The 281,570-nt window shown below is 51.4% G+C and overlaps 8 protein-coding genes and 2 long non-coding RNA genes across 25 annotated transcripts; 4 read left to right on the top strand and 6 right to left on the bottom strand.

Moving 5' to 3' along the window:
• The first annotated feature begins 5,545 nt into the window (after positions 1-5,545).
• On the top strand, positions 5,546-20,956 carry LOC118881937. Its single transcript, XR_005016634.1, has 4 exons — positions 5,546-5,669; positions 8,043-8,234; positions 13,253-13,375; positions 20,836-20,956. It is a non-coding gene; the product is annotated as an uncharacterized LOC118881937 (long non-coding RNA).
• On the bottom strand, positions 14,559-16,221 carry HSPB1 (heat shock protein family B (small) member 1). Its single transcript, XM_036827315.1, has 3 exons — positions 15,720-16,221; positions 14,973-15,036; positions 14,559-14,882 (listed from the first exon to the last, which is right to left on the bottom strand). Exons 1-3 carry the CDS (start codon positions 16,069-16,071, stop codon positions 14,693-14,695), a joined length of 606 nt encoding a protein of 201 aa, XP_036683210.1. The 5' UTR covers positions 16,072-16,221; the 3' UTR covers positions 14,559-14,692.
• A 2,013-nt stretch (positions 20,957-22,969) lies between the features above and the next one.
• SRRM3 (serine/arginine repetitive matrix 3) lies at positions 22,970-77,982 on the bottom strand. The gene is given in 17 exon segments (XM_036826859.1): positions 22,970-24,439; positions 25,588-25,620; positions 25,622-25,667; positions 26,053-26,190; positions 26,271-26,495; positions 26,983-27,353; positions 36,913-37,090; positions 37,439-37,543; positions 38,119-38,169; positions 40,031-40,066; positions 40,194-40,256; positions 40,712-40,741; positions 41,229-41,309; positions 41,411-41,539; positions 49,530-49,631; positions 56,855-57,119; positions 77,909-77,982. Coding segments are annotated over 16 exon segments (2,379 nt in total). The 5' UTR covers positions 57,088-57,119; positions 77,909-77,982; the 3' UTR covers positions 22,970-23,881.
• Positions 77,983-93,550: 15,568 nt separating this feature from the next.
• MDH2 (malate dehydrogenase 2) lies at positions 93,551-108,187 on the bottom strand. Its single transcript, XM_036825261.1, has 9 exons — positions 108,007-108,187; positions 104,282-104,450; positions 102,353-102,436; positions 101,752-101,861; positions 100,252-100,377; positions 97,487-97,564; positions 96,535-96,634; positions 96,041-96,192; positions 93,551-94,700 (listed from the first exon to the last, which is right to left on the bottom strand). Exons 1-9 carry the CDS (start codon positions 108,070-108,072, stop codon positions 94,569-94,571), a joined length of 1,017 nt encoding a protein of 338 aa, XP_036681156.1. The 5' UTR covers positions 108,073-108,187; the 3' UTR covers positions 93,551-94,568.
• Positions 105,102-168,883, top strand: STYXL1 (serine/threonine/tyrosine interacting like 1). Of its 4 annotated transcripts, none has more exons than XM_036825263.1 (9): positions 105,102-107,644; positions 118,986-119,089; positions 137,020-137,081; positions 140,627-140,768; positions 144,252-144,397; positions 150,788-150,933; positions 159,918-160,015; positions 161,519-161,631; positions 167,380-168,883. In XM_036825263.1, exons 2-9 carry the CDS (start codon positions 118,987-118,989, stop codon positions 167,509-167,511), a joined length of 942 nt encoding a protein of 313 aa, XP_036681158.1. In that variant the 5' UTR covers positions 105,102-107,644; position 118,986; the 3' UTR covers positions 167,512-168,883. The 4 variants fall into 4 exon arrangements, with proteins under 4 accessions (XP_036681158.1, XP_036681157.1, XP_036681159.1 ...); XM_036825262.1 differs by lacking the exon at positions 105,102-107,644 and adding an exon at positions 108,320-108,429; XM_036825264.1 differs by lacking the exons at positions 105,102-107,644; positions 137,020-137,081; positions 140,627-140,768 and adding an exon at positions 108,320-108,429.
• A 97-nt stretch (positions 168,884-168,980) lies between these two features.
• TMEM120A (transmembrane protein 120A) lies at positions 168,981-174,866 on the top strand. 3 transcript variants are annotated; one of them, XM_036825259.1, is made up of 12 exons: positions 168,981-169,175; positions 170,797-170,915; positions 171,173-171,289; positions 172,903-172,962; positions 173,186-173,281; positions 173,359-173,448; positions 173,660-173,725; positions 173,824-173,885; positions 173,992-174,084; positions 174,208-174,272; positions 174,365-174,433; positions 174,583-174,866. In XM_036825259.1, the coding sequence occupies exons 1-12, from the start codon at positions 169,095-169,097 to the stop codon at positions 174,619-174,621; spliced, it is 957 nt and encodes a 318-aa protein (XP_036681154.1). In that variant the 5' UTR covers positions 168,981-169,094; the 3' UTR covers positions 174,622-174,866. The 3 variants fall into 3 exon arrangements, with proteins under 3 accessions (XP_036681154.1, XP_036681155.1, XP_036681153.1); XM_036825258.1 differs by having other exon boundaries at positions 168,982-169,175; positions 174,508-174,864; XM_036825260.1 differs by lacking the exon at positions 174,365-174,433.
• A 122-nt stretch (positions 174,867-174,988) lies between these two features.
• LOC118881001 (NADPH--cytochrome P450 reductase) lies at positions 174,989-246,644 on the bottom strand. 8 transcript variants are annotated; one of them, XM_036825257.1, is made up of 16 exons: positions 246,625-246,644; positions 202,340-202,531; positions 187,152-187,200; positions 183,645-183,773; positions 181,907-182,056; positions 181,294-181,418; positions 180,798-180,887; positions 180,303-180,401; positions 179,150-179,266; positions 178,925-179,043; positions 176,860-177,041; positions 176,596-176,745; positions 175,993-176,263; positions 175,766-175,911; positions 175,601-175,686; positions 174,989-175,499 (listed from the first exon to the last, which is right to left on the bottom strand). In XM_036825257.1, the coding sequence occupies exons 2-16, from the start codon at positions 202,516-202,518 to the stop codon at positions 175,355-175,357; spliced, it is 2,037 nt and encodes a 678-aa protein (XP_036681152.1). In that variant the 5' UTR covers positions 202,519-202,531; positions 246,625-246,644; the 3' UTR covers positions 174,989-175,354. The 8 variants fall into 8 exon arrangements, with proteins under 8 accessions (XP_036681152.1, XP_036681145.1, XP_036681146.1 ...); XM_036825250.1 differs by lacking the exon at positions 246,625-246,644 and adding an exon at positions 238,164-238,232; XM_036825251.1 differs by lacking the exon at positions 246,625-246,644 and adding an exon at positions 206,999-207,018.
• On the top strand, positions 218,405-222,670 carry LOC118881666 (60S ribosomal protein L9-like). The gene is made up of 2 exons (XM_036826787.1): positions 218,405-218,479; positions 221,830-222,670. Exons 1-2 carry the CDS (start codon positions 218,405-218,407, stop codon positions 222,379-222,381), a joined length of 627 nt encoding a protein of 208 aa, XP_036682682.1. The 3' UTR covers positions 222,382-222,670.
• A 14,836-nt stretch (positions 246,645-261,480) lies between the features above and the next one.
• On the bottom strand, positions 261,481-265,567 carry LOC118880637. The gene is made up of 3 exons (XR_005016355.1): positions 264,784-265,567; positions 263,315-263,522; positions 261,481-263,020 (listed from the first exon to the last, which is right to left on the bottom strand). It is a non-coding gene; the product is annotated as an uncharacterized LOC118880637 (long non-coding RNA).
• A 1,503-nt stretch (positions 265,568-267,070) lies between these two features.
• Positions 267,071-278,252, bottom strand: RHBDD2 (rhomboid domain containing 2). 4 transcript variants are annotated; one of them, XM_036827400.1, is made up of 6 exons: positions 277,972-278,110; positions 276,220-276,344; positions 275,959-276,124; positions 275,480-275,887; positions 270,553-270,703; positions 267,071-268,078 (listed from the first exon to the last, which is right to left on the bottom strand). In XM_036827400.1, the coding sequence occupies exons 4-6, from the start codon at positions 275,640-275,642 to the stop codon at positions 267,721-267,723; spliced, it is 672 nt and encodes a 223-aa protein (XP_036683295.1). In that variant the 5' UTR covers positions 275,643-275,887; positions 275,959-276,124; positions 276,220-276,344; positions 277,972-278,110; the 3' UTR covers positions 267,071-267,720. The 4 variants fall into 4 exon arrangements, with proteins under 4 accessions (XP_036683295.1, XP_036683294.1, XP_036683296.1 ...); XM_036827399.1 differs by having other exon boundaries at positions 275,959-276,120; XM_036827401.1 differs by lacking the exon at positions 275,959-276,124 and having other exon boundaries at positions 277,972-278,190.
• Between the last annotated feature and the right edge of the window lie 3,318 nt (positions 278,253-281,570).

The raw sequence follows: 281,570 nt of genomic DNA, 5'->3' as shown, positions 1-281,570 counted from the left end.
TTCTTTGCTTTTGAAGGTTTGATTGGACATGGGTGTTCTCCCCCACTCAAAGAACAAGGTTGGACTGCGGGGGGAAAGGGTCAAAACGGTGTATATTGGAAAGTGCCTATCTCTGGGAACCAGACCTGGGTTTACTGACCTTAAAAAATGATCGCACCTTTTGGGTCTCCATTGTTTCTCTTGTGAAACGAACCTTAAGTTTGAATCATGACTCCTTTTGATTCTCGGGCAAATGACTAAACTTCTGAGCCCTTGGGGTGGGGGATATAGGTCTAAATGAAAACTGGGTCACGTACCTGGTTTGGTATTTCTCAGGTGCCCATTGGAGATCTCATTATGTTTTAGGTGAGGTGGGTTTTTGCATTTTAAGATGTTCATTCATAACTATATTGTCTTGGGTTTTTAAGTCTTTCTGACGTGGTCAGCAGCCTTAGTTGACGTGGGCTGTGCTCTCAGCAGCCTGCTGTTTCTGATGGCAGCTGTCAGGATGTGCCCGCGGCTCAGATCACATCCCTGGACATGTGGGGTGTTCTGCCCTGACCAGCTGTGAGGAGGGGTTTGTCTACAGGAAGGAACACCAGGGCAAAGGCGTTCCTCCTCCACCGGCTTGGGTGTGCTCCAGCAAGGCAGGGAGGGGCTGCACTGGTTCATGCGGTGGAAGAGGACGGCTTTTCAATTTTTTGAGAAATTTTAATTCACATTTTAGGAGTAACACTGTGTGTGACTAGGCTTTTGCCATGTTGATGAATTCACCTATTTTGGCTCGTTGTCCCTCAGAATCACCTTGAGAGTGCCACCTCTGTGGACACAGAAGTGACCCATGTGCCTGAGGTCCCACAGCTCACTGATGACCCATGTTGGAGCCCGCGTCTTCAGCCCTCCTGAGCTTCGCCTCCTAACACCAGGCTGCTTCTCCTCTAGGAGATAACACTGAGCAGCAGCCAACACCCAGCGCGCTGACGGCGCAAGAGCTCAGGGTGGGAGTTACTAGGATAGCGGCAAGTCATACACGTCTTGCCAGCCAGGGGAGTCGAGAGATGGGCAAGAACAGCACAGGCTCACCAAGGCTCTTCAGAAAGAAAGGTAGCTCCTGGAAGGTGTTACTGTTACACCCTTGTTCCTTTGGTGTAACGTCCCATTATGAGTGCCTGGAATTTGACTTAAGACTGGAATTTGCCCAGAGGATTTTCCACAGACGGACTTCTCTTGAAATGAAATGCTGTCTGTTGCTGCATTTCCACCCAGTCTTAAGTTCCTTGATGCAGTGTTTCTGAAACTTTTTCATCTCAGGACCTCTTTACATAACTCTTATGTAGACTGTATCAAAAACTAGAAACTGAAAATACTCATTTGTTTAAAAATAATGGAAACCTATTACATGTTGAGATACATAACAATTTCATGAAAAGTAATTGTTCTCTAAAACAAAGAATAGAAGAGTAGCGTTATTTTACAGTTTCGCAGATCTCTTAGTAGAAGTCATCTGGACTCTCCTAGCTCCTTCTGCATTCAGTCTCCTGTAACATATTTCCATTGTGAAGTATTTGCGGGGGGGGGGGGCTTGCATAACAGTGATAAGCAGTTGGAAAAGAATGGCCCTGAAGAGTTGAGGTTAAGAAAGCTCTAATTCAGGAATTGAATGATACCCCGGGTTAGGCACTAAAGATAGAGGTCCTCTTCCTCAGCGCACTCTAGAACTTAAAAAATAACTGACAGTGGGAAGGAATTAAATAAAGATGATGGGCAGGAGGGTAATTGTAAAGGAGTGAATGATCTACTTGGCTTCGGGCATCCACAGAGCAGGGTTCTGCATTCCTAGAACTTTGCGGGTGGAGTGGAGGGGATATCAAACGGGACTTAGTGGCAGGGAACCTTTCAGTGGAGCAAATAAGTTGCCTGGTGAAGCGAGTGCAGTTTCCCTCCACTCTTTATATGTAACGACCGCACGCACTGGCCTCTGCGCCAGTGAGCGGAACCTGCCTGTTGACTCACACTGGTTGATCTGAGTGGCTAAGAGTGGCAGCTACCTCTTCCTGTGCAGTTTCCAAAGCAAACTTGGAGAATCAAGCCGGGTAACTGTCCTCTATTTCTAGGAGCTGACATTAAGTGGTCTCCAGCCTAATCAACATTAAAATGTGGTGTACCAGCTTACTAATTTAATTGGCCTGCTAGTTTGAACTTTCCAGTTCTGGTATGGGCAAATGTGGTTGGATCTGAATGGCCACAAACCCTACCTCTGATTAACCAGATACCTGTGGTCGGTGAAGAGTCTGGGGCTAGAGTGGCTGGGTCACACTGACGGAGTCCTCAGTACCAGCTCATAGGATTTTTGGTATTTCATCTTCATACTTAATCCATACCTGGCTTTATATTTTTAAAAGGCTGTAAAGGAAAAAAAAAGTGCAAAGAGACAGTATGTTGCCCGTGAAACTTAAAATATTTACTATCTGGACAGTAGTATGGTGACATCGGGTAACAGTAAGTCTCCCATGGTGGTTTCCCAGCCACCCATTTTCCTTCCTAGAGGTAACGAGCGACTGTCCTCTGTGCTTCCTAACCTGCCTCAGTTTGAGATGGAAGGATTTTTGCTGCTTTTGAGCATTAAGTGACCCGTGGGTCATATAAGGTTTTTTTTGCCCTGTGATTTTGTTTTTTGGCTGCGCTGCGCAGCTTGCAGGATTTTGGTTCCCCCACCAAGGATTGAACCCAGGACTTCGGCAGTGAAAGCGTGGAGTCCTAACCACTGGACCGTGGGAAAATTCCCTGGCTTGTGGTTTTTAAATGTGGATATTTGAAAACCGGTGGTCCCAGTAATTGCCTCTTGCGTTAGATTTAACCCTGTTTAAAGGATAGCTAGGTGGTATCGGGGGACTTGACCCACCCCCCCCCCAACCTTTTATATATTTTGAAAAATTTCAAACACAAAAGTTGAAAAGAATGGTACAGGGATAAACCAAATATCCATTGCTTTGTGACATTTTATATTTGTCTTGTGGAACCTTGAAAGTAATGACATTGCACTCCCTATGTTGATATTTCTCCTAAAAACAAGGACATTCTCTTATGACGGCCACACTGTTATCACACCTAAGGAAATCACAATAATTCTCTTAATACCAGCCCATATTCAGATCTCCCCAAATTTTACCCAGAATGCCTTTGATAGCACTTTCTAACCCCCTCTCCTCTGATCCAATGAAATCGATTAATTGGATTTCATAATAGTTTTCTTTAGCCTCTACTCCTTCCACCTCTTTTATAACATTGACTTTTCCAGAGACCAGGCTACTTGGTGGTCTTAACACATTCTGGGTTTTGTCTGTTTGTTTCCTCCTGTGTCATATGATTTGTTTCTATTCCTGTTGGGGCACTTTTTTTGGTCTTGCATAAAGATTTTTCTTTGTCCCTCCATCCAGCCTTTTCATTGGTTCAGGTGGAACTGAATTTGAATTGAGTGGTGGCCGGCCCAGGGCTCTTCCACCAGAATCAGATGGCCTTAAGCAGCGGTCAGCACCAGGGGCCTGTGACCTGAGCCCATGAGGACAAAGCTGCCTGCCTGTCACCCAGAGGAACCATCTTGTTTTCTGAGTAGTCTTTTAGGTTAGGGTGTTTTGCCTCCTCAAAATCCTCTCCTGTTTCCCTTGGATGGAAAAAGAACTAGGTAGGTGCCCACTCAGCACGTGCTTTGACTCAGCAAGCCATCTCATACATGTGCTCACTTGACCTGGTGAATCCTGGTGGTCTGCAGCTGTTTGCCCCTATGCCTGGCAGAGGTGGCAAAATAGTGCAGCCCACCACTCCCAGAGTTTTCAGGAAGCTGCAATCATGTCTGAGGCTGCCTTCATACTGGATCTACCTTGGGAGAATGAATCTATAGACTTTTAACACAGTCTTGGTGTTAACTGGTTATTCCCACCACGATGGACAAACTACCCTACTACTTACTGGCTCTCAGATAAGGGGCCAACACGAGACATCAAACCTTCCATCTCTTCATTCTCTTAGCCTCCTGAAGCCAGATTTTAGGGCTGGGGTTTTGATGGTTGGTCAGTTCTTTAAAGCCTGACTGAAAGCTCATTTTGGATTCCCTTAGGTTTGTTATGAAAGCATTTTGCCTTCCAAAAGTCCTTGCCTCCCAAAATATGGAGGTGTTACGTTATTACGGTTTATAAGTGGTTTTGCCTGCTCAGTTTGGAAACTGCTCAGTTTTCAAACAGACATTCCTTTTGGGGAATGTTGTGGTTCCTCAATGATGAGTACTAGGTTGGAGAGGGTAGTGGGTGGACTAAGTGAAAAATATTCTCTTGACCAAAATTAGGCCTTACATTCAAATACACAAGATAGATTTGGGAAGTAATGGCTGGGTAACCCGTATAAAGGAGGAGCAGCTTGTGGCTGACTGCAAGCATTTTGGGTGAGCTCCTTTCCATGTAATTTCCCCTAAATGCTGTCCAGATCCCCAAGATCAAACAGACACTTCATTACACTGCTGGGCAAAAGCAAAAGGAGCAATACTCCCCTAATATCCTAAATGTTAAGGATTTAAAATTTATTTAGCCCAGTGGTGATAGGGCCAAAACGAACCTAGATAACAAAACAGCCTTGGTCCATTCCTCAGGGCTTCAGGACCCAAGAATGCACCAGCGACTGGTCTGGCCGCCTCTGCCCTGTTTACTTGGGTTACCAAATGATTTGCAGGGCCCCGGAGTTGGGAGGATTCAGCAGCCCTCCGGGCCCCGGCCCCCCGCCCCCACGCATGTGCCGGCTCCAGTGGCGCCGTCCTCTGCTGCCTCCCGCTGGGCGCCGCCCGGCTCTGCAGCAGGCCCGCCAGCCCCAGGCCCGGGCCCCCGGGTGTCGGCTGGGTTCGGCTTCCTGCAAGCCTTCGCGTTACACGGGTTGGGCCCAGACCCTGGGACGGCAGTAGGGCCCTCAAGCTCGGCCCACGCCTAGCTCCAACCCATACGGGAACTCCATCCTCGGCCTTCTCTCCGGTCACCTGTCCGCAAACACCTGGGCCCCAGGTGCAGGATTTCGCTGTCTGCGTGTGCCTGGGACCTCAGTTCTGCGCGGGCACGCCTGCGCGCACCCGCACCTGCGATTCCGCGTGGGTGAGCCTCACCGCTCTGCGCGCCCGCCAGGCACGTCTTGGGCGCTTGCCCTGTAGGCCAAAGAAATCTGACAACCCGCGATCGCTAAGGTTCCAGGCCAGGCCAGACACCCGGATGTGAGCAGGGCGGGGACGAGGCCGCCTTCCAATCGCGGGCAGCGGCGAGAGCCAATCACAGCTAGCCTGCCCCGCTCCTCCAATGGTCGGCCTGTTGCTAGGGCTCTGAGCCGTAATCTGCCCGGTGGTGCCCCAGCGCTCCTCCCACCGCGGGCTTTAATAATTCCCCTTCCCCCACGCCCCCGTTCTCCATTTTCTCCTCTTTCCTTGGTCTCCGCCCTCCGTGTGGGCGTTTGTCACACGGAGTAACCTGGCCTGGGTTCTGTAGGGCGTTACAACGCCTTATAGGGCGTTAGCGACATCTGTGGGCCTTGTCCATTGCCGCGGTCGGTGGAAGGAGCTGGTGTGGGAGGGCGGAACTCAGGCTCCTGCGGGGCCCTTGACCGCGTACCTGCCCATCAGATTCCCCGTCTGAACAACGACGCAGCCTCTGAAGTCCACTGCGGTTCGTCATGCTTTCTTCCCTACGTATCGCTTTTTCTGGAGGCAGCCCCTGGAGGTCTACGTTATTCCCACATTGCAGAGGAAGCCGGGTCTCTCTACAGCTTGCCCGGCCCACAGAGCACTTGGAGGGGCTCAAAGGGGGATGGCGACTGGGGTCTGTCAGGTTCCATCACCTCACACGCGGGCCCCAAGGTCCAGGGCGACACTGAGGCCAGCTCCTGCCTGTCTTTGGCACTCAAGGCCCTCCACGGCCAGGCCCCAGCCCCTCTCCAGCCTCGCCTGCCGTCTGCCCCCGGTGTCAGCCCAGCTCCCGTCCCCGCTGAACACCCTTCTTTCCCCCACACTCCCCGGATAGACGCTCCTCACTGGGAATTGAGTGGTGGCCGGCCGGAGCTCTCCCCCAGAATCAGATTTCAGGAATGACAGGGAGCGCAGACACCCCAGTCTCTGCCCTTCTCATCTCCCAACATAGAGCTGTGTAATCTGAGGCCGGGAGGGGAGATGGGTTGCCCAAGGCACAGTCAAACCTGGATTTAGGAATTGAAGACCAACTTCAGTGTGGCTACTGTTCAGAAAAGTGAGATTTCCGTCACTCAGAAACGTGTGTCATTTTCCAAATGAAGGGCTCACAGTGGTAGAAAGCTTAAGAGTTTAGGATTTGAATTCTCACCCCATCCTGTGCTAGTTGTGAGGCGTAACTTCTCAAGTTCCTTCGTCCTTCAGAGGTCAGTTTGCATATCTGTAAAATGAGAATATTACAGACTACCTCATAAAGATGCCTACATTGACTGGATGCTTCCTGGGTGCCCCAGACACTGCTCCAAGGCTTTACTTATGGGAGCTCCTTTCTATCCTAGATGCGAGGCTGCCCAATTTCATGAATAATTGACTACAGCCAGCTAGAGCTTCAAATTTACTCAGCTGAATTTTGTTTTTTAACACTCCTTTTCTTTTTCTTCTCGTCAATACTGAATGGTCACATCTACTCTAACTCCGTTTTCTTTTCTTTCTTTCTTTTTTTTAAAATTTTTAAGTCTTTTTTTTTTTTTTCTGGCTGTGCTGTGTGGCATGCGGGCTCTTAGTTCCCCAACTAGGGATTGAGCCCGTGCCTCCTGCAGTGGGAGCGTGGAGTCCTAACCACTGGACCGCCAGGGAATTCCCTAACAGTCTGTTCTTATCTATCTGTCTCAGAACTTTATATTCCTGATTATAAATTAAATCTCCATTATCAACTTCTCCATTGCTTCTCTCCATCCATCTTCACATCATTTAAACTCATTAACTGTCTTTAGTCTTGAAAGGAAATCTCTACACTTATTTTCTAAAGCTCAGGTCCCATTTCCTTCCCTTTTGTAACAAAACTGAAAGAACGGTTACCATTTCCTCTTATTTCCCTCAACCTTTTTTTTTGGCCAGGCCCCACAGCGTGTGGGATCTTAGTTCCCCAACCCTTGCCCTCTACAGTGGAAGCGTGCAGTCCTAACCCACTGGAGCACTAGGGAATTCCTCCCTCAACTTTGGGAAGGTCACCAGTGATTTCACTCTCTAATTAGGGTGATCTCCATATTATTATCTTAATAAGATCAAAGTTATCTTCCCATAATTAATTCCCATGAGTGTTTCTTTCTTACTTGAAAAATAAAGGCTTCACATGTATTAGTTCATATGATCAGCTTCATTTTGCAGAGGAAAAAACAGACTTAGTAACTTGCCCATGGTCCCACAGCTAGTAAGTGCCCCAGTGGGGATTTGAACCCAGGCAGTTTGACCAGTGGCCACAAGCACAGCTGTAATCCTCTGCTGCCTCTCAGTGGCATGGGGTTGCTGTGAGGATTTAATAAGCTAAGGAGTGATTGGCAGCTAGCAGGTGCCCAGTATACACCAGTGTGATTAGTAACAGCACACCTATGCAGCAAAGGCGCAGAGGGTGTGGCAGGTCTCCCTCACCCCCTGGACTCCAGGCCTTGGCTCCCAGACCCTGCAAAGGCAGACTGAGAAAGTGAGCTGGGTCCTCCATGAGGGAACTTCCGGGAGGCTTGAGGGCATTCAGCGACTGAGGCCCAGAGCAGAGAGTATGACCAAAGGTATGGTAGGTGCAGGGCTAGGGGGCGTCAGTGTTTTCCAAGACTCGGATTTTCTGCCCCCATTTCTGCTCTGGGCCTGGCAGGACCCAGAACCTGGGCAGAGATTCCCAAAGTTTCTGGGGTGGGTGGTGTCAGGTATCTAGGTGTCTCTGGGAGAGCACCAGGGGGCACTCACTTACTGTCCTATCTGGGCCTCGGGGAAAGGAGAGAGGATGGGGAGGCCTGGCAACAGGGTGTCCTAGAGGGGGTGCCTCGGGACTTACCTTGGCCCTGCTCCATCCTCCTTACAGGTGGGGTCAAGACTTTCTTTCTGGAGTCGGTACAGTCTGAGGCCTGAGCTGGCGGGGCCTGCTGCCTGCTTGGTGGGGATTGGTCACTCCTCCAGAGCCATTCTTCCTCCCATGCAGAGCCTTGGGGCTCCATGACCCCTGCTGAGGGATTGGCCCGTGGGACCACTCCTAGGGTTCAAGGCTTTCCGGCTGGTAAGTCCTGGAGAAGGGGGTTTTCGGGATCATCAACAGGGCCACCAAGGGCATTGTGCAAGGATAGCTCAGCCACCAGGGCCCAGAGAGAGGTAGGGGAGGGGCTCCCAAGAAGGAGGGGGGCTTGGTGAAGTGAGAAGATGCAGTGATGGATTTGGGGGTTCAGCGAAGATGGGAGAACTCCCAGAAAGGAGGGGGTTTCAGCGTGGGAGAAGGGGCTTGGTGTTGGGAGGGGTGCAGTGATGTGAGAGAGCGGGGCGAAGTAAGGGAGATGCCAGATCAGAGAGGGACAGGGAGACCCAGCAAGGAGGATGGGAGCTCAGAAGGGGCTGGGGCGGGGGAGGACTGGGTGAGGAGAGGGGAGGGCTCAGGGACCGCTCTGGTCATCCATTCACCTAAATTCTCAATCCCCCTGTCCTGCGCTGTCCCATTGTCTCCCCAGCCTGAAAACAGCTATCCCTAAAGGACTTTTTTTTTGGCTGCGCTTTGGGACTTGTGGGATCTTAGTTCCCCGACCAGGGATCAAACCTGGGCCCCCAGCAGTGGCAGTGTGGAGTCCTAACCACCAGACCACCAGGGAATTTGCAGTTTTTGTTTGTTTGTTTGTTTTGTTTTGTTTTTGGTAAGGGACTTTCGAAAGGACTTTCATGAACTCATCTTGATGAGGGGGGAATGACATGGGAAGAAAAGGGTTGTCCAAACCTGCCCTGGGGTCAGAGCCAAGACTGAAGGCCTTCCTCATGCCAGGCCCTTGTTGGTCCTGCAGAAAGTTGGCTTATACCCTTGGGCACCTCTGGGACTTTGGCCTTCCTATTATTTTTAGGGTACCCTGGGTAGCTGCCAGTCTTGGCGATTCCCCCTTGATTTCTGGTCTGCACAGAGCTGACAACACTGACAGACAATCAAGGCAGGAGGGGCCTCAGGGGCCACCCAGACCCCTCAGAATGGAAACTGAGCCCAGAGCGGGGCTGGACCCCAGGCCATGCCTCCAAAATGGACAGAGCTGGCGCAAACCTAGAGCTGGGCTTAGCCCAGTGCTTTTTCCTGAACGCAGAGCTGCTCCTGCATCCCTATCTATTCTTTTTTTTTTTTACAAATTTATTTATGGCTGCGTTGGGTCTTCATTGCTGCGTGTGGGCTTTCTCTAGTTGTGGCGAGCGGGGACTACTCTTCCTTGCGGTGCACAGGCTTCTCATTGCGGTGGCTCTCTTTGTTGCGGAGCACGGGCTCTACGCACATGGGCTTCAGTAGTTGTGGCTCGCGGGCTCTAGAGTGCGGGCTCAGTAGTTGTGGCGCACGGGCTTAATTGCTCCGCGGCATGTGGGATCTTCCTGGACCAGGGCTCGAACCCGTGTCCCCTGCATTGGCAGGCGGGTTCTTAAGCACTGCGCCACCAGGGAAGTCCCAACCCCTATCTATTCTTTAAACCTTCCTGGCAGGCTCTGCCCTGTTCAGCCCCGAGATGGGGGTGAGGGTAGACTTCCTTCCACTGAGACAGCCCCTGGATCACCAGTGCTGCATCTTGACCCAACCATTGCCACCTAGGCTGGGCAGGGAGGTGTTCCAAGCTGGTAGGCGTGCAAGGCTGGAAGGAAGGGTAGGAGGGGGTTGTTAAACTGCAGGGACCTCTCCTAGGGCAGGTCAGTTTTCCCCAGGGTCCCCGCACATTACCTTTTCCCCCTGGGCTGCAAGCTGGGAGCCCTGTCTGGATACTTGACTTTCCCTTGCCCTCAGTCTGCCCTTCAGAAGAGATGGAAGTGGCCGACTGGCCAGTGAGGCTCTTCCGCCCTCCACGCTCCTACCCGAGACCATCCAGAGATTTTGTTATTGATCTGGAGCCGTCCCTTCTTAGCCAGGCCTGGGATTCCTGGTATTTTTCATGCTTCCAGCTTTCCCTGCACAACTAGCTGTTGGCAGAGCTGTCTCATCAGAGGCCCATGAGAATATGGTTCATAATTAGGAGGCAGAGTTAGATGCATATAATGAAGTCAAAGTCACCTGGGCAGGTGGAGGAGGGAGGGGAGGATCCAGAGCCCTTGACTAAGAGGATCTTTGCCAGGGATGGAGTAATTCCCGCCCCCAGGCTCCTGTGCTCTTTAGGGCTGGAACACAGGGGCATGGTAGATGGACAGAGAGTACACACTTTGGGATGGGGGAGGCACACATTCCCAGGGCCCACTTCCCTAGGACAGCAGCCTGAGGGCAGGGCTTAGCCCCCATTTCATCAGGGTCTGAGCTGCAGGGCCCAGTGGCAGACTCTGGCTAAGACCAGCCCAGGCTCGCCCAGCTGCCCTCACCCATGCTGCATCCTCCTTCCCTGCTTTGGTCCTGAGCTGGAGCTCAGTCGCTGCTGTGCACGTCTGGACCCGGCGCCAAGTCCTGGCTGCAGGGCTGTCCCAAACCCCCAGGTGCCACTGTGTGCATGTGGGGATTGGGTGTAGTGTAGAGGTGCAGGGGGTCCGGGGTAAGGCCAGCAGATAGAAACCCCTCCAGGCTGATCTCTGCCCTGCCCTGGGCTCTGCCAGGGCACGTAGGGCTTGTGTGGCTGCCAGCCGGCCAGGGGTCTGGGGTCTCTAATGGTCAACCTCCTGGTCAACCCTGGGCGGGGGCTCCAGTCCAACCCTACCCTCCTCTCTTCCTTCGCTTGGTTGCCCCTCCCCATCACAAAGGTGCTCTGGCCGTACCCTTTGGATCCAGCACTGGAGTCCTCTGCAGCCATTCTCCGGGCAGCTTTTATTCCCCGCCCCAGCCTCTCCACAGAGCAGTCTCCCTGGCAAACCCTAGGTTGATTCAGTAGCAGGGAAGATGAGGGCAGCTGGAAACAGTTCACTCCCCCAGCAGCCAAGGTCTGGTGGCTGCTTGACCTTACAGAGACTGCGAAGTCAGCAAGCCCCAGGCAGGGCGCTCAGGACTTTAGAGGTCCCCTCCTTCCCCCACCCCCCAGCACCCCGACGTCCGGTGTGTCACCCCACACTGCAGAGCCTGCTGCTGCCACATCCTGGCGTGCGATCCCCCTCTCCCTGGCAGGACCCATGCCCACTATGTCTCAGCAGCACACTGCCCCCGCCTCACGGCTGCCCCTCCCAACCACTCTCCTCTAAGGTCTGGAACCCTGTTTCTAAAGCAGGGATGCTTAAACCCTTTGCTTAGCCTGCACTTAGCGTGGCCTTCGATGCCCTCCAAGATGGGGCCCCCGCAGCTCCTTCACTTGCCCTCTCTGCTTGCAGCCCCTCCTCCAGCCTGACCACACCAGCCTTCCAGCCTCACCCATGCAACTCCCCCTTGCCTGTCACACAAGGGTCACTTCTGGAAATCCCTCTTTCCCACTCCACTGAGACTCCGCAGGCTGTCCTGGGCCCTCTCTAATGGTAGAATGCTGCTCGTCACTGGGCTGTGTCCTCCGCTTGCCCCCTTGAGCTCAAGCAGGGACTTGGACCTACGGGCTGGGTGCTGGGCCCAGAGGAGGAGCCAACAGGGAGGGCAGATTTCATAACTGGGAGGGAGAGAGAAAAGGAGAGACCCAGGGATCGGCCTGGAACTGAGAGCGGCTTGTGCACCCCACGGATCCCCAGGGGAGCTGGAGCTGGTGAGAGGTGAGCTGCAGCCACAGGGATTTGAGGTCCTTGAGGGTGCCTTTGTCACTGGCCTGGAGCAGGGGGCATTGCCCCTCAGGCACCCGTCGGCTGAGCAGAGGGACCCAGATGCTAGCGTTCACTGAACCAAGGCCAGTGTCTGAGTCTGCAGACCTGAATGTCATCAGAGGCGTTTAGAGAGGGACCCACTGAAAATCAGGGAAAGGCTTGGCGAGGCCGGGGACAGCAGTAGGGCAGGGACTCACCAGGCATCTCAATACTCAGAACCGGCCTCTCCCTGTGGAGACTCCCAGACCTGAGCCAGCCTGCCCCACCCACCACTCCGCCCAGAGGTGCTGCCCAGATCCCACGTCCTCTGAGATGAGCTCTGGGCGTAGGGCCAGCCCAGCCCCAGGCTCCCCTCCTGCCTCTGCCCCGCCCCCCACTGTGTGGCCCAGGCCGCCTATAGGGCATCTGTCTCAGCTTCCTCACCTCCTACTTTGGTTTCCCACGGAGACTGCGGCCTGTTTCCTTTGCAGGGACTGAATTCTTCACTTCCTACCTCCCTCGTGCCCCAGCTGTGACCCCAGTGATGGCCTGAGCCCCCGGACCTATATTCCATTCCTATAGCACCGACAGCACCCAGGCGCTGACCCCTGCCTACCCCAGGCCATGGCCCTGGACTCCGGGCCTGAGACCCGGCAGCTCTCTCCGGGCCATTTTGCAGCCTCACCCCCTCGAGTGGCCCAGGCCCCCAGGCTCAGCTGCATCGCTGTCCTCCTCCTCCTGAGGCCCCACGGAGCCTTATGCGGCAGCACTTCCAGCTGTGGAGCCCCCCCCCCCACCAGCCTTGTGTCTGAGTTAATCTGACCTCCCGTGTCTGGGGCGACGCAGATGGCCCTCTGCCCCCTCCAGGACGAGCTGTGTGAACCTGGGCAAGTCTCTTCACTTCTTTGAGGCTCACTGCCCAGTTGTCAAGCAGCAGTAACCGCACCTCTTCTCGGGGCTGATGTGAGGATTACCTGGTCAAAGGCTTGGAACTAGCTCTCCCACACGTCCAGGGCACCAGTGGAGGAGCTGGCAGCCCGGCAACCTTGCAATCACTCTCTCCGACCAGATAGGGGCACCCAGCCACCCCCGTGGAGGTCAGGGCCACCCTGTTGCCAGCCACAAGGGCACTGGCCAGCAGAGCGAGAGTGAGAACTGGACAGGCTGACTCTGGGTTGTGGCCACGGGAGCGTGGAGGCGTCCAGGAGACATCTGAGACGTGGGGGGTGTGTGTCTCGGGGAGAGGGTGGAAGGTTTAGGCGATCAGAGCTCAGGAAACCGGGTGGGAGGGTGGGTAGACTGGGCGGTGTCCTGGCTGACAGGCCCGGACCTGTGCTGCCAGCTGGGCCAGAACCGTCCTTGTTCCAGGTGTTTATTTCCCTCTTGGCCTCCTTCCAGGTTCGGCGGGGCCCTCGAGGGCCGGGACCCCCTTTGGCTTTACGCCTGCTCCAGATCGTGGTGTCCCAACAGGGAGCCCACACCAGGGAGGAGAAACTGAGAAGTTGGACGGCGTGAGAGGTGGTGTGTGGGTGCCCCAGGCCCCTCCCTGCGGGTGCTGCTCCTCTCAGGGACCCTGACAAAGTAGGGCTGTGCACCCAGCATGACAAAGTAGGGCTGTGCACCCAGAAGCGTCTGGCCATAGCCCCCCGCTCTGGGAGCTTGCTGGTGGAGAGAATGTGGGGTCTCAAAATCCCCCATCTACTTTCAGACTGGGCTCCAAAGCCCCCATCTACTTTCTCCCTCCCCTAGGTCGCCCCGAACCCTCCTAGGGCAGGGAAGAGGGTGGGGGGAGGACAAGGACAAAGGCTGAGGTAGGTGTGGGTGTTCCTGCCGGGGACAGTCAAGGCAGGCCCTCCTGCAGCCACTGCTTCCCCTGGCAGGTCTTTGCCTCTCTTCCACCAAAACCTAGGCCGCACCTGCCCTCGCTCTCTGCAGGGCACCCTCAGGCCTGAGGGCCCAGGCCCCCTGCTACCTGCACGGCCTGGCCTGGCGGGAAAGGTCCTTTGACGAGGCCAATCTCCCCTCAGAATGCCATCTGGGGTGGCCACACACCCCCCCATACCATCTACCTGGTCCTGCCCCTCTTCCCCAGGATTAATGAAGTTAATGATGAGGGCAGGAAGGAACTCTGAGCTCCCAGGAAGCTCCCCTCCCCAGACCCTGCCCTGTCCCCCCCTCACCTCCCCCCTGCCCAGGTGTTCCTGAGTGCCTAAGCCTGGGCCAGGTGCATCTCCTGGTTTCCCCTGATCCCACACCTAGCCCTGGGTTTGGTTTTTTCTTCATGAATTTATTTATTTATTTATTTTTGGCTGCATCGGGTCTTTGATGTGCGGGCTTTTCTCTAGTTGCGGCGAGCAGGTTCTACAGCGCAGGCTCAGTAGTTGTGGCGCACGAGCTTAGTTGCTCCGCGGCATGTGGGATCTTCCCAGACCAGGGCTCGAACCCGTGTCTCCTACATTGGCAGGTGGATTCTTAACCACTGCGGCACCAGGGAAGCCCAGCCCTGGGGGTGGTTTTAATTGCCATAAACAATGACTGTTTCTCTCTTAATAAACAAGGGACTGGAGGGCAGGGCTGTGCCCTGTGATGGACACCACTGTACCCACAGGGCCCAGCGTGGGCCTTGGCACACAGCAGGCCCTCAGCAAAGGTGATGAGCGTGTGAACCACCCACAACCCCTATGTCTCCACAAACACACCAGGGTCCGAGGCAGGGGCAGGCAGTTGTTTTGAACTTTGAGAAAAACAGAAGGTAAAGATATCAAAAGAGTACAGAGGTTTGGTGCGTGGGGATGGTCAGTGATGGCTACTGTGGGGTGGGCAACTGGGCTAGGGCCTTTATTTGTTTCCAGGCTGTTCAGACTTCCCAGCTTCTGGGCCCCCAAGCTGGGCCCGCGCCTCGAAGGTTACAGGGATGGTGATCTCTGCCGACTGGGTGGCTGGCTTGGGCAACGGGGCCTCCACGGTGAGCGTGCCCTCGGGGGACAGGGAGGAGGAGACCTGGGTGGGGTCCACACCGGGGGGCAGCCTGGACACGCAGAAAGGGAGGAGAAGCATTACACACCTGTGTGTCCCTGCGACCTCCTCCAGCCCCCCCAGCTCTGGAGCCAGGACTCACGTGTATTTTCGAGTGAAGCACCGGGAAATGTAGCCGTGCTCGTCCTGTCGCTCTTCGTGCTTGCCTGAGGGAGAGGGGAGTGGAGGGGCGGGGGTAAGGAGGTCAGAGGAGGCAGGGAGGGGCGGCCTCTCCAGCTGGCGCACATCCAAACGCGTCCCACCTGGCGGCCAGGACTCAGGGCAGGCAAGACTGACTAAGGGATTTGGGTGCCCCAGGCTGTCCCGGGATCTCAGAAGCTTCTGGAAAGTTCGGTTCAGGGGCTTTGGGAGCGGTGAGGGGGGCCGCAGCGCCGGGCACGCGCACACGCCCCCTCCGCGGACACGGGCTATGGGCGGAGACGGCGCGGGGCGGGCGGCGACGCCCTCTTCATACCAGCCGCAGGCCGGGGTGGGTAGGCGCGGGTGGGCGCGGGGAGACCTGGTCCCTTGGGGGTGGGGCTGGGCCGTGGGGGTCTCCGCTGGAAGGGGGCGTTTCTTCCCTTAGCGGAGACTTTTTAGGGCTAAAAGATCCATTAGGAGCTACCAGCAACCCCCAACTCCAGAGAAGTGGATACAGGCCAGGGGCAGGGCAAGGAGGCCCGCCCCGTTCCCCCGGCTCTGCCCCCGGGTCCTTGGCTAAGTTTTCACTTTCCAGCCCCCCCCGCCGCCCCCCGCCCCGCATTTCAACCCAGGTCCCTGCCCAGGGCTCCTCCCCAGGACCGGCGAGAGGCCGGGGGCCGGCGCCCCCAGTCCCCGGGGGGGGGCTCACCAGTGATCTCCACCACGCCGTCCTTGGTCTTGACCGTCAGCTCCTCGGGGGCGAAGTGGTTGACGTCCAGGGACACGCGCCAGCGGTCGGCAGTCTGCTGGATCTCCGAGAAGCCGCTGCTGAGCTGCCGGCTGAGCGCGCGGCTGTAGGAGGGACCCTCGATCGCGGCGGCGGACAGCGGGCGCACGTAGCCCGGCCATCCGCTGTGGCTCAGCCACTGCGACCACTCCTCGGGCAGCCGGGGCAGCCCGAAGGCCTGGTCGAAGAGGCGGCTGTGGGCCGGGTACCAATCGCGGAAAGGGTCCCAGCTGGGGCCCCGCAGGAGCGAGAAGGGCACTCGGCGCTCGGCCATGCTGGCTGGTCTGCGCGCGTCCGGCTGAGGCTCGGAGTAATGCGAGAAGTGTCGGGCCCCCGCCCCAGCAGCGCTTTTATGGGCCTCCAGCCGGGTATTTTTAGCAGGCGTGTTTCAGGTCGCTATTAATGGCAGTGACGGGCCGGAGCAGCCCCTCCCCCTGCATTCCCCCCACTGCATACCGGGGCGCGGGGCGGGGCGAGGAAGGCCCTACCCACATCTGGAACCTTCTCTTGCTTTAGAAAACAAATGACTGGAGCCCCGGTGCTGGTGCAGTGCCCACTGCCGGACGCTCGCAGGCCTGGGTGCTAAAGCGCTAGGCCGCGATCTGTGGACAGTCCAGGAGGGTAAAGCCGAGAGAGAGGTCAGGCTGCTTGTCCCAGGCCACACACCTAGGGATTGGCAGAGCCGGGATTTGGACCCCAGGGTGTCTGTGAAATAATGTCTTAAGAAGCAGCATGGTTAGGAGTGTGGGCTCGGGAGCCAGACCGCCTGAATTCACATGCAGGTCCTGCCACTCACTGGATGAACTTGTGCAAATGAGAGTCTTTGTGTCTCAGTTTCCCCATCGGGGAAATGGGGATGATGATGATGATGATGATGATGAAAATGCTTCCATCACTGGGTTGGTGTGAGGATTCAGCCACTTAATGAAAGTAAACATTTTAGTCCAGGGCCTGGTACATGATAATGAATTATTGTTATTATTAGCTCCTTGGAGTGGAAAGAGGGGGGAGGAAGGAGAGCGTGTATGTCTCCCTGTTGCAGAGGCGGTGGCGTGTGTAGGTTTGGCCGTTTTCCCCTTGACTTCCCAGTGGGGCAGACCCAGATCACAAACCCTGAGGCCCCGTGCTGAGGGGGGTCAGGAGAAAGGTTACTGTCAAAGCTCCCCATTATATCTATTTTTCTTGAGGAGCCCTGGACAGGGAACTTGAAATACAGCAGCCTTGAATCTCATCGGGGTTTTGCCACTGATTTTTTGTGTGATTTGGGCCAAGGCCCCTCCTTTTCCTCTTTGCAGATTATGATCTCAAAGCCCCTTTTGTTTAATATACCCACAGCACAAAGGGAGAGAGGGCTCCAGGTAGTACAGCTCCTTCAAACTTGCTTGAAGCCTGAGGCCTGCCCCGCCTCCTATCTGACCACCTATGGGATCCACGCCCCCGCTCCCACCTCTGGGCAGAGGCTGCTGCCCCTAGGGTCCTGCCATAATCCTAACGTTCCCTCTCTCTCCTGCCTTCATTGGCATGACCCCAGTCCAGCCTCCCTTCTCCTCACTTCTGTCTTGTTATCCCTCCTTTCTAGATGGGGAAACTGAGGTTCAGAGAGATTAGGTGACTGGCCTACGGCCTCCTGTAAAACACTAGCAGAGTAAGGCTAGAGGCTCCGAGCCTCTCTAGTGCTCAGGGCTCTTACCCTCATGGGGCTCCCACCTTGGAGTCCCTTACTTCCTCTGCTTCCAAGACCCACTCTGTTTGCTGCGCCTCTCCTGGGGCTGGGCTGAGGCTGTACTCCTGCCAGTTCCACGCAGGATTTGCCCTGCCCCGCCCAGGACCCCTGAGGGGCTGAAAGCCAGACTCCAGTCCAGTCGCCTCAATGAGCTGAGGTAGGGCTTCCCTGGTGGCGCAGTGGTTAAGAATCCACCTGCCAATGCAGGGGACACGGGTTTGATCCCTGGTCCTGGAAGATCCCACGTGCCATGGAACAACTAAGCCCGTGCGCCACAACTACTGAGCCTGCGCTCTAGAGCCCACGAGCCATGACCACTGAGCCCACGAGCCACAGCTACTGAGCCCACGTGCTGCAACTACTGAAGACTGCGCGCCTAGAGCCCATGCTCCGCAGCAAGAGAAGCCACCGCAGTGAGAAGCCCGCGCACCACAAGGAAGGGTAGCCCCCACTCGCCGCAACTAGAGAAAGCCCATGCACAGCAACAAAGACCCAACGCAGCCAAAAATAAATAAATAAATAAATTAAAAAAAAAAAAAAGAGCTGGGGTAGCAACAAGTCTCATGCCCTCTCTGAGCCTCGATTTCCTCTTCAGGAGAGAGCACTCCTAGATGTCTTTCTTTCTTACCCACCTGCTCCCCATCGGGAAGGAGCTGGGGTTGGGCCACAAATCTGAGGTCACCTCTGGAAAGGCATCTAAGCACCTGGAGCTCTCATGGGCCAAGGAGAGGAGGCAGACAGGATGCCTGCCCTCTGCCCCGCCCCTCTTGCTGGATCACGTCAGGAGCCCAGTCTCCATGGGGAGCTACTCGCCGCCCCCACAAGGGTCTCAGCTTCAGGAAGCCCCAGGCCTTCACTCCCTGGCACTCCCAACCCCACCTATCCCCAGCTCTTAAAGTCAGGGTGAGGTCAGGAGCCAGGGAGGGCCCTCATCCGTTCCTGCCTGCCCACCTTGGCCCAGACTGGAGCCCAAGTGCCCCACCCTAGCGGGAGCTGTCAGACATAATCATAGGTGCCTTCAAGTGTGACCCAGCCATGCTCTGGGTGGGGGCTGCCTGCCTGGCCGTCAGCACCTTGTAGACAGAAGCTACCTTCAGAGCTCCCTTCATTTTGCCTGAAACCAAGGTGGCGAGGATCCATCCCTGCTACCCCAGCTAGGGGAAGTTGTGCAACCCAGGGCTCCACCCCCAGCACCCAGCCCATGGAGGTGGAGGCAGCAGAACTGAGAATTCACATCCATCTTTTTTTTTTTTTTTTGACCACGCCTGGGGGCTCGTGGGATCTTAGTTCCCCAACCAGGGATTGAACCCCGGGCCCTCTGCAGTGAAAGTGTGGCCAAATCTGGCTCCCTGTGCACCGATGCTGGATAAAAATACGGAGACAGAGAAATGGAAGATAAGAAATAGAGAGGCTTTTTATTTTCTTTGCCAGGCAAAGGGAAGACACAGTAGGCTAACGCCTCAAGAACTGGGCCCCCTCCTTGGGGAATTGGAGAAGATTTTATATGTGGGGCTCGCAGTCCGGGGTATATGATAAGGATCAAAAGTAGTGGAGGCCTTGCATTTCTTTTCTTCTGCAAATTCATGGCCAAAGTTGGCATCAGGTGGCTCAGCAACCGGGTCTGATGTCCCTGAAGTTATGGGCCCATGACCTTTCTGAAATGAAGAGTGCTACAGGGGAGTGTAGGGGGAGAAGAAATGCCAGTTGCAAAGGGTAATTCGTATGGAGTCAGAGAGTAATAATCATCTTTGTGAAGGACAAGTCTAGCTACAAGTGTTTGTTAGTAGTAACAACTAAAGAATAACCAAGATTGCTTAACACTTTCAGGTCTGTTTATGTTGTTTCCCCAGCCTGTTCATTGTTTCCTTATTTTCCTGTTTATCAGAAAAGTCTCATTTCTATTTTTGCTACAACAAAAGTGTGGAGTCCTAACCAGTGGACTGCCAGGGAATTCCCCACATCCATCTTCAATGGGTCACTTCTCGAGGGACTCTCAGATCAGAGCTGCCAATCACAAGGGAGGGGACCTGGGTAGCTCTGGGTGGTAGTAAGAGGGGGTAGGGGTGGAGGAGAAACTGGGTTTTGGGGTCAGACAGGCTGGGCTTGAACCTGCTGCCGTTCACGGGCCTGGTGACCTCTCTGAGCTGGCACATCCCCATCTGCAAGACATAGCTAATAACACACCCAGCTTGCAGGGCTGCGGTGAATCTATAACACGATAACTCCCGTGAAGTGCCTGGTGCTCAGAAGTGTTCATTGTCATTAAGGAAAGAGGGCCTTTAATTTTGGATATTGAGACTTAGATTAATGAGAATTACCTGGTTGTATGTGCTTTATAGCACGTTCAAGTATCTTATCAGAGTCCCATTCTGGAGATGAGAAAACTGAGAGTCACAACTGCCCCAAGGTCACAAAGCTGGTGAAGGATGGAGGGATTGGAACCCAGGCCTCCTGCCTGTCTATCCGGCAGGGGGGACTTCCCAGGCAGTCCAGGGAGGGCCGTGGGCTGTGGCTTGCAGGCCCAGGGTGAGGTGTGCAGCCCAGGGTTAGCGGTGGGACAGGGAGGGTTGGGCCAGCCTCTCTGGGTTCGCTTCCAGCCCTGACCAGGCACCCTTCCTCTAGGGTACTGAGCTCCCAGGGGTAGTTTTTCTGGGATTAAGAGGACAACTCCACCCGCAGGGATTTCCCAGAAGCCAAGGGGTTGGGGAGCAGGGGGACACTGCAGGGATTCCTTAATCAGAGGGGCCCGTCCCCCCATCCCTAGCCCCAGAGTCTGGGATACTCTGCCGCAGCTCCGAGACCAGCCTCCCAGCTTCCTGGCCTGGCCCTGCGCCTGAGCACTTGGCCACACTAGCCACTCCCTTGGCAGGCTTTTGCCAACTCCAGCTACCACAGCCCTTCCCTCCCTGGCCCAGCCTCAGAAAATGCGAGCGTTCAGGCAGCTGCCCAAGCTCCCGGGAGAGGCCTGACAGCTGATGAAGTGCCTGCCGCTGGGCCTGCTGGGAACTAAGAATGTGGGCAGCTGTAATTAGGGCGCATGGGGGTCGGGGGGCTCTGGGTCTTTCTGGAAGTGTCTAGACACTGCCCCTCCAGGAGTCCATTTCCAAAAGCCCATCTCCTAGGCCTTCGGCTTCTGGCTGGCCTTGGGGTCACCTCGCCTCCATCACTGCTGAAGAGGTGCCAAGGAGGGGCCAGGTGGGAGGGCTGGGGACCCATCCTCCTACCCCTCCCACCCTGCTGTCCAGTAGAAAGAATCTATCTAGCTTGGGAGTCTGGGGACGTATATGTCTCTAACTCTGTGACCTTGGCCAACAGCCGGCCTCCGTGACTCATTTTCTTCATCTGTGCGATGAGACCATCGGACTGGATGTTCTCGAAGGCTCCTTCCAGCACTGGTGAATCAACAGTTTCTCCTCCGCTCTCTACTCTCCCCCACCCTCCCACGACCCCCCACCCCACCCCAGGGATGTGTATATGGTGAGTCGACGCAGAGGATGAGGGGGGACGTGGAGACGGGGCATCCCCTGTGGTGGCCGTGGAGGTGGGAGGCCCTGTGGCTGGAGCACTCCGGTGCTGGGTGTCCTGAGAGCCTTTCTCAGGTGGAGGGGGGCTTGGCAAAGGAAGGGCAGGTGCCTGGTGATAAGGCCGGTTTGCTGAATATGCCCTCGGCTGAGAGAGGCGGGGGTGGGAGGGTCGGGGGAGTAGGCCAGGGGGCTTCCAAGAGCGCCTCAGAGAGGCAGGGGAGGGGGGTAGTCAGCTGGGACCCCCAAATTGGGCATGTGCATTTGTGACTTGCTACCCTGGGTCTGGGGCTGTAGGAAACGGATTAAGAAAAAGGGGCGAACTTGCCAGGACACGGGAAAGCCTTGTCCAGCCTCCTGGCTGCTGTGTGTGCGGGGAGGGGAAGGATGGAGGGGTCCCTGAGGCCCCAAGTGCAGAGAGAGAGGTGAGGAGAGGACGTCCTACACCCCAAATGCCACATCTTGCTAAGGTTCCCCCATCCCTGCCCCTGTCTCCCCCTCCTTGTTACCCGACATAGAATTGGAATTTCCTGTTTTCCTGCCTGCCTTCCAGTGTTTTTCCCTTTTCCCAAGGTAAGAGCAGAAGAGTTCAGTCTGAACCCTCCGTCTGCGGGAGGGACAGGGGCCTGGTTCCCTCCCTGTCCTTCTCAGCGGAACAGGCGCCAAGTAGCCAGGGAGGTGCTGAGGAAAAGAGCTTCGGGCTTCCAGGCTGCCATGGATCCTCCCCCAGGGATCTCTCCTCTCTGTCCAGGCCTGTTTTGTATCCCTTCTGGCGCGCCGCCAACCAGCAGTTTTTTTTTTCCTCTCTCTCTCTCTGTCGCCCTCTAGGGTCTTCCTGCTGCCACCATGCCTTTGGTCTCCACCCTCCCCCCACGGTTGCTGGAACCCCTCACGCCATAGTTGCCTCGTTCACTCCTTCACTCATTCAAAAAACATCTCAAGGGTGCCTGTTTGGGGAATGCAGAGATAAGAAGGGATGGCCTGGGCTCCAGAAGCTCACAGATTTAGGGAGAGAGAGACCCGCCAACAAATAACTGGATCAAGAGCTTGATACCCTAAAGGCAGGAACAGACCTAGGGCTGGAGGAATCCAGAGGCGGGAGTGGCCACTGCAGCTGGGGATCGGGAAGGCTCCTAGGAGTAGGAGGCAGCTGAGCTGCGCCTGGAACCACGAGCTCTCGGGAACCTGTGGAGGTGGAGAGGGGCCGAGGGGGGCCGGGGAGGAGGGTCCGCTGGAGTCAAGGACAGTGATGGGAGCGGAGGTTGGAGGGTGGCGGCGGGAGAGGATGGCAATTCCAGGTGGAGCCATTCGCCATTCGGAAGCCCTTCCAAGTGCTACAAGCTGGTGGACATGGTCACGGGATCCTCATAGTGGGGCGTTCTGTTTCCTTAATTCAATACTGTGTCCTCAGAGCCAGGAACTGGGCATGGCACATAGTAGGTGTTGAGTAAGCATGTATGGAAAGAGGGAGGGAATGGTCAGATTTGAATTTTAGTTATGGTGGGATGGACTGGGGGGGGCCAGACCCAAGCAGGCCGGCTGGTGAGCAGGTGGGCCTAGGAGGGGTTGTGGTTAGAGGCCAGGAGCGGGGGTGGGGCAGAAAAGGAAGTGGCACTGCCTGGTCACCTGGCTGCAGCCTGGCTGTGGGGTGCAGATGAGGAAGGCGGTCCGGCTGGGCAGTGAGGGAATGGAAGGGGGGAAGGGGAAGGGGCAGCTTTGGGCTCGTGTGAGACAGGCTGAACTTTCATGCCCACCTTAGGGTATGTTTCATGCCCCCATCCCCTCCAAGAGGTGGCATCTCCAGAGCAGGGCCAAGTTTGCTTTCCCTATAGCCCCAAACCCTACCTGAGGCCCAGATGAGGACCCTCTGCCTTCCCCACACTCCCCAGGTACCCAAATCCACAGAGGCCTGGTCTCACCACCTGCCATCCGGGCACCAAGTGTTTTATTAGAGTCCAATTTTTATCCGCACCGCGGAGAAGGAGGGGGAAACAGAGGGGGGGAACCCGGACCAGACCCCAGACCCCTCCCCCCACCGGAGCCCAGGGCATCTGCCCTGTTGGGCCGAGGAAGACTTCGTGAGATCCCTGAGGGCCCCGGGAGGAGGGGGCTGGGAGCAGCAGCAGAGGGCTGGGGGTCGCTGCTTCCCCATCCATGCCCCAGGCCAAGGCCCTCAGTCTAGATTCTACCCTTTCTTCGAAGGGGTGTAGCACCCCTCTCTGGAAGAGGAGGAGGAAGTGCTCCCTTTGGCTCCCTGCTCCCTTGGGCAGCCCCAAAGGGCACGTCATCCCAGGCCTGCTGCCATCCGGCCCAGGTCCCAGCCACTGGGCACACCGGGACCCCGAGGCCTGCTCAGTCCGCCGACTGCATTGCTCTTCCCCTCCCAGGCTCCTCCTCCATCTACCGCTTCTCTTTTTCACCTCCTGACCCGAACCCCTTTTGATCTCAGGGTCAGGTGCAGCTGTGGTCTGTATATCCCACCTCTTGTCATGCAGAAGGCCTGGCTGGCGTGGCCTTGGCCCAGGGCATGGGGCGAGGGCTGGAGGGGAGAGCCTGGCCTGGAGAGGTGCGACCAAGGGTGAGCTCCCTGGCCCCTCAGGCTGGGGCTTAGGGGCCCACCCAGTCAGGGCACTCTTGGGCCAGGGGAGGGGTCTGGGGAGGCTCTGGGGCCAGCCTCCAGCCCTCAGCCAGGGTCCTCCTGCAGCCGGCTCGAAGGAAGTGGTTCCTCAGCCCGGATGGTGGTGCACCAAGGGTTAGGCCATTCTTCCTCCTGTCTAACTTAGCTCCGGCTTGCTGTCCCATCTCCGTGTCCGCCCAGTGGTAGAGAGGAGCTGAGGGTCCTATGGAGTGGCAGGGGAGGCTCCCAGGTCTGGCACCGTCAAAGGTGTCCCTGGGTCCACTGAGCTGAGGTCCCCAGCCTGGTGAGCTGGCATCAAGCAGGAAGCGGGGCAGGGTGATCCCTGTGTTCGAAACGGCTCTTTGTTCCCTGGACGTGGTGGGTGAGCAGGAGGTGAGGGCGGGGGCCCTCCAGAAGCAGCAGAATCCAGCTCCTCTTTGTCTTCAGGGCCCCCGCCCTCAAGGTCTTCCCTGGACCCGGGACCTCTTTGCAGGCCCCCTGCAGCTCCTGGGTCCTGACCCCTTGCCTCTCCCTGTGCCAGGGGGCACGAAACTGGGTCGGCTGGGCTCAGAAGCCCCCGCTCTCTGAGCTGCTCCGGCTGTGGTAGCTGGGACTGGGGGTCCGGGAGGGGCTGCGAGTGCGGCTGCGGGTCCGACTGCGGCTGCTGTAGCTTCCATGGCTGTGGCCCGGGCTGGGGCTCCGGCTTGAGTAGTCGCTGCTCAGGCAGCTGGAGGAGGATGAGGGGCTGGGCCGGTAGTAGGGGATGGGACGTTTTCGGGCACTGCCGGGAGGGAAGAGCTGATTACAGGCCATCCAAGGCCCTGAGCTCTGCCAGTCCTGGGCCCTCACTCAGGCCCTGAGCCCCTCCCCAGCAGTGGCCAGGGCTTCCCTGCCTCAGTTTCCCCTGGGCCTTGACCTTGGAATTCTCCCTGCCTCCACCCCTGCCCCAGCAAGACTGGACATGCAGTGGTCCAATTTTATGTTGATCACTTTGTTTTTCCTCATTGTCTGCAGGGAAAGGGGACCAAGTCTTTGCTTGACTGGAGTAGGTGCTCAATAAACATCTGTTGAATAAATGCAACTTTTAAGTGTAGACAACTCACATCAGCCAAGCTAAGCAGTGGCTTCTGTGCATGGGAGGGTTTGTGAATATGGCCCACTCCTGCTTCTTTGTTCCCCACAGGATGGAGGATTTTGGTTCTCAGGTCACTCAGAGGGAACAAGAGGAGCCCCCTGGCCACTGCTGCCCATGCCCAAGGCCCTGGCCCAGGCCTGCCGGCCCCCACTCCTTACTCAGCTACCTCCCGCTGGCCCGGAGTTAGTTTGAAGCCAGGAGACTGTGACCCAGAGAAAAGAAAAGAGAGTTAAGGGGGCGACAATGCCCCATTGCGTGGGGTTAATTCTGAGGAAGAAAACAGGTGTATGTTAGTGGGAGGAGGAGGAGGCAGCCTGGGAGGGGGCTGAAGGGGGTGCCAGGTGGAAGGTGTGGAGGCTGTCTTAGGACCCCCTGCTTACGGGGGTATCTGGGGGGGGGGGTGTCCCAAGCCTGGCAGCCTGGCCTCCAGCTCTGATGTGAGAACTGAGGCCCGGAGAAGCACGCTGATCTCCCGTGGCTGCCCAGCAAGGCCAGGGCAGAGCGGGGCTCAGAATTTTGCCTGTGGCCCTCTACCCCATGTCGGGGATCTAGGGCTGCAGGGTGATTTCCACAAATGCAGACCATCATCTCACCTGGAGACCCAGGCCCAGACCCTCCAGTCCCGGCAGACTGTGTGGGCAGAGTGGGAGGGACCGGTTCCCCTCACAGCTGCCCCAGAGACCAGACTGCCGGTGCCCCCTCCTCCAAATCCCCCAGGGGGCTGGGAAGTGAGCAGAGAGCTTAGTGAGAAAAGGAGAGGCAGACAGACAGCCGGACAGAGCCAGTCAGCTCACATGGGCATCTCCCCTGCAGCCTGTGGAGAGGGGGTCCACCCGGCCCCCAGGCTGGCCACAGGCCACTCAGCAGGCTGGACCTTGAGATGAAGGAGAAAAGGACACATCATTGCCAGGAGATGAATGTGGGGAGGGAAGGAGGAGGGAGGGGCTCCGAGAGGGATGGCTGGAATCTTCCAGAGCTGAACTCCTTGCCTGCTGCTGTACCCAGACCCCAGAACCGGGCCCCTCCCCTCCATGGCCCTCAGGACGCTTCCCTTCTGGAGGCCTCCCTCCCCGAAGTGAGCCTGCACCTCTGTCTCTCGGGTCCCAACCCCTCCCCAGCACCTCAGTCCTAGCCTGAGCGCCCTCTTCCCTCTCCCAACCCTCACCTTCTCTCCTTCGGCGCCCTCCCCTCCCCGCACCAGGTGCGCTAGGTCGAGGACCCCCCAAGGTCCCCGCGGCCCGGCCCCGGCCCCTCCTTACCTGGTGATGCGCCGCGGTTCCATGAAGCTGGGCGAGTCCCGGCGCCGCTTGCGGATGGGCGAGTAGCTGCGGGAGCGGCGCCGGGCGCGGACGGCCTCGGCCTCGGCGTGCCTCGCGCGGCCCTCGCCGTCCTTGTCCCTGCGGGGCCCGGCCCGAGATGAGCGACGCGGCCCGGCAGCCCCGGCCGGTCCCGCCGCCACCCCTGGGCCCGCACTTACCGGCCCAGGGTTTTCTTGGGCGACGGCGAGCGGCTGGGGCTGCGGGCCCTCTTCTCCGCGGAGCGCGAGCGGGATTTGGAGGGCGAGCGGCTGGAGCTCCACGAGCGAGGGTGCGGGCCCGGGCTGCGCGACGAGCTCTTCCCCTCCGGGCCGCCGTGCCTGCCGTGCGCGCCCGGGGACGGGGAGGTGCTGGCGGGCCGGGCGCGCGGGGGCCGCTCCTTGGCCCTGGAGGAGGGGCACGGCGACAGGGGGGGCTCAGCTGGGAGACAGTGGGCCCCGGGCAGGGGAGGAGCGGGGGGTGGGGGGCCCGGTGACAGGGAAGGGCTCAGGGAGAGAGTGGGCGCCCCGGGGGGGAAAGGACTCAGGAGGGGAAGGGGTTCTATGGGGTTAGTGCGGAGGAGGAGGTTGTTGTGTTGGGGGTCGGGGAAAAGTTCCCGGAGGAGGGAAGGGGGCCCTGGTGGGGGGGAGAGGAATCGGTGAGGAAGACGCTGTTCCGTGCTGTCGAGGGAGAGTGATCATGGTGGGGGGGGGGCGAGTACGGGAGGAGGGCGCTCTGTTGTGGGAGGAGGATCTGGATCTTAGCGCGGGGGCGGGTGGACAGGTCCGCTGCGGGGAGAGGGGTCGGTGCTGGGGCGCTCAGTGCGCGGGGAGGGGGTATGACCGGGGAGGGGAGGGGAGCCCGGTGCGGGTCCCAGGGGCCGAGCCCGCTCACCGTTTCCCGTGCCCGCCGTGACCTCGCTCGGAGCCGGGCTCGGGCCCGGGGCCGGGGTCGCCGCCGCCCGAGTCGCTGCTGGAGCGGGCCCTGCTGAGCGAGCGCGACGAGCCCCGGGGCGGCGCGGGCCGGGCGCGCCGGCGGCCCCTGCGGCGGGGCGCGGACGCCGAGGACCGCGAGCGCCGCCGCCTCCGCCTCCGCCGCCGCCGCCGCCGCCGCCGCCGCCTGGCCGCCCCGCCGGCCGCGCGGCCTCCTCTGCCCTGCGACGACGGCGCCGAGCGCGGGCTCGGGCTCTCCTTCCCACGCGCGGGCGGCGTGGCTACGCCGGCCTCCGCCTGGTCGCGGGCCCTGGGCGAGGGCGAGCTGGGCTTCTGACGGGGAGAGAGGCAGAGAGGGCACGTAGGGGGTGGAGAGGGGACGGAGAGGGCGACAGAGGCGGGCAGAGACGGAGAGACAGAGGAGACGGAGAATCCAGAGGGGGAGAGGCAGAGGCAGAGCCGAGAGGAAAGAGACGGGGAGAGGTTAGAGAAGCAGAGAGACAGAGCGGAGACAGGAAAGGAGAGACAGAGAGAGAGGACAGATCCAGAGAAGGAGCGAGAGGCCGAGGGGGAGAGAGCGGGCGGGCGGGGTGGGGGGAGAGAAGGAGAGGGGGCTTTCACCGGGCCCAGGCCGGGGGCTGCCAGTCCCGGAGCATCGCACACACGGTTCCCCGCGCCTGCCCTGCCTCTGCCTCTCCTGAGTGTCCACCTTCTGGCCTCAACAGTGCAGCTCATGCAAGGTTCTCGGCATGCAAAACACAAGAGGGACGGAGCGGTGGGGGGGGGGGGGCTGTCAGGGAGGGGGAATCCAGGACGGGCACGGGGGCTGGCATTGCCCCCCCCCCTCGACGGGACGGAGGATCCCGGCAGAGAGAAGAGAGAGGGCGGGCACCGGGAGGCGGGGCCAGGGCCAGCCCACCAGGCCAGGCCGCCCAGCGCTTGGGGGTGGGTGAGGGGATGGAGGGGGCACACGGCACACAGATGGGGGTGGGGGCGAGGCGGGACAACTGAACTCAAAACTGAACCGAAGAAAGGGAGGAAAAACGAAATAAAAAACAAAATCCACAAATGTCATTAGATACCGAAATCAAAAACAATGTCTTAACTCCTGGGGAACTGACATTTTTCTGTTAACATTTTTTCTTTCTTTGTTTTCCGGCCCTGCAGAGATCTGTGGAGCTGTCAGTAGCACCCGACTGTCTTTCTGTTTCTCTCTTTTCTTTTTCTTTCTTTTTCTTTTTCTTTTTTTTTTTTAAGTTCTGATTTTTTAAGTCCCTCTTGGTTAACGTCCACTTACCAATAAAGTGGCACTTCCTCCTTTAGTAGGTAAGATGTGTAAGAGAAGGGAAAAGTGTGGTAGCGTAAGTTCATCATTAGATTCACAAAAATGCAAGAGAGATAGAGAGAGAGAGAGAAAAACGCAACCACCCCATTCTAGGCCGAGAGGAGGCCATGCCACCTCTGGAGGAAGGATTAGCAGTGCCCGGCTCCTCGGGCCTGAGCAGGCACCTCTTGGGTGACCACTGGATAGAGATGTCGAATGTTTTTCCGAAAGTGGAGTCAGGACACAAGCATCGGGCTACAGAAAACCAGAAAGGGCACCTGGTACCGTCAAAAGGGCCCTGGCTGGGAAGCAGGGGTCTGAGAGTCTGCCACAATCTCACTGAGTGACCCTGGCCAAGTCACTTCCCTAGTCTGGGCCTTAGTTTCCCCATCCACAAAATGAGACAGTCAGGGTCAGGTTTTGCTTCTGGATGTCCCTTCCAGAGCAAATATTCCAGGATTCCCTGACCACCCTTTCCATCCCCCTCCCTCCACAGAACTGACCCTTCCTCCTGTCCTTGGGCTTCCATCCAGTAACAGTTGACTGCACTTGTCTGTCTGTAAGTCTGTCCCCCATCCCTCCCCACCCCCCAATCACCAGCACCAACTTGACTTTGAGCACCTCCAGGGCCAATGTGGTGTTGGATTCAGCTTTGTAACCTCAGTTTTTATCACAGAACTTGGCATCTAGTAGGGCCTCAGTGCGGTTTGCTGAGGAAGGAAGAAATGCCCTTACAAGGGCCAGGGCCAAACCAGGGAGTCCTAGGAAAGGGGCAGGGTCTGGGTCAAGCTCTTTTGGCAGCCTTTTTGGAGGAGAGAGCAAAACAAGCTGCCACGCCTCAGGGCACCTTGCTGCCAGGGACTGGAAAGAGTGTGGCTTCCTTGGCATGGCCCTGGGTGCTTCCTGGAGGGGGTGGGGGTGTGGCGTTAAGACCTCTCTGTGCTAAGCCTGAATCCCTAGACGAAGAAGTCAGCTCCCTCCGCGGCAGGGCACACCTAGCTCTCGATTGGTGGCTGCAGGAGCCAATGAACACCAGCCATAGCAGGGAGAGCAGCTGTCCAGAGCCAAATGGGCCATGAAGACCTGGGAGAGCCTTCTGTATAGGGCAGCGGCAGAGGGAGACACAGGCAGGCAGAATGGATATCACTGGGTACCGAGGTGCCCCTTGAATCCTCTGACTTTCCTGATTACCAGCTCACCTCTGCTAGGAGAGATGGACGCTGGGCTGTTCCGCCATGGCCCCTCTGAAATGGCAATCCATTCTCAGTAGACCAGGAGACGCTTGTCCTCCCTAACACATAACCCCCTCCACCCCAGCAGGTGGCCAGTGCCTCACAGCGCCCAAGCCCCCAGAACTAGGTTCTGTCATCCAGCATCCTTTTCCCTCCAGAGGAGGCAAATGAGAAAGAAGTCTCCAGGATCCTAAGCACTGAGATCCAAGCCCCTGGGCCAGACTCCTTGTGCTGAGCCGGGTGCTTCCTGCCTAGCATGTCTTGAAGTGCAAGCTCTTCCCCACTTCCCTCTCACCTCCTTCAAGCCAAATGGCTGCTAGAGCCCTAGATGATAGTAATTGGCAAAGTGGACCACCCTGGGATTAGCTCTGATATGAGTTTGCTGTGAAACCTTAAGGAAGTGACCAACTCTGGGAAGCTCAGTTTCCCCACTGGTAAAGTGGGGGATAGCTGGGTCTCTGCTAGGTGGGCCTGTATAGGGGCTGAGAGGTTCGTTTCAGAGAACAACTCTTACTCATGGTCCCCTTACAGATGAATAGGGTCAGAGCAAGGCAGGAAGGCCTGGGGCCCCATGGGTATCTCCCAAGTGCCAGGATGGAGGAGGATGGGAGGATGGCTATGCTGGGTAGGGTGGCAGATAGCACCTCCCTGGGGAGACTTCTAGAGCCAATCTCACCCTTATCCACACATCCCTCCAGAAGCCCTGGAGAAAGAGTCGCTGTGATCCTGCCAGAGGGTGAGCCTCTTCCCCAGCTTGGGTCTCATTCTTCCCAGGAATTGAGGGAGATCCAAGTCCAGACACCATGGAACTTCATGGACGGACAGGCCTGTGGTGGCCAGGGACCCCCAAACATCCCCAGAAGCCTGCTCTTTGTGACTCTTGTCCCTCTTGCCTCTTTCCCCTGGATAATGCCTATCACCCCCCTACCCTAGCAAGAGGTCACCACCTCCAGGAAGCCTCTCCTGATCCTCACCCTGAGTCGGGTGCTCTCTTCTATGATCCCACAGACCCTTGTTCCTTCCCTTAGTATGGACTGTGCCATATGGTTCCTTCCCTTAGTATGGACTGTGCCCTGTGCCAGGGCTGGGGCTACCGTGACCAGCAGGAGCTCCCCATCCATGGTTCAGCTCTTCCCTCTCATCGTTCTGAGTGATCTTCATCAGTCCTCCAGCCTGACAGGCGGGGGCTGTGAACCCAGGTCTGCCTGCCTCTCCCCTGGCATGGACACCAAGATGGGGCCTGGTACGGAGGAGTGCCAGCATGTGCTGGCCTAGTGTGTGCATGTATGAATGAATGAGTGAGTGAGTGAATGAAGGACCTCACCTGCCTCTGAGCCCTGCTCCCAGGAGCCCCTCTGCTCCTTGGTACCACCTGCTACCTGACATCTTCTGCTTATGTAAGACATTTTTGAGGGGAAAGATAAGAGTAGCAAGGGACAGGGTGCTTGCCCAGTCCTGGTATCCTTAAGGACAAGAACAAGTGAGCATCTGGAACAGCTACACCCTCTAACTTAGCACGTGAAAATCCTATTTTGGGGGCCCTGGTCACATCAGGTACTCCTTGAAGGTGAGGCCTCCACTCCCGCATCAGGCTGGGACGGAGCCTCCTCCCTCAGACCGGCAGCACTTTCTCCCTCCCTGAACAATTTCCTTGTCTGCCCTCCAGCACCACCCAGGGATGAGGGATACTCTGGTGGGTGAGCTCCCCAGGACCTGCCCCTGGGACCAGCATGGGGGGAGGAGAGCATGAATAGCCAGGCTTTCTCTTTTCAAAGCTGAGGATGGAGGCCCACTGAGGCCTCACGAGGGTTGGGGTGTCAAACTTCTGCAGCGGCTCCCAGGTGGGACAGGAAACAGTTTAAAGGGCAAGTATGGGGAGATGGGGTCCGTGAGGACCTACTCCTGATGTGTACCCTCAGTGTGGCTGGATGAGCTCTGGGCTGGGAGTCACAAGTCTCAGGATCTAGGCCTGGTTCTCCATCAACATCTTGAGGGACCCTGGCCCCTACTGACTGTCCCTTCTGGACCATCTGCACTGAGGGACCCCATTTAGCCCACGTTTGGAAGATGGAAGGATGCTGGGGGACTGAGGGAGCCCCTGACTGGGTTGGGTTGTGGTCCAGGCAGGGGGTGGGAGAGCTGAGTATCCCCTCCATCTCTCAAATTGCCCCCACAGAGACTTTACTAAGTAGGTCATCTACATCCGGTAGCTGTTCCTGGCCAGCTCACGTCACCCCTGAAGTTCAACTACCATTACGCCCAAAAGATGGAGCGGTGGGGTTCAGTCCTGGTGCCAGCTGCTGCACCTGCCACCAGGGCAGGACCGTGGGAGCCCAGCAGGCCCTGGAGGGTGGGACAGAGCTCTTTCCTCAGGCCTGACCTCAGCCAGAACTTCTTCCAAGATCTGGAGGCCAAGAGGCCCAGCACAGGCCCTTCCACCACTGCTTATTGCCCAAGGTGACCCCGGGGACTGGCAGGCGTGAGGGTGAGGGGTTTAGCAGCTACTCCAGACGACAGAAATCAAATTGGCTTCACCGCAGCATACAGTCCAGGAAGGGAACACAAACTCGGAATGCTAAACCACACAGAAATGCATTCGGACAACAAAATGAGAAAGAGAGGGCGTGAGGGAGGCTTGGGGGATGGGGGCGGGGATGGAGAGGAAGAAGAAGGAGAAGGGGAAGGTGGGAAAGGGGGGAAGAATGAACCAGAAAAGTTGTCAGGAAAAGTCAAGAAAACTAAACGACAAACCAGGAAACACAGCTTTGTAGCTCATTTGGAGAAAATGCAAGTTACAAATGAGTAGTCATTAAAATAAAGAAAGAAAAAGGCAGGGGGAGAAAACCAACCAGAGCGAGATTGAGAGATTGAGAGAGAAAGAAAACCACATTCAAACCAAGCAGAGTGGCGGGGCTTATCTGGAGATGGGAGCGGCGCACAGCGGAGCCGGGATACCTACCTTCTCAGTGGTCAGGGACGGGAATGCAATAATAAAAAAGAAAAGAAGGTCTCCGCATTGGGAATGCAGAATCGGGGGAAGACAGTGTCTCTAAGCTGCGCTCCCCCTCTGAGTCAGCACAGGGCAGCCATGCGGCTTTCGGCCTAGTCCCTGGGATGGGAGGGGGTTCCTGCCCAGCCATTTCTGTTTGCTTCTTTTTTTTTTTTTTTAAACCCACAGGCTCCAAGAGCCAACCTTTCCTTAACCTTCAAACAACAGAAAACCTCCAGAGGGCATGCAGGAAGCAGCTGATGGAAACAGAACCACAGCATGGGTGAAGGAGGGGCTGGCAGCAGGGGGAGAGAGGCCCAAGTCAGGGGAGAGAGATGGCCAGGAAGAGACAGGGAGACATGGGGAGAGAGACAGACAGACGACAGAGAAACAGAGGCAGAAGGAAACAGACAGGCAGGAAGACAGAGGGGAAGGTGGACCCAGACAGAAGAGAGAAAAGCTGTTTAAACAAGGGCAATCAGAGTGGACAGATGGGGTGAAAGGGAATCATGCATTTAAAAGGGAAGGCAACCACAGATTGAATTTGGAGGATTGGCTCAGCCTCAAGTCAACTCCCCTTTCCCCCTGGCTTCAGCATCATTTTAGCAAAATTTATCCCTCCTGTCTTCTGGCTTCATCCTGGAAGAAATGCCAAGATGTCCCTTCCTATCCTGACTGCCCCACCGCAGCCGTGGTCACTGCTCTTTCCTGGGGGTCGAGAGGGGGGAGGCTGGGATGAGGCAGGTCAGGGAGAGTCACGGGCACCTCTTCTTGGGGTCATTCTAGGCTCCCCATTAAGTGATGAGATTTGAGCCCAAGGCAGCTGCCAGAGAGAGCCCGGGGGCCTTGCTCGGGAACCTCGTCTGCCATCCTCACCAAACAACGAGGCTTCCTTCAACATTTCGGATGCTAGGGGCAGCTGCAGCCAAGCAGGTGCAAACCCTGCACAGCCTTTCTGGCCTATGTGCTGGGAGGGCAAAGCTAGCACTAGTCTGTGTTCTTGGGGGTGGGGGGAGGCAGGTGAGACAGGATGGAAGGGCTTGTTCCGTGAGGTCATCTTACTCTTCCGTCCCACGTTGTGTGACTTTGAGCCACTCCCTTTCCTCTCTGTGCCTCACTATTTATTTCCCTACATGTGTGTGAACTGTGAGGGCGCAGGGCTCCCTGGGTCTCTGAGGCAGCAATTGTGTAGAATCGGGAGTTGGGAGCATGCCCTTGACATCTGGCGGGGTCATCAGGGGGAACCTAGGAGCTGAGACAACCAGCAGCCACCTCCCACGTCCTCCTCCCCTTGCTCAGGGCTCCTGGAGTGTGTTTTCTATTGACAACCCTCCCACATCTTGGGATCTACCTCTAAAAAGCTGTGTGACCTTGAGCTTGTCACTTGACCTCTCTGAGCCACAGACAGCAGTAAGCAGCAGAACCCAGAAATCCCTCTGGGGCTCGGCCCTGGCCTGGGATGGGACATCTAAGAGATGTGTTGGGAGCTAGCACCCCGCTGGCCTCAGTCTCAAGCCCAGGATGGACTTTTTCTCTTGCCCGGGAGTATCTGGCTTTGAAGCCCTCACCTGAGTTAAACTCTATCAGGTGCCTTCAGCTCCCTCCTTTGGGGCCTCCCAAGGATCCGAGGCCTGGCAGGAAGGGGCTGAGCAGCCATCTTATTCTAGATGGAACTGAGGAAGTTCAGGGCTCTGGGACGCAACCCGGGTGACCTGGGACAAGTCTCTCCCCTTCCCTGGGTCTCCCAGCTTCTCTCCAAGGTTCCTCATAGACTGAGACACAGAATCACCATCTGCACCACTTTTGTTAACTTAAAAGCTGAAGCAGTCCCAGCTCATGCCCCGGTGGTGAGGAGAGGGCTGGCTGCTGCCGAAGATTTGGCAGGAGCTATTGGTGTGGGAGTCGTGTTTTTAAAGTTATCTTCCCTTTTAAATTCTGATTACAAAGGAAAAAAAATATAGAGAGACATGTATATGACTAATGTTCACTTGAGATTCAAAAACCATCTCTGCATTAGGAGAAGTTCCCACAGTAACACGCACAAAAGCAAAATTCTAGAACAACATAGAAGATAGAAAAAACAAAAAACAGAGAGATACTTTGCATTTCTGTACGTTACAAAAGGGAATAAAAAAAGAAAAGAAAGAAAAAAAAAGGGAATACAAACAGAAACAAAATAACAGGAAAAGTTACATAAACTTCCCCACCCTCTTCCCTTCCGGCTAAACAAGAAATGGAATCACAATATTACCACGTTTCAAATGGGAGGCTAAAAAAAACAAACAAAAACATAGACGGGGTTAAAAAACGGTGAGCTTTTTCTTTTCCCGTTTGTTTCTCTCTCTCTTTTTCTTTTTTTAATGGTAGCGTCCAAGAATACCACCCCACCCTCCAGTACTTTTTCCCAAAGACATTTTTGGTTAATGGCCAAGTCTGTGACCCCAGCCCCTATCTCACCTCCCTGGAATGAGAACTAGTCTCATTTTGCTCCTCAGAAAGGATCTGCAGGCCAAGAGGGGATCAGGTGCGGGTGAGAGGCCTGGGATGTTCTGAAGTCCCAGACCTCTAAGGGCCCAAAGGGTAGGGAGAGGGTTTGGGGAGCATGCTTTGTGAGAAGAGTAACAAAGTGCTGTCTTCTAGAAAACTCCCAGGGCGATGCCCAATTTGGTCCCATTTTTTGGGAGGGAGACAAGATGGCTGCCGAGGCTTCCTCCCCGAGGCCGGAAGCTAGGCCGCCTTCCCTGGCTGCTCTCTCCTGCGGTTTAGTTAGTCGCTATGCCATTTTGTCTGCGCAGGCCCTGGGCAGAGGCGGGGTTGCGGGGGGAGGGCCCTGATGGAGAGAACCTGCATTTCTGTGCCTCTCAGAGGATGTGGAGTTCCCACGAGAAGTTGTTTGGGGCATTGTGCTCTTCCCGCTCTGTGCCCATGGGGTTGGGGTTGGGGACGATGTCTTCTAGGTTTGCCCAGATTGGGCATCATCTCTGTGGCCTGTGGCACCAGTCCCTGTCCGGGCCGCCCTCAGCTACCTCTGTGAGCCCTCTCCCACTCCCAAGACAGGGCCAGGGGTATGGGAGGGATCCTCCCCATGTGGCCCAACGAGGTCCCTTGGAGCTCAGGTGCCTGGCGCGCTGTCCAGGTGGGGCAGTCTCAAGACAGGTAATGTCGTTAAACAAAAATTGATCTTGAGACTCAGAGCTTTTTGTCAGCTGCCCTTGACTTTCCTCCCTGAGGCCTTGAGAGTTAGGGTGTTTGAGAAAAGAAAGGGAGTGAAAGGAAACAGCCAGAAATCAAAATGAAACTGACCAACACGTACATGTTTGCTGCTGAGACCTGAGGTCTGGGGAGGGGCAGACTCCCCCCTTTCTGCTGAGGCTCCTGGGGCAGCCTGGAGGTCTGGGGGGGACCTGCAGGCCTGCTCACCCCCATTCCCCTGTGCCCATCCAGTGCCCCTGCCAGCACTGCAGTCCCCTCTCCCTGAGGGGACTCTACCCTGGACTCTAAGACTGACAGACAAAAGGGGATGTGGGCCTCCCCCGCCTCCCACCCTGGCCCAGCTCATCTACCTGGGAAAGGCTCTGCCAGCTCCTACCTTCACCACACCTGCCTGTGGCTCTCCAGGAGTTTGTTCGCCTCCTGGGGCGGGGGTGGGGTGGGGACAGTATCTCTGAGGCAGCAGTGAGTGCGCTGGGAGATGCCTTAGGAAGGATGGGCCATGGGAAGTGGAGCCCACGGGTTTGAGACACCTGTCCAAGTGTGGGCAGTGCCCGGGAAAGGACAGATTTTCCTTGGAGCAGGGACTTTAGAAATGCAGCTCTGTGGCAGCAAGGGGACTGAGATGGGGGAGGGATCTGGGAGGGGGAGAGGGGCTATGAGGGGCTTGAGGGAGGGCGGGCTTTCCAGGGGGGTAAAGGACTTTGTGGGGAGAGGGAGGCTCAGGGCCCAAGTGATGCCCCGGGGAGGTCCTGACTCTTGAATCCTGTTCCCGATTGCGACCCCTACCAATGTCCATGCTCCCTCCCACCCCAATATGCCTGGGGGAAGGGAGGCGGGAGGCCTTGTTTCCTTTCCAGCTCTTTACCCAACTGGCTGAGCGCCCCTGTGGTCAACCTTCTCTGGCCTTCAGTTTGCCAAGGTCAAGGGTGCAGGCCCCCCTCACCCTGACACCAGCATTCCTGGCCGCTCGGGTGCGGGGAGGGCGCCTGGGATGGGGGAGCGGCCGGCCCCGCCCCCGTGACGCACTCACTGGCCCCTGCCCCGCGGCGACCCGGCCCGACCCAGCTCCGCCCCGACCCAGCTCGGCGCAGCACGCGCGGCGCGGGAACCCTCTGCAAAGCCAAGCGTACGTACATCGAGCGAGCTGTGCGCCGAGCCGGGGCGGCCCCCGTGAGCTCCGCTCCGCTGCCTGCTGCCGCCGTTCTGCTGGGGTGACCCCCATCCGCTGCCGCCGGACGGGGAAGGAGACCGGCTCCCGCTGGACCGCTGGCTGCCCGTCTTCCGCCCGTCGTCTCGGTGCTTGGGACTCAGCCTACATGGGGGGAGCCGGCTTGGGACGCCCCGTGTGCAAGCGGCCGGTGCCAGGCTCGAAAGGCAGCCCTACCCCCACCCCCGTCCCCTCACTGCGCCGGGAAACCCTGGCATGGAGAGAGCAAGGCCCCAGCCCGCACACTGCCTCGGTTTCCATTCAGGGCCTGGGGCGCCCTTGGGCGCGGGCAGCAGCTCAGCCCTGGTAAATTTCTACCCGCTGCTGGGCTGCTGTCTGTCAGCCCCGCTCCCCAGCCCTGGGGATGGGGGAGTGTTTAAACTGCAGGTCCCTTCCCTCCAGCGGAAAGGGAGCTCAGCCCCACCTGAGCGCTCCCAGTGGCCCGCGGCCTACCTGCTGGGTGATCTGGAATCACTGTAATGGGAGGACAGTGAGGGACTGTGGGGGCTGCCGCTGCTGTGGCGATGGGACCTCCGGCCTGGGGACTCTGCATGTGGCCTGGGAAAGAAATCAGGCTGTACTCGAGTTCTGCCCCACCTCCCCAGGGGGGAACCCTGTGAAGGCCTGATGGAAGCCTCTGCTGACCTCCCTGCCCCCCGCTGCTGCCCCCATAGTCTCCCCCCCAGCCCCCCACAATAGTCTCTTACAAAAATAGCCTCATACAAAAATAACACAAACCCTGCGAGCTAGTCCATGTGGTCATTTGTCAGAATTAGGAAAAAGGCATCCTTTTCTGTAGACAGTCCCGGCCCCCCAAGACCTCACTCGCCCCTCAGTTGGTGTTCTTGTGACTGGGATGGGGGGGGGGGATGCAGGGGAGTCACAAGGACTGAACTTGAAAGGACCCTGGCCTGGGAGGCCACAGGTCTGGGTTCCACTTCCAGCTCTGCCACCGACTCATGGGGGCTCTTGGCTTCCTCTCTGGGTCTGAATTTTTCCTTCTGGGCAGCGGGGACAACATGAGCTATCTTCAAAGGCCTGATTCTGTGATTGTAGAAGGCCAGGTTTTCTGTGCGGTGTGGGGGAGGGAGGGGAGCGGGCTGAGGGGCTGGAGAGGGGTGGAGGGTACTCACCTCTTCCTTTCTTTGTTCTTTTCTTTTCTTTTGCTCTTGGGGCTTCGAGATCTACAGAAAGCAGAGGCTACCGTGACAGCACAGCCTGAGCCCTGAGCTGGCCGGGGGAGGGCGGGGCCTTCGAGCTCTGGAGCTGGCTGTGTCCAGGTGTGGATCTGAGATGTGTTCCTCTCTCGTACCGAGACTCCCTGGCTGGCGTGGGCTTGCCCACCCCACCCCACTGCTTTTGTCCCTTTTACTGTGCCAGGCCTTATTCCCTCCTTCTCCTGTAAGTCCTGGCCTGGATCACCTCCTGCCTGGGCCCCAACTGCTGTTCCCTCTGGCAGTGCCACAGGAGATGTGGCTATGGCCCCAGAAGGAGGGGTGACCTGCCCTTTCCTTCTGGCATTGGTCTTGGGATAGGCCCCTCTGATGAGTTGCCGTGGTGGGGGTGGCCCCTCCACACCTCATTTGCGTCCCCCGTGCCCCAGGTTCCCTCAGATGGCGCTCTCTAGGGTAGGGTCCAGGCCTCCTGCCTCTCTGTCCCCTCAGACTGTGGCCCAGCCTCGGGCCAGCTCACCAGGGGTTTAGGAAAGAAATGCTTTCCCTTGGACATGATGATCTTCCTGCTTTGGGGTTACTCAAACCCCATCTCATCTCATCCAGCTCTCTGGGGCGAGCCCCACAGCCCAGCTCCTTCTGCCTTTGACAAACGGACTGAGAAGTTTCTGATCAGGCTTCTCAGGTCTCGCCCTGTAGGTCTCTCAGCCTCACCCTCCCTGATGCCACCAGATTCCTGCTCAGTCCCTCTAGTCCTGAACAGATGCCTCCTTCTGATCAAACAATGAGGTGATGCTACGAAACGCCAGAATGTGTTTCACACAAGAGCAGAGCTGGGTGGGGGGCAGGCCCAGGAGTCCAGAGGTGTGGGTTCTAGAACTCATGCTGCCTGCTTCGGGGCCTCAGTCTCCCCCTCTGGAGCTGGTCTGGCCCTAGCTCACCTCTAGGTCTTTCCCAGGACCGATGGGAGCGGGACAGAGGATCTGTGCAAGCGGTTGGTGACCACTGGGGGGCGGTAGGGGCCCACACTGACCCTGAAGGACCGGAGCGGGGGCACAAGGGGGAGAGACGGGAAATTGGAGGGACAGGAGGAGGTGTTTGTTTAGGCTCCTCCCCCACCTTGCAAGTGGCCGTGGGCAAATTCTCACTGCGGGAATGGGACCGGGGACTCTGCCCCTCCCCAGGGCTGCTGGGAGGGGGTCTGGCTCCAGCGCCAACAGTGGGGATGTGACTGCCCCACATCGTCCTTTCCTCCATGCCGAGTTTTCCACTCCTTTCCACACCCCCACCTCTGCCCGGTTCCAGCCTTACACCTCCTCTCCCCTCTGCAGTCCATCCTGAGCAAGCCACTGTCCTGCTCAGAGCCCCCTGCTGGCTCCCAGCCCCACCTGAGTGGACGCTTCATAGCCTGGCAGCCAGGCTTGTTGGGGGCTGATACCTGCCCCGAAACTCCACCTGTAGGCATAGCCCGCTCACTCCGTCTCCTATCCACTGAGCCTTCCTAGCTCAACGTCCTTCTGCCTGTCATGCCCTTTCCCTGCAAGCTTGGGGTCCTGATGCTTCCGCCTTCCCGACTGGCACCTCCACGGCTGCACCCCTTGCACACTGGACCAGTATACTGTGTTGTCTGGGAATTCTTGGGGCCCCCAAGGCAAGGCTGACTCATGGGGCAGGCAAGGGTTGCAGTTGGCCTTCCTCCGCCCCCCACCCTCCAGTCCCCTGTCTGGCTCTGGGGAGGAGTCCCTGGAGTGGGAAGATGGAGCAGGACGGGACCCTGGCAACACCCCTCCCATCATGGCTTCCTTGGTCCCTGCAGGGGGGCACTGGCCTCTGTCCACATCCTCCTGTCCCGCCTCCAAAGGGCGCCACTCACCTGTGCCGTCTCTTCCTCCGGGACCCAGAATCAGACCTGTAGGGCCATAAAAGTGTTCTCTTGAGCATGCCTGGGGTGGCCTGAGGACAGGATCTGCACAGCCTTGGTCATGGCAGGGGTGGGGCGGCGGAAGTGAGAGGAGGCCCCCGGGGAGGGAGGGTACCTGTCTCGGCGGTGTTTCTTCACATTCTTCTTCCTCTTGCGCAGGGGTGAGGAGCTCCCACAGCTGCGGACACAGTGGAGGTGGGGGTCTAGTGAACTGGGGCCCTGGGATGAGGGGCGGTGGAAATGGCTGGGGAACCCCGGGTGCCTCGGGCCTCAAAGCTGGAAAGGGGATTCGAGGGCTTGAAGCCAACTGCCATTGCACAGAACGAACCGAGGCCCTGAGGGTCCACAAGGTCCCTAAGGGGAGTTGATGGAGCTGCCTGTGTTGGCCCCTCGTCACCTTTCCAGCCTTCTGGGCATTGTGAGCGAGGACTGTTTCAAACCCAAAGGTTAGAGGCTCCAATGATGGAATTTCTGGCCTCTGTGGGGAAAAGCTGGCATGTTGGCTGTGTCCAGGGTCCAGGCCCTGAGGTGGCAGGTCTCCAGCCTCTGGGGGATGGCCTTGGACTCTCTCCCACCCACAGACATCCTCTCCAGGCCCAGCCCGTCCATCCCTGACCCGCCTTCATTACTGACCTGCACTCGGAGTCTAGTCTCCTCTTTTTGCTGAGGGCCGGGGGAGAAAGAAGGGGAGACAGACAATTGGGCGGTGTTAGCTGGGGCCCCAGACATTGGCCAGGGCCTCACTTAGCACAGGGGAGAAGGCACATAGGGATGGGGAGCCGCAGATGACACCAGCCAAACCCCTCCTCCCCTGGCCACTCAAGCTGGTGGTGGAGGCAGGAGCCCTGGGGAGGGCGCTGGGGGATGAAGAGCAGGTGGACCGAGGCGGGGGGCTAGGTCAGTGTGTCCAGTTCTGGGGCAGGTGAGTGCCAGTGGTGGGGGTGAGTACTCAGTGGGGGGAGGGGCCTGGTGAAGGGGAGGGGTTCTTGGGGGGGCAGCGCAGTGAAGGGGAGGAATTCAGTAAGGGCAGAGGGATTCAGCGAGGGGCGGGGCCCACAGTGAGGCGTTGGTGCCTTGCCAGCGGAGGGATGGGCACCTGGGGGCCCCACCGTTCTCCTCCCGTCCCCCGCTGGCCGGTGGCAGCTCTCACCGGCTTCTCCGGTGGCCGCCTTTCTTTTTCTTCTTCTTCTTGGGAGGGGGCGACGCCGAGCTGCTGGACCAGTGCTTGGTCCTGGGTGAGAAGGGGCGGGGGGTGGGGGTGGGGCAGAGGTGAGGGGGGAGGGGTGGCCCCATCTGCCCCCCGCCTCCCCCCCCGCCGCGGCGGGCGCTGACCTGTACCCCCGGTGCCCCCGGTAGCAGGCGGCCGGGCAGCCGCAGTCCACCGGGCCGTCGTCCTCGTCGAAGGGCGCGTACTCCAGGCCCGGCTCGGTGCCCTCGATCAGCCGCGGGGTCTCCGCCACGCTGCCGGCGACAGGGACGCTCAGCACCCGCCACCGCGGCCCGGCCTTCCGGCGGCCCCTTTCTCCGCGCGGCGCACTGGGGCCTGGCCGGGCGGCAAGGTCGGAATGCGCCGGCACCCGGGTCTGGGGCCCTGACCTTTAGAGGGTCAGGCGGGGATCTGGGGAACCCGACCGGGAGCCTCCCTTACAGGGCCCCAGCCTCAACGATGCTATATTTTGTCCCCATCCTCAACGATGCCATATTTTGCAAAAGAGAAAGAAGAGTACGGAGCCCTGCCCCCTCACTTAGCCCTCCTCCTAAGTTCTCACCCTCTGGGAGCCCCCTCCTCCTTAGTGAGGCCCCTCCCCTCGCCGAAGCCCCTCCCGACACTGATTCTTTGTCCCTCAGTCCCATTCAATGCGCCCCAGTCCCCCCCACTGAGCCCCCTCTTCCCTCGTTGAGCCCCTTTCACTGATCCCTGCAGCCTTAACCCCAGCGTCCTATTTCAGAGCCCCCGTCCCCTCCCCAGCTCCCCTTTTCCCTCACTGAGCCCCGCTTTCTCAGAGAGCCCCTTCCCCCTGTCTTAGCTGCCCCCTCTCTGACATCTGTCCGTCCTTAATCCCGCGGTCCCTGAGCCCCCTCCCCTGCCGGAGTGCCTCCCTCCGGCCCCTGCTGCATCTCTGAAATATTCATAGCCTCTCCTCGCCCTCCTCTCTGCAGCCTCCGGAGGCCTGGCGGCTCTTCTCCCGCTGCCAGGCTGTCATCAATCACTGCCCGGTGGCAGTCGGCACAGGCCTCTGCACTCTGCCCGCCCCCCATGCTCCCCATCCATCTTGCCGAGCTCTCCGCTTCGCTCAGCAGGGACCGCGTCATCTCGTCCCCGCTACCGGCTGAGGAGCCCCCAGCCATCTTCTGCCACAGATGTTTGCTCCCTGCGGGCACTTGGAAGAGTGGAGATTCTTCCTAAAGGCCGCTGGGCTTAAGGCAAGAGCAGGAACTTTGAAGCTGCAGATGTGCCCTCATTATGTGCTGTCCCTGAGTCACTGTGTGACCCAGTGCCTGTCACGCTCCCTCTCTGAGCCTCTTCTCCAAGATGAGAATGCTAATTACGTCACAGCGTTGTTGGGACAGTTCACTGAGGTCCCAGATGCTGTGTAACTTTGTTTTTTATTGAACACGCCCGGAAATAACCCTCCAAAGGCCCAGCTCCAGGGTGATGCCCGCCCCCACCCACATCTTCCATTTTTCATTCTGTGCTGGCTCAGACCGTGCCCCTCCCAGATGGCGGCTCAGTCCTGGTTTCACCGGGCTCATCTTTTTCCTGCCCAGAGCGAGGGAGGCCAGGGCTTGGATGGCAGAGCATTAAGAACGTGACATAAGCTTTGGATTCACACAGACAGGTCTGAATTCAGGCATGACCACGCTCACTGCGCCTCCAGCTCCTTATCTATACAACGAGGAAAAGAATATCCCAGCTTTGAGGAGAGGATTAAGTAAGATTCTATGAAGCTCCTGACATGAGGCCTGGCCCGCGACTGTTGTCCTGCACACACGGTCACCATTGCTAGATGGAGGGACCTCTGTCAGACACTCACACACCAACACCTGCTCTTCCAGGGAGAAAAGCGGTTTTGACACATGAAAGAGAAACAGAGCAAGGAAGGTAGATCACAGCCACAAGGTGAAAGAATTTTCAGGGACACATCTCCAGCAGAGCACCCACTAAGCAGCTCTTTGAAGACTGATTTATGGATTTGGATAAAAAAGAATGTAATCCATATCTGACAGGGTTAGCTAGCCTTGAGGCTCGTGTCAAGAATGTCATTTGGATCCCGAACACTATCCTGGCCCTGGCAGCCTAGAAGTCACACAGGTGTGATGGGAGGTGTTTCTGGGGTGATGGAGGCTCACGTCATTCCCCTGCCCCTGCAGAGCCAAACACCCACACATCCCTTCATTCAAACTTCTCTGCTCTTCCCCGTGCTCCTCTTCCCGAAGCCAGTGGCCTCCTACTTCCTGTCCCTGAAATCTCCAACTCCTGGGCCTGTCCCAGGGCCCATTGCCCACCCCCCCCACAGCCCTCAGCCACACAAACGCCTGACACATAAAACGCAGTCTTTAGCAAAACTGAAGGGCACCACAAACATCGTGTGGGTGAGCCAGTGGGAGGAGGGAGCTTCCGTTTATCCTAACACAAAAATGATGAAGGTTATTTACAAAATAAAACAGCTCAGTTTGGGCCCTGCCTTCTGCAGGAATCCTTCCTTGCCTCCTAATATCCGAGGTGGGTTAGCCACTGAATACAGGCCCTCACTGGGCCCTCCTCATTGTGCTGGCTGCACCCCTAGAGACATCTTTCCTTTCTACCTCTGTCCCAGGGACAGAGCTCCCTCCCCTCTGCCCCATCCTCCCTCCCTGGGACCTTATCATTTGACCTCTCTCACTTTCCAGTCCTTTCTGGGAGGTTGATCTTGTCTGCTGGGAGCACTGGAAGACAGGGGTGGGGAGATCCAGGCTCAGGGAGATGCACAAGGTTTCAGAACCTTCTGGTAAGACTTTGCCTGGCAGTTCCAGGGGTATAAATGGGCCTATGCTGAGGCCTCTCTTGCTGGTTTTATGCAGCTGGTACAATTATGTCCACTTTGCAGGCTCTCCCAGGGCTAGAACACTGGGTTCTCCTGTCCTGACCTTCCTGGCTGATAATAACACTAATAAGAATGTTCTCTAATGTTTAGATGGCTCTCCACAGTTCAAATCCCACTCAGAACCAGTTCCTGATTTAGAGAAATTTGCACGCCCCCACTTCACAGATGAGAAAACTGAGGCCCAGAAAGGGAAAGGAACATCTCCTATTTTGGGGGACCTTTGATTAAGAATGTAAGTTCACCTATGCAATTGGCTTTGAGAATTCATGTGCAAACAGGACGGCCCTCAACTCTGCTGGCTGGGCTTCCCTGCTGTGGATGTTAGCTCAGCCGTCCCCTCCCTGCTCTGTAGACACAGTTGTGGGTGTGTGCACTGAATTCTAGATTTGTTTAGCATTTCCTGCTCTTAAGTTCACGTTTGTTAGTTAGTTTACTCCTCACCATGACTGTGGAATAGGCAGGGGAGGCATTCCTCCCCTGTGACAGAACGAACTGAACCCCACAGAGCTGACCAAAGTAAGCCCAGCTGGAGTCCACTGCAGAGGGACCAAGGGCAAATCGAGGTTGAACCCAGCACCGCATGGAACACCTGTTGGACAGGCTTCCCAGGAGGGGCTCCGACCTGGGAAGAGACTGCCAGCCACACGCTCTTCCTCCTGACAGCAGTTTCGCTAATTAACTGGTTCTGTTTCCCATTTGCCAGGAGCCTAATGGCCAATTGACAGATGAATGAATCCAGACAGAAGAGGAGGAGGATTCCAGGCAAAGGGGCTGCCCTCTCCGTTCACTCACTCAGCCTGTGTGCCAGGCCTGCCCGGGGCCGGGGGGAGGGGGCAGGGGTGGCAGGAACAAGGGCCTCTCCTGCCTCATCAGGCCTGGGGCCTCTCCTGTAGCTCCTCACAGCACAGGGCAAAAATATGACAAGTGCATATGATACTAATCTAAGGCAGGTGCCGCGTGGTGTTCTGAACACTTTACATATATTTATCTCATTCAGTCATTTAATACTCAACAAGCCTCTGATGTGGGTATCATCATTGATATCCTCATAGCAAAAATATGAGGCATGGAGAGGTCACACTATGTATAAAATTAGACACATGGAAAAAAAAAACACTGGCATTTGCTCATTGTTTTAGGAAGTAGCATATGAATATCGTTTTCCAGAAACCCTCTCTCCCAAACATTTTGTTATATTACATAACTATGAAAACTATTATTCTTTTTTTAAAGTATCCAGAGTAAACTTTAATGGTTCTGCGCTCTTACAAACCAAGATGCAATATAATCTTATGTCCATATATGGGATGTGCATTATATAGTGATGAAAACAATTATTCTTAAAGGTTGTCTATTAAAGTGAAAAAAAGAACAAAGAACTGATAACAGACATAGAAGTAAAGAAAACATTGTATATATCCCAAAGAGGAGAAGATTTTACTTTTATCCCAGGAATAAAGTGGTTTTTAGAGGCAGCCTTGAATGATGGGGTATATTCGAACCCGTGCACAAGGGTGTTTCCGGCTGAGGGCCCAGGATGAGCAAAGGCGTGGAAGTGAGAACGCGCAGGACATGGCTGCGATCTGCCAGCAGGTCGGGCTGGCTACTGCGTGATACTGGGAGTGGGAAGCCAGGCTGGGTCTAGAGTGTGGAGAGCCTTGAGTGTCAGGCCAGGGAATCCAAATTGGATTGCCTGGAGGGTGGGGAACCACAGAAGTTTTCTGGGGCAAAATAGGACTTCCCCACATGAATCAGTTTCCAGACAAAAGCATGTCCTCTCTCAGTGTCTCTGGGACCACACTCTCCATCACTTCTCTCCCAGATTAGAGTGCCAGCTGCCCCACTGTTTTCCTTGTAGTTTCACCCATCTGATCCATCTGCCAAAGGAGAAAGCCCCTGAACACCTGTCTGACCACATCATACCTCTCAAAAACCTTCCACTGGCTCCTACCATCTATGGGATCACACCCAGAACACCGCAGTATGATGTTCTGGTGTCCAGTGTGGAGAGTAGACTGGAGGGGACTACTCCATGATCTCAGACTTCCAGCCTCCAGAACAGTGAAAAATAAGTTTCTGTTGTAGATCAAGGCACCCAGTTTACGGTGCTGTGTTATAGCAGCCCGAGGTGCCTAAGACAGTGGTGGTGATCATCCAGTGGTGATGCACGTCTGCTGTGTGCCAGCCACTGCTCCTCACACTTACAGTCACTGTTTCAGTTAATTTCCTCTACAATCCTTTGAGGATGGTACTAATATCTGCATTTTTTAAGTAAAGAACTGAAGGCCCACAGAAATCAAGGACCTACCCAAGTCACACAGCTGGGGTGTGGTGGAGCTGGGATACAGAGCTCAGGGGGTTAATACTGAACTTAGAGGTTAAGACAGGTGGGGTGTCTGATGCCAGAGCACACACTCTCCCTCCACTAGCCTGTACTCTGAACTAAGAACTGAAGACCTGGTCGGATGGCAGGTCCACAAGAAGGCATATGACCAATCTGTTGCTAGCCCTCTGTCCCCTCTCTGCCTCTGGCCTTGGGTTCAGCACCACAAACAACTCTTCCCAGCCCGGGAGTAATCCAGGCCACCGTCACTGCTGCAGTCACTGTTTGCAACGCTATTTTCGTACCATTTTGGCTGCCTGAGCTAGAAGAAGGCTTCTGGTCTCATCCCTTCCCTGTGTAAAGGAGGAAACTGAGGCTTTGGGGGAGATTGGGCAAACCACACTGTTTTAGGCACCAGGGATACAGCAGTAAACAAAACTGATAACGAACTTGTCCTCAATGTCTTCTAATATTCTAGTAGGATCCCAGGACCCTGCCAAGTCTATATTCTCCTCTGCTTCCAGAGCAGGAGTCCTCCTTGACTGTCAAGTCTTCCTGACACTGCCTCTTCCGAGGAACCCTTCCTGACCGACCACCCTAGCCTGTCTCTCTTCCCCCACCAAACACGCACAGAGCTTGAGACTAAGTTGTTCAAGTGGCCACCTTGTTGCTTCTTGTCCGTGGTTGCCAGTAATTCCTGGTTTCAGGTTGGAGGTTTGTGTTTCCACCCAGGGAGCAGGGGCACTCTTTCCCTCCCCCCAACCCCGCCCCCCTCATAGCACTAGCGCAGGGTTCGGCATACAGCACAGACCCTCAAGGACATTCCTTCTGATGATGGACACTGCAACCTCTCCATGACATCCTTCCCAATGTGTCCCAGTTCTTAATTGCAACATTCATTCATTCATTCATTCCAGGAAAGAGAAGATCAGGACTTCTGGAAAAGACTTGGGAGTCATCCACTAAGAGGAGAGCGTTCCAGCTGGGGGATGGATGAGATTCCCCAGGAAGAAGAGGGAAGGCAGACCTGGGGAAGAGACCTGAGGACATGACAGATCCTTCGGGGGAGCCAACATCTGAGAAGTGGGCAGGAGTGAGGGAGGAGCAGAAGGCATCAGAGGGGTAGGAGGAAACTCACAAAGAACTGAATCTTGGAAGCCAGGGGGAAAAGCAGGTTTCCACTGGGGAAGTACAGTGGTGGCATGTGCCAGAGAGAGGCCAGGCCTGCAGAGGAGCCCGGACCGTGCTAAGTAGGGCTCAGGCAGCCACAGCCCAAGCAGGTCACCGGAGTCATGGGGGCAAGAAGCCAGAGCTCCATGGCTTAAGGAAGTGGAGACAACGTGTACCACATGCTCTGCAGAAGTGTGGTGGAAAAAGGAGAGAAACATGTGGGCTGGAAGCTGGAGGAGAAGGCAGAATTGAGGAAGGACACGGAGTAGATTAAGAAGGCGCCCAGGAGAGGGCAGGCAGGATGGCAGGTTTGGGCTGGGGGGGCGGTTATCGCTGGAAGGGACCAGAGAAGGTGGCAAAGGTAGCTTCCGGACGAGGCCTCCCGCCCTCACACTGGATGGAAGAGGAAAGCGTGGCTGATTTTCCAGAGGAGCCCTGGGGGGAGCTGGGGGGACACAGGTCAGAAAGGCAGGACCTGGTGGGTTTGGAGGTGGTGAGGGCAGCAGCGGGAACATCTGGTTGTCAGGAGGTTTGAGAAGGGAAGGGAGGGAGGGACTCGCCCTGCTTGGTGGTGGTGGGAACCTTCGGGCATCAGTGAGGTGGGCACAGCAGTTGCTGAGGGGTGCTGTGGGTTCTGGGAAGCTGGAGAGCAGGAGGTGGTGGTGGTATGACTTCTTCCCACCTCCGGGGAGGAGAGAGCAGGCCCGCTGAGCCAGGCTCCCCCAGATCACCCATGAGCCCCCCGCAAACCCGAGGCTGCCGTGACTCTGCTTCTTCTTTTTTTCTTTTTTCTTTTTGGCCGCGCTGTGCAGCACGTGGGACCTTAGTTCCCTGACCAGGGATCGAACCCGCGCCCCCTGCAGTGGAAGCGCGGAGTCCTAACCACCGGACCTCCAGGGAAGCCCCCCTGACTGCTTCTGCTCCTACTCAAGCCAGAGGGGTGAGGTTAAGCGGGGTTAGGAGGGGAACCCCCCACCCCAGGAGCCCCCAGCAGTCTAGAATTTCTGCAGAAAGGGCTTCCCCGCTGCCCATCGAGGTCCATCTACTCCTGCCATGCTGTTTGCCCTCAAGACAACGGCAACAGGAAAATCGCTCAGAAGGTGCTGCTGTCGTTTTACTTTTGTGCCAGTAAAGGTGCACAGGGACTTAGGGACCCAGCAAGAGGCCATCAGCCAACCATGCCTGGACACTTGCAATCCCCGCCCTCCTACAGCAGCTGCGCCATTTCATATGGTTTTGAGTGGCTGACGGTTCTCCTGTAATCTGAGACAAAGTCGGCCTCCCTATAACTTCCCTGTTTGATCCCAAGCCCACCCGGGGGGCCACAGCACCCCGGTGCTCCTCCTGTCCTGTGACAGCTGCAGAGATGTGACCGCCGCAGAGCCCGTGCTCTCTGTACCCGATAAGCCTTTGGCTAAGCCAGCAATGGCACTTGGTGCATTAGTCCTTATTCTGCAGAGTCTGTGCTTGCTCTGGAGGCCACTTCATAGGTGGTAGTAGTTGGGGCAGAGAGACTAGCCTCTCCGCCACTGACAACACTAGGGTGAGAACATTTCTCAAGTTCCTGATCCGCAGCCCAGGATTCCCTGAGCTGAGATCTGGGGTGCCTCCCCTACCGCTGGGCGATAGATAGAACCCAGGACACAGGGGGAGGGCCTCGGGGATGCCCAGGTGCCCAGCGGCTCCGGCTAGCGCCCCGGGCCAGGCCAGAGCTTCCAGTGGACAAGACCCATGCCCTCTCCTCCTCCTCCTCTTTCTCCCCCGCTCCAGCCCCGACCAACTTAGGGAGCCCTGGGAAAGGCCCCTCTGGCCCCCAGCTGCTGCCTGAGCCTGCACTCTCCCTGTGCCCTGCCCCCACCCAGGCAGCACTCACACGTGGCCCCCAGGCCGGTCCTCCCTGGTGAGCATTCCCTCCTTCTCCATCAGCATCTGCCGGAAAGTCCTGACCTTCTGCCGGGTCTCCTCCTCTGAGTACCTGTGGGGCACAGGGAAGATGAGAACTGCTGTCTTGGCTTTGGTTTCCTCCCCACCTGCCCGCCCCCCAGCCCATCCCCCCAGCCCTCAGTCATGCGGGCACTTTCCAGCTTGCAAGGACCTGTCCAAGGTCACACCACCACCAAGATTCTCAGTGCTCAAGGCCTACCCGTTTTGCACCAATTCAGCCAACCAATCAACTAAAACAAACTACCAGCCAAACAACACATAACTAAAGGAAGTGTTGTTCCCAGAAGTGGGGAGACCCACAGGGGAGACAGGGCCCTTCCTCCTGGCCCTCCCCCACCCCAGGGCAGGCCTCCCTCCCACGTCCAGGCTGCAGTCATTCTCTGAGACATTTTAGAGACAAGTGAGACCCCTGGGCCTTGACACATACATGGCCTTTTCTGCTTTCCTGGCCTCAAGGACCTGTGATCCTCACAATAGCCTGGGGAGATTCTCAGCGCATCCCCGCCTCTGCAAGGTCTAGGCTGCCCGGTGGCTGGCCCAGGATCCCAGGGGTAGATCCATTGCTTCCCAGCTTGGGATGGGGGGTGGATGAAGTCTGGGCCTTGGATGGAAGCTCTCGACTTCTCTACTCCGCTCTCCTTCCCTCCCTGAGGCTAGGGACCAAAGCCCAGAATTATCTACCCCTCATCCTTGCTCCCACACCCTGGGCTTGGTTGTAACCTCTCTCACACCACCACTGTGACAGCTGCCCTGGTCTCTCAGCCCATGTCCATGCTGCTCCCGGGGTGGGGGGGGCTCTGTGCTCACCCAGTCCCCGGCCCTGTGCCCAGCACACGCAGCTGTCCAGTGGATGCTGCTGATTGAGTCTTGGGGTCCCAGGCTCCCACCCTCTCCCCTTCCTGGGCTGCAGGTCGTTGTCCTGGACAGAAAATATGGTGACCAAATAGGAACCGGGGTCCCATCTTCTTTGTCATCTGACCATCCACCCTCTGTGCACACAGCAGGCCCAGCCCTCCCCACTCAGCCTGTCCATGAAAATGGTACATTGTTCCCTCTCAGGGACCCCATCTCTTTTCTCCTTCCTTCCTCTCCTTCAGCAAGCATTTGGGATTGACCCCGCCTTTTTGGAGAGCAATTTGGCAATTCTTTTCAAAAGGCTTAAAGAAAAATGAATACAGCTTTTGACTCATAAATTAACTTCCAGGTTTACTCTGCGGAGGTAACCGTGGCTAAGCACAAAGATGTGACTCACGGCATGTTTACAGCAGGATGGATTCCCACCCCCCCACCAGGTTAGGTGTCAGCGTTTGTGTTTCCATAGCAAACGGAGCTTCCCGGTTCCTGGCAGGTGGTTCGTGTGCTACTCATCGTCCGTTGACTCCTCTGCAGCCTGCACTGGCCTGGGAGTTCCCTGAGGGCAGGGACCTTGTCTGTCTGAATTGCTGTTGTGTCCCCAGCACCTGGCACCTTGCCTGCCCCATGTGGCATCCAAAAATGTTTGATAAATGAGTAGATGGTGATGGAGAGGATTGAAGAGTTTGAAGGTGGAATTTTCATTTTGGGAAGATGGCTCTGGTGGCCATGTGGCTGGAGGAGAGGGAGGCTGGCCCTGGGCTACGGCAGGGGTTCAGGGGGCAGGTGCTGAGGTCAGAGCTAGAGAGTGGGCGTGAGGATGGAGGGGGAGACGTGGACGAAATACCATCTGGTAGGGAGAATGGCTGGGGCTTGGGAACCGATTGAATATGTCGGGGGTGGGGCGGTTAGGAGGGGAGCAATACCTACTTCTTAACCATGTGTTCCCTGACCCCCAGCTGGGGTGTCACCCTCTATAGGTTTGGCCACCTCTGTGGCCCACTATAGGGAGGATTTTTTTTCACCATTTTAACCATTTTTTTCTTTTCTTTTTTTTAATTGACGTGTTGTTGATTTACAATGTTGTGTTAGTTTCAGGTGTACAGAAAAGTGATTCAGTTATATATACACATATATATATTCTTTTTCAGCTTCTTTTCCCTTATAGGTTATTACAAAATATTGAGTCGAGTTCCCTGTGCTATACAGCAGGTCCTTCTTGGTTATCTATTTTATATATAGTAGTGTGTATATGTTAATCCCAATCTCCTAATTTACCCCTCCCCATAGGGAGGTTGGAGTCCGGCCTGGCAGGGGGAGGAACCCGTCTCTTCCAACCCCCCACCGTTTCCGCAGGAGTGTGTGTGTCTCAGGTCCTGCTGTGCTGACACCACTGACCCAGCTTCACCAGCCCTGGGCCTTGGCTTGTAAGTGTCCACCTTGGTCCCTGTTGAGCATTCAGCCGGAGGTCCCTAGGCCTTGCTTGCTGAGCAGGACAGAGCCCTCGGTCACCGGGCTCTGAAGGAGGGAATCCCTCCTGCTGTAAACATCCCCTGAGTCATATCCTTGGTCCTTTTCTGAGCAGTGGAGGCTCAGAGGAACTGCTTCCATCTCACCTTCTCCTCAGGAGAACAGCTTGTCATTGTCACCAGCACAGAGAAAAACAGTACCGGCCCTTCAGCACTGCCGAGCCCCCAACTCAGAGACCCCTGGGAGGGAGACACCAGCTGGCTGGGCCATCAGCAGGGGGCCTGGGACCTGGCAGGGTCGGGAAGGAGGTGGACCAAGAGCAAGGCTGGGCCAGACCCCCAGCTGTATGGGAGGGGCTTCAGGCCAGGGTCCAAGCCGCATGCCTGGGGATCTACAGAGCATGTGAAGGCTGGGAGGTGGGAGCGAAGCCCAGGATTTCATGAAGACCTGGAGCAGGATGTGTGCAGGGACTTAGGGCTCATCCCAGAGCCGGCAGGTGTAAGGCGAGGTGACTAACGCCAGCACCTGCTGTTGGGGGGCCGCTGTTGCTGGACTGACCTGACTCAGGAAGACCCCTCTATGCGCCGGGGTTTCTTGCTGGGAGAAGCTGGGACCCAGGGAGGACATCTGGTTATCGGGCAAAGTGGTCTCAAGTGTGACCACCACCTGGAGTCTCCTCTCCCCTCATACCTCTCAGCTGAGGCCACAGGCATTACGAGGAGAGGCAGAAGAGCCAGGCCGTCCTGTTTTCGAATCCCAGTACCCCCACTTTCTAGCTCTGTGACCTTGGACAAGTCCGCATACTTCTCTTAGCCTGAGCCTCTACATCTGTGAAACGGGATAGTAACCTGCCTTTCAAGGTCGTCACAGGATTAAGGGAGATGATGCATATAAAGCACTTTGCGCAGTGCCTGGCACGTAGTAGGTGCTCCATAAATGGAGTTGATTGAGGATTATTTGTCCCAGAGCTGTGGGGACAAAGGGTCTAGTCGTCCCAGGCTCCCTGCCTTTTTCTACCCTAGACCCCTCCCAGGTCAGCGTGGTCCCGGGTCAGGAGTCACCTGGGCCTCTCCCCTCTGCTCTCCCAGGAGGCAAAGGCTGAGGAGAGGGAGGCTGGTATCCAAATCATCCACTCCCTGCGGATGTGGCAGCACCTGCCAACTTAAGGCCACGCAGGAGGCCTGGCTGGCTAAAAGTTAAGGGCTTGGACAGGGGAAGCGGGTAGGCAGGGCAAGGCTGCCTGTCTCAGCGCCACAGCCTACTGGCTCAGCTGCTTCCCAAGCCAGTCTGGCTCCCTCATTGCCGCTTCACTCTTCGGGAAGGATGTGCCAAAGTCATTTTTGCTTGGGGACTTCCTGGGTTGCCCTCTGGGGCTGGGGTGGGGGGAGGGGACAATGCATTTCTTTTTTTTTTTAAATTTGGCTGCGTCGGGTCTTCACTGCTGCACGCAGGCTTTCTCCAGTTGCGCGAGCGGGGGCTACTCTTCGTTGCTGTGCGCGGGCTTCTTATTGCGGTGGCTTCTCTTGTTGCAGAGCACGGGTTCTAGGTGCGCGGGCTTCAGTAGTTGTGGCACTCAGGCTCAGTAGTTGTGGCTCGCGGTCTGTAGAGCGCAGGCGCAGTAGTTGTGGTGCACAGGCTTAGCTGCTCCGCGGCATGTGGGATCTTCCCGGAACAGGGCTCGAACCTGTGTCCCCTGCATTGGCAGGCGGACGCTTAACCACTGCGCCACCAGGGAAGTCCCGACAATGCATTTTAAAAGAGGGTCCCAGCGTTGAAAATGTTTCATTCTGCCTGTCTTTGCCCAGATCCGGCATTTCCTAGATAATTACTTCCTCGGTCATTAATTTGATCTTCACCACAGCTCTGAGGGGGGTGGGTGGCCTTACTATTCCCATTTTACAGATGAGGAAACAGAACAGGGAGAGGGGAGGATTCAAAGCTCCAGACCCAGCTAGGGGCAGAGCCGTGCTCTGTCCACCTCCAGGGTCCTCATGGGAAGGGGCATGGGTAGGATGTGGGGGGATGTTTGGGGCCGGAGCTGGAGCATCACGTCACAAAGGCTGGGGGCGCTGTCCCCACCGCCAAGGTGGTTGCCGGCTGCACGTGGCGGCTGCCCAGGAAGATGACTCCGAAGGCAGCGTCAATCACCAGTGAATTAGCCGCCATACATCAACATTAAGGAAGGGATTTCTTTTTAACAGGGCCAAAGAATGTGTGTTCCTGTGACTAGTGGGAATATTTGTCAAATGCCTGAGAAGCTGGTAAATAAATGCGAATGACCCAGCGTTTCTAGGAATGGATATTAATGGCTGGATTTTATAACAGAGCAAAGGTCTCTAGTGTTTGTGGAGCACTTTCTGGGGATTGGCTCCGCGTGCGGGAGCGCTGCATGTCCCTCAGTCCACAGGACACTCGGAACAACTCCCCTCCCACCTTTAAAAAATTTTTTTATTCTTATTTATATTTATTTATTTATCCCCCCCCCAACCACCACCCCGCCCCGGCTTGCGGGATCTTAGTTCCCCAACCAGGGGTGGAAACCCGGGCCCTCAGCAGTGAAAGCGTGGAGTCCTAACCATTGGACGGCCAAGGAATTCCCAGAACAACTCCCTATTTAACGGGCCAGTAGCTGTGACTTGCCCAAGGTCACAGGCCAGGGCTGGAAGCCCGGGTTGCTGGGCTCCAGAGTGGCTGTGCCCTCTACCGACCGCGCAGCCGCTAAGAGATGGGGAGGGGAGGTGGATGGTAACTTGAGAGCTAGCTTTGTGGGAGACTCCAGTCTAAGGACCTCTTGGAGTGAGAGCTTGGGTGGGGGAAGGGCCCCTGACGGAACATCTGGAGGCCTGATGGGTGCTTCCTAGAGAGGCGTAAGTCCTTGATGCCAGGGGACGGACACCAAGGACACGGCCAAATGCCGTCCCCCTCCACCTGAGGCTGCCCTCGTCGGATAATAAGCCTCCCAGGGCAGGGGGAGATGCAACCGGCGGGGTGGGGCGGTAGGGGAGGGAAGGTCCATGAAAGGTTGGGGCTCTGTGAGGGGGAGGGCTTTCCGAAGGGGAAGGTTCAGTGAAGAGGAAGGGGCTTAGGAAGGGGGCGGGGCTCTGTGAGGGGAAGGGTCGGGGCTTCGTGAGAGGGAGGGGGCGGGGCTTTGTGGCGGGGAAGGGGCGGGGCTCTGTGAGGGGAAGGGTCGGGGCTTCCTGAGAGGGAGGGGGCGGGGCCCTGTGACGAGGAAGGGGCGGGGCTCTGGGAGGGGAAAGGGGTGTTTTCCTAGAACGAAGCACAGAAGGCTGGTTCTCTACTGTCCCAGTCACCCTGTTCCCCAGCCACGCCCACACTCCCTCCACTCCTCGAGTCTCCCAATTCAGCAGGATTTGCAGGTTTAATTAAGGTCTGGGACTCTCTCTGCAGAAGGATGCTCCATCCGCACCCGCTACTCCACCCTGCCCCTGTGGAGCTCATTTCTTTGGCCACATCCACAGCTCCTCAAACCTGTTTTCATTGCCAGCTGGAAGCCTCCTTACTGCCTGTCTTCAGCAGCCTTCCACCCACCCGTCCCTCTCTGCAGGGACCCTCCCCACCCCCACCTGGTCCCCACCTGGAGGTGAACACCAAGTCCCCGTGCCCCTTTCTTTTCCTACAAGCGGCCCTGCCTGGCAGCCTTGGCCCTGCCTTCCTGAGGGCCTTGGGTGGTGGTGACTATCTCTGTCTGAGCCTGTGTCTTCTGGGTTCCAACGGGAGAGTGAGCCTTGTCTTGGCTGCCTCTTAGGGAGCCCAGGAGGCCTGGATGAACAGACAAAGATGTGGTTTGGAAGGACTGCTGTACACAGGCTGTCTGTCCCCATGTGGCTCCAGGCCCTAATGCACTGGGCATTTCTGATTTCTCAGCTCACTGACAGTGCAAGCCTGATGGGCAGGCCCTGCTCCCCACTTTGACTCCATCAACAGCCGGCCCAGTAGTTTCAAAGTACTCAGGGCAGATGCAAAAGGGAGGCTTGGGAGTACCAGCTTTCCTTGGAGCTGCACAGATGGGAATGGCTTTGTTCTCTGTTTCTTTGCCTCTAGCTCCACGTGTGAGGGCTGTCCTGTCTCCACTGGATTTTCAGGGGGAGGTCCCTAAATCCTTACTGATTAATGCACAACCCCTCCTTCTCAGCCTGACGAACTCCTACACGTCCTTCAAGGCCCATTCAAATGTCTTCTCTCATAATCTCACCTCTGAGCTCCTGAAGCACTTGACCCTCTCCTGTCCTGTCCTATAACCATGATTCTAATCTGTCTTATGGTGGAGTTGGTTGTTAACATGTTTGTTTCTCTTCTGAGATGGGGAAGGAATAGAGGTCGGGAGGGTGGTCTTTGAGGAAGTGACTCTGATTCGGCTCTGGGGTCCAGCGTTGCCCAGCACAGTGCCTGGCACACTTGTGTGCCCCTGTGACTGGTTCTGAACTAGATAGGGTGAAACCTAAGTTTCCGGGTGTGGCTGTTGGGTGAGATTCCTTTGCTGAAACCACAGGCAGCCCTCACACATAGTAGGGGCCCATTGCGCTTTCTTGCCTGGCTGCAGCATCTGCTTGGCAGAGACGAGGCAGCTCGATCCACCCATTTTATAGAAGGGGAAACTGAGGCCTTGATTTATCATTGATGTTTACAGGCCTCTCTCCTGCACTGGGCTGGATATTTCTGGAAGGCATGGACTGTGTCTCCTTGGCTTCTGCGAATCTGAGCCCAGGTCAGAGCTTGACGTAGAGCAGGAGTTCCAGACGGCTTATTGGTAGAATAAACTAATACATGAATGAAAGTTCGGCTGGGCTTGCAATGGTTCAGATTCTGACCTTACAGGCTCCCGGGTCCCAACGCTGGCTCCGCCCCGGCGCCGCCCTTGGTTCCCTCCACGCCCCCAGTGCCCCGCCCCGGCCCCGCCCCCTGCCGACTCACCCCTGCTCCTCCATCATCTCCTGCAGCTCCATGCACTTGAGCTCCACGCGTCGCTTGCGCTCGTGGTCCAGGATCTCGCGGTGCGCGCGCTTCACTAGGCCGGGCTCCGCGGCGCGCAGCTCTTCCTCCGCCCGCGGCCAGGCCCCCGACGAAGCGCCCGGCTGCGGAAAGCCGTTCGCCGCGTCGGGCGGGGACGGCATGCTGGCCGCCCCGTTGTTTACTGTGGAGGACATGGTGGCTGCTCCCGGAGCTGCTGGCCTCGGCCCTGCGGGGTAGACACAGACACCCGGCGGGATGGTCACTTCTCGGCCACCTGCTAAGCTCCTCTCGGCGCGGGTTAATCCTGGAGATTTAAAGGACCGCTCACGGCTCTAATCCGCTTCCCCTCATGCTGCAGAGCCGGGCTGGTGGCAGGTTTGCACCTTTGGGTCACACCCCAGGGCATGAGGGGGAATCGGACACTGGGCTTTCCCCGTCTGTAAGGTGGGTGGATTCAGGCCGGACTAGATGGCCCCTAAGGAACCTTCTCATCTCCAGGGACCTAGTAACCACTCAGGACAACCCTCTCTGCCTTGTACCAATGCCTGGGCCTGCCTGCCTGGCCCCTGCCTGCTGGCAGCTCCCCAGGCAACCAAGTCGGTCTCTGGGAAAATTTGTTGGTTTTATTCTTGTTTTTCCTTCAGGCTCAGTTTAACACCCCCTCTCACTCCCCAGTACCCATTCTCCTGGCTCTGGCCCCTGGAGTCACAGACCACATGTGCTCCCCCCTCCCAGGCTGCTCTGGGTCAGCCCTGCCGAGACGGGAAGATGGAACCTTCTCCAGGCTCAACTCCATTCCCACCTCAGATGCAGTTTTCAGTTCCCACTTGGATTTGGCTAACTTTTCCAAAGCCCATTCTAGGTAGGGGCCTGATTGAAGCCCACAGGACTGTCCCCTCCTTTGTTCTGGGAACACTGCTTCTGAGGATGTGACCAAAAGTGGCACTGACATTAACTCTCCAGGCAGCCACATCCTCCTGCCGGCTTGGGATGGGGTAGGAGTCAGCATGGCTTGGGAGGTGAGAAGCTGTGGCTTCATGCTAGACCCAAAGTAGAGCATGTGCCTGCATGCACCCTGCGCATGTACACGCGCGTGCACACACACACACACACACACACACACACACACACCAAGGACTTATCTTAGCAGAGGGGAGGCACCTCCTGAGCTATTTCCATTTCCTTTCTCCAAGGCTCTGCTAGTTGCTAAGCAACAGGGAGGCCTCCTTCCCAGGGAGTGGGATGGGAGGGAGGGAAGGGGTGGAGGGAGGTGAGAAGAGAAGGAACTGGGCATGTCTGGACATCCCAGATGGGGCCCTCCTTCGGTACAACCCCCCCGCCCAAACACATACTCCCCTCACTGGCCTCAAAGTGATGGGGGGTGAGGGGTGTTCAGAGCCATGGAGTCTGAAAGGCCGAGAAGAGAGGGGGGCTGTGAGAGGAAAAAGGCTGTGAAGGGGACACTGACAGGAGGTGACAGTGGTAATGGGAACACAAGCTCCTTTCACACGTCCATCCCCCCACATGTCTGAGTTCTAGGTCAGGCTTCTCTACTCCTTGCTTTGTGACCCTGACGATGTCACTGCTCCTCTCTGAGCCTTTGTTCCCAACCTGTGCCTGGGAGCATCACCCAGATTCTTCAGAAGAGGAGGGCTCCTGGGGATTTACGGAACAAAGCTGTTCTTCTAACCCTGCTTCCCGTCTGTCCCTAGCCCAGCCCTGCACCCCAGCTCCACCCGGCCTTCTCCTAGGGTACCCCACAGGCATCACCCACTCACCAAGCGCCACACAAAGCTCTGGGATCCCTGCTTGCTACCTGCCTTGGCTCCGGTGCATAGCTTACGGCCTCCAGCCAGGGACACGCATGGAGCTTGGAGAACCCCATTGTCCTGGCCCACCACAGCTCACCAACATCAAGTTTGGTCCCTCATTCCCTCTTCTCAACATTGCTCACATTTATCCATCTCCTCCTCTCTCATTACCGCCTCAGTTCAAGCCTCTCCCTCTGGTCCACTCTAGCCTCAGCATCCTGTCTGTCCCCCCATCCCCGACCTCTTTCTGTTCATCTTCCATCAGCAACCTGGGAGATTGGTCCAGGAGCAAATCAGCAAATCATGCCCTGATTAACAGCCTCTAGTGGCTTCCTGTCACTCTGGCTTCAAGTCGTGACATGGCCTGTCTCCTGGACTAGCCGTCCCCCTGCTGCGCCCACACAGATTCTCCATCCCTCTTGCATCCAGGCCTTTCCCCCTGCTGCTCCCTTTCCCTGGGGTGCTCTGCACCTGCCTCCTGCATGACCTCAAAGTCACTGCTCACAGGCCTCCCCACTTTCTGGAAGCCCCCCCCCCTCTCTGGCTAGTGCGACCCTCCTGGAGCTCTAGCCACTCACTGTGTCACTGTGGGCACACAGGTCTGGCTCCCCCTGAGGGCTGAGGGCAGTTTAGCCTCAACTCCTAGGGCCAGCAAAGTGCCTGAAACATGTGGAGCCCAGCACCCCGGGGTGGAACAAGGAGGAGGCAAAAAGGGAGGTGGGACAGAGGAATGCTGGGCAGTCCTTGATACAGCCTGCAAGACCCCTTTGCATTTTGCCTTACACTATCTTGCAACTTCATCCCGTGCCACACCTCATCCTGTAGCCAACATCCAGCCCCTCAGCCTGGGTCATCTGTCCCCAAACATGTGCTCTCACTCCTTTGTGCCTTTGCCCATGCGGTTCCCCTGTGCTGGAATTCCATTTCCTCTCCTCTCCACCTGGGGAACTCCGGCACATCCTTCTGGGCCCAGCTCAAATGTCACCTCCTCTGGGAAGCCTTCCCTGCTTTTGAGGAAGGATGAGTCATTCCCTCCTTGTGCCCCCACAGCTTTTGTCCTCACCTCTTTAGATACTGAGGCTCAATTTATTGTTTGCATCTGACCCCTGTACTAGCCCTTTGAGTGGAGGGGACCATCCCTTCATTCTGGCTCCCCAGAGCCTACCCAGCACCTGGCAACTCAGGAGGTGCACTGAGGGTGTGGGGACAAAGTGCTTGGGTCCCAGCGAGAGCCCGTGGAGCCAGGTTCTGAGTAATGCTGCTCTGCATGCTTTCCCTCTGAGGCTCCCCAGCCTAGAACTTGGCCTGAGCTCCTTGGCAGGGGAGGGGAAGCTGGTGGGAGCAGTTCTGAAGGCACTCAGATCTCCAGACCCTGAGAAATCCTATCCCTGACACTGGGAGAATGCCTGGGTTAAATGGCTAGGCTGCTGAAGGCAATCTTTCAGGAGTGACTGAAGGAAAGGAGAGGGATGTGAAGACAGAGGGCAGATGCTGTCTGGATTCTCACTAGGACAGATGGTGGATTCTAGCAATTTCACCTGGTGATGGAGAGCACCAGGCAGGAATCAGAGGCACGTTATTGAAAGAATGACCCCTGAACCCCTAGAGGAGAGCCCAGGACCCTAAGAACAAGTCATTGCACACTGAGCCCACTTCTTTCCAAGTCAGGGTTGCTGGACCAGCAGACCAGGGAGTTAGTTACTGCAGGCACCGAGTCTCTCTGTGGGGTATCTGATATTATCTATTACGGAATCCTTGTGAGATTTCATAAGAAGAAAGAGACATTGTGCTGGTGGGAACTAACATTCTGTACTGTTTTATTTGGTGGATAGATTAACCTATGCTCAAAGGGAGCTGATCAATGGGTCGATGTCACATTAGATGGGGGTATCTAGTGGAAGACCACAGGGCTCTGTCCTCACCCACATCTGATCCGATATGTTCACCATTGACTGGATGGAACTCTGATAACCTGATGATCAGATTCACTGAGGACACCACTTGAGAAGGCTCATAAATTCAGAGTCAGAATGTGAAAGGACTCAACAGACTGAAAAGATGGAAGGAGTCTAAGAAGGTGAAACAGCATAGTGAGAAATGCCACATCCTGAAGCTGGATCCCAAATTAACTTTCTAAAACTGGAATGAGGTAGACATACTTTAGAAGCAGCATATTTAGGAAGGATTTAGGGGTTTTCAGCGGTCACAGGCTCAATTTGAGTCAGTATCATGATGTGGCTGCCAAAAGTACATGCTATCTTAGGCTACATCAACAAAAATATGTCTAGAATGGTGCGGTGATAAGAATATACAAGCGGTCAGAATCCCAGTCTTCAGATACTTGAAGGATTGTAGAGGATTTAGGCCAAACCTGGCCGAATCTGTTGGGAAACTTGTTAGAAGTAGGTTGGGCTGGGCTTCCCTGGTGGTGCAGTGGTTAAGAATCCGCCTGCCAATGCAGGGGACACGGGTTCAAGCCCTGGTCCGGGAAGATCCCACATGCTGCAGAGCAACTAATCCCATGAGCCACAACTACTGAGCCCGTGTGCCACAACTACTGAAGCCCGCGTGCCTACAGCCCGTGCTCCGCAACAAGAGAAGCCACCGCAATGAGAAGCCTGCGCACCACAATGAAAGAGTAGCCCCCGCTCGCCGCAACTAGAGAAAGCCCGCGCACAGCAACAAAGACCCAAAGCAGCCAAAAATAAATAAATAAAGTTATTAAAAAAGAAGTAGGTTGGGTCGCCAGATTTGGCAAATAAAAATACAGGATGCACAGTTAAATTAATTTGAATTTCATGAATTTCATATTTGGGACATCCTTATACTAAAAGAAAATTATTCATTGTTTATCTGAAATTCAAATTAAACTGGGTGTCTTGTATTTTATATGTGATTCCTACCTAGACCTACTGAATCAAAATCTCTGGGGGTGAAATTGTCAGTGTTCCCCAGGTGATTCTGATATAGACCATCTGTGGACGAGCAATTGGGAGCCGGTTCTACAGCAGCAGTTCTCAAATCTTATTTGGCAGCAGAGTCACCTGGAGGGCTTGTTAAACCATAGATGGCTATGGTCTACTCCTGAAATTTCTGATTCGGTAGATCTGGGGTGGGCTCTGAGAATTTGCATTTCTAACAAGTTTCACCTGTGCTGGACCTTGACCCACACTGAGGGGAGCAAGCCCCTAGCCAGTCTGGGTGGTTCCAGAAGACAAAGCCAGGACTCCTGCGGAGAAGTCATCTTGAGTGGACTTCAGCTAAGTCCAAGGTAAGATTTTTTTCCCTAACAATCAAAACTTTTAAAAAACTAAGCAGTTCATCCCAGGATGAGTGAGTTCCCCATTACAGGAACTACTCAAATAGGAGATAAAATATTATATTCACTCAACAAACACAACAAACACTCGCCCAGCATCTACTCGCCCCCTCCCCCAGCAACAAATGCTGGAGATTTGGAGACAAGCAAGACCCCATCCTGACCCTCTGGCAGCTCACAGGCTGGTTTGGGAAACCAGTAGTTATCGCGGTGTAGTGTGATAAAAGAGAATTTGAGGAGTGTCTGCCTCTCCGCCTGGTTGGTCAGGGCAGGCTTCCCAGAAGGGGTGAGAGGGGCTGGAGACAGGGACACCAGAGCAGCTGGGGCCTGGCCAGGAGTCAAGAAATAGATGGACAGACTGGGCAGGACTGTTGGCGGACGGGGTGTGGGGTGGAGGGAGGCACCTTGGGTAACACTGGGTCTCTGGCTTGCGTGGCCAGGGGGATGGTGCCGCCATTTACTGTGATGGGGAACATGGAGGGCAAACTGGGCTGTGTTAAGGGTGAGGGGCTTTTGGGGGTCAGTCAGGCAGCTATGAGGTCTAGAGCCATAACACTGACCCTGACCCTGACTTGTTAAGGTCCTTGGGGACATTGATGCTGTGTCTCTTTGGAGGCAGGGTGGCACATAGGAAGTCTTTTCTTGACCCCTGATTGGCTGTGAGACCCTGAGCGAGTCTCTTTCCGTCTCTGGACCCTGGTTTCCCCACTGGACAATGAGGGACTGGACTCAAAGACCCCACAGGTCTTCTCCTGCTCTGGAAATCTAGGTAATGCTGACTATGTATGTACACCGCCAAGCCTTCAGCCCACCTCCTTCCTGCTGCTGTAGCCAGTGGCCAGGGCCACACCAGTTCCCCCCAGAGCTCAGCCTGAGGCTGTCCCCAGCACTGGGTCAGGTCCCAAGGGCAGGCCCAGATGCTGGGCCAGTCAAACGCATGTGCAGATTAAGTCATGAATTTAATGCTGTCTGACGGGGGCGGGGGAGGGGTGGGGGGGGGCGCATCTCCCCTTCTGACAGCCAGGAAGTGGTTAAAGGGCCATAGCCCTGACTTCCAAGCCTCACTGCTGAGTCCCTGGGCTTGCCTCCTTCCCTCAGTCCCAAGCCTGGGTCCCCTGAGCAGGCCTGGCTGAGGACAGGATGGAACGCAGTCTGGCTGCCGGTACCTGCAAGTCCAGTCCTGCTGGTGGAGATTAATTGAAGGGGAAATAGCCCATCTGTACTGAAGGGTCCAGCCTGCTGACAGGCACAGAGGTCTCTCAGCTAATGAGATCATCACTCACCCCGGGGCTCAGAGGGGTAGGATGCTAAGGGTGGTAGGGGCTGGACCAGGTCTGGGGAGAGGGAACAGTGGACCACATATGTGTCTGAGAAGGAGACTGGGTCATGCCGCGGGGAACATGGTTTGAGGCGGGGAGACAGGGCCGTGCTCTTTGGGAACTCATGAGCTGAGTGACCTTGATCATGTGGCTTAAACTATGTGCCTCAGTTTCCTTGCCTGTGAATTGGAACTAATAACAGCACCCTCCTCGTAGGGTCGTGGTAAAGGACTAATGCATGTGAAATGCTAGCACAGTGCCTGGCACACAATGAACGTCTCATAAGTGGTGATGATTATTTGTCAGTGGTGACTGTCCTCTTTTGGACATCGTGGGGATGAGGAGTCCTTGGACATCCACGTGAAGGTGTCCAGAAGGCTGAGGTCTGGGTCTGACTGGGGGATGTCATCACATAGCTGGGGACTGAGACCCAAGGGTAAGCACGGTTGTTGATTGTGGAGGGAGGAGAGGGCAGAGGCCGGAGCCCAGGGCAAGGATGACCTGGGCCACCTTCCTCCATCCCCACGGGCCTCAGCAAACCCATCCCAACTCACTTTCAGTGTCTCAGCCTCCAGCCTCCATGGCACCAACCCAGGGGCCCCCTTTACTCCTGGGGCTCAGAAGCCTCTCTCCCCCAGGGGCAGCACTCACTCCCCTGGGAGCTCCTTTCCCCACCCCTGCCTGCCAGAGACCCACCTACCCGGTGATGTTGTCAGGACTTGGGGCCTCTGCACCCTCAAAGGTACAGGTTCCTACAACTTCAAGTAAACTCTTGACCTGTGGTCATACACAGTTTAACCACCTTCTTGCCACTAAGGTCCTTCTGCTGCTCCCGCTGGCTCAGGAACAAGCAGCACCAGTTTGGAATCAGAAGATTTGAGCTTGAATTCTGGTTATACCAGTTCTCCCTGGGTGATCAGGGAATGTCACCAAACCTTCCCGAGCCTGAGTTTTCTCATCTGTAAAATGGAGACAATACTCCCTAGCTCATAAGGTGGTGGAATTGTTCATTCTTTCAGTGACAAACTTGTTATAAAGACAGATCCTGATTACCCCTCACCGCCCCCCCCCCAATGCTACGGGAGCAAAAAAGAGACCATGGAGGGTCTACCTTTGCCTGCGATGGTCAGGGAAGGCTTCACAAAGGCAAGGGTGTTTACACTGGTCCTTTGAAGGATGAGTCTAAGGAAGGGGGAGTCCAAGCAGGGGACGGCACGGGCTGAAGGCAAGGGTACGGCGAGGTCCAGGGACCTGGGATTAAGAGGGTCAGGGTGGAGGGGGATGCATGATGGCGAACAGCCTCCCCGTGAAGGTGGGGACCACTAACACAGGGTGAGCCCGCCCAGAGAAAAAGCTCTGTGTGGGGAGAGGGGGTGGGGAGGGACGTGCCTCCGGAGTTTCCTGTAGGAAAGAGTTCTTTGTAACTGTCAGAAACGTGATGGAACTGACAAACACACATGAAACCAGGCACTTAGCTTGTGAAACTAAGTCTGGGTCTTTGTAAAATTAAGCGTGTAACAACAATGGTTTTGTCAAGATATTTTATGAAGCTGGCAAAGAAAACCCATCTCCACTGTGTCCAAGGAATCTGGGTGTGCCCCTTCCCCACCCCAGTCCCTGCCCTGAAGCCAGGCTGTACTCCTGACAACAGAGGATGTGTCCCCAGAGCACCCTGGGGAGGGGGCTCTCCTGTCAACCCCTCCCTTTCCCGGGGGGACCCTTCTCCAGACCTCCAGCCCGTGAACACAAGCGTGGGGAGGTGGCAAAGGTAATCAGGTCATGGCTGGAACAAACTAGAGGCCCTCCCTGTGCTCCCTGCCCAAGCAGGTGTGGCTGGTGAGTAAGGGCCACAGGACTGGGAGATGGCCCCTCAGCTCTAGGGGCGGGTCACTCATTCATGTCACAGCTATTCGGTGAGTGGCCAGTCTGAGGCTCACCAGAGGAGATGCAGGGGGAGAAGCACTGTGAGGTAGCAAGATGAGTGCTGGGATGGGAGACATGCGGCAGAGACATCAACTGAGCTGGAGTGTGTTCGGGGAGGATCAAAGCTGGGAGGTCTTCCTGGAGGAGGACTCTTGAAGCATAAGTAGGAGCTGGTGGATGTAGAAGGGGAGGAAGGCTGTCTTGCACAGAGTGTGGGGCATGTGGGAAGAAGGCTTGGAGAGGAGAAAAGGAAGAGCATGGGCTCATGCACAGGCAGGCACAGTGGACCAGGAGGGGCTGGGGGAGCTGGGACCATACCCTGCAGGCAGTCGGGAGCCAGTGAAGGCTGCTGAGCTGGGGAGGTCACAGTCAGCTTTGCATTTCAAAAAGATCTCTCTTGCTGCCTGGTGCCCTCGATTTTGGTGGCCTCTGCCCTGGAGAAAGGTCTGACTCTCAGGGACAGCCCGGTCCACATTAACCAAGACAGATCTGTACGGATCAGCAAGTGACAGAAGAGCCAGGCTGGGTTCAAATCAATTACTATGTGCCCTAAAGTGACTTGACCTCTGTGCTCAGTTTCCTCATTTGTAAAATGGGGTTAATATAAGTACCCCCACCATTAGGGGTGAAGGAATTAACATATGTACAGTGCAGCCGTGCCCAGGAATGTAGTAAGTTCTGTGTATAAGTGTTAACTGTTAGTACTACCCATAAACAATGCCAGCTAGTCTAAACCACTACAGGCATGAGTTAACCAGGAAGACGTATAGATCGGTATAAATCAGAACACAGAAGGTAGATAATGTACCAAATCAGTGCCAACTTGTGAAGACTAGTAGATACCAACCCACACGGACCCGCAGAGACCAGTATTCGCGGGTCAGAAGATGCTGCCGGGCGAGGCCTGGGAGGAAGGCGCTGGGCAGGCCGGCAGAGAGGGCATTAGCAGAGCCAGCTTCCTCCCTGCCTTCTTGGAGTCTCCCTCAGGAGGCGCTGGCACTGCTGTTTGTTACCCAACCCTCGAGAAGACGCTGCAGTGGGGAGGGAGAAAGCTGAAAGCCTTCTTTTCAATTATTCAGCAGCCGGAGCTTCCTGCCGCCCCGATGGAGCCGGAGGAAGGCCCTGGCCAGAGCCCCCGGGCTGGGTCTGGCTGGGCTGGGGGGAGGGCTGGTGGCAGGAGGGACGGGCAGCCTGGCCTGCACACAGCCTGGGCCTGCTCCTGCCCTTCCTCCCCGACGCCCCCAGCCCTGGGCTGCGGGGTTTGGCGGGGGGCAGCCGTGCCTGGGCAGGCTTGGAGCTATCCCCTTCCCTGCGGGCTCAGACTGTGCTGTGGAACGGAGGTGGGGGCGGGCTGGCCCAGTTCCCAGAGCCAAGGTGGGGTGTCTGTGGGTAGGCACAAGGGAGGGGGGGCCTGTCCACAGGAGAAAGCCAGGCAGCTTAGCTGCCACCTGCGTCCTGGGCAACCTGTCCAGCCCCCTGTATGTCAGAAACACGGCACTCGGCTCCACCCAAGAACATGCTGGCCCAGACTGCTCCCTTTGCCTCGAATGCCCTTCCCCTTCCATTCATCTTGTAGTACTCTGCTCAAGCATCACCTCCTCTGTGAAGCTCTCCCTGACCTCCACTGTGGGATGTGCCTCTACGCTGCTTCCAGAGCCTCACCCTCTGGTTACCACTCTCAGTGTTTACCTTGTTCTGCTGTGACTATTTGCTCCCTAGCCGAGTGAGGGCTCTCCAAGGGCAGCGACTGGGTTGTGTCCATCTTTGTGTCCCTACCGCCTAGCACAGAGCTTGGCACAAAGCAGCCATCTGTGAATATTTATTGAAACCCGGCTTGTGTTGGCACTGACGGGGAGCTCACTACTTATATTTTTAACTACCTCCATCTCTGGGGACCTCAGTGGGAAAGGTCCCTGGTTACCGCTCTCAATATGCCCAGACTTGAAGTGTGTTAATATTTGCAAAGGCCACATTGTCATATACTTTGTAAGCCCTGGAGTCCAGCTGTGTCATTGAACGCATAGGAAGGACTCACCTGGCACCTAGGCTCCTGCCCATCAAGCCAGGGCCCTGTCTTTATTCCTGTTGGCTCTGATTTGGGTTCCCAGAGCAGAGGATCTGGATGGCAGGTCCCCAGGGACAAAGAGGCCTCAGCTGTCTGCTCCCTACAGAGGGGCCCACAGTATAGGCAATATAGCCTAAATGAGACCAGTGCAGACCACTGCAGCCCAGGAGAGGCCATAGAGGAGCCAGGAATTCAGACTGGATACATTAGGGAACCCACAGACCAATGCAGACCAGTATTCTAGACCAGTGGAATAGAGCAGAACACACAGTACTGGTCATTGAAAATAATACAGACCAGTTTAACTCAGGAGGCAGCCTGTATAGACCAGTACTGACATCAAACAGCAAGCAGGGTTTTAGTCTCCCCTCCCCTGCGTTCTGGTGGAACAAAGGAATCCCTGCACCCACTCAGCCCACTCTGTTCCTTTTTAGGGCCCTCAGTGGCCTTCAGGGAGCTGTAGCCTTCCAGCTAGGGAGCAGGCAGCTTCCCTGTGGTTGCCTGAGCTCCGATGGAGATTTGGGATTGCGGGGAGAAGACTGAGAAAGAACGTTTTCATGGCTGAGCTGCCACTGATGGCCTGGGCTTCCAGGGAGGTGGTGATCTCTGTGTCCTGGGGAGGGTCCAAGCCAGACGGCCTTGGGGAGGTGTCCTAGAGAGAGCCACCGAGGTGTCATGCTCTCTGAGGACTCTCCCAAGCTGGCCTCTAGGGCTGACCCTGGAGTAAAATCAGAGGAGCCCTGTGCTGTCATCAGCTTCATTACGTCCTTTACCCGCTTCTCCTCCCGGAAAAGATCAGACCCGCCCAGGTTCACACCCGGGAGCTGGGCTGAGGAAGGGGAAGATGGGCTAGAAGCTGTATGACCAGATTTCTTTCCCTTTTCAGGCTTCAGTTTCCCCATCTGGACTAAGTGCCAGGGCCTGGATACTAGTGGGGTCAGGGTAGGGCTGGGCTCTGAGTCCCTGGCAGCCCAACACTTGGAAGAATCCAAGTTGGGTGGTGATGTGCCTGCCCTCCCAGGAGCTATCAGCAGGAAGGGTGTGTGCTGGACAGACAGACAAGCCCCTTCCACCCACTGGGGAGGGTGAAGTGGGGAGACAGGGCAGCTGCCTCCACTGCCCACACAATCTCATTATGGAAAATTCCCTCTATTGACTCAGCTTTAATCAGGCAGGCTGCCCTGGGCTTCCCCCCCACCAGGTTTCTGCTGGGCTGGGTGAGATCAAAGAGAGAGCCGGGCTGGGGGCTAGAGCCTCATCTGCCATACCCATCGATCCAGATGCGCCTCTTGTTGCTAGGCAACAGTCTCCAGTCTCTCCTGGTCCTTCCTCCCCCAGGGGCGGCAGAATCGGGCAGTAAAGGGGGAGAGAGACCCCACGTTCATTCTCTAGCTCTCCCCTTGCCAAGCTAGAGATCTCTGTCACCAAGCCGGGAGCCCTCCTCCTGCCCAGGAAGGGCCCCCCATCCTGGGAACTTGACCCTCCCACCGAAACAGACCTCTTTTCTCTTCTCACATTTGTATTCATCTCCAGAATACTCAAAATCCACACCTCCTATGTCCCATGTAAGCACTCTATCAGGAAGACAGGCCAGGGATTCACCAGAGAGGGGAAGGGACCCTTGGGGGTGTGGGGTAGGAGTCAGTGAAAAAGTCCAGATGGGGCTGCAGGCTACCGTCTTCCAGCCCAGCATTGGACTCGATGTGGGAATCATGTAATCTTGAGAGAATGGCACTGAAGACAAATTCACACTCCCAGTTTTGAGTGGGTTGGCTTTTTTTTTTTCTTTTTCCAAAACGTAGGATGCATTTCATAGTAGTTTTTTCTTTTTTGTTTCAAGTGCTATAATTTAAAACTGTAAGTTGTATTTTAAAACAGGCATAAAAACGTACTGTGGGTTTGGGGGGCTGTAATTGACTAAATAATGCAGATCTGAGCATTTTATCACAGTTTAATATTTTGCATATTTGATCTAGCCTATACTGCTCATCTTTCTCTTTTTAAAAAACTGAGTATGTGCAAGTCATCCCCACAGTTGTTATGTGGTGACCTACTTATATCGTGGCTTATTTAGGATTTTAAGGTCTCTCCCCTCTCTGAGGTCTTTACAGTCCTTGGGGATGGAAAGTATCTCACTCTTGCCTCTGGTCCCTCATCAGACCTTTTTTTAAAAAATGCAACTAAGGGATAGGAAGAGGTGATGCACTTCCCAAAGTGTAAAGACCCAGAATTCAGGAGTCCGAGGACCCAGCCCTGAGAGCTGCTGGGAGATGCACAGTCCCTGGGCAGCCGTCCTGGTGCCCTCGGTCCTGCCACTGCCTGCCACCTGCTCCCCCCAGCTCCACAGCGCAATGACAATTCCTCCCCGCCTCCCCTGCCCAGACCCAGTCACACACTCCAACTCTGAGAGGCACAGCTTTCCAGGGTCCTTGACAAATGGTAACCAATTAATGTCAATTAATCTGATTAGCCTAAATAGTTAATTAAGCAGTTAATTAACAACATCATTGACAATAACCTATGGCTCCCGAGGGATTGTGGGTGGGAGGTAGGAATGGCAGGGGGCGGGGGCCCTCCTTGCTCTGGGAAGAGGCGAGCCCCTTAAGTTCAGGTTGAGAGTGGGGGGCTACTCGTGCAGCTGTGGCCTCTCTGAGTCTCTGCCTTGCTCTGCCATCAGGCCCAGAATCTTCATCAGGGCGTCCGACCCCACCCCGGCCACAAACCCTTCCCCGGCCCCTGACCAGGTTTGAGAGGGTCTGATTTCTATAAGAAAGGCTGAATCTCAGCACAGCAGAGGAGGGAGAAAGGCCTCCTGTCTGGGAAGTTGTTCCACCCCAAAATCCTAGCGAGGAGTCCCTGCCTCTGCTGCCATCCCAACCCCCAGCCCAGACCACACACCTCATAGCCTACCACCCCCACCAGGGCCATGGACTTTCCCAAGCTGCAGAGCAGCCCTGGAGGGGACTTGTCATCCTTAAGCCCGGATGGGGAAACTGAGCACCTCCCATATGCCAGGCCCTGTGCTTGCACTGAGCACCTGCAACGATAAACAGCACACGGCGGCTGCCCTCAAGGAGCTCCTCGTCTGGGGCGTCACAGAACAGTGCAGCCTACTGCATCTCAGCTGGGTGATGCTGGCGACGTTAAACACCTCTCTGTGCCTCAATATCCTCTGCTGTGTCCTGGCTCCGTCATAAGATGTTGTGAGGACTAAATGAGTTAGGACACATGAAGCCCTCGCAGCGGTGCCAGTCACACGGGAGATTCCAAATGTTCGTGATGGTTACCGAGGGAGATGGAAGCGTAAGCAACCATCAGGACAGAGTATAAAAGCGGCTGAGAAAGAGGTGGTCCCAGGCACCTGGGGGCACACAGAGGGAGCTTGGAACGAGGCATCGCACAAAAGACGTGGGAGTAGAGGCTGAAGGTCAAGGAGGTAGAGGAAGAGGGAAGAAGGGCATCTAGGCAAAGGGAACAGCATCTGCAAAGCAATGAGGCACCAATTCTCCCCGCTAGCATGGGTAGTCACTGGGGAGCTTTCAAAAATCCTGACCTCCCAGGTCCTACACTCAGATTCTGAATGGGTGGGTCCCAGGAACCTGCTGTTCATGGACTGTTTTGGAAATACCAAGGCAGGTAGGTACTCTGCACCTAGAGACCATGGCTGCCGTGGTTTCTGGGTGTCCCAGCCTGGGAGGAGCAGAGCTGCATCAGGGGAGGCCCTGGGCCATGTGACCCATACCGCAGGCCCCCCTGTTCTCTCCATCTGTCCAATCATGCTCGCCCTTCAGGGGTGACCTTCCTGAAACAGCTCTGGCCGTGTGCTTACCTGCTGGAAACATCCCTTGGTTTCTCTGCTGCCTTCAGGAGAAAGGCCAGACTCCCCTGACTGGCATTAAGGCCCCTCACGAGGCCTCCCTCTCCAGCCTGGTCCTCTGTTCCTTGGACTCTCCAGCCACACTATTCCCTAAGTGCCGGGGCTCTTTCCTCCTCCATGACTCTGCTCATGCTGTTCCTTCTGCCAGAAATGCCCTTCCCCTTTTTCTCCCCCTGGCAAACCTGTACTCATCCTATGAGGACCATCTGTGATGCTGGCTCCAAAGTCAATCAGGCAGGCAACTACCCACCCCCAACCACCAGTGCCCAGGCAGCCCCCGGGATGGTGCCACATAACCCATATTTCATCCCTAAACATTCACCAGCTCATGGGCCTTGCTCCCCACTAGACTGAGGGCGGCTCCTCCCTTTCTCCAGTGCTGAGCACAGGGCTTGGGGATGACAAGGATAACTGAGGTTTCAGTTCAGAGGAGCTGCTGAGCAAATGTTTGATGAATGAAGGAATGACCGTCTCTGCTTTCTGATGTATGAGGAGCAGAGGACAGAGGAAGAGAGAATTCGGGAGGCAGATAAGAGAGGTGTTCTGGGGACAATAATGTATGGGTCACAGGGACCAAGAAGCATGTGCTAGACTATGCCAGGTAGGGAGGGGGGACAGGGCTGCCCGGAGGCAGGACCTGCCGAGTGTCCCAGCTTCCCTTCCATCCCAGAGGCCCCCTCTGGCCCCCTGTTGGGAGAAGAGGAGGCTGGGCCCCTCTGCCCGTCCTGAAGCCCACTTCCCCAACCTGGTTCTCTGGTGCTGACGGCTGTGCCAAAGCTGCCCTACCTCTCACCCTGCCCCTGCCCCTGCCCCTGCCCCGGGTGAGCCCAGCCTGGAGCACGTGCACATCCCCTGTCAAACCTCCCAGTGGTGCATCTCCGGTACCCGTCTCACCTGCAGCTGCGCCATCACCTCCTCCCTGGCCTCTCGCCCTTGGTCTCTTTCTCTTCATCCTCCTCCTCTTCCCAAAGGCAGCCAGAGTAGGCTTCCTTAAGTGCAAATCTGATCATTTCATGACACTGCTCCAAAGGCTACTTGACTCCCATCACTTTCCAAATAGACTCCCAGCGCTTACGGTGGTTTTCGAGGTCCTTCAAGACCTGCCATGGCTCACGATGCCCCCGGGGCTGCGCTCTATCCTTGGGCATGCCCTCTGTGCCATGGCTCTGTTAGATCACTGACTATCCCCTTAGTTCACTAGGACTTTTCATACCCCTGTGCCATGGCCCACGCTGTTGTCTGGAGTGCCTTGCCTCTACCTTCTCTGTCTGGCACCTTTCCTGTCATTCTCCAAAGCCCAACTTAAAGGTCTCTCTCCTCAGTTTCTTCTGGCTGCCCACGTCACTGTGGACATCTTAGTCCTAGCAGAACATCAATGGTCATCACTGTCAGTTAACTCACGCCTCCTTTTCCCACTAGTCTGGGAGCTCCTCAAGGTCAGGGTTGGTGTCTGATTCACGTCTATGTCCCCGGTGTTCATACAATGCCCAGAAAATCAGAAGCACTCAATAGATGTTAACGGTGTGGCCTCACACATTCAGATGACCGCCACCTCTGGGCAGTGCACTGGGTTTCATCTCTCCTTGGGTGTCTTCACACTCATTACCTGAATCACGTGTCAGAGCACACCTGGAGGTGGGTATTATTATGCCCATTTCACAGGAGGGAGAAACAGATCTGATCATGGAGGTTGGGGCCTAGATGTGATCAGAGGCCAGGAGATTGGCAATCGCCTGATTCCCAGCTCTGAGCTCCTTCTTCTAAGGTCTGGGTTCGTCCAAGTTCTCACCCCGCGCAGGGGATGTATGACTCTCTCGTGCTTCCCCTCCCCTGGCAGCCTTGGCCCTCCCCACCTCGGTCCCTGGCAGAGGAGTGTACTGAGGAAGCAGGCCCACCTCAGTCCCCGGCTAACCCTGTCACAGGCCTCAGAGCCATCCTCTCCAAGGGAAACCCACAGCCCACAGCAGATCCCCAAGGTGTGCCCCTCCCAAGAGGGCAGCGGAGGGGCAAGTTCTCCCCCCAGCTCTCACTGGCTCCCTGGGAAGCTGGTCCGCCTGTGCCCAGTGTTCATATGGCCTTGAAAAGTATGCTTTTTGCAGAATCTTTAAAGACATCAGAGAATTCTCACTATAGAGTAAAAAACAGCATGCCGACTTCCCTCAACAGGGTGTTCCCAGTTATTTAATGCTAGGTATCTATGAACGCATGGACAAAATCCTGGTAGGAAATACCCCTCTGTGTTCACAATGGCTGTCTCTGGGTGGTGGGACCACACATGACTTTTTTCTCCTTGGTTTTCTATTTCTCAAGTCTAGCACAGTGAGGATGTGCCATTCTTAAAAGCAAAAGAATTCAATGACCCTTACTTCTCTCCATCCTAGGGAGTTCTGGGGAATGGTGGTGGGAATGGGGTTCAGTATGGGGAGAGGTCTCAGAACCATGGGCTATTCCGAACACTAGAAATAGGCAGGCCAAGAGCGCCCCAGCTCAGTAAGCTGCCAGACCTCAGGGTCTGGTTCCCTGGGCTCAGGCCCCCCTCTAGTCCTCACAGGCCCCGGCAGGATGCTGAGCGAGCTGTGGCCCTGCCCGCCAGCTCCAGCTGGCACAGCAGCCTCTGCAGTGGGCAGGAGGCCAGGGCGGGGGCGGCAGGATGCTGAGGCCAGGCTGACTGCCTAGGAAGCAGCACCACAGACGGATGGGCTGGCGGCTTTTAGTTATAAGCGGGGAGACCCTGGGGGTTGGGGGCTGCTCTGGAGCCCAGGCACACGTGTCCGCTGAGGCCTTTCTCCCAGATCAGCGGGCAGCCTGGGCAGCCTGGGCCTGGCTCACCTGCCCAGGCCCCCTGAGAGCCCCGTTCTGGATGACACAGAGTCAACAGGGCTTGGCCTCTGGGGATGGAGCCGTCACCCTCCTGTGCTCATGACCCAGAAGAAGGTGAAGAGACAGGAACCCAGAGGTGTCAGCAGGCACTAAGCCACAGCGAAGACCTAGGCTGGGCCAGGCTGGGGCCTATTACTGTTGGTAATGGTCCCTCCCTGTCATGGGCTCCTCTGGGCCTCCCACGCTCTCATGCGCCTCTCTCTCCTCTCTAACGGCCTCGTCCTCTCTGAACTCACTCCCCCCTACTGAGCCCCCATCCCCTCTTCTAACTCCACTCCACTCATCGGTTGCCCTCCCTTCTCTGAGTACCACCTCCCTGAGCTCCTTCCCCTCCCGGAGCCTCCAAGACCCCACGGGGCCCCTTCCTTCAGCAAGTGACCTCTTCCTTTCTTTCCTTAAACGCTTCCCCCTCTCGCTGCGCCCAGGTGTTAGAATTGAGAAGGAACGTCCCCATTTCTTGCCTGGCTGCTCCTCTCCCAATACAGCCTGGACCAGTGTCCATCCCGACCCCCTCCCGTGGCAGGGCCCTGATCTCTTTAGAGCGTCAGCTGCAAAAATCCCTCCCTCTCGCCAAGACTCTATGAATAAGCCTCCACCACCGTACCGCTGCTGCTTCCCTGGATGTGGGACCTGAGCATATGTGTCCTGGGGGATTCCTAGACATTGCTGAACAACTCTGGGAGGTGTGTGGAGGGCATCTTCAGTGTCCCTGCAGGTCACCTTAAATCTTGGGCCAGGAGGGCTCAATCCTGGCTCTGCCACAGAGTCCTGGGATCTCTGGGTGAGCCACTGGGCCTCTCCAAGCCATATTTTCCCATTTTGAGTTAAGACCACAAGTTTCTAGTTAAGAGGGATGGGTGAATTTTAAATCTCAGCTGCAATTAATAAACCTAAGCTTCAAACATTGGAGGTGAATTCTATCTCTGCTGATGGAACCACAGGCTTCCTGACGCAGATTTATGGAGCAGAGAGATCTTAAAACCTTAATGCTGGCAGGGCCTTTGGGGGAGTCATCTGGTCAAGCCCCATCATTTTATGGTTGAGGACACTGAGGCCCAGAGACAGGAAGAGACCTGTTCAAGGTTACACAAGGAAAAAAAAAAAAAAAAAGGTTACACAAGGAGCCAGGGTCAGAGATGGGCCCAGAAAGAAGGTCCTTGGACTCCATCACATGCCACCCCCCAACCCCTACTGGCCCACAGTGCCCTGGCTAATCCTCACTCGGGAGAGCCTGGAGAATCGAGGGCAGAGTGGTGCTGTGGAAGCCACACTGGGCCCCTGAGGCAGTGGGCTAGAGTTGCACCAAGACCTTGCTCTGTGACCTTGGGAAAGTCATGTCACTTTCAGGCCTTGTTTTGCTCCCCTGTGAAAGGGAGACAGTGGCACCTCTGGCACCAGGTTACGTGAGGATGAAATGAGATACTGTATGTGAAGTGACAGGCCCATGGCAGGGGCTCAGAGTGTGTGTAGGAGTTAAGAGAGAGAGGGTGGGCTCTCCGCCGTCACCTCAGCAGCACACATGGCTGGCTACTGGGACAGGAGAAGATGTGATTCTGTCCCACTGGCAGCAAGAAGCAGGTGGAGGAAAAGTCAGTAGGCGAGGCTGACCCCAGCATTGCTGGCGGTTGCTTGTGACCGTGGCCCCATCACAGGGGGTGAGGGCTAACTGCTCAGAAAGGAACAGGCAGTGACCGGCTTGCCAAGGTCAGCAAGAGGCTGGCAGGCAGAGAAGGTGAGAGTGGGTGCGGAGGTGAGCAGATGGGGCCTGCCAGACCCAGACTCCCCCTCTGGCAGGCATGGTGGTGGCGGGGGTGGGTTGTGGTGGGAGCACCCAGCTGGATAATTCAAAGCACATTCCACCTCCAAATATCCCAGTGACCTTGACCTTGGGGGAGTTGGCGCCTCACTGCACGGCACACCCTCACCCATATGCTTCAGGCTCCTCACCTGGAAAGCTGGCCTCATGAATCAAGAAACTGGCATTTAACTGGGTCTTGATATCAAGGGGCCAGGACAGGTTATCAGCTCCACAACTGCCCCAGGGAAGACAGCTTGGGTGGCTTCATGACCTTGGGAAAGTCATTCAAGTCTCATTTCTCAGTTGTGAAATAGGGACATTGATGGCTTCCTTGTCACGTTTTCGTGAGGATGAACTGAGTTAACTGTAGCCTCATATGTGCCTATCATGGAGCCTGGTATGAGGCCCTCAGCCAATGTCCACCTCCTCTGGGAAGAGAAAGACGTACTTCAAACAGTGCTGGAAACTTTTCCACCTTTGTCTAGCTCCTCCATAAGAAATTCTTACTTGTGTCTGATTTGCTAACACTTGCTCAGCATTTTACAGCTTACAGCTAGTTTCCTATCTAATAGCTGGATTATTTCTTTGACCACCAAAGTAGATACTGTTAACGCTATACCTGTTTTACAGATTGGGAAACAGGCTCAGAAAGGTTAAGTGGCTTACCTGAAGTCACATAGCTTAGATATGAACCTGTGTCTCTCACACTTCAAAGTCCATGACTCCCTACCCATTCAACCCCACCTTTTAAAATCCAAACCATTCTTTATTCGCTCTTCAAGAATTCCTCCTCCATCCCTCATGGGAGAGTGGGATGGGGCATAAAGTTAAGGAACCAAAAAGCTGATGTGTGGGAGCAATTTCTTAGCCAGCTTGGTCCTATTTCTGCCTGGGGAAGGATCTGGCACATGCTGGGACCATGACCTTAAGATGCCCCCTAGACAGAGAAACTCTCCAAACCCTGCCCTGCTCTCCGTCAAAGTACCTGCCTTTTCTCTTGTCACAGGATGAAAGACCAGCCCAGGCCCCTTGATGCCAGAAGTGGATGAGTGAGTGAGGTCTTAGGAGAGTGAGAAGTTATGGCTGGGATAGAGCACAGGCATTAGAGTACCAGGTACTCCTGGTACCAGGTACCAGTGACCAGGGTACCAGTACTCCTCTTGCTCCACCTCCAATCCATCCCCACAATGGACCTGCTGCCAGGAGCAGGAACTGCAGGAGGCTTCAACACTGTCCAAGCAGGAGCTCTGGGATGGAGGGGGAGGAGGATACAAGAAAGAGGCTGCGTCTCTTCTCTATCTCTCCTTTTTTTTTTTTTTAACCAGGAATTTGCTCTGGGGTTGGTTGGGCCCACTCTGAGCTCCAGAAACTCTCCCTGGGCATCCAGAGAGACCACGGAGAACCCCCACTAAATTCCTAGTGGCTATCATCTCTTCTGTGCCCTCCATTCTCTCCCCAGTGAGAGAGTAAATGCCATCCTGTGTGAGACCCAGTTCTCGTTGCCAGCTTCTGCCTCCCCAGGGGCATTTGGACAGCTGGGAAAGGGGCCAGACTGTCCCTTATGCTGCCACCCTGTGCTGGACAGAAGCCCAGCATTCAGGTGGGGGCCTGCTCATTTCATCCCTCCCAGTGGCCAGCATCTCCACAGGGTCCTTCATTGGTCTTTCCCTTCCCTCGGGAGCAGGTCCTTCTCCTCAGTTGGGGGAGGGCAATTGGACTGCAGTTGGGTGCCTCTCTAGCATCGTTATGGGCCAGGCCATGGTCATTTATGCTCAGTGGAGTCCTGCCCATGACCCGGCAGGGTTCTCACTTTCTCCATCCCTCTCAGCGAAATGAAAAGCGTTTCTCGTCTCTGTTCCCCAGGTGCCTCGCACCCACGACCAAACACACTAACAGTCCCCCAACCTCTACCCTCTGCTCTGGGGTCTGTGGACCGTGGGCCCCGGCCCGTCTGGGGAGGCCCAAGATTCAACCCAGCCGCAGCCCCTCTGGGAAATGCCCCCGCCCCGCCAGGGGCTCTCACCTCCCTGCTGATTGTTGCGCTCTGCCCGGCGCTGGAGCCAGGCCCTCTGGCCCCGCTTGTCTGGGCGGCCTCCGGGCCGCCTCCTCGGCTCGGCTCGGCTCGGCAGGGCAGCTCTGCCGCCCCCGCGGCCCCGCGCCCTCCGTCTCCCCGCGGGCGCCGCCGCCGATTGCTGAAATGCTGGACAGCGCACCACCATGGAGGCGGCCTCCCTGCCCGCTTGCCGGCCAGAGCGGCCCGGCGTCCACAGCGCCCCCCACAGTCCTGGAGGCCGACGGCAGCCAAGCCAAGGGACTGGGCGTCTGTCGGGGGCCGGAGCCTCCACGGCAGTGACCTGCTCCACGACTTACGGGTAGGGGGTGGGGGCAGGCGCCCGGGGCAAGGGATCCCGCTGGGATGCCCTCTTTCATCGTGCATCCTGGTGGCCTGACCGAGGCCAGGCGGGGTGGTGGGAGACATCCCAAAGGGGAGAGGATTTTGAGACTGGAATCGCTGGACCTTCTGTGGTGCTGGGTTGGCCGTCTGGAATCCTGAGTTCAAGTCAGGACCTTGGTAGCCTGTTGTCCCGCGGCTCCCGCCTCCGTTTCCTTGGCTGGACGGTGAGCCGGTGGAGTGAAGGGAGCTCGGGTGGGGCGGGCTCTGCAAGGAGCATTGAAAGCACAGAGACCTTTCCGTCGTAGGAAGGAGGCCAGGAACGACGAGCCCTTTGCTTGGAGCCACCAGTGGTATCCCTGTGCTGTCTCAGGAAGCAGGGCTGAAGTGCCAGAGCAAACCTGAGGCAGGGCAGGGACTAGGATGGGGCAAGCGAGGCACCTGGGGCACAGATTATAAGAAGGACTTTGCACGACCCTGGGAGCCATTCAAATGAATGTTTGTTATGAATCTGCACGTGTTTATGCGTGTGTGCACCCAGCTGTATATACGTGTGTCTGTTTCTATATTCCTGTCTGTGTGTGCCCTCCTCCCCTCCTCTCTCCTTTTCCCCCAAGTTTCTTCACCTACCTGTGTCCTTGGAGTGTATATTGGGGTCTGTGTGTGTGTGGTTGGGATATTGGCACTGCAGGCCCTTTGAGTCTGCAGAACAAAGCTTGGGGTGGGGGGAGAGGGCTGGGCTACAGCTGCTGCTGCCATTACTGCAGCCCCATAGCCCCAGGGGTGAGTCCTCTGCTGGTCTCCTGCCTTCTGGATGCATGAATATTTCATGTGCTGGGGCCTTGAGCTGGCCTAGCACCAGTGTGTTTGCGCCCCCTGCCTGGGAGGGGCTGCCCCCTTTGCCTGGCTGGGCCTCCCGAGGCAGAGGCGTAGTAGGCAGATCAAGGGCTGGGAGAGGGCCCCCTGGAGGGCCTGCGGCCTCGCCTTGCCTGGGGAGCCTTGGCTGGGTGTGCGGAGGGGAGGGCGGGGGTGGGGGAGGAGGCCAGAGGAGGTGCAGGGAGGCGGCATCCTCCCAGAGTGAAGCCCATGCCTTAAATGAAGTCAAATTAGTTTTTTGAAACCTCACCTCATGATTTGGTTCCTGATCAGCCCCCGCCTCAACTCTGTTTGGGACTAGTGCCTGGGAACACTTTGCCCCGGCTGGGCACACCTCCTCCTGCCCTCCCCTCATCTGCCTCTGCAACCCCTGCTCCCTGGCTTCACAGTGGGAGCTGCTTTAGGGCAGAAGGGGAGAGGGGCCTGCGAGCTGGCTGCAAGCAAACCTCCCCAGCTGCCTTGGGCCCTCTCTTCTACCAGACCTGGGATGGGGGAGCCCTGGAAGCCTAGGCAGCCTCTCAGCCCCAGTAGCCCCCTCACCCCTTGCACTCTTGTGCCCTGGCTCAGAGGAATAGACCTCTATCTTGGTTTCCCGACCAGCCTGCTAACTTTCCAAAAAGAGCTCCTTCCTTTGTGTTACTTATTTCAACAAATGGCATCACCATCTGCCCTGGTTTTTCTCCACTTGGCCCTCTGGTCCGTTCCCATCCTTCTCGGCCCTGTTCTGGGTCTTGGGAGACTGACCTCTGCAGACTGATTACCCAGGTTCCCTTGTTCTTGGCTTCTGGTTGGGTTCATCCAAGGGGAAGCATCACCAGGAGAATGAAGGGCGGGAGGAGAAAGAAGTTAAGTATTTATTCTCCTGCCGAGTTCCTCTCCAGCTCTGGTCCAGTGTCCCCTCATCCACGGCTCCATTCTTCTAGTCAAGCTCTGGTATTAAGTTTCCTCCCTGTGACACTTCAGGCCCACAGGTGGTAATGGCTCCTGCTGTTATAAGTCTCTGGGTGCTTCTCTATCCCTTGGTGGTCCATTCTCGTATCCCCACCCCATCTCAGTGCATAATCCCTTCATCAGGCTCTCTTCTGTTAAACCTTTGGAGGTGCTGTCGACTTCATTCTGGGTCCCTGGCCCATGCACCCTCCCTCTCAAGTCCAGTCTCCAAGCCAGAGCCCTGTGAGTCCTTGAGCCCTACAATTCCCCCTTCTCCCTGCAGACCTTCTACCTACTGGAACTGTGTTTCTTCTTCACCCCCAGGGTGTCTGCCTGGCCCAAGCCTTGGTCCTGGACCCTGGCCTAGTGCCTGCTCCCTCCCCATTCACTCTCTGCTGAAACATACATCTCTGCTTGGATAGCACTCGATCAATGAACCCTTCCAATGAACCTCATAAAATAGCGTCTCCCAGCCCAGCGCTCTTGTTCCCTCTTATTCTCCTTTAAAAAAATTTACTGTGGTAAAATATTCATGACATAAATTGGCCGTTTTAACTATTTTAAGTGTTTACAGCTTAGTGGCATTAAGTACATTCACAATGTTGTGCAACCATCACCCAAACCCAAGCTGAAACTCTGTACCCATGAAACTCCTCCAGCCCCTAGTACCCCCCCATTGTACTCTCTATTTCTATGAATCTGACAACTCTGTGGGCCTTGCATAGGTGGAATCATAGAGTATTTATCTTTTTGTGTCTGGCTTATTTCACTCAGCAGAATGTCCTTAAGTTTCTTCCATGTCATAGCATGTGTCAGAATGTCCTTTTTTAAGACTGAATAATATTCCATTGTATGGAAGGACTACATTTTGTTTATCCATTCATCTATCAACGGACCTTTGGGTTGTTTTCACTTTTTGGCTATTGTAAATAATGCTTCAATGAACATGAGTGTGCAAATGGCTGTCTGAGTCCTGCTTTCAATTCTTTTGGGTAATACCCAGAAGTGGACTTATTGGATTATATGGTAATTCTATGTTTAATTTTTTTGAGGAACTGCCATACTGTTTTCCACAGCAGCTACACCATTATAATTCCCACCGGCAATGCACAAGAGTTCCAATTTCTCCACATTCCTGTCAATACTTATTATTTTCTGTCACTGTTGTTGTTTAGAATAGCCATCCTAATGGGTGTGAAGTGGTGTCTCATTGTGGTTTTGATGCATTTCCCTGATGATCAGTGATGTGATCTTTTTGTGTGCTTATTGGTTATTTGTCTTCTGTGGGGTACCCTCCCTTATTTTTTATCTTATCCCCACCCGTCGTATTACTCATCCACTTGTGTTTTTTCCTGTTGTCACACTCTGGGCCTTGAACTCCACAAGGGCAAGGCCTTTGCTCACTGCTGTCTTCCCAGCTCCAGCACATAGTAGATGCTCAATAAATATCTGTTGATCAAATGTCTAAATTCTCCCCTTGATGCTTTTCTCCATCCATTTCTGCCGAGCCTCACCAGCCAAAATTCTGTCTGTCTTCCATTCTGCCATTTGTATTATGAGAACAATAGTGCTGTGAATAAGCTTTTCCAGACACGGGATCCAGGGTCTGATTCAGAGCCCTGCACCTGCAGCAGATTCATATTTTCCCATTCCCCCCATAGCCAGACTCCCTGGCCTTCAGTCTGTCACTGAATTTGACATTGCCCACCTCCCCAGCAACCCTTGCCTCCCCCACTGGCCTTTATACTTGCTGTCCTCCCAACGGTAGCACCTTTCCCTACTTCCTCTGTCCTTCAACACTCAGCTCCAGGGGGAGCTCCCCTTCCAGACGCCCACCCTCCTACATGCCTGATCACCCCTCCTAGGGGCCTCAAGTCCAGAGGCAAGAGCAGGAAAGACCCTGTGATGAGAGGCCAGGCTGGGCCAGGCTGGGGTGCTTCACTCACCAGAGTTCCCAGGCCCAGAGAGTGGCTTACAGTGGCTTTGACCTCAGAATTGGCCCTTCCCTTTCTCTCTTATTCTGCCCTGTCTCTGACACCCTCTCTCTGTGCCAACCTGTGTCTAGAATGTGAATTCTATGACGGCGGGGATGCACTGTGCCTATCTCCCATCTCCCACCCTAGCACGGAGGAGGCAAGGATCATTGCTTGTTGAGTTGAGTTGTCTGGTTTTCTGCCTGCCTCCAAGCTGTTCTCCGTTCCCCGTCCCCATCTCCCACTTTTTTTTTTTTTTGCCTCTCCACTCCTCAAACAATCGACTCCTCCCTTTCTCTCTGGCTCTGTCTCTTTCCACTTATCCTTCTGTATGATGTGACGTAGACATGCACCTTGGGGCACTTGGCCTTGGAGTCAGCCCCTCTCTTCTGGCACTTCTCAAAGTGTTTCCTCTACCCTCTGCATCAGAACAACCTGAAGTGCTTGTTGAATGTGCTGCTATCTGAGTCTCTCCAGACCTACTCTAATGGTGATCTACTGCTGCGTAACAGCAACCATTTTATTGTATTTCACGAGTCTGTGGCTCAGAAATGTGGGCTTGACTACGTGATTCTTCTGCTCCACGAGGCATTAAATGGGGTCACTAGGTGCTTTTCAGCTGATGGATGTGTTGTGGTCTGGAAGGTCCAGGATGCCAGGGTGCCTTCTTTCCCATGTCTCAGGCCCTGATGGGGATGGCTGGAGGGCTGGGCTCAGCTCCACTTCTCTCCTTCTCTAGGTCATCTCGGGGCTCTCCACATGGTGTCTCCAGAAGAGTCGTCAGACTTCTTACATAGCAGCTCAGGGCTCTGAGAGCAAGTGTTCCAAAAGAGAGGAAATAGACATTACCAAACTCCTAAGGCAGGCCGAGGCTCAGAAGGCACAGCACTTTCCCCGTTTTCTAGCGGTCAAAGCAGTTACGGAGCCCACTCCATTTAAAGTAGTGCTTCCTCACTCATATCCAAAGGTAGGGGACATAGATCCCCTGCTCTTGATGGGAGGAGGGGCAAGGAGTTGGTGGCCATCTTTTTTTTTTTTTAATAAATTCATTTATTTTTGGCTTCGTTGGGTCTTTGTTGCTGAGCACAGGCTTTCTCTAGTTGCCACAAGCAGGGGCTACTCTTCGTTGCGGTGAGCGGACTTCTCATTGCGGTGGCTTCTCTTGTTGCGGAGCACAGGCTCTAGGCATGTGGGCTTCAGTAGTTGTGGCACGCGGGCTCAGTAGTTGTGGCTTGTGGGCTGTAGAGCACAGGCTCTGTAGCTGTGTCGCACAGGCTTAGTTGCTCCACGGCATGTGGGATCTTCCCAGACCAGGGCTCGAACCCATGTCCACCGCACTGGCAGGCGGATTCTTAACCGCTGCACCACCAGGGAAGTCCTGGTGGCCATATTTAATCAGCCATACCTACTGAGTCACATCTTTGGGGTAGACCCACAATCATGCCCCTGAACTTGAAGAACTTGAAGAATGCTATGGCCCTCATCTGCCCTAGAACTTGTACTCCTCATCCCTTGGGTTGTTCCTTTGCCTCACGGTTACTGGAACAACCTGGGAGGGAGAATCGAGCTGAATCCAAAGGGTGGGGAAGGTATGACTGACCCAGTGGGAGGAGTGGGTTCTGGAGTCAGGACCCAGGTCTGACGCCCAGATGTGCTGCTGACTAACTGTGGATTTGAGAAAGTGATTTAAGCCTCACTGAGCCTCAGTTTCCTCATCTGTAAAATGGGGCTAGTAATACCTGTCTCTGAGGGTTGTGCTCCTTTTCTAATTATTATAGATCATCTCGTGGTCATAGCTTGCAGCGAATTGGTAATGCAGGTGACAGGCCAGTGATGTTCTGCTGTCTTTTATCTGGAAAATGACAAAACCTGGGTGTCGGGGTCCTGATACCTTAGTTATTCACTCCTTTCCCCTGGTCCAACCCAAAAGCATTTCCCTACTGTTATCATGTCTGTCTCCTCACTCCCTTCCCTGTCGCATGTGGGCCCCCTCAGAGCCCAGAACTCTGCTGAGTCCACTCTGCATTCAAGGACCACCAGACCTCTTTCTCTCGGTGCCTCTCTGCCTGGCCCACCCCAGGCCTCTTCCTCTCCATTTCCCTCCCCTCCTTGCAGCGCATCACTCTCATTTTCTCTGCAGAGCCTGGGAAATTGAGGAGTCCCTTGTGGCAGATGGGCAGGGCTGACCTTGAAGCAGATCTTTAATAAAAAATGAGCAGAGACGGCAGCCTCCCCCATTCCTCAGCTTGCCTCCCCTGCCTCCCCTCCTCCCCTCCAGCCTGGGCTCTCCTCTCCTTCGCCTGTAAATCTACCGTAAGGGGCCACTGCTCTGGGTTAAGCATCACCTTTATCAGGGTCCTTTTAGAGGGTGCAAATCCCTGGGCTGTGGGAGTGCGAAGGAAGGAAGTTTTTGTTGGGATGGGGGGGCGCGGGAAGAAGTGGTATAGGAGGGGAGGGGGCTATACTCTGAGGCTGTGGGCCCTGCCTGCCTCTGCCTTAGAGCTTTACACAAGAATCCCCCTCCCACCGAGGCCTCACAGCTGTCTCAATGGTTCAGCCCCACCCCCCCCCCCGGCCCAAAGCCATCCTGGGCTGGAGTTGGGGGGCGTCATCAGCAGCCTAGGCCTCACCCACTTGGGTACTTGGAATCAAGTCCCCCACAGACCCAGGTCCCACTCAGCCTGAGCGCCGGAGTGAGAGGGACCCGCACTTTGAACACTGCCTTATCCCAGCAATTGCATTCAGCCTCATTACCTCTAACCCTCACAATGAGCTCCTGAGCTGGGGGTCACTGTCCCATCTCACAGATGACAACACTGAGGATCAGAGAGGTTCAGCGCTGCCCGAGCCACACAGCCCATCGGTGACCTGGGCGATGACTTGAGCCACCATCTGTCCGACGCAGAGCCAAGCTTGTCCCCTGAACCACTGACCTCAGAGCTGAGCACAGTCTTATTGCTTCTTCCTGCTCCTGACCAGGGCACACAGCTCCTCCGCTTCCCTGAGGCTGCAACTCACCCTCCAGTGTGGGTCCTGTGGGAGGGACAGACCTCCCAGAGCCAGGTTGCCAATTCCCTGGCTCCTCAATGCGTCCCCCTTTCCCTCTGGACCTTTTGGGAGCCCAGAGCCTAAACCCACCCTGAGCTGTCCACATGGTGGGTGTGACTCTGGCTGGCCCAGCTACTTTGCCCCTTGGGGTCTTACAGGTGTACAGGAGGTGTAGATATGTGTATGGATGTGTGTGAACAGATGGGTGGACACAATGTGTGTCAAGGGCCTGGGGAATAGATGAGTGAGTGAATAACTTAGTGAATAAATTTGCAAATGAGTGAATGAATGAGAAGTCATTCAAATGGATCCGTGAATGAGGCACTGAGTCAGTGAACTCCATCCACCAGGCAAGGTCAGGGCAGGAGCAAAGAGATTGTGTCCTCTCTGGGCTCTGCCTCCCCATGAGGCCCACTGCGACAGAGATGCCCACCAAGTTGTCAATGGGATATGAATGCCCATCCAGGGACTACATCTCCCAGCATTCCCTGCATACAGATAGACTATGTGACCAATTCTCACCAATGATGTGCAGGCAGAAGTGCCATTTTCCTGGAAGAGGCACCTGAGAAGCAGGTGTACCCTCTCTTTCCTCTCTCCCCTCTCTTCCCCCATTTGCTGGCAGGTTGTACAGGACTCCAAGGCCCTGGGGGGAGGGGAGAGGGAGCCACAAGATGGAAGGAGCCTGAGTCCCTGTATCATCATGAGGAAGAGAGCTGCCTGCTGACCAGGAACATCAGCCTAGGACTGTTAGAGAATGAGAAATAATACGTAGCGATAAGCTACTGAAATTTTAGAATTTATTTGTTATAGCAGCTAGCGTTTCCTTAAGTGACACACTCACAGAAGCTAATTATTCATTGCCAAGCTATGGAACTCATCCCTGAAACACTTAGGTAGGGGCTGTGGAGACCCTCGACAGGCATCTGTGACAAGGGCCAGTAGGTGCTCCATCCTTTGCCTGCTGGTGGTGGGGACAGACAGTGTGACCTCACAGCTTTCTTCTCACCTGTCCCATTCAGCGAGGAGTTAACGTTGCTCTGGGGTTGGGGGAGGGACTGAGGCAGGTACTGGGATTAAAAGTGACTATTTAGACAAAACTATAGCATTAGAAGTCAGGATAGCGGTTGTCCTTGGGGAGGGCGTGACTAGAAGGGGTATAGGAGGGCTGGTAATGTTGTTTCTTGATCGGGATGCTGGTCCATGGCTGTGTTCAGTTTGTGAAAATTCATTGAGCTGTATATGTATGATTTCCATACTTTATGTATTATTGTATTTTAATAAAAAAATTTAAATGCCCAGGAGAAGGGAGGGTTAGGGTGAGGAGACAAAAAGAGTAAAAGAAGACAGGAGAATGTCAGCAGAGGGACAGGAGGGGTGCAGGTGGGCAGAGGGCAGCCCTGCCCCTTCACCCATCACTGTAGCCCGGGATGTACACCTCCCTTCTTTTCTTGGCAGGTCACCATAGACCCTCACCCAACACCAATCGTCTCTCCATCCTACACTGGGCACCTACTGCATCCAGGTCCAGGAAGAATCCAGGTTGTCCCAATGGGCAGGTCCCCTGGCCTGGGAATCCCCACCCCAAGGAGTGTGCAGTGAGCTCTTCTTAAAGGCCTTGAGCTCCACACCTGGGTCCATGTGTTCCGATCAGGACAGGGCGGGCAGGGAGGGGATGCAGCTGCAGAGATGGCAGCTGAGGCTGTCTTGGAGGCTGTGACCCAGTTTCATCTCCAACATTCGTCTGCCAGCAGAAGTGATCCCAGTCACCTGAACCCACCATACACTAAGTCCCGTACACAGCCCCATACACATGTCATATCCACTCATACACACACACACTCAGGAACATTGTTACATCTCTACACCTGGACGACCCAAACCTCAGACACACACAGCACACACACACTCCCGCATCAACATGGGCCCCACACATGTGCGTCCGTGCATAAATACACCCACCAACACGTCAGACCCTGGGACAGAGATGGCTAGAGACGGCTTGTAGGAGGCGTGCACCCACGCTGAACCTGACCCCCGAGGCACCCAGAGGCAGGAGGGGATCAACTGAGGGTCTCTTTAGGGGGGTCTTAACCTGGGCGCCATCTCTTTCATGGGGACTTTCCTGACTGTTCAGTGGCCCAAGAGAAGCCCCCCAGCCCCACCCCAGCTGGAGTGGCAGCCAGAGTGAGCTGGGGCCAGGGCTGGAAGGCAGAGCCAGGTGGGAGCAGCTGGGGAACTCCAGGGTCCTAGACTGGACCACCCTGGGCCTGCCCACTCCGACTGCTCTGGGGAAAGGGCAGTGGGCCTGGCACAGGCTGTCAGGCGGGGACGGCGAAAGAGCAGGCTACTTGGGAAAGGCCTGCACCTGTGTGTGTACACACACGCAGAGATTGGTATAAATGTGATGCATTTAATTGCATACTACCAAAAAGCCTCCTTCTTTCTCTCCCCTGGCCGTGTTTAATGATCCTTCCGGGGACCCCAGCAGGCTAAATTTGCTTCCTGAGCTGAGGCCAGCTCAGACAAAGCCCAGGCTGGCCCAGCCCTGCGGGGTGGGAGGGCCCCACGCATGTGCTCTGCCTGGGGCTGTCCCCAGGATCCCGGCTTCCTTATCTCTGGCCAGAGCCCTCCTCCCAGTAGCCCTCACCCTCAGACCTGGAGCCCCAGCAGGGCCCTGACCTCCAAGTGAGGAACATGGCAAGGATGGTCACCATTTATTGAGCGCCTACTGTGTGCTGTGGACTTTATTTATTTTTTTAAATTAAAAAAATTTTTTGGCCGCACCGTGCGGCATGTGGAATCTTATTTCCCTGACCAGGGATCGAACCTGTGCCCCCTGCAGTGGAAGGGCGGAGTCCCAACCCCTGGACCACCAGGGAAGTCCTTGCTGTGGACTTTAGACACTAAATCCTCTCAGCAAGCCTGGGAATGGGCATAATTTTACTAGTGAGGCAGCCGAGGCCCAGAGAAGTTAAGTAATTTGCTCAAGGCTCCACAGCCTTGGGGGGTTGGGCATGGGGAGAAGGTCTGGGGTCTGGAGTGAGGTGACCCCTTGCTGGCCCTCAGCAGCCTCACCTCCCAGGCTGTCCTTCTAGACTACTCCAGCCCTGTTGGACTCCCCTTTTGGAAGGTTCTGTTGCACTGGGAAGCATGGAGTCAAATTTGTAACGTAGCACGGTGCCACTGAAACTTCCGCAATTCCTGTCCTGTCTCCACATTTCTGCTCCTCTGAGTACCTTCTGCGCTGCTATTTAACTCTTTCTTGAAATCAGTTCTTGTTTGTACTCAGCCTTGTCTGAGCCATGCTGCCCAGGGTGTGGCAGGCTTGATGAGCTCATTTCCAACATTGAGACACTCGTCACAATAAACGTCCTAAGTCAGGTCAGGGCCCCTGGGAGAGGCCTGGCCTGGGTGGTGGCCTCCTCCTTCAGCCTCTCCCACACCTGCTGGGACAGTCCCCCCTCCAACAGCTAGCGGACGACCCTGCTCCTCCCCCGTGGAAAGTGCCCCGGGCTGGGGTCTGCTCAGGCCCCATCTGCCAATCACCACCCACAAGGTCACCTGACTCGAGCCTCAGTCTGTTAATTATCCTACACGTACCCGTGCCCAGGAGGTGCCTGGGACAGAGTAGAGGCGGCTGAAGCCGCACTGGGCTTGCATCGGGAGGGGGGGAATGGGGGGTGCTCCTGGGCAGCCCCTCCCTGCTTTCCCGTCTGTAACAGCTGTGAGATGTGAAAGGTTCCAGGTGAGGACACGATGCTCTGTGATGCAAACAGGCACTGCCTGGTCCGCTCCAAGCGCTCAGTGGGCGGCGCCTGAGGGTCCCATTGCCCCCCACCCCTTTCCTGAGCCAGAGCTTTTCCCTGAGCCTGGGCCAGGTGCATCTGGCATCGGCCACCGCTTTCAGAGCTTACAGTCCCCCAAAACATACACCCCACATACACACACAGCCCACACATACACACACAGCCCCCCCCCCCCCCCCACACACATCACGCAGAATCACCCCAGCCCAGGAAAGAAGCACTCCCAATCACGCCTACCCCAGCCGCAACCAGCCGACCTCCATCTCTGGCAGGAAGGGAGTTAACCTAATTACTGGCCTGCGTCTGCCTGGCAAGAGGCTCTCAGCCTGGCTGGGAGAATATTAGCATCAGCAGGAGCCTGGGAGGGAGAGAGCAGGGCGGGAAGGAGTTATTTTTAGGCAACGGAGGTGGGGTTTGTAGTTGAGCTGGGCTGGTGGCTTAGGGAGCAGGGGGCAGTCATCACAGAGTGATGGAGGGCTCAGGTCAGGGGCTGAGGCAGCCTGGGGGGACCAGGCCAGCTCTTAGGCAGGAGGGGAGGGGACAGAGAGAAGGAAAGAGGGACTTGCCAAGACTTCCTACCAGAGCTGTCCCACTGGGCTGGGTTGCCAGCTGGGAGAATGTGAAATGGCTCTAAAACGGGGAGAAGGCTCAGTGTGAGCTGACAGCCCCTCCTCCCACCCACAGACAGACACACAGGGTGGGAGCAGGGCGGGGCTTCTCCGTCAGGCCTTGAGAGCAGCTGGGCAGTGGCAGGGTCTGCGATTTCCTGAGGGCACACCAGCTCCTTTGGGAATGGCTGGTCCCCTCCATTCAGGCTCCCGATCTGGGGTCAATGTTCGCCCCATCCTCTATGGGGTGCCCCCAAGATCCTGTCTCGCAGTGAGGGGCACATGGGGCAACCCCCCAACTCCCAAAGCACATAAAACATCAGAGCGTGCTGAGCCAAGAATCTAAGAAATCCAAGGGTCTGGTTTCATGGCACAGAACCGCCCCACATTCAGACAGCCCTGTCCTCCCCAAGGCTGCAGACACCTTGCTGACTGGGGCAGGGGAAGCTCTGCAGCCAGAATGCCTAGGTTCAAATCCCTGCTCCCTTTACCTGCTGTGTGACCTTGGAAAGTTACTCAGCCTCTCTGGGCATCACTTCTCTTGCTAATGTAGCCACCTTAGAGGACTGTGATGAGGATAAAAGGGAATATGTGTGCAAAATGCCTAGGAGGGTGTACCAGTTTCCCATGGCTGCTGTAACAAATGACTACAAGCTTAGTGGCTTAAAACAACACGCATTTATTATCTAACAGTTCTGGAGGTCAGACTTTCTAAAATCAAGGTGTCAGCAGGGCTGCTTTCCTTCTGGAGGCTCTAGGGGAGAATACCTCCTTGCCTGACTTTCTGGAGGCTGCCTACACTCCTTGGCTTGTGGGCCCGCCCTCCCTCCCTCCCTCTTCAAGGCTTGAAATGTAGCATCTTCAGATCTCTCTGGCTCTGACCACCTCTGCCATCACAGCCACTGCTTGGATTCTGACTTTGATTCCGCTCTTCCTGCCTCCCTCTTAGGAGGACCATTGTGATTACATTAGGCCCACCCAGATAATCCAGGAGAATCTCCCCATCTTAAAATCTTTAACTTCATCATATCTACAAAGTCCCTTGGAAGGTAACATATTCACAGGTTTCAGGGATAAGGAAATGGACATTTCTGGGGGCCATTATTCTGCCTCTACTAGGAGGCCTGGGAAGTAGTGAGTGCTCAGCAAATGTGAGAGAGGGAAAAGTGCTCACAGCCTGGACAGGGGCACACAGCTTGCACACTTGGGGGATGATTTAGTCGATAGGGGTTTCCAGGGGCTGCCAGGAAAAGTTGGCCCTGGTTCTTGGCTTCCCCCGGCAAAGACTCAGCCAGCTCATCAAGGTCATTAACACCATCCACTCAGTCCCCGGGTTTTTGTTCCTTGCTGAGGGGGACGGAGTCGTGTGTCAGGAGGCCACCGGAAGGTGGGGATGACAGCCAGTTCACAGACTGGGAGGTGTATAATTGGAGCTTGAAAATCGGGGTGTGGTTAGTTTAACCCACGCTGCCAATGGGCTGATGGACTTCTGGGTGGTAGAGATGGGGCTGGGAGATACTGGTGTTTTCTCCATGTGCCCGTCATCCTTCCCTTCCCACTCATTGCCACCCCGCTTCGGGCGCTTGTCCCTTCTGCTGCCAAAGCATCCCGAGCAGTCCCTGCTGCCACATCTTTCCTACTTAAGTGTGGCCAGCAGCAAGGACATCACCTGGACCCCTCCCCAGGCTCCTGGGCCACAATCTGTATGTTAACAAGCCCCCTCCTAGGATCGTGTCACCAGCCTGCTCAGCGCCTTTACCCTCCCTGTTCCCACCACCCACAGGACAAGTTCCGAGCTCTGCAGCCTGCATTCAGGATCCCCACCCCCCAACCCCAAATGGCCTCACTCCCCTCATCGTGAGAACACTGGCTATTCCTCAAACCCTCTCGAGCCCATTCTCCTAAGCCTAGCCTGATTCTGCTGCCTGCCTGCCTGCCTGCCGTGACCACACTGCCCTCCCGGCCGGCTGGAATCCTACCCCTCCTGCAGGGCCAGCTCAAATGCCATCTCCTCCTCCTCCCTCCTGGCTATCTTGATGGGGCAGTCTTCTCTGATCCTGGCCTCTGCCAAGATGTCCAGAAGTAACCTAGTCCTCTTCTGAGTCCTGTGGTACTTGATCTGCATTTTTCTGATTCTCTCGTCCGTCCCTGACTTATCTGTAAGCCCTGAAAGGCAGGAGGCTTATATAGTGAAAAGAGCTCTGGGGCAGCCAGTGTCCAAAGTGTGGTCACTGACTACCCCAATCCCCCTCAGCATAATCTGGAGGAATCTGGAATATTATAGGTTCTTGGTCCTTCCTCTCAAGACTGCTAGATCAGAACTTCTGAGGGGTGGGCACAGGAACCTGCATTTAAAAAAATGTTTTTAAAAATTGAAGTATAATTGATTTACAATGTTGTGTTAGTTACTGCTGTACAGCAAAGTGATTCAGTTATACATATGTATACTTTCTTTTTTTAAAATATTCTTTTCCATTATGGTTTATCATAAGACATTGAATATAGTTCTCTGTGCTATACAGTAGGACCTTGTTGTTTATCCATTCTATACATAAAAGCTTACATCTGCTAACTTCAACCTCCCACTCCATCCCACCACCAACCCCTCCCCTCTGGCAACCACCAGTCTGTTCTGTTTGTGATTCTGTTTCTGTTTCATAGATACGTTCATTTGTGTCATATTTTAGATTCCACATATACGTGATATCATACGGTATTTATCCTTCTCTTACTTCACTTAGTATGATAATCTCTAGGTCCATCCATGATGCTGCAAATGGCATTATTTTGTTCTCTTTTATGGCTGAGTAGTATTCCATTGTATATATGTACCACATCTTTATCCATTCCTCTGTTGATGGACATTTAAGCTGTTTCCATGTCTTGGCTATTGTGAATAGTGCTGCTATGAACACAGGGGTGCATGTATCTTTTGAAACTATAGTTTTGTCTGGATATATCCCAGGAGAGGGATCCCTGGATCATACAGTAATTCTATTTTTAGTTTTCTGAGGAACCTCCATACTGTTTTCCACAGTGGCTGCACCAACTTACATTCCCACCAACAGTGCAGGAGGGGGCTGCATTTTAAGCAAACCCCTTGGACGGGCCTTATGTGGTAACCACTGGTGTACGGAGACCGGCACCGACCTGACCACCCTAAACCAAGAACACTTGCGGAGTCATCACACTAGGTCCTGCCTGTCAGGGTTGTGACAAGGATGCCAGGAAGCAGCAAATGCACCCCAGAGCTGGCACAGTGCCTCACGTACAGAACCTCCAGGAGGCATTAGTCCGACAGCACCGTGCCGTTCAGAGCCATGGTCTTCATAGTAGCGAAAACCTAAACCACCTAATGATCCAACAGTGGAATACGTTGTTATAGTACATTCACCCTAAGGATCATCCAGCTATTAAACAAGCGATATGGGAAGACACAGGTACACTTAAAAGAATTGTGCGCGTGTGGTAGAGAATCTCCAGAGTTGGCTCCCAAAGGACCCCTGAGGCCCCTCCCACCATGGACCTGGGCTTGCCTGGTGACTCGCTTTAGCCACGAGGACCTGGCAACAGTGATGCTGTGCCAGTTCTGAGCCTGAGCTTTAACGCCTGGCAGCTTCTGCTTTTGCACTTTTGGGAACCCCAGGCCATCAAGTAAGAAGTCTGCGCGTCCTGCTGTAGGGGCCTCGTGGAGCCCAGCTGTCCCACCGTCCCCTCAACAGCAGCCATGCGCCGGAGCCGTCATCTTGAACGTGCCAGACTGGCCAGCCCCCCACACCTGGAGGAGCAGAACCTTCCAGCGGAACCCTGCCAACCACAGAATCGTGAGACGTAATAAAACATTGGCTTAAAAGCAACTGAATTGTGTGTGTTACACAGCAATAACCAGAAGGACAGGTTGCAAAATGGCACAAGAAGCTTTATCTCAACTTTTGAAATATGCAAAATTAGGAGCACAAATACTATTATCGGCGATAATTTCCTGCATTATTTGGCTACATTTCAGGTTTTAAACAACGAACATTATCACTTATATAAGAAAACAATGATGTCATACTTGATAAAATCCACTTCAGTTTTAGTTAAAAAAAAAAAAAAAGCTGCAGATAAATGGGTCTCTGTCTACTGGGTGTAGCTCGATCACCACCTGCCCTTTCACTGGAAGGTCATCACCTGTTGTCAGAAAGTTCTTTCTCAGGTATTGAGCTCTCAGTTTCCACTTCAGAGGCCACGGCTTCTGGGGAGCAAACTGTACCCGAAGGGAATCAGGTCTCCCTTTAATTCCCCACGTGTATCCTAAGCCCAGCTAATGCAACGAAGTCCCTTCTGGCCACTGATGAAGACACGAAGCCACCTCCCCTGTGTCCTCAGCCCTGTGGCTGCAGCTGGTGTTTTGGTTTGGTTGTTCCTGCCCCTGCCCAGCCCTCCTCACAATTCTGGCTTTGACTAGTCATTGCCACTGAGTATCAGGGCTCGATCAGAAGAGGACGAAATCCAGCCAGTGGTGCTGTTTGCTTGGCCAGGAAAACCACACAGAAAGAACCCGGGACAGAAGACAGCGGCCCAGCGTCGGCCACTGAGCTGCCACCCGCACAGGCGCGAGGACACCGAGGAATCAGACCCAAGCTGGCCCTTCCTTCAGCTCACACACCTGAGGGACACGATGGTGCAAAGAGCAGGGCTGGGAGAAGCACTTACTGATGAAGATTACAGACTTGAAGCTACGGATGAGACCATGACGTTTCAGTCTACTTTTTAAATAACCCCTAGTTCTGACTCGGGGGGAAGAGATGCCTGACACACACTCTGCAGTCAGTTCCAACGGGGTTCTGAAAGCACAGTATTTAATTGGAGACCTTGAAAAAAGAAAATCAAAGCCTGCTTTTATTGATGCACCGACAGACTGACCCGAGATTTGGAAGGGGTAGTTCGTTAATACAATACTCATCATCAAAGCAAATTGAAAAGACAACGGTGTCTGAAGTGGCTTTACGGTGACCTGACGCCTTCGTAAGTTACGGAAACGGCCTGCTCGTTAACCACCTTCTCACTTCATGTTCTTCACAAACTCCTCTCCTTTCTTGATGGAGGCTTTCAGCTCAGGAATGGCCTCGGCGATCATCTTCTCTTCGAAAGGGGAGATTTTGCCAATGCCTAGATTCTTCTCGATGCCCTTTTTCTGAAGGAGAGAGGGGAGGTGGTAAGATTTTACAAGAAAGTTTCCATGAATGGGTTTGTTACAGAAAATCCCGCTTGTAACTTCATCAGCCCTGCCTCGCCTGTCTAACCGGTGGCTTCTGGGCAGCCTGCTGAGGGAGCCGCACACCCCGGGGACGGGGCAGGACGGGGCAGGACGGGGCAGGACGGGGCAGGATGGGTGTGAGCCGTGCCAGGAGCTCAGCTTCTGTCATTCAGCCCTGGGCTGGGAGCCGGGCTCTGGCACTCACTGTGTGTGCACCTGTCACGCACCCACCAAGTTTGTTTCCTTATCGACCCCACGGGAGGCTGTGAGGACAAATGTGGGTTGCTTGGCACACAAAGAACTCAATAATTAGTAGCGCCTGAGTTATTCTCCCTGACACAGAGTGTACTTTTGGGATCTAGTTTTTTTCCCAAGTTGGTGAAGGACTGAAGAAACACTTTAATAGCCACCTGAATCCAACGTAATTAAGGAGATACAGGTCGGACGTTAGGAAGACAGCACGCTGGCGTCCAGGCCGCCTCCTCGGAGCCTCCCTGACCGGGACCGTCAGCCTCGGGGGCCTCTCCCGCAGGCCGCACCGGGCTGACACACCTGCACTCAGCTGCTTCTGGAGCTAACCAGTTAGTTCTGGAGACCAGTGTCGGTCTCAGGGATCTTGGACACCAGGGTGTCTGTGGGAAGGGCTTCTTTCTGGGCATGAGAGGAAGGCGAGCACACATTTGCCTGATTCCAGCAGGTGCCCACAGCTAAGACGTGGAAACCTGCTCACTGAAGACTCGGTAGGAGTCAAGCAGACCAGAGGGCTGCCCAAAACCAGCCTGGCTGAAGCCAGCAAGGTGACGAGGAGGGCCCCGTGCCAGCGCATTTCAAGAAGGAAAACCAGTGGGACGAGGAGCAGGACCCAGGAATGCCTGAACTGGAAAGCCTACCAACTGCACACGCCTCGGCAGGCCCTGAGGTCAGAATGAGAACTAACAAGCACAGCCTGGTGCGGGGAAGCCTCTTCTGTGAGGGCTGTCCGTGGGCCGCCTCGGGACACAACGAGGGTCTCATCGGGGAGCATACCCAGGCGGCCGCTGCTGACCAGCTGCTGGAGCCGTGAGATTCCCGTCAGCCCCACAGACTGAGGCTTCTCCCCGCTCCTGATTCTGTGATGCTTCTACCCTCAAATATCCAAGCACAGGCCAGGCGGTGAGATGCAGTTACTGCACAAGGAAATCTGAATCATGGAGCAAATGCACGGAGCACAGCTGCTGAGTCTCAGCTACAGAAAATGCTCCTCCTTCCGGCCAAGACCTGGCCTCCAGGATACATACCCCCAGCAGCAGCGGTGTGGAGAAATACGGACAGTCCGTTTCTTGGGACTTAATGAAGGAACATTCGATAACTCCTTCCTTTCCGTTCATCGCATCCACGAGGGAGAAGACAAACCGGGCTCCAGCATACGCCATGGATAGGGTGGCAGAGCCTAGGAGGACAAAGGCAGGTCAGCCAAGCTAGCGCGGCGACCGTAAGATCCAGGTGAGCTTCCCCGCCAGCTAAAACCCCATCTGCATAACCTCCAGCTCTCCAGTCTCATCAGGAATTTAGATCAGCATCCCTTGAAATGACAGACCCGCAAATGGCATGGAATTAGCTCTGCTGACCTCAAACACTACTCCACGCCCCCCAGCAAGCTGCGCTGCCCTCTGACTGGGGGGCTGCTTATCAAGCAGATGGACGTGAAACTTAGAAAAGGACCCGCTCCTTGCTGGGCCCTCATGAGTCTTCGGCTCTGCCTCTAAAAGCCCGGGGCTGCCCGAGAGCCTACCTGCTCCGGCCTTAGCCTTGACCACCTCCGTGCCGGCCTCCTGGATCCGCCCGATGAGGGTGGTCAGCTGGTCCTGGGGGAAGTCCACCTTGGGGGTGCACTGCAAGTGGAAGTCACAGGGATCATGTGAGCAGGGCCAGGCTCTGGTCACCTCCCAGCCCCACGCCCGGCGAGCCCCGGCATCGCTGCCACGTGGGAGATCAAGACCTTTTCTTTAAAGAAAAAGCCAACTTTGTTGGGAGGTGTAGCGAGTTCTCTACTCATTTTAAAAAAACTTTCTCTATTTTGGACTAATTTTAGACTTAGAGAAACGTTGTAAAAATAGCAGAAAGATTTTCCTCACCCGGCTTACCCTGGTAACATTTTACATAACCACAGTGGAATTATGAAGAACAGGAAATTAACTAAACCACAGACCTTATTCAACTGTCACCGACTGTTCCACTACCGTCCCTTCTGTTCAGGGTCCTGCCCAGGACCCACCAGCGCCCAGGGATCTCGCCTTTGACTGCTTCCGCAGTCCTCCCCTGGCTTTCAGGACATCTGTCAAGGGTACTGAATGCTCGCTTTGTAGGATGTCCACCAACTTAGATTTAAAAGGTGCTTCCTCAGTATTTTCTCCTGAGGTTATGAGGTGATTTATCTTATTCTCAGTGGTGTTTACCTTGTCTCTCCTCATTTTTAAACAAAGCAGCTTTGCCTGCTCTGACCTAATCAGGAAGGCAGTGATGTTTCCACCAGCAGTTTTCACTGTGTAGAACTGGCCGTTTTGAACACCTTCTGACCACACTCACTCCCACAGCTGTGGACGCTGACCACAGCCCCACAGCAGGAATCCCTTCAAAATACCAACAGACGGTGAGAGCCTTGTCAGCCTGCTCCGAGGGCCCCAAAGTGAACCTCTGAACGGTGCTCGTGGTCTTGAGGCTTCCGGGCAGGGTGACACACACACCTGAGAGATCAGGGGGATGATGGTCTTCCCAGCATGGCCGCCAATGACAGGAACGTTGACGCGAGCCGGGTCCAAACCCTGGTCAACAAAAGTGTAAAGCTTGATTAACTTTTAACAAGCACTTTGAGTGTAACACATGTCATATGCACCTAAAGCACCAATACCGGAAAAATCCACAGAACCCAGAACAAAACCAGGCAAGAGGCCGCCTGACTCCAGCCGTGCTCACGTGTCCCACTAGGCCCCCCTGCACGGCCTGACGTCAGTTTCAACACATGAGTGAGTAACTCGGTGTCTGGTGAGGTCACTCTGAGGCTTTCCCTTCACAATGTGCTGAAAACTGCCTTCTTGAAGGGTCCCAACTGGTCCCCATCAGTCCCATAGCTTCTTGGAATCAGAGGATGACAATCCTCTTTCCCACACCTGATGTCATCCCCACGCATTAGCTCAGACTTATGTACCTACACTTTGTTACAGAGAACAAATCCCTCGTATCAGAGCAAGATTCCAGAACACCCAGGGGTGAGAAGGCTGTCAACTCAAACAGTGATTGGAACAGAAAGAAGGAAACCAAGTTGAAAGGGGTCACAACGCCACGGTTCATTAAGCGGGGCTTGCTGGGACGGCTGATTCATCGGTTAAACCGGAGGCACGATGCCCCCAAGAATCTGCGAACCAGGTATTTCTTAACACAGTCAAAAAAAAGAAGCTGGTGGGAGTAACGGGAGGGGGTGAGCAGCCCCAAAATGCTGCCACCTTCCCCAAATGCTGCAGCTGCTAGAGAGAGACACCGCCTAAGTTAGGAACCAGCCTTGCCTAGGTTGGGGAGCCCAGCCACAAGGGTGGGCAGACCCAGCAGCACAGAGTTAATGGACACGCACGGCAGTGTCTACAGGCCAGGGCACCATGCCGGTCACCAGGGACACAGGCACGAACAGAAAGGGCCCCTGCTTCTGAGAAGCTCATTGTCCAAAATGAGACAGATACAAACAGACGCTCCAATGCGATGGGTGAAGCCAGCCACAGAGTGGCTCTGTAAGGCACCTGGGAGAAGGCCTCCTGGGGCAGACCTAACTTCATCTGGGAAGGAGCAGGACTCCACCAAGGGAAGCGTATTCTAGGCAAAAGGAGCAGAAAGAACAAAGACCTGGGGGTTCACAGAACATGTCCCATCAGCAGAGCATGAAGTGCAAAGGGCAAGCCCAGTGGAAGGCGGGGATGGAGACGGCCGAGGGGGGAGCCAGAGGCTGCGAGGTTAAGGGCAGCCTTTCATTCTCCGTGCAATTCAGGAACTTTTCAGAATGCCAGGCAGCCTGAGGTAAAGGGCGCATTCCTTAACTGACGCATCCAGCGCTAGATTCTCCGGCCAGGGCGGAGACATGCTTCCCCGCCTCACGTGGCAAAGCTTCGAGGCCAAGCCTCCACGGTCTGACAGAACTCTCTGTGGGATCACAGCGGCCACATGGGGCTCTGGAGCATCTCAAGTGTGGCTAGTGCAACAGAGGACCACAGTTTCTAACTTAATTATAATTAATTCAAATAGCCACAGGTATCTACTGTTGCAGCAGGATTAGGGGCCCCGGGGAAACGTGTGCTTCCCCCGGAGCTGGCAGCACCACGGGAGCCCTACGAGAACGAGCACTGCTGCTTCCAGGAACCGGGGGTGTATGCCTCGGGAAGCCGGAACCCCCGCCTCCCGGCCTGGGCGCGTTCAAACTCGGCTTCACCGAGACCCGCTCCGCAAAGCCTTTCCTGACTCAAAGACAACCACAGTCTAAACACATGTGCGCTGAAATGGTGATTCAGTTGTCTCTGGAATTAAAGTGTCTCTTTCCGCTTCACTCACAGAGCTCCCAGGCCCCAGGGCCACATCTCAGGGATCTGACCCCACTCGGAGAGCAGATCCTGAGGAACACAGCAGAGCATGAATCACAGCGGGGCACCGTACCGTCCACACCCTAGAAGAGAAGTGCTGGGCGCAGGGGAGGAAGAGGAAGGTCAACGGTCCTGTGTGCGCCCTTCTCACTAAGCTGTGTGCACGACAATTATTCCCAACTTGGGAGGACCCCCTCCTCCATAAGTTCACGAAAAATGGCCTGAAGCTCAGGAGGGACATGTACTTGGGCCAGAGGAAGTGGTTCTGCTGGGCCCATAACCCAACAGACTAGACAGCGAGTTGTGAAAGGTACCGAGGACTCCAGACCTGGCGCTGGTGCCAAACCCCCCCTCGGGACGAGCCTGGCGGCTCAGGAAGAAGCAGGCAGCCAGCAGGAGCAGAACCGAGGTAAGTCACCGCAGGTACCCAGGAAGGGAGTCAGAACACAGACCAGGGACAAGAACTCTGACGTGATTTCAGGGACTTTCCCAAGTTCTTCACGTTTGCTGATTTTATCGTTCGTCTAATGATTAGCGGGTAAAACCTGTTAGGACCAGTTTTCAGAGCCGAGCCGATGAACACGAAGAGCACAACCCAGCCTAGCCAGTGAGAAACCCAGGGAAAGCCGAACCCTTGATGCAGCGGGGAGAAGAGCGAGCTGGTCAACACGGAAGCTGGCCGGTTTCAGCCTGCAGGGGCCTGCTGTCTGCGTTCCCCAAGAAAACGCGCAAGCTGCTTCCCACCAAGGAGGCGAGCTATAAAGACATTTAAACCCTCCAGTTACACGTGACCTGTAAGGGCCCCGGTGTCTTCCATGCCCGTAAATGAGCCAAGAATAGCCAGAGAGGTTCAGAAAGGTAACTTGAAAGATGCCCGATGCAGCTCTTACCTTCAGTTCTGCAACAAAAGTGTTGGCTCGGACGATGTCCAGGGTTGTCACCCCAAATATTTTATTGGGGTTGTACACTCCGTGTTTCTTGAAAACTTCTGCTGTGATTGGGATGGTGGAGTTAACCTAGTAAATCCAAGAGAGAGGGGCACAATTTGCCTGCGTTCTGAGAGCAGAGCCATGCGACAGAAGGAAAAATCTTCTCGTCAGACCATTAACAAGCCCTAAGCTGTCACATTAAATTGCCCTGATAAGCGACCTTCACGACGGAAGGCCCCCTACTCTAAAAGACTGCTTCTTTTCCCCGCCATGAGAAAGAAGAAACCATTCACTGAGGGAGGCACTCTTCCCCTTGGTGGCCTCCGAGCCCAAAGTTCAAACATGCACGTCCAAAGTTCAAACACGCACGTGACCCTTCAACTATCAACTTAAAAACGTGATGAAGGCTCCACAAGGCACCTTCTGCTCCAGCTGGGACTTAGCCCGAACGGCCATTAAAAAAAAAAAGACAGCCTAGCAAGAAGCTACAAGCTACAAGCTCAGTCCCAGCTCTGTCACTCTGTGTCGTAACCCCGGCCAAGTTACCTCAACTCCTTAGAACTCAGTTTCTTAAAACGGGAGACAACTACCTCATGAGGTTGTTGTGAAGATTAAGTGACTTAATACATGGCAAGTGCTTAACACATTACCTGGTACACAGAAAGAATAAAAACAAGACAAAAACAGCGAGATTTATATTAGGCACCGGTTAATCAGCCCCCCAAGAACTTCTGACCAGTTGCCCCCAAGGAAAGGTGAGCTGGTCGGAAAGGGCAGGATCCTCTTCTCAGAGGCCACGGGCACAAGCTCTGCGTGTTTATCAGCGGCCACGTTCCTGAGTCAACATCAGTGTCACTGCACTTTCACCCAGATCCTTCTTGTACTTGGGAGACCAGAGCCCAGATCAACCAGCAGGGAGGACCGGAGGAGATGCTGTCACATGCAACCTGAGGCCCTGCTAGGGCGGGCGTGGGAGCCACAGCCGACTTCTCAGGAGGGACACCGCACCCGGAGTTTCTGAACTGGAGAACTAGCTTCCTGCAAAAACCAGCAAGCAGGGCCTGGGGGGCTGCGTACGGGATCATGTGTGAGTGTGAGGAGGGAGGGGACGCCAGGAAGCAGGAATTGCAAACCCCAAGTAGAACACAGTAAAAGGAGGTAACAGGCTACCACAATCAGGGCTGAAGCAGCCTCAGGAATGGGCTTATTTTCCAGGTGGAAAAACTAAGATACCGAGAGGGGAAGCGATCTGCCCAAAGGCACACGGTTGATGGGAAAACCAGGTTAAAACTCACTTGGTCTATGCCAGAAGGAATCCTTAGGAAATAAATCTAAGCGCCTTTTATTAGCTCATCCACTTTATCCATTTCAGCACATGAACCTGATTGTTCTCCCTCTAAGCACAGAAGCACACTTTTGCTAACTGTGGACTTTCATGCGGCATCAGCAGCCGGCACTCACCGGATTTGCAATGATGCAGATCATGGCCTCGGGGCAGTGCTGGGCACAGGCAGCAGTCAGGGTGGCCACAATTGTGGCATTGGTGTTGAACAGGTCATCCCGGGTCATGCCTGCGAACGATCCAATTCAAGGTGTTCATGAAGCACAGGACGAATTTCCAAACGTGTACCAAGTTGTTTGTGTTTGTTGTTATGGGAAATTCAAACATGAGTGAGACAGGGCCCCTGTTTCAAGTAAATCCATCTTGTAGGGAAAACGGCCCAGTGTGACAAGTGCCAAGATAGAGGTCTGTGAGGGTGGAGCGTGGGGAGGGGAATGAGGGGGTTTATACCCGAGGAGGATCACCAAGGATCAGTACAGCTTCTAAGGTGGAGGCAGGTGGAGGAAAGGGCGTTCCACGCAAAAAAAGTGCACACAGAACACAATGAGACTGGGCGAGGGGACCCAGTGACAGGTGGAGGGCTTCATCTGTACCCCACAGGCACTGGGGAGCCTTTGGCATTTTTTCTGCAGCAGAGATCGGACCAGATCCATTTTTCATGGAAAACTACATCCTCAGCTGACTTGTGGGGAGATGCTAGGCAAGGCTTTCAACACACACCTGGTTTTCTTGGGACTCCCGCTGGGATCACCACCACATCGCAGCCCTTCAGGCAGTCTGGCAGCTGCTCAGGTCCGAGGTAGCCTGGAAAAAACACCCAAGTGAGCAATTTCACCACTTCCGACTTGGAGAGGCCAGCATGTCTGTGGGGACAGAGCCCGGGTAGGACGGGCCCACCTGAGTCCAAGGCCGGCCACAGGCCTCAAGACAGGCTGGAAGGCCCGCCCATGAAGGGGTTCCTCTTCTGGAGAACTACCACTGTGGGCCTGACGACACCGGCTGGCAGGACAGTCTCTTTCACTCCACTTTCCTCCAGCCTCACTGGCCCAGCCCCGATTCGGAACAGAGTAACCGCCCAAGTTCCCACAGAATCAGCCAAGTCGGCTGCTTTTCCTTATCCAACCCAACTCGCCAGCACTTCTAAGTCCTTCTCGGCTCCCAGTAAGAGCTGCTTATTCCACGTCATGGTCATCCTAACAAAAGCTCTGTCTCGGGGCTTCCCTGGTGGCACAGCGGTTGAGAATCTGCCTGCCAATGCAGGGGACACGGGTTCGAACCCTGGTCTGGGAAGATCCCACATGCCGCGGAGCAACTGGGCCCGTGAGCCACAACTACTGAGCCTGCGCGTCTGGAGCTTGTGCTCCGCAACAAGAGAGGCCGCGATAGTGAGAGGCCCCCGCTTGCCGCAACTGGAGAAAGCCCTCGCACAGAAACGAAGACCCAACACAGCCATAAGTAAATAAAATTAAAAAAAAAAAAATAGGAATCTACCTTTAAAAAAAAAAAAAAAAAAAAAAAAAGCTCTGTCTCGGAGTCAGATCAGAAGGCACCGTGGAGGCCAGGAGAGAAAATCCCCGTGCTGATAAACAGGGACTAAATATCAGCATCCATTCTATTTACTCCTATCGTCTGAGGAAAAGAAGGTCCACTTTCAAAGATCTCAGGGAAATCGGCCAAAATCTACTTTGATTTGACTTGTCCCTTATTGCGGGAGCTTTTGGAAACTCAAATATACAGCCCAAAAGAAAATGAGCAAACTAATTCAGAGGGACCACGGAAGGCACACGAACAAATGAGCTGACAGTCGTCAATCTCCTGTGTTGTCTACACCAAATGAAGATACATGCAAACACCATCAAACAGTCTCATACTGACAGCAGAGACAGAAAGCAGTATAAGTTTTCTGCACAGCAATCTGATACTTTATAGTAAAAGCTTTACAATGGTCATACCTACTCATTCTACTTTTAGGATTCTTTTTTTTAAGGATTCTAAGAAACAAGATGTAAAGATAACGATGTTTACACAGCTTACCTATTTACAGTAGAGCAAAACAGGAAACAGCCCAATGGTCAACAGTGTGGGTATAATAATAAATAAGTGATAAATTATAGTACATCTTTAAAAATGATTTTACCAAGAATCTGGTGACATGGAAGAATGCTGCTATAATGTGAAGGTAAAATAAGCAGGATATATATAATTACATGTAATTATGAGTGACTTCTTGGATGACATACCTAGATTTCCCTTGGATTTTCCTAAGGTGGCCATGTTTTGAGGAAGCTGGCAAAGGAAACCCTGGGGTGGAGGGATGGCCTGGGGTGGGGAGCAACTGGCAGCATTTCTTACTGCCCCCGCACCCCTGCAGAAGGCTGCCTCTTCCCCATCCTCATATTACTTGTTAAATTATAAAAAACTAAAAATGGGAAGATGAGAGCACCGTTGTTATTCTCAAAGACACTATTTAAATTTTTGTAGACTCAAGTCAAAAAAGGTGCAATAATTTATAAAATTTAATTGTAAAATGAACATGGAAACCCCAAGTCTCTGAACACCTAGTTTCACTTAAGAATCTCACTCTAAACCTGAATCCTGGCCTACGGGGGAGGAGAGATGTAAGTTCTCCAGGGTCGGCGTGCTCAATACCTTTTACCGTCGCTCTGGTCTCTATGTGGCTCAGATCGGCGGCCACTCCGGGTGTATGAGCAATATCGTAGAGGGTCAGGCGGCTCACCAAGGGGCTGTTCTTCAGCAGAAGTGAAAGCGGCTGCCCGATTCCTCCGGAAGCCCCCAGCACAGCTACTTTAGCATTGTTCTAGAAAGAGGCAGAGAGAGAGGACTGTGAAGATGGAATCAGCATTAAAAGGATTCACATGGTAAACTGCAGAGTACTGCACTGGGTCTCTTATTGCAGCAGTACCAAATGAAGAGGCAATCGTATTCCTACCATTCCAAAGGCCCCCTTTCCTTCTGAAGTTCAGAGGTTTGCCTCAGGAAAATGGGGGAGAACTCATGTCTCTAGATGCTGTGACCGTCAGGGGCATACTCCTGTACCCTCTGAAAGGGGAGCAAACTTCACTCAGTCACCACCTGGACTGGTAACAGAAGCCTTTCCTTCAATGTGCAGTTTTATTTTTTTTAAATAAATTTATTTATTTTGGGCTGAATTGGGTCTTTGTTACTGCGCACGGGCTTTCTCTAGTTGCGGTGAGCGGGGGCTACTCTTCGTTGCGGTGTGCAGGCTTCTCATTGCAGTGGCTTCTCTTGTTGCGGAGCACGGGCTCTAGGCGCACGGGCTTCAGTAGTTGTGGCACGCGGGCTCAGTAGTTGTGGCTCACGGGCTCTAGAACGCAGGCTCAGTAGCTGTGGTGCACAGGCTTAGTTGCTCCGCGGCATGTGGGACCTTCCTGAACCAGGGCTTGAACCCGTGTCCCCTGCATTGGCAGGCGGATTCTTAACCATTGCGAGTGAGGCTGTTTCTAACCTAAACTCACAAATGAGAAGGGGAGCCTATCCTGGCAAGCAGGCAGGGAGCTGCCAGGGGAGAAGACAAACCGAGAGAAGAGCAGCCACAAGAACTCAAAGCACGGCGTGCGGTCCTCTAGGGCAGCTGTGTACTCTGGGTCTTTACATTATCACTGCATGCTGTGTTCCACAGCAATGGATGCTAGTAATAACGGGCTTCTGTTATCAAAACCAAATATCAAACCAAACAAACCAAAACTCAAGCCAAAACCAAAACAACCACACACAGTGTAATCTGCTCAAGGAAACTAAAACTCTAAAAAGCATATATTACATCTAAGACTGAAATTCACGTTTCGTTTGTTTGTTTTTAAGTTGGTGCTTTAAAGGTGGACCCTTGACTTCACAGAAAACTAGCTGGACCAACCCAGAACCTGAGGTCTGGTAATCTCACCCACCTCCAGACCTTCAATTATCACTCCCACATCCTGTCCCGAATCCTAGGAACTCTCAAATTCCAACTCCACATTCCCAGTTCTGTTAGGCATAACACTGGCCCCACAAACCCAACTGTGTAAATAAATTTGTCCTTACTACTTCTCCCATCCCTGTTCCCAAATGGCACGTGTGTTCAACCAAATTCAAAACTTTAGCGCTATCTTCTGCTTCCTCCCTTATTGGAGACACCCAGTTAGGACACGAAAGGACTTGGCATCTCAAACATCTTCCCAACCTGCCCCTGATTTCCATCCTGATTCCATTATCTAACTTAGGTCCTCAGCTCCACCTCTAAACCACCCTTCCAAAAATTCAAAGTTTTAATCATTTCCTTGAGTAAAAATCTTGTCAAGTTCCTCATGCCCAGATTACTCAGCCTGGCTCCCACGGCTGACCAGGGCTCCAATGTGGGGAGCATAAGACAGTTCCCTTGGTGTGCAGGATGTCAATGTCAAGGCTGTGTCTTTATTTTTATCTATCAGGTGAAGAATTAAACTCTACCAAGAAACTGACTGACCTGGTGCTCTCAACTAGGGTCCTTAAGTGAATCAGTCCTATGTGACACACAAGATGAACACAACACAGGGAGAGGGAAGAGGGGATTGCTTTCAGTGTGATGAAGTGATGTTATTGTTTGTATATTATAAGGTTTCATCAACTTAGTTAATATTTATAAAAACATAACTTGTAAGTGGTGATATCTTTACAGTGAGATGAGAAGAATCTTTGGTATTGCAGGTTAGCTCATGATCTCTTTGTAAACAAGCTGTTTCCAAACTCCATATCTTTTTCCACGTTGAGGAGTGGTTGTCAACAGCACACTGTTTAGCAACGGGGCTTTGAAAATGGATATATAGTAACACTTCCTTCACTTGTAAGTTTGCTTTTTTTAATCTGTTATGGTTTTTAAATTTCTGTTTTTTGTGTCATACATATTAGTACCTTAGTACATACGGAGAGACATAAATACACTGAGGTTGAAGTCTCCCTAGGCCAATGTACCATCTGGCTCAAGCTCATCTTTCTGACTTATACACTTATATACTTCAACAACTCCACCTGTATGTCCAATAGGCATTTTAAACTCAACATATCCAAATCTGAGCTCCTGATACCCACCCCACTACAATCACTCTCTTCTAGCAGTATTTCCCACCTCAGCAAATCTCAACTCCAAACCCCAAAGCCTTGGTTTTCTCCATGTTCCTCTTTCTCTCTATACACCTCATGAAATCGTTATCAGCAAATCCCACGGTCTTACGTGCAGTTAATCCCCCTTCCCCCACTACTCAGCATCAATCTTCATCACCTCCACCTGTCCTACATTTGTTTACTCACTGTTGGCTTAAGTGCCACTTCTCACTCATCCTGGTTTCACCTGCAGCACCCAGCACAGTTCTGGGCAACACGGATACTCAAATGTACTCATTCATATATTTATTTTTTCGAATGAACTGAATGCACAGGAAACTGATCTGAAGAACAAAAGCTAAGTAAGAAATGTGGAACCTCATTTAATAATCACCTCCCTTTTGGGGTGTGGTACTCTAAGAGGCAATGTGGGCATCTCCTGGGTTCTAACTTTGGTTGTATTAGAATCACTTGGGGAACTTGGTAAAAAACACGGAGGCCCAGATCCTACCCTCCTTCAATGAGCCTCGGCCTCTGATCTTTACCAGCTTTCAGGTGATTCTGACACACCAGCGTTTGAGAATCGCTACCCTAGAAGACAGCTAAAAATAGCTTAGGCTTAAGTAGTCCCAGGCCAAGCCGCGCAGTTAACAACACCCGGGGGCAGGCCCAGTCCGCCCACCGCAAGAAGGAGCCTTCAAAAGGTCCTTAAGAGGAAGCAGAGTCTTCAGGTTCTTAGAGCAAAGGCTTGATGATCCAAAAAAGTCACTCACAGTGGTCAGGAGAGCTGAATTTTAATCCTCTGGCCAAAACACTGTGTAACCTTGGACCAGTGCTCTGCCCTCGGTATCTCTGCCTGTCTGCACTATGGAGTTAAAAATTACACAGTGCTTGTACGGACGCTGCAAGAACGAGGTTAGTCTCTCAAAATACTATGGAAAATAAGTTACTTTCGGCCCTAGAGCCCTGGCTTCTCCACCTTGAAGGAGCACAGGTCAAGAGCAGACCCTCTGGGGGGCCCGGGGGCGAACTGGGAGGCTCGGAGAAGCGCCCCGGTCCTGGAGCTGGACTACTTCCCCACCCTCCGACTCCTGGGCTTTCTCCCCCGCACCTCCTGCCCGGTATCAGGGCCGGCCCAGGACGCCACAGCCGAGGACCAGCACCGGGCGGCCCTGCGGTCCAGGCTGGCCCGGGGGTCAAGGCTGCTCGCGAGCCAGGAACACACGTGGCCTAGGTCAGGGAGCCTCCACCTGCAGGCAGCCCCTCGCAGGACCTACCTGGGCAGAGGTGCTGAAGCTGCGGCGGAGAGCGGCGCTGGCAGGCCGGGCGAGGGCGGAGAGCATGGCTGAGACGGGCGGGGCGCGGACTGGCCGGCGAAGGAGCTGGCAGCAGGACACTGTCTCCAACGACCTCCACGCTGCACCGGACCTCCCGGCTCTGCTCCACCTGGCCTCGCGAGAGTGGCCTGGCTTCCGGCGCCCCACCTCCCAGATCTCGCGGTATCTCGGCCGCGTCCGCGCTGTCGCGGAGGCCGGCGGAGGGACGCTCCCCGTGCGCAGTCTTGGGGTGGGTCGTAGTGCGGTGAGGCTCTGTGCGGCCTGTGGGGGAGACGCGGTCGGAGTGGGAGGGAGAGTCCGCACCCTAGAGGTGGAAGAAGACGAGCTTTAGGCTGGAAGAGCCTTAGAGGAGCGATTTTGCAGGTGGGGGCCCCAGACAGAGGCTCTGACACGGAGACCGGCTGAGGTCGCGCCGCAGGCCGGACAGAATGGGTGCGGCCCGAGCCCCCCGAGCTCAGCCCAACCCACCCCTCCTGTCCCTGGAGGCGGGAGGGGCTCCGAGCTGTGGAAAGCTCTGGAAAGGAAAGGGGGAGGGGAGGTTGAGAGTCCCGGGGTTGGGGTGGAGGATGAAGGCTCCTCTAATCAGTCGCTCCCGTGCACCCTCCCCCCCCACCCCGATCGCACACACCCCGTCCACCCGCCAGTGTCGTCGTCCCTCCTGGTGCCCAGGACCTTCTAGTAGAGTTTACAAAGCTTTAGAGACACCCCTACCAAGAATGGCCGACCCTGAGACACTGTTCTACGAGTTTACAGGAAAGCAGTTCCGCATTACAGATGAGGAAACAGGTATCCAGGTGATAACCTGCGAAGTCACCCAGTCCCTGCCCCTCAGGTCTGCCCAGCCGTGCTGTGAACCTGGCCACACTGTGTCTGCTTTAGGGACCAAGAAACCATGGCTGAGGTCAGTTAAGTGGATTCGTTCAGAGTCTACCAGAAAGAAAGTAAAGATACGGTTTCTACTCACAAGAAGCTTATTTATCAGTATCCTTATAAGCTTCATTTGCCCCACTGCTGTTTTCTGGGCATACAGAGAATTCCTTGCTCACAAAAAGTTCAGGGTCACGTGGGACAGGTAGGTGTGTTGCAGGTTGTTAACCTTAGAGGAGTGTACAAACCCAGTGGGGGGACCAGTGACCGCCTCCCTGGGAACAGTGGTCGGGGAACCAGCGGTGAAAAGAACAGTTAGCACAGGTGCTGAAGAACCTATCCATAGGAGGGAGTGCATGGTGACTGGCTTACTCTTTTCTCCCTCCTTTTTTTACCTTGTTTATTGAGCTACTAAGATGTGCCAGTCCAATCTTGGAGCTGGGTGTTCAACTATGAACGAGATGCAGACATTTTCTGCCTTCCGGGAGCTCAGAGTCTAGTGGGGAGACAGGTAAACTGCAAGCAGCATGATATGGCCAACACTAGGAGAATTATGAGGGGCTGTGGGAACACAAAGGAGGTCCATCTACCCCAGATTTGGGGTGGAGGTGGGGGCCGTGTAAGAGAGGGCTTTGGAGGATGAAACGTCTAAGCTGAGATGTAAAGGAAGAGCATGAGTTTCTCAGTGGGACTATTCTCCACAGGAGGGAGAGATCCTTGCCTGGGCTTTGGATCTCCCAAAGGGGGGGCACTAGGAGTTGGGCGTTTAACAATGGTAAGTGTCCAGATGAGAAAGAAAGGGAAAAGAGCCCAAAGGAAAACCTGGAGGAAGGGACGGTGAACAGATAATTTCTGTTGGAGAGGGGACATGAGGACAAACAGTATTCTTTATCTTATCACTGACTGTGTTCTCTCTGATTATTTACCCCTCTATCTTACCACTAGACCTGAAAGCATCTTACAGTCAGGTTCTTTCATCTCTTTATTGTCCAGCACCTGACCAGACTGAGAGTGGGTTTCTGAATTTTGGGAGAGTTGAGTGGTTTTAGATGCGAGGCTGGAAAACCCAGATTGTGCAGGACTTAACGAATGTTAGCTGAGAAGTTTGTATTTTATTCCTCGGGAAGCAGGTGTTTATCAAAGGCTTTTGTGATGCCACCAGAACTGTGTTTGAGGAAGATTAGACTGACTTTGGCATGTTAAAGATTCCAAGGGAAAAATGTGCAGGGCAGGGAGATTGTTCAGGAGGCTATCTAATGAGATGATAAATATCTGAGTTACGGTGATGGTTTTAGAAATGGTGAAGCGGGGCCAAATGAGGGAGAGGGAAGAATTGATAAGCGTTTGTGCCCATCTGGGTTTAAGAAACAAATGGAAGTGATGTGGGAAACCAGCCTGAGAGAAGTATATGTGTACAGAAACAGGGAATTCAGGGGTTGTGTGGAAGGAGAGCTGGCTGGAGAAAAAGTAAAGAGCTCTGTTTTAGATGGGCTGCATTGGAAGTGATGGGGAGTTGTCCATATAGAAATATCAGTGGACACTTGGGGAATTACTCCAAGAGGAAATATGGGATTGTGAAACCCCCGAGAGAGGCCAGGGCTGAAGTCATCCCTATAGAGGGGAGAGTTGAGGCCAAGGGAGAGAAGCTAGAGTCACATTCTCATATGCTCACTCCCACATCTGGGGCTGGAACTCCTCCCCATCCCTGCCAAGTCAGTCAGCCCCTGTCAGCATCTCCACAGCAGGGAATCACTACCTCCCAAGTCCTCTACTTGGGCCATCCCAGCCACTTGACTGTTAGAAAAACGTCCTCACATTCAGCTCCTAGTTGCTTCCCTTTAAATCGCAAAATGGTTCATAACGCTCTTACAGCTACTGTATCAAGCATTGACTTTGTGCCAGGCACCATGCCCTGCTTTGCAAGTGTAACTGTTACAGTGAACATGCACGGCCTCATTCAGGAAGCCTAGTGCAGTCAGAAAATGGCTGTATGTCTTCATCCCCGTTCCTCCTTTAAATCTTTGCTTGCCCTTGGATTACATCTAGCCACTGGGACAGATTTGTTGCAATAGCCTAAATGTCCTGTTCACGTTAATAGTCAAAACTCTGAACTTTAATTCAATGTTAAAGCTTCTCCCCTTCCCCTCTTGAGCTTGCTTCAGGCTCCCACCTTGGGAGTGGAGAGTGGTTGACTTCTCCATTTCTCCATCTTACTTCCTCACTACCCCTCATCCCTGAAGACTGAGGCTTCAGGCCGATCAGTGTTGGTGGAGGGGGGTTGTGAGAATAAAGATAGGGGTAGGAAAGGTCCATTTGGCATTAGTAAGAATTCTCTGAGCTTGACGGGAGTTTGTGGCTGACACTTCCATGTGGTGCTTTTGTGGGTCTCTCTTACCTGCAGTTCCCTTGACCTGGGTGGTTACACCTCAGCCTTGCTGTTTCCAGTTGCTCCCTCAACCCTGGTTTTCTGGAATCCTTCGGTACCTGGGATTGGTCCATTGTCTGTCCAAGTGGCCCTCTTGGGCAAAGTCCCTTTAAGATTGCTTCTAGTTGGCCCTCTCTCCTGCCTGGCCCACATCTGGTCTACAAGAGACACAGGTATCCTTCACCCCAACAAATTCTGGGGGTGTAGGCTGCTTCAGATGCAGCTGCCGCTCTTTGCTAACAGCTAACCAGCCTCCGATTTTTCCAGGCGGGGGCCCACCACCAGCCTCTGTGCCTGCACAAGCTTCAGAGGGCACAGGCCAAGCTATTCCAGGGGTTTTCTTTCTGGTTTCCTGAACTGCTTCAAGAAAGCTGAGACTTGTGAATATTTGAAATCAGGGAGAAAGAGGCTGTGATAGAGGTGAAGAGCTTTGAGATGCTAAAAGTCAAGAGAGAAAAGGATTAGGTGGGAAAAGATGAGGTCAGAGGACACTTATCCCTTTGATTTTGGGAAGAAGCTTGAAGGGCACCCAGTGGGCAGTTGGTGAGGTAGGGCAGTTTGCGTCCCGTGGCCTTAGCCTTCCCAGGCAAGACCTAGAAAATGAGAGAAGTTGCTGCATGGTGAGGAGGTTTGGATAACAGTTGTAGCCATTGGGGAAATGCTGGGAAAATCAGGAACGGTGAGAAAAGGATTCGTTAGCGGCTCTGGGGGCCCAGCTGAAGGTCTGCAGTGTGTCCTTTCTGTGTGCCCAAGCTCATGTGGCTTCTCACAGCCCAGACCCCACACCAAGTTCATGGGTGTACAGGTGGGTCACACACCCACACATTTGTATCCTTGAACACATAAACACATGGTTCTATACGGGGGATTAAAAACAATTATTGCCATATAGTTTACATACAGTACAGTATACAGATCTTCAGTGTGCAGTTGGATAGTTTTGACAATTTGCAGTCTTCTAACCACCACCCAAAACAAGCTATAGAAGCATTTTCATTATTCCAGAAAGTTCCCTTATGCCCCAGTCCCCCAGACAGCTACTTCCTGACTTCTGTCATCATAGATTAATTTCAATAGTTCTTCATTGCATGTTTTTATACACAGTATAGAAATACATCGATGTCCTCCTTGCCACACCCCCACACAAGCCGCACACGTGTGCCTATACTGACCATTTTGTTCCTTACAATAGGCTGAGGCCACAGTCGAGCCGTCAGATTTTTGCTCTTAGGTGCACATATTCTATGCTAACCTACCTTCTCTTCAACCCTAAAATCGTACCTCAAAGTGCAGTATTTCAAATCTTTCCTTTCATATCCCTGGAGATAAAATGAAGAATTAGAAAGGTGGTAATCATCCCACCTGCATGAGAGTTTTCTTTATTTTCCTCTAGGGTCTCTAGAATATCGGGAAATGGGGACATAAAATTTTAAAACAGAACTGTTTAGATATATAGCTTAACTTTCAGTTGTGGCCCCGCTGGAAGTCAAAGGGTGTGGTTTTCCAAGATACGTGCCAGCAGAGCAACTAGGAGATGGTGCACTGGTGACAGCAGAGGCAGCAAGAAGCTGCTGGCAAGGAGCTCCCAAGAGCTGAGAGTCGCCGATGGTGGCAGATCTGAGTCGGGAGCAAAGCCTGCAGTCCTCCAGGCCAGCCAGAGGTCAGGGAAGTGAGAACAAAGCTGAGTCCAGAGGTTGGTCATGTCCAGGAACCCATGTCAGGTGCAGAAGGTGGGGCACTAGCCCAGTTGAGCAGAGGAGAAACAAGTGCTGGAGACAGAGTTGGAGGAGGTGAGACCAGACCTGGTGGCCACACAGCCTTTGTGTAGCAGTTCGCCAGCCGCTACCTTTGACATGTGAATTACTGCATGGGTAGGCCTGTCACCCTCCCAGGACCACTAAGGTACCTCTTGGGGGTGTAGTGGGCCTAGGTTTGGGGCCATGGGAATGAAGGCAAGATAGACAAGGGACAGGGATGTGGTGGCTGGGTCTGGGCCTCTGGAGATACTGGTGCTCACTAGCCACAGGACCTGGAGCTTCTCTGAGCTGAGAAATGGTTTCAGGACCACTTCTGCAGCCTCCACAGCTCTGGGGTGCTGCGGCCTGTGACTGTGTCCTCTGGCTTTGTCAGGGTTCAGGCCACAAGGAAGGTGTCTGGTTGGGATTGAGGAAAGACTATACCAGATCCCTTAGGAGCCTGACCCTCAGGCCGCATCACTGGATCCCCCCTGCTTACAAACTTGGCCAGCTCCCGCTCTGGTCTTTGGCCTGAGATTCTCTGAATGGTGCTTTCTGTCTACTGGACATCCGGAGGCTCCTAGACGAAATTGAAAAGAGAGAGAAAGTAGGAGTAAAGGAACTTGTTTCCTAAGCTCCTGCTCTGTGCTGGGCCCAGTTCTGGGCAATTTATTTTTGTTATTTCAACATAACATTCCTACAGCCTTTGCAGTGTGTATTATTGCCTCAGTTTACAGGTGAGAGCATTGATGCCCGTCACTGTATTTAAGCCTGGGTCATCCTGGCACAGCCTCAGTTTCCCACACAGAACCAGGGCATAGTGGGGTTGGCTGTGGACCCTGACGCATATCTGTGCAGTCCTCTGGTCCCTGGTCAGCCTGAGCCAGGAACCCAGAGTAAAGCTTACGGTCTGACTTCTCCAGGAGCGTTGAGTGATGCCTCTTTTCCACTAGAAGCAAATGCCCATCAATTGTGTCCACCTGGACTGTCTGGGCCTGAGCACTAGACCAAGCTCTCAGTACCCTGGAATGCCTGTGAGAAGGATGGGGTCAGGCCCAGCCTCTGACAGTGACGCCATCAGTCAGAATGGAATTGGTCAAGAATAAGGAGGCAAGAAGGCCTGGATCTGGCCAGTTTTCCCTTAGTCTCAGGCCATGATGACCCCTAATGAAACATCCCTTCTAAAAGATAGACACGGTCTTTCACTGGAGCTGAGCTCGCCAGCCCAGCTGTGTCTGGACCCGGAGAGAGAGCCCCACACAAGCCCCCTAGGTTGAAGTTCAGGCCAGGTCATTACAGGGAGGGTGAAGAACCTTACTGCTGGTGGGTGTCCAGTGTGCAGAGACGAGGCCTGTGCTGGCACCCTGCTCTTCTGACAGTAGGTGGCTCCTTGCCACCCAAAAATCTGTGTGGATTTCCCAGATAGGTCAGTTCATAGGAAGATTGGTATCCTCTCACCCTATTAAGCCAGATCCCCAGGAGGTGCTCCCTTTGACCTCCCTTCCCACCTGCCTGCCCCATCACCCTTGCAAGAACTATTGCGCTAAATGCCCTGAAAGTGTCTTAAGAGCTGTGCTGTGCTAAAAGAGCCCAAAGGGGGATGTCTTAAACTTGCCATCCTGGCTCCACTGTTTTGAATAGATCACCAGGAAATGAGACTTGGTAGAAATAATCATTACAAATGAAACTCACAGTGGCAGAAACCATACTCGGTAAAATCCGATACAATAAGAATCTGACTAAGGAATCAGATATTTATTGTAAAATTCACAGGGAAACAAGACTTGATCTTGGGAAAAATAATTTTGGCTAAACAAAATTGAAAGTGAAAAAATTGGAATTGGTTAACTGTGAAATATAGAAAATCAATTAAGGGATTAAATTGGCTTAGTGGAATTCATCTAAGAAAAATACTTTTTGCAAAACCTCATCAACATTTGTTTAATGGTTCTGTATAAAAGCTCAACATCAAAATATTCTTAGGGCCCAAATGGTGGAGCCAAGAACATCTTACACCTTTTAGAATTTGGAGTAGTGCTGAAAGGGCTGTTAGCTACGTCCAGTCCTCCACCCACCTGGGCTGGTGGCCCTCCTCATCACAGCTCACAGGGATGCGTCTTCTCTCAGAAGTGTGCCATTAGGTTCAGGACTGTACTTACCCTCCTGAAGTTTACCAGCAGGTGAGGCAGCTCTTTTTTTATTTTTTATTTTTTAAAATAAATTTATTTATTTATTTTTGGCTGCGTTGGGTCTTTGTTGCTGCGCGCGGGCTTTCTCTAGTTGCAGCGAGTGGGGGCTGCTCTTCGCTGCGGTGTGCGGGCTTCTCATTGCAGTGGCTTCGCTTGTTGCAGAGCACGGGCTCTAGGCGCGTGGGCTTCAGTAGTTGTGGCACGCGGGCTCAGTAGTTGTGGCGCGTGGGCTTAGTTGCTCTGTGGCATGTGGGATCTTCCTGCACCAGGGCTCGAACCTGTGTCCCCTGCATTGGCAGGCGGATTCTTAACCACTGTGCCACCAGGGAAGTCCCAGTGAGGCAGCTCTTGCTTGACAAGGGAGAGTGCCCCCTTTGGGAAGGAGATGTCTGAAGGAGTTGATTGCTGGGGCTGGACTGGGTTTTTTTTTTTGTTTTTTTTTGTTTTTAATTATTTATTTATTTATTTATTTTTTGGCTGTGTTGGGTCTTCGTTTCTGTGTGAGGGCTTCCTCTAGTTGTGGCAAACGGGGGCCACTCTTCACCGCGGTGCACGGGCCTCTCACTATCGCGGCCTCTCTTGTTGCGGAGCACAGGCTCCAGACGCGCAGGCTCAGTAGTTGTGGCTCACGGGCTCAGCTGCTCCGCGGCATGTGGGATCCTCCCAGACCAGGGCTCGAACCCGTGTCCCCTGCATTGGCAGGCAGATTCTCAACCACTGTGCCACCAGGGAAGCCCATGGACTGGGTTTTTACCTGAACGCCCAGAGACAATCCCTTGGCTAGTGAATAAAGAGATGGAGGTTGTAATGGGACAGCGGGTGGGAGTGTGAGGATGGGCTCTGAGCAATAGACCAGATAGTTTAGGAGCTAGCTTTTAGGTTGGCTTAACAAAGTTGTGGGACTAGACACAAAACCCATCCTCTCTCCCCTATGCTCACCACCTCCAGAATGGCCTGAGATCAGGACTTTCAGAGGCAGAGGACCTAGGGGTACGAGTTGGGATGTCCTTAGGAGGGATCTTTATGTAGCATCTAGAAGTATGGCCTCAGGTCAGGATGGCCCCATTGGTGAGGGCAGGAATGGTGACTAGTAATAATGTAGTCATTCAACACATGCTTACTGAGCACTAGTCTGCATCAGAAATCCTGGGCACTGGGTGAGGACACAGCAGTGAACAAGAAGGGCAAGGTCCGCACCCTCAGGAGCCATATATTCCACTGTGGGGAGACTGATGATAAAACAAGCAAACAAATGAGTGCAATAATGCAGGTGAAGATAAACTCATATTTTGCAAAGATCACCCTGACTGCCATGTGAAGATTAGACTGTAGGGAGAAAGCAAGAAGCCCAGCTGGGAAGTATTGCATCCTCAGGAGAGAGATGCTAGTACCTTGGTCTAGGGTGCTAGCCCTGGAGTTGGGTTTGGAATATATTTAAGTAGCAGAGCTAATAGATTGGATGGGAGGGCCTGAGGGAAAGAGAGATTAGGGATGTGACCTTGAGTAACTAGGTGGCTAAATGGTGCTGTTTACTGAGACAGGGAAGACTAAAAGACATATTGGAGGTATGGGCACGTGTAATTTAAACATTCTCGTTTGGCCGTGTTTTATTTGAGATGCCCATCAGGTGTCCAAGTGGAGTCTGGAGCTCAGTGGAGAGGTCAAGTAGGGGCCATAGTTGGGGAGTCGTTATTATACAGGGGGTATTCAAGGGACTAGATGAATCACCTAGACTCTAGGTCTTAGATGCTTGTTCTCAACTGACAGTGACTTTGCCCCTCTTCCAGGGGACATTTGGTGAAGTCTGGAAACATTTTTGGTGGTTATAATTGGAGGGTGGGGTTGCTACTGGCATCTACTGGGTGGAGGCCAGGGATCCTGCTGAACATCCTACAATGCACGGGTCGGCCCCACGACAAAGAATTATCTGGCCCCAAATGTCAGTGGTGCTGAGGTTGAGAAGCTCTGTGCCAGGGTGAGAGTGTAGATAGAGAAGAAAAGAGATGACTATGCCCAAGGGCATTCTCATGGAGAGAGTTAGAGCAGGAACTGTCTGAGAGGTAGGAGGGAAGCCTGGAGAGTGGGGTGTCCTGGGAGTGGAGAGTGTTTGGGGAAGGAGGAGCGCTCAGCTGGGTTACTGAGGCTCCATGTTTGAGCACAAAGAGAGATGACTAGTGGATTAGGCAAGATGAGTATTTTTGATGACCTTGATAGGAGCAGTTTCTGTGGTTTGGGGTCAGAAGTTCCAGGGGAGAAGGTTGTACCAATAGCTAACAATTACTGAACACTTCCTCCCTGCTCAGAATGTCTTACATGTGTAATTATTCCACACACAACAAGTACTATTATCCTTGTTTTACCGAAATGGCAATACTATTTTTACCCCCATTTTACAGAGGTGGAAACTGAGGCACAGAGAGGCTAATTATTCCCCCAAGTCAGGCAGCCAATAGTAGGTGGCACAGCAGGGGTTTGGACCTAGAGTTTGGAGGTGAGGAAATAGAGGCAGTGTCAACACCACCCTTTTGAGAAGTCTTGGCTGTAAAGGAGAACAGAGACTGGTACAGAGGATGTTTGCGTGCCACTAGGAATGACCTGTATGGAGGGTGAAACTGATGATGCTGGAGGGGAGGCTGAGAGCTGAAGTCCTTGAGGAAGTGAGAAGGATCCAGGGCCCAAGTCCAGGGGTTAGCCTTTCTGGGGAGCATTGTTCTGGTAATTCTGAAGGGAACCCTAACTATTTTGAGCAGGATTACCCCCGGACTTGACTGGCCTTCAGAGGGCTTCTGGCTGCCCCCAGCCCAGCTAAAAGGTAGCCTCCCTGCTGGAAGCTGCTGCACAGGCCCAGCCTTCCCCCTCAGTGTCCATGGGGCACCAGAGACAGTGGTGCCAAGGAACCAGTGTCCCAAGAGCAGCCCTGTAATCAGGAGCCAGAGCCCAGGCTGGCTGGGCAGTTCTGTCAGTACAAGTGAGCCATTCTCCTCCTTCCAAAGACCATCATGATCTTCATCATAACCCTACAGGCCCCTCACAAGGGCACCTGCGTCGGCCTCCCCAGGGTCTTCACTCATTACTCTCTTCCCACTGTTGCCACACCAGGCTCCTTTTGAAATCTCTCAGGTACTAAGTTCCCTCCTGTTCTCAGTTCCTACCTCCTCCATCCTCCCTCTCTCCTCCACCTGCCTAGGTCTTGCCTAACCTCCTGTCTCAGCTTAGCAATCACATCTCAGACAGCCCTTCTCTGATCCCAGCTAGGTGAGGCCCTCCTATTAGCACCTCCCATGACACTGGATGCTGACTCTTTTATAACGCTTTTCCTACTTACAATGTATTTTTTTGTTCAATGTCTGCATTCCATGCTAGACTGTAACCTTCATGAGGGTAGGTCTAGTTTACCACAGTTATTTCCAGTGCCTGGCATGTGGTAAGTGCTCGGTAATTATTTACGGAAAGAAAGAGTGAATTGGTGACTATTTTACAGCCTGCTTTGTATTTATATGGTTCAGATATGTTGTGTGCAATGTTTACCTCCCCTACACACATTTCACTATAAATTTTGGAATTTTCCCTGATCACGTTCATGATTATTTTCACCTTTGTTTGAAGGCATGTTAAGAAAGAGTTTAATTATCTTACTTTGTGGTCATTCAACTAAAATAGAAAGATGCACTAAGCTTTTATATGATTGATTCTTCCCTGTAGGATGACTGGTTTGGTTTTGTGTGAACCAACAGAGCTTTACAACATCTTGAATCAGGTCACAAAACTATCCAGATTAACTGAACCCAACTATCTCTGTTTATTGGGTAAGTACTTTAAAAAATGTTGTGAACAGTGTCCTTCAAAGATTATTTTTTCATGAATTAACAAACTTTGAAGGGTAATAAATTACTTTAGAAAACTATTAAACTAATTAGGCATAGCTCAAAATGCTACTATTAACTGTAACATGACTTGGAATATTGCCAGATGAAATAAATCTGGAAGAAAAGTTCCCGGAAGACTCATGTTTGAGTCCTCTTACTATTGTTTTTAGTGAAATATTTTAAACATCTAACAAACACATAGTAATACACATAAACACTTATGTACCCACCATTCAGATTTAACATAATAAAAAGTTACACAAATGTACCCCTCTTTTGTACTCCATCCTGATCCTCTTCCTTTCCCTCCCCGAAGATGACTGCTTCTGTATTTTTACACGTTTACTACATAGGCAGGCATCCCAAAGTAATGTATGGTTCAAACATTTACATAAACAGTACCATAATGTACAGTGATTCTGCAACTTACTTTTTTTTAAATGTAATTTTATTTATTTTTTTATACAGCAGATTCTTATTAGTTATCCATTTTATACACATCAGTGTATACATGTCAATCCCAATCTCCCAATTCATCATACCCCCCCGCCCCCACCACCCGCTGCTTTCCCCTCTTGGTGTCCATACGTTTGTTCTCTATGTCTGTGTCTCAGTTTCTGCCCTGCAAACTGGTTCATCTGTTTCCCCCATTTCTGTATATGAAGATCTAGTTTATTTTAACTGGTAGTTGCAATATATATCCATTCCTAATTGATTGTGATGTGTTGCTTGCATTGTGTTGCTATTATGAACAGTGCTGCAGTGAACAGTTTGTATCTCTCTCCCTATTCATGTGCAAGAATTTTTTCAGGATATATTCCCAGAAATGGAAGTACCAAGTTGCACATTCACCTTCACTACATTATTGTCAAATTGCCCTTCGGAGACATTGTATCAATTTTATACTCCAATCAGCAGTGAAAGAAACATACCTACCAATACCTGGTTTTGTCACCCTTTAAATTTTTTGCCCTCTGATTGGCGTGAACTTGTATTATGATGTTTTTCCCCACAATTAAAAACATCGTGATTAAAATACACATAAAATTTACCATCTTAACCACTTTTAAATGTCCAGTTCGGTGGTACATCATCACCATCATCTCCATAGCTCTTTTCATCTTGTAAAACTGAAACCCTATACCCGTTAAACAATAACTCCCCATTCCCTCCTCCCTGCAACCCTGGCAACCACCATTCTACTTTATGTCTCTGATTTTGACTACTCCAGGTGCCTCATATAAGTGTAATCATACAGTATTTGTCTTTTTGTGACTGGCTTATTTCACTCAGCATAATGTCCTCCAGGTTCATCCATGTTGTAGCATGTGTCAGGATTTCCTTTATTTTATTTTATTTTATTTTTAAAAATTATTTATTTATTTTTGGCTGTGTTGGGTCTTCGTTGCTACGCATGGGCTTTCTCTAGTTGCAGCAAGCGGGGGCTGCTCTTCATTGTGGTGCATGGGCTTCTCATTGTGGTGGCTTCTCTTGTTGCGGAGCACGGGCTCTAGGCGCAGGGGCTTCAGTAGTTGTGGCACGTGGGCTCTGGAGCGCAGGCTCATTAGTTGTGGCGCACGGGCTTAGTTGCTCCATGGCATGTGGGATCTTCCCGGACCGGGGCTCGAACCCGTGTCCCCTGCATTGGCAGATGGATTCTTAACCACTGCGCCACCAGGGAAGCCCTTCCTTTATTTTTAAGGCTGAATAATATTCCATTGTATGTATATACCACATTTTGCTTATCCATTCATCGATCGATGGACACTTGGGTTGCTTCCACCTTTTAGCTGTTGTGAATAATGCTGCTATGAACATGGGTGTACAAAATATCTCTTTGAGACCCTGCTTTCAGTTCTTTTCAGTATATACCCAGAAGTGGAATTGCTGGATCATGTGGTAATTCTATTTTTAATTTTTTGAGGAACCACCATTGTGTTTTCTGTAACAGCTGTACCATTTTACATTTGTACCAGTAGTGTACAAGGGTTCCAGTTTTTCGAAATCCTTGTCAACATTGTTATTTTTCTGGGTTTTTATCTTTTTTTAGTAACCATCCTAATGGGTGTGAGGTGGTATCTCATTGTAGTTTTGATTTGCATTTCCCTAATGATTAGTGATGTTGAGCATCTTTTCATGTGCTTATTGGCCATTTGTATATCTTCTTTGGAGAAATGTCTATTCAAGTTCTTTGCCCATTTTTGAATTGGGCTGTTGTTGTTGAGTCTTAGGAGTTCTCTATATATTCTGGGTATTAATTCCTTACAAGATAAATGACTTGTAAATAATTTCTTCCCTTCCGTGGGTTACCTTTTTACTCTGTTGATATTGTCTTTTGATATGCAACATTTAAAATTTTTCACGAAGTTCAATTTGTCTATCTCTTCTTTTGTTGCTTGTCATATCCAGGAAATTGTTGCCAAATCCAATGTCATGAAGCTTTTGCCTTATGTTTTCTTCTACAATTTTTATACTTTTAGGCCTTACATTTAGGTCCTTGATCCATTTTGAGTTGATTTTTGTATGTGATGTTTAGATAAGCATCCAATTTCATTCTTTTGCATGTGGATATCCAGTTTTCTCAGCATCATTTGTTGAAAAGACTGTCTTGTTCATGGTCCCTAGGGAGTCCACATGAATTTTGAATAGATTTTTCTATTTCTGCAAAAAACATCATTGGAATATTGATGGGATGGCATTGAATCTGTAGATTGCTTTGGGTAGTATTGACATCTTAACAATATTAAGTCTTCCAGTTTGTGAACACAGAATTTTTTTTTTTGCCTCTAATTTCTTTCAGCAACATTTTGTAGTTTTCAGAATACAAATCTTTCACGTGCTTGGTTAAATTTTATTCCCAAGTATATTATTATTTTTAATGCTATTGAAAATGGAATTGTTAATTTCCTTTTCAGATTGTTCATTGATAGTATATAGAAATACAATTGACCCTTGAACAACGTGGGGATTAACCTGTGTATCACTTATAGTCAGCTCTCCGTGTCTGTGGTTCTTCTGCATTCGTGGATTCAACCAACCATGGACCGTTTAGTATTGTAGTAATTATTATTGAAAAATATCTGCATGTAAGTGGACCCATGCAGTTCAAACTCATGTTGTTCAAGGGTCAACTGTACAACTGATTTTTCTGTGTTGGTTTTCTGTCCTGCAGCTCTGCTGAATTCATTTATTAGTTCTAACAGGTTTTTTGTGTGTGGAATCTTTAGGATTTTTTTGCATATAAAATCATATCTTCCGTGAACTTAGATGATTTTACTTCTTCCTTTACAATTTAGATGCCCTTTGTTTCTTTTTCTTGCTTAATTGCTCTGTCTAGGACTTCCACCACTCTGTTGAATAGAAGTAGTGAAAGTGGGCATCCTTGTCTTGTTCCTTAAAGAAAAGCTTTCAGTCTTTCACCATTGAGTATAATGTTTGCTGTGGGTCTTTCATATATGTTTCTTTATTATGTTCAGGTAACTTCCTTCTATTCCTAGTTTGTCAAGTGTTTTTATCTTGAAAGGGTGTTGAATTTTTTCATACTTTTTCTGCATTGATTGAGATAATCATGTAGTTTTTCTTCCTCCTTCATTCGTTTGAAGTGGTAAATTAAATTGATTTTTGAATGTTGAGCCATTCTTGCCTTCCAGGAATAAATTCCACTTGATCATGATGTATAATCCTGCTGAATGTGGTTTGCTAGCATTTTGTTGAGGATTTTTGCATCAGTGTTTATAAGGAATATGATCTGTATTTTTCTTGCTGTGTCTTTGTCTGACTTTGGTATCAGGGTCGTGCTGGCCTCATACGATGAGTTAGGAAGTGTTCCCTTCTCTTCAATCTTTTGGGAAAAGTTTGAGAAGGATTGATATTAATTCTTCTTTAAATGTTGGGTAGAATTCACCAGTGAATCTATCAGGTTCAGGGCTTTTTTATTTTCAGCCTAAAACATTTATATTTTAGTAAACACATGATAATTCCCTCTGAGAATGAATAGATATCCAGGTCATAAATTTCAAGAAGTTTATTATCATTTTTCAAGACAATAAATGATACACTGAATTCTTAAGTGTTATATTCCCAAGGAGTGGTGGATGAGATCCTTTCCTGAGAGCAGCTATTGGTTAATTAGATGTGGAAAAGGCCCTTTCAGGGTAACAGATTGGGGAGGCTACAGAGAAGGGAAAAGCCTCAGTGCCCATACTATATTTGGCTTATTTTTATTTTATTTTATTTTTTGAATTTTATTTTATCTATTTTTTTATACAGCAGGTTCTTATTAGTTATCCATTTTATACACATCAGTGTATACATGTCAATCCCAATCTCCCAATTCATCACACCCCCACCCCCGCCCCGCCACTTTTGTTCTCTACATCTGTGTCTCTATTTCTGCCCTGCAAACTGGTTCATCTGTACCATTTTTCTAGGTTCCACATATATGCGTTAACATACGATATTTGTTTTTCTCTTTCTGACTTACTTCACTCTGTATGACAGTCTCTAGATCCATCCACGTCTCTACAAATGACCCAGTTTCGTTCCTTTTTATGGCTGAGTAATATTCCATTGTATATATGCACCACATCTTCTTTATCCATTCGTCTGTCGATGGGCATTTAGTTTGCTTCCATGACCTTGCTATTGTAAATAGTGCTGCAGTGAACATTGGGGTGCATGTGTCTTTTTGAATTATGGTTTTCTCTGTGTATATGCCCAGTAGTGGTATTGCTGGGTCATATGGTAATTCTATTTTTAGTTTTTTAAGGAACCTCCATGCTGTTCTCCATAGTGGCAGTATCAATTTACATTCCCAACAGTGCAAGAGGGTTCCCTTTTCTCCACACCCTCTCCAGCATTTTTTGTTTGTAGATTTTCTGATGATGCCTGTCCTAAATGGTGTGAGGTGATACCTCATTGTAGTTTTGATTTGCATTTCTCTAATAATTAGTGATGTTGAGCAGCTTTTCATGTGCTTCTTGGCCATCTGTATGTCTTCTTTGGAGAAATGTCTATTTAAGTCTTCCGCCCATTTTTGGATTGGGTTGTTTGTTTTTTTAATATTGAGCTGCATGAGCTGTTTATATATTTTGGAGATGAATCCTTTGTCCGTTGATTCATTTGCAAATATTTTCTCCCATTCTGAGGGTTGTCTTTTAGTCTTGTTGGTAGTTTCCTTTGCTTTGCAAAAGCTCTTAAGTTTCATTAGGTCCCGTTTGTTTATTTTTGTTTTTATTTCCATTACTCTAGGAGGTGGATCAAAAAAGATCTTGCTGTGATTTATATCAAAGAGTGTTCTTCCTATGTTTTCCTTTAAGAGTTTTATAGTGTCTGGTCTTACGTTTAGGTCTCTAATCCATTTTGAGTTTATTTTTGTGTATAGTGTTAGGGAGTGTTCTAATTTCATTCTTTTACATGTAGCTGTCCAGTTTTCCCAGCACCACTTATTGAAGAGACTGTCTTTTCTCCATTGTATATCCTTGCCTCCTTTGTCATAGATTAGTTGACCACAGGTGCATGGGTTTATCTCTGGGCTTTCTATCCTGTTCCATTGATCTATATTTCTGTTTTTGTGCCAGTACCATACTGTCTTGATTACTGTAGCTTTGTAGTATAGTCTGAAGTCAGGGAGTCTGATTCCTCTAGCTCCTTTTTTTCCCCTCAAGACTGCTTTGGCTATTCGGGGTCTTTTGTGTCTCCATACAAATTTTAAGATTTTTTTTTTTCTAGTTCTGTAAAAAATGCCATTGGTAATTTGATAGGGATTGCATTGAATCTGTATATTGCTTTGGGTAGTAGAGTCATTTTCACAATACTGATTCTTCCAATTCAAGAACATGGTATATCTCTCCATCTGTTGGTATCATCTTTAATTTCTTTCATCAGTGTCTTATAGTTTTCTGCATTCAGGTCTTTTGTCTCCCTAGGTAGGTTTATTCCTAGGTACTTTATTCTTTTTGTTGCAGTGGTAAATGGGAGCATTTCCTTAATTTCTCTTTCAGATTTTTCATCATTAGTGTATAGGAATGCAAGAGATTTCTGTGCATTAATTTTGTATCCTGCTACTTTACCAAATTCATTGATTAGCTCTAGTAGTTTTCTGGTGGCATCTTTAGGATTCTCTATGTATAGTATCATGTCATCTGCAAACAGTGACAGTTTTACTTCTTCTTTTCCAATTTGTATTCCTTTTATTTCTTTTTCTTCTCTGATTGCCGTGGCTAGGACTTCCAAAACTATGTTGAATAATAGTGACAAGAGTCCTTGTCTTGTTCCTGATCTTAGAGGAAATGCTTTCAGTTTTTCCCCATTGAGAATGATGTTTGCTGTGGGTTTGTCATATATAGCCGTTATTACGTTGAGGTAGGTTCCCTCTATGCCCACTTTCTGGAGAGTTTTTATCATAAATGGGTGCTGAATTTTGTCAAAAGCTTTTTCTGCATCTATTGAGATGATCATATGGTTTTTATTCTTCCATTTGTTAATATGGTATATCACATTGATTGATTTGCATGTATTGAGGAATCCTTGCATCCCTGGGATAAATCCCACTTGATCATGGTGTATGATCCTTTTAATGTGTTGTTGGATTCTGTTTGCTAGTATTTTGTTAAGGATTTTTGAATCTATATTCATCAGTGATATTGGTCTGTAATTTTCTGTTTTTGTAGTATCTTTGTCTGGTTTTGGTATCAGGGTGATGGTGGCCTCATAGAATGAATTTGGGAGTGTTCCTTCCTCTGCAGTTTTTGGGAAGACTTTGAGAAGGATGGGTGTTAGCTCTTCTCTAAATGTTTGATAGAATTCACCTGTGAAGCCATCTGGTCCTGGACTTTTGTATGTTGGAAGATTTTTAATCACAGTTTCAATTTCATTACTTGTGATTGGTCTGTTCATATTTTCTATTTCTTCCTGGTTCAGTCTTGGAAGGTTATACCTTTCTAAGAATTTGTCCATTTCTTCCAGGTTGTCCATTTTATTGGCATAGAGTTGCTTGTAGTAGTCTCTTAGGATGCTTTGTATTCCTGCAGTATCTGTTGTAACTTCTTTCTCATTTCTGATTTTATTGATTTGAGTCCTCTCCCTCTTTTTCTGGATGAGTCTGGCTAAAGGTTTATCAATTTTGTACATCTTCTCAAAGAACCAGCTTTTAGTTTTATTGATCTTTGCTATTGTTTTCTTTGTTTCTATTTCATTTATTTCTGCTCTGATCTTTATGATTTCTTTCCTTCTACTAACTTTGGGTTTTGTTTTTTCTACTTTCTCTAGTTCCTTTAGGTTTAAGGTTAGATAGTTTATTTGAGATTTTTCTTGTTTCTTGAGGTAGGATTGTATTGCTATAAACTTCCCTCTTATTACTGCTTTTGCTGCATCCCATAGGTTTTGGATTGCTGTGTTTTCATTGTAATTTGTCTTTAGGTATTTTTTGATTTCCTCTTTGACTTCCTCAATGATCTCTTGGTTATTTAGTAATGTATTGTTTAGCCTCCATGTGTTTGTGTTTTTTATGTTCTTTTCCCTGTAATTGATTTCTAATCTCATAGTGTTGTGGTCAGAAAAGATGCTTGATATGATTTCAATTTTCTTAAATTTACTGAGGCTTGATTTGTGACCCAAGACGTGATCTATCCTGGAGAATGTTCTGTGTGCACTTGAGAAGAAAGTGTAATCTGCTGTGTTTTGGATGGAATATCCTATAAATAACAATTAAATCTATCTGGTCTATTGTGTCATTTAAAGCTTGTATTTCCTTATTAATATTCTGTCTGGATGATCTGTCCCTTGTTGTAAGTGAGGTGTTAAAGTCCCCCACTATTACTGTGTTTCTGTCGATTTCTTCTTTTATAGCTGTTAGCAGTTGCTTTATATATTGAGGTGCTCCTATGTTGGGTGCATATATATTTATAATTGTTATATCTTCTTCTTGGATTGATCCCTTGATCATCATGTAGTGTCCTTCCTTGTCTCTTGTAACATTCTTTATTTTAAAGTCTATTTTATCTGATATGAGTATTGCTACTCCAGCTTTCTTTTGATTTCCATTTGCATGGAATATCTTTTTCCATCCCCTCACTTTCAGTCTGTATGTGTCCCTAGGTCTGAAGTGGGTCTCTTGTAGACAGCATATATATGGGTCTTGTTTCTGTATCCATTCAGCGAGCCTGTATCTTTTGATTGGAGCATTTAATCCATTCACGTTTAAGGTAATTATCAATATGTATGTTCCTATGACCATTTTCTTAATTGTTTTGGGTTTGTTTTTGTAGGTCCTTTTCTTCTCTTGTGTTTCCCACTTAGAGAAATTCCTTTAGCATTTGTTGTAGAGCTGGTTTGGTGGTGCTGAATTCTCTTAGCTTTTGCTTGTCTGTAAAGCTTTTGATTTCTCCGTCAAATCTGAATGATAGCCTTGCTGGGCAGAGTAATCTTGGTTGTAGGTTCTTCCCTTTCATCACTTTAAATATGTCATGCCACTCCCTTCTGGCTTGTAGAGTTTCTGCTGAGAAATCAGCTGTTAACCTTATGGGAGTTCCCTTGTATGTTATTTGTCATTTTTCCCTTGTTGCTTTCAGTAATTTTTCTTTGTCTTTAATTTTTGTCAGTTTGATTACTATGTGTCTGGGCGTGTTTCTCCTTGGGTTTATCCTGCCTGGGACTCTCTGCGCTTCCAGGACTTGGGTGGCTATTTCTTTTCCCATGTTAGGGAAGTTTTCGACTATAATCTCTTCAAATATTTTCTCTGGTCCTTTCGCCCTCTCTTCTCCTTCTGGGACCCCTATAATGCGAATGTTGTTGTGTTTAATGTTGTCCCAGAGGTCTCTTAGGCTGTCTTCATTTCTTTTCATTCTTTTTTCTTTTTTCTATTCCACAGCAGTGAATTCCACCATTCTGTCTTCCAGGTCACTTATCCGTTCTTCTGCCTCAGTTATTCTGCTATTGATTCCTTCTAGTGTATTTTTCATTTCAGTTATTGTATTGTTCATCTCTGTTTGTTCTTTAATTCTTCTAGGTGTTTGTTCTTTAATTCTTCTAGGTCTTTGTTAAACATTTCTTACATCTTCTCGATCTTTGCCTCCATTCTTTTTCTGAGGTCCTGGATCATCTTCACTATCATTATTCTGAATTCTTTTTCTGGAAGGCTGCCTATCTCCACTTCATTTAGTTGTTTTTCTGGGGTTTTATCTTGTTCCTTCATCTGGTACATAGCCCTCTGCCTTTTCATCTTGTCTATCTTTCTGTGAATGTGGTTTTTGTTCCACAGGCTGCAGGATTGTAGTTCTTCTTGCTTCTGCTGTCTGCCCTCCAGTGGATGAGGCTATCTAAGAGGCTTGTGTAAGGTTCCTGATGGGAGGGACTGGTGGTGGGTAGAGCTGGGTGTTGCTCTGGTGGGCAGAGCTCAGTAAAACTTTAATCCGCTTGAGTGCTGATGGGTGGGGCTGGGTTCCCTCCCTGTTGGTTGTTTGGCCTGAGGCAACCCAACACTGGAGCCTACCTGGGCTCTTTGATGGGGCTAATGACAGACTCTGGGAGGGCTCACGCCAAGGAGTACTTCCCAGAACTTCTGCTGCCAGTGTGCTTGTCCTCACGGTGAGTCACAGGCACCCCCCCGCCTCTGCAGGAGACCCTCCAACACTAGCAGATAGGTCTGGTTCAGTCTCCTATGGGGTCACTGCTCCTTCCCCTGGGTCCCAATGCACACACTACTTTGTATGTGCCTTCCGAGAGTGGAGTCTCTGTTTCCCCCAGTCCAGTCGAAGTCCTGCAATCAAATCCCACTAGCCTTCAAAGTCTGACTCTCTAGGAATTCCTCCTCCTGTTGCCGGACCCCCAGGTTGGGAAGCCTGACGTGGGGCTCAGAACCTTCACTCCAGTGGGTGGACTTCTGTGGTATAAGTGTTCTCCAGTTTGTGAGTCACCCACCCGGCATTTATGGGATTTGATTTTATTGTGATTGCACCCCTCCTGCCGTCTCATTGTGGCTTCTCCTTTTTCTTTGGATGTGGGGTATCTTTTCTGGTGAGTTCCAGTGTCTTCCTGTCGATGATTGTTCGGCAGTTAGTTGTGATTCCGGTGCTCTCGCAAGAGGGAGTGAGAGCACATCCTTCTACTCCGCCATCTTGAACCAATCTTCTATATTTGGCTTATAATTCTGCTTTGTGTCAACTCTGTCAGTAAGAGAGTATATATTTGAATTATAATAATAAGGTGGTCTGCCCACCCCCTTGTTAGTGCTGTGTGCAGGGTACATGTGTAGCACCCTGCTTTTGCTCCCAACTCCTCAGAAGTGGCAGTTGGGTTTTTGGTCTTTTTGTATCTTGTTGTTCATAATTTTCCCCAACTGGGCATGCATGTAGTTATTTTTAGTCCCTTATAGTTTCTTTGTATTTATTGCTGGAGGAGACTTTTGTCCAGGTGCAAGTACGGCAGCAAAGGGTCCCAGGTTCCAGCCTGTCTCAATGGGACAACCAGGACACGTACTAGTTTGTGAAGATCCCTGGGAAAGTGTGGATTTTTAATCTAGAATGTACTTGAGTTTCACTAGTCTTTTTTATTGTGTTCAGAGGAAGTTGCAGCTGGTCTGCCAGCAGTCATACTGTCTCTCTTATCCTGAGTTTGTTGTGAAATTCTGAAGCCATAGGTAGCTATTATACAAGTGAGATTCTGTATAGTTTGAAGGAATAATCATGTCTCCTCATTCCAGGTTTGCACTTTCCAAATATCACTTAGAGTTCTTTATTCAGTTGAGTAGCCATATAGACACCAACTGTTTTTCTCAAATATATGACTTAACACTGTCATTTAGGAAGTAGCTGTACCAAAACAGGCCAAAAAGAAACAACCAAAAAAAAGAAATTACTGATGGCTGGTATTTGAGATGAAAATCCTTTCACTAGAGAGCCTAGGGGTTGAGTTATTGCAAAATAAAAGCTGAGAGCTGTGAGTTTACTACATCCATTCAAAATAAGTAGCATACAAAATACAGACTCTGGCATAGAGAAAAGATGTGAAAATCAATTCAATGGATTGAACTTGCACATTTCGTGTTTCATTGCTCAAACTTGCACACACTAATATTCTGCAAAAGATAATTGCAGCAAAGAAAAATGACCTTTTGCAAATAAGGCTAAAAGCGTTCCTCCAAAGAGACCAGAGTAAACATGTGTATATAGGTATAAAGTGTTACTGTTCAACACATGTTATTTCTAGAAAAAACTACATAGGTTAAAACTATGACAATGTGCAACATCTTAAGCCATTATAACAGCAACAACAGCAAAAATGGATCAAAATCACTGTTTTTATGGTGATTAATGTACCCAAATAAGAAATATTGATCAAAACTCAGGAAGTAAATGCCTAGACTGATACAATGTCAATTGTTGGAAAAACTTTTTGATGACATATTTAAGATCATTTAAAAGTGAAAATGGAGTATCTATGGTTCAGGCATCCAAAATGGATCTGGGTGGCCACTGTGGATGTGGTTTTAGACATGTTCCTACATCACTGAGAACTTGAATTTTCTGAACCGTATAAAACTCACGGATTACCACCAGCCTTTTCAAAACAGTATCTGCTAGCAGCTGCTAGCTTCAACCTTGTAGTCTCAAGTCTGAGCCCTCTTCTTCCCTCACTGAAACTATGTAATCATCTCAATCCCCAACCAATCCTTGCTTAACAAGCACCCTTACTTCTTGCCAACTCCAATCCTAATTCTTGACAAACAATGTATGTAACCTTGGGAAGTTTTTTTGCTCTTTATAAGCCCCCCCCATTTTGTAATCTGACGGAACACAATTCAAGTGCTTCTTGAATCGGTGTCTCTTGGGCTGCAGTCCTAACAAAGCCCACATAAACACCTTTTTGTTTCAATCAGGTCTCCATTTCTCACATTTTGGTTTACGTTTACTTCAATTTAAATGTCTTATCATCTGTAAAAATTTTTTTAAGTGCTAAAATTATATAAAGCAGGCAAATTCTTCAAATAATTTGCTATTAAGTATGCCAATTTTTATAGAGCTAAACAAGGAACTGAGAATAAGTTAAAGTGAAACAGGAAAAGATAGACATGGGGAAAAACAAGTTGTAGCTGCACAAGGCAATAAAATGCCATCTTGGCCTTCTCATTTCAGTTAAACGCATGAAGCTAACAGATTAGATGTCTGCTGGTTTAGCATACTAACTCCCTTGGATTTGCTAAAATTTATACAACAATCAATAGGTATACATAAAGTCCTAAGGAAAAGAGTACCACTTAAAAATCAACATCGGAAACTATCAAAGCAGTTTTCAAAATAAAAGATTGTCTATTACTGTGAATGAATATAAAATGTAATAGATTTACAAACTAGGAACTAAAGCCTTGTCCAAAGTTTAATTACTTCTCCCTTGAGCTGCTTTTTCAAGGACGTGTACACTAACCAAAGGATGATTGAAATGTTTGCTGTGATCTTTTTCTTTTCTAAAAAAAGGAGCATAAAAGATACAAACAAAATCTCCTTCAGTCCCTTAGACTGCCAAGACCTCCTTTGCATTTCTTCTACTAGTTTCTTGTGGAACTGGCTGAGCCCTGTGCAGTCCAGAATCATCACTACCCTCTGACATGTTGTCACTTAGGTCACTTCGATCATGACTGTGGATGCATGCATCTTCATCAGTATCCTGAGACTCATCTATTGACATGGTAACAGGAGGTGATGCCAGTGTAGTTCTAGACACTGCTCCACATTTTTCTATTGGTGGGAGAAGAAGCAGTGGTGAAATTGGTTCTCCACCTGCTGAGTTTTTACCAGGGAGGTTCTCTGTTGTGTTCTGATCATTTTCCATTTTACAGCGCATAATGTCAGCCTGATGTTAACTATCTGAAATTTCACCCTCTGGGTGAAATTCAGGTTTTATTCAGAGGATGAAGTACCAGTAGATTCCTTTATACTGGCAGCAAAACCAGCAAGACTCTTATCTGCCCCTTCTGCTGCTATTTTCTGAAGGGGAGCCTGTTTTCTTCCCTTTGAAGAGTAATTTTTGGTCTTTTGACTCCTCCTCTTTTAAGTTTTCCTTTGGCTGCAGTGGTAAGAGATCGTGGTAAGAGATCCTGTGCACCTGCACTTTCCTAGAGATGCTGCATTTTACTTTAGATTCACTCTGCATGTTGGACTTTTCCTTTTTATTATCTTTTTGGAAAGGAGACATTTTTGGGAATTGGCCCCACGTAAAGAAGAAGATCTGTAGAAGGAGTTGTTTTCACCCAAGCAGGCCCCTTCTGAGCAGTCTTGCTGCTTTTTTAACTTGATTTACTTTCCAGAGTTATCATTTTACTTTTTTTTCTCATGCAGGTATTTTTCTTTTTATTCTCCTCTACTTTGCTGTCACCCTTTGGCACTTCCTGACTATTCTGGTAGAAACTTTTTCTTTTTCTTTTTTTGTCATAGGTTTTTCATCATTCACAGGATCATTTATGGAATGGGCTTCAGCTTCTATTTTCTTGTAACTTTTCTTGGTTTTACAGGATTTCTGAATCATTGCCGGTATGCACATCCATGTCTTTAGTCTCTGTTGCTGATTTGCAAGTTTTGGTAGACACTTGGATCATTGAGACATTACTACAAGCCTTTTTCTCTTTTAAAACATTCTCTTTTTTCTCCACTTTCAGACCATTATTGATTTTTAAAATATATTGTATCTAACAACCTTGATGTATTCTTCTACTAATTCTAATTGTTTGTGATTCTCTTGGATTTTATGTAAAACAATCATTTATCTGCTTATAACAAAAGTTTTATTTCTTCTGTTTCAATTCTTATACTTATTTTTTTCTTATCTCACTACATTGCTATACCCTTTGCCCTCCACTACAGTGTTAAAAAGGAACAGTGTGTTATAAAGCAGAAACTAACACACCATTGTAAAGCAATTATACTCTAATAAAGATGTTTAAAAAAAAAAAACGGAACAGTGATGATACCAAGTCCAAGCTTGTACTGCTCACTGCACCACAGGCCGATAAATCAAGAGATGAGTTGTTGGGGCAAGGAATAGCGACTTTATTTGGAAAGCCAGCAGACTGAGAAGATAGTGGACTAGTGTCCCAGAGAACCATCCTACTTGAGTTAGAATTCAGGCCCCTTTTATACTAAAAGGGGAGGGCATGTGGCTGGTTATTGCAAACTTCTTAGTGCTGGCCAGACTCCAGAGGGGATAATAATAATAATAATTATTATTAATAATCTTTCTTCTTGCAGCTGTCCACATAGGTCTGGTCACAATGTTCCTGTAAACCTCCAACAAGACAAACGTTATACCTTTTAAAGGTCAAGCCTGGGAGTCAGAACCTTGAGAAAAGGCTATTATATATACTTCATGCTATAGGCAACATTCCTTTACAAAGGTGTAGAGCCAGCATGACTAAGCAGAGGCAACAGAGCACAAAGGTTAGAGATAAAAGAATAGATCCAATATGGAGTCAGGTTTGTTCTTCTCTGTTACAGTAAGAGTGAGCATTTGGTCTTGTTTCTCACTTTATCAATCAGTATGATGTTTACTGTAGATACTGAGTAATTTACCTATCACGTTAAAGAAGTTACCATATATACCTAAGGTACTAAGAATTTTTTTCATGACATGAATTGAAAATTTTCTTAATCTGTTAAAATGAACACAGTTTTTCTCCTTTAATATCTTAAAAATATTTATTTATTTATTTATGTTTGGCTGCTTTGGGTCTTTGTTGCTGCACGCAGGCTTTCTCTAGTTGCGGTGAGCGGGGGCTACTCTTCGTTGTGCGTGAGCTTCTCATTGCGGTGGCTTCTCTTGTTGCGGAGCATGGGCTCTAGGAGTGTGGGCTTCAGTAGTTGTGGCACACAGGCTCAGTAGTTGTGGCTCGTGGGCTCTAGAGCTCAGGCTCGGTAGTTGTGGCGCACAGGCTTAGTTGCTCCATGGCATGTGGGATCTTCCCGGACCAGGGCTTGAACCCGTGTCCCCTGCATTGGCAGGCGGATTCTTTTTTTGTTTTTTTTTTAACTTTTTGGCAGACAGATTCTTAACCACTGCACCACCAGGGAAGTCCCTTCTTTAATATCTTAAAGATTTTCTAGTATGATTTTCTAGTATGACAGAGTTCCTACTAGACCATGTTATATTATTTTTTGTGAACACTGTTAGGTTTAGCTTCCTATTCATTTCAGATTTTCGCATGTATATTTATGAGTGAAACAAGCTTATAATATACTATACTCAGTTTCACTTGTTTTTAAGCCATATAGACCATGTCTCTGACTTTCCTTTGCTCAAAATTATGATTAAGATCGCTTATGTTGTGGTATGTAGCTATACTGTAGTTTGTTCATTTTTGTTGTTAAATCATGTTAAAGATAAACAAAGCCAGACAACTAGTCAGAGTGGTGAACACAGAGTTTAATCGGTAGTATACTATTGCCCTAGGGAAGAGTCCAGTGTGAATGGAACTCCACCCTCAATTGCACAGAGGCAAGTGGGCCTTTTAAAGGGAGAGTGAGGGAGTAGGGAGGGAGATGAGTGGAACTCAGTCAGGGAAGCGAAAAAACTACAAAAGGGGATGGGAGTTGGACCATGTGTAACCCAAGGGGGTTTGCTAACTGGTGCTTATCCGAGTTAGGTTCTTACCCTCCACAGGGCCTGGGAGACAGGGGTCCTATCTTCAGGTGTTGGCTGGAATAAACAGTAAGTTCTTTGGAAGCCTTGAGTTTCCTCAGGCAGGCACTTTACTGGGCTGGAGTCAGCCTAGGGATGTGGTCTTGAGCTGTTTCTAAATGTGTCTCATAATTACAGGTATCTTCAGATAAAGATATCTTCAGATGTCTGAATTTTGTAAGTTCTTTATAAATTCTGGATACGATATTTCTAGTTATTGTATTAGGGATATTTTCTCTCAGTCTCTGGCTTGCCCTTTGCTTCTTAATGTTGTATTTTTAATTTTATTTATTTATTTTTGACTGCATTGGGTCTTCGTTGCTGTGTGCGGGGCTTTCTCTAGTTGCGGCGAGCGGGGACTGCTCTTCTTTGCGGTGCGCAGGCTTCTCATTGCGGCGGCTTCTCTTGTTGTGGAGTACGGGCTCTAGGCGTGTGGGCTTCAGTAGTGTGGCATGTGGGCTCAGTAGTTGTGGCTCGTGGGCTCTAGAGTGCAGGCTCAGTAGTTGTGGCGGACGGGCTTAGTTGATCTTCCCGGACCAGGGATTGAACCTGTGTCCCCTGCATTGGCAGGTGGATTCTTAACCACTGTGCCACCAGGGAAGTCCCCTCAATGTTGTATTTTAATGAAAAGAGAAGTTTTTAATTTTAATAGGATTAGGTTTATCAATGTTTTCTTTTGTGGTTAGTGCTTGCTTATGTCTTTTTAAAAAAATAGACGTTTTTTAGAGAAGTTTTAGGTTCACAGCAAAATTGAACAGAAAGTACAGAGAGTTCCTATATAACCCCTGACTCCCCCCACACCCCACAGGTACAGCCTCCTCAACTATCAGCATCCCAGACCAGAGTGGTATAGTTGTTACAGTTGTTGAACCTACATTGACACATCATTATCCCCTAAAGCCCACAGTTTACATTAAGGTTGATGTATTGATACATTCTGTGGGTTTTGACAAACATATATTGACATATGTCCATCATGATAATATCGCACAGAATAGTTTTCCTGACCGAAAAATCCTGTATGTTCTGCCTATCCATCCCTCTCTGTCACTAACCCCTGGCAGCCACTGATCTTTACAGTTTTGCCTTTTCTAGAATGTCATATAGTTGGAATCGGACAGTGTGAAATGAAGCCTTTTCAGATTGGCTTCTGTCACATATATGCATTTAACTTTCCTCCTTATCTTTTCATGACTTGATAGCTCTTTTCTTTTCAGTTTCATTAATATTCCATTGTTTGGATGTACCACAGTTTATTTATCCACTCACCTACTTAAGGACATATTGGCTGCTCTCAAGTTTTGGCAGTTATGAAAAAACTACTATAAGCATCTGTGGTCATACATTTTCCACTCATTTGAGTGAATACCAAGGAGCACAATTGCTGTTAAGAGAATGTTTGGTTTTATTAAAAACTGCCAAACTGTCTTCCAAGATGGTTGTACCATTTTACATCCCCACCGGCAACAAATGACAGTTTCTGTTGCTCTGCATCCTCACCAGCATTTGGTGTTCTGTGTTTTGAATTTTTGCCATTCTGATAGGCATGTAGTGGTATCTCGTGTTTCAATTTGCATTTCCTTGATGACATATGATGTGGAGCATCTTTCCATATGCTTATTTGCCATTTATCTTTGGTATGCTGTGTCTGTTCATATCTTTTGCCCATTTTAAAATTGAGTTGATTGTTTTCTTGTATTTTAAGAATCCTTGGTGTATTTTGGATAACAGTCCTTTTTAAGATTTATGCATAACGGTTCTTTTTAGGATTTATGTTCCATGATCCTCCCAACTTAGAGGACATCAATACCACAACTTCTGTCCTCACAGGGGCATTAGAACCTCAACTCCTAGGTTCTAGAGTCTGAATTTGGGTCTAAAATTCCATGGGGCATTTAGTATGAGGCTACCCTGACTTTGATTTCTCCCCTCCCTGCTTTTTTCGACCTCAGAGAGAGCGCCCCCTAAATCATAGATGCAGAGTCTCACTGTTCCTTACGGGGGATATGGGTGTGGATATGAGGGGGCAGGGGAGTTATGTGGGCAGCCTAGAATAGGACAACTACACGCTTTGAATTTTAAATTCACGACAACTGTTGCCTAACTGCCAAACAAATATACGTTAATGCTGATGTAAGTGCTCTAGTTTGGTCATGTGTTCCTTTGCAAGTGCAGTTAGTTATTACTTAAATACTTTTCCTTTTCAGATGTGCGTTCCAAACGGGAGTATGATGAAAGCCATGTGATTACAGCCCGTCTCGTGAAGAAGGTATATGGGCAGAGTCAGAATCTGGGGCTACCTTACAGGAGGGTGGGGAGAATGGGAGATTGTGTCCGAGGTCCAGGAGGCAGCACCTACTACTGGACACTGTGGGTGGCAGAGACAGGACTGCCCTTGTGCGTCCACCATGAGGGTCTCCTACACTGTTTCACACTCCTTAAGGTCTCCCCACTGCCCCCCACGGTCAACAGCTTCATTAAGCAAATGTTGCTTTAATTCCTTGACTTGCCAGGCAATGTTCCAGACCCTGGGGATACAACAGAATACAAGATGCCCTTAATTCATTCTCCCTGCCTCAGGGAGCATCTCTCCTACTCGGGCAACAGACAACAAGCCATAGAAATAGTTAGTATAACCCAGAGACGGAAGCCCCTTCCCTCCCCTCCCTTCCATTTCCATCCTGTCTTCCTATTCCTGGTCCAGCTTTTATAATGACTGGGCCCTGCAGGCAGTCACCGGCCTCGCTCCTGCAGGGAAGCCCTTCCCTCCAGCCCCGTGGGGAGTCTTCTCTCTCTGGTCACTGCTGAGACTGGCAGCCTTCACTTGGGCTCCACCTTGACCCCTCCCATCCTGACCACATTCTCTGCCCTTGACTTCCAGGTTCTCCCTTGCTTCCCTGGTTTCTTCTCTGCCTCTTTGGTTCAGCTTCATTTTCTGCTGCCGCCTGAAGAAACCACTCTGTTCTTGTATATCTGTCGGTCAGTATACTTTCTTCAGAGACTTCATCCAAGCTTACAGCTTCAGCTGTTCACATGCAGTTAGCTATCCTGTCAATTTTACTTCCAAAATTCTGTCTTGCAATATTTCCCCCTTCTCCCTGTTCCCACTGCCACCGTGCTGCTATGCACTCCACCTCTGGCCCTTTCCCACACAACTTGCCAGGGAGCCTGTGCCCTGCCTCAAGTATTTTTCTGGGATAAGCTTGCTCCTAACACCTCCCTTTCCCCGCCCTAGCGTGTCATTATCTGCTTTTTTCCTCTCTGGATTTTTAGTTTTCCGGCTCCATACTCTAGCTCTTCATCTCCATTTCAGGCCTTCCTTGGTGTTTTGCAGCTGATTCAGAGCCCCTTCATCCTGTATGGCTTTCTGCTTCCAACTCACCTCTCAAATCTGTGTGTTCCTTTGATTCTGGCAGTACCCCCAGCTCTGGAAAAGAGGCATTCCCTCTGCCTCAGCCCCTCAGCCAGGCTGACACCTCACACCTCCCCTCCCCTACTTTCTGGCCAGGAGGTTACAGGCCTGAAGGCCAGAAGGGAACCCCAGCATCAGCAGGACACACAGCCCCCCCAAGTCGGTGTTCACACACCGGATCTGGTTCCACCTCCCTCTCCAGCCTCATCCGGCATGCTTCCACTCTCCCCTGACACCTCCACAACCTTGTCCTGCCGTGTTTCCTGGGTTCTAAGATGCTCATTTGTGCTTGTATTTTAACACTTCTGAGGTTGGAATATATCCTACAATTGATTTGCACCTTAAAGTGACAAAGTCTTTTCTCCCAAAAGTGAATGTGGCCAACATCTGTTGGTTTTCTGCCTGGCACTCCCACTTTTTTGAGGGGAACTCCTCTCTCTGCTTAAATCATGGGGGTCTAGTGGTGCTCCCTAGAATAGCATCCAGACCCTGGCCACGGTGATTGGCCTGGGAAGAAAACAGCAAATCAGAATTGGCATTAGGGAAGGCTGCTCCTTCTACTCTGGTGGTGGAGTTTGGAGGATGGGAGTCTGAGCGTCACTGGTGGTCGTGACTCAGGCTTCAGGACAAAGTGGTCTGAGAAGGTGAACCCAGTGTACAGAGGACACAGAGAGCAACAGGGCCCAAGAGGGAGGTCTGGGCTTTAGATCACCAGTTCAGGTCTTCCCAGGACCACTTGCTCCCCGCCCTGCCTGAAGTAGCGTTATGTGCCAACACACCTCTCCTTCTGTGTACACTCCTGATTGCAGATGTTATGACATTGGTGGTGCATCTTACAACCAATGGTCTCTTACAATCTAGGAAATGACAATATGTGTGGTCCCTTGGACACACTGCTCTCTGTGACCCAGGGACGTGTATGCTTTGTTCATCATTGTATCCCGGGTGCTCACTCTGGTCCCTGGCATCTGGTAGGTGCTTGGGACCTATTTGTTAACTAAAAACTGAATGACGGGTATCTGTCCCTTCAGCCTGGAATGCTCCCTCAACCCTTGTCCATCTGGCAAACTTCCACTTGCCCTCACAGTCTCATCTCAGATGCCTCCTGTCCCATGAGGCCCTTCTGAGTCCTCCAGGCCAACTCAGGCATTTCCCTTTTTGTTTTTTTTCGTATCTCCGTATTTCAGAACCTAGCACAGTGTAAGTGCAAAGTGAGTCCTCAACGAATGTTTTTTAAGTAAAAATGGATGTTCAGCCACAACTCTCCTGTGCTCCCACCTGCTCAAGCCTCTAGGGGCTGTGCTCACCTTTCCCCTTTTGCTCATGCTCTCCTCCATACCCAGAGCCTTCTACCCCCTCATTATCACCTGTCTAAATCCTGCTCATCCTCTGAGCGCCATCTGTCTCCCAATTCTGTTAGACGGATATGATTTCTCTCCTTAGAATCCTGGAGAACGTCCCGGGTCTGTACTTCCAGGGGCCTTACCGCTCTGCCTTGAAGTACAATAGATGCACACTCGTCCTATCCCACCTGAATGTCCTCTGTCAGGGCCTCTACGACAGTCAGCTCAGGTCACAAGGGACAGAGCCAGGCTCAGTTTCCCCTGAGTAGTGGGGGCTTTCAGGAAGCATTGCGAACAAGTGAAGACTCACCTCTCTGCTGCTACCAGCTGGGCCTTCCCGAGCTCTGGGACAGCCTTTGGAGTCCCGGGCAGTTGTGGTACTGGGAGAGGTCATCACCTCCTTGGCAGAAGGCACCTGTTGTTCCTGCCCTTGTGGTCCAGCATAATGCTGACTCAGCCAGTCCCCAGCTCCTCCTCGCCCATTCCTTCCTTTAACCATATTTATGGCCTACTGTGTGCCAGGCACTGTGCTGGAAGCTCAGGATACATCAGTGGCGATAAAGGGACAAAAGTTCCTGCTCTCTCAGAGCTTCCATTTGAGCTTACAGTCTGCCTCATTATACCTGCTTGCTTATGACTTCTGTCCGTTCAAGGCTTCTGCTTACTGCCCTCTTCATGGCAGATTTTGGATTCGGTCCCCAATGCCAACACTTTCCCCCAGACAGGAATGTCATTAGTTAAGGTGGCCACGACTGCTCTCAGAGCACTCATGCCAGGGCACCTAATGGGCTGTGGGCTGGTCAATAGACCACTGTTCTTTGGCCAGGCAGTTACCTCTGGCCCAGTGACCTGTGGTCAGCTTCCCCCAGGAGGGAATATGGGTGTGGCAGATCCTTGGAATTCAGCAGACTCTCTGGTCCACTCTCAGTGCTTCCGTGCCTGTGTGCAGTCAGGGAGATGGACACCGTCCTGCCTCTGGCTCCTCCCAGTGCTGGTGTACAGGGAATATGTGTTCAGCCGAACCCACCCGCCAATAGCCTTCTTTTGTGGTTTCTTTAGAGGGCAGGTGAATATCTTGTCCCGGAGTCTGTGGATCTGGAGTGTGCGGAATACTGTGTGGTGTATGATAACAGCACCAGCTCCCTGAAGGGAATCCTAAAAGGTGACAATGGTGGTGACAACACTGATGAAGGCGATCAAGGTGGGCTTTTACAGTAGCAGCAAGAATATGAGCTAAGTTATTGAGCACTTCGGTCACAGGCCAGGAGCTCTGCCTGGGTCACCTCATGCCATCTGCAGAGCAACCCGATGAGGATGGCAATGTCAGGAACTGGGAAGGGTCTGGGATTTTCCCTTCCTTGCAAGATGACAAGTGAGCCTGCCATGGTTTCATGGATGCTGGCAAAAGACATGAGGCTCCTGGGTCAGAGACAAAGGGCTTTATTTCTCAGAGCAATAAAAGTAGCCAGAATGCAGTGGGTGGTATTATGGAGAACTCTGAGCTTAGGGGGCCTGAATCTTTTATAACAAATGGGCAGAAAGCCTGCCCGCCCTTGGCTCTGGAGGCAGAAACTGTCTCTATCATCCAAGGCTGTTTGTTATACACATATCCTTGAAAAGCCAGTGCCTTTGTTCAGAGGATATGTAGAAACATGAACGACCATGGAGAATTATGCCCTAATAGGTAACATCCCCACTTTATCGATGAGGAAATTGGGGTCCAGGAAGGTGAAGTAACTCATTCCCCAGGTGTGGGACCATGGGTATCTATTGCTGTGTAACAAATTACCCCAAAACTCAGTAGTTTAATACCATAAACATTAATTATCTATTCGTTTCTGTGGAATTCAGGAGTAGCTTAGCTGGGAGGTTCTAGCCTGTCCTAAGGTTGTAGTCATGACGTCAGCCAGAACTGCTGTCATGTGAAGGTTTGGCCAGGCCAGGATAATGTGCCTCTGAGATGAGTCACTCACATGGGAATAGCTAGGAGTCCTCAGTTCCTCACTGCATGGACCTCTGCATGGGGCTGCTTAGATGGCCTCACGACAGGGCAGCCGGTGTACCCCAGAGCGAGTGATCCAAGAAAGAGGGAGAGAAAGGGACAGCCGTGTACCCTTTATGACCTAGTCTTGGGACTTAAACAGCCACTCTTGCCACATTCTATTCATTAGAAGCAAGTCACTGAGTACAGCCTACCCTCAAGGAGAGGGGAATTAAAACTCAACTTTTTTTTTTTAATATTTAATTATTTATTTATTTGGTTGCACCATCTTAGTTGTGGCAGGCGGGCTCCTTAGTTGTGGCATGCGAACTCTTAGTTGTAGCATGCATGTGGGATCTAGTTCCATGACCAGGGATCAAACCTGGGCCCCTTGCATTGGGAGCACCACCAGGGAAGTCCCTAAACTCAACCTTTTAAAGGGAGGCATTTGAAAGAATTTGTGGAGAGAGTTTTTTTTTTTTTATTCAAACGGAAAGTCACAAAAATTATAATCGTCCTCATCAGTTCACTCAGTCCCATGTAATTAATTTTTTTTTCATCTTGATCTTCTGTTAGCACTTTTATGAATTCATCAGTTTTCCATTAGAGTTCTGAAAATGCTTATTCATTCAGTTCAGCAGTATAGTCAGTTACCAGAAACCTGTACTTGTCAGAGTCTTTTCCATGAGTTCCTTGAAGATGAAACCCTTTTATAGGAACAATTTTGCAAAAGCATCAGAGTATACCCAGAACTGTCTGTAAGTGACAAAAGACTTAAAAATGACCACGGTTGAAGATTTGATGAAAGTTCATAGTAATGCAATTAACAGGGAAATTTAGTTATTTCTGAGACATACATTTTAAAATAATTACTAGAATTGTGACTTATAACATTATACCAGAACATATAAGATTTTTAGGAATTTCATGTAATGTCTGAAACATTTATATTAACATATTTCCATACAAATAACCCAAAGAAAGTTTAGTATTAGTTTTTTTAAAAAAATTTTTTGAATTTTATTTTATTTATTTTTTTATACAGCAGGTTCTTATTAGTCATCAATTTTATACACATCAGTGTATACATGTCAATCCCAATCGCCCGATTCATCACACCACCATCCCCACCCCGCAACGGCTTTCCCCCCTTGGTGTCCATATGTTTGTTCTCTACATCTGTGTCTCAACTTCTGCCCTGCAAACCAGTTCATGTGTACCATTTTTCTAGGTTTGTGGAGAGAGTTTTTAAACCACCACACCTAGTAAGTGGTGGGGCCAGGATTCAAACCTGGGCAGTTTGGCTCTGTCTGGTCCCTTAAGGCCAGGGTAGTGATGCTGGAGAACAGTGCAGTCACTCCAGCCACACGCTGGAACGTGGTCAGTTCTAGTCTGCTTCACTGAGGTTCCACTGCATTCTCCATTCAGCCCCTGCTTTGGGCTGACCACCCCTTGCCGCTGCTTGTGGCTCAGTGACTTAATATGTATGGGTGGAGTTCCATGGGTTGGGCATTCACACCAGCGGTCACTGGGTGGCGCTAGGCTTCCACCTTTAATAAAACCAGTCTTCTCAGGAGGTCCTTAGCCGGGAAATTGTCCCCTCCTCCCTAAGCTCATCCTGTTGGGCTCCAGTCTGCAATCCTAGGATTGTCGGCTGGACCCTGAAGTCCTAGGAAATGTTGGTCAGTGAAGACAACGCCCTCTACAGTCTATACCTGACCTCACTTTAGTGCTATGGAGCCCCCATCCTCACTCGGTAAGAAATCACAACCACAGAACAACAAAAACCAAAAACCGCACGCGTATAACTTGCCCGCTCATGGCAGATTGCACAGTCGGGGGCGGCTGCAGTGGCTGACGGCTGGATGGCCGCAGCATCCTTTGCTTACTGATATGGCAAGCAGCATTCTTTGTCCACGGTATATACCAGGAGAAATTAAACACGTGCACACAAAACCTCGCCCGTGGATGTTCACAGCAGCCTTATTCATAATAGCCACAAAATGGAAACATCCAAATATTCATCAATAGATGAATGGGTAAACAAAAGGTGGAGAGCCACGCAGCGGAATATTATTCAGCTATGAAAAAGGATGGAGTGCTGACACTTGCTGCAACATAGATGGACTTTGAAAACGTTATGCTCAGTGAAAGAAACCAGACACAAAACGCCACGTATTGTATAATTCAATTTCTATGAAATGTCCAGAATAGGTCAATCCGTAGAAATTAGATTAATGGTTGCCTAGAGCTGGATGTTTGGAGGGAAATGAGGAATGAAACCCTATAACTGGTACATGATTTCTTTTGGGGGTGATTAAAATGTTCTGAAATTGACTGCAGTGATGGTTACACAACTGTGAATATATTAAAAAACATTAATTTATATACTTTAAATAGATGAATTGTATGGTATATAATATGTGATGTTGTATATATACATACACATTCCCCTCATGTTGAATCATCCTTCCTTGCGACAATATGAAAAAAAAAAAAAAAGAAATCTCGGAGTTTACAGAAAAAGATCAGCTTACTTGGTGGTGAATTGCTTTTTAAATTTTAATTGTAACATTCATCTCTATTTATATTTGCTTTAGCTTTCTAGACAATTGCTTTTCAGAATGGAGTGCCTATCCACTGGGCCTTTAGGCAAATGGTGAGCACACAGGGGACATTCATCTCTTTGGTCTCTACTCTTAGGAATTGTGCTTGGAGCTGCCGTTGAGTGTGGCAGAACCCTGACTCACTTCACCCGCCACCCCATCCATATCCTGAGAGGAGGCTACGAGAGCTTCTCGGCCATGTACCACTTCTTCCGGACACAGAAGATCATCTGGATGCCGCAGGTAAGGCAGGGTGCTGAGCACAGGCAGCCTTGGATGGGAGCATGGCCTTCCCCTGGGGACCGAGGGGCAGGGAGCAGGGTTGGAGAAAGAGAAGAAGGAGACAGATGACATCGAAAAGATGGAAGAGATGTCAGAGATGGCTTGGGAATGAACCTGGGGCAGCCAGGAGGTCCAGTCCAGTATGATGAAGTTATAATTGCCAGGTTCAGGCAAAATCCAGGGCAGCGTTTAATAGATGAGGTTGGTTCAGAGGGCAGGGATCCGGGGCAGGGTGTTCTGGATGGTGGGTCGTAGTCAAAGTCACACGGGCAGGCAGGGCCATCATGATTCGAGGCTGCCTCGCCATCCTTAGCCGTCTGGCCACACAAACCCTGGCTGGGTCCAGAGGATACAGTAAAAAGGGGGAGACAGGGGTTGTAATAAGGTGTGGCCAAGGGATGTACCAGATGTCTGGAGCCCAGAGGAGCACTTACTTCCTGGAGCCAAACCAGAAGGGAATGGGGTGAGGGTAAGGCAAGCACTGGGTGGCAATGATAGGCAGGCAGGGACTGGTCCCTGGGGGCATTTTATAGTATCTGGTTTCTTGAAGGGTCTGAATGTAATGGAATGTGAACCTGCAGAGGTTTCATTCTTTCCAGCAATTGCCTTCAACTGTGCTCTCATTCTTGCCCTTTGCAGCATCATGGGCAGATTCCATACTTTCTGGCCGCTTCCGGTTCTGGAAAATTTCAGTCTAGTCATATTATAAAACAACGGGGGAAATGTGCCTATGAACTGGAATTTCATGATAGTAAGGAATTATTGTTATATATTTCTTAAGGTTGTGATGACATTATTATGGCTATGTTTTTAAAAATATGAGTCCCTATCTTTTAGAGATACATAGTGAAATATTTATAATTAAAATGATATGATGTCTGGAATTTCCTTCAAAATAATCTGGGGAGGGTTGGGAAGTCAGGGCTATAGATGAAACAAAATGGGCCATTAGTTGATAATGCTTGCAGAAGGGTGATAGATCCAAGGTTTGTTATACTATTCTCTCTACTTTTGTGTGTTTTTGAAGTACTTTTTTGAAAAGGGCGTAAAAACAGTCCAGTACAATCTAGGCTACTTTAACATTCCAATCTCAACTCAAATCTCCTCTCTTCTCATCTTCCAGAGCTGGGCAGCCTTCCATTTGCTGGGGGCTGAGGGCTGGGAGTAGGGAGGGGTGTGGGATAGCTTTATGGACATCTCCTTACGTCCCCTCTTCTGGGTCTGGTCCCTTTGGTGCTGGGGGTCCACTGTGGCCCTGGCTATTTGTCAGTGGTGGGGAAGTGCCGCCTTCTCATTCTGCCCCAGCCAGGTTCTGTGTGCTGCTGCTGGCCTTTGTTGCTGGTTTTCTTGGGGCTGTGTTCAGGGGGTCCCAACTGTTACTGAGCATCCTTCAGAGAGAGCCAGCTGAGAATTCCTGACAGGAGTACCCCCAATGCCCTTCCCTTCCCTTGGTAGCTCATGACCTCCCACCGCGTCCACATTCTTTCACCTGAATCCCAGAATGAGCCACAGGGGAGCGTGACAGTGAGGAAGGAGGCCCCTTCTTGCCTTGCTGGCTTGGCTGCTCCAGTCAGCCTGTGTGAAAAGGTAGGGACCTGTGTCTGGGGTCATACCTGTTCCCAAATGCAGGGTATATATGTCAAGTTCCCCAAAGGCCTTCTTCTCCTTCTTCCACTGAGCTATGATGTTCAGCTCAACAGGTGTACAGCCAGCCTCCCCGTCCTGCCAGGCACTCCTCCTCGCTCCTAGAGGAGCACCCTTACTGGCTTTGCAGTGATGGGAGGGAGTCTTTCTGGTCTGCAGACGTCACATGCTGATACCTCACCTTCTTTATTTTTCTTTTAAAGCTTTAGGAAGGTGGAATTGGCATAGGATGAACTGCACCTGTTTAAAATGTACAGTTTGGTCAGTTTTGACGTGTATACACCTGAGACTTGTCCTTGCCCCCAGTCTTCTTAAGTAGATTGGGAAGAGGGGTAGGGTAGTGGCCGGTGGTATCTAGCAGGGCCTGGATGGGTGAGTTCTACTCTGCTTGTTCCCTCTTTAGAATGTACGTTCCAAGTATTTGCCACTCCCTACTTTGGGACCTTTGTTACTAATTCAGGGGTAAGAGTGAAAGCCCCCCTCCCTTCCTGTTACGTGTTCTGACACAGTGTAAAGCAGGAGTGTCCCTACTGCTCCCCAAGGAACTCCTGCGAGGGGAGATGGAGGCACAGAATTTGGGCTCTGAGACTGCCCCTCTCCTTTAGACACAGTGATTTCTAATTTCCCGTTTTATATGTGGCACCCCTTAAATAAGATTTCACTTTGAGCAAAGGGGTTCTGTGACTAGGGCACGTGTGAAGACCACACTAGAGAGAGATGCTGGTGAGCCCCCGAGTGGTTTTAAGTCCAGGGAGGGGCACCTGGTTAGATTGCCCTTTAGAAAGATCAACTCTGATTGCGGAGCAGAGCCCAGACCAATGCGGGCAAAGTGGGTCTGGGGAGACCTGCCTGGAGGCAGGGATGAAGAGGAGAGGACAGATTCAAGAAATACTTAGGAAACGGCTTTGATTAGACATGGGGCGGGGGGCCTGGGAGAGGGAGGAGTCTAGAATAATGCCACAGTTCAGGTGCGGGTGACAGGTGGCCAGTGGTGTGGCTCATTGAGAAGGGGACACAGGAGGAGGCGGTGGTAGTGTCGGGGGAAGGCAGTGGGCTCGGTTTGGGCATGTTAATTTGTGATACCAGTTTCTTTTACATTTGTCAATGTGGTTGTCAAAATCGTGTCCTCTAGAATTAACGGCAGAGCATGTTTTATCCGTCCCACACCCTCTCCCCCACGGCCGTTACAACCGCAGGAAAGGAAGCTGGGTCGAAAGCATCAGGAAGAGTTGACAGATTTGTGGTGGGTATTGCGTGAGATTTTCTGAATGAAACCAGGAGGATTTCATCTGGCCCCCGGCAAGCTGAGCGTCCTGGGCGGGGTCACCCTGAACCCTGGGGAGTGCTTTGGGTCACATCCGCAAGTAGTGGGCCTGCCTGCATGTAGAAGGGCCGTGTGTCTCACAAACTTGAGGGTTGGCTCAGCGTGGTGTCTGCTCATTGATAAAGGCTTTTGAGGCTAACAGTTTGGGAGGAATGTGGGCTTGTGGTAGGTTCACGGTGAGGGGAAGCCAGAAGGCTCTGAAAGGCTCAAGTGGACAGCAAAATAGCTTGAGGTACTTAAAATGTTATTTCTGAGTCAGACTTGGAGTCAGAGGCATTTTAGAGCTGGTTTGACCTTTGAAATTATATAGGTTAACATTTCCCATGGAAAACTGATGGGAAAAAAGCGGTCTCTAAACAGATCATATTAGAAACATCAGTTCATACAATGTTAGTGAATTTCTTTTTTTTTTTCTTTTGGGGTTATGCCTAGGTTTTATTTTACTAAATGTAACAGGTAAGTTTTCAATCCATGCCAACAGCAAATATGTAGCCACTGTTTTATTACAGACATCTGAACTGTAATAGGTCACCCAAGAAACCGTTAGGGGAATTTTCATTAGTTCTCAGTTTCCTGGAAGCATGCTTTGAGAACAGTCTTAGACTGGCATGCTTTTCTGGCTGTTTTCCAACTTGTTTATAAGATTAGTCTAATTATTTGATGATAATTGTTTCTAAACACCTGATTGGTGCTCTAATAATCTTTCCTTGGAAACGATCAAATTTTGTAATTTTCCCCCTGGCTTTGATATATAATTGACATATAACATTGTGTAAATTTAAGGTTTACAACAAGATGACTTGATACACATATGCAGAATGATTACCATAAGATTAACACATCTGTCACCTCACATAATTACCATTTTTTGTGTGTGTCTGAGATGAGAACTTTTTTTTTTTTTAATTAATTATTTATTTATTTATGGCTGTGTTGGGTCTTCGTTTCTGTGCAAGGGCTTTCTCTAGTTGCGGCAAGTGGGGGCCACTCTTCATCGCGGTGCACGGGCCTCTCACTGTTGCGGCCTCTCTTGTTGCAGAGCACAGGCTCCAGACGCGCAGGCTCAGTAATTGTGGCTTAGTTGCTCCGCGGCATGTGGGATCTTCCCAGACCAGGGCTCGAACCCGTGTCCCCTGCATTGGCAGGCAGATTCTCAACCACTGCACCACCAGGGAAGCCCATGAGAACATTTAAGATGTACTTTCTTAGCAACTTTCAAGTACATAATACTGTTTTTTTTTTTTTTTAATAATTTTATTTATTTATTTATTTATTTGTGGCTGCGTTGGGTCTTCGTTGCTGTGTGTGGGCTTTCTCTAGTTGCGGCGAGCGGGGCCTACTCTTCATTGCGGTGCGCGGGCTTCTCATTGCAGTGGCTTCTCATGTTGCAGAGCATGGGCTCTAGGCGCGCGGGCTTCCGTAGTTGTGGCTTGCGGGCTCTAGAGCGCAGGCTCAGCAGTTGTGGCGCACGGGCTTAGTTGCTCCGCAGCATGTGGGGTCTTCCCGGACCAGTGCTCGAACCTGTGTCCCCCCCCCGCATTGGCAGGCGGATTCTTAACCACTGCGCCACCAGGGAAGCCCTGTGTTGTTAACTGTTGTCACCATGCTGTACGTTAGATCCCCAGAACTTATTTGCCTTATATCTGGAAGTTTATAACCGTGACCAACATCTCCCCATTTCCCTCACCCCAACAGCCCCTGGCAACCACCACTCTACTCTTTGTTTCCATGAGTTTCGCTTTTTTATTTTTATTTTATTTTATTATTTTATTGTTATTATTATTATTTTTGGCTACGCCGTGTGGCATGTGGGATCTTAGTTCACTGACCAGGGATAGAACCTGTGCCCCCTGAATTGAGAGTGTGGAGTCTTAACCACTGGACTGCCAGTGAAGTCCCGACTTTCACTTTTTTAGATTCTACATATGAGTGAGATCATGCAATATTTGTTTTTTTTCTGACTTATTCTCTTAGCAAAATGGCCTCAGGGTCCATTCATGTTGTCACAAATGACAGGATTTCCTTCTTCTTTATGACTGAACAACATTCCATTGTATATATATGCCATATTTTCTTTATCCATTCATCCATTGATGGACATGGACACTTAGGTCATTTCTATGTCTTTTGTGAAAAATGCTCAAATAATCCTGGGCGGGCGGGGGTTGGGGGCGTGTGCAGATATGTCTTCAAAATGGTGATTTCATTTCCTTCAGATATATACCAAAAGTGGGATTGCTGGATCAAAGGGTAGTTTTGTTTTTAATTTTTTTAAAAAGCTTTATTAATTATTAATTAATTTACTTATTTATTTTTGGCTGTGTTGGGTCTTAGTTGCGGCACGTGGGATGAGGAGTCTTTCGTTGGGGCGTGGGCTGTTCGTTGCGGCGCGCGGGCTTCTCTCTAGTTGTGGCGTGCAGGCTCCAGGGCGTGTGGGCTCTGTAGTTGTGGTGCGCGGGTTCCAGAGTGCATAAGCTCTGTAGTTTGTGGCACACAGGCTCTCTCGTTGAGGCGCGTGAGCTCAGTAGTTGTGGTGCTTGGGCTTAGTTGCCCCGCGGCACGTGGGATCTTAGTTCCCTGACCAGGGATCAAACCCATGTCCCCTGCATTGGAAGGTGGATTCTTTACCACTGGACCACCAGAGAAGTCCCTGTTTTTAATTTTTTTAATTTAATTTTTATTTTATATTGGGATATAGCTGATTTACAATGCTGTGTTAGTCTCAGGTGTACAGCAAAGTGGTTCAGTTATTCATATACATATATCCATTCTTTTTCAGATTCTTTTCCCATATAGGTTATTACAGAATACTGAGCAGAGTTCTCTGTGCTATTCAGTAGGTCCTTGTTGATTACCTATTTTATATATAGTAGTGTGTATATGTTAATCCCAACCTCCTAATTTATCCTTCCCCCCTCTACCTTTCCCCTTTGGTAACCAGAAGTTTGTTTTCTATGTCTGTGAGTCTGTTTCCGTTTTGTAAATAAGTTCATTTGTATCACCTTTTTAGATTCCACATATAAGTGATATCATATGATATTTGTCTTTCTCTGTCTGACTTACTTCACTTAGTATGATAATCTCTGTGTCCATCCATGTTGCTGTAAAGGGCATTATTTCATTCTTTTTTATGGCTGAGTAATATTCCATGTGTTATATGTACCACATCTTCTTTATCCGTTCCTCTGTCGATGGACATTTAGGTTGCTTCCATGTCTTGGCTATTATAAATAGTGCCACAATGAACATTGGGTTAGTCTCATTCACTGTCCCAGTTTGTCTTTCTAAGCTTGTTTGCTGAGCCACATTTCAAGAGACGAAACAAAAACAACTTCTTCTCTGGGGATTATTATCATAGCAGCCTTTCTCCTTCTCCACCTCAGGAACTGGATGCCTTCCAACCGTACCCTGTTGAGATAATGCCAGGCAGGATCTACCTGGGAAATTTCAGGCAAGCCTGCGACCCTAAAGTTCAGAAGGATTTGAAAATCAAAGCACATGTCAACGTCTCCATGGAGACAGGGCCGTTGTAAGTAGAAACACCATTTTTTTTTTTATATTAGTATCATTTATTTATATAAGATTCCTAGTGGCATGCATTGACAGAATTGAAAGGGCTTTTAGAAGTCAGCATACACTGGAGTAGGGTCTGCATTTATTTTCATCTATTCCTGGCCTGCACTTCATTGCCTGGCATGGCCATGGCATCCTCTGCCCCTGACTGAGACCCCACACTTGCCCCATACCCCATACTTAAATCTTACCAAAAGTAATACTTTCTTGGTACTTAACATTCTGATGTAAAATATCCTGGTTTACCCTGCTTTTCCTGTCTCAGGCCCTCTGAGAAGTGACCCCTCTCTTGGTCCATCTGGGCTGCTGTAACAGAATACTGTAGACTGGTGGCTTATGAACAACAGAATTTTTCTCCTGGTGTGGAGGCTGGGTAGTCCAAGATTAAGGCACTGGCAGATTCAGTGTCAGATGAAGGCCTGCTTTCTGGTTCATAGATGGCATCCTCACGTGGCAGAAGGGGCAAAGCTCTCTAGGGTCCCTTTTATAAAGGCACTAATCCCACTCATAAGGGTTTCAATTTCTATCCTCATGACCTAATTACCTCCCCAAAGCCCCACCTCCAAATACCATCACTTTGGGGATTAGGTTTCAACATATGAATTTTGAGAGGACAGAAACATTTGACACAGCAACCTTTATGCCTCAGATTTTCCTTGGTGCTAGGAACATACATACACAGACACCCACACACCCTCACTCATCATTGTTCAAAGAGCAGGAAAGTTCTGCACAGCCTTGCTTGTCAGCCTGTGTCTTCCCAGCTGTGTCCAGTCATGATCACCAAGACCCCGCACTGTACAACCTACCTCTTCTAGCTCTTGATCAAAGCTAATAAAATTCAGCTCAGAGAGAATTTATATAAATAACACAAGGATTCAGTAAGGCATCTGGTCATAAAAAATACTATATAAAAATCAGTAAATCTAAAGAAAATCACGTCTAGGCACTTAGTGAGACTGCTGAAAACCAAAGAAAGAGAGAACATATTAAAAGAAGCAGAGGGCTTTCCTGGTGGCGAAGTGGTTAAGAATCCGCCTGCCAATGCAGGGGACACAGGTTTGAGCCCTGGTCCGGGAAGATCCCACATGCTGCGGAGCAACTAAGCCCATGCGCCACAACTACTGAGCCTCTGCTCTAGAGCCCACGAGTGAAAGCTACTGAGCCCGTGTGTCACAACTACTGAAGCCCATGCGCCTAGAGCCCATGCTCCACAACAAGAGAAGCCCCCGCAATGAGAAGCCCACACACCACAACGAAGAGTAGCCCCTGCTCGCCGCAACCAGAGAAAAGCCTGCATGCAGCAACGAAGACCCAATGCAGCCAAAAAAAAAATTAATTAATTTAAAAAAATAAAAATAAAAGAAGTAGAGGGACTTCTCTGGTGGCGCAGTGGTTAAGAATCTGCCTGCCAATGCAGGCGACACGGGTTCGAGCCCTGGTCCGGGAAGATCCCACATGCCACGGAGCAACTAAGCCCGTGCGCCACAACTACTGAGCCCCTGTTCCACAACTGCGGAAGCCCGCGCACCTAGAGCCCACGCTCCGCAACAAGAGAAGCCACTGCAATGAGAAGCCCGCGCACCGCAACGAAGAGTAGCCCCCGCTTGCCGCAACTAGAGAAAGCCTGTGCTCAGCAACGAAGACCCAACACAGCCAATAAATAAATAAATAAATATTAAAAAAAAAAAAAAAGAAACAGAGAAGTAAGACATTACTTTCAAAGGAGCAATAATTAGACTGACAGCTGACTCATCAACAGAAATCACTGCAACTAGAAGGAGATATGGAATGTGTCTTTGTAGTCCGTAGCCTTTCTGGTGATTCCCCACCTCCTGCCATTCACAGCATTGAATGTGGGCTAGATTTACTGATGTGTGCTAATGGATAGAGTAAAGCAAAAGTGATGGGCTGTCACTTCTGATATTGGGTCACAGAAAGACTGTGGCATCAGTATTGCTCACTCTCTCTTGCTCACTCATTCTGAAGGAAGTCAGCTACCATGCGGTGAGCTGTCCTATGGAGAGGTCCATGTGGCAAGGACCTGACGGTCTTCAGCCAACAGCTAGTGATGAACTGAGGCCCTCAGTCAAAAAGCCTGTGAGAAACTGAATCCTGCCAACAGTCATGTGAATTAGCTTCCAATTGAGCGTTCAGATGAGACCAGATGACAACAGCTTGTCTATAACTTTATGAGAGATTTTAAGCCAGTGGTACCCAGATAAGCTGCTCCCAGATTCCTGATCCATAGAAATTGATAGATAATAAATTTTTATTGTTTTAAGCCACTGAGTGTTAGGACATTTTGTTATCCAGCAATAAATAATAGAATCTTAAAGCACTGAAAGAAAATAACTGCTAACCCACAATTTTGTACGCAGAGAATATATCCTTCAATAGTGTAAGTGAGATGACTTCCCTGGTGGCACAGTGGTTAAGAATCTGCCTGCCCATGCAGGGGACACGGGTTCGAACCCTGGTCCAGGAAGATCCCACGTGCCACGGAGCAACTAAGCCCGTGCACCACAACTACTGAGCCTGCGCTCTACAGCCCGTGAGCCACAACTACTGAGTCCACGTGCCACAACTACTGAAGCCCATGCGCCTAGAGCCTGTGCTCTGCAACAAAAGAAACCACTGCAATGAGAAGCCCACACACTGCAATGAAGAGTAGCCCCCGCTCACTGCAACTAGAGAAAGCCCACGTGCAGCAATGAAGCCCCAGTGCAGCCAAAAATAAATTTAAGAAAAAGGATGTAAGTGAGAAGAATTTCCATTTCTGGCCATGATGGAGTAACTGGCACCAGATTTACAACCCCACCTTAAACAACTAAAAATACTCAGACAGGGCTTCCCTGGTGGCGCAGTGGTTGAGAATCTGCCTGCCAGTGCAGGGGACACGGGTTCGAGCCCTGGTCTGGGAAGATCCCACATGCCACGGAGCAACTGGGCCCGTGAGCCACAATTACTGAGCCTGCGCGTCTGGAGCCTGTGCTCCGCAACAAGAGAGGCCGCGATGGTGAGAGGCCCGCGCACCGCGATGAAGAGTGGTCCCCACTTGCCGCAACTAGAGAAAGCCCTCGCACAGAAACGAAGACTCAACACAGTCATAAATAAATAAATAAATAAATAAATAAATAAAAGAACGTGAATTTCTTTAAAAAAAAAAAACCTTTAAAAATACTCAGACAAAGCATCTAAAACAAGGGTTTTTCAGACAATGGCCAACAGACAGCACAGGACAATGATTCCTGAAAGGAAAAAAAAAGGTGGGCTCCACAATCAAACCAGCTTATTGCTTGGAGATTGTTTGCAGGTCACAGTACAGGGAGGGGGCCAACACAGATCCTATTTTTCTTTCTGAGTTGAGGGTAGAGTTGAGGACTCAGAGCTGTTGAGTTGGCTAGAATTTGCAGGAGACCTGCATGAAGAATAGAGAGCTGAGTACAAAGAAAGACTCTGGACATCTGCAGAGAGTCCTCCTGTGTCTTCAGCTAAGTACTTATAAGCACATGCATGTGAGAAAACTACTCAAGGCAGGGAGAAAAACCAATAGAAATGAACAGGTGGTACAATCCCCAGAGATTATGTGGGACCAGGAGTAGTTTGTGTTTCCAGTCAGATTAAACAAAACTTACAATATACAGTGCATCATACAGAGTACTCAGAAGACTACTGCTTCAGTAGTGAGGAAAAACTTAGCCCTATATTAGGGATGAAAAGTACAGTCTGAGATGAAAAATATACTGGATGGAATTAAAAGATTAGACACTGTGGAAGAAAAGATTGCTGAATTTGGAGACATAGCAATAGAAGTATACAAAATGAAACATAGAGAAGAAAAAGACTTAAAAAAAGAAACTAGAATAGCACTTCAGTGAGACTGAGACAGCTTCAGGTGGCCTAACATATGTGTAATTAGAATCTCCAAAGGAAAGGCGAATGGGGAGACAGAAAACACGTTTGAAGAAATAATGGCCAAAATTTTCCAAATTTGATAAAAACTATAAATGATCATCTACACTGATCTCAATAAAATTTTTAATTAAAAATAGAATAATTTGGAAGATTATGAGCAACTTTATGTCAATACATTTGAAAAATTAACAATTTCCTCAGAAGACTCAAGCTACCAATGCTTACTTAAAAAGAAATAGATTTATAAAAACTGACAATATGATAGTCCCTAAAACAAGATTCATCCAATTTCAGGAGATTCAAATCATATAGAGTTGGCCTTCAACCACTGTGGAATTAATGTAGAAAGCACTAATTTGAAAATATAACTAGGAAATTCCTAGAAGCTTAGAAATAAATTTTAAAACAGCTCATGGATCAAAAAAGAACTCACAATAGAAATTATGAAATAGTTTCAACTATATGATAATGAAAATAGAATATATCAGAACTTGTGGAATGTAGCTAAGCTGTGCTTAGAGGGAAATTTATAGCTTTAAATGCATCTATTAAAAAGAAGAAAGGCTAAAAATCAACTAGTTAAGCATTTATCTCAAGAAATTACCAAAGAAACAGCAAACTAAATTCAAATAAGGAAGGAAGGAACAATAAAAGCAGATAAAATGAACTAGAAACAATAAAATAGGATCTAGAAAGTCAAAATAGTTTTACAAAAATAATAAATTTGATAAACTCTTGGCAAAAAAGAGAGAAAGCACAAATAACCATCTGTAAAAGGGGATTCTACCATATCCTACAGATATAAAAAATATCTTGAGGGTATTATAAAAACTTTATTGTGATAAACATAAAAATTTAGATGTATTGAACAAAAAAATACAACCTATCAAACCTGACATCAGACAAAATAGAAAATTTTATTAGGATCAATAACTAATATAAATTTTTCATAGAGAATACTCCAGGTCTAGATAGTTTCAGTGATGAATTCTACCTAATATTTAAGGAGGAAATAAACCCAATATTAAAAATTTTTTTTAAGAATAAAAAGGAGGAATAATTTTCAACTTGTCGTATGAGACCAGCATAAACTCTGATTTCATAACCTGAGAAAGACATTATAATACAGGAAAATTATAGGCTAATTTTCTTCATGAATATAGATGTAAATATCCTTAAGTAAAATATTAGCACACTGAATACAGAGATATATAAGAAGGATAATGCATGATGACTAAATTGGGTTTATTCCAAGGATGCAAGGTGGTTTTAGCACTGAAAAATCCATCCATGTAATTTACCACATCGATAATGTAGAGGAAAAATCAGGATTATCTCAGTAAATGCAGTGAAAGCTTTTGATAATATTCACCATACATTCATGATTTTAAAAAATCTTAGCAAACTGGGAATAGAAGGGAACTTTGATCTAAAAATAAAATTCTACAAAAATCTCTATAGCAAACATCACAATGATGAAGTGTTGAAAGTTTTCCCTCTGAGCCCGGGAACAAGACAAAGATGCAACTATCACCACTTCTATTTAACATTGTACTGGAGGTTCTAGTTGGTGAAATATGGCAAGTAAAACAAATAAAATAGGAATCAAAAGGGAAAAAAACCTTTCATTATATACAGACAGTCTAATTGTATACACAGAAAAGCCAAAACAACCTGCAGATAAATTATTGGACTTAAATAAGTTTGCTGAAGTTTTAAAAGCATATAATTTACAATAGGACAAAAATATTAAATATCTAGGATTATACCTATTGAAGGATGTGCAAGATCTCTACACAGAAAAGTATACAGCATTACTGTGAATTACTAAAGATTATCTGAATAGCTAGAGGATGTTAGTAAAGATCACCTGAATAAACAGAGGATGTACCGTAGTTGTGGATTAGAAGAATCAATTTTGTAAAGATGTTGATTCTTGCCCAATTGATCTATAGATTCAATGGAATGCCAATAAAATTCCAATGGATTTGTGGAAATTGATACAGTAATTTTAAATTTTATATGGAAATACAAAGGGCAAAAATAGCTGAATAGTGAATAACAACAAATGGGAAAATTTACTTGACCAGATACCAAGACTTAAAAAAAACCACAGCAAGTAAGGCATTGTGATACTGGTGCAAGATAGAAAAATAAACCAATGGAGCAAAATGGAGTCCAAACACAGACCCATGCATATACGGACACTTGAATTATGCAAAGATTTTCTTCTATATTTTCTTCTAAAAGTTTTGTAGTTTTAACCTTCACGTTTTGCGATACATTTTTTAAAAAATATTTATTTATTTATTTTGGCTGCTCCAGGTCTTAGTTGTGGCATGTGGACTTCTTAGTTGTGGCATGCATGCAGGATCTAGTTCCCCCACCAGGGATTGAACCTGCATCCCCTGCAATGGGAGCGCGGAGTCTTACCCACTGGACCACCAGGGAAGTCCCTTGTGATACATTTTGAAATCAGTTTTTGTCTATGGTGCCTGATATGGAACAAAGTTCATTGTTTTGCATGTGGAAGTCATCACTGTTGAAAAGGTGATCCTTTTCCTGTTGAATTGCTTTGATACCTTTGTTGAAAATCAGTTGACCATACGTGTACAGGATTATATCTGGATTCTTTGTTCTTTTTCATTGATCTATGTTTTTCTTTATACCAGTTTCCCACACTTGTTTTTCTCTTTTAAAAAAATTTTTTATTAAAGTATAGTTGATTGGGGCTTCCCTGGTGGCGCAGTGGTTGAGAATCCACCTGCCAGTGCAGGGAACACGGGTTCGATCCCTGGTCCGGAAAGATCCCACATGCCGCAGAACAAATAAGCCCGTGCACCACAACTACTGAGCCTGTGCTCTAGAGCCCATGAGCCACAACTACTGAGCCCACATGCTGCAACTACTGAAGCCCATGCGCCTAGAGCCCGTGCTCTGCAGCAAGAGAAGCCACCGCAATGAGAAGCCCGCGCACTGCAATGAAGAGTAGCCCCCGCTTGCCGCAACTAGAGAAAGCCTGCACGCAGCAACGAAGACCCAACGCAGCCAAAATAAATAAATAAATTAAAAAAAAAAGGATAGTTGATTTACAATGTTGTGTTAATTTCTGCTGTACAGCAAAGTGACTCAGTTATAGATATACTTTTTCATATTCTTTTCTGTTATGGTTTATCACAGGATATTCAATATAGTTCCCTGTGCTATACAGTAGGGCCTTATTATCAGTTCCACACTTTTGATTACTGTAGCTTTATAATAAATCTTGAAGTCAGGTAGTGTTAGTCCTCTAATTTTGTTGTTCTTTTTCAAAGTTGTTTCCTTTGAATTTCCATATAAATTTTAGAATCAACTTGTCAGTTTCTATACAGAAGCTTGTTGGAATTTGGACTGGGACTGAATGGATTCCATAGGGCAATTTGTGAAGAATTGACATCTTAAAAATGTTGAATCTCCTGATTCATTAATATGGTCTATCTTTCAGTTTACTTTGCTCTTTGGTTTCTTTCAGCAATGTTTTATAGTTTTCAGTGTACAGTTCTTGCACATCTTGTATCAGATTTCTTCCTAAGTATTTGATATTTTTGATGTGATTATAAATGGTATATTTAAATTATAAATTTCTTGGGAATTCGCTGGTGGTTAGGACTCCGTGCTTTCACTCCTGGGGCCTGGATTCAATCCCTAGTCGGGGAACTAAGATCCCGCAAACTGCGCGGCATAGCCAAGAAAAATCAAATAAAATTTAAATTTCTGAGTGTTGCTAGTATATAGAAATCCAGTTGATTTGTATATATTAACCTTGTATCCTTCAGTCTTCTCCACCCAGATGTCTCCTCCATTGTAAGGCTTTCCCCAGCTCCCTCGACTTTTCCCTGCCCTTCCTCTTCAGTAGCATGTGCAGGTCTTTATCCTAAAACCTAGCCAGTTGGATTGGGGCCATTTGTTTATGTGTCTGCCTCCCACATCAGACTGGGAGCTCCTTGAAGCTGGGAGGGGCCCTATTTGCTTAATCTTGTGTCCACTAGGGTCCAGCTCAAGGTCTGGCACACAATAGGCATTGAGTGAGTATCTGAGGAAAGAATGGTTGGGGATAGATGGATGAATGGATGGTGGATCCGTGGTCAGGTGGGGAGGGAGAGAGGGATGAGGCGGAAGGGAAGGATGGATGGACGAATGAATGAATGCAGGGTGAATTGCGCTTGTATTTGTCACAGCAAGTGCTCATGCAGATACTAAACCAGGATATTTTCATTTCTGAATCTACTGCAACTTTCTGCATACCACAGTGAATGAATGTCACCAGTAGGCCCTAGTCTTCGTAAATAACATTTACCAAGTGCTCACTGCACACTAGACATTGTGCCAAGATCCTTGCGGGCATCTTCTCATTAAACATGCCACATGCCTCATCTCCCTCCTCTTTCCCCCTTGTTCATAAAGCTCTAGCCACTCTGATCTCCCTATTGTTTCTCAAACATATGAAACCTACTGCCCTCAGGGCCTTTGCACTTGTATTCTCTACCTGGAACACTCTTTCCTCATATAACTGCCTGGCTTGTTCGGTCACCTCCTTTAAACCTCTGCCCAAATGTTACCTCCTCAGTAAAGCCTTCCATGACCATCCTATCTAAAACAGCAGGCCCACCACTCTCCATCCTTCTCACCTTGCTTTCTCCATTTAACATAGCAGATTCATTCCATATTCCTTTCCACCCTCACTATCTTCACTGTATTCTAGGAAAGCACCAGGTTTGTTTAATAATAATAATGTCACATTTATTGGGCACTACCGTGTGCCAAGCAGATTGCTGAATGCTTTACATAGATTAATTGACTTAATCTACACAACACCCCTATGAGGTAGGTGCTGTTTTTTTGAGAGGGGTTCATTTATTTGCCCACATCTCCCTGATGCTAGTTCAGCCTCCTTCCCCTATGATCCCATTGCTGTGGGTGAAGGATGCCACAGTAGGGCTTTGTGTGAGTTTCCCTGATTACCTGTGCTTTTCTTCCGTTTAGTTTTGTAGGTGACGCCGACAAGCTTCTGCACATCCAGATAGAAGATTCCCTGGAAGCCAGCATTACACCCTTTTTACGCCACCTCTGTCACTTCATTGGTAAGGAGCATTCTTTAACCAGGCAGCAACTGGTCTGTGCCCAGGGAGCAGAGGGGCTGTGGTACCTCATCCACATGCCTATTGCTGACTGCCACTCCCAGCACTCAGGAGAAAAAGGGCAGGGCCCAGCACATGCCCAGCCAGGTGTGGCCAAGCCCCGGGACAAGCCTGCCTCCCGGGGGGGTCCTTGGCAATATGGGCAGCCACGCGTTTACCTTGGGAGCAGTGGGGCCAAATGAGAGCCCCAGACTGTGGATTGAGTGCCCTGTGCTCTGGCCCTGGATGGGTCGCTATGCCCTTTCACGCCTGGCCAAGCTCCAGTCTCGGCATCACTCTGTCCCGGCCCTCCTATCTGGTCAGTGTGGTGGGGTAGAAGGAAGACTCCAGAGCCCTTCCATCTCTGAATTCCATGGTCCCCAGTGTGTGGGCCCAGTGCCCCTTCTGTTCTCCTACCTCACACAGCAGTGCCCACCAGCCGCTTGCCTCACTGAGGGTGGAGTTTTCAGTCATCCTAAGGAGAGCAAGATCGCTGGAGAGAGCAAGGTTGTGTCCGGTTAGAGGCCCACCCCAGGACGGCCTGCTCAGCACCAACACAACCCCCTGCCTGAGAATGGCATTTTGGCCCAGACATCCTGTATTTTTCTGGGAGGTTGTAACTATCACTTGCCTAGGAGCTGAGACTGAGACTTGCCCTGGGTCCCATCATGGGGTGGCAGAGCCCTGTGGCCCAAAGAAGCCCCTTCTCCAGCCCCACCTCACTGGGTGGCTCTGAGCCAACCCTTAACTTCTCTGTGCCTCAGTTTCCTTATCCATACAATGAGGCAGTTGGCCTTAATCATCTGAGTCCTCCTCCAGCTCTGACAGTCTGTGATTTTGCACTTGGTATATTTATCTTCAGTTCTTGGGGGTTACCAACCAGCCTAAGATGCCAGCTTAGATTTCCTTCCCACCCCTCAATGGGTGAGATTGACAGTCCCAGGGGCGTTATTGAGTGTGGTTAGCTGACATTTGTGTGCCAGGCACTGGGCTAAGCACAGTGCAAAATCTTATCAGGTAGGTAGTATACTGTTATCACATTTTCCAGATGAGGAAACTGTGGGTTAGAGTGCCCAAGCCCAACAGCCAGTACTTACTGGTTGTGATTCACATTCAGGCTACCCTGCCTCTATCAGCACCCAAGTGCCCTTGGGGTACAGTCCTTTTATCCCCACCTGGGGAGGTCAACTGGTAGCAGACCTTCCTGGGATGGAAGGCTGCATAGCCCAGAAAAGGCCTTTGCATGATAATGCTGAACGCCCAGGCGTGATTCTCGTGAACTGCCAGCTAGGTCTGAGGATCCCCGTTTGCCAGGCAATGAAACAGTATCCTAGAGATGTCACGTGACTTGCCTAGACCATGGCGTGCTGGTTCTGAACCTACTCTTGGACCCACTGAGGCCAGTCATCTTACAGACCCACAAGGAAGGGGGCACGCACAACCTCACACCTTTCCTTCCATTTGCAGAAGTTCACCTGGAGCTTGGCTCTGTCATCCTGGTCTTTTCCACCATGGGCATCAGTCGCAGCTGTGCGGCCATCTTGGCCTACCTTATGCACCAAAATGAGCAGACCCTGAAGGTATGTATTCCCTGGTCCAGGAGGTGGGGTCAGAGCTGCACCTCAGAGGAATGGGTCTCCAGCACTGACTTGGGGCCTTAATTGGGGGTGGGGGGTTTGGGAGGGAAGGGTCAGGGAGGGGAGCCCCAAGTCCAGGGCTTTACCCAGCATACCACATCTAAGGGAAGGAACCCGAGATCTGGGTTAGAGACCTGAGGCTGGGCACACAGGGCAGGCCCAGGGACTCAGGCTGGGCAAGGCTGTGGCCAGCAGCACCATCTGTGTGTCCCCCAATGCTGTCAGTCTGTGTACCAGTGTTTGTTCAGGGTTCTCCAAGGGAGGTGCATTTTGGCTGTTGCCATGCACCTGTTGGCCATCTGTATGTCTTCTTTGGAAAAATGTCTATTCAGAATCTTGGCCCTTTTAAAAATCAGATTTTTTGTTTGTTTGCTATTGAGTTGTATGAGTTCTTTATATATTTTGGGTATTAATCCATCATCAGTTACATGATTTGCAGATATTCTCTCCCATTTCTTAGGTTGCCTTTTCATTTTTTTTTAAAATTTTATTTATTTATTTATTTATGGCGTGTTGGGTCTTCGTTTTTGTGCGAGGGCTTTCTCTAGTTGTGGCAAGTGGGGGCCACTCTTCATCGTGGTGTGCGGGCCTCTCACTATCGCAGCCTCTCTTGTTGCGGAGCACAGGCTCCAGATGCGCAGGCTCAGCAATTGTGGCTCATGGGCCTAGTCGCTCCGCGGCATGTGGCATCTTCCCAGACCAGGGCTCGAACCCGTGTCCCCTGTATTGGCAGGCAGATTCTCAACCACTGTGCCACCAGGGAAGCCCCTACCTTTTCATTTTGTTGATGGTTTCCTTTGCTGTGCAGAAGCCTTTTAGTTTGATGTAGTCCCACTTGTTTATTTTTGTTTCTGTTGCCTTTGCTTTTGATGTCAAATCCAAAAAGTTACCACCAGATTGATGTCAAGGAGTTTACCACCTATGTTTTCTTCTAGTAGTTTTATGGTTTCAGGTCTTCCATTTGAGCCTTTAATCCATTTTTTTTTTTTTTTTTTTTAAATTTTATTTATTTATTTATGGCTGTGTTGGGTCTTCGTTTCTGTGCGAGGGCTTTCTCTAGTTGCGGCAAGTGGGGGCCACTCTTCATCGCGGTGCGCGGGCCTCTCACTATCGCGGCCTCTCTTGTTGCAGAGCACAGGCTCCAGACGCGCAGGCTCAGTAGTTGTGGCTCACGGGCCTAGTCGCTCCGCGGCATGTGGGATCTTCCCAGACCAGGGCTCGAACCCGTGTCCCATGCATTGGTAGGCAGATTCTCAACCACTGCGCCACCAGGGAAGCCCTTTAATCCATTTTGAGTTGATTTTTGTGTATGGTGTAAGATGGTGGTCCAGTTTTTTTTTTTTTTGGCTGCACTGTGTGGCTTGCGGGATCTTAGTTCCCCAACCAGGGATTGAACCTGAGCCCCTGGCAGTGGAAGCACGGAGTCCTAACCACTGGACTGCCAGGGAATTCCCACCAATTTCATTCTTTTGCATGTGACTGTCCAGTTTTCCCAGCACTACTTATTGAAGAGACCATTCTTTCATCATTGCATATTATTAGCTCCTTTGTCCTAAATTAATTGACCATATATGTATGGGCTTATTTCTGGGATCTCTATTCTAGTCTATTGATCTATGTGTATATATTTTATGCCAATACCATACTGCTTTGATTACTATAGCTTTGTAATATAGTTTGAAATGAGGAAGCGTGATGCCTCTAGCTTTGCTCTTCTTCCTCAAATTTGCTTTGGCTATTTGGGGTCTTGTCGTTCCATACAAGTTTTAGGATTGTTTATTCTATTTCTCTGAAAGATACCATTGGGATTTTGATAGGGATTGTGTTCAATCTGTAGATTGCTTCAGGTAGTATGGACATTCTAACAATATTCCTCCAATCCATGAGCATGGAATATCTTTCTATTTATTTGTGTCTTCTTTAATTTCTTTCATCAGTGTCATAGTTTTCAGTGTCAAGTCTTTTGCCTCCTTGGTTAAATTTATTCCTAGGTATTTTACTCTTTTTGATGCAATTGGGATTATTTTCTTAATTTCTATTTCTGATAGTTATCAGTGTATAGAAACAGCTGATTTTTGTATATTTTGTATCCTGTAACTTTACTGAATTTATTAGTTCTAACAGTTTTTTTGTGAAGTCTTTAGGGTTTTCTATATATATGTTGTATGTAAAGAGAGCCAGTTTTACTTCTTCCGTTCTGATTTGGATATCTTTTTCTTACTCTGTCTAGGACTTGAAATACTATGTTGAATAAATGTGGTGAGAGTAGGCATTCTTGTCTTGTTCCTGATCTTAGAGGAAAAGCTTCCAGCTTTTCACTGTTGAGTATGATGTTAGCTGTCAGCTTGTCGTATATGGCCTTTATTATGTTGAGGTACATTCCCTCTGTACACACTTAGTTGAGAATTTTTATCATAAATCGATGTTGAATATTGTCATATGCTTTTTCTGCATCTCTTGAGGTGATCATATGGTTTTTATCTTCTCTAATTGTGGTGAGCGGGGGCTACTCTTTGTTGCAGTGCGTGGGCTTCTAATTGCGGTGACTTCTCTTGTTGTGGAGCACAGGCTCTAGGCATGTGGTCTTCAGTAGTTGTGGCACAAGGGCTCAGTAGTTGTGGCTCGCGGGCTCTAGAGCTCAGGCTCAGTAGTTGTGGCGCACAGGCTTAGTTGCTCCGCGGCATGTGGGATCTTCCTGGACCAGGGCTCGAACCCGTGTCCCCTGCATTGGCAGGCGGATTCTTAACCACTGCGCCACCAGGGAAGCCCCTGTCTTAACCATTTTTAAGAATATAATTCAGTAGTGTTAAATACATTCATAATGTGCAGCCATCACCACCACCTAGCCCCATGACTCTTTTCATCTTGTAAAACTGAAACTCTATATTTATTAAACAATAACTCCTTATTCTCCCCTCCCCCTAGCCCATGGTAACCACCATTCTTCTTTCTGTCTTTGTAATTTTGACTACACTAAGTACATCATATAAGTGGAATCATAAAATATTTGTTTTTTCCTGAATGGCTTATTACACTTAGCATAATGTCCTCAAGGTTTAACCATGTTGTAGCATATGTCAAAATTTCCCTCCTTTTTAAGGCTAATAATATTCCCTTGTATGTATATACCACATTTTGCTTATCCATTTATTCATTGATGGACACTTGGATTGCTTCCATGTTTTAGCCATTATGAATAATGCTGCTGTGAACATGGTTGTGCAAATATCTCTTTGAGACCCTGCCTTCAACTCTTTTGGGTATATACCCAGTAGACGAATTACTGGGTCATATGGTAGGTCTTATTTTAATTTTGGGGGGGGGATCTCCATACTGTTTTCCACAGAGGCTGTACCATTTAATACATTCCATCAACAATGCACAAGGGTTGTAATTTCTCCACATCCTTGCCAACAGTTGTTTTCTTCCTTCCTTCCTTTCTTCCTTTCTTTCTTTCCTTTTATAGTACCATCGTAATCAGTTTGAGGAAGTATAGCATTATAGTTTTGATTTGCATTTCCCTAATGATTAGTGATGTTGAGCATCTTTTTGCCTGCTTATTGGCCATTCATATATCTTCTTAGGAGAAATGTCTATTCAAAGTCCTTTGCCCATTTATTAGTTGGGTTGTTTGTTTTTTGTTGTTGAGTTTTAGAAGTTCCTTATATATTCCTCATATTAACACTTTCTGCATTGAATAGTTTTGGCACCCTTGTTGGGATCATTTTACTATATATGTGAGCATTTATTTCTGGGCTGTCTATTCTATTCCACTGGTCTTAAATGTCTGTCTTTATGCCAGTACCACATTCTTTTATCATAGTTTTGTAATAACTTAAAAGGTTTGAAATAAGTTTGAAACATAAAACAGGTATATGATTTGCAAATGTTTCCTTCCATTCTGTCTTGCCTTTTCACTCTGTTGATTTTGTCTTTTGATGCACAGAAGGTTTTTTTTTTTTTTGATGTACAGAAGTTTTTTATTTTGATATAAACCAATCTGTTTTTTCTTTTATTGCCTGTGCTTTTGGTGTCACATCCAAGAAATAATTGCCAAATCCAATATCATGAAGCTTTTCCCCTATGTTTTCTTTCAAGGGTTTTATAATTTTAGCTCTTACTTTATGCCTTCCATCATCTTGAGTTAATTTTTGTACATGGTGTAAGGTTACACTAGTTTCACTCTTTTACATGTGGATATCCAGTATTCCTAACACCATTTGTTGAAAAGACTCTCCTTTCTCCATTGAATAGTTTTGGCACCATTGTTGAAATCATTTTACTATATATGTGAGCGTTTATTTCTGGGCTGTCTATTCTATTCCACTGGTCTAAATGTCTTTATGCCAGTACCACATTCTTTTATCATAGTTTTGTAATAACTTAAAAGGTTTTGAAATAACGAAGTGTGAGACCCCCAACTTTGTCTCTCTTTTTTCACAATTGTTTTGGTTATTCCGGGGTTCCTTGAGATTCAATATGAATTTTAGGATGGATTTTTCTATTTCTGCAAAAAACGCTGTTGGGATTTTGATAGAGATTGCATTAAATCTTTAGATCACTTTGGGTAGTATTTGCATCTTAACAATATTAAATCTTCTATTCCATGTACCTGGGATGTCTTTCCATTTATTTTAGTCTTCTTTAATTTCTTTCAACAACATTTTGCATTTTTCAGGGTACAAGTCTTTTACCTCCTTGGTTAAGTTTATTCCTAAGTATTTTATTCTCTTGATGCTAGTGTAAATGAAATTTTCTTAATTTCCTTTTCGGATTGTTCATTGTTAGTTAGATACACAACTGATTTTGTATCCTGCAACTTTGTTACATTCGTTTATTCTAACAGTTTTTTTGTGTTTAATCTTTAAGGTTTTCAACATACAAGATCATTAAGTTCATATCATCTGCAAACAGAAATAATTTTACTTCTTCCTTTCCAATTTGGATGCCTTTTCTTTTTTTCCTAATTGCTCTGTCTAGAACTTCCAGTACAGCGTTGAATAGAAGTGGTGGAAGTGGGCATCCTTGCCTTGTTCCTGATCTCAGAGGAAAAGCTTCCAGTCTTTCACCATTATGATGTTACCTGTGTACTTTTCATATATGACCTTTATTATGTTAAGATAGTTTCCTTCTATTCCACAGTTTGTTGAGGAACTGCTTTTGCCTTTTCCTTTTTCCTCTATCCTCAATCCAGATGGAGACCAGCTGGTCACCTTCCTTCATGTAATAACCTTTCCTGCATTTCGGGGTGGGCACCTAAAAGAAGGCAGCTTCAGTTTTTCTTCTTCAGAGAATTTGCCAAAGTTCTCTTCCCCTTTCCATTCATTTATCCACTTACAATGCAAATCTTTGTTGAGGCAGCACTGAGTGCCAGGCATGGGCATGGTGCTTTCCTGTCCACAGGAGGTTTCACATATGTTTTCTCAACCTTCACAGGAGCCATCTGACATAAGAATGATTTCTGTCTCTATATTCAGAATGCAGAGGGGCTTGCCCCAGGCAGAGCCAGCTCCTACAACTCCTTGCCCTAATCTATTAACCCCAAGCTGCTGCTGTTTCTTTGTCCTGCCCTTAAGCTATGTTGCTGACCCCTGGGCAAGTGCCTCCTGTCCCTCCTGAGCTGGCTGTGATCAAGGTGGAAAGGGCCCAGGTCCAATCCTGAAGCCTGCTTTTCTCTCCTTGGGTTCACAGAGGTCCTGGGCCTACGTCAAGAAGTGTAAAACCAACATGCGTCCAAATCGGGCTTTGGTGGCTCAGCTGTCAGAGTGGGAGAAGGTTGTCCTTGGAGACATCGTCACAGACATCTTGGATCCACTCTACTGATTTTCTCTGTGGCTCAGCTATGGGTCCAGAAGAACCTGCCTTGAGAGCTTTTTGTGGGTAGTGGGCCAGGGTGTGTAACCAGGAATGAGAAGGCCTTTGCTGCCTGGAGCCTTGTGTCAGCCTGCCTCAGTGGTTCTTCCCAGGTTCCTCATTTGTGCCAGCACAGGAGGTGCTCAGACTCAGCGAGAACCCCCATCCCTGGGGCATCCTGGACCCACCCCCACTGCACTCCTGAGGCTGCTTCTGGAGGAGCATCTGGCTGCCAGAGCAGCTGCCACTCATGTCCCCCATAACGTGGACCCTTTGGAGGCTGCCTGGTGGGAGCTCCAAGGGTTCCCCCAGCCTTGTGTTGCTCCACAGTCACAATGCCCATCCATGGGTGGAGATCCCCCAGCCCCAGAGATGCCAAGCTCAGCCTTGGCTCAGGCTGCAGGCTTCACAGCTTTGAGAGGCTCCTGGCACAAGGGCATACCCTTGCCTCATCCCCAGTTTCAGCACTCCCTACTGCTCCATCACCTGTACAGATGTCCTTTCCTTGCTCCTCACTCATTTTTGCCTGGCTGTGTTCACCAAGAAGAGATTCTCACCCTCCCATCCCTCACAACCAGGTTTCTAGAAATTCCTCCGGTCTCAAAAGGAATTTTCCTGTGACTGTGCTTCTGAGTGCTGGCAGCGCCCACAGAACGAGCCTGGAGTCAGGAGACAAGGGGACTGATGGAGAATTTAACATGTCGGTCCACGTTCATCCAGCAAACATTCCCTGACACCTGGGCAGGGCTGAGGACATACAGGTGAACGCCATGTTGCCTCCTAGGACTCTTTGCAGAGGGTTAGAGTAGCACTCCCCCGTGCCCCAACAGGAGCCCACGCCCTCAAAGAGTGGGGTTTTGCCAGAGGGGTAAGGGCTTTTCAGGCAGTGCAGGCTTTAGTCGGGACTTGAACTGGAACAGAGCCTGGGGTGGCTGCAGAGCGATGGCTTAGGGACCTCCTGGCAGGAAGGGCAGAGCCATTGGAAAGTTTTCAGCAGGGACATGGTGGGGATTCGCTTTGTGTTTTAGTCAGGGCAGTCTGGTGGCTGTGGGAAGGGACACTAGCGGTGAACTTGGAGACAGGGAGACAGTAAAGGGGCCCTTGTAAAAATCCAAGCGAGATAAGAGGCTCGGAATTCCCTCCCTGCCAAAGAGCAGCTTCCCAAGGGAGAAAGTGAGGCAGGTGGCACCTCCCTGGGCCTTGGTTTATTCCCTGCCTGACAGGCAAGGACACTGCTGGCTGCACCACACAGTTGGCGCCACCGGGAGTGCCCCGGTTGGGGGCTGCCATCGCCCTCCAAGCTGGGATCAGCCGGGCGAGCGGCCCTCGGAGCACGTGGTCCCGCCCCAGCCCCGCCCCTGCCCCGGATTGGCTCAGACAGGGGGCGGGGCCAGCGCGCTCGCCGCTCCAGGCTTTTCCGCATTGGTGGTCGCTGCGGCTCGAGCCCGGAAGCTGACGGGGGCGGAGGCGGCGGAGGCGGAGGCGCCTCGGGCCCGCCGGGGTTGCGGCTCTGTCCTCGACTCTCGGCTCGTCCGGCTCACGGCCCGGCAGCAATGCATCCCCCGCCTCCGGGCCCGTTGGGCGACTGCCTGCGGGACTGGGAGGAGCTCCAGCAGGACTTCCACGGCATCCAGGTAAGTGCTGATGCGGGCCCCCATTGGTTCCGAGCCATGTCTATCTGGCTCTGGGTCAAGGGTCGGGCAGCCCCGGGTCGGGCAGCGGGGAGCTCGGGGTCAGGGGTCGGGGACCCTGGTGTCGCTCCCGACGGCGGCGAGGCCCCGGGTCCTGGTGTCCCCGGTTGGACCCTCCTCTCGGCCTCAGATGAATGTTCGGCGGCGGTACCTCTTCCCCGCGCGGCCGCCGCGACCCCGGAGTGACCCCACTGATCCAGGCGGACCTCCGGCCTCCCTCTGAGGCCTCGGAAAGATGCCCCGACTCCGACCCGCTCCCCTCCCAGGAGAGTCCGAGCTGACCGGGGCCAGTCTTGTGTCAGTCACTGAGCAAATGCGCCGTGGGCGCCGGCCGGGCCGGATCGGCGAGCAGCGCCTTCCCCGCCCTCGGGCCGCGCGGTCTGGGCTGAGTGTGCCTGGGGAGCAGTCCGGGAGGCAGCCTGGCCTAGGTCGGGGGAAGTGGTGTTCAGGTGAAGTCCCTGGATGGGGGCGGGGCCCATCCAGGGTGAAGGACAGCTCCCACCGAGACAGGACCACGTGGCTGCTGCAGAGAGTGAGGGGAGAAGTGGGTGGGCCAGACCCTGCCAGGAGACCTCACGGGCTCGACAGGGATTGGAGTCTCTCTGAGACCAGTGGGAAGCCAAGGGAGGGATCGTCTGGACCTGGCTGGTATGGGCCACTGTGCTGTTCTGTGGAAAGGCAGACGGGAGAGTGTGGTGGCTGGGGGTAGGCTGAGGTGGCCCCTCCTGGGCATGAGAAACAAGACCCACGCAGGGTAGAGCCCAGGTCAGCTGGGCACTTGATCAGGACTTTGCCTCTCCTGGACTGGTTCCAGCCCTTTCCTGTCCACGTTGAAGCCTGACTGCCCCTGGCCCGGCCAAGCTGCTACCATTAGTGCTTCCCAGCCTGGTCACCACTGTCCTGGTCTCAGCCCCTGCCTGACCTTCCTCACACTGCCCCTTGCCCCATCTCTAGGCTGTTCCTTCTCAAGACTTACCCACTGGGGCAAAGTGCTCTGGGAAGCCTTGGGTCAAAGGTGTTGGGGGAAGGGTAGAGGAATGGTCTTACAGCAAGAGGTCCAAGGGCTAAAGCCTGATGACCTTTACTCTGGGAGGAAGATGCTGGCAGTGCCAGAGCAGTAGGCATCTTGGACAGCCTCATTTTCCCCTGCACTTGCAGGCTATCTAGGCAGGAGGATCTGAGAGGGCCAGGGATGGCTTTAGGTAGCCTGCTTGGTCCAGAAGGTAGACCCATGAGCCTAGAATCCAGATTCAGGATAGGCCAGAGAGGGGTGGGAACAACTAGTAGATGGGCTGAAACTAAGAAAACCTTCAGAGAACTCCTGTTTCTGGGAGAGGGGTACTGTGGGGGCTTCTGGGCTTACAGGGAGACCCCTGCCTCCTTGCCTGCCTTGGAGAGAGAGTACCCTCAGGGAGTTCCCTGGGCTGGCACAGCTGGCTGTCTCCTTTCCTGCTGAGACCCTCCCAAGGAGCCCTGGAGGAGTCCATGCCCCACCTCCTTCCCAGCAGGCTCTGGCTCGGGAGCCCCCTAGCCAGCCTGAGCCTTACCCCAACCTGGTTCTCAGGAGACCCACCGGCTGTACCGCCTGAAGCTGGAGGAGCTGACCAAGCTGCAGAACAACTGTACCAGCTCCATCACTCGGCAGAAGAAGCAGCTCCAGGAGCTGGCCCTTGTCCTGAAGAAGTTAGGACCTGTCCCCATATACTCCCTCATGCCCTCCCATACCTCATCATACCCACCCCCCCATACCCTGTGGCCTCGGACTGGGGGTGGGTGTCTGACCTGGTGGGGTAGAGAGCTGGCACTGACTCCCAGATGTCCCTGGGCATGGCCTTTCCCCCCCCTGGGTTGCATGTGCTCTCCTGCCGCGCGGGTGTCAGGTGTGCTACCACACGTGGGGGCCCCTGTTCTGACTCTGGCTTCTGTGGCCGCACCTGCAGATGTAAACCCTCCCTCCCGTCAGAGGCCGAGAGAGCTGCGCAGGAGCTGGAAAACCAGATCAAGGAGCGACAAGGCCTTTTCTTTGATATGGAGGCCTACTTGCCCAAGCAGAATGGGTGAGATTCCTCCCCCAAGCTCAGTTCACAGCCATTTCTGAGAGGGAGGCCTGAAGCACCGTCTTCCTCTGCTTGGTTTCCTGCACCCACTCTGGGCTGACCAGTCAGACACAGTCCTGTCTCAGGGACAGCCTGAGTGACAGTGACAGCTCACGGCAATGAGTGCTTTGTGGGGGAAGTATAGGGAATGGGGGGAGCACAGTGAGGGGTACCTAACCACTTGGGAGGTCGGAGAAAGCCTCCTGGAGTAGGTGGTGCCTGAGCTGAGTCACAAGGATAAAGAGGAGTGAGCCAGGCAGACGTGGGAAGGCAGAAGTAGTAGGTGTCATGGCCATAGCTCACAGTAGGAGGTAAGAGGGTGCAGCGAGACCAGAGGGGGAGCCAGCCTGCAGAGCTTCCCTCTGGCCCAGTGGGCAGGGGAGAGTGACAGGTCAATCTTGCACTTAGATCAGCTGCAGTCACAGCAGAGGACATGGCAGAAGCCTAGGCTTAGGGAAAACAATCCCGCAGAGACTGCAGGCAGCGAGACAACTGGGAGAGAGCGTGTCCCAGAAGGCAAGGAAGGAAGGACTGGCCAGTAGCCTCAGATCAGTTGGCCCGGGGCAGCGTGGGAGGCAGTCAAATGCAATACAGAAGGGGAAATGTTTCCTGGAAGTCAGGGTGACCTTGGAGAGAACCGCTTCACAGGAGGGTAGGGGTGGAAGTTGATACTGGGGATGACAGAAGAGCTGAGGAGACAGCCAAGTTTAGGCCGTGCTTCAGAAGCTTGGCTGTGAGTGGAAGGAGAAACTGGTAACTAGAAACCGGTGACTAGAACTTGGCATGAGAGTTGAGGAGTGGCTTTTGTTTGGATGTGTGTGTAACTTTGTACATAGGAAAGACTTGAGCATATCTACCTGCTGAGAGGTGGGCCAGCAGAGGGAGAGACCCAGAAGAGGTGCACTAAGCAATGGAGGGAAGTCCCTGGGGAGGTGGGAAAGGGTGGGTGTAGGCCCTTGTTGTCTGGGATGAGGGGGGTTGCAGAGATGAGGGTGAGGAGGCAGCGGAGATGTCACCTGCCCGGAGGGAGACAGGATGGAGGATGTGGGAGAGGGTTGGACAAGGCCACGGCTGAGCACGGGAGAGGGAGCCCGGCCCCAGCCCCAGCTGTGCCCCATAACCTCTTCACTGCCTCCGGCAAGTCCCTGAACCCCTCTGAGCCTGTGCGTACGGCTCGAGTGTGAACAAGAGCCCATATGGGAACAGCTGCTTAATACGACTGTAACCTACAGTCACCTCACGGAGTTCCTCTGGCAGAGGACGAGACAAGCTTAGATGGTGAGGTGATGGCAATGCAAGGATTGGCAAGAAAGTGGTTCCGTGTTAATGGAGGAGGGCTTGGTGACTCAGCTGGCTCGGGAAGGGAGACCAGGGTCAGGAGGGCCTGGGAGCGTCAGTGAGGGAGAGGGTCCTTGTGGGTGGGAGGCTGGGCGCTCGGGGGTCAGAATATAGCCAGGGTTTCCGAGGAGGCCCTTTTGGGTTGGGAGGAGGGAGGGGTGGTCACAGGTGTGGGTTTGCTGCAGTGGACTTGGGGCTGAAGGCTACCTCTCCTCACCTGGTGTTCCCTCCCCCAGGTTGTATCTGAGCCTGGTTCTGGGCAACGTCAACGTGACCCTCCTGAGCAAGCAGGCTAAGTAATTTGTTGTCGTGGGCGGGGTCTCAACCCTACTCCCCGTCCCCTGCCCCAGGTCCCTTCCAGTCTGCCCCAGCTTCCCTGGCTAAGCTTGGGGTTCAGGGGCTGCTCCCCCATGCTGGCCCCATGCCACAACAGCAGTGTGTCCAGAGGCGTGGGTGGGCCCTGCCAGCATCCCAGCGTGTCCCACGAGTGTGTACCCCTCCCCCCTCCCCCCTCCCCAGGTTTGCCTACAAAGACGAGTACGAGAAGTTCAAGCTCTACCTCACCATCATCCTCATCCTCATCTCCTTCACCTGCCGCTTCCTCCTCAACTCCAGGTGGGTGTCCTGCTGCACGGGGCTGGACCCTGTGCCCTCTCCAGGCTCTGGCACCAACCTTCTGTACCCCTCCCTAGGGTGACAGACGCTGCCTTCAACTTCCTGCTGGTCTGGTATTACTGCACTCTGACCATCCGCGAGAGCATCCTCATCAACAACGGCTCCCGGTGGGCGCGGGCCGGAGCCCGGCTCCCGGGGATGGGGGTGGGGGGGGTGACACTGGAGCTGCCCTAGAAAGCGGGGGTCGGGGGGCGGCAGGTGCCGTGGCCCTCTGAGAAGCGGGAACTGGCTGGGGTACTGGTTTCTTCCCACCTCCTGTCCCGGAGCACTGATCCTGGGGGCTGAGGGGACAGGAGTGACGGTGGCTTCCTGATGCAGGATCAAAGGCTGGTGGGTTTTCCATCATTACGTGTCCACGTTCCTGTCAGGAGTCATGCTGACCTGGTGAGTGGGCCGGCTTGGTCCCAGGGTCTCCGGGGGAGCCGGGGCAGGGAGAGGTGGCATCCCCGAGCCCCGACCCCTCCCTCTGCTCTTTGCCTTAGGCCCGACGGCCTCATGTACCAGAAGTTTCGGAACCAGTTCCTGTCCTTCTCCATGTACCAGAGTGAGTGTCTCAGAGGTCCTGCTGAGCTTAGGACTGGCCCCCCTCGGGAGGGGCGGGAAAGGGACTTGGGACTCCAGCCCAGTCCTGATGTCCCCCTGCCCTCCAGGCTTTGTGCAGTTCCTCCAGTATTACTACCAGAGCGGCTGTCTGTACCGCCTGCGGGCCCTGGGCGAGAGGCACACCATGGACCTCACTGTGGGTGAGTCGGGCGTGGCCGCCCCTCTCTGGAATCCTGACGGGGGAGCTGGAAGGGCAAAGTCCTTTCCTCTTGACCTGGGTCTGAGTGATGGGGTCGTCTCTGTCCTGGTTGTGCCCCCCGCAGAGGGCTTCCAGTCCTGGATGTGGCGGGGCCTCACCTTCCTGCTGCCCTTCCTCTTCTTTGGACACGTAAGTTGTACCTGTGTCCCTGTCCATCGGGCTGTCCGTCCCCGGCTCTGATTCGAGCAGGGACTGTGTGTAAAAACCGCCCTCCCTCCCAGTTCTGGCAGCTTTTTAATGCGCTGACGTTGTTCAACCTGGCCCGGGACCCCGAGTGCAAGGAGTGGCAGGTGAGCCGGGCCCCTGGAGAGGACGCCGGGAGGGCCGGGCCTGGCTTCTGTCCTGACCCCGATTCCTCCCCTAGGTGCTCATGTGTGGCTTCCCCTTCCTCCTCCTCTTCCTCGGCAATTTCTTCACCACCCTGCGGGTTGTACACCAGAAGTTCCACCACCAGCAGCACGGGAGCAAGAAAGAATGAGGCTGGGCCTTCCCTGCCTGCCGGCACAGCTCTCTACGGCACCCCTGGCCTGGAAGGGGCTTCTGAACGCCACATGTTAAGGGGGTGGGGGCTCCTCTCGTCTGGGAGGGTCTGTCTGCTCTCCCCTGGGTTTTGTGGGCTCTGTGGGCCCTGAAGGTGGCACTGGAGAGGAAGACCCGGGCCTGTGTCCCCGCCTGCGGGAGCCGGGGGCCAGCGGCCTCAATAAAGGGCGAGAGGCTCAGAGAGGCTTGGTGTGTGTTCTCCTGCTGGTAAGACAGGGGTCTGGGGGTTCCTGAGGTCTCTCTGGGGTCTGAGTTAAGGAGACCCAGGTGGAGGCCCCAGATCTATGCAAGCAATACCAGGCAAATACAGAAAACAACTTTATTCCAAGGGCCAGAGGTTATTTAAAATTATTTACACTCATTGAAAATCACGGGGAGGGGCCAGGCCCCACTCAGCTGAGAGGAGGCGCCCCTTCTGTTCAGCCACCGGGGGCCCGAGGTGTCCGCGGAGCGTCGGCCCGGGTCACCCTCAGCCACGCCCCCTGGGGCCGGCGGGTCCGAGGCTACACCTCAGGCCTGGAGCAGTCTCTGTCAGTCGCTGGGCCTGCCTCCTGTGGCAGGGCCCAGCAGAACCCACCCAGGCGACTGGCAGAAGGGAGTGAGGAAAGCGATTACATGGGGGAGCAAGTCTGTAGGGCGTGAGGAGCAAAGCAGGGTGGGCCCGGGTGACTCTAGCTCCACACGTCCAGGGAGTAGCGGCCCTTGGTCATCAGCTTCTTGACATAGTCCACGGCCTGGGCGTGCTCCATGGCCCCCTGCTCGGCCACGATGTCGTAGAAGGTGTTCTGCACGTCCCTCGCCATGTTCCGAGCGTCCCTGCGGGCGGGAAGGAGGTGGCGCTGGGGGCCGGACAGGGGCCCCCCCCTCCCGCACGGGCAGGTAGGCCCTGTCCCCGCCCCGCCTCTGCCCTCACTCACCCACAGACGTAGATGTGGGCGCCCCCGTCGTGGATGAGCTTCCACAGGTGCTCCCCGTCCCTCTTCAGCAAGTGCTGCACGTAGACCTGGGGGTGGGGGCGCCTGTGAGGAGGGCTGCTCACACCGCCCGCCCTCCGCCCCGCGGGGGCCTGCCCGCGGCCTCACCTTCTGGGGCTGCTCCCGGGAGAAGGCCACGTTGAGCTGGGTGAGGGCGCCGTCCTGGTGGAACTTGGCCAGCTCCTCGCGGTACAGGTAGTCCTCGTCAGAGCGGCGGCAGCCGTAGTAGAGCAGCGTCTCCCCCACCTCCTTGCCTGGGGCGGCAGCAGTCGGGGACGTGGAACCCCAGTCCCAGCCCTGCTGCCCGCCCGCCCGCCCAGGGCCCGTACACTCACCCTGCTGCCTCAGCCAGGCCCGCTCCTGGATGAAGCCTATGAAGGGGGCAACCCCGGTGCCCGGGCCCACCATGATGACAGGCACGGTGGCCTTGAAGGGCAGGCGGAACTGGGACTTGCGCACGAACATGGGCACCAGGGCCCTGCGGCCGTTCTCCCCGGCGGGCTCCTTGGCCCGCAGCCAGCTGGTGGCCACGCCCTTGTTAACGCGGCCCGACTGGGTCTCATACTCCACGGCCACGGCACAGATGTGCACGGAGTTGGGGTGGACCTGGCGGGGCGGCACGGTCGGAGTGAGCGTGGCGGTGCCGGAGGCCCCCTCCCTCCTGCCACCCACCCTGCCGCGGGGGTCCCTGCTCAGCGCCTCTTTACACCCTTCGCGGCGCCCAAACCTGTTCAAAGGCCCCTTCCTGGCAGCTCTCCTGACTGGCTCTCGGCACTGGGGCCGGAGAGCAGTTTGCAGCTCTGGACGCACAGCCCAGGAGTCTTGAGTGAACTGCCCTGGGCACGTGGGGCAGAGCTGGGGCTGTGGCCCAGGGACCCCGGCCCCTCCAAGGAGCCAACACTATGTCTTCTATAAGCGGGCAGGCCTGGAGCCCACACCTTGGAGGATGAGGCGATGGAGTAGTAGCGGGCCTGGAGACGAGGCAGCAGCTCACACAAGTGGTCGATGGGGGGCCGCAGGGACGAGTAGTCCTGCAGGATGGCCAGGATGTGCCTTCGAGCCTCGACCACCCAGCTCAGGTACAGCTCCTGGGGAGAGGCAGACGTAGGTGAGACACGCGGACCTAGGGGACAGGGCTGAAGTTGGGCCCAGGCAGCTTGGGGAATGGCCTGGGGGTGCTGGGGTGCGAGTGGCAGGCCCACCTTGCCCTCGCCCGAGGAGGAGACCATCTTGCGCAGCTGCTCCTGCTCCGAGGGCTCTGAGGCGTACTGGGCCAGCTCGTAGAGCACGTTGGTGCGTGGCGGGTTGGTGATATCCAGGTAGTAGGTGAGGGCCGTGCGGTAGGAGGTGGGGCAGGGGAAGGGGTGCTTCTTGTTGGAGTCTTCTGTAAGGAGAGGGCAGGCAGGGTTCGGGGTCAGTGGCCGCCCCCGGGATGGGCGCAGTGCCATGCGATGGGGTGGGCAAAGCCTCAGGCCTGCTCTCAGGAAGCGGGCAGCCCAGGGAGCACTGGAAGCAAGAGCGGCTCTTTCTGGTCCTTCCCTGACTTCGGGGGCAAAGCCTCAGGCTTTGGCCACCCTCGCGCGTCACACTGGACAGGCGGTCTTCATCAGAGGCAGGGCATTGCCGGGGCAGGCCTGGCAGTCGCTGGCCCCACCCAGGAGAATCAGCCCCTTCGGGGCCCCTTCCCCTGCCAAGAGCTGCTCAGAGAGAGGGCTGCAGAGGGGGAGCTCCCCACGTGTGTCCTGCCTGGCTGCGGGCTGGACCTGGTCCACTGTGGGGGGGGCTCCAGGCTCATGACTGTGCGATGCCAACACCGGGCCTTCAGCTGTGACAGCAGAGCCCCCTCCGGGTCAGTTTTTATGCTTGGACACACGTAGAGGTCTGTGCATGGGTCACCCAAGGGCCAAGCTCTGGGGACAGCATCCTGTATACTCAGGGGCAGCTACTGGCACAGACACCCCGCCAGCCCTTGCCAGGGGCCTTCCATTACCACAGTCAACAGGCTGGCTTTACTGACAGCTCCCCACAAGCAGGCTAGAGCTGGACTGGACCCAGGAGCAACTCCATCTCTTAGAGGCATGACTGCAGGGGCGTTTATTCCTGTGCACCGATGAGCCCCGTGGCACCGCGAGGCTGCTGAGCCACATGGAGAGGAGAGGGCCTGGCCCAGGACGGCTCGGCCTTTAGGGGTTTGGGTCTATTTTTGGGAGGGGTTTGAACTTGGTACTGAAGTATGACCTACGTACCGTGTACAAGTCACAGTGCAATGCTTGATGGATTTTCATGAACTGAAAGTCCTTTTGTACCCAGCACCCACATCAAGCAGCAGGTGTTCCCTGCACCCAGGCACCCTCTTGTGTGAGCCCAGAAAGCAGGGCTCAGGCCTTGCACGACAGGGGCAGGTGCGGCACTTCCTCTGCAGCCCCACTTGTGCCTCTGGTTCTGAGCCTCTGCAGCCCTCTCTCTAAGCAGCTCTTGGCAGTGAACGGCTCTTCACAGGGGCCCGGAGTCTCCTGGGGGAGAGTGAGCACCAACACCCCTCCTGACCCCCAGCAAGGTCCTGCCTCGGATGGCGCAAGAGCCGTGCCCCCCAGTGCAAGAAAGGCCCACGCGTGCACTCCCATGCGTCCACTGCCGGCACGATGAATTCTGATAGAAATCAGCCCCCTTTCACGCAGCTCCTCTCAAGGCTGACTCGAGCTGCTGAGAAGGAGCAGCCCAGGCTCAGGTCACTGAGGACAAGAGTGAGTGGGGCAGGGCCAGGCCGAGCTGGGCCCCAGGTCAGTGGACAGTGGGGGCACTGGGGGCATTCACAGGCCGGGCAGCCCTGCCCCACGGTAGTGCCCCTTGCACTCTGAGCACCCTGAATGGACCTGGAGGGCCGTCAGGATTGTTGACTCGGATCCCTGGGTTCACAGGTGAGGAGACCCTGGAGCCAGAGAGGGCCTTCAGTGGCCAGTTGTGGCTCTCTTCCCTGTAGGACACGGGGCTGGCTCTGTCTCCAGGCACCCACTCTCCCTCAAGGGAGTATGGCAGTAAGGGGATGGGGGAACCCCAGAAGGGAGAGCGCCAGCCCCTGCAGCTACCTTTTCCCCTGACCCCGAGTTTGTTCTACAACCTGTAACTGGGGTCTTGGTTATGAGGGCTTCTAGGGCACCAGGCTTTAGCCCTAAGCAGAAGCTCAACCTATGGACTTTGCCAAGGGGCCCATTCCCACCAGCCACCTCAGGCCCAGGTAGGTAGGGAGGCCTGGATCCCAGGACTCACCGTCAAGATTGTTCAGGGACATGATAACGTCCAGGTCGGCACCCAGGATCTCGCCGAGCTGGCTGACGAGGGCAGAGTCGTTGGCTGGGTAAACAGCCACGTGGTCCCCAGATTCATACCTGGGGTAGATGCGAGGCTCAGGAGGAGGGTGGAAGGCAGCTCTGCACCCAAACAGGAGGCCTGAGTGAAAGGTTTGAGGGGGTGGGGGGTGGCAGCAGCTGATACCTGATTTTGGAGTCTGAGATGTCTAATTCCAGGTGCATGAGGTGTCGCTCAGTTCCCTGGTTCAGCTTCCGGTTGGTGGTGACGACAGCCAAGAAGGGGTTCTTGGCGTCGAAGGGGCTGGGTGGGGAGAGCAGCTCAGTGACTGGCCAGGCCTTCAGTCTGAATCTTCCCACCCCAAGGGACACTTCTGGCCACACAGGACACAGGAAACATCAGAGCTGGCCTCCAAGGGTCACAAGGAAACCTCTCCAATTAGGTAATGGGCTTTCCCAGCCTAATGCACAGCGGTGCTCCCGGCACCCCGCAAGGGGGTAGAGCTAGGTTATCAGTGTCGCCATTTACAGACATGGAAACTGAGGCTGGTCCCTAAAAACCTGGGGGACCCTCCACACTCTGTACACGTTGGTGAGCAGAGCACAAGGAGGGCCAGGCCCTCGAAGGTGGCTCCCCAAGACGGACGGGGCCTGGGTTCCGAGTGACGGTGTGGAGCAAAGCCCCCTCCGCCCAGGTGCCCAGGACTGTACGTGAACAGGAGAGACGCTTTCACTCTGTGAAGTCACTGAAATGTCGGGCTTTCCGGCTACAGCTGCAGCAGGGCTGCTGGTCGCAAAGCCTGGTGGTTCTAGGAGGTCTTTCCTGGGCGGCTCCAGCAGGATTCTGGGTGGCACCCACGGGCAAGTCAGGGACCCCAGAGAGGAACACTATGTTTCTGGACAAAACGTCCAGACATCGAGGCAGATTTTAAGGACGCGAGCCCTTTTGCCCAACCAAGTTCCACCTCGACCCAGAGCTGAACTCACCGTCCTGGTCCAGGAACTGGTGGGTACCCCCCTCCCCAGGGTGTCTACAGGGCAAATGAAGTACAAGCTGAGCAAGGGCCAGTCCCCCCGAGGCCACACCCTGGGCGGAGGGACCGCTGGGAGCGGAGGGGAGGGGTCCCCAGGGCCCCGGGCTCAGAGCAGCCTCCCATCTCTCTCTGCTCCAGGCCTCACCCCCTCCTGTGCGGTGGAGATGGAAACATAGGTGCCCTCACCCAGGCCCACTCCTGGATGTGGGGGTAAGGAAGCCCCACAGGACGGGGCCTGGGAGGACAGGCCCTGCGGGGACACATGGGACGGCCAGCTGTCCGGCCCCAGCCACGCTCTCTACTCACGGTTTCTGGTTCTCGTAGCTCTTCAGGCGGCCCATTTCGCCCACGTACACCTTGGCCGCGTCTATGTCTGTGTGGACCACAAGCTCATACTGGCGAATGCTGCAAAAGGGAGACACAGGGTGAGGCCGGGGGCCGGGAGGGGGCCGGGAGGGGGCCGGGTCCCAAGGAGGGAGTGAGGCTGTGAGGCGATGGGACGTGCAGCGAGGGCTGCGGGGCCAGACGTGACCCACGAGGAAGGAGATGCGCGAGCGTGGGAGGCAGGAGGGGCCAGCACGGCACTCGGAGGGCGGGGCGGCCCGTCAGCAGGCCCGAGGCTCTGCCCAGAGGAGGCCAGGAATCCCGCCCTGACCGTCACCTGCAGGCACAGCCCAAGCGCTTGGGCCCGTGCCCCTCCCGCACCCTGATGGAGCCTCCTCCAGCGCCACCACACCCGCCAGGCCAGCCCCCCCATCAGCAGGCAGCACCCAAGGCCCCGGCCCACCTGCGCACACTCACCTGGACTCGTCTCCAGTGGCTTCCACCCCTAAGTGCTCGCACACGGCCGGCCAGAACTGCTCTCGCCACGTGATGAAGTCCTCCTCCAGGCTGGGGACGAGAGGGGATGAGCCGGGCTCCGGATGGGGCTGCCGGCAGAGCTCGGACTCTGTCCCTTCACCCCTCCGAGCGGGAGGGTTCATTGCATGCCAGCCCGCCCAGTGATGTAACCCAGGGCGTCAGGAAGCGTCCAGAGGGTCTGCAGTAACCACGGGAGGCCCCATCTGAGCCGGGTGAGCCGGGAGGGTGTGGATGAGCAAAGAAGGTGGGGACTGGCGATGGGGGGGTTGGCCTTCCCTCCCCCGGGGTGAGGCGGGTCACGGAGTTGTGCTGACATCATGGCTCTGTCCTCCCCTCCTGTGCCCCGGCCAGCCCTAACCTGTGGCTCCTGACACACGACAGCCGGGGCGGAGGGGGGGTGGGTTGCAAGGGCGTGGGCCCTGGAGGGGTCACTCACTTCCCGTCGTCGTCGCCCAGCCCCAGATCAAAGATCCGCTGGGCCCCGAGCTGCTCCAGCCGCTTGTCCACATACTTGCCCATGGCGTTGAAGTGCTCATAGGTCTTGTTCCCAAGGCCAAACACCTGTGTGGATGAGGGGCCAGTGGTCAGCAGTCCCTGCCAGACCCCTTGCACTGTGAGGCCCCAGAGGCGGCTTTGTTTTGGTGACCTGCAGTCCAGGCGCCTCCTCAACCACCTTGGCCTTGACCCTGGCGGCAGCAGGGGGGTTTCACCCCGCCCATTCAGGATTCTCCTTGCCCAGCAGAATCTTGGTCAGCCCACCGCTCTTTTCTTGCCTTCAGTCTCCAGTAGCAAATGCTCCCGAGCAAAGTGGGGCTGCGGCTGGGGCATGGGAGGGGGAGCTCTTGGGCCAGGCCCGGGCGGAAGACAGGGTCGCCCCATGAGCGGCCTTCCTGGGATTCCCTGCCACGAGCTCCATACCAGGCCCTCAGCTCGAAGCCCCTGTCCTGGCGCCTGGGCCTGCCCTAGCTGATCAAACGAGGTGAGAACTGGAGGAGCTCCTCTTGGACACGGGGTTCCGGAGGTTGCATGAGCTCACACGGGTGACTCACCGCGTACTTGACCCCAGAGAGGTCCACGTCCGTCTCCTGGAGCCAGTCGTAGAAGTCCTGGGCATTGTCAGTGGGGTCCCCCTCGCCGTAGGTGGCCATGCAGAACACTGCCAGGGCGTTCTCAATCTCTGACAGGCTGCTCAGGTCGCCCTGGGGAGACAAAGGCAGGGCCAGGCCCAGCAACCAAGACTAAGCCTGCTCCCAGCAGGGGTGCAGATGGGCGAGTCCAAGGTTCAAGTGGACGGGGTGCATTTCAAGAGCAAAGGGAACAGCAGGCCCAGAAGAGCACAGGTGAGGGCCTGGGGTGTTGAGAGAAGTATGCTGGGTTCCAGGCCACAGGCTGGCACTTGGAACATGGTGCCCTGGGCCACCTCCGGAGAACCTCATCATCTCACAAAGTCCCTGGGGCACAGCAGGACCTGCGCTCGCGCTAATTCCTAACCAACTGTCCGCCAACTCGAAACCCAGGTCCTAAGACAGATGGGTAGTGGTGCTCGTTCCCAAGACCGAAGGCAGGGGCGTGGAGTAGGTGGGGGATGGTTTGGTTTGGGAGACGGAGTGGCACATGTGGGAAGCAGCTGGCCCTCAGAAGAGAGTGGTTCTGAGGGAAAGTTCATTTATCATGTTGTTGGAGCAACAAGAGCCCGACACTGCCTCCCCCGCCCCGATGTCTGGCAATGACCCTTCAGGGGAGAAGCAGGAAGGCAACTCCCTGGGGCATCTTCCCAGGACTGCCTGCTCCCTGCCAGCCCTGCCCCTCCTGGGTGCCTAAGGGCCACTCCCCCCTTCCCTGCCCACTGAGTCCACCTGGGGCCGCTGGCCTGGCTGTCTCAGAAACAGGCAAGCAGACTGCTGGAAGTTTCCTGCCCTTGGAGAGCCACGACTGGCGAAAGAGCCGATGCGCGGAGGAGAGATAGCAAGGTGAGCGGGTCCCCACCGCCCTCAGAGGCAGGCTGGGTGCAGCTGGGGCCAGGAAGTGGGGACCGTGTCCTGCAGACAGTCCTGTGTTGGCCCGGAGGAGCCCCGTGCCAAGGATGGCTGACAGGAGAAGGCGGGAATCCTGCAGCTCCAGATGGGGGCCCTTCCCTCAATTCCTGGGCTCTCTTGGGCCCTCCCCAAGCCCACACATGCGAGCATGTGTAAAGCTGAGGCTTTACAGCCTCATTTCAAAGCCCAGCTGAAGGGTTCCTGGAGATGGCTCACCCAACACCCTCACCGCCTCTCTGTAGACGAGTCAAGGAAGGCCCTCGGTGGGCGCTCGCTCAGGGTCACACGGGCAGTCAGGGCAGAGTGGCACTAGAGCCCAGACCCCCCGACTCCTCGGTCCAGCTCCCCTGGAACTGCAGTTCTCGGGTGGGGGTTGAGGGGAGATGAGAAACGGTTCCCCTCCTGACTTGCTGAGACCCTTTCATCTTTTAAGCCACAACCAATCCACTAGGTGCCCGAGTCCCTTCTGCTGGTACCTGCCCAGCACTTGCAAAGCCTGCAGCGTGGAGGGCTTGGAAGGCTGAGCATGAGCGCTGCTGAGCGCGTATGCGCTCACCTGGGCCAGGTGTTCTTAACGTCCTTACAGCTGGGGCCACCTGGCTGCTGGAACAGATGGCAAGAGACGCCTGTTCCTGTCTGTCCCTTTGGCTAACTCAGCCCTTTAAGCGTCTCCACGATCCAGACGCGACTTCCTTGACGCCCTGGACTGCGCAGCATGGGAGGAAGGGGGCAGGGCGCGGCGAGAGCTCACCAGGTCATACTCCTCCGGGTCTGCCGCCATGCCCCGCATCCCGTAGCGATGGGCGTCCTTGGACAAGCGGTTGGCAAACTCCTCGGCGGTCCCCGTCTGGGAGCCGTAGAACACGACGATGTTCCTGCCCTAGGGACGGCCAGACACGCGGGATCAGTGGGGGGCCAAGGGCCACAGGCTTCACTGGAGGCTCTAGGTGACCACAGGGGCAGGCACGTCCCTCAAGGGCACCCTCTTTCCTGCCTGCTTCAGGTCCTTTCTAAGTCGCTCTGGGGCTAGCATCTCACTGCCACAGCCACTGCAGCGGATGGGGTCAGAGGCCACCTAGCTGACTTCAGCTGGAGCCATCAAGATAATCCTACACACGGAAGCTGCTCAAAGTCACACTGTGGGCAGATTTTTAAAGGACATGTGTAAAAATGCAGAGATGACATTCAGTAAAGAAAAAAAAAAAGTGATCAAAGACTATGTATAGCATAATCCAATTTTGTTACATACCCACTCCACATACATGTGTGTGTTTATACATATAAATGCACAGGGAAAAAGAATGGCATGAAATATACCAAGAGTCTCTAAATGGGGAATCATGAGTGAATTTTTCTGGATGTTTACAAAAGTAACGCATATGCTTTATAAAAATCTAGACAATGCGGAAAGGTACCATATAGACTGGCTCACAGGCTCTTCATCCCACCCTCCTACTGTGCCCACTGCAGCAGCTCTGGGAAAGCTGGAACTCCATCCCCCAGACTCCCTGCAGCCAGGGAGGCAGCAAATTAGGTCCAGCCAACTGGATGTGCTTTGCAAGATCTGGAAGGTGGAAGCAAGGCACGGGCCACCTCCCCGGTCCCTTCTGTAGACATGAGGTTTCTCTGCGGCAGCCTCCCAGTGCCCAAAATGCCTAGAGGGGTCTCTGGCCTGGCACAGAGCCCTAACTGACAGGTACAAATGACAAAATAAAACGGAGGGACTACAATTGCTGTGAAGTGTTCTCATACCTTTTACATTGCCTGAATTTTCTACAAATCATTTAAAAATCATTTAAAAAGGTATTTTAAAATAATGCTTATGATGTCAAGGGAGCAAAACAGGATATAAAACAGTAGCTAATATTTATGGTAGCATCAAAATATATCAAGTACCTAGAAATAAGCCATACAAGAAACATGTGAGAAGCTACCGAGTGATAAAGGACTCAACCAAGTGGAAAGGCACTGATTTTGCACAGGAAGACTCAGCGTACAGGATGTCAGTTCTCCCTCTATCAATACAGAAATGTAACACGATCCTAATAAAAACTTGAACAGCTCTTTTTTCATCAACGATTTGATCCTAAAAATCCTGTGGAAAAGTAAGTGCGAATCCATCCACTGGAACATCGTTTGGCAATAAAAAGGAATGAAGAGCTGACACATGCTACAGCATGGATGAACCTTGAAGACATTACGCTAAGTGACAGATGCCACAAAAGGCCGTATACTGTATGATTCCACTTACATGAAGTGTCCAGAATAGGCAACTCTATAGAGACAAAAAGATGAATAGTTGCTTAGGGCTCAGTGTGGGGGAATGGGGAGTGACTACTAATGGGCATAGGGTTTCTTTTGGGGATGACGAAAATGTCAAAATGGATTGTGGTGATAGTTTGTGCAACTGGGAATATACTAAAAATCACTGATGTGTAAACTTTAAATTGGAGAACTGTATGGAATATGAATTATATCTCAATAAAACTGTTACCTAAAATAAATGAATACGTATGAAGTAACAGCCAGGAAAACTGAAAAATAAGAGTGATGGGGGGGGGGAGGGAGGAAGTGCCTAGTGCTACAGATATTAAAACAAGTTATAATAATTATACAACGTTAAAATAATTAAACAGTATGATATTGTTTATACACAGACAGCTAGATCAACGTACCAGAACAGGAAAATACAGAACTACACTCAAATACCCATGGGAATTACATTTATGATAAAACTAGTGGGGAAAAGATGGACTTTATTACATGGAATTTAGACAGCTGTGTAAAAAATTGTTGGACCCATACCTTACATCTTACACCAGGATAAATTCCCAACAGATTGAATTTTAAATATGGAAAACAAAATCATAAAAATACTAGAAAAAAATATGGAAGAATTCCTTTATCTCTTTAGAGTGGGGAAGCCTTTCAAATGATGACTCGAAGTCCAGAAGTCACAGAATAGTTAAATGGACTAAGGAACTTTAACATGGCAAAACGAACAAGCAAACACACAATAAGCCGAATGATACACAAACTGTTAGCTGGGAAAAATATTTTTAACTCATATCACAGATGAGGGGTTAATCACCCTAATAAGTTTAAGGAGTTCCTTGAGAAAGATCAATCCCAACAGAAAAGTGGGCAAAAGATTTGAACAGAGAATCTGTAAAAAAAAGAAAAAAGAAATGCCAGCATAACATGAAAATTCACTTAAACTCATTCATAGGAAAAATGCAAATTAGAACTCCACAGAAATATCTTTTTTGTAACCTAGAAAACTGGCAAAATCCCAAACTTTGATAGTAGACTCTGTCAGCAAAGCTGTGGGGAACAGGTGTTCTCACACTGTTAGTGACGGTTCCGTGGCGTGACCTCTACGGGGGTGGGGCACAATCTGGCAGTTTCTATCACAAATGCATATATCTTTTGATCCAAAAATTCCACTTCTGGGATTTTACTGTATTTGCAAATATGCAAACTGACCTACACAGTCACAGCAGCACTGTCTGTAAGAGCTAAAGATTAGAAATATTCCAAGCGCCCATCAACAAGGCAGTGTTAAAACAAATTATAGTACTTGTGGCCACACATGGAATCATCACGCAACTATAATAAAGAACGCGGGAGGTATCTTTGAACTGTTGTGAAAAGAGCTCCAAGACATATCATTAAGTGGGAAAAAAATGAAGGTCTATAGCAGTGTATGTAATATGCCACCTTTTGTGTTTAAAAAGTATAAAAGTCTGTTTTTATTATATGTGCATAAAGAAGCTCTAGAAGGATCTATAAAATACTAAGGACAGTGATGGGTGACAGGGCTAGGAGAGAAGCTTTCCACTAAATAGTTTATGTTTTGGATTTTCACCGTGTGAATGAAGTACCTGGTCATAAAATTCAACACTTAAATAAACAAGAAACAAACACATAAAATTGTAGCTGTGCTAGGACCTCAGCTATGTGAGGTTTACATATGCTCATGGACACAGCCTGGTCTGGGAGGGAGGAGACGGGGCGGCATCTGAGTCAGAGGGAGGGTCTGTTCTTACAGTTTGGTTTGTTCAAGAAGTAAACGTTCAAAAAGCGGAGTAAACTGTCCCAGCAACAGCAGAGCAGCCTCGAGGCTCTGGTTAGCCCAGAAAGTACACACACAGGGAGCTGAGCCGGGTTCCCGCCCGCTTCTCCTCCCGTCCAGTGAAGCCTGCCTTCTGGATGCCCCCGCACACCCACCAGGGCCGAGCACAAAGAGAAAACTCACCGTCTTCTTCATCTTTTCCACGAAGCTGCTGTCTTTGACAGAGGAGGTCCTGAAAAATAAAAGTGTCTGATGGGCACGGGAGGCACATGGCAGCAGTGAGGGGCATTTCCAGCTCCGCCTGCTCCACTCCGTGGTGCCCCCGCCAGCAGCCGCCTCTGGTCCAGTGCCGGGGCTGGAAGAGGCAGGACCCAGGCTCCGGGGCCTGGTAAGTCCAAATCCAACGCCTCGCAGGGCCAGGGCTGACCCACCCGGGTACATGAGAACACGAGAACGAAGGGTCAAGCTCACTCCCCGGCCGCTCACCATCCACAGCCAGTGGTCCCCACCTCAAGGCAACCAGGAGTCTCCCAAATAAGATTCTGACCGTGCTACAGCTGCGCTCTGAAACCTTCCATGGCTCCCATGACCCACAGGACCAGGGGTGCACAAGTCCCGTCAGAACCTGTCCCAGCCTCGCCTGCCACTCCCCTCCACACACCAGCCCTCCATGATGGTCCTTAGAATTCTGTCAACACCACTGTCTCCGCCCAGAGCGTCCTCACTCCAGTTCCTCACCCGACAGACCCCTGTTCCCCACCAAGGCCCCACTTGAATAGCAAGTCCCTTGGGATTCCCAAGACACGCCCCCCCCCCCAGTCCTCCCCTGCCCTGGAACCACTTTTACCTGCTCCCCTCTCTGTGACCCTGTCACCTTCTAAAGCCCTGAACTGGACCCCATCCCCTCCGGAGAGCGGCACCACTGCCCCACATGCCCGTCCACTCTCCACCTCCTAGCTCTGGCCTCCTGCCCCTCCCTCTCCACTTCTGGTCCTTTTCCTTCTGTCTGTCCTTGCCCCAGGCCTGCAGAGCCACCTAAAGCAACCCAGTGAGCCTCCCCAGGGACTCTCAGCCTAAGACAGCAAGGTGATTTACCTCTGGACGGTAAATATTTAGGATGTTTGAAATATGGCCGGTCTGAACCAAGCGACAAATCTGAACACTAAAATACCGTTGTTTCTGTTTAAAATGACACCATTAAGGGAATGAAAGGCAAGCCCCAGCACGGGAGAAGGTCCCTGCAATGTACACGTATCTGACTGACGAGGACTAGGGTTGGGAATATAAGAAATCCCTACAAATCAATCAGAAAAGACACATACTGCGACAGAAATATTGTCAAAAGGCTTGAACGGGTACCTTCTTAAAGAGAGCATCTAAACAGCCAAAGAACGTAGGGAAGGGTGCTCGACGTTATTAGATACCGGAGAAAAGGAAGTTAAAACCACAGTGAGATCTATCATACACCCAGTAAGAATGGCTAAAACTGAAAAGACAGACAAGATCTCAAACAGGTGAGGTTGTGAAGCAATGGGAATTCCCACACGCAGCTGGGAGAGGGCGATATGGCACGGCGACTTTGGAACGCGGCTTGGCAGTACCTCCTGTGACTCTACAGCCCAGCAATTCACTCTCTGGTACACGCCCCATAGACTGCATTCATACCCGGGGAGCGAAAGACATACATTCTTTGCTCTTTCCATTGCCTCCTGTGCACAGTAGAGTGTAACAGAGTGAAGTGCCAGCATGCACGTGCGTGTGTGCACGCGCGCACGCACGCACACACACACACTCATCACAACAGCATGAAGCAATGTCTGTCAGGGCTAGAGGCCTGGAGTCCATGGAAAAACTTATGTAAGTGAAGGTTTCTTTTAAGGATGCCCCTGCAAAGCTGTTCAGACAGGTATTTCGTAAACATAAAGGTATCAGCAGTTTCATGTCTAGGCCCCCGCTGGGTTTTTCACTAGGTCAGTAGGTACAGGACTAATGCTATTTTCAGGGTCTTAGCATTAAATAACATCACAGTAGGCTGCAGGGGGAGGTGAGGCCCGGTGCCCGGCTTGGGCACTTCCAGCCTCCCTCCTCCGTCCCGAGGTCCCTTCGGTGCAACAGCCCCCTGAGGGGCAGCAGGGAGACAGCAGGGGGCTGGCCACCCAGCCTTTCCCACCCAGCGAGGGCCCAGCTGCACAGGAACCCAGAGCAGGCCATCCCCAACTCCCCATTTATCCCGGCATCCCCGGGCTGGCCCATCCCTAACCTCAGCAGGGCCAGGGCAGGAGCACGAATGAGCAGAGGCGCTCAGGCCTGGCCCCATCTTCCCACGCCCAGCTCCAACCTGCACTTCAAAGGGGTCTTGTGTCTAGCATCTTGGCCACATGTCCAACTTCTGCCTGTGCCCAGCCACGTCTTCACTAACCCTCTAGTTGTGTGCAGCCTAAACTACAACATAACCTACAACCCTGTCTGTCTGTCTGAGCACTAACACGGCGTGCTCACCAAGACACACCATTAGGAAAGGAGGCAAGGCGCACGATGACGCGAATTCCACCACTGAGTAGCTTTGAATTCTGAGTCAGAATATATTACCCACTAAACATAAGATCAGATGTAAATTTAAACTGATGGTTAAATACCAGCAACCTAGACAAATGTTTCTGATGAAAAATCATGAGAAAAAAAGCAGGTACAAAACTAAATGCAATTTCCATTTATAGGAAACGTCTGGAATAGGCAAATCCATAGTGACGGGAGGTGGACTTGTGGTGCCAGGGGCTGGGGGGAGAGGTGGGGAGTGACAGTGTTTCCCTTTGGGGTGATGAAAGGTTTTGAATTAGGTAGTGGTATGCTTGTACAACACGATGACTGTACTAAAAGCCACTGAATTATACACTGTAAAATGGTGAAAGCCATGAATTTTAAGGGGTGTGAATTTCTCAATTAAAAAAATGAAAACAAAGTAAATGCATTCAGTTGACACCTAAAAGGCGCCAGGCTTGAGTTTTGGAATATTCACTTATATGGAACTCTTCTTCGTCAATTTCTTGACCGTTGCCAGTTCTCCATGTGTGGACGGGCCACAGCGGACGCTCCGGGAGAAATTTAGACGACGCAAAGCCAAGCGAGAAACAAGCCAGCAGGGTAACCAATGCATCTTCCCTCACACTTGCCCTCTTCCAGGAAAAGCAGAATCTGTGCCCTTAGAAGTGGAACGCACATGACTAATTGTTCATAGAAAAGTGGCCTGAAGAGAAACACACCAGCATCTCAGACAGAGGACACGGGAGCGTTAGGATAACGGGTGAGAGGGTTTCCCTAATTTTCCAAATTTTTGTTTTCTGTTACTTTTATAATTAAAAATACATTTTATATTCAAATACACATTCAGACGTCTGAAGACAAGGGAGAGGCTGAACAGCCTAGTGCCTTGTGACGCACGCCGCTCTGTACCGAACAGCACAGACCATCACCTGACGTTCCTGTCAAATGGGAAAGGCAGGCTACAAAGTAACACAGGTGACACAATCCCGTTTTTGTGTAAAAGCAAGGTACAGAAGGGTAGACACTGATGTGTTAAGAGCTGTTCTGTCCTCAGGTTGAGCAATTATGAGTCTTTGTTTCTTTTTCTCGCTCATTTCTATTCCCAACTCCTCCACTCTTTTCTTTCCTACAATGAAAATGTAAGGCTTTTGTACTAAGAAGATACAAATTACTTGCTATTTTAAGAAACGCCGTGGGTGGATACAGATGGATTGATTTTGAAGGCTCTGGCGAGGATGACTAGAGTAGCTACACCCTGGGTAGAGACCCACATCAGAGAAGCTATTCTAAGTAAGAGAAAGGGGCCCATCGGTCCAGAATCCATCCCCCTCCACCTTCCAAATGCTCTGGCCACAGTGACCAGCCCGCCGTTCCCTGGTTCCATCGTGCCCTTGGACCCACCACGCCTTGGCCTAGAGTGTCCTTCTTCTAACCCTCTGCCACCAACTCCTGCTTATCCCTGAAGACACCAGGCCTAAGCTCCTCTCCAGAGCACCTTTCCCTGCCGTTCAGGCATAAGGTTGTTTGTCACCGTCTTCAGTACGTCTCCGTACTCTTCAAGGCCTCCGTCCAGGCACTTGCCTCAGCGTATTCTCATTGCTCAACTTGAGGTCTGGGTTTCACAATCTGGGGGGAGCTATCTGTGTATCTCTTTGCAATCAGCACAATGCCTGGCACTCAGCACATGACGTTTTATGGGCTTCTTGGGAGGTCAGTCCTGAGTCTCTGCCCAGCAGAAGGTTGGCTGAGGTGGCCTGGAGGCCTTTGGAGGCCCCCCTACCCACCTGAGAGGGTCTGACGTCAGTAGAGAAGCTCTCTTTTCTCAAAGGACAGAGGTTTCCACAGAAGCTACATCTGAGCAGATATGGGGCCTTGCTGAAGAAAGGGACCAGAGGGACCCCACCGCCCAGGGAGCGCCCGGTTGCCCTTTCTCCATCTCCGGGTGACGTGTGCTCTGGGCGGTGCCGAGGGCGTGAGACTAAACGCGAGGCAGCCTCTACCTTCCAAGGGCCCATCGCCAGGCTGGAGAAAGAGCCCAGGAGAATCACGGAGGAAGGGGAGGGGCCACGCACCAGGAGCAGAGACTTGGGTTCAAATTCTGGTTCTGCCACCAAATGGGCCTATGATCGGACAAGTCGGGCCCCTTGAGGCCTCAGGTTCCTCTATGGAAAACACTGCATCTCGGCGTCTGCAGCCACCCCACGGTCTCGCTCAGCACCTGGAACTTGTCTAACTCTCAAGGATAAGGAGGGCAGAAGAAAGCTGTCTGGGTCACTCTGTGATTTCAACAGGGTGAAGTGTGCGAAGACCTAATGGACGGAGCGGACGCCATGCCACGGGGCTCCTGAGGGAGCAGGCACTGTGGCCGCAGAGCCCAGCAAAGGCCCCGCGGAAGGGCTGCGCTCTGTTCTCAGAGAGGAAGACGGCTCCCAGGAGGGAAAGCCGTGGCCGCCAGCAGCCGAGGGGCTCCTGGATGAGACCCAAGCAGCGGGTGGGAACTGAGCTCTGGGGAGGAGGGCTGGGGGGCGCCCACGCAGCCGCACGGGGCAGATGTTCCGGGCCGGCAGCAAGGGCGGGGGGGCCCTCCACGCGGGTCTCGCTGGGGGTGTCGGAGGGCGGGCAGGAGGTGCTAGGGCGCCCGCCCCCAGGGGAAGGGCGCTCCTGAGAAGGGCGTGCACTTCTGAAGGCAGCACCGGTCCCGTCATTAGCTTCGGCCCGTGGGGAAAAGGAGGATCACGCCCAGAGCCCCGTGAGGGAAAAGGGAAACCCGTGGAGGCGGGGGAAGACACTGTCCGTGCCTCTAGTCACTGCCCGGCGCGGGGCAGCTCCCCACGTTCCCACCGGTTACACCAGGCGGGTTCCGCCGCTGCCCACCGCGACGCCCGGCTGCCGGGCCCCGAGCAGGTCCGCACCTGGGCGCCCTCGGCTGGCTTCACCCCTCCTGACAGCTTCGTGCCGGATGTGCACTCGGAACCCGATCTTTCACAGGCCGAGGAGTGGGTGATGGGGGCCCTTCTGGTTTCCGGTCTAAACTCCTTCCTCTGGAAGCAGAGAAATGCAGCCTGCAAACCGGGACCGAAGGAGCCAGGGTGGCCGTGCCTGGGCGAGCCCCCCGGGACTGGCCCCGAGTCTGCGGTCAACTCTACACAGCGCCCTCCTCGTGCCTCCGGGCATCCCTGCCCGGGGAAGAAGTTCCAGCCACACTGAGTAGGGGTGCCCGCGGGCCTCCACGCCGTCTGCCCGGACACTGTCTGGAACTGACCTTCTCAGGATGGGCTCGTCCTGCAGAGATGAGTACGTGCACCCCATGGTTTCTTACTCTCACCTCTGGACTGGAGGGAAAAGGCAGCGTGCTGCTCTCCTGGAGACGGGCGGGGAGCCAGCAGCTAGCGAGTCGGGCTCTGTCCATTCTCCGCCGGTGCTGGCAGCGGGCACACCGGCCCGCGGACACCGAACATCCTCCCGGACACCCCGGTCCTCTCGGAAGCCCTGCTGAGCCCCTGCCTGCCTCGGTCCCCGCAGCCTGGGAAAGCTGCTGCGTCTGGCGGCTCCAGCAGGGAGGAACCAGGACTCTGGGCTGGAACCTCCCGTGAGCCCCTGCGTCTGGCACACACCCCTCCTCCTTCTGTATGGACCGAGGGAAGGAGGAAACCTCTCCAACCCCGGCTCGGGTCTCCTTGGTAACTGTTTATATCAGAGCCCTTTCTCCCCACATCCTCCCCCTTTCCCATTAAAAAAAAAAAAAAAAAAAAAGTAAGTCGTGCAGGCGGAACAAAGCTCCTCTGGACACTGGAAGGCGGTGGTGCAGGTTGCTATGGCAGGGCCGTTTCCCCATAAAGGGAGCGCAGCGAGCCTGCTGCCGGGCGCCTCAGGATCACATTGAATTAGATCTGGTTCCCACCTCCCTCCCTACAAAAGAACTGTGGGTAACAGAGCCTACGATGCTGGGTCCAGTCACCTGGGGGCAGAGTGCGCTGTGGAACCAGCACGTGTCGGCCTCCTGTCGCGCAGCGCGGGGAACGCCCAGCAAGGTGGGCACCGCATTCGCTGCTGAGACGTCTGCAAGTGAGGAGCCCCCTTCGAAGGCATCCAAGTACAAACGGCCCATCAGGAGAGGCCGCAGCCGACCCAGGCACGGAGCCCAGAGACCACGCGGCTCCAGAATGGAGCACAAATGGTTCCAATTAGGGCTCTCTGCTCCCAAATTGGGAGCAGGAGTGTCTCTGGTTCAGGCTTCGGAAGTCAACTGCAGCCCGCCGGGTGGGGAAGCGAGAGGGAGGGTGGACAAAAGCACTGAGTCACTTGGACAGAGATGAACCACGATGGCCCAGCGTGATTCCTTTTGTTTCCAGTCCCAGGCAGGGCTCAGAAGGGTTATTCTGAAATCTAAATTTTCTGCAGAGCGGAACTGATTTCTTCTGAGACTTTCCCCTGCCCTTGGCGACACACAGGGCAGTTGCTTTTGAACGGCTCCCTTCCAGAGCCTAGCGTGTGGCGACAGGTTCTCTGGTCCCCAGGGCAGCACAACGGGAGAGGGGACGAGAGCTGAGCAGGCGGCTGGAATGGGGCAGAGCCGGCCCGGAGCCTCGTGGCAGAAAGCTAATGGTCTGGAAGAGCTGCCTTTGGTGAAGACAAAGTGGTCCGCTGGAGCTTAAAGAAAAAACAGCAGCTCTCTCCACTGACGGGGCCAAGAACGGGAACCAGCGCCAATGGAGGCCAGTGAGGACAGGTGGGAGCTTGAAGCAGGTGTGAGAGGCCGCTGGTCAAAGACAAAAAAGGGAAGAGGAACTACGACTTACTGAGCGCCTCCTGTATGCTTTTTATTTTACTCCATTTAATTGTCCCCGCCCTGTGAAGTGGCAAAGGATTCTACCCCATTTGACAGCGGAGGGGAGTGAGGCTCGGGGCTGAAGCAGCAACTCCAAGCCTGTGAAAGCCCAGGGCCCCCGCGGCTTCGCATCTGCTCCCACTGTGCAGAGCACGGCTGCACCTGCCCGGCCACCCCATCGGTCAGGAGGCTGACACAGCAGTCGCCGGTCCCACTTCACTGCCCTTCCCAGGGAGCCTCCTCCCTGTCACTTAGGGTGCTCCAAGGCTCGAGGGGGCTGCTGTTCCCCTGGTGGACCCCCTACCCACACAGCCTTCAACACGTATTCACCACCGTGCCCGTCGGGACTCCACAACGTGCCGTGGCCCGGGTGGCCTGCCCTCTCTTGGGCCAGTTGGGTGCCAGGCAGGGCTAGCGCTACTGTGCAGAGACCGAGGCCCAAGAAACTGCTCAGGGTCACCCAGCCTGTCCAGGACAGAGGAAAAGCCACCTCCTCTGACACTGGGATGACGTGGCTCTAGTCACAGACAAAGTGGCCCTGAAAGGACAGTGGGGTGGGAGGGGCGATGACGACAGGGCCGGGGCGGGGGGCTAGCAGGAGTGGGGGCAACGGCATGGGGAGTGAAGTCCTGCTCCGGGGCTTATTCATTCTCAGCCCTGGGTAAGCTACTCACCTCCCCCCGAATCAGCTTTGCCTCTTGTAAAACAGGGGTGCAAGAATTAAAGTGTTAGAAAGCCCCAGCACACATCCTCTCTCTGGGCCACTGGCACTGCTGCTCTCCGGCCCTGCTTGCCGTCTGTACCGGGGTCCCTGGTCAGTGCCAACGCCTCCCGACGACCTTCCTCCAATCCACTCCAAACTGCATTCAGGAATGGCTGGTCTCAGGGCTGCCCTGGCACCAGCCCTCCCGTCGGCTCCCCACGAGGGTCAGATAAAACCCCAAGGCCCTGTAGATCCATCCTCTGGCCTCTGCTCTATCTCAGTTCCCTTCATGACCCCTGACTCCCTTGGCGACTTACACCCAGGCTCTACCAAGACGCGTCCTTCCCAGAGCAGGCCCTGCTTTGCTTGCCCTGGGCTTCTGCACGCGCAGCCCTGGCCCAGCTTCCTACTCAGCCTCCCAGACTCAGCTCGGGGGGGCACCTCCATCCTGACATAGCCCCCTCCCCGGTGGCGCCCTGGGCTGTTCGAGCATCGTCACTGCACCATCCTCACGTGCCCCAACTGCATGTGAGCCCCCGAGGATGCCGCATGTCCCTGTGCCCTGGTGCCCGGCCCACAGAGATGGAGCCACCAGCACCGAGTGCCCTGGTAATGCCCAGAGAGGTCAGAAGGTCCGATGACACTCGGCTCTGCATCACTTTCCCAGACAGGCCACGTTCAAGATTTCGGGCACTGGCTAGAACAGCAAAACTACCCCAATCTCATCAAGGGACAGGAGAGGTCCCTTGGTGGTCAGGTGGCATCAGAAAACCCACGCCTGTGCTTGCAGGGCGGCGTGAATGTCCTGAGCCCACAGCCTCGCCATTTCCACGGATGCAGGACACTTGGGGCACTGTCCACCCTCCACGGCCACAGGGGCCTTTCCTTGCGCTCTTCTCTTTGTAAAACCCATTGGTGTTTCTATCGTCGTGCTCGGCAGAGCCAAGGACCCCTCTCTAGAAAGAGTGGCCCTGAGCTGGGTGTGGAAAAAGGAGATAAAGATGGATAGAGATGATGCCGGTAGCCTTGACTCCTGGCTTTCCCGGCCCTTCTGACAAGAGCAGGCCGTCAAACGAAGGTCACGGAGGAAAATGAGCTCTTTTGTGGCTTCTCAGAAGCAACCCCCAGTGGGATGCAGGCAGCAAAATTCTAGACTGTGGGAAACTTTGGGAAACAAATGATCTGGGTTCTTCAACGAAAATGCCGCGAGGGAATCACAGGGATGGAAGGAAGCCCACGGACTGAGAGAGACCTGACATTATGTTAAGGGGAAGCAGCCTGGCACCAGAGGCTGTGATGACATAACCCCGTTTGCATGACAGTCTGGAAAAGGCAAAACTACAGGGACAAAAATCAGATGGGTGGTTGCCAGAGGTGGGGCTGGGGGGTGGCGACTGCAATGGGACCTGGGCGGGGGGGGGGGGCGCTTTCTGGGATGGGGCGCGTCCTGTATCTTGACTGCAACACTGGTTATACAACTGCACACACCTGTCAGGATGCATCAAACTGTACACTTTAAAAAGGTGAATTTTATTGCATGTAAATTACACCTCAATAGACCTGACCTCCGAAAGAGAGACTTGAAAGATTCGGTAGTCAATTGCAATGTGTGGGTTTAGATACTGAATTAAAAAAAAAAAAAGGTTAAAAAAAATTGATCAGTCACTCAGGGAGCTACGAACAATGCCGGCTGAGTATCCAGTGACACTGAGACATACTGTGAACTTACAGGGGTGGGAGGATAGCTCTGTGTTAGGTTTAAAAAGGGGAGTCCCTGAATTTGAGAGGACTGAAATATTCTCGTAGTTCATATTTCCACATAATTTCATAGGAAATATTTCCAATTTCCTAGGAAATCATATGATTTCTTTATTCATAATTCATATGAATTATAGGGCTAATTATGAAATTATATGCTTGCTTTAAGATAATCCAGCAACAGTGGGGAAGGGGAAGGAAGCACGACTGGCCAGGAGCAGATAGTTGTTGAAACTGGGTGACAGGTGCATGAGTTCCCTCTCCTATGCTCCATGCTTTGGTGTTTGCTTGCAGTGTTCCATAATAAAAAGCTTTGTTTTTCTTTAAAGCACTCAGGTGCTGCAAGTGAAGCAGACTGCAGGGGGGTGGGGGGCTGTGAGCAGAGCCGAGGAGGAGCACAGCTAGGGCTGGCTGGGGGGCACAGGCTGCAGTGCAGCCCCCATCTAGAAGGGTGGCCCCGCTCAGCCTCAGCCTCTGCTGGCAGGTGTCATGGGGGGGCTCCGTGGGGTCAGGTCCCCTGTTTTGTTTTGTTTTTTTTCCAAAAGAAGCTATAAGTGACTTTTATGTGGAATTGCCAGGGTTTTCAATGTTCTAATTTAAAAATTAAAAAAATTTTAGCATAAGCCACACCCAGACTGTGAGCTACTTTGCCTTAGAGGCAGACACACGTGCAGGTTTAGCATTTACTAATTCAACGGCCTTTCTCTGAGTATCTTCACTCCGACAGGCCCTGCACAGAGCGAGGGACCCAGACAGGAAAGGGATGCGCCCTCTGCATTATGGGAGACAGAAACAGAAACAAATTCCCACCCAGCCAGAGGGGTGTTGCATTACACGCACGAACAAAGCGCTTGGGGGCACGGAGAGGTTCCCTGAGCTTCAGACTCCTCTGGGAGCCACCATCCCCCCCGGGCTCCCTTCCATCAGGAGCTGCCCTGGCCCCGGTGCTCTGCCCAGAGGTACAAGCTGAGCAAAGGCTGAGGAGCCAGTGGGAGGAGAGACGAAAGAGCGACTTTTAAAATGATTATGATTAAGAGAATGCACTGCTCGTAACTGCTCCTCTTTAACCAGTGTTTAATTGCTATTATAAACCATTCAAAAGACCTCCCCGGGGGATAAAATCATGTTCACTGATTAGAAGGCTCAATACTGGAAGATGTCAATTAATTTATAGATTCCACCCAATCTCAACTAAAATCCCAGAAGGTTTTTTTGTTTGTTTTGGTGGACTTTGACAAGCTGATTCTAGAAGTTATATGGAAATGCCCAGGGCCCAAAAAAAGCCAAGAGAATCTTAAAAGAGAAGAACAAAGCTGGAGGACCTAGACTACCAGTTACCAAGTCAAGAGTTACTATAAAATCATAGAAAGCAGAACATGTGGTGTTGGCGAAAGGACAGAAAACAGATCAACAGAACAAGTAGTCTAGAAATCAACCCCCATCTATACGGTCACCTGATTTATATCTACAGGGATGCTTTAGTGCAGTGAGAAAAGAATAACCCTTTTCAATAAATGGTGCTGGGTCAAGTGGATGGATAACCACAGGAAAAAATGATTTTCGAAGCGCCTTGACAATTTGCTGATACCAAAATCAGTTTCAGCTTGATGGCAGATCTAAGGATAAGAACTACAAGAGTGAAGCTTTTAGAAGAAAATACAAAAGAAAAGCTTCATGACCATAAGATAAGAGTTCTTAAACTGAACACAAGAGCATTAACCATAAAGGTGAAGGCCAACCAAAAGGTTGACAAACTGGGCCAGTTTAAGGCAACAACTTCTGATCACAAAAAGACACTATGAAGAGAGTAAAAAGGCAACTTTACAGAAAGATATTGACAATACATAGATATCTAACAGAGGACTCAGATCTAGAATATATAAAGAACTGTAACAAATCAACAAGTAGGCCAATAGCCCGACAGGAAAAAAATGGGCCAAGTCTTGAATGTACCGTCACAAAAGATACCTCAGTGGCCAACGAACATATGAAAAGGTCACTGGACATCAGAGAAATGCAGTTAAAACAATTACCACCACATGCCCATTAGAATGGCTAAAATTTTATTTCATTTCAATTAAAAAAATTTTTTTTTGGCTGCACTGCACGGCTTGTGCGATCTTAGTTCCCTGACCAGGGATCGAACCTGGGCCCCTGACAGTGAAAGCACGGGGTCCTAACCACTGGACCACCAGGGAATTCCCTAGAATGGCTAAAATTTTTTAATTGACAAAAATAAGTGTTGGTGAGGATGGGCAGCAACTGAAACCCCACGTGCTGGGGGTGGGACTGGATGCTGGAAAACTGGCTATATCTAACAGAGCCGCACATGAGCCTTCCCTCTGACCCCCAACTCCACACCCAACACACACCCAACAGAGCTACGTCCACATGCGAGCCACATCCACACGGGAGCCACATCCACACGTACCAGGATGTTCCCTGCAGGACTGTTGGTAACAGTGCCCCAGGCTGGAAGCAATCTAAAGGGCCATCATGATGGGAATGAATAAATTACAGTTTATTCCCACAACAGAACACTGTGCAACAATGAGAACGAGAGAACTATGACTACACACGACATGGAGAAATCTCAGAAAGAATGGCCAAATACTACACATCCCGGGACACAGACAACACTCGTCTATGTCACGAGAGGGCAGGAGAGTGGGTGACCTGGGGGTGGTGGGATTGGAGGGGGAAGAGGGGCCGTTTCTTACATGATTCTATCCGTTTTGTGATAAATAATCAAACTGTGTGCTTATGATCTGTATACTTTTATGTCTGCCTGTTATGTACTTCAGTAAATCGTTTATGAAAAAAACCCAGGAGGCCTTCCAGAACTGACCTTCCCTCTAAGCCCTCCCTGGGGTGCTGAGGTTCTGAAGCCAAATCCGGCCTGGTGGTGAGGGCCCCAGAGGCCAGCATGCCTGGGAGATTCGCCTGTGACCACAGGGACTCCTTCTGAATCCCCTGCACCTGTAAGTCCAGGGTCGGGGGCTGCAGGTGTGTGTCCTGTGCTTGCTGCTCAGACGCAGTTGTTCCCACTGGCTTGGTTTTTAAAAAACATCCATGCCCCAAGGTTTGGACTCACCATCCCAGGTGGTGAAGGCCTGAAAGGCCTTAGAAGACCAACTAGAAGCCACTGGGGGTCGTGGTGAGAACTCCTGGTACAACCCTGGGCACGTCCAGTCCCCACACTAATCACCCTCCACTGACCTGGTTGGGTAAGGGAGGCACCGTGCTGTGGCCAAAACCACCTGTGTTCACTGAAAGTACAAGTGGGCACGGACAACAGTGCGGGATTTCTAGCAGGAGGTGGCGGCCACCATCTAGCTGGTGGCCCAGATGTATCAGCTAAGTGACCTCTCTGAGTCTCAGTTTTCTCATCTTTGAAATAGGGATATTAACTACCTCTTAAGAGACGGAAGGCAGCATGGCAAAGCGGGGAAAACAGGGGGTGTGGAGTTTGTAGATCTGGGTTCAAAAGGCAGCTCTGCTACTTGTGAGTTAGGTGGCCTCGGGCAAACTCCTCAATCACTAGTGCCTCAGTTTCCTCCTCTGCAAAATGGGGTAATAATGGTGTCCTTGGAGGGCTCTTGTAAGACTGGAGATGGCATTAATAATAAGAATAGGGACTTCCCTGGTGGCGCAGTGGTTAAGAATCCGCCTGCCAATGCAGGGGACACGGGTTCGATCCCTGGTCCGGGAAGATCCCACGTGCCGCGGAGCAACTAAGCTCATGAGCCACAACTACTGAGCCCACGTGCCACAACTACTGAAGCCCACACACCCTAGAGCCTGTACTCTGCAGCAAGAGAAGCCACCACAATGAGAAGCCCGCGCACCATAAATACATACCATTGGAGGGCTCCAGGACCTGGGCAAAGAGCTCTATGATGGTTTATGCCGTTTAATTTTTTACAACCCTATAAGGTAAGTTCCATTATTATCTCCAATTTACAGTTGAGGACACGGACTTCAAAAGATTAAGTGAGGGCAAATGTCATATGGCTAATACATGGTAGAGTCAGGACTCAAACCTTCATTACCCAGCGTCAGGGTCTAGAACCTAACCACTGCACTATAACAGTTTCCCTGTACAGTGTACACGTAGAACCCCTGGCCATGGGGTATTCAACATGATATAATAAGGGATGAGAAGGGGATTTAAACATATAGGGTTAAAATTTTAGGATTATGAAGAGGGAAATATCGCTTCAGCATCCTGGCAAAGAGAAACAATTAGAATCCACATGATACACGTCCAGGAGTTTTGTTTCAAGTCCATCTTGCAAGGCCAGAGATCTTGGGGACGGGGAGGCTGGCGGCCCCACGCTCTCCCGCGGCTCAGCCTCACTCGGGGATGGGGGTGGGGACACACCTCCATCCTACAGACAAGGAAGTGCAGGGCTACTGTAAACTGGGCCCTGGGACACTGGTCCCCTTATCCCGAGTGCCATATCTTTTCAGCAAAACTACTTTGCCACACCAGGAATGGACCTGTCCAGCCCCGAGGGAACAGGCTGGACCCTGCTCACCTGCCCAGCCTCCCAGCTTCCCTCTGACCCTCTGCTGACAAAGCCCTCGAAGCCTCGGGGTGTGGCCCCCCTCCAGCAGCACACCTTCCCGATCCCTCCAAGGGGAAATTCCTTCTTGGAGTCCCCAGAGCCTGTGTGTCCCGGCGCCTGGCCTCTCCCTCCATCATGAGCGATGAGGCCGTCCCCCCCCCTCCACCGAGCGTGCACTGCTGTCGCTGAGGCCCTGATTAGATCATACACGCGAAAGCAGTTCATAAACCATTTTTCAAAAAGTATCTTTCAATGTCCTGACTTCTTAGCCTCTTTAATGTAAAGGCCACCTTTGCATACTTGTAGCGCCCAGCGTACTGCTTGGTACGAGATACTTGCTGACACAAACACTAAGCAGCTGCCTTGCGGCAGGACCAGTGCTAGGTGACGTCATAAACGTCACCCACAAGAGCCCGGTGAGGGCAGGGTCACTGCCTTCATTTAGGATTACTGACCTCCGGGGAGGGGAGAGGGCCTGGAAGCTGAATTAATCCCCAATGGTCAATGATTTAATCAATTAGCCTACATAACAAAACCTTCATAAAAACCCAAAAGGATGGGGTTTGGAGAGTTTCGGGGTTGCTGAACACATGGAGGGGCTGGGAAGGTGGCACCCCAGAGGGGGCACGGAAGCTCTGTGCCCCTTCCCCACACCTTGCCCTACGCTGATGACCTTTAACGCCCTGAGCCTCAGGTTACCTGTCTGTGCAAGGTGCCTTCTACTCTGAATGGTTCCTGTGAAGCCTGAATAAGAAACAGGTATCAAAGGACCCTGAACACTGTGAAACGCAGAGTAAACATAAGGGATTATGAAGGTGGATCCAAAGCAGAGCCCATCAATAAGGCAAAACCCAAGACGCAGCCCAACATGATACGAGAGACCCTGCATCTCTCAGCCGGCTCGCTCCTGCCCAAGCACTGCTGGGATGGCAGAGATGTGCTCTCGAGGGATCCTGAGCGAGTCACTTACGTGGTCTGAATTTTGGTGAACTCGGGGACTTCGTCTTTCTTCTTCCTGAAGAGGAACCAGTATGTCAGGAGACCCACAATGAGGGAGAACATGATCACGTCCGTCGTGCTGAAAAGGGACACTTCTTCAGCCACCGTGTCAGATGCGGTGGCGCCAGCCTCCACACTGGAGTCTCCCATGTTGATCAAGAAACTGTTGGGAGACAGAACGACAGACGTCAGCAGGGTCCATCTGAGGCCTGCTGGGAAGCCCCCTGAAGGCTTTGGTCTGGGGCTCACGCCCCAAGGGCTGCAGCAACTAGCAGAGCCTCGGGGCAGCAGCTGCAGCCTTGGACCAGGACTAAGAGGGCACGTGGCCTGCACGGTGCCTGCACAGCCCTGGGCACACCTGGGTGCAGCCTACAGCTGGAACTAGGACTGGGCCTCCTGCGAACACGGAACGGAAGCCACAGACTCCCTGTACCAGCATCCTCCGGCCCCACAAGCACACAGCAGAGGCACTGCTTCCACACGATAGAGGGGCCGCTTCACAGCAAACCCTTTCCCCAGCTGTGTGGCAGGCCCGGCAGGCCCTAAACCCTGCACATTCCAAAGGTCTTCAGGACTGGCCCTTGGATGGCTCCAAGGAAATAACCCCTGAGGCCTCGGAGTGTGCCGCCTGATAAGATGTCTCCATATGCCTGAGACCTTGGGTCACGCACATAGCTTATGCTAATGATGCGATTTAGGGGAACACCTGGGGCTCTGAATCACATCATACTGGTGTCGCCTCTGGGGTGCTGGAGACTGAGGAGGTGAGCTTAGGCACTTGGGCGCCCGATGCCTCCAAGACTGACCCCCAATAAAAATCCTGGACACCAAGGCTCGAGTGGGCTTCCACACGTGGCTGCTGGGAGGAGCAAGCACTGCCGCGTGACTCCACTGGCAGAGGACAACTGGAAGCTTCTGCCTGGCTCCTGCTAGACTCTGTCCTAGGGAGTCCTTCCTTTGCTGATTTCAGTCGGTTTCCCTCTGCCGTAATAAACCGTGACTGGGAGTAAAACAGCTTTTCTGAGTTCTGCAAGTCCTGGTGAATCACTGAGCCAGAGGGTGGTCTTTGGGACCCCAGCACACCAACCTACTTAGTTCCCTTGAAAGGTGCTCAACTGGTCCTTCCACCACTGAAACCTGACGGGTATGTAGATATGAGTCAACAAAGGCCGAGGTGAGAGGACCTAAAACCCCAGCAGCGCATTTCTGCCTCTTATCACCGAGGCCGGCTCAGCTCTGGAATCGGCATTGTGCCCTGTCACCGAGTGGGTGGTTCTCACTGCAACCACGGCTCCAGACTCAGGTCAGGAATGCCTTAGTCACAGCTTGGCAACTTGGGCAATGGGAGATTACTTCACATCTGACTTCCCTTAGCTGTCACCGCCTCCAGGAAGCCACAGGGTGGGCCCTGCAGCCGAGCACCCTGTCATCGGAGGGCCGGGCATCAGCCCTGCTGACCTGTGCAACCCGCCGGGAACGGGCCGTTCAGGACGGCCCTCAAGCCTGGTTCTTGGCTTCGTTATTAATCTGAGGGGCTTTCCTCATGCTGAGTTCCTGAGTCATCTCAGCTTACCCTTTTCGATATCCGACGTTAAAGGACAATCTAGTGCTCAGAGAGTACTGTTTATATTTAAGCATTAACTTATAAACACACTGAATATTTATTCAATGTTAGTCACATCTTTCTATCCAACCCTGGCGGTGGCACTGTCATCTGGCCCACAAGCCTACTGCCATGGAGAAGCGGAGGGGAGGGGACCTGTCCCACATGATCTCAGAGCCCGGCTGGAAGCGGCTGGGGGTTCCAGGCAGGGCCGATGTGCTGACTCCGGAGAGCCCCCAGCTGGCGCCCCTCACATCGCAGCAACGACCGCCCGCTCCCTGTCCGGCCACCTTTCTGACTCAGGCCACCCGGCCCCCTTACTTTACCAAGGGGGCACTGATGCCCACCAAACGAAACGACTGTTTCTTGACAGGCGCGCCAGTCAACTGCAGCAATCAGAAGAGAAAGCGCAGCCCTGGAGGAGGTGTCTAAAGCAACGGCGCGCAGAGCAAGGGGAGCTGCGTGGCGGCCTTCCCGCACGCCCGACCCTGCGAGAGGTGCCTAACAGGCCGTTCTCCACACAGTAGCCAGAGGGAGGCTTTGAAAAAGTAAGTCAGACTCTGTCACCTCCCTAATCAAAACCCTCAAACGACTTCATGTCATACTCAGCACAAAATCTAACGTCCTTAACCTGGTCGATTAGTCCCATTCGATCTCGCCCCTGGGTACCACTCCCACCCCGATTCTCACTGCTCTCCCCTTTCCTCACACTTCACGGTCACGCTGGCCTCCTTACTACTCCTCAAGCCTCCGGGCCTGCTCGTGCCCCAGGGCCTTTGCACATGTTAATACGGCTGCCTGGACTCTCTTCTAGTTACCTGCAGGGTTCTCTCCCCCACTTCATTCGGGTCTCCGCTCAGAGGTCACCATCTCAGAGAGACCTGGCCTCGCTATAGTATCTGGTCACTCTCCCTGCCCTTCCCCCATCGCAGCCCTGATCACTACCTGACATCATATTATACGTTTTCCCCACTGGCCATCTCCCTGACTACAGGGTCAGCCCACAAGGGCAGATAATGAACATCAGGTATAGCAACTGAGTAGAACTGTTCAGTGAATGAGCATCGGATTCTAGAGTAGCTGGGCTGGCAAAGCGTGGCATACAATTATGGAGCGGTTTTAGATTCTGGAAAGCACAACACAGACACGTGATTACAATGCAGTTTGTGAGGCTGTGTTCACCCTTCTCTCCTCTCCCTCTGTCTCGAACACCTGACTTGCTGCTTCCTTCAGCATCCCAGGCCTCTCCCTTTGAGCTCAGAGTCAGGACACCACGATTCCTGCCCCACTGCGGAGACGACCAGGCGCTGCGCACAGGGAATGTGACTGGCCCCCTGCAGCAGGCCCTCACCAGCATACTGGACGCGGCCAGCACTCAGACCTGAGGTCTCCGCAGACCTGAGAATGTCCCCAGCAGCGTTAACTCTGAGGTCAGACAGACAAAAGCTGCAGAAGGGCAGTGGAAAGGACCCTGGAGAGCATCTGACCCACAACCGGGAGTCAGAGGGTCCAAGGGGTAAGCAGCTCACCCAAGCGGCAAACCAGAAAGGGGCGCCAGCTTCCCAGGGGAGGGCTGTGCTCGCTACCCGTTTAAGTGGGGAGACTGAGCGGACACGTGTATCTGTGTCAGAGGCACCTCTGCACCTGGCACACGGTGGGAAGGAAGGATTGGCAGGCTGGCAAGAAGGAAGTCAACCTGGGAGGAAAAACCTTCACCCTACGCTTCCCACTAGGAGCGGAGCAGCGTGCGTGGGGGCTGAAGCCGAGAACAAGCTGTTAAACCATCATCGTCACGTTGAAGGGCACACGAACACGCCTACCCATCTCTCCAGCCTGCGCCACTGCGTCCCTGCCCCAGGGCCTTTACACGTGCCTGGCATGCTGCCCCCTCTACTTGCTTCCTATTCAGTCTTCAGACCTCGGCTCGACCGTCACTTCCAGGCGTCACACTTTCCTGGCACAGTGCTTGGCACATAATCTAGTGCTCCATAACTCCCCGTGGAATGAATGAAGGGAGTCGGTGAATTCACTACAACACACAGAATGTAAAATTTGCATGAACCACTAACGTGAAGCCTGCAGACTGAAAAGAACTTTGGGACTGGGAGCGTGCCCGTGTGGCAATCCTCCAGGACGCTTTCTCAGCTCATGGAACCCCTGGCGTTTCAGTGAAATTTTCATGGTATCCCTAGGCCAAGAGAAATACCTAATTGTTCCATTTAGGAGTAGTTGGATCCAAACAACCCCTGAAAACCCAGCTTTGCAAAGACACAAAGTATCAAAAGGAATGTAGAAGATCAAAGGAATGTAGAAGATCCCACCGTTGATACTGAGAATCACCCCAAGCTGCACCAACGAGGACAGATGTGGACTTTCCCTGAGAACCTCTGGGCGCCGGCTATGGTGCCTTGAGGCACCTTGATACAGTCTGGGAAACAAGACCCTGTGACATAAAATCACTCTCTTCTGCTGTGTGAAATATTCTGATGGGAAAATTTTGACCATCCTGCTTGGTGAGTGTCCCTCCATTTCAGGTGTGGTAGGGTGACCATGAGACAGTCTGAGGTCCCCACAGGCCCTCCAAGGAGCCTCTGGGAGCCCTGTGTGATCTTTCTGCCCATTAATCATCCATTCTTTTACACTTAGTGGGAAGGAGGAACGCCAAACACTACAGAGCTCATGGGGCCAAAAGCAACATTTGTCAGCAACAGAAAACAAACAAACAAACAAAAAAACCCAAAACGGCCGTGAGAAAATAGAGTACGTTCTTAAGTAGACCAGGCTCTTGCCAAAGCTCTGCCTCCAGCTGTGCAAATCCCTTACTTGGCAGTAGGCGTTCATGTCCTCATCTGTAAGGTTAGACACAGAAAAAGGGGGTACATCAAAAGACTAGCCACGTAGGTCTCGCCCACCCCAAATAGAGCAGGTCTGATTCGATCTTTTATTACAAAGTAAGTCTGTACGTAAGTTTTCACTTTTATCATCAAGACAATGTACATTCAGAAACGGGCATAGATAGATAGATACCTAAGATAGATAGAGAGACGGGCGCTATTCCTCCTGAATTTCACCAATTAGCCAGTTCCCACTGATGCTGAAGGTCAAAGGCAGCCACTCCAGTCCCCAGGCAGCCAGACACCCTGCAGAGCAGGGCGGACAAATTGCTGGCCGCCCAGGCCAAGAACATGGTGGGAGCTTCGCCAGCTTCTGAAAGGGCAAACGAGGCAAGAACAGAAGGGCTCTTTCTCCATCGGCCTGTTTACGACACCAGGGGCGTAAAACCATCCTCCAGGGAGTATCTGTGGCTTTGCCTTCGCTGTACGTAACTTCTGGTCAGTAAATGACTGATCAACCAAGCTGGCACTGACATCACAGCGAGCCGGCCATGGATGCAGCCACAGGAGGGAAGGAAGCCAGTCGGCCCCTTTAGCAAGCACAGAGCCCAGGCGAACAGGCACTGCCACCTCCCGGCAGCCCAGACCCCCCAGCTGCAGTGGGAGCAGGGTCTGCTCAGAGTCACAAAACTCGTCCATGGTTCAGTGGCTCTAAGACAGGGGGAAATCCCCCGGGAAACCAAGCCTGCTCTTGCCTAATAGCTCATCCTGCAGGGCCTGAGAGATACTCAGGGGAAAGTGCCTCCCCAGCGCAGCCTGCTGAGAGCGCTGCAGCCGGCACGCATTCCCCTCTGGCTACAGTGTCCACCTCGTCAATCACCTAAACCGAGACAAGACAGGGCGGCTTTCTTTAAGTTTATCCTGTTTAGGATTCACTCAGCTTCTTGAATCTGTAGGTGTAGGAACTCTTCAGCCATTATCTCTCCAAATACTTTGTCAGCCCCACCCTCCTTCTCTTCTCCTTCTGGGACCACGATGACATAAATATGTTTTGTTATTAGTCCCACAGGTCCCTGAGGATCTGTTCAGTTTTATCAGTCTAGTTTCCCTCTGTGGCTCAGACTGGGTAATTTCTATTGTTCTATCTTCAAGCTCACTGGTGATTCCCTCTGCTGTCTCCATTCTGCCGTGGTGCCATACACTGAGTTCTGGTTTTCTTTTCTTTTTTTATTTTTTTTTGTTATAGTATTTTTCAGTTCTAAGATGTCTGTTTGGCTCTTCTTTATATCTTGTATGATTGTCTTTTCTCACTCAAGTTGAGATTTTCCTAGTTCTCAGTATGGTGATTTTTTAAATTGTATCCCGAACATTTTGGGTATTATAACTCTCTAAATCTTATTTAAACTCTCTCTTTTGTCAGGCCTCTTCCACCGTTGTGCTGGTGGGAGATGGAGGGCACCAACTCATTGCTGTGATTTGTAGGCATATCCCAATGGTTTCAACACCATGGGGAGGCCAGGCGTAGGGGAAAATGGAGCTCTGAGGAAGAAGAAGGTCAGATAGTCCAAACAGTCAAAGAAAGGTCACCCAGAGGCCAACCTCTGAGCCGGGTGATGAAAAATGACCAGGGTCCAACAGTCAGGTAAAGGAGGTAAGAGTCGGGACTTCCCTGGTGGTCCAGTGGTAAAGAATCCGCCTTCCAATGCAGGGGACATGGGTTCGTTCCCTGGTCAGGGAACTAAGATTCCACAAGCCGCAGGGCAACTAAGCCCGCGAGCCACAACTACTGAGCTCACGTGCCTCAACGAGAGAGCCCGCGTGCCACAAACTACAGAGCCCACACACAACTAGAGAGAAGCCCGTGAGCCACAACAAAAAGATCCCGCGTGCCGCAATGAAGACCCAATGCAGCCAAAAAAAAAGAAAAGGAGGTAAGAGTCGTTCCAGACAGAGGAAGCACATGCCAAGGTGTAAATGATAAAAGAGCAGTAGTTACAAGAATCTAGTGTGACTCAAGAGTGGTATGATGAGATGCATGTGTATGTATGGGTAAAAGGCTGGTGAGGAAGAGAATGACCTTTAAAAACAGATTAAGACCAGTTTGCAAAGGGCCCAGGAGCCCTCTACGTGTCTAAGGTCTTTGAGCCCTGGTTGGAGATGGTGACAGGGCGAGGGTGTGGCATGATTAGAACCATGTCATAGGGTGGTAACCCTGAACAGTGGTCACACCCAAAGGATCAATGCAGACATGGAGCTATGCCCAAGGCATCCTAGACTAGAACACTCTCAACATTCCATGCAGATGCCCAAATGCCCCAGCTGACGACCTTTCCCCCACTTAACAGGGCTTACGGGTGGGATGTGGAGACGCATGACTGGCACTGTGTCTGATGCAATGACGTGAAAGAGGAAGGCAGCCAGGGGAGCTGGATCTGTGAAAGCATGACTCGGCGAGAAGCAGGCAGAAGACCTAGCATCACTCAGCACAAATGGGGCTGACAAAGCCCCACAGGCGCTGACCACAGGAACTGCAGCCGGTCGTGGACAGCCACGTGGGCTTGTTTCTATCAGCCTCTCTGGGGCCTCGGCCACCTGGCCTGAACTCCAAGTGGGGCAAACCCACAGATCCCCTAAGGCAATGTACTCTGGGGCATTCTGAGGGTATAGCTTAGTAACCCTACTAAAAGTTAGCACAAGGCAATTTATGGGTACAAGAGACTTCACAGGAGTTCTGTGAGATAATAGAAAAAATATATATATATATACACACACATATATATATGTATACACACACACACACATATATATATATATGTCTCTGCCCCCAGTCCCTGGCACAGAGCTCCTAAAACTCTTGTAATTTCCTAAGTGATAAGAACACTTGGAGCATCTTTTGTTCAAATGCAACTCTGGGTAGGCTCCTGCGCAGGGGCTGGTTACCAGAAAGACCAAGCCATGAACAGAAGCTTGGAATTGTCAGTCCCTGCCTCCACCCCTTTCTCTAGAGAGGGGCGAGGGGCTGGAAATGGAGTGAATAACTGATCATGACTACATGAGGAGACCTTCCTAAAACCCCAGAAGTGTGGGGCTCAGAGAGCTCCCAGGTTGGTGAGCACATCCATGTGCTGGAAGAGTGACCCTCACTCTACAGGGACACAAACTCCTGGGTTCTGGACCCTCCCAGACCTCACTCTATGTATCTTTTCATCTGGCTGTTCATCTGTATCCTTCATCATATCCTTCAATAAACTGGTAAATATAAGTAAATGTTTCCCTGAGTTCTGTGAGCTGCTCTAGCAAATTCATCAAACCCGAGTAGCCGGCTGTGGGAATCCACATTTACAGCTGATTGGTCAGAAGCACAGGTGACAACCTGGACTTGTGACTGGCATCTGAAACGGGGTGTGGGGAGCAGTCTTGAGGGCCTGAGCCCTTACCCTGTGCGGTAACGGAGGACAGAGGTTCACACACTCTCCAAGAAGAACTTTCTGACAAAAATATGTAGAAAGAAAATGAGCTGTTGTGAGGCGTGGCCCCCCACCTCCATCACTGGAGATGTGTCAACACAAGGCTAGGTAAACTGTGCTTAATGACAGAGTGCCTGCCACCCCAGGGGCCTGGGACACAGACCTGCCAAATTAATGATCATTAAACTGAACCGGCTGATTGGTGATGATGCCAGGAGGAAAACCCCTAGTCTCTGACCTGAGTTAATACGTCAACACTGATTCCTGGACCTTCTTTCCCTGAGCGCGTTGAAACACACACACACACACACACACACACACACACATACACACGCTTCTAGTTCATGTTAAACAAGAGCAGCTATAGAAAGCGAAAGCAGACAATGAAGCTGTGACACGTGATCCACGGCACATCCTAAGGACTCAGGAAATAGGAAGAGAGACGGGGAGGCACAGGGCAGACTCTGAAAAAAGGGGGAAGTACTAACTCTTTCGATTAAGAAACTGGTCCCAAGAACAGTCCGTGCTTCCCACAGAGCTGGGCTTTCGGCTTTTAAGGAGGAGCATCTTCAGGGGTAAATGAGTCTCTCAGCCCCCAAGCACACCGCCATCATGTCTGTATGACATCTTTTCAAACCCAACTCCCTCTGCACAGACACAAGTGCTGCTCCCTGATGGGACTTCACTGCTCCTTCTGGCCCCAAGAGGAAGGACTTGGTAAACCGTGGCGGGGAAGGAATGTCTGCCTCAGGCCTCCCGGACCAGGCACCTCGAGAGCTCTTTGTGCCCGGGGATTCCAGTGATTCCTTTTGTGCCTGTACAGCCTCTAGCGACAGGGGACTCAGCACCTCCCATCTCAGTCTCACCCCGCTCAAATGGTTATCTTAAAGGATGAAAGGTCAGGCAGAGGCTGACTACCCACAGGGCTGTTTTCTCTCTAGAGTTTTCTTTCATTTTTTCCATATATAAATACATTATACACACGCATCTACATACACTCATTTAAAAAGTAGATAAAACGTATTCTACTTTGTAACACAGTTTTTCACGTTGCTAAAGAATCCTTTATAATGATATTTTCTTTGGCTGCCTGATGGTCCACTGATTTGACGTACCATTATGTAATGACTTTCCTATTCTGCGTTTATTAAAATATTTTTGAGCACTTAAATCTATATGGGCACCAGAGAGTAAAGATGAGAAAAACATGGCCCGGCTGTGCAGCAGTGCGCAATCTGGTCAAGGAAACACAGAAGACACTGCGGTCAAATGTGAGAAATGCTATAAAATCACTGTTTACAAAGTGCTGTGGGGACAGAGGGGAGAAGTGAGTAGCTGCTCCAGGGAAATGCGGGCACACTGCACACAGGGGTGATTTTGGCAGGGTTGTCTCCAACTTCTCACTCTGAGTAACAGATGCACGGGTGCCCATGTAAGCAGGCACGGGGCCTGGCACTTTTGGGGTGTACGTCAATGTCTCAGCCACTCTACACGGAAATTACTATTATCTCCTTATAATGATGACATCGGTACTCAGGTGGGTTTGAGTGGTTTGCCTGAGGTCACACAGCTGGTGAGGGGTGCAGTATGAATTAAAATGTGTGTCTGTTACTGACGTCCATTCTGATTTCTTCCCTAAATAATATTAAGAAAAGTATCTTTAAACAAAAATCTTTCTCTTTAAAAAAAAAAAATCCTTGGGGACTTCCCTGGTGGTCCAGTGGGTAAGACTCCATGCTCCCAATGCAGGGGCCCGGGTTCGATCCCTGGTCGGGGAACTAGATCCCACATGCATGCTGCAACTAAGAGTCTGTGTGCCGCAACTAAAGATCCCACATGCCCCAGTGAAGAACTTGCGTGTCGCAACTAAGACCCGGCGCAGCCAAAATCAATAAATTTTAAAAATTAAAAAATAATAATTAGGGCTTCCCTGGTGGCACAGCTGTTAAGAATCCGCCTGCCAAAGCAGGGGACACGGGTTCCAGCCCTGGTCCAGGAAGATCCCACATGCCGCGGAGCAACTAAGCCCGTGCACCACAACTACTGAGCCTGCGCTCTAGAACCCGTGAGCCATAACTACTGAGCCTGCGCTCTACAGCCCACGAGCCACAACTACTGAGCCTCCGTGCTACAACTACTGAAGCCCGCACGCCTAGAGCCCGTGCTCTGCAACAAGAGAAGCCACCGCAATAAGAAGCCCGTGCACTGCAACAAAGAGTAGCCCCCACTCGCCACAACTAGAGAAAGCCCGCGCGCAACAACTAAGACCCAATGCACCCAAAAATTAAAAAAAAAAAAAAAATTAATTTAAAAAATCCTTAAATTCTCAACTAGATTTGAATTCTTAGAACTCTTGACACATACATTGCTCTCAAATAGGTCAACCTCAGGCAGAATGATCAGGAAGAAAAGAAGACATAAATCACCAATATAGGGAATGAAAAAGAGGACATCAATAGATTCTATAGACATTAAAAGGGTAATATGGGAAATTACGAACAACTTTATGTCAACATTTGATAACTTAGATGAAATGGACAAATTTCTTAGACACAAACTGTCAGAGCTCATTTGAGAAAAATAGATAAGCTGAAGAGCTCTCTAAAAGAATTCAAATTATTAGTTAAAACCTTCACCAAAAGTGAACTCCAGGAGCAGACAGCTTCACTGGTGAATTAAATCAAACATTTAAGGAAGAAATTATACCAATTCTGTATAAATTCTTTCAGAAAATAGAAGACTTCCCAACTCTTTTATGAGGTGTGTATTACTCTGATACCAAAACCAGACAGAGACAGTACAAAAAAGAAGGCTACAGACCAACATGCTTCGTGAACACAGAAGCAAAAATCTAAAATATTAGTCAATCGAATTGAGCAATATGTAAAAACGATACTATGTCATGATCAAATGGAGTTTTCTCCAGGAATACAAGGTTAGTTCAATATCCAAACATCAATGTAATTCACTATATAAACAGGTTTTTAAAAAACCCACCTGATCATCAAATGGATGGAGAAATTCAACATCTATTCATGATGAAAAAATTCAGTAAACTAGGAATAATAGGGAACTTCTTCAACCTGATAAAGAGTCATGGACATGTTATTACAATAATAGTAGTACCCACTTCACTGGGTTATTGTGAGGATTAAACAAGCTGAACTTGTAAAGGGTTTAGAACAGTGCCTAGCACAGAGTATGTGCTGTAATAAATGTAGCTGTTACTACTATGAAAAATTCTTTGAACGACAAGAAGTAAACAAGAAGAAGTATTAAGTACCCATAGACATGAAAAAGAATGAACTATTGCACGCAGTAACACAGATGAATCTCACAGACGTAACGCTGAACAAGGGAAGCTGAACAGAGGAGAGTACCTTACTGTAGGATTCCATTTATAGTTGAACTTCAAGAAAAGGCAAAACATCTATGGTGACAGAGGTCAGAACAGTGGTTCCCTTTGGGTCAAGGGTCATAAGTGGAGGAAGAGGCACAAGGGAAGGTTCTGGCATGCTGGACTATGTGCAGTATCTTATCTGTGGTGGTAGTTACAGGGGAGTTTATCTACGTAAGAATTCATCATTAAAGATCGTACTGTATATAAGTATATACACTGTATATAAGTCACACTGCAAAATAAGTATCCACAATACAACAGCATAGGTACTATGCCCCAATGATGTAAAAATATTTATGTATGTATATACATAAGATGATATGTGAAAGGATTACCAAAATATTATCTCAGGGGTGAGATTTTAATTTTATCCCCCACTTTATTTTTATTTTATTATTATTATTTTTAAAATAAATAAATTTATTTATTTATTTCTTTTTGGCTGTGTTGGGTCTTCGTTGCTGTGCGTGGGCTTTTTCTAGTTGCGGCGAGCGGGGGCTACTCTTCGTTGCAGTGCGCACGCTTCTCATTGCAGTGGCTTCTCTTGCTGCGGAGCACGGGCTCTAGGCGTGTGGGCTTCAGTAGTTGTGGCACGTGGGCTCAGTAGTTGTGGCTCAAAGTCTCTAGAGCACAGGTTCAGTAGTTGTGGGCGCACAGGATTAGCTGCTCCGTGGCATGTGGGATCTTCCCGGACCAGGGCTTGAACCCGTGTCCCCTGCATTGGTAGGCGGATTCTTAGCCACTGTACCACCAGGGAAGCCCCCCACTTTATTTTTAATGTATTACTTGCTTCTTTTAAAATAATGGCTATTTACCTAATCAGAAAATTATTTTTAAAGCTGTTTTCTTATGGGGAAAAAAAAATGCCCAGATCCTTGGGTCTGGTGACTCTCTTCTTGAACTGTGCCTCTCACTGAGCCCAGCACTGCTTGTACCAGCCCCAAACTGGATGCTTATGTTTTCCATTCCAAGTAATGGAATGCCATGCAACAGTTAAAAAATAGTTATGCGGAGCTAATGGTACTCTCATTGCAAGACTGACAAAATATATCAAATAAAAAAGAAAGTTATATTTTCATTAGGAAACCATTAATGAAATAAAAGAAAAATTAGGTATTTCTCCAGAAATATGATCCAGGAAGATATATACAATAGTGATTTCCTCTAGGAAACACCTAGAATATGATTGGGGTGTCTAAAGGGACCTTTGCTTTGTCTGTTCTTTTTAAGGAGATGGTTGGTATTCACGTGTTACTTCTGAAATAAAATACATGGGAGCTGGATTTCTTACTGCTGAAGGAGGGAGGTACAAATACGGGAGGAGAGACTGGGGAATGAACGCTGTGGGGCTGGACTGAAACTGGAGATACCAGTATACACAATGGTTTCTTAATATATAAAGATGCAAATAGAAATGCATGTGATTTGTGTGTATTTCCTAGTTTTGTCTGCTGAGAGGGCCTAGAAGTAATGATACCCTAGGAGCAAGGAGCCATCTAGCACCCAAATCTTGGTTTCTAAACATCATTCTCCATCCAAAGAGACCAGGGCTCCTTGGAGAGATGGCTGACTCGAGAATAAGGGCAGGAAAAGTAGTGGATGAACCTGGATCACCTTGCTGTGCCAAAGGGTAAGGAAGGGCTTGAAGAATGACAGGGACATGGCTAAAGAACACAGGAGTCTACATGAGGGGGTTCCCACTGGGAAATCTGGGACAACTTGAGCATTAAAATAAATACCGTCAGTGACAGACTATAACCCAAAGGGTCAAAGAATAATGCAAGAGTCAATACTGATATAAATACATAAATGAATAAATAAACACATAGGTGAGAAAGGAAAGTTCTTCCTTAGAGTAGAATGTGAGCTAACAAATGCAGAAAGAATGAAGGGCTTAGAAAATCACCAGTTGGCAACCACCATAGTAATAACTGTTTCAGACAAGAATCATGAGTACTAAAACCTGTGGGTAAAAGTCTGATGAGAAGCTATTGATTCCATCCGGAAAAAACCAGAACTTCCTGGTGGAGAGCCTAGCTAACACCACCATAACCAAGGGATCAAAGTCCACAAGGACAAAATACCATTTCTGTGACATTCCCCAAAAAACATATAATCTGAATCTTATCACGTGGAAACATCAGACAAATCCACACTGAGGGACATTCTATAAAGAGATGGCCTGACTTTTTGAAAAATGTCAAGGTCATGAAAGATAAAAAAAGACTGAGGAACTGCTCCAGATCAAAGGAAACTGAAGAGTGGCTACAGTTCAGTGCAATCTTGGACCAAGAAAAAGAAAAAAGTTTTTTTTTTTTTTTTTTGCTATAAAAGACATTAGTGGGAAATCTGAATAACTGCTATGATTAGACAACATAGTATATCAATGTTAATTTCCCGATACTGATTATTATACTATGGCTATGTAAGAAAGTGCCCTTGAATTTTAGAAAAGAAACACTGAAGTACTTAAGAGTAATTCATATGTCCGTATGTACAACTTATTCTCAAAAAGGTCAGGAAAAGACATGATAAAAAGAGAGAGAGACACGCATTGGCGAGGATGTGGAGAAAAGAGAACCCTCGTGCACTGTTGGTGGGAATGTAAACTGGTGCTGCCGCTGTGGAAAACACTACGGAGGTTCCTTAAAAAACTAAAAATAGGACTACCATATGATCCAGCAATCCCACTTCTGGGTATTTTCCCAAAGAAAATAAAAACACTAATTTAAAAAAATATATGCACCCCTCTGTTCACTGTAGCATTTTTTACAACAGCCAATATACGGGAGCAACCTAAGTGCCCGTCCATAGATGAATGGATAAAGAAGAGACGGTATATGTATAAAATGGACATTACTCAGCTATCAGAAAGAATGAAATCTTGCCATCTGCAACAACATGGATGGACCTAGAGGGCACTGTGCCAAGTGAAATAAGTCAGACAGAGAAACAAGTACCATATGATTTCACTTATATGTGGAATCTAAAAAACAAAACAGAAATTGACTCAGATTCAGAGAACAAACAGGTGGCTGCCAGAGGAGAGGGCGGGTGGCGGGGGGATGAATGAAATAGCTGAGGGAAATTAAGAGGAACAAACTTCCAGTTACAAAATTAAGGAGTCACAGGGATGAAATGCACAGCATGCGGAACAGAGCCGATAATATTGCAATGTCTTTGCATGGTGACAGACGGTAATTAGACTTATCATGATCATTTTGTAATGTATAGAAATATTATGTAATGTATAGAATATGTCGTACACCTGGAACTAACATAGAGCTGTAGGTCAATTACACTTCAATTTTAAAAGACAGAGAGAGGGAGAGTATAAGGTAAGATGGTAATATTTGGGGAATCTGCGTAAAGAGTATTCAAAAATTCTTTGCACTAATTTTGCAACTTCTCTGTAAATCTGAAACTATTTCAAAATATAAAAGTTAAAAATAAATACACGTGGGGCTTCCCTGGTGGCGCAGTGGTTAAGAATCCGCTTGCCAATGCAGGGGACATGGGTTCGAGCCCTGGTCCGGGAAGATCCCACATGCCGCGGAGCAAATAAGCCCGCGAGCCACAGCTACTGAGCCCGCGAGCCACAACTACTGAGCCCACGTGCCACAACTACTGAAGCCCACATGCCTAGAGCCTGTGCTCCGCAACAAGAGAAGCCACTGCAATGAGAAGCTGGCACACCGCAACAAAGAGTAGCCCCCGCTCGCTGCAACTAGAAAAAGCCCACACGCAGCAACAAAGACCCAACGCAGACAAAAATAAATAAATAAAATAAATAAATTTTAAAAATAAATACATGCTTACTGAAGAAAATATGCTAAATTTAAAACCATAAAGTTAAAGAAAACATAACCCAAACACCTATTTGTTTTTGTCCCACATATTTTTTACGTGTCTATTGTAAAATATATTTATTTTTAACATTATTGGTTTTATACTACATATAATTTTGTCCTGCTTTTTTCATTTATTAAATTGCGAAGCTTAAAAAATCTCAAATGTTCTTCCAGCCTATGAATATAGAGCAGCTTACTGATATTTTCACTATTATAAACACCACCACCATAAACAGGACGACTGATATCTTTTCAAGATAAATCTTTGTGCACCTCTGATTATTGAGTTTCTGAATATATCTTAGAAATATTTCTGAATCAAAGGGAATAAATATTTTTAGGACTCTTGACTCACTGTCAAATTATTTTCCAAAAAGCAATTTATTTTCAACATTTCTCGGCAGCCTTCCCTCTGCAAGACATATTGCTAACCTGGGGAGGTGAGAGCAACTCCACAAAGCACTGCATCCCCAGAAGGCTGGGAGGGAAGCAAGGTAAAAAAACAAAAACATGGGGACTTCCTTGGTGGTGCAGTGGTTAAGAATCCGCCTGCCGATGCAGGGGACATGGGTTCGAGCCCTGGTCCGGGAAGATCCCACATGCTGCGGAGCAGCTAAGCCCGTGTGCCACAACTACTGAGCCCGCGTGCCTAGGGCCCCTGCTCCACAACAAGAGAAGCCACTGCAATGAGAAGCCCGCGCACCGCAGTGAAGAGTAGCCCCCGCTCAACGCAACTAGAGAAAGCCCGCGCACAGCAACAGAGACCCAACGCAACCAAAAATAAATAAAATCTATTCTTTAAGAAACAAAAACAAAAAAACCCCTACATATAAGAATCAATAAGCACTCCAGGGAGGCCAGGACACCTGTGCCCCAGAAGGATGGGCAAAGAGAAGAAACTGGAGAGATGGATGTACAGACAAGATGGGCCCTCTCCACCACGGAAACCATACCCGGTAAACGAGACCCTCTGTGGTACTAAGTGGGAAAGGTGTGCAGCGGGAGGTGCTGGCCCAGGGTCACAACCACACACCAACCTGGGGACCACAGCCTGGAGACACACTAGTTCCACTTCTCAGCTCTCCTCCTGCTGTGAGTTACTCATCACCTGCTCCTTAGTCCCCTAAGCCCGCCTCTGTGTGAAGGCTGGAGGGGAGACCGTCAAGGCAGGGCAGTGGGTGACTCGGAAAGAAAGAACCAGAGTCCTGGGAAAGCACATTTCAATAATCATTTACAGATGATTTGTGTCTAAAAACAGATCATACGTTTAAACTCCCTACGTCACGACATTTACACACACACACACGAATCTTAAAATCTCTGTGAGCCTCAGTGCCTTCATTTGTAAAACAAGGATAATATTACTACTTCATAGGGGCTGTTGCTGAAATTATATAAGACAATACACGTGCCTGGTGCGACACCTGCATAAGGAAAGACGTTGTTAACTATTGTTCTGTCCTGCGCCTCGTGTTCTGGATGTGCGACACCCAGGAGGATGCGGGTAAATGCCAGAACACGTCAGCTCTGCCCCTGGAAGCCAGTCTGGGTGACTCCCAGAAACTCCTGGATTTCCTCAAGAGTTTAGAGAAATATGGTCTGGAGACACCCAAAAGCTCTGGAGAAACCCGACCTTTACTGAGAGGAAAGTAAGCATCTGGGTTCTGACGTCTAGAGCTCCCAGAGTCTGCCCCGTCCCGCCTTTCAGGGAACCTGAGCCATCAGAGGACTCGTCCAGAGACCTGCCTCAGGCTGAACTGCAGTAGAAGGACCACCACCCCTCCCTCCCCCACTACCCTCCCCCAACCGCTGCCAACAGGAGCACGTTGAGTTTCAATTCATCATCTTTCAACCATTCTTGATGGGCTCACCTTGACTTACATCTGGGTCCTTATATCTGATGCAATACAAGTCCTCTAACTAAAGGGATGGAAGGTGGTGGGGTGGACACAGGCCCCAGAAGCTACTGCGAGGAGACAGGAGACGGTGCCTGGCAGAGGGCGGACCAGAAGAGAGCTCGGAAGGTCTGAAATGACTCAAAAAGGCCCAGCAACAGCACTTCTGGGCTTTAAGAACACACAGGTTAGGACTTGGAACCCCTGCCAAACGCCGGTGCTCCTCTGTCCGCATTTTTCTACCATCAGCAGACAAGGTCAGCTCAGTCTTTGTCAACTTCCACCGGCCAGAATGGAAAGGTGATGGCACCTCTATCCAAACTCACCTGTCTGCTCTGGCGTGAAGAGTAACCTGTCCTTGTTCCAAACCATCTTCACAGGAAAATAAAACAAAACAAAATAAATAAAAACCTACCTACCTTTATTTATTTATTCCTTCACAATGACAGTATTACATCAAATTTCCAAATGCCTCCATTTAGTATCCCCTAGAGAAAGGGAGTAACTACTTTTCTTTAATCATCTATTGACTCTGGAAATATGACTCTATTTTTCAGTCATATCATAGGAAGCCAAGACCACTTTCCGAAAGTAATATTCGAATTTCAACTAAAAATCATGACTTTTCTAACTAGAAGTGGTTTCACAGAGAAGGGACCATAACATTGAGGGGAACCAAACAGCCCCATCTTTTCTCTGATTTCTCTCCAGTCCATTGGATTATAAAACAGAAAAACTGGGGCAGGGGGACATAGTGAAAAGGGTGTGGGACTTGGCAGCAGTTCAGAGAACCAAATTTGGAGACTGGCTTGACTACCACCTTAGCAAATTACTTCTCACTGAGCCTTAGCCAACAAAGTGGGCTTTTTTTTAAAAATTTATTTATTTATTTTTGGCTGCATTGGGTCTTCGTTGCTGTGCAGGGGCTTTCTCTAGTTGCGGAGAGTGGGGGCTACTCTTCGTTGAGGTACGCGGGCTTCTCATTGCGGTGGCTTCTCTTGTTGCAGAGCACGGGCTCTAGGCACTCGGGCTTCAGTAGTTGTGGCTCGCGGGCTCTAGAGCGCATGCTCAGTAGTTGTGGCTCACGGGCTTAGTTGCTCCACAGCAGGTGGGATCTTCCTGGACCAGGGCTCGAACCCGTGTCTCCTGCATTGGCAGGCGGATTCTTAACCACTGCACCACCAGGGAAGCCCACAAGGTGGACCTTTAATCCTTGTTTGGCTTTTGCACAAATGATGCTTGTGGAAACATTCCGCAAAGTACCATAGAAATATTGATGGTGATGTTGATTTGAAGACAACTGTCCAAAGTGAAATTGCCTTGAGGAGAAACACTCCACTCATATCAAGAGTGGCTCTGGGACTTCCCTGGTGGCGCCGTGGTTAAGAATCCACCTGCCAATGCAGGGGACACGGGTTCGAGCCCTGGTCCGGGAAGATCCCACATGCCGCGGAGCAACTAAGCCCGTGCGCCACAACTACTAAGACCATGTGCCACAACTACTGAAGCCTGCGCGCCTAGAGCCCAGGCTCCACGACAAGAGAAGCCACCGCAATGAGAAGCCCGCGCACCGCAGCGAAGAGTAGCCCCTGCTTGCTGCAACTAGAGAAAGCCCGTGTGCAGCAACAAAGACCCAACGCAGCCAAAAATAAATAAATTTATATTAAAAAAAAAAAAAAAGAGTGGCTCTTCCACGTCCATCAGGTAGGTCACGTGCCCAGCACCCTGCCAGCTAAACAGGCGAAGACAAACTAGGTCAGGGGATGTCCCCTGCCCTTCTACGGAAAGAGACAAGACACACAGTTACTTCCTTGCCAAAATGAACAGTACAGATTCTGGCCAGCACAGCTCACGGTTGGGCAGGGGCTGGCTTAGGACGGCTTCTTGATGGGAGAGGGTGCAAAATGGCAGTGATGGGGGGGCGGGGGGAGAAGAGGATCCAGAAGGGCCTAAAGGGAAAATGGGGGCATAGGTCTAAAGAAAAATAAAAACGAGTTCAAAATTGCTCTGCCACTTACAGTTCTATGACTTTGGGCAACACTCAACTTCCCTCAGCTGCTTTCCTGTCTAAAATGGAGAATCATCATCACTGATAACTCTGAAAGGGCTACTGGGAGGATAATATGCGTAAAACTGCACAGAATGCACGGTAGGCACTCAAAGAACCTTGGTGGATTACTTCTCTCTCCCATTCGTATTCTTCAGGGCAGAAGCAGATTAAAATAAGCCATGTCAGGACTTCCCTGGCGGTCCAGTGGTTAGGACTCCGTGCTCTCACTGCCGACGGCCTGGGTTCAATCCCTGGTTGGGGAATTAAGATCTCACAAGCTGTGTGGTGTGGCCAAAAAAAAAAAAAAAAGCTGTGTCCTCTCTGCTGCATCTACTGCGGGGATGAAGCCCAGTTTTAGCAGACTATTAACACTCCAGAAAACGTGGACATGACTCTGAAGGAACACACGGTTATTGTGAAGGGCCCCAGGGGCACCCTGTGGAGGGTCTTCAATCACATTAATGTAGAACTCGGCCTCCCTGGAAAGAGAAAGAGGCTCTGGGGTGACGAATGGTGGGGAAACAGAAAGGACCTGGCTATCGCTGGCACTATCTGTAGTCACATACGGAACACGATCAAGGGTGTCACGCTGGGCTTCCGCTACAAGATGCGGTCTCTGAACTCTCACTTCCCCGTCCACACTATCATTCAAAAGAATAGCCTTCTTGTTGAAATCCAAAATTTCTTGGGCAAAAAATACATCCGCAGGGTTCGGATGAGGCCAGGCGTCGCCTGTTCACTATCTCGAGCCCAGGAAGATGAGTTAGTTCTTGAAGGAGGCGGCGGTGAACGTGTATCAAAGTCGGCTGCTTGGATTCACGAGCCACAACAGTTAAAAACAAGGATATCAGAAAAATTTTTGGATGGTATCTATGTTTCTGAAAAAGGAACAGTTCAGCAGACCGATGAATAAGATCTAAGTTATCCAGCTACAGAAACAACAAGTCTGCGTCTAAGCTCAGGCTGCCATAACAAATACCACAGACTATGTAGTTTATACAACAAACATTTACATAGTTCTGCAGGCTGGCAAGTCCAAGATCAGAGCATCGGTAGATCCAGTGTGTGGTGAGAGCCCACTGTCTGGCTTGCAGACAGCTGCTTCCTCGTATCCTCACATGGCGGAGAGCAGAGAGCAAGCAAACTCTCATGTTTCTTCTTATAAAGAGTACCCTTCACAAGGGTTTCATGCTCATGACCTAATTACCAGCCAAAGGCCCCACCTAATACCACCACATTGGGGGTTAGGATTTCAACATATGAATTTTAAGGGGACACAAACATTCAGTCCATAACAGTCCAATTTATCTGTTTTTTTTTTTCTTTTGTTGCTTGTGATTTTGATGTCATACCTAAGAAACCACTGCCAAATCCAAGGTCATGAAGATTAACCCCTACGTTTTCTTCTAAGATTTTTATAGTTTAGCTCTTACATTTAGGTCTTTGATCCATCTTGAGTTGATTTCTGTATACGGTGTGGGGTAAGGGTTCAACTTCATTATTTTGCATACAGATATCCAGTTGTCCCAGCATTATTTTTTCCCCTATTGCATGGCCTTGGCACCCTTGTGGAAAAAAAATCAATTAACCATATACATATGAGTTAAGTTCTGGATTCTCAATTCTATTCCATTGACCTATCCATTGTCTATCCTTATGACAGTACCACACTGTCTTAATTACTGTAGCTTTGAAATAAGTTTTGAAATTAATGAGTCTTCCAATTTTGTTCTTTTTCAAGATTGTTTTGGCTATTTGGGGTTCCTTGAAATTCCATAGGAATTTCAGAATCAGCTTTTCCATTTCTGCATAAAAAGCCATTGGGATTTTGATAGAGATCACACTGAATCTGTACATTGCTTTGTGGGGGTGGGGAGCACGAGGATAAGGCCATCTTAACAATATTAAGTCTTCCAATCCAGGAAGATGAATGTCTTTCCATTTAAGTCTTCTTTATTTCCTTTCAGCAATGTTTTGCAGTTTTTAGTGTAAAAGTCTTGCACCTCCTTGTTTAAATTTATTCCTAAGTATTTTATTCTTTTTGATGCTACTATAAATGAAATTGTTTTCTTAATTTCCTCTTTGGATTGTTCACTGCTAGTGGAGTTTTTTTTTTTTTTTTTTTTTTTTTTAATAAATTTATTTATTTATTTATTTATTTATGGCTGTGTTGGGTCTTCGTTTCTGTGCGAGGGCTTTCTCCAGTTGCGGCGAGCGGGGGCCACTCTTCATCGCGGTGCGCGGGTCTCTCACTATCGCGGCCTCCCGTTGCGGGGCACAGGCTCCAGACGCGCAGGCTCAGTAGTTGTGGCTCACGGGCCCAGTTGCTCCGTGGCATGTGGGACCTTCCCAGACCAGGGCTCGAACCCGCGTCCCCTGCATTGGCAGGCAGATTCTCAACCACTGCGCCACCAGGGAAGCCCGCTAGTGGAGTTTTTAACCACAGAACAAATAAACATCTATGAGTCCAGATATAAATAATGAAATAAATAAATGGGAGAAAAAGAACAACTCTTCCTCACAGTAGAATTCCAACGAATAAATGTAGAAGGAAAGAGGAAAATAGAGAATTACCATTAGACAAATACCACAGTAAGAACTGTTGCAGACAAGATCTACCAATGGATGTGTTAAAATCAGTGGGCAAAAAGTCCTGAGGTGGGGTAGGGTGGGGAGGACAGGATTTACATAGTCTCAAAGTATTTCCTCCAAGATACTTATTAACCACAAAGGGAAAAATAGAAACTTCGCAGTGGAGAAACCCTGTGGACACCAACCTAACCAAGAGGTCAAGGCAGGCATCACCTGTAATGAACCCCTGAGACAAGGCACTGAGAAGGACACACCACCAGTTTTGTGGTGTTCTTGCCACAAATGCATAACCTCGCTCCAATCACAAGAAAGCACTGGTCAAACCCAAAGTGAGACTACCAAACGTAAAATGGATGGCTAGTGGGAAGCAGCTGCATAGCACAGGAAGATCAGCTCAATGCTTTGTGACGACCTAGAAGGGTGGGATAGGGAGGGTGGGAGGGAGGCTCAACAGGGAGGGGATATGGGGATATATGTATACATATAACTGATTCATTTCGCTGTACAGCAGAAACTAATACAACATTGTAAAGCAACTATACTCCAATAAAGATATTAAAACAAACAAAACCAAACCAAACCCAAAGTTAGGGGCATTCTACAAAATGATGGACCAGCCCTCTCCTAAAGCATCAAGGTTATGAAAGGGGAAGGAACTGATACAGACTGGAGGGGACTCAGGAGGCATGACAACTCAGTGCCAGGCGGGGTCCTGGGTAGGATCCTGGAGCAGAGAGAAGATGAGAGGAAAGACTGGTGAAACTCTAATGAGGGGCAGGGTTTCGTTCAGGGGCTGGTAAACTATGGTTTGCAGGCCAAACCTAGCCTGCTGACTACTTTTTTTTTTTTTTTAATTAATTAATTAATTTATTTATTTTTGGCTGTGTTGGGTCTTCGTTTCTGTGCGAGGGCTTTCTCTAGTTGCGGCGAGCGGGGGCCACTCTTCATCGCGGTGTGCGGTCCTCTCACTATCGTGGCCTCTCTTGTTGCGGAGCACAGACTCCAGACGCGCAGGCTCAGTAATTGTGGCTCACGGGCCCGGCTGCTCCGCGGCATGTGGGATCTTCCCAGACCAGGGCTCGAACCCGTGTCCCCTGCATTGGCAGGCAGATTCTCAACCACTGCGCCACCAGGGAAGCCCCCCTGCTGACTACTTTTGAAAACAAAGTTTTACTGGAACACCGTCATGCTCATTCATTTACAGATGATCTACGGCTGCTTTCTTGCTAAAACAACAGACTTGGGAGCTGTGACAGAGACCTTCTGGCCCCACAAAGCCTCAAGTGCTCACTATCTGACCCTTTACAGAAAAAGTTTGTTGACCCCTGGTGTATAGTTAATGATACTCTACCAGTCTTAATTGCCTGTTCTTGCTAACTTTATTATAATTTTGCAAGATGCTAACAAGCTAACCCAGCTTTAGGGGAAGCTGGGTGAGAAATGTAAGAAAACGCTGAACTATTGGGGCTGGCCAAAAAGTTCATTCAGTTTTAAGTAAAAATAAAAGACACGGGTTTCCCTGGTGGCACAGTGGTTAAGAACCCACCTGCCAGTGCAGGGGACACGGGTTCGAGCCCTGGTCTGGGAAGATCCCACATGCCGCGGAGCAACTGGGCCCGTGAGCCACAATTACTGAGCCTGCATGTCTGGAGCCTGTGCTCCGCAACAAGAGAGGCCGCGATAGTGAGAGGCCCACGCACTGCGATGAAGAGTGGCCCCCGCTTGCCACAACTGAAGAAAGCCCTCACACAGAAACGAAGACCCAACACAGCCATAAATAAATAAAAATTAAAAAAAAAAAAAAAAAAAAAAAAGAACCCGCCTGCCAGTGCAGGGGACACGGGTTTGAGCCCTGGTCTGGGAAGGTCCCACATGCCGCAGAGCAACTAAGCCCATGCGCCACAACTACTGAGCGCGCGCTCTAGAGCCCACAAGCCACAACTACTGAGCCCACGTGCCACAACTACTGAAGCCCTTGCGCCTAGAGCCTGTGCTCCGCAACAAGAGAAGCCACCGCAATGAGAAGCCCACGCACCGCAACGAAGAGTAGCCCCCTTTCGCTGCAACAAGAGAAAGCCCGCGTACAGCAACAAAGACCCAATGCAACCAAAAATAAATAATAAATTAATTAATTTAAAAAATAAATAAAAGACACATTTTTCATTTTCGCCAAGAATTTTATTGAACAATGTATTCGCTAACTGAACGAACTTTTTGGCCAACCCAATATTTTTGCAATTTTTCTGTAAGTCAAAAATTGGTTTAAAAAAAAATTAAAAAAAAAAAATCCAGTAGCATCCTTATTGTGAGGCCTTCCTATCAGCCCCCCTAGACACACCTCATACACTGCTGCCTGTTTCTGCTTCACTGTTCTCCCTCCTAAGAATGTTCTTCGCTTTCTTTCCGTAGCCATCAAAGCTGTATCTTAACGGGTTAACTCGAATGCTACGTCCTCCATAAAAGCTTGGCTGCCGGCTTCACGCTCTCACTCAGCTCCAGCACCTGGCAGCCTCTGCCTCGGGTTATAGTCAGTTACCTCCCCGTCCGCTTCTCTGACCTGATTATGAGCTCCTGAAGCTCAAGTTATGTCTTACTCGTCACCTGAGTAAGGACCTTGGTTCTCAAAAACCCAGCACTGAGCACTGCAGGAGAGAGAGGCTGCAGTCCTCATCAGCACCTCGTGCGCTGCCTACTCGCTAAGCGGGGGGCGGGCACGGGGACAGCACTGACCCCGCGGCCACCACGTGCTGAGCACCGCGCTAGGTGCTTTACACAGCCACTTTCTTTTGACTCTTATGATTAGCCTGTTTAGATAAATATTTCACCCATTTTTACAGACACGGACTTGAAGACCTAAGGAACCAGAAAATCACTGAAGGTCCCACAGCCAGCAACTCAAAGAGGGAGATTTAAGGGCCACACAAGACCCTCTCTGTCACTGCCTGTCACGGCTCTAGTCATCATCTACCTGCAGACGAGCAAGGGGGTGGCCCAACTCCTGGCTCATCTTCGTCCCGGTTGGTTCCCAGGCTGGCCTGTCACCCCAGGTTTGGCCAGCAGGAGACGGTGCCCTTCAGCGAAGACGGAGTCTCTGCCGGGGGTGGGGTGGGGGTGGGGACGAGGACAGGAGCCACACAAGGCTATTGCGGGCAGCAGCTACACACGGTGATGGAGGCGCTGACGGAGGACGGCAGATAGACACGTGGCCACGCACTTCCCAGGGGCCAGCTTTTATCACGAGGTCAGGCCAGACCGCCGTCAGGCTCGGGCCTTGGATGGCACTGTTTTGATCCCCAGCTCTGCCTGCATTTCGCCTTGACATTAGGCCACTGCCACGTGTTAAAGGCTGGTGTCAATCAAGTGTGTCTGAGCACCGACTGAAGGTCATCTCCGCGATCTCTGCCTGCCGAATCACACCATGCTTTTAAATGGTAGGATGTGGGCAGTGGGGTTATCGAAGGTCACAACAGAACAGCATGAGCGAGTCAGTAAGAACCAGACCCCATAGGGACAGAGGACTGTCTCACGGCGTCCGTAAAAGTGTCCACGATTATTACGCCACCTGCACTAAACCAGGAGCTGCTGAGAGTTTTTGATTGCCTGACCATGTTCTCTTAGTGGGGGAGGCAGACAAAATGCTGGCCTGACATTACACCACGCTGTCACTCGGGGCAGGTACACTCAATCACTCGACATGCTCCCAGAGGCTGAGCTGAATGCTCCCGCTGACAGGCAGGGCTGTGAACTCGGCTGCAGCCAGCAGTGGGGACACAGTCGGGTTCCAGTGCATCGGCTGTGGCTTCCGGTTAGAAAAGACCCGCCTCACACAGCACGCATGAGGGAGGGGCTATGAGGACACAGGCCACAGCACCGGGGAAAGGTGTCCCCCTCCCAGCCCTGCCCTATGCCCCAAGTGATGTAATGCATAAGTTTTCACGATGTCCAGTGGAGGCCAGGTGTCTCCGCCAGGCTCTTGGCCTCCTTAAGGGGACTTGGTGCTTCAAGCAGCTTTTTCCTTGTGATGCCACCAACTCAACATGTAACTTGCAGGGCTTCTGTGATGGGGAGAAGACTGGGAGGGACTGGTCCCAGACTTTAAATGCTTCAGGGCAGAGGGGACACACCACGCTCCCACTCACAGGGCGTTAGCTGAGGTTAACTTCCAGAGGGCTAAGGGATGGGAGGGTGGGGACAGAAATAGGCCGTGAGCAGTGAATGTGTCTGCCTCAGGTGTGCACAACTCACTCGAGGTGATGGGGACTCAGTAGCAGAACTAGTGAGAGTCTAGCTGCTCAAGGACTTGAGACCAATAAACCTGATTTAAAAAAATCGAGATATATTGGGACTTCCCTGGGGGCGCAGTGGTTAAGAATCCGCCTGCCAAGGCAGGGGACACGGGTTCGAGCCCTGGTCCAGGAAGATCCCACGTGCCGCAGAGCAACAGAGCCTGTGCGCCACAACTACTGAGCCTGCGCTCTAGAGCCCACGAGCCACAACTACTGAGCCCATGTGCCACAACTACTGAGCCCGCATGCCACAACTACTGAAGCCTGCACGCCTAGAGCCCGTGCTCTGCAACAAAGAGTAGCCCCCACTCGCCGCAACTAGAGAAAGCCCGTGCGCAGCAATGAAGACCCAACGCAGCCAAAAATAAATAAATTATTTTTAAAAAAATTGAGATATAATTCACGCCCCCCCCACCCCAAATTCACCATTTTAAAGTGTACAATTTAGTGGTTTTCAGTATGTTCACCCATTACGCAAGCAGCACCACTAGCTAACTCCAGGACATTTTCATCACCCCCCGCCCCCCAAAGGAAATCTCTGTACCCATCAGTAGACACTCCCACCTCTGATGTGTCTCCCCCTCTTTGCTCTGGACATCAGGAAACGCAGGACAAATCCAAACAGCCTTGAGCAGCCATATGCTATCTTATCCCTAGGTCCCCACCTGCCATCGTATCTATTTTTTTCTAAATAAATACTAATTGTAACAGCCGTTACCAGGTATGAAGCATTCACACTATGACTTTCTACTACTTAATGTCCTCCTTACAGCAACGCTCTGAGGTACAGGAGCTGTAATTAGCACAGAGATTAGAGTGCCTTGTCCAAAGTCTGGGAGCTGATAGGCGTTAGAACCAGGATTCAAACCCAGACCCACTGGCGTCAGAGCCACTCAATCATCCACCTGCATGCCCTTCACCACCTTTGTAGAACAAGGCAAAGCTGTAGACAGAAGCCGCCTCACTGCCTGGCCTGGGGTTCACCTGGCAGTTTAATATCCTGACTATACCATCAGGTGACAGCACTGCTGGGCTGGTGTCTGGCTGGCGCTGCCCTGCATTTCAGGAGCCCTCGTGCTCAGGAGGCCTGGCATGACACAGAGCTCACCATCTACCCGCTGCGTGACTGAATCCACAAAAGCTCCAGCATCTCTCTCGCTCCCCACTCGCTGGTACAGGATGCTGGCCCTTCAGCCGGGAGCACTGAACCACAACCAGTGCTGCCTGCTGAGAACTCCCGGCTCTGCCTACAGTCACCCGATAAGGGGCAAGAAGCCAAGCCAGGCTTTCCAACTTCCATGGCAAAATAGCCGGACACAGCGTGGAAGATGCGCTCAGGGCCTCCACTGTGGACTGCCTGCCTTCCGCCTCTGGCAAAGGGTCTCTCCGCGCTTGCTCTCCCAGATCCCCCCGCTCTACCCCTGCCTGATAAAATACACCACTCTGGGTCTATTCTCTGGCTCCCATCCCCCAAAAAACTGCCCTGACAGTATTATAAGGGAGTGTGAAGTTCACTGCCTTTACCCCAGTGGGTCCCAGAAAGGGTGACCTGTGGTCACACTCCTCTGTTCTTTAGAACATTCCCTCCACCCTGGCCTAAGCCATCTATCTAATCCTGTCGATCTTGTCCACACACAGTGCAGTCCCAGCACCTCAGAGGGGGCCTGGTACACATGAGGGGCTCTTCAAACACCTGCTGAGTACAGAGGCTGCTGCCCCCTGCCTTACTCAGTGACCGTTATATGAAGCCCCAAGGACAAGTGCTTCTTGTGATAAACTGATGCGCTTCCTTTTTTCCATCATGTTTGCTGTGAATCCTGTCCTTCTTTCCTTGCCTTCCACGAAGCTCTGAGATGAATTTTGTGCTCCGTCACAATGACTTCCCTTGACTGTCTTTTGGTATAATTACCTGCCTCCTGGGGCCTTCTCTCAATAACTAGGTTCTTTCCACGGTTCTTGGTTTTGCTGAGGAGGGTGTGGGCCTTGAAATTCAACAAACCTAAAATAAAACCCTGTTGAGCCATGAAAAGAACATGGGCCTTTTCCATGTTCTTCATGGGCCTTCCATGTAGGTAGACAGACCTTGGTTCAAACCCCAGATGTGCCACCTACACGCCACGGGACCCTGGGCACATTGCTTATTCAGCCTCGGTCTCCTTGCTGACCATCCTCACAGTGTTATGATCATCACATGAGATATGAAACACCTGACATACAACAGACACTCAAAGGTTAGATTAGATCCCTTCTATTCATTTCATTAGAATTTTTTAAATAAACAAATTTATTCATGTTTTTGGCATCCAGGTTAACTGATCTAGAAATATCCAGAAAGACATAGAATACTATGATGGAGGGGCAGTACACAAGTCATTTCTTTCCTTCAATTAAAAAATAATTATTGAATAAACTATCAATGGCAGGAGGAACTTGAAACATTTAAAATTTCACACCTAGATGGAAACTAAAATCCTACAAAAAGTTCATATTGCATCTTAGAATAATCTTAAAAAACACAGATCAGACCCAATATTGGCACCTCAGTCAATATGCAGGAGAAAGCTCGGCAGTACACTCAGGAGAGAGAAACCATAAGCACTCATCCGCCACTCATCTAGGTAGCATTTCTGAGGGCCTACTTCATGCCCGGCACTATTCTATGTGCTGGCCTACACTCGTGGAAATGATGGGGAATTCTCTGTTCTCAGTGAATCCACATTCTTCTCCAACCCCCATATTGCCATTAGGGATAGGGAGAATGAGACTCCTTTTAATATAAGCCACTTCCATATTCTTGGTGGAAGCAGACGGAGAAGAAGGAAAAATAAACAGAAAACAGTAAGACAGTGAGAGTGACTGTAAATTCTTGAGCAAAGGAGGGTTGATAAGAGTTGGGCTTCATGAGCAATGGTACCATGGACAGATCATGAGAAGTGATGGGGTGGGGCGGGGAGGGAGAATTATGGACTCAGGGAGGCCAATTCGAGAGCTGGCGCAGCAGGAAATGACAGGGGCCACAATAAGACCACAGCAGTGGAAGGAGATTCAAAGACTAAAAACTGTTGGGACTGTGTGGTGGAGGCACCCCAGAGTGAAGACAAGGGGAAAGTGGAAAATGTCTTTTGTCCTTAGAGCTTTGGGGACCAGGGGACGGTGAGGTCACTAGCAGGGTGGGGGTTTCAGATAGGCGGGACGGTCTTGCTCAATGACCTTTTAGAGTTTGCAAGTCACATTACATAAGGGACTGTGTCCAACATGTCCAGGTAATGCCATGTGGTTTCCTAATCGCAAAGGTTCTGAAACCCTAACTGAAACCAACAAATGCCCTTCTTCACAAGACCACAGTTCCACCCGAAACCCCACCTCTGAAAGAAGCTGGGCACAACTGGCTGATCCATTCTCCTGTGTTTTCGAGAACCGCCAGCCCTGTTTTCAGTGTTGAAAACTGACCCCAAGTGACCTATAGATACAGAGTCAGCACACCGGGTTCAGGGAAGGCAAGCATGAGTTCATGTGTTCCTACCCAGTCCTCCAACCTTTGTACAGACCCAGCCTACCCAGGGCAACGATGGTGTGTGCCATGAGGATCAAAGTTACCTCGGTCACAGTGCTCTTACCTAAGCATCAAAGGAAGAAGTGATATGAAAGGCTGCTCTGGCAAAAGGAATGGGGTGCACAGGGCCACAGGAAAAGGCACTGAAGACAAAACTAGGGGAGATTTTTTAAAAAAATGACTAAACACCATTCTTGATTTTCACCTAGAAGCAGATTACACAAGCCCACATCAGAGTGTCCTTACAGAGTCCATCTTCCTCCGTGATTACAACCAGGGGACAAAACTCAGCTTTTTCCATCCTATTTTCCTACTACAGGACATCTCCCAAAGAATCCAGTTCTCTGAGAAACAGTCTACGGCCGATGGCACCACAGTTTGGCTCATCATTTTATTCTAGTTTAGCTTTGAAACAGATTAATTTCAGGGAAGCACGTGTACAATTCTCTCAGCTACGTACAGACCAGAATGCCTCACCCTCCAGCACTCCAAGTAAAGGATAATTCTTAGATGTTCCCCCACCACATCACCTCTTTATAAGTAAAACAAGTAAGCCCCCTATGTCAGCAGCTTTCTCCACAAGCCACCCAGAAGAAGGACCAGGTCCCCCAGCTGCTTTGTTCACGACATCCCCGAGCGTGTTGCCATGCCAACCAGCATCAGGCATAACAGAGGCTGATGGATTTGGCTCCAGTGGACCCAACCAACAGGAGCCACCAGTCCGCAAAGAGCCATGGTTTGCGCCATGGGACTCCTCCGCCACCTTCACACACACACATCCCAGCAGGCACACAACTAATGTAAACACCTCACTTGGGGAGGGGGCTGGGGGAGGAAAAACACTTTCAGGATGTAGAGCTCTGAAATGGTATGACACAGATTTAGGCAGAGTAAGATTCCTAAGTGATGAATTCATCCAGAGAGAAGTAAGAAAGTCCGCAAACCTAAGAAAAGAATACACTGTTCTGTGCTAGTCACATCACAGACCTATTGAAAAGCCTTCCCATCACATAGCATGGTTCACAAGACCCCTTCAGATAAGCCCCAGTCATTTCCAAGCATCAGGCAACCTACACCCTTACACGCCCCAGAGCAGGTGTGTCTTGGTGGGATCCGTGAACTCCTAGCTACCCTCCAAGATCCAACTCAAATGTCCCGTCTTCCGTGGAGCCTTGCAGGACCTGCCCTCCCCAATAAAGTCAGCTCGTCCTGAGTGCTCCCCAGCGCGCACAGCAGGCTCAGCACCGAGAGGACACGCCTCGCACGCATTATCTCAAGAAGGAACTCGACACACTCTGTCATCGTTGTTCACTTTTGCTTGGTCCTCTCCCCGTCAGTGCTTGAGTGCTAAACCAGGCCCTAAACACAGAAGTTTAGACCCTAAAGCCCAAAAACGTGTTTTAAAATGTCATTTCTCAGGGATGGAAACATTTCCAAGAACAAAGAGAATTCACTACCGAAAATAAATACTTCTTGAGCAGTTCCAGGAGGCAGGTGGAGCAGGGATTCTTTCCTACACTTGACGGATGAAGAATGTAAGGCCGGTGTGGACCACTATAAGCTGGTGCCTGTACAAGCTAGAAAGCTACCTCTGACCCAGGAGCTTCTCCCCACCTGCTCCGTGAGCCTACATTTCTATTACATGCCAGATAACTGCACAAGATAACAAGTTTTGTCCTGTAGCTTATATAATCATGGTGATGATAATAATGGTAATAATAATAATAATAATAAAAGAACTGGCTTTGTCTATCTCTGTATAAGATACTCATTTAAGTTTCTTACGCTATGATGAAATGTACAGTGAGAGATACAAGATAGACATCCTTGCGCACTGCGGTACTGGAAGCGAGGAACAATCATGTTATTAAGCAATTACATGTATTAGATTTCCCTCCCCCCATCCCCCCCCAAAATCCTCTACAGTCAGAAAATGTGAGATAACATTGCACAAAAAGAGGAGGGAGGGCTCTGGAGGCAGACAGCCCTATGTGAGGCCTTAGTTTCACCCTCATAGACTTGAGCAAGTGATTTCATCTCTGAGACAGCCTCCCCAGCTGTGAAGTGGGCACGGAAACACCGGCCTTTGGGGTCATCAGAAGAACTTAAAAAAAAAAAAAAAAAATATATATATATATATATATATATATATATATAATATATATATATACCTAATACAAACTTAGCTCAGGGTCTCACATAAATTTTCCTGAAATAAAAGCATCTCTGGGCTTCCCTGGCGGTCCAGTGGTTCAGACTCCATGCTTCCACTGCAGGGGGCGAGGGTTCGATTCCCTGGTCCAGGAACTAAGGTCACATGCCGCTCACGGTGTGGCCAAAAAAAAAAAGCATCTCTGCCATTAGCAGTTAGCAACTGGCCCTAGAATTATGAATTAAAAAATGATGAGTCTTGGGCTTCCGTGGTGGCGCAGTGGTTAAGAACCCACCTGCCGATGCAAGGGACACGGGTTCGAGCCCTGGTCCAGGAAGATCCCACATGCCGCGGAGCAACTAAGCCCGCGTGCCACAACTACTGAAGCCCACGCGCCTACAGCCAGTGCTCTGCAACAAGAGAAGCCACTGCAATGAGAAGCCCACGCACCGCAACGAAGAGTAGCCCCCGCTCGCCGCAACTAGAGAAAGCCCACGCGCAGCAACGAAGACCCAATGCAGCCAAAAATAAAATAAAATAAATAAAATTTAAAAAAAAATGATGAGTCTCTGCTGGTGGGAACATAACAAGATTATCAGTTTTGGAGGGAAGTTTGGCAATATCTATTGACGTTTAAAGTCACCCCATTTTTACAAACACACATACTCCTCTGTACTATTTTTCTCCATCTGAAAACTGTCTCAGTGTAAGGCTATGAAGGACATTCGCTGTCTATATTGCACATTTCTGTAATAGACTTTTTATAATGAGCACTTAATAATTTTGTAAACAGAAAAAATACATTTTTATAAAAAACAGTCATTTCTCCATTTCAATTTTCAAATGAATCTGACACATAGTAAAAAGTTAAATCTGAAATTATATCATCATTTGACAAACCATGTGTCAGAGCCGTGGAGGACTTGTGTGTTTTGTTCACTGCTATAGGCCCAACACCTCAAATAGTGCCTGATATATCATAGGTAATCAACATCTGTTAAATGAATACATTTAAAAGCTCATAAATGTTCCAGTTCTTCCCCTTCTAAGAATTCATTATGCAAAAATATTTGTCCAATCGCTGAAAGATAAAGAACAAGGCTAATCATTGTAGCAGAATTCATAACAGTAAAAGGCTGCAAACAACATACATTTTTTTCAATAATATTGGTTACTGGGATATTGTCATTTTTAAAAAGAATGAGGTTTTAAAAAAGGAATGAGGTAGATCTTTACATAGTGCTATAGAAAGACATCATGTTAAGTAATAAAAAGCAAGACTCAGAACAGCATGACTAGTTTCATCTTAATTCTGTGTTTTAAATTTAAATAGTAAAAAATTCCTGCTGTTTTAAGTAAAAAAAAAAAAATCTAGGTAATAAATGTTTTTATATGTGAAGAAAAATATCTGGAGAATATATACTACACCACTAGCAGTAATTTTTTTGTCTCAGTGTAAGGCTATGAGGAATGTTCACTATTATATTGAGTATTTCTATAAGAGGTTTTTTTTTAAAACATCTTTATTGAAGTATAATTGCTTTACAATGTTGTGTTAGTTTCTGCAGTGTAACAAAGTGAATCAGCTATACATATACATATATCCCCATATCCCCTCCCTCTTGTGTCTCCCTCCCACCCTCCCTATTCCAGCTCTCTAGGTGGTCACAAAGCACCGAGCTGATCTCCCTGTGCTATGCAGCTGCTTCCCACTAGCTATCTATTTTACATTTGGTAGTGTATATATGTCAATGTTACTCTCTCACTTCATCCCAGCTTACCCTTCCCCCTCCCCATGTCCTCAAGTCCATTCTCTACATCTGTGTCTTTATTCCTGTCCTGCCCCTAGGTTCGTCAGAACCATTTTTTTTTTTTAGATTCCATTATATGTGTTACCATACGGTATTTATTTTTCTCCTTTTGATATGAGTATTTTTTAAAATAATGAGCACTTAGTAATTTTGTAAACAGAATAAAATCTATTTTTATAAAAAGTCATTTCTCCATTTCACTTTTTTCTCATTTTAATTTTTAAATGAATCTGACATGTAAGTTAAATCCCATAGCACTAAACTGAGGTCCCCGGGCCTGGGGTGGTTTGGTGAAAGGCACACAGTGCTAGTGCCCGAGCTAGGGCTCAGGTCCCCTGACACCCCACCCTCCACCCCATCCAGGGCTCTCCTCCTTCCTAAAGCATGAGGAAGCAGATGTTGCCGGGGCAGCTGGGCCCTCTGGAACCACGAAAAGTCCCACAATTACAGAAGCCTCTATTAGGAAAAAAAAAAAAAAAGTTGCTTAAGAGCTACATTTTTATGAACTTGAAATGTTCCATGAGTTTAACAAGTAAATGTTCTGGATTTGCCAAGCAGTTCTGATTTCAAATAGTCTATCTCCTAAGTACACGTGAACTTTATTGAACTCAGATCCTGATGTTCAAGGGGTTAAGGAAGGATCATTTCAGAGTCACTGGCATGTCCTAAAATTTAAGGCTTGTCTGGCAACAAGCACCTCATACACCTCATGATTGTTTACAAACTCATACCACTCAGGAGTTTCACCTGCCTTACTCATGCTGACTGCAATCAAGGTTGCTATTTCCAGGTGCTCAAACCTATCTGTAACTTTTTCAAGTGCTAGACACGAAGGATTTGGGAGAGTTAACGATCACTCTGAAGTTTTCAACACTACAACCCAACTGGAAGCCAATATTCTATTCTCTGAAATGCAGACCACTTTTTTAGACTTGATTAAACTAGGTGGTATGAAAATCATGAGAAGCTCAGGAACTGACCATTCTCTCAAAAGGAAAATGAGAACTCCGTAGAGGGACACAAAGAAAAGAAAGCGATTTCTTCTGGGTTCACTGCTTTACTAACTGGGACTTTTGGACTTTTTTCCTGATCAAGCCAACTCCACAACCACTCAAAGGGGACTTGTGTAGACAGAACTTGTGAGTGGTTGATGAATCAGTGATTTCTCCCCAAACAGGTGGGCCTGTGAATTACAGCATTGCACAGTGAGGACACTGGATCCCAGAGAGTTAGTTAACTGCTCAACTTACGTGGAATGTCACAGTTCTCAATGTCACCCTCCGAGACCCTCTCTTCTGAGCCTCAGAACCTCAACCCTGTGGGGGCCTACAGGGTGGGCTGTATCACTATCTGGGCTACTGAGTAGGAAACAGAGGCTCCAAGAAGTTGTGTCCTGCCAAGATGCCAAGGTTCCAACCGAGGACTACCCATTCCAGACCTGTCTCCCTTGGTCTTAGCACTATTCCCTACTTCGGCCAAGGTCACAAGGAAGGCTGTATTTTGTCGGTCTAAGAGAGGAGGCAGCCACGTTCTTTGAAATGGCCCCAAACTTCTCAGTACTGGTCACCGGCTCACACAGTGGTGACTCTCATCGAGAAATGAAAAGCAAAAAGTCGAGGTCAAGTGCCCCCGCCGCCCAGAAGACCTCCACCTCTTTCCCAATTGCTCCCACGAGCTAAGGGTATCACGGTTGCCCAGCAAAGCCCGGCAAAGCACCTGCCAAGGCACCTGCCCGAGAGGAGCACTGTCCCCCAGGGATGCCGCCGGCACGCAGAACGTTTCCCAGGAGAGGCAGGGCTGGCGGGCTCGACTGAGCCCACCTGATGCTGCGAGGTCAGATTCGGGTCCCACCCACACTCAACGAGCGCGTCCTACGTGAGTGAACCCAACAACTGGCCGCCTCCTGAGGCCCACTGTACAGACGGGGAAACTGAGGCTCGGAGAGGAAAAGTGGCTTAGCCCAAGGGTGGCGGCGTGGGGGATGGAGCCCTCTCACGCCGAGACCCGATCCTCCGCCGAAGCGCCGGTAGGGCGCCTTCGGCCGTGGAAACGATGACCCTCAAGCCTCCGCGAGAGGTCAGCTCGAGGGGAAGGGCCACCCTAAGAAGGGCCGAAATGGGAGCCGCGCTTTCCGCGCCGCCGTCGGGCGAATTGGGCAGCGAGCCGGCCCAAGAGCCCGCCCCCATGCCAAGGGCCCGGGCGGCCGAGGCGGCCAGAAGGCGTCGGGCCCCGGAGCCCGGGCACCCAGAGTCCTGGCGACCGGACGCCGCCAATCCAGCACCAGCGAACGCACGTACTCACCACGGTCGGCCGGCTGCAGTACGGGCACCTGAGGAGGACGCAGGCCCACACCACTGAGGCGCTACCACCGCCCGCGCCGGCTGCGGGGGTGGGAGCGTGGCCGACGGCGGCGCCGCTCCTCCCAACCCGGCCGTGCGCTTGTTTCTGGGGCCAGGCCTCCCCCCTGCGAATCCGCGCTCTTGGTACGGCCCTGAAGGCCACGCCCCCTCAGCGTCTCAGCTCAGCAGAGGGACCTCGGAGCCCAGCGTGTAGTCCGGGAGGGGGTGGGAGTCTCCTCACGCCTTTGACAGTTCCGTGGGGGCAGTAGCCGTGAGCCGCGCCGTCTGGCCTCCTGCTGCCGGCCGCCGCTCGCGTGTGTTCGCGACTCTTTCTCCTCCACGATCCTCAGTGCCCTCGCCTGAAAATGGCGAACCTGCATGAACAGTGTCGGGGTCCCTCCAGCCTGGGACTGGAATGCTGGCCTGCTTGGGTCGGGGGGCAGGAAGTGAGCAGGCAGGGGGCGAGGACTGGACCGAAGAGGCAGGAGGGGGCAGAGGGCACTTCGGGTTTGGAAAGATAGGCTGTCTTGGTCGGGGGTAAGAAGCCCACCTCTTCCTCCTGCCGTGGTTCCTATGTTACAGGATTATGAAGATTAGATGATATAACTCATGTTCATAAACAATTTAGCTCAGTGCGATAGTAAGTGCTCTAGAAATGTAAGTTGTTGTTGTTGTTGTTGTTATTATTATTACAGGCTCTGCTGGGAATTCCTTTTGGAACAGTGGGCAACTCACTTCGTTCAGAACCCGTTCTCCATCTTTAAAAATGGGACCCACCAACGACAACCAATTACTTTGAAAATACTAAAGGCCTATATAAGGAGAGGATTATTCCCGTGGCCCCAGTTTTAGGCTTCCATCTTTCCAGTCTGTCAGGAACATGTCTGATTCACCCCATTGAATCAGTCCCTCCAACAGGTTGGATGAATGCAGTAGCCCTCAGGGTGGGGCGTACCCCTGTCTAACTAAGGGACTGAATGTGTAACTCCTATGCTAGGCCCTCAAGAGAGCAGTAGGGAAATTCATCCCCCAGATCTCTGATACTCCCTCTCACCTTTTCACCACCTTGCTGAACAATCTTCCCCGCGTGTCCCAGAGAGGCTTCAAACTTTGCCTCTGAATCCTTGCACCCTGCTTCTGTGAAGCCAGAACACATACCACTGAATTCTCTCTCTCTGCTGATAGCATCTCTGAGGCAGGAGACAGGCATCTTCTTTTACTTTTTCCCATTAAACCAGTAGCTGAGTCCTAGGGATTCTATCTCCAGGACCACCCTCCCCCTTTCTCATCTTTCCTGCTCTCCCTGCCCTAGTTTAGGCCTACCTGGGTTCACCTTTCACCTGGATGATCTCAGCAGTTCCTGACTCGAATGCCACCTCCAGTTTCTTCTATACCTATACCAGGGAAACTTCCTCTTATACTGCTCTGCTCAGTGCCCTACCTTCCTGTCCCGTAAACTTTCCTCCTCAAAACATACTCTCACTAGCCAGCTGGGAAAAAAAATGTAAGTTGGAGACACATCTCACACCTTACACTAATATAAACTCCTGATAGATAAAAGATGTAAACAATTTTTAAAAAGAGAAGAAAAAGGAAAAGTTCTACAAGAAACCATGGGAGAATTGTGTTACTCTCCAAGAGGACTTTCTGAGTTAGAAGCCATATATGACTGAGAAAACCACTACATAAAAATCAAAACTTGGGACTTCCCTGGTGGCACAGTGGTTAAGAATCCGCCTGTCAATGCAGGGGACACGGGTTCGATCCCTGGTCCGGGAAGATCCCACATGCCGCAGAGCAACTAAGCCCGTGCGCCACGACTACTGAGCCTGCGTGCCGCAACTACTGAAGCCCACGTGCCTAGGAGCCCGTGCACCACAACAAGAGAAGCCACCGCGATGAAAAGCCTGCGCACTGCAATGAAGGATAGCCCCCGCTCGCCACAACTAGAGAAAGCTTGCGCACAGCAACGAAGACCCAAAGCAGCCAAAATTTTTTTAAAAAGGTAAACAGATTAAAAAAAATCAAAACTTAATGTGTGACAAAGACCTACAGGCAAAGTCCAAAGGCAAAGGACAAACCAGGAGGAAATATTTGTCTAATAAACAGCCTCTACTAATTAATAAGACTTATTAATATAAAAGGGCAAAAGATAGGAATCATCAGTTCACAGAAGAAAAAATACAAATGGCCCTTAACCATATGAAAAGTTATTCAACCCCACACATAGAAAAAATGCAAATTAAAAGTTGACCAAGATACTGGTTTTCACCTACAATGATGACAAAATCTGAAAGTTTGATGACACAGGGTCAGTGGAGCTGTGTGGAAAAAGACACTGTCATTTATTGTTTCCCCATCCAAACATGAATATCATCCAGCTATAAAGAAGACAAATAAGGAAGCTCATTGCTGACACAGAACAATCTCTCAGATAAATTGATGAACGAAAAATACAAGGTGATGGCCAATAGGCAGGGAATGCTACTGTTGGTGTTTTTAAAAGCATTGCAGTGGGGGAAAGTGGAGGAGAAAAATGTACATACTGTGGATATATATTTGGTTGTATGTGTATGACCTCTGTGGAAAGAAAAAAAGAGATAGCATTGGTTGTCTCTAGAGGAATGGGAGAACCGGGACCAAGGGCAAAGGAAGCGTCACTGTACACCCTTTGTATCTTTCACATCTTGTGCCTTATGAATGTTTTATTTATTCTAAGTCAAATACGGAAATACTTTTAAAAATACTCAGACAACCTTGTCACTGGCCAAAGAACCAACTATTTTACTGGTTCCCAATAGGTAAAGAACAGTGTCTATCCACTTCATTTTTCTTAAATCAAAATTCAACACGTGTGGGGTTACAGACAACAGTTTCCTGCCAACTCCCCTCTGTTGCGCCTCATCTTCACTGCCCGGAAAGAATCACTTCTTACCTCGTTTCGCACTTGCTTCTGGTCCTTATTTCCATGCTGGTAAATAAATGTTTGTGTGGCTGCCTGTTGTCTGAAATATTAGGTGTTACCTCTAGAGTCCTGCTAATGGTGAGTTAGGTTATTAAAACCACAGCCCACCTCCCCTGCCCACATGTCAACATAATTATTTATATACCTATTTTACTTCCTCTGTTAATCATTTTGATAATTGAAATAGTAGCCTTGGACCGTTATTTCTTGAGCCATCCACCGCAAGCAGTATCTTTTCATGCCGTACCATGAAGCTCTCAGCATCCTTGCCCTTCCCTTTGCTCTGTACCCCCGCCTCTGTCTCCCCACTTAGCTGTCTGAACTTCCATATTTTCATTACTGAGCTTGACAACATTTGCATTGTACATAATATGTTCTTTGCTTTGTCCCTTGAGCCTAAAAGTCAAGTCATCAAGCAGCACTGACTTTGTTGTCACATTGTACAGGGGATGCACAGCCGAACCAACCACCCCTATGATTACAGGGCTCGTGCTGTGTGTCCTCTTTCTGAAAGTTCATTTTTTTCCCCCCGGCACAATTTAAAAGAAACAGATCCTCAATCTCTCCAGGGATCTGGTGTATCAAGCTTTTTTCCTGAGACTCCCTCCAAGGTTCTCAGGCACACCCCAGCCCCCATCCATACTGGTTACTGTAAAGGACGAGGCTGATTCCTATCTGTGTTTCGGTTCTCATAAAGGGGCACAACAGTTTGTGGAATGAACGGATTGCCTTAGTCTGGAATGCAGAAAGAGCGTTCAAAATCTGGCCCCAACGTATCTTTCCAGCTTGATCTTTATAACTTTTGTCCACAAATTCTACACTGTAGCAAAACTGGATGAATCCAGTTTTGTACATGCTGTGCATTTTTATTCCTCTGAGCCACTAGGAATGTTGTTCTCTTCCATGTTTATATGTCCATCTCCTACCAATGCTTCCACCTCTGGAAGATGCCCTGATCCCTCCAGAAGTGATGGCTCCCTCACTACTGTCCAGCTCTCCAAGGCCCAGAGTATTTCCTTCTTTAAATTATGTCTCGTCAGTCTTGAGTGTCTCCAGGGCAGGTCTGTCTCAGAAGCCTCTTCTCTCTCTGCCTCCCAACCCCCAGGTTCTGCCAGATGCAGACAGCATGGAGGCATTTGCGGGATGAGCCACAGAGGATTCAGGAAAGGCGGCCTGGAGTTAAGGGGCTTGGGCTTGGGTGAACGAGAATGAGGGTCCAAGGGGCAGGGGTGCCAGAGCCAAGGCTGGAATGAGAGGGAGACAGGGAAATGGACTGCGGTCAGGGCAGAACAAGGACTTTGTGACCTGTCCAGGCCACTGCTTTGTTGCTTTTGGAAGGGCTGTGTCCTTCCACTGAACAGAATGGAAGAAGGTTTATCCAGGTGAAGGTGCGGGCACCACTGCATTAAGGGCTCATCAGGAAGATGTGGTCTTCTAAGGGAGAGATGGGGGCCATCAGGATAGGGCCTTTCTCTGCCGTCCCACACCCTCTTCCCACAAGGTTCTTCTGAATGTGAACAACCTGAAAGCTCAGAGCACCTACAACAGACAGAAAGCTCAGGGACTGGGGGTCCAGAAACTGACCCCTAAAGCAAAGCTTCTCTCCACAGCAGAAGATTTTATACGTATAACATCCCACAAAGCTAAGGACTGTACCCTGTGTCCATACCTTTTGATTGCCATGATCCCTTGAAGCCTTTCCTTGCTCTATAGAACCAAACGTTCACTGAGCACTTGCAATGGGCTCCCACTTGCTATGGGACAGAAGGGAGGAGCTAATTACCATTTATTGAGCACCAACTAGATCCCGAGCGCTGTGCTAAGCAGTCTACAGGTGTTACCGCAAATCTTCTCTCAAAAGTATACACTATAATTCCCATTTGACAGATGAGTAAACAGAGGCTCAGAGAGGTGAGGGGATGTGTCCCAAGCTCCCCAAGATCCCACAACTAGTAAGTGTTTAAACTGTGACTGGGGCCTGCTACCCACCGGTGAGTGTGTCAAGCACATCCAAACCCTTCCCACTTCACCCCAACCCTGGGAGCCGTCCTTTCCCCTGGGGGAACTCACCCAGCCTAGGAGGGGGGCTTTGTGCCACTCTTGCTTCGGAGTGGTACCATTTCTCACGCTGGTGGAGGCTCCCCCCAGCCCCACCCAGGGCAGTTCTGCCTTGGAGGGTTCAGCCTCTCAGGGCCCCTGTCCCAGTCAGCCTGACTCTTTCCTGCTCCCTCTGACTCCGGCTTCCTCCTTCTCGGGTGCACAGTCTTACAGCCTCCGAGATCCACTTCACAACCCCTTGCCTTGAGCAGGAACTCACTCCAGGTGTGTTGAAAGGGGCTGCCCTGTCTACTTATAGAGCCAGGGATGCGGCAGTCACCAGAGCACAGAGGCACAGAACCTCCATCTGGAAATCAGGAGCCAAATTCTGCTTTGACTGCTAACCAGATGCACGGCCTCCCTGGATAAGAAATCAGTTTCTTTATCAGCAAAATGGGGAGGAAAACCCTGTCTCGCCCCACCTCTTCTCCCAGGTGTTCTGAGGTTCGTGGTGATGACCAAAGGATGGATTTGTGACGGCAGGGCCGAAGGCAGGGATGCAGGTGAGACTTATTGTCAAAGAGGAGCAGGGGGAGGAGCCTGAAGACACACTTCCCCGACCTCTAAGCCTCTGGCCAAACCTCATGCCTGACCTCGTGCCTAGGGGGACTCTGAACTTCCTGAAGTTCTCCGATGAGCACTTGGTCTTGCCCCCATTTTACAGATGAGGAAACTAAGGCAACGAAATAAAGCAGCTCCATCTGGCTGGTGCACCCAAAGTCTGTTCTTTCTCCATTGATGGGATGGTTCTCTGCCCAAACCTCCTTACAAAGGAGAGAACCACTGCCTTATGGGGCTCACTTGGCCAGACATCCTAGTTCCCTCTGATTTCAGGGGCAGCTGGCTCAGCCTGCCCAAAGGCTCCCTGGCTGGTCAGGAGCCAGGTCCTTATGAGAAGGAGCAGAGGCCCTGGCTGCGGGGCTTACTAAGCCAGTTGGGTGTGTGTGGGCCTGCTGGCTGCAGGGTGAGCTGGCCAGTGGGGGGTAGCTGTGGATATCCTGTCTGGAGACAGTGTCTGGCAACGATGTGAATTGTTGCCAGGGAACAGCTGAGAGGACGAGAGGGCAGGGGCAGCGGGAGCTAGAAAGAGAAGTCACTGAAACCTGGGGGCTTCCAGAAGGGACGGTGAAAGTACAGGAGATAGCGGAGGCCCTGGCTGGATGTCTCAAAGGGCAGTTCATGGCCCCCATACATCAGAATCATCATGGGGCCTATTAAAACTGCCAATTCCTAGGGCATCCCTACCCCCAGCTGTTGGACCAGACTCTCCAGAGGCAAGGCAGAAATTGACATTTTAAATAAGCTTCACTCTTATCCACACTGGAATATGAGAACCACTGCCTTATGGGGCTCACTTGGCCAGAACAGGGGTGAGGGTGGCATGTCCACGGCAAGGCACACCTCAGGTGGATCCAAATGCAAAAACAGATAAAGAGGAGGGAGTGGTTGCTTTGAAGGAGAAGCTCAGGTGATGACTGGCCTGGCTCCCCGGGGTGTGAAAATTTCCCCAGACCTTCCTCACAGCCTCCCTGCCACCCCACGCTCCTAGTCCTCTAACCTCGTCCAAAGTTCAACAATTTCAGAGGCAGCCCTGAAATGAAAGAACAAACATAGCCTTTGGCAACAGCAGGTCGAATTCCCAATCTGGATGCCGCCAAGGCCCAGACAGCTGTGTAACCTTGGATGGGTACTGTGGGTCCTTGTAATGCGGCCCCTTGGGGTCTGGGTGAGGAGTAAATGGGTTAGTGGGCATGAAGTAGCCAAGTGTCTGTTGGTTCTCAGGGACCAGGGTTCCTTCCTCTTTCCTGTTTCCTACATATGAGCCCCTCCCCCGCCCAGCCCCCTTCCCTTTGTTCCTTTCTCTGTTATGCAACGAAGGTTTAAATTATTCCTGGGTTTGGGGCCGCTGCAAAGCCAATGGGAGGGAGACTCTGTAACGGGAGGTTTCGGAAGCCACGTCTTCCCTGCCTACCTCCCTATTCTTGTCCACAGTGCTGCTAGGTCAGGCCCTCCGCCCCTCTCCTCACTATTGCAAAGAGCCCTGTGATTACGTTCCCCATATCGCCGGGCTGCAGCAGCTCCAGCTGTTGACACGGCAACCAGAACCCAGTGACAGCCATTGAGAAAGAGCCTCTGAGGGCAAGGCTGCTTGGCTTCCATCTACATTCAGTTCAACGGCACTGCCTGGGAGCACCTACCGTGGGCCTTAGCGGAAATGGAAATGAGTTAGAGCTGGTCCCTGGCTTTAAGGGGCTGGTGGTCTCCGGGCCAAGATAGAGAATCTACTGGTCTAGTTGAATGATTCTCAAAGTGTGGTCCCCAAACCAGGAACATCAGCGTCACCTTTGAATTTGTTCGAGATGCCACATTTCAGGCTCCTTCCAAAGTCTACTGAATCAGAAATTCTGGGGGAGAGGGGATCCTGAAATCTGGCTTTTAACAAAAGCCCCGCAGGTGATGCTGATGCAGGCTGAAGTTTGAGGACCACGGATCTAATTAAAACCTCACCCAATCCCGAGAGCTGGGGTCTGTTGTTCCCGTATCACAGATGAGGGAACGGAGGCTCTGTCCTGCTCTGTGTGCAGACTAGCTGACAGCTTATGAAGGGTTTGGATTCTCAGGTCCCTCCCGGTGTCAAATTCTACCTCTGCAGCACCTGTGATAAAGTAATGAGCAGATATACTTTTTCCTGGATCCTGGCTGGAGAAACATAGAGGTATCTTAACACTGTGTGCAGCAGGGTCGGGGCAGAGTGACAATGCAGGCAGAAACGAAAACCTCACAACGGGAGCAGAGAAGAGCTGGGAGTAGGGTCAGAAAGAACAGCAGCCCTGGTGACAACCACCTGCCCCAAATGTGGGGACACTGAGCTGACATAACGCCCCCCAGCCGAGGCCATCCAGGCTTCTAAGCCCGACCCCAATCCTGAGACCTTCTCTCCTGTGTTCACTCACCTGCAGGCTAGGTTGGTCTCTTCCCTCGCTTTTGCCCCCACAGGCTCTCAGGGTCCCCTCTTACACAGCATCTGCCTGAACATCCGCCTCCCTAAATTTGGAATCACCTCTTCGGCAACAAATGACTTCCAGCCTCTCTTTGCCCACATCCCATGACTGGGCACTCACTGCCTTTTCAGGCAGCCCATCCATCTGTGAAAGCTCTGACGGGCTTAAGTTTCCTTTTGAATGAGCTGACATCCATCCCCGTGTAATTTCCACCTTTTACGATATGAGTTAGTCTAATCCCCTGTAACAGAGATTACAGGCTTATTTTAAAGTAAGAATATCTATCTCAATTATTTCCCATGAATCTACCACCCACCTTTGCGGATAAACAAGGCAGGTAGAACATACCAACTCATTACCTTGAAAACAGTAGGAACAACAAGATGAGGTGAAAGTAGAAAGGGGCAGGAGGAAGGGCAGGAGGTGGTGGAGGGAAAGATCGCTGACTTGGAGCCTCCGTCTTGCCACTTCCTCCCCAAGAGACACTGGCAGGACCTCAGCAGTTTTCACAGGATTCCCCTTCGAGAAAAAGAATACGATATTACAAATACGATTTTCCAGAACTTGTTTCTTTTTGTTGAATAAAGTCACAGTTGGATGGTTTGTAATGACAGAAAAGGTAAAACTCACTTAGTGCACCTTCAGTGATCATTTCACATGTATTATTGTTTTCAGCAAATGGGGATCTTGAAACTTAAGCGACTTCAGCTTCGTGGAAATCTGCCTCTGACTCTGGGCCTCAGTTTCTCATCTGTAAAATGGGGGTGAACCTAGCCACCTTGCAAAGTTGGTCTGAGAATTAAACAAGCTAACGGAAGGGGAAATCATCTGCTGAGATATTATTATGTTATTAATATTATTATTATATTATCTGATTTCTAAAGATGAATGCTTGGAGTCTGGGTATGAGGGAAACTGGTTGATTGTTTCTATTGAGGGGAAGAGGGGCAGAAGTGAATCCCAGCTTAGCATTCTGCCTGGGGGAGACCACAGCTGGAGCTCTGGGACAGAACCAGTAGAACCAGTGAGTTTGGAGGACAGATCTCTAGAAAAAGACAATGGAACATCCCCTTGTCTCCCATCACTGTTTTTGGGTTTTGCTTTTCAGGCTTATTTTTCACAGGATTCTTTGCAAAGTGGGCCTCAATGCAATTTCTTGGGGGAGGGGCTTTGCCCACATTTGGGATCAGAGAGACTTTTCAACCCCAGAGGTAGCTCTCCAGGGCCTGTGAGAGACCCTTCGCTTCTGGGGGGTCATGTCCCACAAGGAAGGAAAGCCTCTTGAGTGGAGCCAGGGGGATGATAACAGGATTATTTTAATCATTTTAGCAACACTGGCTCTGCCAAGTCTGCCAAGAGAAAAGGATGTGGTAGGTCAGGAAATTAAAACAACTCTGGCCTCTTTCCCCAGAATGTGTTTTTCAAGAGGGATGAGTGTTTAGCAGGAGAAGGAAGGAGCCCTAGAAACTCCCTCCTTGCCTTGGGCTGCCCAGCCTGCACATGGCCACCGGCCCTGCTTTGCAGAGGGTGCCTCCTTTGTCGAGGTCATCCTCCTCCCCTTTATTTTTTATTTATCTTTTTCGATCAGTATTTATTGAGCACTTATTCCCCTTTATTTTTATTTTAAAAATATTTTCTCCTTCGGCCATGCCACGCAGCATGCGGGATCTTAGTTTCTCGACTAGGGATTGAACCTGCGCCCCTTGCAGTGGAAGCGCGGAGCTTTAACCACTGGACCGCCAGGGAAGTCCCCTCCTCCCCTTTTTAAAAGGTCTCCAGAGAACACCCTAACTCCTGGCCTAAGCCGGGTGCCTGGGGGCCCCCAGTTCCAGATGCTGCTGGTGCCCACCTCCCGGAGAGTCGAGGAGCCTCCCAGGCTGCAAGTGTCACCCCCATCCATCTCTGTAGGGCTGCTTTCAGAGGAGACTCAGTCTCACTACCTACCCCTTCCTGGGCCTTCCAGAGCAGTGGCTTCTAAACTATTCTGCAGAGGAATCCCCCAGGCACCGTGCATGCCAAGGAGTCCCATTCAGGAGGCCAGGGGCCAGGTAGGTGCACACATTTGCATGCTGCTGGTAGTCCAGGAAGCACAGAGCTAGAGAAATTCGGGGTGGTTCTCCAGGGACTCAGCCCCACGCCCTTCACAGGCCAAGCCTGTACCTCCCCAGCTGTGCAGCCTTGGGCACTCCGCTCCCCTTCTCTCCGATAAAAATGCCTGCCCAGCCTGCCTCCGGGGAAGAGAGAAGATGACCATGAAGATCTGGGCCCCACAAGGCCCTGAAAAGTTACCCAAAGTCTCCAGTCCTTGGCCTGGAGACCCAAGGCTGGAAGTCAGAAATGGCTGCAGGATGGGATGAGGGTGAGAGCAGATGAGGCGGAAGATGGAAGAGGGCGGGTCACCCACATCCAGTCCCACCACAAACTTAAAGCAGAGATGGTCAGCCCTGAAGAGTCTTCAAGATCATCACAGGCAACCTCCCCATGGTACAGATGAGAAAACTCAGCCCAGAGAGGTTGAAGCACTTGCCCAAGGTCACATAGTAAATGAATGGCAGGGCTGGGACTAGAGCCCAGGACTTTCCCTGCTGCACCCCTAGATCTGGACACAGGTGGGGGATAGGCCCCCCACCAGCTCCTTCCTCCCCCCTTTCCTTACCCCCCCCCCCACAGACTGGGACAGGACAGAGGGCAGGGCAGAGCCCAGCCAGCTACTCTGCCTCCTCACACCTCCTGCCTTCAGCTGCTCTCAGTCTAAGTTTGGGTTGACCTGCCAGGAACGGGCAGCCTGCTCTCTGCCCTCCTTGCCCTGAACCTGGCTTCCCAGGAGGGCCAAGGAGGGGTGGAGTGGCAAGACTGCCACCTCCAGTGCTTAGCCTCTGGCCCCCTCCCCCTCCCCCCTGCCCTGCCGCATGCTGCGAAAGCACCTACCTGGGCAGCTGGAGGTGTGGGCGCCCTGGGCAGGGCCAAACAACTGGGGCAGGTCCTGGGCTGAGGACCGTCCTGCCTTCCCAGGGCTTGAGCCCATGGTGGCCTTTTATGGGACAGAGAGGTGTGCTGTGAGGGATTAGGGGTGGAGCCTGGTGTATCCGTTCCGTATCTGAGAAATGCACCCCTCCCCTCCCCCCTCCCCCCTCCCCCTTCCCCCCTCCCCTTCCCCCTCCCCTCCTCCCTCCCCCTCCCCCTCCCCCTCCTCCCTCCCCCCTCCCCCTTCCTCCCCCCCATCCCATCCCATGCCGAGTGCCCCTGCCAGGCACTGGAAGCCGCAGCTGAGGCTGGAGCTGATTCCCAGACAGCTTCTCCCCTGGCTGAGGCCCTGGCCCCTTACAAACAGCACAGAAGCCCCAGCCAGCCAGGCCCGGGCTTCCTGGGGGGCTGGTCAGGGCCTAGAGGAGTGAGGCCCATTTGGGACACACACACGCTCCCCAGCTCCCTGCGGTCCTGTCTTGGGGGGGACTCAGACCTTTGCATCAGGAGCCAGACAGATATGACAATTCCCACATACTCTGGGAGCTTGAACAAGTTACGCCATCTCTGGGCCCAGTTTCTTCACTCTAAGATAGAAATAATAATACTCACTTCATAGGATTGACCCAGGACCTAGCACATAGCTACTCAATCACTATTGAAGGAATGAATGAATGAATGAATAGAAAGATGACTAGGTTGGGAGGGGTCTGGAGACCCATCCTTAGCAACTTTATTTCTTCAACATCTCACCCTGCTTGATCCAAACGTGCCAAAGTCTGTCCCCATTTCCCAGCTCCATCCATAAATGTCCCCCACGTCCTCTCGTGGTCAGGCTGTGACTCCCTCTTGCTCTGGCTGGTTGCCTCCCAAGAGCCCCTGTGCCCAGGGGGTTTCCCTGAGGGCGGCTGGCTTAGGAGTGACACATGACCTGGCTCTGGCCGATGAAGCAGGAGGGGAGGTCTTCTGGGAGGCTGCAGGGAGGGAGTTCCTGGCTCCCAAGAGAAAGATACTAGAGGAAATGGCCCCTTTCTGCCTCTGGATATTGTCATGTCCACTGGTGACATAGGAACTCGTGCAGCCTTCTTGTGGCCATGAGGGGAACTGGCCAGAGGACAAAGCCAATGATGGGGATCGTACAGCAGAGGGTTCCTGAACTGCTGGTCATACCACACCAACTGCCCACCTGCCTCTGGACTTCTCTCTGTGTGAGATAATGAAGGTCCTCATTTGTAAAGCCAATTTGAGTTGGGGTTTTGTTACTCACAGCTAAACGTGTCCTGCCTGATGTTCTCTCCAGCCCCTACCTGCATCATTCCCAGCACTAGTCAGCAGATGTGCCCAGTCCTGGGCTTTGTTATAAGGACCCTGAGATGAGCCAGACTCCGTGCCTCCCCTGGGGAAGCTCATAGTTGTGAAGGGAGAGCCTGGCAGGTAATTATCAATAGATGGTTGCAAGCTTGTGAGCAGAGGCTGAGGGTATCTGGGGAGGGACAGACTAACTGTCCTGGGCAGTTAGAGAAGGGTTATGGGATATGGGTTTTGAAGGATGCCTAGGGGTTTTACAGACAGACAAAAAGAATGTGTTCCAGGCAGAGCTAACAAGGTCAATGAAGGGGTACCACTTTGCTTAGAGAACATTGGTGAAGCTCAAGTTAGGTCCATTGAGGAGTGGTGAGCAGGGGCTGAGTGTCTCGCCCAGGAATCTGTGTATCCTGGGGAGCCAACAAAAGTTTTATGCAATATGTACATTTTGGATTAGAAGAGCCTGGGTGTTCAGGAGTGAAGTGACAAGGATCTTACCCGGGTGGGAACAGAGGGGAGAAATGGGGGAACTGGTGAAAGAGGTATTGTAGAGGCCCAATCCTGGGCCTTGGTGACTGAAGGAGAGAGTGAGGGTGAAGGGGGAGGGGAACGTGATGGCCAGATTCCTGGTATATGAGGGAGAAGGGGGAGGTTGTATAAATCTTGGAGCAGGGGGCTGTGGTAGCCAGTCTCCAGGATGGCCCCCAACGATCCTGCGTCCTGATATTCACGTCACTGTGTAGTCCCCACCTACACTGTACCAGGACTGGCCTACGTGACCAGTAGAATATGCAGAAAGAATGATTTGTGACTCCCAAAACTGGATCATAAAAGACATCATAACTTCTGCCTTACCCTCTCTTCCATCACCAGCTCTGGGGGAAAAGCCAGCTGGCACATTTTGGGTACATTCAAGCAGCCTCATGGAGAGACCTTTGTGCTACAGGATGGAGCCCTCTGCCAACAGTCAGCAAGGCACTGGGCTCTCCCACCAACAGCCGTTATGAGTGGGAAATGGAAACAGACCCTCCGGCCCCAGTCAAACCTTCAGATGACACCTTGGCTATAACCTCAAGAGGGGCCTTGAGCAGAACCACACTGTGAAGTTGCTCCCAAATTTCTGACCCACAAAAACTGTGAGATGATAAATATTTGTTATTTTAAGCTGCTAGATCTGGGAGTAATTTGTTATACAGCAATAGATAATATTGGGACCTAAACCATCAAGATCTTATTTTCCTACCTGTCCTTCCTGGAGTGCGGGAAGACTATTATTGTCATTGGGCGAGGCACTCCTCAGCCCACATGGTCCACGCCTTCATCCACCTCTCTTTACAGCTTACAGAGGATTTTTCCACGAGCAAACCTTTCACTGTTGCAACCAACCCCAGGAGGTAGTTATAATCCCTGTTTTACAGAGGGGGAAACTGAGGCTCAGAGAGTTGGAGTGACTTGCTGAAGATTATACAGGTTGTCAGCGGCGGGGCCTGGACCAGAACCAGGTCTGTTCCCAGGCTCTGAGAGGATCCACATCCTACCTGATGTACAACAAAGAATGTTGCCCGCCATCCAGTTCTTCAAGGATCAAGTCATTAGCCACTGCAGTCACTGACCTACAGTGCACCCCAAAAGGAATTCAACACCAAGAACAGGATGAGGCACTCTGTGCTTTGAAAAAACAGGCCCCTTAGATAGTTAGATACATCTCAGGAAGAATTTTAATGGACCCAGATTCTTGTACCTTCCCATACATAGAAAAAGCACTAAAATCATTAACTGAGATATCTGTTTCTTGTGACTAGCAGTGACCTTTTACCCAAAGGTATACTTGATTGCATGTATTCTGCAGCCAGAATCCTATATACATGTGTCCTGGCTTCTTCCCCACTACCCCTTCGGAGCAGTCTCCTCAGAACTACGGAGAGGCTGTCTCCCGGGCTATGGTCTTCAGTAAGCCCCCTGAATAAAAACTGAAACTTAACAACTCTTAGGTTGTGTGTTTTTCTTTTGGTCAACAGTGAGCACACAGTAGGTCCTCAGCACAGCCTGGGACCTGACTGGCCAGGTGAAAAGGCTGGAGAGCCCAGCCACAGGAGCCTGCGCTGAGGGAGCTGCTCCAGCCTCCCAGGACATTTCCAGGATGGTGGCTCTATCAGTGGTGGCCCTGGCATTGACAATGATCTTGGAAGGCCTGCCTGGGTCAGATGGCACCCCCTGTATTATTAGGTGGCTCTTCAAGGAACCCAGCTTCCTCTCCTTTCTGAGACTCAGCTCCAGGCCTAGGAGCCCTTGAGGCCAGGGACTGAGGGGCGGGTCGCATCCTCTGAGAACCGCATGAGCAATGAAGGAGTCAGGGAGGGATCCCAGGAGCATCCTTAGCTGGGGCTGAAGGAAGCTGGCACTGCATCCCTTGCCTTGGCCTCAAGTTCCACATTTCATCACAGAGCCCTTTATGCTACACCAGATGGGGGGGCCACGAAGAAAGAACCCTCAAGGGACTTGCGGGTACACAGGGAGACAGGCAGACACCCGGCAGCCTGCCGGGCAGGACAGGAGGTGCTGTGGGTTGTATGAGAGGCCCTGGAGTGGGAGAAGCAGGGTGGACCCGACACCAACTCGTCAGTACTTCCAACCCACAGGCCAGTGCGGGGAGGGCTCCGTGCTTGCCTCTGCCAGGGGACATGAAGGGCTTGGTCTCAGCACTGCCCTTCTGGAAAGTCTGCTCCACTGTTCCCAACATCTCCATATATCCCACTGGTCCTCCTGATAATGGCTGTTACTCACAGTGGGGCTTCTCTCCAGCCTCACTCTTACTCATTCTGCAGCCAGAAAGCCGGTGAGGCTCCCAGAGTCATCTCATCCCATTTCGTCCAAGCTCTGGCCCCAGGAATAGCCTCTCCCCTTGTGGATAAGGCCCCGCCACCCACGCCCACTGAAGAGCCACTGAACACAGGTGAGGGTGCTTTGTGGAAAACAGCCCTAAGTAGATTTAGCAAATAAAAATACAGGCTACTCAGTTAAATGTGAATTTCAGGTAAACAATAAATAATCTTTAGTATATCACAAATATTACAAGGGACTTACTTATACTTAAAAATTATTCATGATTTATCTGAAATTCAGTTTAACTGGGTATCCTGTATTTTACCTGGTAACTCTAGTACTAAGCCTCTGAAGTCACTGCTGTTTCCACCTCCACCTGGGAGTGGCTTTGGGCCTCAGAAATCTTAAGTTAATGGACCCTTACCGGGCTCTGACTCACTGCCAAACACCCTGCTAAATTCGAAGGCCCTGAAGACAAACTGGGCAGGATCCCTTCTCTCAAGTAGGGAAAGGAGACATGCAACCAAATAAATTGTAAAGTACTGGGTATCAGGGAGGCACTCAGCTGCCAGCAACAGAAAACCCAATCAACAATGGCTTAAATGAAGAAGGCTTTGTTTCTCACACAAAACAAGAAGTCCAAGTATGTCTGCTGCTAGCTTTGGCTCAGCAGTTCAATAGTATCAGAACCAAGATTTCTGTAATGTCCTTGACTTTTCCCTCATGGTCTCAAGATGGCTGCCATGGCTCCAGCTATCATATCTGTGTTCAAGATGGAATAAAGAGTGGAAGGCAAAGGTTTTCCAACCCTGCCTGCTGCAATAGATTTATATTCATGTCTTATTGGGCAGTATTGGGTCATATGGCCACCTCTAACTGCAAGAGAGGCTGGAAAAGTAGACCATAGGATTATCATAATCAGATTAGATCCATCCCAATGTACTGCTGGGGCTGAGACCACTGTTTCCCCAAAGGAAGATGAGGGGAGAGGGCATTGGGCAGGCCCCACTGGTCTGCCATGTGTTCCAACAGAGGTTTGTACTAAGTGCTAAGGGAACACCCAAGGATGTAGTGACATGCTCTACCAGAGGGGTGGTAGTCAGGGAAGGCTTCACGGAGGAGGTGGCTTTTGAGCTGAGACTTGTGGGATCACTGGGCATTTGCCAGGAGGAGAAGGGAATTCCAGGCAGGGAGGACAGTGCAAATAACTGCAAGATAGGCACAGTGACTGCTGCAGCCAGGGGTGGATGGAGCTCTCAGTGAGGCCATCCTGAAGGGCCTTGATGGCCATACTAAGAAGTTTGTGCTTTACCCCAAGAACAGTTTTCTCTCATCTTACTCAATGTCTCAGCGGCATTTGGCCCCTTTGAATGCCCCTCCACTCTCGCCTTCTGTGGCTTGTGACCCTCTGGTGCTCTTTTCCTCATCTCCTGCTCAGGGTCCTTTGTGAACTCCTGCTCCTCTACCTGGCCAGCCAGGGTCCTCGGTTTAAACGCCCCACTGAATCATGTTCCTTTACCCCAGAGCACTTGCCGCGGTTGGTAATTAGATACTCATTTGTGTGGCTGTGTGATTACTGGCTTTCTCCCCTCCAGCCTGTAAGCTGATCCTGTGCACCCACACCTGGCACAGAGCAGACCCTTCCTGAACATCTGTTGAATGAGCTGATGAACAAAGGCAATGTGTGTGATGGCGGGGGGTGGGGGGGGGAGGGGGGAGGGGGACGGCATCAAAGGGGTGTGAGCTGGGTAGAGCTGTGGCTTGTTTCCTTGTGTTCCGGTCACTCCGTTGGTCACTGATCAGAGGGGACAGGAATGGGGGATGGGTACAGGCAGGCTGGAAAGGGGAGACCAGATAGGATGCTTTCAGGTCTTTGGTTCTGCCTCTGAGGACCCCAGACCAGTACGGGTGGGCCCCCATTGAGGCAAAAAGAGATCTGATTCCCACCTGGTGTTTCTCATCTCTGGGCACCTGGCTTCTTCCTTGCAGGAAGAGGATGGTAACATGCAGCCGCCCCCTCCCCAGCCAGCTTGGGGCAAAGGCGGCCGAGAAAGGGACAGCATGGTTTTTGAGTGGGCCTTCTTCCTGTGTACACAGCTTTCTCATTGCACCGGCTGGTCCAGGGTGGGGCCCACTCTCCATCCTCAAGACCCAGCAATTCCCAGCAAAGCCCTGAACAAGGGACCAGAGCCTGAAGAAGGGTGGCACCTTGCAGCTGTGTTTCCTTCCGAGCAGTGATCCAGACCCCTGGAAAGGTGAGGTCTGTTGACACCACTGCCCCCATCACCTACCACCCTCCCAGAGCCCTCAGGGAGGTACAGCCCGCAAAGAATGACTCGGGTGTCGTTGTCCGAGCGGGGGGTCGGAAAAGAATTTCCAGGCACAAGGCAGAATGTAAGGAAGATAGAGTTTATTAAAGAGAAGGGTCGCTGCAAGAACAGCGGGCCGACTTCCTGGTAGCCAGGGAAAGTCGACAGTGAGCATGGGTTGCTGGTCTGTTTTTATAGCCAGGGAACCTGCAAGTCATCTGCTGACTGGGCAGAGTATGTATACTTTCAGTGTGCTGAGCGGGAGAAAAACACGGCAAATGTCTTTCCTTATATGGGATGGGAAAGGGACAGGACATGCTGCTTGGGGGGGCTCTGGGACATTGCAATGGTCACATTGTGATAGAGTGATAGGAGTCCTGTAAATCTTTGTTCCAGCAATATTCGCCCCTTGAGTTTATCTTGTTCTTTGTCCTTGGAGCACACCACATCGGGTGTAGGGCGGGGAGGGAGGAGAGGAGAGACAAGGCTGGCTCTAGGTGTAGTTCACACAGTAGGGAACAGACAGAAGCTGAGCAGTGGGGAGAAATGCCCATTATGTGGACGAGGCCCAGGTAGACTGTGATCTGCCCCAATTCTGCCCAAATTCTCAGAGAGTTAATGGTCTTCAGGACCCTGCAGCACCTCACATTCAGCCTCCACAGCACCCCTTGTCTGCTCACCTCGGTGACGGGTCCACACCGTCTCCCAAGGCAGCCTGTTCATCCTCAGCTGGGCCCCCCTGGCCGCTGTACCAGCCCACGCAGCTCCCAGAGCGGGCTCCGCGGTGGGCAACATGACCTTCGTTCTGCAGTTGGGTGACCTGAACTGGGAGGCCAAGGTCACACAGTGAAGCCGGCCTCCTGAGGACCATGCCGGTGCCCCCCACACCCGAGAGCAGGCAGCACCCCCGTGGTCCCTCCCTCTCCAGAGCTCAGCCCCGCCTGGTCAGCCCCCTCCTCCACCTCTCCCAACAGAAGACACACACACACACGCACACGCACGCACACACACACGCACACACGCACGCATGCACGCACGCACGCGCGCGCACACACACACACACTTCCAGCACCAAGTTCTGCTGCAGAAGGAGCAGACACCCTGGCGGACCTTTCTGGTTCTCCCTGTCCTGTACTAGAAGCTGGCCCTTTGCCTTCCACAGGCTTGCGAGGAACCTTCTGGGCTTCTCCCCAGGACTTTTCCTTTTGTCTCTCTGTGTCCCCATCTGGGCGCAGCCCTATCCTCTCTAAGGGGGAGCACAGCTCGGCTCTCACTGCAGAGGACGGGTGAGACCAGGAGGGGCCGGCGGACCCGCAAGAGAGGCTCAGCAGGCTGGGCTCCAGCCAGGAATTGTGTCCCCAGCTGATGACGACACTCCCAGCGCCGCCACGTTGCAGCCGAGAGGACCCCGGCCGTACCCAGAGGGCTGGCACAGAGGTTAGAACCCAGAGCTTTGGCATCTGCCTCCTGGGTTCAATCCTCGCTTCTTAATTGTATGACTTTTGATGATTTACTTTGCTTCTCTGCGTGTCGGTTTTACTATATGACAACAGCGATGAGAGTCATTCCTACCTCATAGGAGCGTTGCAATGATTAAACGAGTTACTACATTTATCCAGCAAATATTTGTTGAGTGCCTGCCGTGTGCCAGGACTGGGAGAACAAGAACCGTTCTGGGCACGGGGGATAACGTTGGGAATAAAACCAAGGCTCTGATCTCATGGAACTTAATTTTTTTTTTTTTTTTTTTTGGCCATGTTGCACGGCTTACGGGATCTTAGTTCCCCGACCAGAGATGGAACCCATGCCCTTGGCAGTGAAAGCACGGAGTCCTAACCACCGGACCGCCAGGGAAGTCCCTCATGGAACTTTATATATATATGTTGTGAAGGGGTTCTGTGCGAGGGAGGGGCTCCTGAGGGGGTGGAGGGGAGGGGAGTTCTCTGACAGGGAGGGGGAGCGAGGTTCTGTGAGGGGAAGGGGGAGAGTGGGCTCCATGCAGGGGAGGGGTTCATGGAGGAATCCGGCCCCCCACCCCATTCACACGCATACATGCATGTACACAAATGCACACAGAAACACGCGTACATGCACACGCATGCCTGCACATACACACACACAGAGCTCTGAGAAGACCCAGGCCCCTTCTGCCACATCCAGCAGGCATTTCGGCCACCCTCTCTGCAAGCCCCCTTCCTGGCTGTGAGCAGGGCAGGATCAGTGGGCTGAAGACCTGGGTGCTCAGCAAGACTCTGCTTTTACTGGCCAAGTGGCTTCCTTCCCAGAGCCTCGATATGCTCATCCATAAAATGGGAGCGAGAGTCCCTGCCTCCCAGTGTGGGGTGCCAGGCTCAGGGACCCTGCAGGGCGGCGGGGGAAAAAGCAGCCAGGTCTCACCGTCCTCTGCCCTCACTCTGACCTAGCTCAGCCTCTCAGGACAGGTGAAGGGGGATGGGCCCGGCTCCCGAAGGCTGGAGAGGGCTGGAACTGTTACCTAATGCCACCCGGAGCCTCCCAGTGCAAGTCGGAACCTGACCCCATCAGACCTTGGTTCTCAGGAAAACTGACCCTCTCCCAGGTGCAGAAGCCACCAGAAGGGCCTGGCACCCTTGAGAAGGGAGGGGTCCAGGCCCTACGGAGAGGCCGGGCTTCTTCCATCAGGACTTGGGACTGCAGCATGAAGGCTTAAGGCTAGACTCCAAGCAGAGAGTTCCACCTCAAACATCCCAGAGGGCTGGCTGAACACCAAGGGGGACTGAGCCACCCTGGCTGGAGAGGCCTGGGTGGAGGCCAACGCAGGGCAGGGCAGGGCAGGACCCGGGCAGTTCTCACTCATGGGAGAAAGTCTCTGGGGGTGAATGGGATGCTGGGGTGTGGAATTTGCCTCTACTCCCTGTGCAGCCCTGGGAAAGGCTTCTTTCCTCTCAGGACCAGAGGGGATCTAAGGGCCTTTTCCGCACAGCCATCAGTGCCCCTAGGCCGAACCAGCCTGGGAAAGGACCTTTTCCACTGGAGAAATGTCTAATAGGCAGTGTCGCCCGCACCTTCAAACTTACCCACCTGCTCCCACGTTGAACACACACACGATGCATCTACCTTCCACCTGCCCAAGCCGCCATGCTCATACACACACTCAATTGCTCCTCCGCCCATCCCTGGGCTCCTCCAGGGAAGGAAGAGTGACGGGGAGGGGATGCTGTTACTGGGGCCTACCGCCCTCTCCCACAGGCCCCAGGGGAGGCCCTGGTCTCTCCTGTCCCTCCTCACATCCCAGATAAGGAGAAGGGATACTAGATTAGCAGGATTTGACACTTGCAGTTGTGGCCAGCTGATTTCTCTTACAGCTGGGGACCAGGAGGGACGTGGGCTCAGGGCTGTCCCAGCAGCCACGGCCAAGATGGCGGAGAGTTTGCCTCACCCTGGCAGAGCCCTCAGGAAGTGAGGGCTGAAAAACCCTCCTTTTCTCCATCTGCCCACTTCCTCAGACAGCGGAGAGGGGAAGAACGTGGGGCAGGTGGGATCTGGGGAGTGGGACACCTGGGCTCCATCCTTCCACGTGGGGAGTTTGGCTCTGCCCTACCTCACCTGGAATGGCAGGTAACACTTCTGTGCACCTGGAGCCCTGGGCGTTAACAGAAGAGGGACCACACCTGGGAGTGGAGAACAACAAAGGACAGACAAGAAGGCTCAGGGGTTTTAGATTTCTACTCTGGCAGCCGCAGGAATGCCCTGACGGCGTGGGGGGGTGGCATGGGGGAGGGGCTGGCCCATCACATGGCCAGGGAGATCCAGAGAGCCGGCTTCGGCAGAGAGCTCAGGCACGTGGAAGGGCCAGCTCTGCCCATCCCTGAATGTCCTCCTCCAGCCCCGTGAGCCCTGGGTACACGAGGAAAGCAGGGGCAGCCCCAGGGGAGAAGCCCGGCTTCCACCATGTGAATTTGTGCAGCTCCCTTCAGACCCTGCAGAGTAACCCAAGCAGGGAAACCCACAGAGGTCTCCACCGCCCACAGGATCCAGTCCAGACGCCTTAGGCCGGGCCTCAGGGCCCTTCTCACCCTGGCCACCACGGCCTCTCCACATCGATCTCTCGGCGCTGGCCCCATGGGCCCTTCCATACCACACTTTCTGGGCTGGCCCAGTATCTTGGCCCAGGCTGTCCTCTCCTCCTGGAATGCCCTTCTCCACGTTCTCTTCTGGGGAGGCCTGCCCTCCAGGCCAGGTTCGGGGATCACCTCCTCTGGGACACCTTCCCTGGGTGCTGTAGGGCTGGCTGCTCCCTTGTTTGTGCTCTGCAGGGGGTGAGCAGATGCCTCTCCCAGAGCTGGGGCCTCCCGGGGTTACCGTGGTTTCTGTCTCCCTCATCAGACCTCGATGGGAGGGGACCGTGGTCCTCTTTGTGCCCCAGCCCCTGGGATGAGGCCCAGGATGTAGCAGATGCTCAGTAACTATTTGAAGGGAATGAATGAATGAATGAATGAATGAAAGAAATGAATGAGTGAGGGTGGGCACTGTGAAGGCTCAGGCTCCCAGGATCTATGGCCCCTGACAATGAGCTCTCTGTGGGCCAGGTGGACAGGTCATCTGGGCTCAGAGAACCAAGCAGTGAGCATGGGTGTGGCCTCCCCAGCCCAGGCTGCCCACATGCAGATTCCCAGGCCAACAAGCATCGATTGAGCGCGTACTGTGTGCATCACCCCAGGTCATTCTCCCTCATGCTCCGCCCTTCCCACCTGGCCCTCTGCTCTTGTCCCTCTGTCTGCCTGGAATGCTTGCACCCTGATCCTCTCATGGCTGCTCCTTGGATTCCATCAAGTCTCAGCAGAAAAGTCACCTCCTCCAGGAGGCCTTCCTTGATCTAAGGTTACCCCTCTCTATGCCTCATTGTCCTGTCTTAATGCTCTGCACCACCCTATCACTAGCTACTATTTTCTGTTTATTTTTCTGTTTGCTAATTGTCTTTCTCTCCCTCCCTGACCCTGACACACAGATTATTAAACTCTTTGAAGGCAGGCGTTTGGCCACCTTGCTCTCTGCTGCATCCCCACACCTGGAATAGAGCCTGGCACCTAGTAGGTACTCAGTAGATGTTCAGTGAATGAGTGAACGCAGACTTTGGGGATGAGGGCCCAAGCCAGACAGTTCCCGTTTTCATGGAGTCTGAGGTGCAATACACAGGCACCTGCTTGGAGAAGGCCACCTGAATTGATGCAATTTGCCAGTTGATAAAAGCCTTTTCCCCACCCCTCGAAGCTGCATTCACATCACGTCAGGTGCCTCTGACAACCTCCCTGAAGATAGGGATGACTGTTTCCACTTGGCAGGTGAGGGAAGGAAGCTCAGGTGAGGATGCGTGCCTTGCCCCCAGGTCAAGCACTAGAAAGAAGCATGGTTTGAACCCCCTTCCCTCTTTATTACCTATATAATCTCCCTGTGTGGTGCAGGCAATTCTCCCTGAGCTCAGGGACGGCAGGTGACTTGCCCAAGGCCTCATAGCCAGGAGAGGCTGCTGGAGCCTGGAGGCCCCCCCCTCTGTTTCTGATCAGAGCTCCTTCCTCGGGCTCAATTTACAATTTCAGCTCTCCCTTCCCTCTCCCTGGGGCCCGGGGCTGAAGTCTATATTCTCCAGAATCTGGGTTCTAGCACCATCTCTTTCCAAGGCCTCAAGCCGTCTCTGCCTCGTGACCTCGTGACTGCAAAATCACACGGCCCTAAATGGCACATCCACTTGCACCCCTGCCCGCAGACCACCTCCCTCTTCCGGCCTCCCTGTTTCCGGCAGGGACTCAGTCACCTGAGTTCAAAATGTCATTTCTCTTCTACTCACCTCACCCCGTTCCTTGCCACTGAATGAGAACAGGATGCTGTGCAACTGACCACGTTGTTGGTGGAGAGACGGCGAGGGGCGGGGGCGGGGAGCCCGCGTACGGGCGGAGGAGCCGGCTGTGAGGAGCTCCTGGGATTCTGCGCTCTTCGGCAGAGAGCCGAATGCAGCCGAATGTGCTGAACAAAGCCATCTGGGGAGACACCCTTGCCCGTATTAGCTTCCTAGGGCCGCTGTAACAAAATGCCCCAAGCTGGGTGGCTTCAAACCACAGACGTTTATTCTTTCACAGTTCTGGAGACTGGAAGTCCAAAATCAAGGTGTCCAGGGGGCCATGCTTCCCCTGAATGCTCTAGGAAGGAGCACTTTCTTCCATCTTCTCAGCTTCTGGTGGCTTCCAGTGATCTTTGGCGCCCCTTGGCTGATAGACAGACACACCCACCCCATCTCTGCCTGCGTCTTCACACGGCTGTCTTCTCCCTGTGGGTCTCTGTGTCCCTGTGTCTTTACGTGGCCTTCTTATAAGGACACCAGTCGTTGGGTTTAGGACCCGCCTGAATCCAGTATGGCCTCATCTTAACTAATTACATCTGCAAAGACCCTATTTCCAAATGATGTCACATTCACAGGTACCGGGGTTAGGACTTCAACATATTTTGGTGGGGAGGACACATTACAACCCACGACCCTAACCAAAGGGTGCACGACGGAGTGGGAGGCCCTGGGGATGACCGAAGCTGGGCCAGGAGGCTGTCGCTCCAACGGGGTAGGGGCCGAGGTGTGAGCCCTGGGGAGGGGCGATCGCTCTCGGAGCTGCGCTCCGGGGTGCAGCGCAGGCGGTGGGCTCGCTGCTGTGGCCGCGTGTGTGGGTGCTGTGGGGTGCCACCTTGCTGGGGGCTTTCCTCGTCACCCTGACCCGCTTCTTCCCGGGTGAGGCCCGGCGAGGCCTGGCCACTGCAGAGGGTAAGGGGGCAAGGGGCTGCGCTGGGGTTTGTGGGGGGGGAGCGTTTCTCCTGTGCCCTAAAAGCCTCCCCCGAAATCTCCCTTCAGGAGGCTGAGTGTACGGGGGTGTGGTCCCGGCGAGGGGAGCTAGAGGTGGGGATGGTAAGCTTTTTTTTTTTTTTTGCGGCTTGCGGGATCTTAGCCCCCCAACCAGGGATCAAACCCAGGCCTGTGGCAGTGTAAGCACCAAGTCCTAACCACTGGACCGCCAAGGAGTTCTCTAGAGGTGCGGATGGGATTGCAGGAGAGGTGGAGGTCCGTCCCGTCCAGCCCTGGTAGGGGCGGGTGGGGACTCTCTGCTCTCCTCTCCCCAGGAGACCCCAGGCTGCAGCTGAGGCTGGGAAGGGGTCCTGCGTGTCCTGCCTCCAGGGCCTGGCCCAGCCTGATGGGAGAAGGGGTCTCACCTGCTCTTCTGAGCGCCTGATCTCTCCGGAGAGGTGCCACCGTCCTGGAGGGGTTCGGAGAGCTCTCGTACACCGAGGCCACCCCGCCTCGGCAGGAGAGTCTGATTGAAGGGGGCTTCAGGACACCCTGTGAGGACCGAGACGCCATGCCACCACTCCTGGCGTCAGCACAGCCGAGTGGGCTCAGCTGGGCCAGATGAGAGCCCCTGCCTGGGCCTGCTTGTGATCTCAGCTGCCCACCAGCCCACTCCTCCACCCACCGACCAGAACAGCGGAGCAAACAGGCGTTAGGAGACCCGGGTTCTGTGCTGGCTCCGTCATGGATTCACTGGGTGTCCTTAGCCAAGTAACTTCCCCTCTCTGGGGCTCACGTTCCCAAGTGCAATGTGAGGGCTGGACTCAGGATCTTTTCCAGGGTTACCTCAATGTCGGAGGAGCCGAATCCACAGGAATGGCTTTGATGGTGGAATTCCGGGCAGCGTGTGATGGGCGCTTGGAAGGGAGGTTCAGCCCACTGGGCTTTTCCTGTTGCCCTGCTCACCACCCATGCCTGCTCCTAAAGATTTCACTCATCTCCAGAAGCTTCCTGCCAGCTGTCTGGTCACCTCACGTAGTGCCAGCAGCACAGTCTGTTTGGGGAAAGCAGGAGGGTGGTAGGAGATGAGATTGGGGAGGGAGGCTAGGGTCACGTCGGGTGAGGTCGAGGAGGGGGGGTTAGGGGTTCCCACCCAAGGGCTTGCCTTGCTCTGTGACGTGTCAGGTGCACATGCATGTCTGTACAGCATGTACTGGGGCACAGACCAGCCTATGCGTGATTTTGTGCATGTACGGGTGCGAATACACATAGGTGTGTGGCTTAACCACATATGTGTGCATTTTTGTGGGTGGGTACCTACCTATTTGAACTTGAATTTATGTGGGTAAGGGCCCAGGTTTGTGAGTTCAGTGTCGTGTCTGTGTTTACATGTGCCTGTGTTGGTATGTGTGTGTGTTTGTGTGTGTGCGTATTTGTGTGGGCCCTCTGTGTCCCAACTGCCCCGGGCCCTGGGAAGGCCTGAGCTGTCCCAGTGTCACCTCTACGGGTAGCCCACCTGACCCTTGGCTCCGGGGGTGCTGAAGCCAGGCCCCCAGGAGGAGGAGTTCCATTAAGGAAGCAGCCTTGGGATGTGACTTGGACAGGTAACCTTTCTTGGGGAGGGGCTCCAGGCTCAAAACAGAGCCAGATCCCGGGTGGCCTGGGATCTGGAGACGGTGTGGAGGCGCCTCAGGAGCCGAGCTTTGGGTCCAGGTGGGGGGACGCGGCTCCCGCAGCTGGCGGTTGTCCAGGCACAGATGGGCAGAGCAGAGGCCAGGGAGTATCCTGGGATGCAGACTAGGGGAGGTGCCCCTGCAGGTCTCAGGAGTCCAAGGTCCAGTACCCAACTCCGAGGCCAGCTCTGCCCTTCCCCAGTCCCCTCATTGCACGCTTGGGGGAACCTCATCCTACGGGACTGTCCTGCCTCCACCCCTACCCGGGGCCCTCCCCCATCCCACCACCTGAGGGCGAGCAGGCACCTTCAGGCAGGGCAGGAGCTCTGGACTTCGGATGGGAGAGCTGTGCACACGCTCTCAGCTCGGCCACACGCTTGGTGTGACCCCGGAAAGTCACTTTGTGTCTTAGGCTCCGTTTCTGCCTGTCCCACCCCTCGGCCAGGGCCTCAGGACGGGCTCCCATCACGTCCAGCTCTTTCCTACCTGCCCTCCCAGCCTCCGGGCTCACATCTCCGCCCTGCGCCCTCCCTGCTTCGGCTCACACTGTCACCCCCCGTCCTCCGGGCCCTGCCCTTGCTGGTTAACCCTCCTGCTCCCGGAAGTCTCCTCTCTGACACCCTCACCGCAAGCTGGGCTCACCTCACCTCTGCACCCGGCTCCTCTCTCTCTCTCCATAGAGCACGTCTCCCTCAATGGGCTGTGAGTGCGCTGAAGGCTTGGCTATTTCTTCTCCATCTTCTCGTCCCCAGAGCCAAGCACAGGCCTGGAACTCAGCAGCTGCTCACAAAGCATTTGTTCAACGGAAGAATGAAGGAGCAGGCGTGTGAAGGAGGGAGGCCTCGCAGGGCAGGGCGTCCATGCCTCTCAAGGCCCTTAACTTGAGTCGCGGTTAATCACAAAGCTGGTTCCCTCCCGGGAGGGGCCTCCTCAGAGGACGGGAGCCATCCCTCTTCCTCCTGTACCCCCAGCGCCGGCCCCAGGGAAGGTTTCAGAGGTGGCCAAGGGGCTGCTTCTCTGCTGCCCCCTGCTGACGAAAAAGGGGAAACTGGATGAAGTCTGGAAGCTTCTCTGGCTACAGTGGCTCCCGCCTGGCCTGGGGATAGGAGAGAGGTTTCTGGCGTGCGGGGAATAATGGCCTTCCTTCTGCCAAATGTGCTGTATTCTTCATCCTCCTAACAACAGCCAGTGGTTAGGGTCTTCCTCTTTCCCTCTCTCCAAAGTCACCCCCTCGCCCCCGTGGAAGGGTGTGCGCTGGGCATCCGAGACCGACCCCCAGCTCTCCAGGCTGGTCTGGGCGCCTCCTGGGAGCGCCTGAACAGCGTTGCTGAATTACAGTTCTTTAATCGTCCACTCCCCCCACCCTGAGACTGAGCTCCCCAAGGGCAGGGATCCCAGTTCATTCAATCGCTCAACAGATCTTTACTGCGTGTCAGCCCCGTGTAGGGGGTTCTGTGCCCTCACGGAGCTCACCTTTCCGTTTCCAGGCCCAGCCTGAGGCTTGACACACACTTGGTGTTCGCGGAAGGGGGCACACTGGTGGATCATTCAACAGGCAAGTTGGGGAGGGGTTTGGGAGCCCCTCCAGGTCCTCTCATATGCGTGTTCGGGGGAGAAATGCCCCCTCTGACCTGGCTCCAGGCTGCCTGCTGCGGCCCAAGCAAAGTCCAGGGGAACAGACTAAGGACCAGTCTCAGCGTAGCAGCTGTGGCCGCAGCCCAAGGCAGGCGCTGCTGTCAGCTGCTCTGCCAGACCCATCCTGCCTCCCTGGAACCCCGTTAGGGAAAGCAGGAGTGAAGGAGACGGCTGAACAGAATGACCTCTGAGGGCCCTTCGGCTTTCTACTCGGGATCGCGTGAGGGCCCTGGAGCCTGACCATCCCCAAGGCCCAAGGCCTCCGCAGCTCCAGCCAGACAGCCCAGCAGGAAGGCCAGACGTGAGGGAGGTGACTGTGCCACACTGGGAGCAGGTGGCCACCTCACCTGCTTCTGGACACAGGCTGGGACTGGAGGGAAAATGTCTAAGGGACACGCAGCAGCGTGCACTCAGCGAGTGAACACTACGGGAAAGATGCTGGGTGTGGCTGGAGACACCAGGCTCTGGGGCTGCAGACGGGTCTCAGCGGCAGCCTGGGCCCCCAGCTCCTCGGCTGGTGAATCCTATTCACAATCCCGCTCAGGAGCCACCCTCTCAGCTTCATGCCCTGCCCCCCGGCCCGGTGCAGGCCACTCACTGCCCTGTCCACTGCTGCGGATTTGTGGGTGTGTCTTATCCACCTCTAATACCCAGGGCCTCTCAAAAAGCCGGCCCCGAGCAGGCCATCCAGCTCCAGGAGTAAACGAAGGCCGCGAGCGCTGGTATCTGTGAGGACACCTGCATGTGGCGTGTCTTCTCAACGTGAGCCCACCTCAAAGAGCTCAGCTGAAGGCTGATCAGGAGCCAGGGCCTCCCCTCGGCCTGGCCGGGCGCCTGTTGGCTCAGTCACATCCCTGTCCCGCCCTGCGTGGTGTGTGGGGGGCCTGACCCCTGCAAACTGCATTTCCTGGGCTCACTTGCCAAAGGCTTCCTGGTTAATATGGCCCACAGGAGACCCTGCGGGTAGATCAGGCGACAGGCAAAGAAGCCAGGGCTCTCCTCTCTGCCTCTTGCTTCAGAGGCCACCGCGGCCGATGCCTGTGCCACTCCCTGGTGTAAGGTCCCGCAGGCAGCCCTTCTCGTGGTGACCCAGCCTGGAGCCCTGGGAACACCACAGCGGCTCCCCGCTGTTGCCAATCTCAGGGGTGCCAAACCTTCCCGTTTGTCCTTTCAGCTCTCTGGGGACCTTCTCAACTCACGCCCTCATGTCAGCTGCCCGCTGGGGAGTCGTCTGCCTGACTTGACCTGGATGTGCTTCTCTTCGCTGCCCTCTGTATTGCTCGGCCAGACCACAGAGACACCACACACCGAGGGCAGGTTGGAGGCTGTTTCTTTATACAAAGGTAATCAACACTACGATCCACAAGCATGCTGCTGCGGCTCACGCTGGCCCGTCTCACCACTTCCGGGGCAGAAGTCTGGGTGTGGGGCGGGGGGGTCACCGCAAGGGAGGAACACTGCACAGGCCTGGGGACTGGCGAGCACACCAGCTGGGAGCCCCCAAAGGGCACGCGCAGACACACGAACACGGCACAACCACGGGCACGACGTACGAGGACAGGAAGGAAACAGAGAGCTGAAACGAGCCGCTGACCACCAACGCCCTCTTCTCCCAGGTGTCCTGTGGGGGGCGGGACAGTGGGTGGGCGGGGCCGGGGCCTGGAGCCAAGCGCCCCAGCTGCGCCACTACAAGGCCACGTGACCTCACGTCCTCACAGAGCGCTGCGCTTTCTGCATCTGTAAACTGGGGACGACAAGCTGTACTTCACCAAGTTGTCATGAGGATGAATGAGACTGAAATAGGGACACAGATCAAAATACTCAACACAGAGCCTGGCACACAGAGGTGTTCAGTAAAGTAACTTTTTGTCAAGAACATCTCAGCTCAGAGAGGACCTTCCTCGGAAGGCCGAGATGGGAGATCGCTTCCCTGGAAACTCTCTCTCAGGGGATCAGGACCCTGGAGCACTCCTTGGAGCCGGTAGCCGCTGAACTGGCCAGGGCCCCGGAATGCACTGTGCCGGGGCAGTTGAGGGGGGCGGGGGGCTGGACCCCCAGGGAGGCACCCGCAGAAGCCGGGTAGACACCAGAGGAGCTGGGGACTGTGCCAAAATGGTTCTGCACGTAGCACAGGCCGGACGTGGGCTGGTACGGAGGCAGGCTGGCCGTGTGCCCAGGGACCCAGGACGGCCAGGGGGCCAGTTTCTGGCCGCTGGTGTGCTGCATCTGGGCCACAGGGTGGCTCGGGGCCAGGTGAGGGTGGCCGCTCTGTGTGGGGTAGGAGCCAGGCACAGGGTTCAGCCTGGAAAGGAACAGAGAGAAAATGGTCACTCAGCCACTCATGCGGGGGCACACAGCAGCCCCAGCGGTCGATCCGCAGGCGCGAAGCGTGGGTCACTATACTGCTTTCTATTACAACATGCTGTGGACGGTTCCTATAACCAGCTGTAAAAGTGCCAAGTGGGGAGGAAGGTCAATCTCAACTGGACAGAAAACATATGCCCAGAGGGCGCAGGGCCCACTCACGGTCCTGCAGTAAGCCAGCAGGAAGAAGGGGTATCGGGCCCATGCCTGAGACACCCTGAGGTGTAAGAGCAGCTTGCAAACTGGATGGACCGGATGGAGATGGGGACCAGATCACAGCAGTCAGTGTGCTTGTGGTCGGCTCAGCAGCTGGACCCAGAGAGAATGGATCGACCTCTGTGGGAGGGAGGAGGGGAGGGCTCTAACGGGTAACACAGGGCTTGGGCCCAGGCCGTGTCTGCTGGGAGATATTCTACCCGTGTCTTCAGGAATAAAGACTCACAACTCAAAGTCCTGGCAGGCAGGAACCGATGTGACAGATGTGGGGAGCTGTGTGTGCTGAGGTTGGAGACCCCACCACAGACACGTGCGGCTGGGACCACAAAGGGGGACACATTCTAAGGGTTTTAGCCTGTGACCTTCGTGCAGAGTTCCAAATATGAAGAACAAATGTCAACACCACTGATACCTGTGTTAGGTAACTAGACTAAACCTGTATACATTTCAATCCAAACCTAAGCTTACAAATCAGCTGCTTAAGTACAGATACAGGACACTTAACAGCACTTCTGGCATTTTAAAAATATAGAGGTTTTGGCCGATAAGAAGCTTGACAAGAGCCTCCAGGGAGGCAAGGCTGTCCAGGCAGTCAGGTCTGCTGCCGAAACAAACATGCGTGTTGTAATACCACGTGTGTCCTGTTGTCAGGTCATCCGAAACATCACGTGCTGTTCCGGGTGCCTACAGCAGGCCAGGATAACGAGGGATCGAACACCACGCCATGCAAGGGACACAGAAGGAGCTGAGAGAGCCACCATGGCCTCTGGCCAGATCTGCGCATCATGGTGAAGCAGGATCACCCGGCACCACGGTGTCACAGTTACAGAGAGGTAACTGCGATTCAGCGTGGAAGACCTTTCTCATCAGGGGCTGCCTTGGAGAGCCAGCCCCCAGCCGCCAGGGGTGAACATCGTCAGCTGTCTTAGAGGGGATTCCTTCACGGGACAGGGCGGGGGAGAGTGCATTTGCAAACGAGGACCCTTAAGTTCTCTCTAGATTCTGTGAGAACAGCAATTAAGAGCCAAAAAGCCACAATACACCTAATTCTAAATTTAAACACCTCCCACCCATTTAGACTCCAGGAATTACTTGCCTGAAACAAAATGGGTGAGTGTGCGTTTCTATTTTTCCCAGTACCTGTCCCTGCCTTTAAGAAATGGTCAGAGTGGGGAATTCCCTGGTGGTCCAGTGGTTAGGACTCAGCGCTTTCACTGTGGGGACCTGGGTTCGATCCCTGATCAGGGAACTAAGATCATCCTGCAAGCCGTGCGGCCTGGTAAAAAAAATAAAAATAAAAAAGAAGTGGTCAGAGGGCTCTGAGCTGCTGAAGGCTGGGAGTGTCCACCTCCTAAAATAAACTACAAGGAGCAGACTCCGATTCAGCCGAAATCCTGCCTCCAGGCCAGCGCGGGGGCAAGATGTACTGCACAGCTGAGGCAGAAAAGGGCCACTGACAAAGCACCTTGACTTTGTACTCAATCCTTTCTTTGGGAGGGACTTGAAGGAAAGGAAACTTCCTCCATCGTGAACTCTCAGCATCGGCAAAAACCAGCAAAGGCCACCCGAGGCCGGCAGCGTGCGCCGCGGCGACAGCGAGTGAGCAGGACCCGGAAGCAGGGGCCCCTGGCTCTAGACTGGGCTCTTCTGACCCTGTGTTACCTGGAGAAAGACCCTTGTCCCCTTTGGGCGCTCTCTCTGAAAGGAGGGAGTCAGGCTACGTGAGCTCTGGCGGCTTGCCCAGCACTTTCCATTGAGAGCTAACGTGCCTGGACTGGGAAACAGTAAGCTTCACCTTCTCCTGCCAGGTGGCCAGGAAAACCCGACCTCTCAGGTTCGGGCCGTGCCACCCCCTAAGGCTCCCAGTCAGTTGCGTGGACTGCGCTTCTTACCAGCGTCACACGCAGGAGCCCAATCCCACCCGCACAGAGTGCTTGTCGGCGCTGAGGGCTGTTAACGCCACTGGATGGGGCCACAAGTCACTCGGGAGTATGCACAAGAGCCCCTTCCTGCTCAGTTCCTACTTCAGATGCAGCTGGGCAGAATCTAGGGTGCTCGGGAGAAATTTGGGCACAGATTTTTCTGGGCCCAGGCTGCCCACACCCTCTTCCCTATTCCCCAGGACACTGAACGAGTCATAACCCCTAGAGGCCCAGAAATCGCTTTAGGAATAAAGCACAGAGTTCTATAACTTACTTCCGGCTTTGGGCGGCCCTTCTTTCAGCTGAAGAGCCGGAGATGTACTTGAACACCGAAATCTTCCTCATCAGGCTGAAGGGGAACTTCTGGTCGAGCTTCAGTGCAACTCGCTCTGGGAGGTCGATGGAGTAGCAGTAGGTGAAGCCATCTGAGGTTGGCATATTAAGGAAAACTGCAGGTAGCTAAAGGGAGGAGGGCTGAACACTCCCCACAGGATGCAGGTGCCCACATTGATTGTACAGGGGAATTAGTGCTTATTCCACCATAATATCTGACTGGAGTTTCAAGCTCAGGGGAAACCAAGAGTTGAGTTTCTATCCCCTGTACCTCAGAGGGAACATGACCCAGCAACAGGAGAGGGCAGACAGGTGCTAACATTTCACCTTCCCCCAGACACACCCATCCTGTCTCCTGAGCCCCTCTGGCCCCTTCAATCACAGTCAGAAGCCAGCACACATCTCTTGTCTTTCCCGTGGGATGAAGCAGGAGGCTGTCTTAATACCCTCTGGGAGGACTGACATCCTCTTGTACTTTGTCCCAAATAGAAGGAACCTTGTCTCAATGTGACCAAGTGAGCTTCCTGTGGGCCTCTGTGGCAGCCCTTCCCCCACACTGTCACCACCTCCCAGGGATGTGATGGTACTCTGGTCATCCGACCTGTGTCAGCCCATCACTGCCTAGACAGCCAAAAAGAGTCAGCCTTTATCCAACCATCCATCCGTCCTCTCGACAAATATTCATTGAACATCTAGTATACCAAGTACTGGGGTAGAATAAGTGGCCACAAGCAAAAGCTTATCTATGGATGACCATGCTGGGGACCTTAAGCTAGCCTAGGTAGATCTGAGAAATTTTTCTCTAAGGATGTGATATGGACGCTGAAGCCTAACTTGTGAGTAGCAATAGCTAGAAGAGGGGTGCTGGCAGAGAGAAGACTGTACAGAAGCACCAAAAGAACATTGCTCCTTGAGGCAGTGTGCTTAACTAGAATACTACTGGCAAGATAATTCTCTGCTGGGCTAGGCTGTTCCACTCATTATAGGACATTTAGCATCCCTGGCCACCAGCCACCAAACGGTAGTAGTACCTAGTCATTGTGATAAACAAATACGCCCTTGCTATTTCTAAATTCTTTCAGGGATGACAGTATGCTTCCAAATACTGATTCCAGGTGGTAACCAATGCTGTAAGGAAGTCAAAAGTTGTCATGGCTGATGACTTCAGAATGATCTCAAGAATCTGTTCTGCTTCTGACTCTGATGAAGTAATAATACTAGACTAGTCCTCCCACATATATAACTATAAACCAGGATACAATATTTTACACAATTGTTTTCAGACTCTGGACCACAAACACTACCAAACTGTGATACCTAAGAAAAGGGAAACAAATTAAGTGAGCCTCAAGATCAAGCTGGCTTTCTGCCTGGAGGCACTTTCTAAACCACAGCACAGGAATGGGAATCCAAGTATCATTCCAACTTTAGTATATGTGCTGCCAAAGCAAGCACGGGGAATCCAAGCAGAGTACTGTATTTTTTCCTGAGCTGGAGAGACAAAGAGTTCAGGGAGGAAAAAATGCCTGGGATTTACAGGTTAGTAATGGAGAGGAGGGAGAAGAAGCTCCTCCTCTTCTTCTGGATGGGGCCACAAGTCCCTTGGGCCCAAAGAGGTTCCCTGAGTCTTTAGCTAAATACTAATGTACACGTACATAGGCTGAGACTCCTCCAGTCAGGCAAAGAACAGCTACCGAAGAAACAACAACTATCAAAGAGCTGTAAGATTAACAACTCCTGGGGCTCCCACAGGACAGGGACATGCTCAAGTTCTAACCAGAGTAAAGAGACTTCACTGAACACCCAGGACATTCAGAAGAGACCCCCAAAAGGCAATGCTTTAACAAGTAAATTAACTACCTATTAGGAAAAAAAATACTCTTTAAAGGAAGACAACAATATTCAGCCCTTGATAACACAGTATTCACAATGTTTATCAAAAAATAAAAAATTACAAGACAAGGGACAAAGCAAGAAAATAGGGTCCATAATCAAGAGGAAAAACAGTCAAAAGAAACAGGTCCAGAAAGGACAAAGATGATGGTATTAAGAGACAAGTATTTTAAAACAGCTATTATAAATGTGTAAGTGAATGTGTTTAAAGGAAAACATAAACATAACAAACAGATAAAGAATCTCAATACAGAAATGAAAACCATAAAGAAGAACCTCTTGAACTGAAATATACAACATGAGAAATAAAAAACTAACTGGATGGGTTTAACAGCAGAGTAGACACTGTGGAAGATGAGATTGCTTAACTTGAAGGCAGTGTGATAGAAATTATCCAAACTGAAATGTAGAGGGGAAAAAAGGCAAAAATTAAAAAAAAGCACAAACAGCCTTAGTGACCCACTGAACAATACCATGTAGCTTATATATATGTAATTGGTAACCTACAAGGAGAAGAGAAAAGAGGATAGAAAAAAAATACTTCAAGATAGAATGACGATAATTGTTTTAGACTTGATGAAAATTCTAAACTCACAAATCCAAGATCAACAAACTCCAAGTAAAGTAAACACAAAAACACCACCTCAAGGCACAAGATAATTAAATAGCTAAAAACCAATGATAAAGAAAAAATTGTGAAATGAGCCAGAGAAAAACAATGAACTATACAGGGAAACAATAAAAATGATTACTGATTTCTTGTCAGAAACAATACAAACCAGAAGTAATGCAAGGACATCTTTAGAAGTGAAAGGAGATCAGAGAAGGCTAGAATTCTATATTTAGTGAACTAAAGGCATTTTCAAAGAACCAAAGATGGAGAGAATTTTTCACCAGCACACCTACTGTAACGTTAAAGGAAGTTCTTTAGTCTAAAGGAAAATGATACCAGATGGGAATTTGGATCTACACAAAAGAATGAAGAAAACTAGAGATGATAAATACGTGAGTAAATGTTGCTTTTTAAAAAAATATAATTGACTGTTTAAAACAAGAGAAGTAGCAATGTATTGTGAGGTTTATAACATATGTAGAAGTAAAACATATAACAACAATAACAGAAAGGATGGAAAGAAGGAAAACAGAAATACAATGGAATAAGATTCTTACATACAAAGTGGTATATTATTGGAATGAAGACTGTGATAAACTAAAAATGCATATTTAAACTCTAGAGCAACCACTAAAAAATAAAACAAAGAGGTATGGTTAATAAGCAAAGAAGATAAAATGAAATACTAAAAAAATATGCAATTGAAGGCAGGAAAAGAGGTAAAAAGGAACAAAGAACATTTGAGACAAAGAGAACACAAAAAGCAAGCTGGTAGACTTAACCCCACTATATCAATAATTACACTAAATGCAAATGGGCTAAACAAGCCTTTAAAAGGCAGAGACTGTCAGATAGAGAACCACCTATATGTTATCTACAAGAAATATGCTTTAAATGTAGACATAAACATGTTAAAAATATAAGGATGGGAAAATATATACCTTGTAAATCCTAATTCTAAGAAAGGAGAAAGCTGGAATAAGTAAATTAATATCAGACAATGAAGAATTTAGGGCAAAGAATATTACCAGAGATTTAAAGGGTCAATTTCATAACAGTAAATGGTAAATTCATTAAGATGATATAACAATCCCAAATGTGTATGTATCCAATAAACAGAACTTCAAAACACTTGAAGCCAAAAACTGATAAGAATTGAAAGCAAAAAAGAGAGATCTACAGTATTAGCTGGAGATGTCAATAGTCTTCTCCCAGTAATAGAATAACTATAAGGATATAGAAGATGTGAACAATACAGTACCTTGACCTAACTGACATATACTGAACACTATACCCACCAATTGCAGAATGCGCATTCCTTTCAAGTACACACAGAATACTCACCAAGATGTAACAAATGCTGGGCCAGAAATAATTTAAAAGGACTGTAATCTTACAAAGAATTTTCTCTGACCACATGAAATAAAATAAGAAATCAATAACAAAAAGAAATCTGGGAAATCACCAAATATTTAGAAATTAAGCAACTCCCTTATAAATAACCCTTGGATCAAAAAAGAAATCCCAAGGAAAATTAGAAAATACTTTTAACTGAGTGATAATGAAAACACAACATATCAAAATTTGTGGGATACAGCTAAAGTAGTGCTTACATGGGGAGTGTATAGCTTTAAATTTTCATGTTAGGAAAAAAAGTTTAAAACCAATGAAATTAAACTAGAATTTAAAAATAAGATACATAAGAACAATGTTATCAATGTGGATTTATACACTACCCACACTAACAGCTCATAGAATCACAAATTTTAAGATATGTCAGGAATGCACCTTGTCCAACTCCAAACACTACCATTCTGATGTTTAAAAAAAAATCCACTTTGTATTTTAGAATACTTTCCCCTAATTGCCAGAATATTTATACAAGGAATATGAGGCTTATCCTAAGTTTTTAACTACCCATATGGTAAAAGCCTACCATAAAAAAAAAAATTTTTTTTTCTTCTGAGAAAAAGATTAAGCCAAACAAAAACAAACAAACCTGTTTCCTATTCCTTTCATGGAACATCTCCAGCCCATGGGTATTTCAGGTTCCTCCAATAAAAAAAAATAATGAAATGTAGGTTTACACCTTGGAAAAAATCAATACAGAATATTTTACTAACTGGCAGTGCTGAGTCAGTGTGAGGAGTGAGCTATGGTGATCTTTTCCAGATGAGAAAACTCTGGCCTAAAGAAGGGAAGTGACCTGCCCGAGGCCACATGGTTTTCAAAGGTGAAGCTAGCACACAGATTACCTACATCTGAGCCCACAGCTCTATCTACTTGACCCCCTCCCAGGCCCTACAACTTGGTTCACCCTTTGGCATGTCATTGTTCTACAATCACCTTCTAGGAAGGATACACGTTAGCCCAATTCCAAGTCCACAGACGTTACTGAGGAAAGAGGTCTGGGGAATGAGCCAGGAGGCACAGAGCAGGAGCCATGGCACCAGCATTGAGGGCACAACCATGCCAAACACCAGGGCCCTCCTCATCCGAGAGCGGACGGAATTGACTCCCAGCATGGCAAAAGCCACTGGGGTGAAACCTCTGGCATCCTCTACCTCCCCCAGCTTTGAGAGCGATGACACAGCTTCAAAAGACAGGAAGATGATGGCGCAGATGATGGCGAAGACCACGGTGAAGAAGCAGTGGCGGACGGTGCCCACGGTTCTCTCAAAATTGCCAGCAAAGCGCCAAATGATGATGGCACCGCAGAGCAGGGAGACTGGGTTCTCATAGACAAAGATGTAAGTCACCAGCCTGTAAACTGCAGAGGGAACTGAGTTAGAGGCCCAATGGTGGGTTGTTCCAAGAAGGGAAAGCCAGGTTACAACCCACCTAGGAAACGGGGAGTAGCTGGCTCTCATTGCCAGTGAAAATCAGCCCGGAGCCAGTGGGATAAGCAGAGGGAGGCAACAACGAAGGACCCAGGACTCAAAGTAGAGGCGTGGATGTCTAATCTTTGCTCTTTCCCAGACCTGGAGCAAGTCTTATCTGTGACTGGCTTCCACGTGGGGAAAAAAATAACACTTTTTAGCATGGGATGGTCTTTAAATTTGTAATGTGCTTTATAATCCTTTTTTAGGTTTTAATACTGACCTATCTCACCGGGCAGTTTGAGGGTTAATTAATTGTAACGGCTTCAGGTGGATTGGGTGGGTGTCACTTAACACTCTTTGTGCCCGTCTCCTCGGCTGTAATCCTGACCTCTCCTTCCATAGTGGCTGTTCAGAGGAAGAAAAAAGGGACCATGAATTATTTTGCACCTGTAAAGATTAGAAAACTATCACTAATAATGTAGATACAGAACTCAGAAGTCTTTCTTGAAAATGCTGATCCAGTCTTCGAGGCAGAGCCATGCTCTATATGCAATAAGACAGCAAAGAATCTCACTTTTATTTTTCTAGAACCAGTCCTCTCTCTTATGTACTTTTACATCCCCGCAGGCCAAAATACTAAACTGAAGGAGGGGGACCGGTGAAGTGGCAGTAACATTGGACTTGGGAGCCTAAAGGCTTGGAGTGGAATCTTGGCTCTATCACATCAAGGCCGGTTGAGCTCAGTCAAGTCACAGGCCTTATTGGCTTCATTTCTCTCATTGTATGATAACAGGCATACACGCGAGGCCCTCAAAGGTCTCTTACATGTCTAATACTCACATTGCCCGTGAGCCCCACGCTCAGAGAAGCCGTGAAGTAAAGAAAAAAAAAAAGGGAGCTCAGTTTAGGCTGGCATTTTGCATCTGTCTCTGTAGACAGATGTGCTGTGTGTATCTCGGGTGGGGTTGGGAGGGACCAGTTTTAGATTTGAGCACGGAGGCAGGCTATGAACCATGTACCTCAGTCAGGCCATCTCTGTAAGGCTTCATTATCTGAAGAGTACTTCATTGCTTGTTGAGTACTTCCGACACTGAAATCCCAAGTATAAATGTGAAGATTCTAGAAGCAATTCTATATAATTTGGGGATCATAAACCCCAAGGCTCCAGTTCCAACACATCACACGATAAAAAGAAAAATCTGGGTTCCTGTGTCAATTATATAACTCAATAGCTCCGCGAGTCTTCGCATTAAGCCTCAGTGTCATCTAAATAATGGGCAACAATAAAGCCTACATTACGTCATGGGATCACCGTGAGGATTAAATGAGATTAATGCATGTGAATGTGCTTTGCAAAACAAGTCATACAAATTTCCCATTTTCCTCCCCAGAAAAGAATGGGGAAGAAGCAGAGACTAGGAACATCTTTTGTGAGCAGATGTTTATACTTAATTGGTCTGCAAAATCTCTCACCCTCCCCGAGAAAACACACACCTCTCCCAAAGGTACAAGATACCCCCTCCCGCTATGAGCAGGAAATCGGAGTGAGGATTAAGATAAAAACGAAGAAGCACAAGAAATTCTAAACCCCAGGAAGCCAGGATCTTATAGGGGTGGCCACAGATAAAGCTCAAGTGTCTTGACGAAGGCGAGAGAAAAAATTTTTTCAGTGGGGGTTGGGCCCTAAAGCAGACGTAGGTGTGAATGTGACAAGGGAGGGGAAGAGAAAAATCCTCCTTGGTGATCGAGCAGGGGTGAATGAAACCTATTTGCTACGAATGGATATGGGGGCCTTGACCAGTCGGATGGCGACAGGGAAGGGAACAAATCTGGGTAGGGAAGCATTACAGTGATGACGAAGATGGGGCTCTGCACAGACAAAGACGTGGAATATGGGGCTGGTCCTCCAGGTGGGCAGAATGATGATGCGAACGGAGACAGGGTGGCGCGGTTGCTGGGAGGCCAGAGCCCAGGGCCTGGCGAGGTCGGAGGAAAAGGGCTGGCACCCGGGGCCCGGTCCCGCCCTGCTCACCTTGCCAGTTGCGCAGGGCCTCGGACCGCAGCGAGAGGCCCGAGGGCGCCAGAGGCGGCTGCAACAGGAACAGGCGAGGCCCAGACACCAGCAGCGAGAGCAGCGCGGTGAAGAAGGTGGCGGATGGCACCTCGGGCCACAAGGACCAGCTCCGGTACCCGGGCTCCGAGACCGCCATGGCCGCCAAGGATCCCACTCCCCTAGGCGGCTCCGACAGGTTCTCGGCTCCTTCCGCCTCCTTGCGGCTGTCTCCCATGGCAACAGCGGAGGAGGTGGCCGGAAGCCCCGCCTCCCCGACGCCCCGCCCCGTGCAGAGTTGCCCAATCCGGTCGCGCTGGCCAGTCTCCCCCGCGCGTAGGACAGCGCCCTCTGGCGGCAGCAACCCACCTTTTCTGTGTTTACCCCCATTATACCAATGAAGAAACTGGTGTCTGGGTAATGCAGTTAAATGGCAAAGACAATTAGAACTCGGGTTCCCCCCGTTGCTATGGCCTGGAATTGGCTACTGGCAAGGTGCCTGGGTTAGAGAAACAGAGGTGGGAGAGGAAGGAGGGATTCTACTGAAGGCCCCGAAGGGATGTAATATAACAACAGTGATAACCAAGGCCTATTTCAGCACTTAAAGTCTGAAAAGCACCTTCACCAGAGAGGAGTTGTTTAAAGTAGCCAACTGGAATATTGTTTCCCTGATTACAGATGCTTTGGAAGGTGAGGTAACTTGCCCAAGGTCACAAGTGGGAAGCAGTAGGAGTAGGATCTGAATTCCTCTTTGCTCGGCCCCGATTTTCTTCCCTTTTCACTACTTCCCTCTAATATCCTGCCTACTGCTACATGTATGTAAATTCGACTACTGAAAAATAAACAAATGCTTCACTCTCTGTGCTGGACATTCAGATCCGTTCCCAGCCCTAGTCTACCCCCCTCAGTAGTTCTGGCAATGTCTGTGTGCCCATGAACCTCAGGAAGAGAACCTAAGATTCTTTTCGTCTTTTGTGTTTAGTACTAAAATATAACCATGTAATTTTCTGGATATAAATATACAGCAATGGGACATATTTCAATGAATGCTACGTATATTTAAACTAATGCTGCTCACGACGCAGCAGTGGGCATGAAAATTAAGGTTTTACTCAACAGGAAGCAAAACAGGAATCAAAAGTGTGGTGGAGCAGCTAAAAATAGCGAGTGGGGACTTGGGCTGCTGGAACCAAAGTCTGGGCCTTGGAAGGAGGAAGGGGGTGGTGGTCCCATCTCCTCTGTGCCCATCAGGCCACTCCAGGAGTTCTGGGTCTACTTTCAGACACATATTCTGAAAAAGGATGTAGAAAATTAGAGCTTGTCCAACAAAAAGTGACTAGGACTAGGAGGAAAGGGGGGAATTTCAAATCATAACTTGATGAGGGACAATTAAAGGGACCAGGGAGACTTCTGTGGGGAAGCTTCAGTGGTCCAGACCACTGGCTCTAACTATGTGAAGGGCTTTCCTGAAGAGGGGGAGTAGACTTATCCTGTGTTACTCCAGAGGGGAGACCTGGAAATGATAGGGCGACACACTTGACTTAAGAAAGAACTTTCTGACTTCCCTGGTAGTGCAGTTGTTAAGAATCTGCCTGCTGATGCACCGGACAAGGGTTCGAGCCCTGGTCCAGGAAGATCCCACATGCTGCAGAGCAACAAAGCCTGTGCGCCACAACTACTGAGCCTGCGCTCTAGAGCCTGTGAGCCGCAACTACTGAGCCCGAGTGACACAACTACTGAAGCCCGTGTACCACAGCAAGAGAAGCCACCGCAATAAGAAGCCCGTGCACTGCAAAGAAGACTAGCCCCTGCTCGCCGCAACTAGAGAGAAAGCCCGTGTGCAGCAACAAAGACCCAACGCAGCCAAAAAATAAATAAATAAATAAATAAATTTTTTTTAAAAAGAAAGAACTTTCTGACAGTTTGGATGGTCTATCCATGGCATGAGCTGCCTTAATAGGTAGTGAGCTCCCTGTGACTACAGTGTGCAAGCAGAGGCAATCTGGGGACTTGATGAGAATACTGAAGTGATTCAAACATCAGTTTGGAGGTGGAACTAGATGCCTTTTAAAATCTTTTTGGACCTTCAGTTCTGAGACTCCATAAACAAACAAATGCATATGGAATGTTGATACATTTGCCACTTACTGGGGGGTTGGGGATAATTGCATTTGGATTCCTGGCAGGATGAGAGTTGTGGTGACATCACATATCCTACAGCCAAGGGCTGTGTAGTCTAACGCAGGGAGCACCCAATGGTCTCCCTTCTCTCTGATTCGGCCTCCCTCTTCTCATTTTTTCCAATTATGCCCCCAGAAAACCCCAAGACCTTCTCTTCAGCTCAGGGGACAGAGGGCTGGCATGAACAAAGCAGAGCCTTCTTCAGCAGATGGGCGCGGGGAGGGGGCAACCCAGTACCATGAATCTTTTTTGTGCTATCTTTTCACTCTTGGTCTGCAAACATTTCCAGGCCTCACATGTGCTACCTGGAGATGCCTTTGTTTATGGTTCCACCAGCATCCTCCTCCTTGGAGAGTGTCTAGTTTTCCACGTGCCAGACTTGGAGGCTGGGGGACAGGTGGCTTCTCAGGGGGCACACATACCAGTGTGGACATTTCTAGATCAAACCCACGAGCAATGTGTCCACATCCTAATCCTCAGATTCTATGTATAGGCTACCTTATGTAGCAAAAGGGACTTTGTGGGTATGATTAAGTTAAGGATCTTGAGATGGGAAGATTATCCTGGATTATCTGAGTGGGCCTAATGGAATTGTGAAGGTCCTTTTAAGACAACAGGAGGGTCAGAAGGAGAGAAGGCAATGTGATGACAGAGGCAGAGGGTGGAGCTATGAGGCTTGAAAACGGAGGTGGGGGCCACAAGTCAAGGAATGAGGGTACCGCTAGAAGCTGGAAAAGGCGAGGAAACAGATTCTCCCCTAGATCCTCCAAAAGGAACACAGTTTTGCTGACACCTTGAAGTAGCCCTGTAAAACCCATTTCAGACTTCTTACCTACAGAACTGTAAGATTATAAATGCATGTGGGTTTTTTTCCCAATGTTTTTTCATTGTGGGAAAGTACACACAACATTTACTGTCTTAACCGTTTTTAAGTGTACAGTTCAGTAGTGTTAAGTACAGTCATAATGTTGTGCAACCATCAACACCGTCCATCTCTGTAATTCTTTGGATCTTGTACGCATTAAATGATAACTCCTCACTCCCTACTCGCCCCAGTCCCTGGCAACCACTATGTGTCTTTCTGTCTCTATGAATTTGACCACTCTAGGTACCGCATATAAGTGGAATCATGCAGTATTTGGCTTTTTGTGACTGGCTTATTTCACTTAGCATAATGCCCTCAAGGCTTATCCGTGTTGTAGCAGGTGTCAGAATGTGCTTCCTTTTTAAGGCTGCATAATATTCCATTGTATGGATGGACCACATGTTCTTTATCCATTCATCTGTTGATGGACACTTGGGTTGTTTCCACCTTTTAGCTATTGTGAATAATGCTGCTCTTTGAGACTTAGCTTTCAATTCTTTGGGGTATATACCCAGAAGTAAGATTGCTGGATCAT

The sequence above is a fragment of the Balaenoptera musculus genome, chromosome 15 (genome assembly GCF_009873245.2).
Source record: "Balaenoptera musculus isolate JJ_BM4_2016_0621 chromosome 15, mBalMus1.pri.v3, whole genome shotgun sequence".
NCBI classification, from domain to species: Eukaryota; Metazoa; Chordata; class Mammalia; order Artiodactyla; family Balaenopteridae; genus Balaenoptera; species Balaenoptera musculus.
This window is presented reverse-complemented; position numbering and strand designations above follow the sequence as displayed.

Coding starts and splice junctions, on each gene's coding strand:
- STYXL1 (XM_036825263.1), top strand. CDS start 118,987: ATGACTGGTTTGGTTTTGTGTGAACCAACAGAGCTTTACAACATCTTG. Junction 140,769..144,251: donor CACTGATGAAGGCGATCAAG/GTGGGCTTTTAC, acceptor CTCTACTCTTAG/GAATTGTGCTTGGAGCTGCC. Junction 144,398..150,787: donor AGATCATCTGGATGCCGCAG/GTAAGGCAGGGT, acceptor TCTCCACCTCAG/GAACTGGATGCCTTCCAACC.
- LOC118881666 (XM_036826787.1), top strand. CDS start 218,405: ATGGGCAAAGAGAAGAAACTGGAGAGATGGATGTACAGACAAGATGGG. Junction 218,480..221,829: donor CACCACGGAAACCATACCCG/GTAAACGAGACC, acceptor CAGTTTTAGCAG/ACTATTAACACTCCAGAAAA.
- MDH2 (XM_036825261.1), bottom strand. CDS start 108,072: ATGCTCTCCGCCCTCGCCCGGCCTGCCAGCGCCGCTCTCCGCCGCAGC. Junction 104,451..108,006: donor GCTTCAGCACCTCTGCCCAG/GTAGGTCCTGCG, acceptor GCCTCTTTCTAG/AACAATGCTAAAGTAGCTGT. Junction 96,635..97,486: donor TCATCCCCCTGATCTCTCAG/GTGTGTGTGTCA, acceptor TTCCACTTGCAG/TGCACCCCCAAGGTGGACTT.
- RHBDD2 (XM_036827397.1), bottom strand. CDS start 278,227: ATGGGAGACAGCCGCAAGGAGGCGGAAGGAGCCGAGAACCTGTCGGAG. Junction 275,888..277,971: donor GGCCCTGCGCAACTGGCAAG/GTGAGCAGGGCG, acceptor TTCCCTCTGCAG/TTTACAGGCTGGTGACTTAC. Junction 268,079..270,552: donor AGGGCCGCCCAAAGCCGGAA/GTAAGTTATAGA, acceptor GTTCCTTTCCAG/GCTGAACCCTGTGCCTGGCT.
- HSPB1 (XM_036827315.1), bottom strand. CDS start 16,071: ATGGCCGAGCGCCGAGTGCCCTTCTCGCTCCTGCGGGGCCCCAGCTGG. Junction 15,037..15,719: donor CGGCGTGGTGGAGATCACTG/GTGAGCCCCCCC, acceptor CCTCTCCCTCAG/GCAAGCACGAAGAGCGACAG. Junction 14,883..14,972: donor TGCTTCACTCGAAAATACAC/GTGAGTCCTGGC, acceptor CTGCGTGTCCAG/GCTGCCCCCCGGTGTGGACC.
- TMEM120A (XM_036825258.1), top strand. CDS start 169,095: ATGCATCCCCCGCCTCCGGGCCCGTTGGGCGACTGCCTGCGGGACTGG. Junction 174,085..174,207: donor CACCATGGACCTCACTGTGG/GTGAGTCGGGCG, acceptor TGCCCCCCGCAG/AGGGCTTCCAGTCCTGGATG. Junction 174,273..174,364: donor CCTTCCTCTTCTTTGGACAC/GTAAGTTGTACC, acceptor CCTCCCTCCCAG/TTCTGGCAGCTTTTTAATGC.
- LOC118881001 (XM_036825257.1), bottom strand. CDS start 202,518: ATGGGAGACTCCAGTGTGGAGGCTGGCGCCACCGCATCTGACACGGTG. Junction 175,912..175,992: donor GGCCTGGCTGAGGCAGCAGG/GTGAGTGTACGG, acceptor CTGCCGCCCCAG/GCAAGGAGGTGGGGGAGACG. Junction 175,500..175,600: donor GCCCACATCTACGTCTGTGG/GTGAGTGAGGGC, acceptor TCCCGCCCGCAG/GGACGCTCGGAACATGGCGA.